General features: G+C 42.6%; 2 protein-coding genes across 4 annotated transcripts; one reads left to right on the top strand and one right to left on the bottom strand.

Moving 5' to 3' along the window:
- Positions 1-120187: 120187 nt before the first annotated feature.
- Positions 120188-154344, top strand: Pitrm1 (pitrilysin metallopeptidase 1). Of its 2 annotated transcripts, none has more exons than XM_085831300.1 (27): positions 120188-120260; positions 121628-121727; positions 124398-124504; positions 124962-125113; positions 127124-127238; positions 127322-127418; positions 128314-128474; positions 129519-129645; positions 129899-129987; positions 131038-131166; positions 131714-131827; positions 132316-132412; positions 133668-133802; positions 135092-135230; positions 136681-136797; positions 139043-139175; positions 140337-140457; positions 140572-140648; positions 140876-141041; positions 142258-142358; positions 144695-144815; positions 145900-145971; positions 146554-146666; positions 151654-151779; positions 152735-152880; positions 153721-153823; positions 153953-154344. In XM_085831300.1, exons 1-27 carry the CDS (start codon positions 120205-120207, stop codon positions 154044-154046), a joined length of 3108 nt encoding a protein of 1035 aa, XP_085687426.1. In that variant the 5' UTR covers positions 120188-120204; the 3' UTR covers positions 154047-154344. The 2 variants fall into 2 exon arrangements, with proteins under 2 accessions (XP_085687426.1, XP_085687425.1); XM_085831299.1 differs by having other exon boundaries at positions 121625-121727.
- A 1076-nt stretch (positions 154345-155420) lies between these two features.
- On the bottom strand, positions 155421-217812 carry Pfkp (phosphofructokinase, platelet). 2 transcript variants are annotated; one of them, XM_021180123.3, is made up of 22 exons: positions 217573-217812; positions 203296-203369; positions 192689-192766; positions 189492-189681; positions 188454-188619; positions 187083-187127; positions 186738-186846; positions 182222-182317; positions 180209-180301; positions 179523-179648; positions 178191-178255; positions 177869-177938; positions 177504-177650; positions 175401-175471; positions 173480-173567; positions 167463-167615; positions 162875-163039; positions 161439-161500; positions 160863-160974; positions 158907-159006; positions 156689-156791; positions 155421-155835 (listed from the first exon to the last, which is right to left on the bottom strand). In XM_021180123.3, exons 1-22 carry the CDS (start codon positions 217679-217681, stop codon positions 155703-155705), a joined length of 2355 nt encoding a protein of 784 aa, XP_021035782.1. In that variant the 5' UTR covers positions 217682-217812; the 3' UTR covers positions 155421-155702. The 2 variants fall into 2 exon arrangements, with proteins under 2 accessions (XP_021035782.1, XP_021035781.1); XM_021180122.3 differs by lacking the exon at positions 167463-167615 and adding an exon at positions 172603-172755 and having other exon boundaries at positions 217573-217807.
- Between the last annotated feature and the right edge of the window lie 70546 nt (positions 217813-288358).

Here is a 288358-nt window from a genome sequence, read left to right as displayed (position 1 = left end):
TCTTACAGCACAAGCCATTGCTGTTCTATTCAAGAATTTTTCCCCTGTGCCCATATCTTCAAGGCTTTTCCCCACTTTCTCCTCTATAAGTTTCAGTGTCTCTGGTTTTATGTGAAGTTCCTTGATCCACTTAGACTTGACCTTAGTACAAGGAGATAGGAATGGATCAATTCGCAATCTTCTACATGTTAACAACCAGTTGTGCCAGCACCATATGTTGAAAATGCTGTCTTTCTTCCACTGGATGTTTTTAGCTCCCTTGTCGAAGATCAAGTGACCGTAGGTGTGTGGGTTCATTTCTGGGTCTTCAATTCTATTCCATTGGTCTACTTGTCTGTCACTATACCAGTACCATGCAGTTTTTATCACAATTGCTCTGTAGTAAAGCTTTAGGTCCGGCATGGTTATTCCACCAGAGGTTCTTTTATCCTTGAGAAGAGTTTTTGCTATCCTAGGTTTTTTGTTATTCCAGATGAATTTGCAGATTGCACTTTATAATTCGTTGAAGAATTGAGTTGGAAATTTGATGGGGATTGCATTGAATCTGTAGATTGCTTTTGGCAAGATAGCCATTTTTACAATGTTGATCCTGCCAATCCATGAGCATGGGAGATCTTTCCATCTTCTTAGATCTTCTTTGATTTCTTTCTTCAGGGACTTGAAGTTCTTATCATACATATATTTCACTTCCTTAGTTAGAGTCACACCAAGGTATTTTATATTATTTGTGACTATTGTGAAGGGTGTTGATTCCCTAATTTATTTCTCAGCCTGTTCATTCTTTGTGTAGAGAAAAGCCTTTGAATTGTTTGGGATAACTTTATATCCAGGTACTTCACTGAAGCTGTTTATCAGGTTTAGGACTTCTCTGGTGGAATTTTTAGGGTAACTTATATATACTATCATATCATCTGCAAAAAGTGATATTTTGACTTCATCTTTTCCAATTTGTATCACTTTGATCTCCTTTTGTTGTCGAATTGCTCTGGCTAGGACTTCAAGTACAATGTTGAATAGGTATGGAGAAAGTGGACAGCCTTGTCTAGTCCCTGATTTTAGAGGGATTGCTTCAAGCTTCTCACCATTTACTTTGATGTTGGCTACTGGTTTGCTGTAGATTGCTTTTATCATGTTTAGGTATGGGCCTTGAATTCCTGATCTTTCCAAGACTTTTATCATGAATGGGTGTTGGATATTGTCAAATGCTTTTTCCGCATCTAACGAGATGACCATGTGGTTTTTGTCTTTGAGTTTGTTTATATACTGGATTACGTTGATGGATTTCCGTATATTGAACCATCCCTGCATCCCTGGGATGAAACCTACTTGGTCAGGATGGATGATTGTTTTGATGTGTTCTTGGATTCGGTTAGCAAGAACTTTATTGAGGATTTTTGCATCAATATTCATAAGGGATATTGGTCTGAAGTTTTCTATCTTTGTTGGGTCTTTTTGTGGTTTAGGTATCAGAGTAATTGTGGCTTCATAGAATGAGTTGGGTAGAGTACCTTCTGTTTCTATTTTGTGGAATAGTTTGTGAAGAACTGGGATTAGATCTTCTTTGAAGGTCTGATAGAACTCTGCACTAAACCCATCTGGTCCTGGGCTTTTTTTAGTTGGGAGACTATTAATGACTGCTTCTATTTCTTTGGGGGATATAGGGCTGTTTAGATCATTAACCTGATCTTGATTCAACTTTGGTACCTGGTATCTGTCTAGGAACTTCTCCATTTCATCCAGGTTCTCCAGTTTTGTTGAGTATAGCCTTTGGTAGAAGGATCTGATGGTGTTTTGGATGTCTTCAGGATCTGTTGTTATGTCTCCTTTTTCATTTCTGATTTTGTTAATTAGGATGCTTTCCCTGTGCCCTCTAGTGAGTCTGGCTAAGGGTTTATCTATCTTGTTGATTTTCTCAAAGAACCAGCTCCTTGATTGGTTGATTCTTTGAATAGTTTTTCTTGTTTCCACTTGGTTGATTTCACCCCTGAGTTTGATTATTTCCTGCCGTCTACTCCTCTTGGGTGAATTTGCTTCCTTTTGTTCTAGTGCTTTTAGGTGTGTTGTCAAGCTGCTAATGTGTGCTCTCTCTAGTTTCCTTTTGGAGGCACTCGGAGCTATGAGTTTTCCTCTTAGAAATGCTTTCATTGCGTCCCATAAGTTTGGGTATGTTGTGGCTTCATTTTCATTGAACTCTAAAAAGTCCTTAATTTCTTTCTTTATTCCTTCCTTGACCAAGGTATCATTGAGAAGAGTGTTGTTCAGTTTCCACGTGAAGGTTGGCTTTCTATTATTTATTTTGTTATTGAAGATCAGCCTTAGGCCATGGTGATCTGATAGGATGCATGGGACAATTTCAATATTTTTATATCTGTTGAGGCCTGCTTTGTGACCAATTATGTGGTCAATTTTGGAGAAGGTTCCATGAGGTGCTGAGAAGAAGGTATATCCTTTTGTTTTAGGATAGAATGTTCTGTAGATATCTGCCAGATCCATTTGATTCATAATTTCTCTTAGTTTCACTGTGTCCCTGTTTAGTTTCTGTTTCCATGATCTGTCCATTGGTGAAAGTGGTGTGTTGAAGTCTCCCACTATTATTGTATGAGGTGCAATGTGTGCTTTGAGCTTTACTAAAGTTTCTTTAATGAATGTGGCTGCCTTTGTATTTGGAGCATAGATATTCAGGATTGATAGTTCCTCTTGGAGGATTTTACCTTTGATGAGTATGAAGTGTCCCTCCCTGTCTTTTTTAATGACTTTGGGTTGGAAGTCAATCTTATCAGATATTAGAATGGCTACTCCAGCTTGTTTCTTCATCCCATTTGCTTGGAAAATTGTTTTCCAGCCTTTCATTCTGAGGTAGTGTCTATCCTTTTCTCTGAGATGAGTTTCCTGTAAGCAGCAAAATGTTGGGTCTTGTTTGTGTACCCAGTTTGTAGTTTATGTCTTTTTATCGGGGAGTTGAGTCCATTGATATTAAGAGATATTAAGGAAAAGTAATTGTTGTTTCCTGTTATTTTTGTTGTTAAAGTTGGCATTCTGTTCTTGTGGCTGTCTTCTTTTAGGTTTGTTGAGGGATTACCTTCTTGTTGTTTCTAGGGCGTGGTTCCTGTCCTTGTATTGTTTTTTTTCTGTTATTATCCTTTGAAGGGCTGGATTCGTGGAGAGATAATGTGTGAATTTGGTTTTGTCGTGGAATACTTTGGTTTCTCCATCTATGTTAATTGAGAGTTTGGCTGGGTATAGTAGCCTGAGCTGGAATTTGTGTTCTTTTAGTGTCTGTATAACATCCGTCCAGGATCTTCTGGCTTTCATAGTCTCTGGTGAAAAATCTGGTGTAATTCTGATAGGCTTGCCTTTATATGTTACTTGGCCTTTTTCTCTTACTGCTTTTAGTATTCTATCTTTATTTAGAGCATTTGTTGTTCTGATTATTATGTGTTGGGAGGTATTTCTTTTCTGGTCCAGTCTATTTGGAGTTCTGTAGGCTTCTTGTATGTTCATGGGCATCTCTTTCTTTAGATTTGGGAAGTTTTCTTCTATAATTTTGTTGAAGATGTTTGCTTGTCCTTTGAGTTGAAAATCTTCATTCTCATCCACTCCTATTATCCATAGGTTTGGTCTTCTCATTGTGTCCTGTATTTCTTGGATGTTTTGAGTTAGGATCTTTTTGTGTTTTACATTTTCCTTGACTGTTGTGCCGATGTTCTCTATGGAATCTTCTGCACATGAGATTCTCTCTTCCATCTCTTGTATTCTGATGCTGATGCTCGTATCTATGGTTCCAGATTTCTTTCCTAGGGTTTCTATCTCCAGTGTTGCCTCATTTTGGGTTTTCTTTATTGTGTCTACTTCCCTTTTTAGGTCTAGTATGGTTTTGTTCATTTCCATCATCTGTTTGGATGTGTTTTCCTGTTTTTCTTTAAGGACTTCTACCTGTTTGATTATGTTATCCTGTTTTTCTTTAAGGATTTGTAACTCTTTAGCAGTGTTCTCCTGCAATTCTTTAAGGGATTTTTGTGCTTCCTCTTTAATGTCTTCTACCTGTTTACCAGTGTTCCTTTGTATTTCTTTAAGTGTGTTATTAAAGTCCTTCTTAAAGTCCTCTACCATCATCATGAGATATGCTTTTAGATCCGTGTCTAGCTTTTCCGGTGTGTTGGGGTGCCCGGGACTGGGCGAAGTGGGAGTGCTGGGTTCTGATGATGGTGAGTGGTCTTGGTTTCTGTTAGTAAGATTATTACGTTTACCTTTCGCCATCTGGTAATCTCTGGGGTTAGTTGTTGTCGTTGTCACTGTTTAAAGATTGGAGCAGAAGCTGTGTTCCACTCACCAGCAGTATCAAAATCCTGTGGCGGAGGTCGTGGGTAGCTGGCGGGTGTCAGCTGACCCTGCACTCTAGCTACACCGGTGCTGTTCCGGCCAGATGAGGCCTGTGGCCCTACTCAGGCCGGTTTCTGCTTCCCTAACTAATGCAGTCTCAGGTCCCGCGCGCAATTGGATTGGAGCAGGAGCTGTGTTCCACTCACCAGAAGTCTTAAGATCCGTGGCAGGTGTTGTGGGTAGCTGGCGAGTGTCAGCCGACCCTGCGCCCTAGCTACCCTGGTCCTTTTCTGACCGGAAGAGGCTTGTGGCCCTACGTAGGCCGGATTTCTGCCTCCCCAACCAGAGCAGTCTCAGGTCCCGCATGATTGGACTGGAGCAGAAGCTGTGTTCCACTCACCAGCAGTCTCAAAATCCTGTGGCGGGGGTCGTGGGTAGCTGGAGGGTGTCAGCGGACCCTGCGCTCTACCTACACTGGTGCTGTTCAGGCCGGAAGAGGCCTGTGGCCCTACTCAGGCCAGGCCGGTTTTCTGCTTCCCTATTTAATGCAGTCTCAGGTCCTGCACGCAATTGGATTGGAGCAGAAGCTGTGTTCCACTCACCAGAAGTCTTAAGATCCTGTGGCGGGTGTTGTGGGTAGCTGGCGAGTGTCAGCCGACCCTGCGCCCTAGCTACCCCAGTGCTTTTCTGACCGAAAGAGGCTTGTGGAAAGTGGCTTCTAATAACAGCAAAAGAATGGCAGTGGCAGCAGCAGCAGCAGTAACATGACAACAGAGTAGATGCACTTACCAGCACAATGTGAAGGCAAGTGAGCAAAAAGTAGTCTTTTATTGTTTAGACTATTTTCATCTGGGCTGGTACCACAAGGTAATGGCCACATTTAGGATGTGTCTTAACACTTTAATAATTCAGATTAAAAAAATCATTCACAGATTTCCCCAACAGCTTGTCTCTTTGTGGATTCCAGATCCACTCAAGGTGACAAGATTTAGATTCACCTAGAAGACAGACCTGTGTGTATGTCTATAAGGACATTTCAGATTTTGTTAATTGATGTAGGAAAATCTACCATGAATTTAAGAGCACTGTCTCCTGAGCTTGGATCCTAGACTGAATAAAAAAGGAGAAAGGGAGCTGATCCCCAGCTCTCAGCTCTCTTGGCTTCCTGCCTGGGGATATAAGGTGACCAAATGTTTCTGCTGCCCTGCCTTCTCTACCATGAGCCAAAAGAAATTCTTCCTTCAAATTTCTTTTTTAGATAGTTTTGTCCCAACAGTGAGAAAACTAACACAGCTGTTGTATTTCCATGTTGCTCTCCTAAAACAATGAAAGAGTAGAGCATCTGCACACAGACTAGGGTCAAATGAGGACCATTTTCTTTCAGGCTCTTTAGAAAGTGTAGCAGCATTACTTCATTCATTCACCGTGTATAGATTTTCTGCCTGCTGTGTGGCAAGCACGGAGCAAGGTGCGAAGTATGAATTTGACACATTTCATTTCAGCATGAATCTCCATTTTATTTTAGTCACTTTTAATATGTTTTCTGCTCTCACCAAATATAAAGAGTTTATGGAATTAGTGTAGGCTATAGCCTTAATTTGCGATGTGGAGCCCAGGGTTTCTGAACAGGACTAAACAAACTTTAACTCAATAATCAAGGATAAAGTAGATGTGAATTTATCAGTAAGTTGGGAATACACAGTTCAGGAATTGAGACGAAAAATGTATCACCTTATCATACCAAGTTGCTTCTACATGGTTTAATAAAAGAAAAATGTTTTGACTCTTACAAAACATCAAAACAGAAATTTTAAACCTTCTTTTTAGCAGAGGGAAAGAAAGAAAAAACCCCTTCATTTCTTAGTCTTTCAAGGTCAGGCAGGTGGCATGCAAACACAAGACATTATTGAAGTAAGAAAAAAGATTTAACACAAGCGAAGAGAGAAGCACAGCATGAATCAAATGTTGTTCACAACAGGTAAGCCAAGAAAATCTTTTTAGTCTCCCTTGGAATTCTTAGGATTTCATTAATTCTGATCCTCATTTTGTGTCATGCTTACCACCTCGGGCTGAATTCAGGATGACTCACTGTCTATTTTACTGCCCTTATTGTTAGCTCTTTGATACAAACAAGACAGATATACGCTAACATTTAGATTACATTCTATATACATTTACCAACCTTCTGTCTCTACCAGGCCTGTCTGCTGCAGGCTGGCTGTAAATATTCAGGATGTTATTATCATAGCCTCACCATGTACAATCCATAGCATCTCTGGTGGTCCATAGAGACACTATCCAATATCAACCTCAAGAACAAACATGGATCTGTCGCAGATATCACCATACATTAGGTCACTACAATGACTGAAGTATGAAATGTGTCCTGAGGACTCATGGATGTCTCCATCTGATAATGTCACTATAGAAGGCTGTAGAACTCAGCCGGAGGAAGTGTTTCTTGGGGTACTGGGCCTTAATGGCTACAGGCAACTTGCTTCCAACTTTTTCAATCAACCAGCAGTCTCATGTCCTCACCACAACAGAGGTGGGACTGTTCCCTGTATCATGTGTTCTCTACCATGATAGACTGTATCCAAAATAAACTTTTTCTCCTTAAGTTGCTCACATCATGTAGCATGTCAAAAGGCAGGTAACATAGTTGTTAAAAGCCAAAAAAAAAAAAAAAAAAAAAAAACCCTGATTACCTGAGAGATACTTCCACCTTTCAGGTCCTAGCTACCATTAAAATGAGCCACATGGCAGGGAGAGCAGCAGAAGAGGGGCTCAAAGGTCTCATCTCGTCTGCAGCCCATAAAGGTAAAGCTTTATGAATGGTAGTCAACACCAGGAATTCTCACTATAGCTCTCTTAACCAGAATTATATTTCATTTATAATAAGAAGTGAGTGGAAATAGAAGTTTAATTGAAGCAAGACAACTAATTCCTCTTCAGAAATTTCTCCAGGATCCTGGCCACATTTCTTAAATATATGACATTTTTGCAAGGTGACAGTGTTTGCTATTCATCCCTGTACTAGAATGCTGAAGCATGTTAAGAATGTTGATTAATGCATTAATAAAGTATGTCAGGCTTTGGATGAGATAAGCACAAATAAACATGGATTCCATTCTAAGATGGCTAAGTATGTGAGGGATATCACTGATAGCCGTGCACAAACAGAAACATTAACTGCTCCAAACTTGACTCTTCTCTTTGGTATTTTAACATACGAATATTTAAATTTTAGGGAATACCATTAAAGGTACAAATGAACAAGAGATCTATTAAAGAAAATAGATTTTTCTTCTGGGTTGTGCTCTTAGAAGATTTTAGGAGCTATTCTTTTGAGGGAATGGAAGGAGTCCTGCTGAAAAAAAAACTTATCATATAATACATTCTCATGATTGTTTCCCTCCCCTACTCCTCCCCTACTGTTCCCACCTCCTCCCTAACAGTCTAACCCTATATCCTCTCTCTTTCTCTTTCTCCTTCTCTTTCTTTTTCTCTTTCTCTCCCTTCCCCTCTCTCCCTCTATCTTTCTCTCTAAAAAACAAACAAACAAACAAACAAAAACAGGCAAAAAAGAAAATGAAAATCTTAAGAAACAGATACACCTTATAAAAATACAAAATTATGTATACTATATACACAAAAGATCAGTTAGGCAAAGTAAGAAAAATGCCCAAACAAAGATATACAAGATTAAAAGGCTACAAAAATATTATTGAATTCCACTTTGTGTTGGTCATCTACTGCTGGGCATGGGGCCCACACTTAAGTTTGTTAATATATACAGTGAGACTTCCAGGAACTATTCTTCTGCAGGCTGCTTTTGAACCTTTGAATTGAAATTCTCCAATAACCACACAAAGTGAATTATTCTTTGCAACACTCCAAACTCACCTAGCTACCAACCCTTGTTTTTGACACACAAACCCCTAAATCGGAAGTTATAGCAACTACTTAAATCTATGAAAAAAGAAGCATAACCCACTGAGAGGTGGCTGATTTGGATGTCTTTCCTACACTGAAGAAAAGTTATACTTTTCTATTTTAAAGAACAGGTCAGAACACAAGAAAAAAACGATTCTCCTCAGTTTTTACATTTTAAGAAAGAAGATATATTTTGATGATGTTTTCAGTTGTTCATATGATTGAGACCTGTGAGACTACTGTAATTTTTCTGTAAGATATGTAAGATATATAACAAGAAAGCTAATCACAGATACTCTTTCTTTTGAGGGAAAAGAAAACAGCAGGGTTGAAGCAGACAACTATGCTGAAAACTCACCAAGCAGAAGCACCATGTTGGCAATTGGCAGGTATATTATGCATTCATGTTTTGAGTAGCAATGGGATGTTCTTATAGGGAAACTTAGAAAGTTTAAATCAGAAGGCAGGGTGCCAATGCTGGACCTACTTTGCAGTGCTGGAAGGGCTCCTACTCAATCCACTAAGGATGCTGTCACAGCTGAGTGATCTGACAGAGACATAATTTATAAGAGATTTGTACAAATCCAGTTGAGAGGAAAAGTAAGAGTTAGAAATACTACTCCTACTCCGTACACCAACTACTTATCCCTGAAGCACATCGACCACCTGCAGACTCTACTGCTAATGTGCAATTTCATCAGAAAGTATGAAAAGTTAAGAAAATTGAACTAAAATGTCTCACTTCAAACTTGAGTTAAGTTCAGGATACTTAAATGCAAGCTCAGACTTCAAATTTTGCCAGTGGTTGAAGATGCTGTTTGGAATGAGGTCCAACAATCATATCAGCTTATAAGAAGTACTAAGGGTATTTTTAAATCTCTGTTGTGTTTTGTTTCCTTTTTTCTTTTCTTTTTTTTCTGATATTACAGAGATGACATCAGGTATTCATATATTCAGAAGTTCATGATTTGCACCATGGAAGTGTACCTGTTAATTTCACAATTCTTCATGTTGTAACACTTAGCCAATAGCTTCACATGTAACTCTTTGTTAACATAGAAACTCACAACTGGTCACAGTGTAGAGAATAAGTGTCTAGAGTGCACATCTATAAATGGAACATCTACATTACCCCCTTAACTCTAAAACCTCAGGTACTCTCAAACCTCAGGCACTATCAAGCGAAAGAGTGGGTGAATGGTAAACAGAAATCAAGGAGGACCAGAGTGAAACAACATCTTCTGGATATGACAGGGCCACTGTACTTATATGATATGTGAGGTTACCTGCACAAGACCTTCACAGGACCAAACCAATCAATAGTTCAGTATAGAGGTATGGAGCATCCCACAAGTTGCTATTCATAGCTGGAGAGCTATTGATAGTTGCTGGTGCTGGTGGGAGAGGAAACTGGTGAGATGCCTGTGAGTCAGTCAGGGAGCTCCAGAGATGCATCTTACATGAGTAGCTCCCCTCTTCCCATGCCGCATGAGATTGTTTTTTGGCCTACACACTAGTAAGTAGCCTCTGTTACCTCCTTCATTCACTAAGCTAGACTTGGATGGAATCATTTCCTTGGTCTGTCATTGATGCCCTTTCAGATGTGAGTAGACATATGTGTATGCTCAGATAAAAAGTCATTTTTGTTTCAGACAAGTGCCTTTCAGTGTATCCTCAAGTGACAGAAAAGAGAGCTAGAAGCACTCTGAGGACTCATTTCTTGAGGTATTAATCCAATTCATGAGACTTCCAATCTCAAGACATAATTATCTTCCAAAGCCTCCTCCTCTGAATATCACTCGATTACCTCATAGCATTTCAACACATGAAAGGGGACTGGGCACAATCATCAGTTTTGTGGCAACATATTTGCTAAAGGATATGCTCTTAAATTCAGTACTAAAGAGACAAGCAGAAGGCTGAGTTTTCTGTACGCCAGAGTGCCATAGAGCTCAGTGTTCCTGAAAAGAAGCATTGTGCCTTAATATGCTTCATTCGTGGGTAGGGAAAGGCACATTGGCATGCTAGTCCAGTGGGAGAGGAAACTGGTGAGATGCCTGTGAGTTGGTCAGGGAGCTGCAGAGATGCATCTTACATGAGTAGCTCCCCTCTTCCCATGCCACATTTATTGTTTCAGTGGGGATGCAAGAGATTGACAGTTCTGAGTTCTGAAACAAATTACAACTATTTTGGCCCAAGAATTTTCACTAAAATCACATTATGAAACAAGTGCCACCTACTCACTTAACTAAACATAAAATAGAAGAACAATCGGGTATGGCAGTGCATGCTTGTGATCCCTGATCTCGGGAGATGGAAGCATGAAGTTCACGAGTTGGAGGCTAGCCTGAGCAGGACAATGCCAGAATCTGCTGACAACATAGAAGAGCCAACTGAAGCTTCTATTCATCCTCCATCGTTCTTCCTTGATGCTTGAAACAATCAGCTGATTGTTACATTAGTTACTTGCTCTGTTTATATAACAAGCTACTGAACAAGAATCCACCTTAAGGGAGGACTGGCTTATTTGGGCTCACAGTTTTTAGAGTGAAGTCCATTGTGGCAGGTAGGCTGTGGTGGCAGGAGATTGGAGCACCTATTTATATTGTATCTGCATCCAGTAAGCAGGGAGAAATGAATGCTGGAGCTCTGACTCTTTGCTTTTTATGTAAATCAAGGCTCAAGTTTACATTAAGATGAGTCTTCCCAGCCAAATTAATCTAATCAAGGGAATCCCTCACAAGTATACCAAGACCTTGTCTGCTATATGAGTCTCAATCCTGTAGGGTTGATAGTTAACATTAACCATTACACTTGCTAAGTACTCACCACATGGAAAATATCCTATTAGTATCAAGGGATTCTCAAAATTGCATGATGCAAGTTGTTTCTTGCATGGACTTCTCCTTGGGAAAGAACAAAATGCTAACCAAAAACTATGCATTGATGTGATTTATAAAAGCATAGGAAGATGAGAGAAAAAGTTTGTTCGTGAATAACAGAAGTCCTTTAGGGAAATACAACTACACAATTCACAAGATAACTGTATAAACTATCTGGGGAAAGTTCTCTACTAATCATTTCCTTGGCTTACTTTCAAGGTCAAAAAAGAAAGATGTAAATTTTTTAAATTATTTATTAGATATTTTCTTTATTTACATTTCAAATGCTATCCCAAAAGTCCCCTATGCCCCACCCCTGCCCTGCTCCCCTACCCACTCACTCCCACTTCTTCTTCCTGGCGTTCCCCAATACTGGGGCATATAAAGTTTGCAAGACCAAAGGGCCTCTCTTTGCAGTGATGGCTGACTAGGCCATCTTCTGATACATATGCAGCTAGAGATATGAGCTCTGGTGGTATGATTAGTTCATATTGTTGTTCCACCTATAGAGTTGCAGACCCCTTCAGCTCCTTGGGTACTTTCTCTAGCTTCTCCATTGGGGGCCCTGTGTTCCATCTTATAGATGACTGTGAGCATCCACTTCTGTATTTGCCAGGAACTGGCATGGCCTCACAAGAGAGAGCTATATCAGGGTCCTTTCAGCATAATCTTACTGGCATATGCAATAGTGTCTGGGTTTGGTGGCTGATTATGGGATGGATCTTCGGGTGGGACAGTCTCTGGATGGTCCATCCTTTTTTCTTAGCTCCAAACTTTGCCTCTGTAACTTTTTCCATGGATATTTTGTTCCCTATTCTAGAGAGGAATGAAGTATTCACATGTTGGTCTTCCTTCTTCTTGATTTTCTAGTGTTTTGCAAATTGTATCTTGGGTATTCTAGGTTTCTTGGCTAATATCTCTGGAAATCAGCCTGACAGTTCCTCAGAAAACTGGACATAGTACTACTGGAAGATCCGGCGATACCTCTCCTGGGCATATACCCAGATGTTCCAAATGGTAATAAGGACACATGCTCCACTATGTTCATAACAGCCGTATTTATAACAGCCAGAAGCTGGAAAGAACTCAGATGTCCCTCAACAGAGGAATAGATACAGAAAATGTGGTACATTTACACAATAGAGTACTACTCAGCTATTAAAAACAATCAATTTATGAAATTCTTGGGCAAATGGATGTATCTGGAGAATATCATCCTGAGTGAGGTAACCCAATCACAAAACAAGTCACTTGATATGCACTCACTGATAATAAGTTTTTAAGGTGAGAAGAACATAATTTTTGAATTGATAGAAAATGTAAGACTAGTGTTGGGTGAGGGAGGAAAAATGGAGGGTAACACAAAGGAAATGAAAGAGGAGAGTACCTAAATGTGGGGAGCAGGATCATGGAAGATTTATGTAACAGAAGGAATTAGAAGATGTAGTTAGTGCGAGTACAATAGAAATTAACAGCCTGGAAGACAAAAGACCTGAACAAATCCCAATACAAGCTCCTGGATTTTATGCTTCCCCAAAAGTCTCCCATTTTCTACAAACTCCCCTGGGTATCCCTATTGTTGTAATTAGTTTTGGTATAATATTGGGATGTACCTATACTCACTGATGATAATAGGTACAATGTATCTCTGTCTCCACTCTGGTTTCTCACCTGGGTCTACTAGAAGCCCCAAGACAGTTTCCAGCACTTGGACAGCTCCTCAGGTTCCCTAGGGTCTCTTACTGCACAAGGAAGCCCTCAGCAAGTATATAACCACTTAGATGCCATAGAAACAAGACACAAGCCCATATGTATATATTGCAAACTTCCATTCTTAGAGATGGACAGCTATGAGATATATTGAGGCAGTTCACAGAGAGCAGAGATGAGACGTTGCCATTGCCTAGACTATTGTACAGTTAGAAGTAAGAAATGATTTTCCATACCAGTTTTCACCTTCATGTTTGCTTCCTGAGATGAGCTTTCTTCACTACATACTTTCTGAAAAGTTTTTGCCTTGAGACCTACAATAGGACCCCAAGGTCTACAGTGAAATCTAACCAATGTTATTAAGATTTCATAGTCCCTTCCGGTCGGCTCCAGCAGCCCTTCCGGTTGGCACCAGCACCAGGTCACCTTGGGCACAGAGTCTGTGGACACCCCCAAGGTCCCTAGAGGACTCTCCACGCGTTCTTAGGACCACTGGTGAATGGAACACAACTTCTGTTCCAATCCAACCGTGCGGGACCTGAGACAGCATTAGGGAAGCAGAAAACCTGGCCTGACCAGGGTCACAAGTCCCTTCCAGTGGGCGCCAGCACCAGTTCACCTTGGGCGTGGAGTTGGCAGCCACCCCCAAGGTCCCAAAATGACTCTCCACGCGATCTTAGGACTAGTGACCAGGCAGCATTACACTCCTCAGAGGATACATCAATTCCAGGCACTGTAACACGCCCAGGATCTTTGACAACAGGATCCCAGAATAAAAGGAGCTTGGTCACACCAGTATTTCAGGGTCTCAGAGGAACTTGACTGCCAAGAACTCTGACACACCCAGAATCTCAGGTTCACAGGAGCCCACAAGCAAAGGATCACAGAGAAAACTGGACTCTGAGAAGGCCTGAATCAACTGGGATTATAGGGAGGACAGGCTCCAATCAGATATATTGAGGTCAGCAAATACTTGAGATAATAAGATGGCAGGAGGCAAGCATAAGAACAGAAGCAACAGAAACCAAGGTTACTTGGCATTATCAGAACCAAACTCTCCCACCATAATAAGTCCTGGATAAACCATCAAACCAGAAAAGCAAGACATGGATATAAAGTCACGTATTATGGTGATGATGGAGGACCTTAAGAAGGAAATACAGAAAAACACAGGTAAACAGCTAGAAGCCCTTAAACAGGAAACAAAAAAATGCCTTAGAGAGTTAAAGGAAAACAGTAATAAACAGGAGATGGAAGTGAGCAAAACCATGCAGGATCTAAAAAGGGAAATAGAAAAAATAAAGAAAACCCAAAGGGAGAGAACTCTGGAGATAGGAACCATAGATGTTGCATCAGCAACAGAATACAAGAGATGGAAGAGAGAATCTCAGGTGTAGAAGATTCCATAGGGAACATTGACACAACAATCAAAGAAAATGCAAAATGCAAAAAGATCCTAACTCAAAACGTCCAGGAAATCCAGGATACAATGAGAAGACCACACCTACGGATAATAGGAATAGATAAAAATGAAGATTTTCAACTTAAAGGGCCAGCAAATATCTTCAACAAAATTATAGAAGAAAACTTCCCAAACCTAAAGAAAGAGATGCCCATGAACATACAAGAAGCCTACAGAACGCCAAATAGACTGGACCAGAAAAGAAATTCCTCCCAACACATAATAATCAGAACAACAAATGCACTAAATAAAGATAGAATAATAAAAGCAGTAAGGGATAAAGGTCAAATAACATATAAAGGCAGGCCTATTAGAATTACTCCAGACTTCTCACCAGAGACTATGAAAGCCAGAAGATCCTGGACAGATGTTATACAGACACTAAGAGAACACAAATGCCAGCCCAGGCTACTATACCCACCCAAACTCTCAATTACCATAGATGGAGAAACCAAAATATTCCATGACAAAACCAAATTCACACATTATCTTTCCACAAATCCAGCCCTTCAAAGGATAATAACAGGAAAAAAATACAATGACGAAAACTACACCCTAGAAAAAGCAAGAAAGTAATCCTTCAACAAACCCAAAAGACGACAGCCACAAGAACAGAATGCCAACTCTAACTACAAAAATAATAGGAAGCAACAATTACTTTTCCTTAATATCTCTTAATATCAATGGACTCAATTCCCCAATAAAAAGACATAGACTAACAGACTGGCTTTACAAACATGACCCAACATTTTGCTGCTTACAGGAAACACATCTCAGGGAAAAAGACAGACACTACCTCAGAATGAAAGGCTGGAAAACAATTTTCCAAGCAAATGGTCTAAAAAAACAAGTTGGAGTAGCCATTGAAATATCAAATAAAATTGAATTTCAACCCAAAGTTATCAAAAAAAGACAAGGAGGGGCACTTCATACACATCAAAGGTAAAATCTTCCAAGAGGAACTCTTAATTCTAAATATCTATGCTCCAAATGCAAGGGCAGCCACATTCATTAAAGAAACTTTAGTAAAGCTCAAAGCACACATGGCACCTCACACAATAATAGTGGGAAACTTCAACACCCCATTTCATCAATGGACATATCATGGAAACAGAAACTAAACAGAGACACAATGAAACTAAAAGAAGTTATGAAACAAATGGATTTAACAGATATCTACAGAACATTCTATACTAAAACAAAAGGATATGCCTTCTTCTTAGCACCTCATGATACCTTCTCCAAAATTGACCACATAATTGGTCACAAAACAGTCCTCAACAGATACATAATTATTGAAATTGCCCCATACATCCATTCATATCACCATGAAATAAGGCTGATCTTCAATAATAACATAAATAATAGAAAGCCAACATTCATGTGGAAACTTAACAACACTCTCCTCAATGATACCTTGGTCAAGGAAGGAATAAAGAAAGAAATTAAAGACATTTTATAGTTTAATGTAAATGAAGCCACAACATACCCAAACTTATGGGACGCAATGAAAGCATTTCTAAGAGGAAAACTCAGAGCTCTGAGTGCCTCGAAAAAGAAACTAGAGAGAGCACACACTAGCAGCTTGACAACACACCTAAAAGCACTAGAACAAAAGGAAGCAAATTCACCCAAGAGGAGTAGACAACAGGAAATAATCAAACTCAGGGGCAAAATCATCCAAGTGGAAACAAGAAGAACTATTCAAAGAATCAACCAAAGAAGGAAGTGGTTCTTTGAGAAAATCAACAAGATAGATAAACCCTTAGCCAGACTCACTAGAGGGCACAGGGACAGCATCCTAATTAACAAAATCAGAAATGAAATGGGAGACATAACAACAGATCCTGAAGAAATCCAAAAGACCATCAGATCCTTCTACAAAAGGCTATACTCAACAAAACTGGAAAACCTGGATGAAATGGACAAATTTCTAGACAGATACCAGGTACCAAAGTTAAATCAGGATCAGATTAATGACCTAAACAGTCCTATATTCCCTAAAGAAATACAAGCAGTCATCAATAGTCTCCCAACCAAAAAAAGCCCAGAACCAGATAGGCTTAGTGCAGAGTTCTAGCAGACCTTCAAAGAAGACCTAATTCCAACTCTCCTCAAACTATTCTACAAAACAGAAACAGGAGGTACTTTACACAATTCGTTCTATGAAGCCACAATTACTCTGATACCTAAACCACACAAATATCCAACAAAGAAAGAGAACTTCAGACCAATTTCCCTTATGAATATCAATGCAAACATACTCAATAAAATCCTTGCAAACTGAACCCAAGAACACATCAAAATGATCATCCATCATGGCCAAGTAGGCTTCATCTCAGGGATGCAGGGATGGCTTAATATATGGAAATCCATCAATGTAATACACTATATAAACAAACTCAAAGACAAAAACATATGATCATCTTGTTAGATGCTGAGAAACCATTTGACATAATCCAATACCCATTCATGATAAAAGTCTTGGAAAGATCAGGAATTCAAGGCCCATACCTAAAGGTGATAAAAAAAAATCTATAGCAAACCAGTAACCAACATCAAAGTAAATGGTGAGAAGCTGGAAGAAATCCCACTAAAATCAGGGACTAGACAAGGCTGCCCACTTTCTCCCTACCTATTCAATATAGTACTTGAAGCTCTAGCCAGAGCAGTTGGACAACAAAAGGAGATCAAGGGGATACAAATTGGAAAGGAAGAAGTCAAAATATCACTATTTGCAGATGATATGATAGTATATATAAGTGACCCTAAACATTCCACCAGAGAACTCCTAAACCTGATAAACAGCTTCAGTGAAGTAGCTGGATATAAAATTAACTCAAACAAGTCAATGGCCTTTCTCTACACAAAGGATAAACAGGCTGAGAAAGAAATTAGGGAAACAACACCCTTGACAATAGTCACAAATAATATAAAATACCTTGGTGTGACTCTAACTAAGGAAGTGAAAGATCTGTATGATAAGAACTTCAAGTCTCTGAAGAAAGAAATCAAAGAAGATCTCAGAAGATGGAAAGATCTCCCATGCTCATGGATTGGCAGGATCAATATAGTAAAAATGGCTATCTTGCCAAAAGCAATCTACAGATTCAATGCAATCCCCATCAAAATTCCAACTCAATTCTTCGACAAATTAGAAAGGACAATTCGCAAATTTATCTGGAATAAAAAAAAACCTAGGATAGCAAAAACTCTTCTCAATGATAAAAGAACCTCTGGTGGTGAAAGACCCACAATGTGACGACTCCCCCATGTTCTGACTCAGGAGAGGTGACACCCCAAATCACTCACAAGAAACGGTCTTGCTGAAAACTTTAAGAGGATTTTTATTCAAGAGCGCTCCTAGGCCCACACTCATACACCACGCAGGGGTAGAGGATCATGGTGCCCCAAGTACCTGGGTAAGGGGGTATTTAAAGGAAGAAAACACAACTCAAGGAAGTAGGGAGGGCGTTGTTGGAAAATACCAAAGATACCAGTTAATAGTCCCAAGGAAGTGCAAAGTCACAAGAGTCACAAGGAGTACCTGGTAAATGTGCAGGTTATCTCTCAAGACAGTTTCTAAGAGCCCCTAACAATAGCACATTTGCATAGTGGGTTCCAGCAAAGGTCAGGGTGACTTTCTTTGAATGAACACTCTTTGAACCCAGGAAGCAGGTGGGTGGAGAAATGTCACTCTCTGTTTTATGATTAGCATACCTTGGAGCATTAAGTCACAGAGATCACAATCTCAAGCCTGGGCCTAAAGGCCTACAATTTTGTTTTTACGTTATACTTTCAGTGGAATCACCATGCCTGACCTAAAACTGTACTACAGAGCAATTGTGATAAAAACTGCATGGTACTGGTATAGCGACAGACAAGTAGACCAATGGAATAGAATTGAAAACCCAGAAATGAACCCACACACCTATGGTCACTTGATCTTTGACAAGGGAGCTAAAACCATCTAGTGGAAAAAAAACAGCATTTTCAACAAATGGTGCTGGCACAACTGGCGGTTATCATGTAGAAGAATGCAAATAGATCCATTCTTGTCTCCTTGTACTAAGGCAAAATCTAAGTGGATCAAGGAACTTCACATAAAACCAGAGACAGTGAAACTTATAGAGGAGAAAGTGGGAGAAGGCCTTGAAGATATGGGCACAGGGGAAAAATTCCTGAATAGAACAGCAATGGCTTATGCTGTAAGATCGAGAATCGACAAATGGGACCTCATAAAATTGCAAATCTTCTGTAAGGCAAAAGACTGTCAATAAGACAAAAAGGCCACCAGAAAATCAAATAACCCCATTAAAAAATGGGGCTCAGAGCTAAACAAAGAATTCTCACCTGAGGAATACCGAATGGTTGAGAAGCACCTGAAAAAAATGTTCAGCATCCTTAATCATCAGGGAAATGCAAATCAAAACAACCCTGAGATTCTACCTCACACCAGTCAGAAGGGCTAAGATGAAAAATTCAGGTGACAGCAGATGCTGGCGAGGATGTGGAGAAAGAGGAACATTCCTCCATTGCTGTTGGGATTGCAAGCTTGTACAACCACTCTCGAAATCAGTCTGGCATTTTCTCAGAAAATTGGACATAGTTCTACTGGAGGATCCACAATACCTCTCCTGGGCATATATCCAAAAGACTCTCCAACCATAAGAAGGACACATGCTCTACTATGTTCATAGCAGCCTTATTTATAATAGCCAGAAGCTGGAAAGTACCCAGATGTCCCTCAACAGAGGAATGGATACAGAAAATGTGGTACATTTACATAATGGAATACTACTCTGCTATTAAAAAGAATGAATTTATGAAATTCCTAGGCAAATGGATGGACCTGGAGGGTATCATCCTGAGTGAGGTAACCCAATCAAAAAAGAACTCACATGTTATGTACTCACTGATAAGTGGATATTAACCCAGAAACTTAGAATAACCAAGTTACAAGTTGCAAAACACATGAAACTCAAGAAGAACGAAGAATAAAGTGTGGACACTTTGCCCCTTCTTAGAACTGGGAACAAAATACCCATGGAAGGAGTTACAGAGATAAAGTTTGGAGCTGAGACAAAAAGGATGGACCATCTAGAGACTGCCACACCCGGGGATCCATCTCATAATCAGCCTCCAAAGGCAGACACCATCGCATACACCAGAAAAATTTTGCTGAAAGGACCCTGATATAGCTGTCTCTTGTGAGGCCATGCCAGTGCCTGGCAAACCCAGAAGTGGATGCTCATAGTCACCTATTGGATGGATCACAGGGCCCCCAATGGAGGAGCTAGAGAAAGTACCCAAGGAGCTAAAGGGGTCTGCAACCCTATAGGTGGAACAAAAATATGAATCAACCAGTACCTCCAGAGCTCATGTCTCTAGCTGCATATGTAGCAGAAGACAGCTTAGTTGGCCATCATTGGGAAGAGGGGCCTCTTGGTATTGCAAACTTTATATGCCCCAGTACAGGGGAACGCCAGGGCCAAGAAGTAGAAATGTGGGGTGGGGGCATGGGGGACTTTTGGGATAGCATTTGAAATGTAAATGAAGAAAATACCTAATAAAAATATATTAAAAAACAGAAAAGATTTCATGGGAAACTGTTCTTCTGAAACTCCATTCTTTGTCACCCATGATTCACTTTAGTCTAGGGATGAAATCCTTGCTTAATGGATGTTAAATATTATTGTTAATAATCATTATATAATTTCTACAATATCATATGTAAATAATTGAACATGTCTCTACACAAACTAGAATTAAATTTTCTTCCTGCAGTCACATTGTATGTATTTTTAATTTTTGAAAAAGAAGACAGTAAGTTTTCTCCTTGTGATCATATTATACATCTTTTCAATTTCCAAACTCTTTTATGTAGATGTAAAATTCTGCCTCTTGCAACCCCAAATCCTCCCTGAAGTATCCACTGTGAGTATAATTTCCAACTAGAATTTCCTTGGATCACTCAGCTCCTTCTGTTGTAATAGATTATAGGGTTGTAAGACCTTTCTGGTGATATTTTTTAAAAAGATAATTTCAGGGCTGGAAAGATGGCCTATTGGTTAAGAACATGAACTGATCTTGCAGAGGACCCAAATTTGTTTCTCGGCATCCACATAAGACAGTTAACAATAACCTTTAACTCCAGCTCCAGGGATCCAACATGTGTTTTAGTTCCATGGGCATTCCCGTATCTCTTGCTCTCTCTTTCTGTCTTTCTCACACATAAGGGGGAAAGTAGGGACCATAAGTAAAAGTAAAATAAAATTTTAAAAAATAAAATATATGCTATCTCCATAAAGCATAAATTTGACAAATTGTTTTCCAAAAGCTTTCAAAGCTTTAAGCTTTATAAATTGTTAGAAAATAAAATATGATAATAACTCACATTTCATTTATCTTTTAAATAAAACATAAATCAATTAACAGAGACTCTTGAGATACAATTGAACCAATAGACCAGAAGACACTTGGCATGAAATCAACTTATTAGATTCAAAGATAAGGGCACCAGCACTGAAAAGCATGGACCACAGGAGGCCACACCAGAACTGCTCAGATGGTAGGGCAAAGAACAGAAAAGGAAACAGAGCTATGGAAAAAATGGATAAGACAGGACATGAATACTTACATTTGATTAGTTTGGGTTATTCCAGTAGACTCTGAGAAATAAGAATTCCTTCTTCCCTTTGTCTGGGCCTATGTGACTAGAGCAGAGCTAGTAGCCCTAGTATTATTAGTGGAATAGATGGGGTGTTTGGGCTATGAGCCCTGGGTTGGCTAATTTGCATATGGAAAGCACACTCACAGATGATCTCTCTTCTAACTCTTGGCGACACTCCCTCAAGGCTCAGCAAAGCTCCAGATTGAAAAAAAATCAGAACACATAAAATAAAATACTTAATTAAGATGTCTGTGCCTTACAATATTATAGTCATTTAAAAGATCCCTCACAAATACCTCTACCTTTCATGTCTCCTAAGAACTCATTAAAAACAACGCAGCGGTGCATTCAGAATAAATCAAATCCCAATTGTCGTAAAAACTACTAGGTGTAGATAGTGAATTAAAATGATTTAGTGACTGCCGGAAAATAAGATGAAAATGGATTTAAATTGATGAAGAAAATTAAGACTCCCAAAAACACCATGTTCAGAATGAAGTACTGTGATACTAGTGTGAACAGGGCAATGATTAAAGAAATTTCATTGCACAACACCTGGACCAGTTCACATCTTTCCTAATCTCTCTAATGGGTAGAGATGATGGTGTCTTACCAGAGGACAACAGCCTAACAAATAGTCTTCCATGGGTATGTTAAATTAACTTTCAAATAAATAAAAATGTAAATAATTATATTTAGAATTCGAAGTATATGAGTGGAGAAAAGCACATGGAAATATTTTATGTATAGTTTTTAATTATGCTAAAATTCGTGTCAGTATATTTTCCTATTTTTTATGTTTTGGGTTTAAAATGTAAGTGCATCATTTCCCTCCTTCTGTTTCCTCTCTCCAACACTCCTCATGCCCACCCCAGTTTCCCCTCTCAAATTCACGGCTTCACTTTCTTCAGTTGTTGTTCACTTGCTCACTTAGCTTACCATTGCTTAGATGAGTATGATTTCCGAGCTTAGCAATTGGTACTGGATAAGCAATTAGAGGCTCATCCCTGCAGAAGACTATTTCACTCAATCTCAGCATTCCTTGGCTTCCTGTAGTTCCTCTGTTTAGGTGTGTGACCCTAATTATTTTCCATTTTGAACATTTTAAGCACATGTCTAGTATTAATTAAGCATGCTCACATTGTGTGAATAAACACCATCATCTTTCTGTAGAACACTTTCATCTTCCTGGCATGAAAATCTGCACCCATTAAGCACAAACTGCATTGTGGTTTTATTTATGCTTCCAACAACTATTCTACTTTGTATTTCTAGGATTTTTAACTATTCTAAGTACCTTGTAAACTTGGAATAACACAGTACCTTCTTTTTACATTTATCTATTTTGTGTGTATATATGTGGGGTATCAAAGGATACACACATGCCACAGCACATCTGTGGAGGTCAGAAAGCAACTTATAGAAGTGGATTTTCACCTTTGACTATGAGTCCTCAAAGCCAAGTTCAGGTTGACTTTACAGTAAGTGCCTCTTCTGCTGAGCAATCTCTCAATCCCCAGTGTATTCAATTTATGACAAATTGAATTCACTGAGCATGATGTCCTCAAAGTTCACCTATATAATGTTTCAAGATTTGTCTACTATATTTTGTTTATCCATCCACTGATGCACAATTGAGTTGTTTTATGTTCTTGGTCATGGTAAACGTGCTGCTGTAAATCTGATTGTACAGGGATCTTTTTTGAGATTTCACTTTAAGCCCTTTAGAAGTTTTGCTGTATTGTATAGTAGTGTTATCTTGAAATGCATTCGATGAATCTTGAAATGTCTTGTTGTATTTTTATACCACAAAATTTCAAAAACTGTGTCACTGTATTTTAATAAAAAGTTTAATAACAAAGAATACTCATGTATGATATGTATATACATGTATATATCCATCTCCATCTATATCTACATCTATATCATCTATATCTATATCTATATATATACCTATATCTATATCTATATCTACATCTACATCTATATCTATATCTATAGCTACATACAGAAAGCTTCTATATGGGCCTACATTTCGGTATTGACTCAATAGAGCACTATCTGGTCTACCTTATCCACAACATCTCTTCTGCCTCTGAGCCAACCACATCACTGGTGATATATTCACTAATGTGCTGGGTTGTGCTGGGATACCATTGCCACTCACACACATGCATCACAATGGACCTAGTTTATCCGCCAAAATCACAATGGCTCTCAGCATTTAGTGGAAAACACATTAAAATAGTGTTTAATGAGTGATTGAAGTTTTACATTTTTTTCATTGGTTCATAGGCAGAAAAAAATACAACTAAGAAGTAAAATTTATTAGTTTTCATTTCTAATTCTATGAAATTCTATTTTTAAATAAACTAAGTATTATAACTCTTTATTTCTCTTGCTTGTTTGTTTTTAGTAAAGCAGAAAAGGTTTTGCTAATCTTGAAAGCACAGTCCTCCTGCCTCAGTCTCCCAAGTGCTAGAATTATAAGCATGTGTCACCAAAAGTATCTATATTGTACTTTTAAAACTTAAAAAAATAGTAAGTCATGGGACTAGGGATCTCAGTTGGTAAAGTCATTGCCTGATATTCATGAGGTCCTACATTCAATCTTTATTCCCATTTAAAATGTTATTTAAGCTCACACCTATAACCTTAGCATTTAGATGGTTGGAGAAGAATCAAAATTTTAAGGCTATCCTTGGCTAAAGCAACCCTGTCTCATCAATAAAATAAAACAAAAGGATGAATTATTCAAATACATAACATAAAGTACCTTTAATATTCAGGATGGATTTTTAGCACCCAGCTAGCCCATAAACCCCTTCCTCTTTATAATGTGGCCAAGGCACCATTGAGTCCCGAAAACATCCAGGGTGAAAGGGAGAGGTCCTTAGGGACTTATTGGTGTTCTTGATACTGTCTGTTTACTGGTCATTTGTCCTATGATATGCTCCCATTACAAACCCCTAACAAATCTCACTGATATCTCAGTGAGGCATCTGAGATATCATTGATTATGTAATCCTATACCAATGACATGGGATTGTTACTCTATATTCTGAACTTGGTGAGATTTAGAGTCACCGTGGGGTCAGAAAATTTTGGGAATGTTGATGAGAGGGTTTCTAAACTGGGTTCAGGTACAACTGTCAATTCTAACTACAGGAAGCATCATTCCATGAGCTAGAGTCATAGGCTAAATTAAAAAGAGGAGGAAAGGTAAAGATTAAACATTTGCAAGACTGAGTGAATGATTAGAAGTCAATGGTTGTGGAAAGGTTGGACTGCTGTAGGTCTACAAAGTCATTCCCATTTATCTTGAACTATCTTTAATTCCCACCTATGTTGTCCACCTGTGTTTTTTATCTAATATCACTGTGACTAATAAGTAAAACTTTGGGATGTTGTATTTAACATACCATGAACTTCCACCTTCCACCATCTTAAAGGTTAAAAGCATCATCAATAATATCCAAGATCAATAGCAGAGATTTCTGTGCTTTATTTAAAACTACCTATTGATAGTTTCTACTGTAAACAGCCCTAATTTCTGACTTTCTTTGTTCTGTTAATATAAAACTTTCATCAAACCATTATCATTTAGACATGAAATTTGGGGTAACCTAAATCTGTCTTCCTTGGTCATAGCCATTCTTACTTGACTCCTGAATAAACTGTCTCTTGTCACCTGTAGATGATAGTTGTGTATTTGCCTCAATAAATTCTTAAATATAGATGCAAAACCATAATGGACATTATCTTTGACTTGAGAACAAAAATAAATTCTCCCTTTTCTATGTTATTTAAATCAGATTATTTGTTGCAGTAATATGTAACTGATGTAGACACTGTGGGGGTGAGTCTGGTAGCCACACGTCAGGTGTGCAGTGGACACAACAAATTCTATGTAGAGAAAGTGTGTGTCTTTAACTTAGATTCTTTCTGTTCTCTCAAGGAAACTGATTTAGCTTTATTGTGCAAAACTAGATTGAATGGGCTGGGTTCACTGGGAAAACCTTTATAGAGAAAGGTTGAAATGGGAAACCAAGAAAAAGGTTCTGAGAAAGGCCAGGAGCACATCCTGTTGTGGCTCTGTGATTCCTTAAAAAGAACTTGTATGAGGTGTTTCCAGTGGGGAGCGAGTATCTGTTTTTGAAAATATGAGTTGCCAAAGGAAGCAATTAGAGGAGAGGGTTAGAGGAGGTGGTGCTACCACCCTTGTGAGTCATTCTATTTCGTGAGGAGCAGCTGCAAGCTGCAAAACAGGAAAGAACAGAAAAAAACCAACAGGTAGCAAACAGAAGAAAAATTCACTCTGTGGCCCCTAGAAGTCAACAGAATAACTGGCCATTGGGACCTAATAATTTCCAACTTGGGGAAGAACATATTTGAAAAACAAACAGTCACAAAAACTTTGGCAAGGTGAGAGTTGCAGGAGTGGACAAACTGTGTGGTAATTAGCAGAACGGAGTCTACCATGCCTCTGCTGGCCTGAATTTGTTGGAAGAGTTGTAGGAAAACAGAGCTCCAGAGTATACATTTTCTGAGATTAAGAACTGGATGAAATCTTTGCCCTTCACACCAGCCATCCTTTTCCTTCTGTATCCAGGCTGCATCCATCCTGCCAGAACGGCTGATATAATGCCTGCCCACCAAGGACCAGAGCACTCTCTCTCTCTCCTCTCTCTCTCTCTCTCTCTCTCTCTCTCTCTCTCTCTCTCTCTCTCTCTCTCTCTCTCTCTCTCTCTCTCTCTCTGTTATTTGATGACCTCACCAACAGGCTTAGCAGTGTGGTGCTCTGAGAGAGAGCATCACTTCTTGGGAGCACACTATCTATTCATCTGGAAAAATAGAAGAGAGGCACACACATAATATACCCCATCACTCACAGAAACTGAGACAGCAGGTCTCAGTAGATGGTTTGGTCAGTAAAGTGCTTGGATTAAAAGCATAAAGAGCTGAATTGGATCCCTAGAATGATATAAAAATTTCAGATGTGATGGTACATATTTATAGTCCTGTTATTGGGAAGATGGAAAGACAAAGATTCCTGGAGCTTGCAGGCCAGCCAGTCTAGCGTAATTTTGGGTTCTCTGGTCTTAATGGGAGACACTTAAAGTTGACTTCTGGCTTCCACATGCATATACATGCATGCACACAAATACATAACCACACACACACACACATACACACACACACACACACACACACACGCAGGCACGCGCAAGCATGTGTGGACAAAATGAGGTTAAAGCACATCTTTTGGGTCACTACAGACCAGAAAGGATACTACTCAGAGCTACATCCCCATATCTACTTTTTCCTGATGGTCATCTACCTTGTCTCACCATGGAACGAATGAGTACTGATTTACTGAAAATCATTCCTTCTGCAGGATTTTGTTTGGCAAGAAAGAAGTGGATATAAAAGGAGAGTAAAGGAAAAGGTTGGATAACAATGCCTTGTTGATTTATCACCATGGTTACTTAATTCTGTGTCCCATGTGCCATACCTTCATAGAGTGTTGTTCTGCATTTCTTTGCAACCCAGGAGTCTTGCTGTGTCTGTCTTCTCATAAAGTGTGTCACCGCTGTGGCTAATAAGATGATTCTGTTGATAAGATGCCCACTGCACAAGCATGAGGACCCAAGTTTAATCCTCAGTGTCTATACAGACAATCATGATGGAGGCACATGGAAGAGAAAAACTCCTCACTTCCTGGTTAACCAGGAAGCAAAGGAAGAAATGCTGGTGTTATCTAAACTCCTTCTTTCTTTTTTATTCCATCCAGGCCCAGCATGTGTGGGATACTGTCATTCACAGTCAGTCCAGGTCTTCCTTCCTTGATTAATCTTCTCTGATAGACAAACCCAATGGCATTCTTAACTGACCTCCTACACACACTAACTTCTCAATTCAATAAAATTGCCAACATTAATCTTCAAAACCAGAAGCCCTCTACAACCATGGAGGCACAGCCAGTATTAAACTGGCAAAGCCTACTAATGCTGATATTATTGGGTTAAGGGGACTCCTCTAGTTCAAAGCAAAGAACACAGCGAGGGAACCAGGTAGATATGAGGAACAGAGTACTCTGAAAAAGCCAGGGATGCTCTGCTTGGTCTGCCGAAATCTATGACTTAATGGGCAATTCAACTTTCTAGACATAAAGTTTTTTCTTCCTTAATGTGTCCAGTGCTTGGGGGTGACAATCTCCCAGATTATAATTGTCACTATGGCTGTCCATTGCAAGCATTGACTGGAGGTATAACAAGGATGAAGATGGGAAATTGTCACACATCAGTATATGTACAGTCTGAGGATCTATTGAGAGATGCAGATTTAATCCTACATGGGGCCTGAGATTGTGCATTTCCACCCAACTTCACAACTCAGGACTACATTGTGTGTGGGGATGGGAACCAGTGACTCTCCAGTTAGCCCCATAGTTAGATCAATCAGGAAACATTAGCCATACATATGCCATGGGTTCCATCAACCCTGCTTCTGATTTTATGGTGTTTACAGTGTTGAAGGTAAAAGTAATGTTCAGCAAATCATCTCATTGATACTTGTGAAAAAAGAAAACACCCTGGTGATCTCAAAATGTTCAGCCAGGTTGATGTTTGTTTGTTTGTATGTTTGTTTCTCTTACCATGGACATGGACCTCAAGAATAGAAGCTTATAAGTCAACCCATGTCCCAGTGCTTTGTCCACAGATGAAATTGGTGTGCACATTCCATCATATCATTGGCTTTGGCTCCAGACACCAAAGACTCCTCACTGCCCTTTATTCTTGTTCCTTTTCTTTCTTTTATCTTTTGTTCCTCTTCCCTATTCTAATAGAACACCCTTAGGTGCTTATGAAGCTATGGAAAGCAGCAGAGTTATACATCGCCTAGTGAATGTTTATTTTTTACCAGAAAAAAAAATCCAAGAATTCCAGACATTAATAGTCTTTGTTATATAAGAATAACTGAGTTGCTTCTACTGACTTGTAAGTTTCCTTATATAAAACTGTAGAGGAGAAAGGAGAGGAGGGAAGGAGGAGGAGATTAGGTAAGGCAAAAAAAAAAAAATCTGTGCAATGTGTAGATGTGGGACTTCCTTGTCTGCCTGCAGTGACGTCATTCATTGTCTTTTCAACTGTTACTTGAGTCACCAATATTCCCTGTCTCAATAAGCAGATGTTTATGGGCTTTCCTAGCACCCTTTCAGTGATGTCAGATCATTCACTTCCTGATGGCACCAGTCCAGTTACAATCCTTATCAACTGTTAAATTAGATATAAACTAGAGGCTTAAAAGCAACCAAACTAGAGAAACACCCTCCAAGCAATGACCTAGTTTCCTTGAGATTTATCTCTTGCTGGGAAACATAGAATGCAACCTGCAAGCAAAATGCCAGCTTACTGGGTATACTGATTAATGGAATTCTGCTTTATCTATTTTTATCATGTCCCTTAAAACTCATGAGAGCTACCCACTTCCTAAAGACCAGTTTTCCATTATTCACATACCTTCATGGCCACCCAATGGAAAAGAAAACTCCTTTGAAATAGCTCCTTTCCGTAGCTGCTTCTTTTTGTTTTGATTGATGAGTATGGCATTTGGTTCTGCATAGTTTCTATTTAAAAGCATTTGATTGAGCAGGTGAAATCTCCACCTAACTAAGCAGGTCTCTGGGCACTGTAATACAACTGAGTGCATCTGATATGGAGAAACGTGAGTTATCACCATGAGCCCTGAAGTCAGCATCTGAGAAATGACATTTGGAGCAAAGATGAACGGTCCCCTGAGAAGACCATCTAATGATGGTGGTGATAAGGTTCTGGAACTTTCTTGCCCTTTCTGTGTACTGAAAGGTTTGTGAGAAATAAGATCAAATAAAAGAATTCTCTATGGTCTCCTGGCCAAATTATCTTTCATTTAGTGTAGTTAAACAAATATTAGCCTGGCTCTGTAGGATTTAACCTTTTCTAAATCTGCACTGTGGGTTTATCTATGATTTATTTTAAAAAGAATAGCACTTTTGAAGTCATGGTTTTGCCTCTCCCTCCCTGTCCATCTTCACAAGACAGCTCCAGTGTCCTTGTGTAGGTTTGGATGGAAAAACAAGTAAGGAAAAAAGATGCATTCCCAGGTTGCCAAGGTAACTGAAGAGCCTTCTGGTTTTGCAGCTTTGATAGCCCTCTCCCAACAATAACCACCTAGACATTCTTTCATTTGGAACAGAATCCAAACTCATTAAAAGGCACTTCATGAACATTCTGGCCAAGGGCATGAGATTTGCAGGTAAACTTGGTTTCCATGCATGGTCCTGCTTCACAGTAAATAAAAAGCTTGCACCAGGAACAAAAGCACCAAGACCTTGATCTTTGTTATCAGAGAAAAATGACAATGATGATAGTACCCTCTTCATTTGGAATGATGGAGAAAATAAATGTGATATAACGCACATAAAGTGTTTGCTTCAATGTAAAGAGCTTTGTAAGAAATCCATGGAGTTGGTCTGGCTTCACATATACTTAATTCATTTCTATCTCAGAACTGAATTTGAGGCTCTGTCCTACTTCCAGGGTGAGTGGCCCAAGAGAGAGCATCTGCTCTTCATTTACCACACCCATCACTCTGACCAATTAACATTCTTAAACCAGTAAAGAGTGGCTGTCAATAACTGTGGACACTTCAAGCCACAAGACAGCTCACCTTGTTAGCTACTAGAACAACACCTCCAAATTCAACTTCTCCCATTGTATGCTGCTGAGCCACAGGCTGTGATATCCAAGAAACGTCAAGAATCTACCCAATGGCTTATTTTCCTCATTGCTGCAACAAAAACAACTGGGAGGATCATGGTTGGAGACTACTCCATCATGAAGGGTAAGACACAGCAGCATACCTGACACTGTGGTCACATTGCATCCTGAGTCAGATCAGAGAGAGGGAATTATGTTGGTGTTCAGTTCAGGATTCTCAGCCATAGGATAGTGTCACATTACCACCCACTCTCAGGCTGGATCCTTGCCTCTCACTTGAACTTCTCTGGAAACTCTATCGTGGATACAACCAGAGGCACATCTAGATGATTCCAGATCCAGTGAAATTGACAATGACATTGAACCATCACTCTAACTGGATGCTTCTGTCTGAAAGTTGACATGCTGCTCCATCCTTTCTTTGAGTGTGCCAAACTCCTTCCTTCTCAAGGCGTTAGTCACAGTAGTTCCTTTTCCAGGGCATCTGAGGAACAACTCCCACACTAGCTTTTATCACCCCATCCTCCAGGTGTCTGTGTAAAGGGCATTGTCTCTGGGTTTTCAGTCTGAGTTACAATGCTTGTCACATGTCTACACTGAACCCTGGGCCTGTATGTGTAGAACAGTTGTAATTATTAACTCAGGTCTTTTGATTTAACAAAAATTAAAAAAAAAAAAGTTGTTCATGGTTAAGGACCATGACCCTTCTATCATAGAGATGAACTCATAGACAGAAAGTAGAATGCCTGGTACCAAGGAGAGACACTGGAGAGACGCACCAACAGGAACTCATTATCTGTTGTGGGCAGATTTTCAGTTGTGAAAGATGAAAAAGTTCTGCTATGGATGGTTGTGAGGGTAGCACAGCAAGGCCCATATATTCCATGGCACTGAAGGAACACATAAAAGTGATTAAAGTAGTAAATCCTGGTGCTACATGAGGTCGAATCCAGAGCAGTGCCCATGTCAAGCCCTGCTCTGCCACTAAGTCACCTCTCAGCCCAACTCCACACACACATTTTAAATTTTTCAGTCTCCCTATTAGAACAAAAATCCTATAAGATGGAGATGCTATCTTCTGGCTTTAAATGAAGCACACACACAAACACATACACACATACAACTAATCACTATATGAATAATTGATCTTTAATAATATGAACATGTCTGATCCTATCCCCATGTTGAGGTTCCCTTTACCATGACCAGAAGAAAAAGTCCATCTGCATAGCCATCTACTCTCCTAATACTTGCAGCAGAGAAAAGATGCATAGAGGAAAACAAAGAGACAAAGCAGTGCCATGCTACTCAGGTCTCTCAGGAAGTACTTAAGCCGACAGGTGCTCTGACCTTCTGCCTCTGCCAGAGCTTCTGACACAAGAAGGAAAGAAAGAAAGAAAAGAAAGAAAGGAAGGAAGGAAGGAAGGAAGGAAGGAAGGAAGGAAGGAAGGAAGGAAGGAAGAAAGAAAGAAAGAAAGAAAGAAAGAAAGAAAGAAAGGAAGAAAGAAAGAAAGAAAGAAAGAAAGAAAGAAAGAAAGAAAGAAAGAAAGAAAGAAAGAAACATTTTTCAGGAGGAATTCATAGCAAGGGGCAGCATAACTAGGGGATTCTGGCTTTTTTGGGTTCTCGGTAGCCAGTTATTAGATCTCCTTTAGTAGCAGGCATCTCTAATGGCACTACAGAACCGAGGATACTTCCCTATTGAAGATTTTAGAAATAAATAAAAATACAGCCTTGACTTACTATTACATGATGCCTAAACACACTGTGATATATAGACACTTGCATAAATCAAATCATGGGAGAAAGGTAGATGTCCATACAGTATGAGAACCCTGGGATATAACTGGCACTATAAAAGAATGTTCACTTATAGCTTTGGGATCACAAGCAAGTTTGCCTTTCCTTAATTTCAATGACTTCGTTATTGTCTTACAAATTACATGAGTGACAAGAGAATCTGAAGGACTGACTTAGGAAGCCCCAGGCAAGGATACCTCTTGGGACAAAATCTGTTATTAACACACAGCCTCCCTAGGATATATTTTCCTGGATCAGAAAGAAATAGACTAGCTACCTTAGAATGTAGTAAGATGAGGCGACCACATGCTGGGCATAATGACTGGATCATGACTACAATCAGGAACGGAAGCAAAGGTGAACATTAGACTGCTAAGGGGAGGAGTAGGCAGTGGGAGAAGAGAGGAGATTCCTGTCAGTAGCGACGTCTGGCAAAAGCTGTGCTGAAGGTCAGAACTACTGTGTGTGTGGAGAGAAGACATACAACCTGGATAATGGGTCCTCCCTGACAACCAGGTTCTCCCTTGGTAGCTGCTCATTATTTTCATAGTACCATATGAAAGCAGTTCTGCTGGTAATCAATCCTGCATGGATGGCTTTGTTAACATTTAGCTGAATCTTTTTTTAAACCAGTACTTGCCTTGCAGTACAGTTGAATAAGGAGGGATTATGTAGACACTAAGGAGGGTAGACTAGAATCGTAATTTTGTCTGTCCTTCGTTCCTTGTCTGGGATGAAACCAAGAGTGAATCAAAGACCATAATAAAAATGCAGTGACTATCAATGCTGTATGTCTACAGAAGTGGGCTGGGAGAGGGAGTAGAAGCCTTGTCCATGCCTGAGAAGGCCTGTGACTGTTCTACCTATATGATGAAGATGGTGTCATCATTCAAGAAGCAGAGTGAGCAAGAAATGTAGTGGGGCTCTTAGCAGTCTGGCCATATGGCTAAATTCAAATGGCACATTGTTGTATTGACAGACAACCTAACCATTTTTAACTCAATAAAAACACTCCAGCAAAACTTCAGAGAACCTCGCATGCATCGTGACACAGTTCAACATTGGCTATTACCTTCCATTTTCTAGAAAGATGTCTGCAGTTGGAATTTTAGTCACTGACAGCAAACATAGCGCAGTCTAGATCGTTTGTGAAGATCACTGCTAATTACCCAGGGAATAAAAAACATTCACAGGAATTAAAAGGTAAAACAAAACTTGAAAAGACCAAATAAAGCAAGAAAGACTCTGTCTGACATGGTTAATCTTGTCAGTTTGACAGGATGTACAATCACTTAGAGCACGTGCCTCTGAGCATGCCTGCCAGGTAGCTTCTAGGCTGTGTTAACCTAGATGGGAAGCCCCATCCTCCCTTAGTGTCAACATTTTGTGGACTATGCTCTTGAACCTGAACTGAACAAATAGGGGAAACAGGGCCCATTACTCTCTACTTCCTAGATGCAGATATAATTTGACCAGTTGACTCAAGTTCCTGCCACCATGTCTTCCCCATCACGATAGGCTGTACTCTCAAACAATGAGCCAGAACATCCCTGTGTGCATTACGTTGCTTTGTCGAATATTCTGTCGTAGCAATGAAATAGGTAACTCATTCAGACTGATCCCCACACACAGTTTTTCTCTATACTATCTATGTCATCTTCAACTAACAGACTTATGGATGAGGGATGCCTTGTCCTGGTTCAGCCAGTGCCTGCAGATCAGGGAGAATCATCAGCATAGTTAGAGGTCTCATTCCCAATCAACTTCCTATTTTATCTCATACTTCCCTGCATTGATCATAATTAGGTGGAGAAAAATGCATTTCTCAACCCTGCCCATCCTGCGCTTACATTTCTCCAGTAGCCCCTGAGTCTTGTAGAGTTGCTAGTTATTTTAATCAATTGAAACATATAAGGATATGAATTAGTTTTACAGCCAGTTGGGGCCATGGCATGGATTATATAGGAAAGTTAGGTTTTTTTAGTGTGAATTTATGACCCACTCTAGACCCATAACTTATAACAGGACTAGTAACCTCCACTGAGCAGACTTCCTTAGAAATCTCTAGTGCTCATAATGGAATTTTCTTGACATTTTCAGCAAGCAAGGAAGTGTTGGGTTACAATGTGAGCTGAGAACCACACACACAATGAGAATAGGGCTCTGCTCCTCCTGAGTCACTCTACAACCCACAGGAATCCATCAGTCCCTTTGTTCTCACTTATGAGTATCTTTCAAATACTCTGAGAAAATCTCACTGGCTCCAACTACTCCTAATAAAAACTCAGCCATCCTCTAAGAGGACATATTTGTTTTCTCTTCAGATTAATAATCAAACTGGGAACTAAAGTATGTGCTAGCTCAGATAGTAAAGTGAAAATGTGAGGACCCAGGATTGATCCTCATAACCTGTGTGAAAAAAACTAAATCAAAAACAAAACCAGACAGGCATGGTGGCCCACTTAATAATCCCGGGAGGAGGAAGGAGGGAGGAGAAGACAGTAGCTTAGTAATCAGCCAGGCTACCCAACTTAACAAACTTCAGGCAAGAAAGAATGCACGTTTCAATCAGGCAACCTTTTGAATAGACAGCCGAGATGTCCTCTGGTCTGCACAAGCATTTACACAGACACATGATAATTCAAAGCTGGTATGGCTGGACACAGCCCCCATGCATCCTGGAAATGGGTGGGTTGGTCAATTTTGGTTGAATTTTTCTGCCAGGTTCGGTGGCTCTGCTTTTCCTTTGCAATGCCCTGGGAGGTAGGAATTTAAGAACAGTCATGTCTACAGACAGTGCCTCTTTTACTTGCCCTCCCTGATGTGGGGAAGGAACTGAGTCCCACTAACAATGAATTTGGAGAGCTCCAGCTCATATTGGAGGGTACAGATGTGAATCCAGGCTGCTCCTATGAGGGTCTCTCCTGCCCAGAGACACATGTTTATTTTACAAACATTTCACAGTCTGCTTAAGGTTAGTCTTTTCCTATACATGTTTAATTATAACATTACTCTGACGAAGCCCTCACTATATAGAATCTCTCCTATTCAAAAGTGCAATTTAAAAAAGACACAATTCAACTCCAATGAAAAGGTATTAACTCTCTTTGTGAATTTTAAATTTGAAGGTAGAATCCTAAATTACTCAGAATCTCGTGTTGATGTGAGAACAGTATTCCATTGATCATTTTTCATTGATATTAAAAAATGAGATTAAACAAAATATATAGAGTGGCACTAGTTATTCTATTAGATAAGGAGTGTCTGTAGAAATGGGGTAGCTAGGAGAAAGTAGGGCCCCTGGGACACAATGATAGAGGTTGTCCCTTCAGTCCTCAAACATTCTGAACACCAACTGGCAAGGAGAGTCAGTTTCCTTTATGTTTTTTTCCCAGACTTTAATACAGGATATTTTCATCTTCTTCCCACATCTGTTGGGAAGAAAAATAAATATATGCTACTTTTAAATATGTGCTACTTTTAAAACACAAAGAAATATCATGTCTATCAGTTTCCCCTTAAATAGCAGCAAATACTTTGCACATGATTTTCTATGACTCAGCAAGACCTGGTTATCCGTGAGCACATTTGGTATAGGACTCTTCAGAATAATAGAGGAAGATAATAAGATAAAATGCTCATGCCTCAGAAGCTCACACCTCAAGTGGCAGAGAAGGGGTGTAAGAAGGAGGGGAGAGAAAGAGATGGAGGAAAAATCACCTTTGAGGACATAATTTTAATTTGTATTAAAAGAACAGCATCTCCAAAAAGTGGCTCCTGATCATTGGATTGTTCCAGGAAAGAGTCTCCCACAATGAATCTGATGGCAATACCAGCCTCCCTGATATGTCCGAATAAGGTTACCTCTGGTCATACATACATACATACATACATACATACATACATACATACATACATGCATATATCATACCTGTCTCACCTAAGCTGGGATAACAGATTTTTGAAAGAAAGGTTTCAAAGAATCTACCTGTTCCAATTTAATATAATTCTGCTTGGCTGGGAGAACCCTAGATCAGTGAGGCATACAACTCTGGGTGTGTCTGAGAAACTGTTGCCACAGATAATCAGATTGTGAAAATCAGTACCTAATTAAGAGCTTAATCAACTGATGGATTCAAAATGTGAATAGACTATTGAGAGATGTAGACTTGTGCATCATTTCCTAGGTTATGGCTTTGAAGGTATATCTTGATCAAGTCCTTTCTTGTTACTTCTCTGCTTCTTAGATACCATAAGGTGAGACACTGAACTTTCCCCTACACTAACTACCATGTTGTTTTGCTCACCACATCATCCAGAAACAATAAAGCCAGCCAACCATGGCACATAACCTCTGAAACCATAAGCCAAAAGGCCTGTCTTCCTTAAGTTGTTTTACTTGGATGGATATTTGTCAGAGCAACAAAATAATTACTAAGACATTACCTTTTCCAATGGCCCCAAGCATCATGAGCCTGTACTTCTATGGCCTGTTTCTTGTCATTCACAGACGCACTTACCAATCTCCCCATTAAGCAAAGTGGAAACAACATTCAGAATAGGAACTATGATTCACTCCCCACGTGGACATTCTGGTATATGTTTTCTATAGCTATAAATAAAAGCCTACTTCAAAGTTCAACATATGTGATCATTTCAGTATAGTCAAAGGCTTGCAATATATTCTGATATGTATATATGTCCCATCACAGCTGAATTCTGTGGGAATACATGTGTGTGAATTAAAACCAAGACACTCAAAGGAATGTTTATACACTAGATGGATATGTACCTGCATACACATTGCTATTAACACCATTAAATTTTTATAACCAAAGCTTTACATTCATGTCTCTTAATTTATAAGGTACATTTTAAACCAGGGTGAAAAATGAAAACTATAAAACGCTGGAAGACATAACTTACTGAAGTTTGTTTTGTCAAGAAGAATGAATGAAGGAATTTGTTGCCCCAAGACACCACAACAAAAAGTAGGCCAAGCTCGGCTCAGGGCTTGAATTTGAAGAAATGGTTCTCAGGACACTTGGAATGTTTCAAGCAGTAGATTTAGATCCCCTGGCTGTAGATAGCATTTTCTGGCCACTACATAAGAATCAGTTTTATTTAAAACAGAAAGAAATATCATGTCTATCAGTTTCCCCTTAAATAGCAGCAAATACTTTGCACATGATTTTCTATGATTCACCAAGACCTGTTTATCCATGGGCACATTTGGCATAGAGCTCTTCAGATTTGGCACAGATCTACCTTGCTTGGACAAAGGAGATGCCAATTATACATATCTCAAGTCTAAATTCTCTCACCACGGCAAGCTTGGTTGAAATGAAAAGCATCTGTCCTTATCAGTAATCTGTCCCTTTTGTAAATATCTTATATTATTGAATTAATAACTTGAAGCATCCATCTAATCCAGCTGCCCAGGGAGGCTGTGTATTTGTTGACTCTTGTGACTAGTCAAAAGGCAAACAGAAAAACTGCAAAATCGTCTTCAAAAGTCAGGGAAAGAGCAATCTGATAAAAATTGCTCCTGAAAATCAAGAACTGCTACATTTCAGATATCTTCAGAAAACTATTGAGTAGAGCCAGGTGTGGTGCCTACACCTGTAATCTCAGCTCTCAGGCAGCAAATTTATGAGGATCTAGACTCTGAGTCCAGACTGAGATGGAGTCTATCTCAAGAAAACAAACAAGTAACGCAAGAGAAAAAAAATAGAAAAACTGAAGACTATAAAATGGTCAATAGAGAATTTTCTCCACAACCAATAATAAAGAAACATCATGACCAAGAGACATGGTTAGGACCAGCAAGATGGCTTCGCAAGATGGCTCAGTGGGGAGAGCACTTACTACCAAGACTAAGAAGGTTCCATTCCTTAGGACCCATATGGAAGAGGGAATGAACTGAGTACTGAAATTTGTCCTCTAACCTTCATATTTGTACAATGGCATGTGTTCGCGGATATTTGTGTGAGCACAAACACTAGAAATGTTTAAGAAAAAAACATGAAACAGATAAAGGATATTCTTCTTTTCACATTTTTAAATAAGCTTCCTGATTGGTGAATACTGCTTCCCTGTTATGAATATATTTTAATATAGAGAATTCGTGAACTTCGATAAATGTCATATTTGAAAACTGACATTTTGTTTGTTTTATTTTATAAGAGCAGAAGATTATTCAGCTTATTTTCATTGGAGTTGATAAAAAGTAGGATAATTGAATTCAGAGATCTTGATTCCAATTTTAGCTAAATAACCTTCAGAAGTTCTCTTTATTTGTGGGTTTCTGCTCATTGATGAAAATATCAAGGAACAAAACTCAACAGCATGAAGAATGGAGAGATCTGGGTACACAGGCTGATAGGCTAACAATAGGTGAATGCAAAGGTGAGTAGTTGATGGGTCGTTATGTGAATAGGTGCTATTTATGTTTTCCTGGGAAGATATTAAGAGAAGCCTATTCCCCCCAGATATAGCTTAAGTATAGTTTAGTGACCAGTCAGTGTACTGGGGTTACTTATAAGATTAGGCACCTCTACCACTCAAACACCTCACCCCAGCATGGGTGACAACTCACAAATGATTCATCCCCAGAGCCCTATCCCCAATCAACTTTCTACCTTCTGTGCACTCTAGCATCACTCAAGACCATAGACAGGTTAAGTGCAAGAAAAAATCGAAGACAGGGATCTCAAGGCTATCTTCTCCTTCTGGTTCTAAGAGGGATGTTAACAGACCTTACCATAACCACAGATCTGATCATAATTGCAATGTTTTTCTCATTTCATTGTCATACATATTAGATAGTCTGCAGGCAACCAATAAAATCGCTACTACACCATGGCTGATGTCATTAGGAAATAACTATACTAATCAATGGATGGAAGATAGATAGATAGATAGATAGATAGATAGATAGATAGATAGATAGATAGATAGATGACATAAATAGATGGATAGATAATAGGTAGATAGCATGGATGAATAGATAGATTACATAGATGATAGATGATAGATATATAGATAGATAGATGACATGGATGACAGATAGATAGATAGATAGATAGATAGATAGATAGATAGATAGATGACATGGATGACAGATAGATAGATAGATAGATAGATAGATAGATAGATAGATAGATAGATGATAGATAGATAGATAGATAGATAGATAGATAGATAGATAGATAGATGACATGGATGATAGATAGATAGATAGATAGATAGATAGATAGATAGATAGATGACATGGATGACAGATAGATGATAGATAGATAGATAGATAGATGACATGGATGACAGATAGATAGATAGATAGATAGATAGATAGATAGATAGATAGATGACATGGATGATAGATAGATAGATAGATAGATAGATAGATAGATAGATAGATAGATAGATAGATAGATAGATGACATGGATGATAGATAGATAGATAGATAGATAGATAGATAGATAGATAGATAGATAGATAGATAGATAGATGATAGATAGATGACATGGATGATAGATAGATAGATAGATAGATAGATAGATAGATAGATGATAGATAGATGACATGGATGACAGATAGATGATAGATAGATAGATAGATAGATAGATAGATAGATAGATAGATGACATGGATGACAGATAGATAGATAGATAGATAGATAGATAGATAGATAGATAGATAGATAGATATAGATGATTGATAGAGATAGATAAATCGATGATAAATGATAGATACTATGATCATAAAGAAGTATGTCAATCACCATTCATATTACAAGTTACAAATATTCAGTATCAAGCAAATCCAAAGTATTAAATATAGTAATCATAATCAGCTGGTGGTTAGGAATAATACACTGATCAATGTCTCTCTTTAAAAACAACTTTTAAACAAATACATCTATTTTTAAACAAGTTGCCACTGATGTGCATGTTTTGTATAAAAGGGCACTATGCATATGACATCATAATCACCCCATTTTAAACCTACTATGCATAAACATCTTAAGGCATGACTTGTCAGCATTTTTATGTGAATGGGGTTATTTCTAGTCATGTATTCCCTTTGAGTAAGTCTGTTGTCATCTGACATCTACAATCCCTACAATTAAACTCATTCTAAGGAGCGGTAAGTGTTCTTCCAGTGGAATGCATAGGGAAATATATTTGCAGGAAGTTTTGAATTAGTAGAGAATTCCAACAATAATTGTGTATTTTTAAAAGTCTGCAGTTCATTAGCCTAAATAGAATTAAATTGAAATGAATATATAAGAAAAGAGATATAAAGCATACATTTTCGATTAAGATGATTTTCAGATAAAATCAATAGTAGGACCTGGTGATGAATGTTTATTATCTATGCATTTGGGAGGCTGATGTAGGAGTCCTGCTATAAAATCAAGACCAACCTAAGGTATAGAGTGCATTCCAGAACAATGTGGCCTGTGCAGCAGACTCCACCTCAAATTACTTTTTTTTTAATTTTTTATTTTATTTTAACTGGGTATTTTCCTCATTTACATTTCCAATGCTTCCCAAAAGCCCCCCATACACTCCCCCCTCCCATTGCCCTACCCGCCCACACCCACTTCTTGGCCCTGGCATTCCCCTGTACTGAGGCATATAAAGTATGCAAGACCAATGGGCCTCTCTTTCCACTGATGGCCAACTAGGCCATCTTCTGATTCATATGCAGCTAGAGACACGAGCTCCGGGGGTACTGGTTAGTTCATAATGTTCCACCTATAGTGTTGCAGATCCCTTCAGCTCCTTGGGTACTTTCTCTAGCTCCTCCATTGAGAGCCCTGTGATCCATCCAATAGCTGACTGTGAGCATCCACTTCTGTGTTTGCTAGGCCCCAGCATTGTCTCACAAGAGACAGCTATATCTGGGTCCTTTCAGCAAAGTCTTGCTAGTGTGTGCAATGCTGTCAGTGTTTGGAGGCTGATTATGGGGTGGATCCTGGGTATGGCAGTCTCTAGATGAGCCATCCTTTCGTCTCAGCTCCAAATTGTCTCTGTAACTCCTTCCATGGGTGTTTTGTTCCCAATTCTAGGAAGGGGCAAAGTGTCCACACTTTGGTCTTCATTCGTCTTGAGTTTCATGTGTTTTGCAAATTGTATCTTATATCTTGGGTATTCTAAGTTTCTGGGCTAATATCCACTTATCAGTGAGTACATATCATGTGAGTTCTTTTCTGATTGGATTACCTCACTCAGGATGATGCCCTCCAGGTCCATCCATTTGCCTAGGAATTTCATAAATTCACTCTTTTTAATAGCTGAGTAGTACTCCATTGTGTAAATGTACCACATTTTCTGTATCCATTCCTCTGTTGAGGGGCATCTGGGTTCTTTCCAGCTTCTGGCTATTGTAAATAATGCTGCTATGATCATAGTGGAGCATGTGTCCTTCTTACCGGTTGGAACATCTTTTGAATATATGCCCAGGAGAGGTACTGCAGGATCCTCTGGTAGTACTATGTCCAATTTTCTGAGGAACTGCCAGACTGATTTCCAGACTGGTTGTACAAGCTTGCAATCCCACCAATAATGGAGGAGTGTTCCTCTTTCTCCACATCCTTACCAGCATCTGCTGTCACCTGAATTTTTTATCTTAGCCATTCTGACTGGTGTAAGGTGGAATCTCAGGGTTGTTTTAAGAAAAAGAATGGAATATGGAGTGACAGCTCTGCAGTTCAGAGCACAAAATTCTCTTGTAGAGGAATTTCCAGAATGCACAGGACAATTCACAGCTGCCTATAACTCCAATTCCAAGGCATCTAATACACAATTCTTACTTCTGCAAGCTCCTGCATGCACCTGTCATAGTTATACAGGCACATACACATTAATAATAAATACTTTTTAAAGAGGGACAATGCACCAGTTAAGAGTATGCACGGCTCTTCTGAGAGACCAGATTTTCAGACACTATTGCATACACCAGCAAGATTTTGCTGAAAGGACCTGGATATAGCTGTCTCCTGTGAGGCTTTGCCAGTGCCTGGCAAATACAGAAGTGGATGCTCACAGTCAGCTATTGGATGGAACACAGGACCTCCAATGGAGGAGCTAGAGAAAGTACCCAAGAGCTGAAGGGGTCTGGAACCTTATAGGTAGAACAACAATATGAACTAATCAGTACCCCCAGATCTCATGTCTCTAGCTGTATATGTAGCAGAAGATGGCCTACTTGGCCATCATTGGAAAGAGAGGACCCTTGGTCTAGAAAACTTTATATGCCCCAGTGCAGGGGAAAACCAGGGCCAAGAAATGGGAGTGAGTGGATAGAGGAGCAGAGGGGGCGGTATAGGGGACTTTCTGGATAGCATCTGAAATCTAAATGAAGAAAATATCCCATAAGAAAAAAAAGAAAAAGGAAAAGAAAAAAGAAAGAAAGAAAGAAAGAAAGAAGGAAGGAAGGAAGGAAGGAAGGAAGGAAGGAAGGAAGGAAGGAAGGAAGGAAGGAAGGAAGAAAGAAAGAAAGAAAGAAAGAAAGAAAGAAAGAAAGAAAGAAAGAAAGAAAGAAAGAAAGAAAGAAAGAAAGACCCAGATTCAGTTTGCAGTACCCACATTAAGCCATTCAAAATTGCCTGAAACTCTAACTCCAAGGGATTCAACCCCCTCTTTTGTCCTCTGCATCCCTCTGTCCTCACTTATACACACACACACATACACACAAACACAGACACACACACACACACACACAAACACAGACACACACACACACACACAAATAAGTCTTAAAAATGAAAAGAATCCAAACCAGATCAATTCAGTTATCCCACTCCAGAAACCTACAACTAAGGACTTAAAATGACTCATTTTGTGAACTTTGGTCAGTATTCACAAATTAAATTTCTGAACTTAAAATATGAAACTTGAGTAAAACAGATTATATTGCTATTATTAGACATACTCTTAAGTTCCCAGCTAAGTCATGAGGAAAACAAGTGAAGGAACATGGATTAGCATAAGAGGCAAATTATGTAAATAACTTTTGCAAAGCTATAATGGCTATGCCCTGAGAAATATCTAGAAATTTGGACTGTGAATGCAATGACCAGTTTTATATGATACTGCTGATGTTGCTGTCCAAACAAACATGGGATTGGAATTACAAGTACTGGCAGTCAATGCACAGGGAGATTACTATGAAAAAAAAAGTAGTTTAAAACAAAAGCAAACATTGGCAGTCCAAAACTTGAAAAAAACAAAAAACAAAAAAACAAAAACACTCTAGTTGGTAGCATGGTTGTTCCATTGATGTTGTGTTGGACAGCAACAGATTAAAACTCAACATGCTCTTAGCCAGCCACTCCTGTTTCTGATTTAGCAGCATCCTGGAAATGACTAACTGCTTCCAAGCATACAAATGAAAGCCATACAACCACCCATTCTGAAGTGTCACCATGTCCTTCTAACATGAGCACTAGAAGAGAAAGCCAGGGAAGCCTGTGAGTACCACGAGGAAGTCCCAGAGATGCTCTGCAAGAAGGCAGAGAGCAATGAGGAAGAAGACCCAGGAAAGCTGCCTTATTTGGAAACAAGAGCCGAGAGATGAAGACAAGGTAGTTCCAGAAGCTGTAGCTGCCTTTGAGAGTGACTGTGAAATTAGATGGGGTGGTGAAATTATGGGACCTTTTTCACTGCCCTTTTTCACCGCCTTCCCTCCTCCAACTATACTCACAAGTGCGTAGGACAAAGGAGTTAGTGAAACCCCACTGGGAAATTGCTCAGGCTTCCTGTGGCTGTTCTGGTTTTGTTTCTGTTGCTGTGACAAACACCTTCACCAAAAGCAACTTGATGAAGGCCAAGGTTTTTTTGTTTTTTTGTTTTGTTTTGTTTTGTTTTGTTTGCTTATACTTGTGGGTCACAGTCTATCCCTAAGGGAAGTCCAGGCAGGAGCTTGGAGGGAGAAACCATGGAGGGATGCTGCTCACTGGCTCATTCACTAGCTCATGCCCAGCTAACATTCTTGTACAGTCAACGCTTGCCTGTCTTGGGAAGGTGTCACCTACTGTGGGCTGGCCCCTCAGGTTTTAATCACCAGTGTGGACTCTGTCACAGACATGGCTACAGGCCAACCTGAGCCTAGCAGTTTCTCCATTGAGGTGCCTCCTCCCAGGTAGCATTGGGTTTTATCACACTGATAATAAAAACTAACCAGTACAGCTGCAGGACTGTTACTATAGGAGGCTCTATGTTGCTTTAGAGATTTGGGGCTTATTGGTGCAGCGTGGAACAAAAGCACAGACCGAACAACTGATTCTTCAGAATGAGCCCACACTCTACCTCTGAGCTTTCGGCAATGCCCTCACATCCTCAAGCATCCGTAAATATGTGCACAATGTCATTATATGTGCAGGCTGTATTATCTTTCTATCTATGAAATGGGCACCTACCTTCTCTGTTCAAAGATTTGTGAAGGTAAGATGAGGCTAGATCACTGGTAAATTTTGCAATTCTGACTGAAGCACTGAGTTAATATAACATTGTGAATATTATTTCTTTCACATGGATCTTTTCACAGGTTCCAGTTCTCCTCTTTAATGCTCACCCTTCATGCTTGACATCTGAACCATTGGTGTTAACCCAGTTTGAAGCAGAAGGTTTTGTGCATATGTTTGTGACTCCAGTTCACATGCCAGGTTCAAACCAAAGATGAATCTCAAAATCCCATAAAAATAGTGATGAGCCATCCAGAGACAGAGCACAACGTGGGATCAATATGCTGTCTTAAATAAGGCAATTTATCTTACATCACACTATTTATTACATATATCGTTGACATTACAAGTAGTTATTCATTTTGTATCCAAAATATGCCTAAATCACGTACACCAACTCTTATACTCACACATTTGCATCTAGGAGCGCCTTTAAGCCTGTAGTGACACAATTGTCACTTGAGTCGTTTTAGAAGCTTTACCAATCAATCAGTTGGTCTTGATTACTCTCTATGTCACAATAGTTATGTCTGGTATAGGCTGAATCCTGGAAGTTTATTTTTAGCAGCATATATTTATTGTATGAAATGTAAGGTTTCATGTAGCGCATTTACTTCAAGTATATAATGTTCTTTGACTATATTTACCCTTCCCTAGCCTCCCACTTTTAGGCTTTACTCTGTCCTTCACCATCTGCAAATCTTCTCCATTGGTTTAATCTCCTTCCTATTTTCATGTCATATAAAGAAACACATACACACGCATACATGTATGCACACACATGCACATGCTCACACAAGGAGTTTGTGTGTCTATAATGAATTCTAAACCCACAAATGAGAAAGGCATACAATAATTTTTCTTTCTGTTTCTGACTTACATGGATATTCAGTTACATCCCTTTTCCAGGAAATGGCATGATTTCATTCCTTTTCATGGCTGAATGAAATGCCATTGTTTATATACACTTTTTTTCCTGCTGCCTGTTGGATACCTAGGCTGACTGAATCACTTGGCTATTATGCTCAATAAACATGGCTATATATGGGGGTGTCTGTGTGTACTGACTTAGAATCCTTAGGGTTTGTACCCAGAAGTGGTGTAGCAGTCATGTGATATTTTAATTTTAGTGTCTCAAGGAAGCTCCATACCTGTTCTGGAAAAAAGTTTAATTGAAAATAGAATTGGAGAGAAAGCATTTAATCGGACCTTCTAACTAAAATTTTGTAGCAAACATTTAATATTAACGTCAAGTTTTTGGGAAATTCAATCTACCCAGTAAACCCAGTTGTTATATTGACTTTCCAAACTATGGCCCATTGTGCCCTTAAGAACTGCTTACTTTCATAATTTAGATTGGTTACGTTTTTACCCAATTATTTATATGTTTCAAAACACTCTGTACTTTATGTGAGAAAAAGAGATGAAAACACAGTCTGATGTTTTAAGCTAGATTCCGTCTTACAAAATATTAGTATTTCTGAATGGTTTCAGACCAAACATTCCATTTTAGCCAAATTAAGTCAGAATCACTATTTTTGGAGATTGCATCCAATCATGATGGCTTCCATCATCCCTCTTTTCATTCGCTCAGAAGCCATGTCCTTTACAAAGTTTATAATTCAAATGCAGATTTTATGCAGCTCTGTTTTAGTGAAGTATTTTACTCTGGGGTTCATCCACACAGAGATGAGAAGACAAATAAGAAAGCATTATTCCACCCACAAGATTCTAATTTTCAAACTCAACCTTAAATAGTGGGAAATGAAACTATTCTCAATGTTCCTAAACTGAAATTTGTGTTGGTAGATCACTGAGTTGGAGGACCACACCTACCCTTGTCATTTCTCCCAAGACTCTCCTTGGTTTCTACAAAAATAAATAAATAAATAAAAATTTTTAAAAAGTAAAAAAAATAAAAACCAGATACCCTTGCTGGTCCCAGAACAGAAACCACTGCAAAAGCCGAGCTGAGTCATGACTGCAGTAAATATTCTCCAGATTGCTAGTTGCTCGCTGGGGAAAAAAATCAGGGAGAACAAATCTTTGCAAACGGCCCTAATCACAGGCTTGTGTCAAGCAAATATATTGTGAAATGAGTCCTTTCTTAAAGTAAGAATAGATTTGCAGAGCATTATGAGAATGGATATAGTGAAAAATGTCAATTTAGCCTAGTAAAAGGAATGCGGGCCTTAAAGCTGGAAAGGCTCCTTCTTCCCCAGGGCAAGCACCCATCAAATGCATAACAGAGGAAACGGAATCCCTAGTCCCTTCCTCTGGCAACTGGCTCACCCTCCCTTTCTCTGCTCCACTGTCCCCTTCACCATATTTCACACAGAAAATGGTCAAAGCTTTGAGCCTCCTAACAAGATGCTTATTGAATGGGGGAAAAAATAGTGCCCATGCAATTGAAAAAAATTGTCCTATTAAAGACACTATTTATGTTAAAATATAAATTATTTAATAATAGTAAAAGGGCTGAAAGAGGCTGAGATGACTCAGTCACTGAAGCACTTGTCTTGGAAGCCTAGAGATCAGAATTTAATCCCCAGAAGCTGTGTCAAAGCTGGGCATGGTGACAGGCACCTGTAATTCCAGCAGTAGGGAGGTGGGAACAGGAGGACCTCTGTGGCTTGCTGCTGTAGCTAGCCAGCCTATTCTGCAAGCTGCCAGTCCCTGAGAGAGTTCCTATTTCAGAAAGCAGTGTGGAAAGTGTCTGAGGAGTGACACATGACCTCTGACCTCCACACATAGCTCAGGCATACACCTGTATAAGCAGGGAAAATAAAGGAAGAAGTTGAAAAAAAAAACCTCTTGTGATATTTAAAGACTAATTAAAACAATATAAATCTTCATGCATGCACATATTTTGATCATGTTTTTATAACTATGTTATTTAGTACTATTTTATTTATAGTGTAAAATTGGGTATGGTGTGCATTTAGATTTTGTTTAGAACATATTGCAATATTACAAGAATAATGATCAAGCCCTTTTACATAGACTTTATATTGTGATCTAGTAAATGCATCTACACATTGCTGTATAATGTAGCGCATTCTATACTTCATCATGTATATCACGCTTAAAATTCTCCTGTTCTAGGTCCTCACTCACCCTTCTCCTCCCTTCTTCCCTTTTCTCCTTTCTTCTTTCCCCTTCCTTCCCTCTCTCCTTACCTCACTTTTTCTCCATATCCTCCCTTCCTCCATTCTTCCCTCTCTCTTTTTCTTCTTCCTTCTTCCTCAGTGCTCACAAATGTCCACCAAAGCTGTTTCATAACCCATAAATACACTACAATGACTAAAATGATGAGAGAGTCTATTCAAATAATGCCTTCTGCTGCTTCTGTTGGTCTGTGTGACATCTGTGATGTTAACAACCTCTTTGAAATTAGGGTATAGTCTAATACTGCAGGAAATAGGAAAGTAGAAAGAGAAAACAAACATACACACATATAATATATAATATATATCATATATCACATACCACATAACATCTAACATATAGTATATGACATATAATATATGACTTATTAATATGTCATATAAAATATAGAAGAGAATATAGAATGTAATGTCTAGCATATAACATATAGTATATAATATATAGTACATGTATAGTATTATATATATTTGTACGTGTCTCATTAAACACCTTCGATAGTTTCTATATTAAAACAACTCATTTTGAACAAAGGGGGATTTGGAATTCTAGGACAATGTGATCTAAGGCATGGCCTTTCCTCTCTACCCAACCTGACTTGAGCAGCCCTACCTTCACAGCTGTCCCTGGCAAGCCATTATCTCCTTGAGGTGAATCTGGTGCCTTGCTCTGCTTCAAATGTAGCTGGCTATGAGCATCAGGAAGCATCCTTTCTGTGCTGGGATTCATAAGCCATGGCTGGTCACAGAAGGGCTGTTCCTTAGCATTAGAAAAATCTATGGGATGTGAGATAGAGCTGGACCAGTGGGTCCCATCTTTCCAGATCAGGAATCTCTGGTGATGAGAGCTATCACTAAATCACGGAACTCTTCTTGGGACAAAAAAGGACCCCTCTTCTACAGAAATATTTCTGTAAAGCTCTCCCGTCTGCACATATCTTCTGCCGTCTTCAGTATGGAGCTCAAAGTATTCTGTCACTGAGCTACATCTCCAGCCTCATTCACTCACTGTTGATCAGAATAAAAACAAGGTTGGTACTTTGCATTTTATGCAACTGTGCAAGCTCTATGGAAGATGACCCAGTAACATCCTCCGTTTAATTCACTGAGAATGAAAACTAGGAAGAAGAATGGTGCTTGTCTCACATAGACCTAGCCCAGAAGTCAGCTGAGGGTTGAGTGTTGTGACCCGGGGAGCAAACTCTTCAAACACAAACACAGTATCTGTCTTCTGAGAACTTTCGGTAACAGTCTGATGCTATTCTGAGACTGCACCCACCCAGCTTTAGGAGAGCCAGCTTCAGAAATGTACCCCTTCTGTGTGATTACTGCTGCTACAAGTCAAAAACAATATGGCCAACCTCTTTTCTCCAATCTGGCCACAGGAGCCAGGCTTCACTGAACTCATTTATTGAATTTGTCATACATTGAGATAAACAATAAGACTCTATTTTTACAAAAGAAAGGTCAGTGGTGATTAAATTATTTAAGCATTTATGAATACCCCATAGCTGCTCAAATTCCCCATAGCTTTGTGTTGTGCTCTCTTTCTCTGTCTCTCTATGTTTCTGCATACACACATAAACACACATGAGAGAGACAGAGACAGACAGACAGAGACAGACAGACAGAGAGAGAGACAGGCAGAGGCAGAGATCACATGTGCCTGTGACATTTTTGGATCCTTGCGTTGCATTCCCAGCACCAAACCAACACATAAGCAAGTGGTACACACGATGCATTCTACTTTATAGGACCATAATGCTTCCCATTTTTCTTTTATCTGTGAGTGATTGCAGGGGAGCATGCTTGCTTACAGAAGCCAGAGGACAATCTCACATGCCATCCTCTGGTGTCCTCCATCTTTCTTAGACAGGGTCTTTCATTGGCCTGAAACGTATCCATTCAGCTAGCAGACTTATCTGTCTCTGCCTCCCCATGACTGAGATTGCTAGCACATCCTCCCTTGCCTGGCTTTCTTAAAAGATGTATTTTATTTTTAATTATGTATATACAGTATGTGTATGTGGCTATGTGTAAATATATGCATGTGGGTGCAGGCTCCCACAGAATCCAGAAGAGTAGGTCAGATCTTCTGGAGCTGGAGTTACTGTGAGTGTGCTAGAAAGCCAATGTCAGGCCTCTGCAAGAGGCATCCTTAGCCAGTGAGCCTTTTTGGTCATGGTGTTTTGTTGCCACAATATAACAGTTAACTAAGTCACTATCCTACTGGGTCTTCTTTGAGTGCAATAAATTGATTTTTTTTTAAGAATAAGGCAGCCCATTCTTTAATCTTTTACAAAATATTTAACCTATTCACTTGACATTAAGTAAACTTCTCTATACCATAAATGAACTGGGTGATTGTTCTTGAAATTGCTTTGTAGAGAGCAATGGTTTATATTAATGAAAGTACATCAAAAATACCAGAACTCAGGAAAACACTACAGTCTCTGTGGGATCAAGACTGCTGCTGGATGCCAAGCAACTGAACGTTAAATATTGAAAACCCTTAACTGGAATGATAATTTAGCAACGAGAATCTGTTGACATCAATCAGCCTACTAGCCATCCCTGGCTTTCATTTGTCCTAATGGTGATGAGGTCCTACATTCAGAGACAGAGAGCTGTGAGCAACCAATAGGTCATCTTCTTATACCATCACCATTGTCATAGCAATCTGACAGTGGACAATTAATCACCAGACATATTTTGCACCCCATGAAGTTACTCCTGATTTTGTACCCCATTCCCATCCACAATCACAAGATGAACTCTGAAGAAATTCTAAGTCCCAGTCAAAGTGGGTTGCCTCTTCCTCTGTCCCTTCTCTGGCTTGGTATCTTAAAGCCTTCCCTGAGGCTCTGTGGTTCCAGACTCAGGCCTCCCTCTCTCCGTGCTAACCTCCCACATTCGTGCACCTGAGATCTGGGACCAGCTGAATGGGGCTTCACAGAGCATCCGGTCTTTCAAGGAATCACTAATGCTGTGATGTCTTCAGTCCTTAAATCCTCCTCAGCATTAATAATGAGTTTGGACTGCCATGTGGCTCTAAACTGTCCCTACACCGCCCAACTCCATCAAAAGGTCTAGGGGTGTTGGGCTTTTCCTTGATTTTCCGTCTCACATGAATTGATGAGGAATTCCATACTGTAATCTCCAATGTGGAGAACCCCAGTCCTTCCTCGACCTCCTCAGAGAGGAGCATAGCCTTTTTACCCCCCAGTGAGGGATTATGCATCGTTTCCACACTGGGGCCTCTTAAAGACAGTGTTTTTGTTTAAGGGAGTGAATCAACAAACAGGTAGAAATAAGTGGCCTCTGAGGCAAGGAAAGAAACACATCTGCAAATGTTTCCAGCTCACATCACAGCCACACAGACACTTGTCAGCTCTTGGAAACCCGAAGTTAGCCCTACAAGTCACAATACTTCTGAAGTTAAAAGTCTACCTTCTTAAAGGGAGAGGCTTTAAGAACTAGGTCAACTCATGTAAAACACTTTGCAAAGCTAAGTGGTTGAGGGTGGCCTAGTTTGGAGCATCTGAAAGCACAGGATGCAAAGGTTAGATAAATATTCCACTCTCTTTAAGTGCTTTGAGACCCACACTTCATGAGGATTCTTTCAATAAAAGAGTTTGTTCTCATGAAAGCAAAGGAACATGCCATTGACTCGACAATAGATTAGAGCTATTAAGAGAAGTTGCTAAAATGAAGCAGCCAGGCCATGTAGTGAAGGTAGAATTACAGGGATGACTAAGTTAGAAGCCACCAAAGGACAGTCTGTGTCATCATTTCACTAACATCAAGCACCCTACAAGTGATGGCCTTACCACAGTACAGAGAAGGCACAGCTGTAAGCAATGCATGTAAAAAGGAAGGTACAACATGCAACTGAAGAAATACAGGCCAGCAAAAGTGATGAACACAGCTGGAGCCTGGTCCCTACACATCACCTGAGGAGGGCTTAAAACTCCAAGACATAAATTTGAAAAAAAGAAGAAGAAAAGAAAAAGAAAAGATTGATGCTGAAGAGATGGATCAGCAGTTCAAAGTACAGACTGCTATATGGCTCCTGTACAGGACAAGATTTCAGTTTACAGCTGGATCTCATGGAGGCATTTTCTCAAGGGAGGCTCCTTTCTCTGTGACAACTCAAGCTTGAGTCAAGTTGACACACAAAACCAGCTAGTATAGCACCAAAGTCCAACTAATAAACCATAGGTTATTAGAGTTACCTAGAGGAGCAGAAATAACTCAAAGACAGGTACATTACCAAAAGCCTACCCCCCACCCCCAACATGGGTGACAGCTCACAAAAGCTTCAAACTTGAAGCTCACAGTATAACAGGCAGGCAGCTAGACAGGTTGTAGGGTGTCTACTTCAGGCAGTTAGGTGGTTGAGCCTCTTCTGGAGAGCTCAATTTGTCTGAGTATGTCTCTCGTCAGTCTGTACTGCTTATACCTGCTTGGAGAAGGAAATTCTTAGTGAATCTGCTTAGTTTCAGGAACTTCCTAGAACTGTTGAGTTGTTAACTTCTTGAATTTTATTAGCTCTTTCTGCAGGATAGAAGGTTGTACCTCTGTCTCAGATAGCCAGAATCTTAAGTAGCTTCTCTCCAAGGAGAAATATTTAATTTCTGAGGAAACTGCTCCACAACAAGGCTCAGGTCACACAGAACCACACAATCTGCCATGGAACCTGCCTCCATTCTCACAAGCTCTCCTGCACACCCGGATGTTATAATTTGAGATCCTGAGAGAATCCTCGAGGTATAGCTGGCCATGAACATCTTTACCCTAAGAGAAAGACTACTGTACATTTGCACATATCAGAATTCACTATACTCTGAAAGAGTCTCCCTTGAAGAAAGGAGGAAGCTTGCAGGACAAGCAGTACCGCACTGGACTCACATCCTGCTAGCATCCTGAAGAAGAGTGAGATGGACATTGAGGGCAAAGGGTTAGTAAAAGATCCTGAGAGAGCGCGAAAAATTATTTAAGCCCCTAGACCTGCGTCATTAATGGCAGGGAGTAGAACTTGCCCCATTGTTCCAGGAAATGCTTGTACCGAATACTCTAACCATTCCTTAAATCCACTATGCAAACTTGCTAGCTTGCCAAATGCTATAGCCCAATGCCAGGTGTTTGTGGTTTCTGCCTTTATAAACCCCTTACCCCTTGAGCTCGTGGTCGACTCCTCTACCCCTGCATGGGATACAAGTCATCCCCAGTGCCCTGGTCTTTCCCAAATAAACCTTTTGCAGTTTTCATCAAGACTGTTTCTCGTGAGAGATTTGGGGTATCGCCTCTCCTGAGTCAGAACGTGGGGGAGTCCTCACGTTGTGGGTTTTTCATTAGAAGTCAAGGCACTGAGATATTTGAGATTGTATAGAGCATAGGTATATTTGTGGGGTGTATATTTTCTATTTATATTCCAAGTAGTGTGCATAGATTTTGATTAGACTCTGCCATGGCCCTCACCTTTCACCTTCGCACAGTCCCCTCCTCCATTACTAAGGGAAAGAACATCAGTTCCTGCTATGAATCACAGTCACTGGTAAGCAACTGAGATTTTGTGTCAACTTCTTGAAACCTGGAAGAAGCCCAACTGCACTTGTGTTGATTTGTGTAATGGCACTGGGGTCTGTGGTATAGGAAGTCACGGAGTCTGCCAACTCGTGCTTTGAACACGACTATACCCCATACAAAAATTACATATACGTATTTCAAAACTGCTAGAGGATGCTATGCGCTGTTTGCTATTCCAAAGCTCATCCTGCTCTTTATCATTCACTGACGTTGACCCTTAATGAAGAGGGAGACAGCTCACTTCCTTCAGCTTCTAAAGAAGACAGTGTTTACTGCAGCCTCCAAGGAGGTAATTATCAGCGGCCGCACTGCCACCTGCTGGAAGACTGAGAAGAAAGCTTCCTTCCCTTCTCGGGAAAAACCCCTGGGGAGAGAGCCCAAGAGACAATGGTCACCTGCGATGAGTTTCCCCAGCAAGACTATAACTTGAGACTTATTTTCAAAACCAGCCTTGTCCAGTCCATTCAGAATGCAGAGCCCCTCCCAGGAGTTCTTTCTGCTCAGTGGAGGCTGAAACTGATGGGCAGTCAGCCAGGAAGTGCCTGGAGCTTTGGTTCAAAAATGAGATTCAGAGCATGTGTTGGACTGTGACAAGGGAAGTGAAGGACATCGCTCATGCTCACACATGCCTATGCCTGGGTTGTTCCTCTCAGAGGCACTGTGGTACACCCCCACCATGCACTCTCTCTCCTCCATCTCCTAAACCTTTCTCCCCTCCCTCCTCTCTCCATGTTATTTATGTTCATCTCTCTTTATCTCACCACAATGTCTAACACACACACAATGCAGGTTCACACATACACCCAGATACATACCTGCCCACACATACACACAGCATTATCACCACATGCATGGACACACCATACAGACATGTGTGTTCACAGGTGTGCCAACGCGCCTCATAGGCAGAGTCTTGAGGTCGGCGGCTTATATGCAGGATTTTAAGCTCTCATAAATACCTAGAATATCAAAAGACAGATTTGTCCAAGACCTGTGCATTACCTATTTGTAGCTCACTTTATGTGACTGCTAATGCTTACTCAATATGCAGGAAATTGACATAATAACAGAGTTGGATGTGTTCTCGGCCCTGGGATTCTAATATGCCTGATTTCAGTCAGCATGCATAAACATAGTATATTCAGGGTCTCCGACATGATGAGGAGTTTACAGAGACTGGATTGCTTCTAGAAACACCCAAGACAACGAAACATGGCATGATATGATTGCCATGGTAACGAGGGTATTCCAAATGAAAATCACTACGGTGCATCACTAATTTAGGGCTCCACTAAACACCAAATAATATTTCTCTTAAGAATGCTGAGCTGTGGTTCCTGGTAATGCAGTGTCCTATAGCAAATGCCACAATGCAGAAGAAAAGTACAGGGGAAATTCTCTACATACTGTGCTGGGTTACTGTGTATACCCCAGGGTGGGAATCAGACCAGATCCACTCATGGTGGTTCATTTAGAGACGTTCTTAATATATTGCAACTGTGACATACACTAGTAATTTTCCAAACCTGGGATTTGGTTTAGAAATCAGCTCAAATCTGGTTGGCCCTTGTGTCTAGTCTAAGCGGAATCATTATTTCTGCATGTGGCTCAAACCGTATAATGGTATAAGAGGTGCAGTCATGAAAGGAACGTGTTAGAGGCACAGCTAGGAATCCGCAGCCAAGAGAGGCCCGATCCTGTCTGTTTTCACACCCTGGCTGTTCATTGCATATGCAAAGAAGCAGCCTCAACTTTCTCAGGTCTTTCAGCCTCGTGCCTCAAGCTCTTTTTCATTTTATTTGGATTGGTTCAAAGAAGAGACTCCTTGCAAATCCTAATTCTCACCTCTGCAACGACAGGGCTAGATTAAAAGAAGAGCATTAGTGTGGTTTCCTTTTCTTTCGGGGGTTTTCTAAGAAATGTTCCCTTCTATTTCTGCCCTCGGGCTCCTTTCTGTCTCCCTTAATAGTTCCCCACTGAAGGTCAAACACAGACGACATGAAGCATAATGCGAACAGCGGGGATCCCAGAGACATACAGCCTGCATTCCGAAATCTACTTTGACTTTGAACTTGGCTTTGGAAAAGTTACAATTTGTTTTCAACCTGATCAGTAAAATCGAGGTCAGCTGCATGAGAGGTGACTGGGGTGTGTCCGGTGTCCTGTCCATGCCCGCTAAGTGCTTGTCAGCCTCCATATGCCCTGCAGCCTACCTGAGGACTGAATGGGGTCCTTATGCTAGACCAAGTGGGAGCCTTTAGAAATCGTATAGAGCCATTAGAAATCACCCTTACACTGCCCTGGAGAGTATCCGAGGGTTCTGTCCACGGGGGGTAAAAACGAGATCCTTCCTCATTAAGGCTATGCTATTAATGTTCTTGCACATTCGCTGAATGAACTTCCAAACAAAAAATAAAAAATTCTGTAGCTTAGAATCACAGCTTTCCTAAATGCTGAAATAATTTTATGCCATTTCCCCTACTAATTACCATCTCATTATTATTAGAAGAACGCTTTCCTTGAAATCAACACAATTTTTGCTCTAGTTCATTTTAGCCGCATGGCAGGAGGCCTCGGTGACTCCCATTCAGAAGAAGATAGCGACACCTAGTGGTGGCTTACTCGAGATGCAATCCTTTCACTTCTACCTGGTTGGATGCCAATATGAGGGTTGGCTCCTAAGAACTCAAAACATTAGCAAATACTTCAGTTGCCTTGTGTTAGAGTCTTCCCGAATATATGTAGATAGTAAAATAAAATAAATCCTTGAGCATTTGAAGTTCTGAGAACACTTGATCTCAATGAGCCTAATCCAAAATCCTCTATGCGATAAGCTCCCTGGGTCATCAGACAAAATGAATTTCCTATCCCCAGGAGTTTCTGAGTTGTCACAGCAACCAAGAAGTTCTTTCTTTTGTTTTGAGGTGGTGTCTCATATGTCCCAGGCTAGCCTCAAACTCATTATATAGCATGGAGGCCTTTTAACTTCTGCTCCTTCTGTACTCCCTTGCAACCTTGGATTACAACCTTGTTCACACGGTGCTAGGGAAGGAGCCCAGAGCCCTATGCATAAAATTTTATATATATATATATATATATATATATATATATATATATATATATATATATATATACATATATATATATATATATATGTATATGAACTTCCATTATTTATGTAATAACTTCCTAATGAGGCCAACTATAACATGGGAATTATTAATTGAACATCCTTCATTTCACAGGGACTTTCTGCCTGCACCCTTGCATGATGAACTAACTAGTGGGTACTGCCATCATTTCTCTGCATCCTGAAAAAAAAAAAAAAAAAGCTAACACAAGACACAGAACAGGCCTAATAACTCTTCATATTCTGAAAGCAGGACTTTGTGATAAGGAATTCTCAGTGGGAAGAATGGTGTGCATGTTCCCAGCACCAACACAGACCGCAAAGATGTGGATTATAAGTGAATCATTAATAAACATGTGTGCATGCTCTTCTGTTGGTTGGATTGACCCTTTTCTCCTTAATCTCTCACTAAAATCACAGTTATGAGGCTGGATGAATGGCTCAGTGGTTGAGAGCGCTGGCTACTTACTCCTTCTGAGGACCTGGGTTCAATTCTGAGCACCCACACGGTGACTCACGACTTTAGTTCTGGCAACTTCAGGTACTGCATGCACAAGGTGCACAGACACATGTGAAGGCAAAACTCCGGCACACATGGGGTAAAAACAAATAAATCTTTCAAAAATGTAAGATGATGATAGTGCAGTAGGTGATTTTGCATTGTGAAGCTGAGATATCACCATCTTGCCTGATGAGAGACTGTCTTGGGAGCAGAGGACTTCTTTTTTAACACTAGAACAGGAGAGCACAGTGTGGTCTGTCTCCATTTTTTACTACTAGGTCTTGTGTAGCATAGGTGTGCATTGACCTCGATATGTAGCTAAGAATAACAGTGGATTTCTGATCCTCCTGTCTCCATATTGCACATGTTGGCACTGTGGGCAAATATCATCAAGTGGGATGCATGCTAGCTAGGCATGTTCTACCAATTAATCTACATTTCCTAAGCCCAAGAACCCGCGGCCTCCAGTGATTCTTTCTGAGGTGAGAAGGTCCCCATTGGATCTCACTGTTTACCCTTCGCCTAGGAATGTCCCCTGCCCCTTTGTAGAGCCCCTTGCCAATACTGTTCTTACATTTATCTCTTCATTATTCACCGGAGATAAGCCCTTGCATCTGCATGCAATGTGGATGTACATGGAAACCTGGAGGCTATGTGCCATAGAAAAAGACCTGACCCAGCTACATGCAATATACCTCATTTGTCCTCAGTTGTGTAGAGGCTGTGCAGTTCACATGTGGGCAGGGAAATACGTAGACAATCAAGACAGAAGAATGCCAGGAAATCAGAGCCTTGGGCAACAGCATGCATCATGCAGCCGCTGCTCAGTGGGAATAAAAGGGCTTGAGGGTTTTTTTTCCCCTGCTGTTTTAAAATTGATATAAATAGATGTCATGCCGCTCTGTTCTTAGCCATAGTCACCACTGGGAATGGCTGTCAAAAGCCTATTCTATTGTAAAGATACGTGGTAAAAAGACGAGTTATACATACTCCTCTTCGAGCCCGCATTATGTATGTTCTGTATTACCAACAGGATCTCCATCCAGTCCAGGACACTTGCCTCAAAATGTAATTCAGCCTGCAGCCTGGGTAGTGTCATTTTGTAAAAAGGATTATGTGCTATAAATAACCATCCCTCAAACCTAGAAGTGGGACGGCTCATGAATAACTCATGAGCCATGGGCTGAGGCTCTGCCCTTTGAATCACAGAACATGTGTTCCCAGTCTCAAGAGGGAGAGAGCCTTCATTCTGTCCCCCTTTCAAATGCTAGGCTTGGACCAAGCCCAAGTCCTTCTGGGATAATCCATTGAACTCCACACTCCTTTCTCCTCTGTGTCTTCTCTCTGGCTTCCCTGCTTCAGCGGGGAGGCAGGTTCTGGACCTAAGGGCCTGAATCTCTCTCTCTCTCTCTCTCTCTCTCTCTCTCTCTCTCTCTCTCTCTCTCTCTCTCTCTCTCTCTCTCTCTCTCTCTCTCTCCACTAAGTTCCCAGATATCCTTCTGGGTTTTAATATAGTATGTGTTCTGATGCCTAGGGCCCAGCTCAGCCCCTGCAGGCCACAGAAAGCTTGGCCTGTTTCTGCTCTAATTTCTACTGGCAACGTTTGACCTTAGCAGGGATGATGTGACTACAAGCCAAGTACAGCCCATCAGAAGCCAGATGACAAGGACAACAGGATGGCCTCTGAGACTAAAAGACCAGCATGTTAGCTATTCAGAGCAGCAGGTCAACTTGGTATTTGTTTTTGTTTGTTATTGGATTTTGGGGGTTTGGGGGTTTTATTTTTTTTAAGGTTTTTGTTTTTGGTTTTTGGTTTGTTGTTGTTTTATTTGCTGTGGGGTATTTGTTTTTGTTGTTGATTTTGGGGTATTTGTTTTGTTTTGGGTTTTTTAGTCACCTATGTGGAGCAAAGTCAGATGTACATGTGCATACAGGCCTAAAAGCAATCTTCAGTGTTCTTCAGGATCCAGCCATCCTGGAATTTGAGACATGATGTCTTCCCTAGGACTCCCCAGGTAAGTTGCCTACCCAGTGAGCCTCAGAGATTCACCTATCTCCACACTCCGACACTGGGCATTTCAAGTACACATCTCCCTGCTGGTTTTTATTCATGCTGGTATTGGGGATTGAACTAGAGTCCTCACATAAGCATGGCCAGCATATTACTTTCTGAAGTATCGTTATAGCCCCGATGGACTATCTCCACACCATCCATTTTCCTGTTTTGTGAAGATAGGGATTCATATGATACAAGCTACCCTCAAACTCGTTACATGTCGAAGGATAGCCATGAACTCCTGATTCCCCCTGTCCTTGCCTCCTGAGTGCTGGCAGTACAGGTGTGCCTACCATGCCCATCTTCAACCAGATCTTTGTAAAAAGCTGTACTGTTCTCCTTGCCTCAGTTAGCCAAGGCTGAATTGGAAGAAAGGAAAGAAGGAATCTGGGAAAGCATTGACATGGTTTTGGGCAGTACCGGGGAGGCTGGGGTAGACTGAAAACATGGCCTCTAGACGGGCATGTGACAACACCAAGCACAAAGACTTTATGGGTTCCCAGACCATATCCTGGCTAAGCATCGACTTAGATCAGTTCTGGAGAAAGAAATGATCAAACAATAGGACAAATGATGATTTCTGTGATGACCTTCTGTCTGTTTTTCCCCTAGCCACATCCAAATGAAACTTCTGGAGCCAGCTTCGACTCCACAGCTTACTACTATTACTAGGAACAGTGGAGGGGATTCAGTTCCTGAGGGAAAAGGGAGACCTGAATAGTGAAATGAAGAAGCCAGAAGGGAACCCCTGTTCCAGGTTGAGATGTCAATCAGGAAGAAACACAGCATCCTAGTGCAGCGTGCTAAAATAATCAGATTCTGTGCAAACCTATGACAAACAAGATGTTAAAACTTTTAAGATATCACTATTACAATCCTTTTCCCTTATTTTCTTCTGTGCCTCAAGGTCCAATATGGCTTAACACAGTACCAGAACTTCTTGTCAATTTGTGATAATGAATTTATTTTCAATAGTCATGTTTTAGGAGAGATCCAATATCCTATTCTTTGCTGTCCTCACCCACAAATTGTTTGATGCAACATCCTGCCCAGCCACCTTCGGCTGGACCCATCTGCTCAGCATCCCACGAATTTCCTAGATTCAGACATCTCACTAACCCGCATTTGTCTCCACCACAAGGCCAGGAGCCCAGTGCCTAGACCTCAGCAGCTATATCCAGAATGAATGGATGACCCCATCATTCAGTCAAGCAATCATTGCCCTTGAGCTTGATCAGCCAAGAAGTCCAGACAATCATCACTTGGTCTTTCTCCTGCCTCTTTGTAGGAATAACCCTGGAATCCTGAACTCAGTCTTTCTCTTTGTCATGGTCCACCCTTCCTGCCTCTGGTCACATTCACGATCTCTAACCAGCAAAGCTAAAGGCTGAGAGTAACAAGCAGAAGAGGCAAGGAGCACACCCAAAAAGACTTCTGAGAGTAGATGGCTCAGATGTCCTGACTCTTGAGATTCCAGAGTTATTCCTCCAGAGGGCTGGGAGAAAAACCTCAATGGTGGTCTGATCAAGCCCAGGAGCAATGATTGCTTGGCTCCACCATGGGGTCACGCATTCATGTCATACATAGCTGGTGAGGCAGAGACACTGGGCTCCTAACCTTGTGGTGGAGACAAATTTTGGTTAGTGAATCGTAACCAAGTATGAGGTGTCTGGATCTAGGAAATGTATGAGCTGTTGAGCAGATGGGTCCAGTCCAGTGGCTGCTCAGGGATGCTGCATTAAACAGACACTTAGTCGGTGAAAGCAGCAAAGGGAAGGCTGGTGGATCCTTCATAGCTTAATTCTTTTTATATGTTATGCTGGGTTTTGTTCATGGGTTGTTTTTTTTTTTTTTTTTTTTTTTTTCTCAATGCCTTTCTGGATACTATTAACTTTTTGCTAATGTAAAGCAATCACTGGCAGGCATTGTCTCGATGCCCAGTTAAGTTTGAATTTCAGGTCAGGATGCATGATGCATTAGTGCGCCCCTAATGTTATATGGACTGGCAGGCATTGTCTCGATGCCCAGTTAAGTTTGAATTTCAGGTCAGGATGCATGATGCATTAGTGCGCCCCTAATGTTATATGGAGCTTGCCTACGTTGAAAAATGTATTTGCTGTTTGTAGGAAATTCACATTTGACCTACTTCCAAACGTTTGTATGTATTTCTTTTCAAATCTTACAGTCCTGCCGCTTATGTGTAGTTTTGTTTCCATGTATATGCATGTTCAGTGTGTATATGTGCACACATGTGTGTGCAGGACTATGTGCATATGTGCACCCTTTTGTGTGGAGGCTAGAGTTTGATAGCTGGTATCTTCCATGATTCTTCTCCACCTTTTCTCTTTAAGACAGGGTTTCTTGATGAACCCCAATCACCTATTGGTTAGACTGATCAGCCAATAAACTCAGGGGTTCTGCTTTTCTTTCCCTTTCCCCAGTAATTGATTAGAGATCTGTGTGACCATAAACAGCTATCTATATGAATATCAGCAATCTAAACTCAGGTTTTCATGTGTTCACGGCAGGCACTTTTCCAACTGAGCCATCTCTCCACTGCAAGCCCACCTAGGTGACAGTGTATGGACTTCACCCCTACCTCCCAGTGTGTCCACAGAGATCCTATGAAGCCACATCTTCTTCAAATCACAAGAATAGTGATGCTTATAATCTCTTAAGTCCATATTCATCACATTATATTAAAAGATTCTAAGGAATACTAGGAGAGTTAATCTCAGTTAACTGGAATTCCTTCCAAGAAATGTTTTTAATGAAAATCTGAGCCTTGTGGCATATGCCTGTAATCCCAGCACTTAAGAAACTGATGCAGGAGGAGCATGAATTCAAGCCCAGCCTGGAACGAAGGGATGAGACTCTGTCACCTCTAGAATCACACAGGAGACAAGCCAGTGAGCACAACTGAAGGAATTTCTAAAACTGTGGGAACTGAGTTGGGATGACCCAATTTAGTCACAAGTGGCACCATTCCATAGGATGGAGATAGTGAGCAGAAAACAAAAACAAAACAAAAACAAAAAACAAAAACAAAAAACAAAACAAAAACAAAAGCAAAAACATAAACAAAAACAAAAACAAAAACAAAACAAAACAAAACAAAAACAAAAGCAAAAACATAAACAAAAACAAAAACAAAACAAAACAAAACAAAAACAAAAATGGAGAAAGCCAGCTGAGTGCCAACATTCATCTTTCTGAACTTCTGGACCGTAGATGTAATATGACCAACTACCTCAGCCCTCTTGATATCATGACACCCCTGGATGGCCTCTTTTGTACAGTGAGCCAATATAAGCCCTTCCTGAAGTTGCTTTCACCTGTATTTTGTTATAGCAATGAGCAAAATAACTAATAAAATAATGTATGTCTGGAAAATGTAGTTTTCTTCAAAGATTTCAGGGTTATTTTCTGTCTGATTTCATCTCACTGAGTTTACGTCCCTAATGTGCCCTGTTTTCCTATGAGGCACTAAATATGCTAAATGCAGTTCTTGGCCATGAGAACATAGTCATCAATAAGAAGGAAATGGTCCTTTATACTGTGGATCAGGTCATGAGGGGGGTCTCCTAAGGAGTCATACAAGATCATAAAGGGATATCCCCTCTGCAAAATTCCTAAACAATAAAGGAACATCCATTGCGATAATAAACACAGGAGTGGATTAACCAGAATACCAGTTGTGTGGCCTCCATTCCTGAGCCCTATGCACAAACCTTAGAAGACCAGTAGGTTCATCTGATAGGCTGCCTGCAGGGATCTCTGTGTGCACAGAGCTCCGTCCATTCATCAGATCCTTCACCTACAGTATCTCTGAAGCCTCTTAGGACAAAGGAGTAGAGGGGGTTAATGCATCCTGATAGAGAAGAGCAATGTCTTCAGATGTTCCTATCATGTGTCCACAACTTATCATAGGACCAGAATTGACAGTCACCAGTGGCTTTGATCGGGACTCTATGAAGCTCCAGGATCTCCATAATTAAGACAGCAATGTCTTACAGCTTCCAGTCTCTGGACTCCATGAGAGAACCTGCTATTTTTTTCACACATAAATGCTTGTGATCACACACAAGAAATGCTTGATTGGTGAAATAAGAATGATCTTCACAAAGGGACACAGGTAGTTTGGGGGATATGTTTCCCATGAGCTATCGAGACAAAACTGGTTTATCATGATGGTTGCTAAAGTTCTTGCTGGCCAAGTTCTGGAAACCTCAGGGACGACTGAATCTTGCTTATGCCTTTAAAGCAAAACTGCCATTGCTACCAAGCTTTCTGCTTAGCAAAAGCCCACAAGATGTTTCATGCACTGCCTTCCTACTAAGAGAAGGGAAAGCTGTTATTTGAACGCATTCAAGTATCATTGACAGGAAACTGCTGCCTTCAGAAGGCTGGCAGTGGGTTGCAATTCATATAAAAACACATATATGCAGATTAAAATGCTGAAAAAGAGACGCTTGTCAGCATAACCTTCATAAAAACCAAAGACTTATAACCTGAGCACATATTCATAGGAGAAGAGAAAAAGTCATGAAAGCTTGCTTGCTCTTAATTCAGCCTGCAGCGGCTGGGAACTGGTGATGTCATCAAACCAGAACTCCAGTGTTATTCTTCTCCTGGTAGGCACCATGAGAATGACATTTGACTCAACCTTAATGGCCTCAGCTTCCTTTTCTGTAGTATAGCAGTTTGAGGTAGGGTATCTCTAATAGCACTACAAGGTCCTGTGTCCCGATTCTGTTATAAATCCACGGAGACTCACCCGTCCTAAACACCATACTGAGAATAGGGTCAGTACGTGTATGTAAAACAGAGTCCTCTGAGCAGATCTACCATGCTGTTCCTCAGATCAGCTGTGATGGCATGCATAACAGGCACTCCTGACCACACCACAGATGTTTATCCCCCAACTTTCCCAACTAGCAGCCTTCGTGAAATCAAAGAGAACTTGATCAGTTAGGCTTTGTCTGAAGAAACTGAAGCAGCTGGGTTGATCTCCACAGACCACTAAAATCCTCTCCATATCAAAGGAAGGCACTTCTGCCTTCTTGCTTCATTGGAGATGTTTCCCTCGGAACTCATCTCCGTTGTCTGGTGCCAGAAGCCTAGCCTTCAGCCTGTCTCTGCATCAGCATGATTTATTGAGCTTAGTCATCTCCAGGTTCTGATTTCAAATGAGTGATGAACATTCAGTGTTCACTGCAGGGGTACTCCTTGACCCAATTCCAGTAATTTAGGAAACAGGGAACCCCACAGAAAGGATCAGGGATGGAAGAAAGGTGAGTGGCATCCTCAGAGCACACAGTGCATGTATTGATTATTCTCACCATCTCATATCAGTACCACCTTAGTTCAGGTTTGTATTACTATGAAGTGATACTGCAACCAAGGTAGCGCTTATAAAGGAACACATTTAACTGGCCGCTTGCTTGTCATGTCAGAGGCTTAGCCTGTTATCATTGTGGTGAGCAGCATGGAGACACAGAGGGAGACAAGATGCTGGCAACATAGCTGGGAGCTTTACATCGTAGTCCTTAAGCAGAAGGCAGAAAGAGAGAGGCACTGGGACTGACCTGGGCCTTTGAAACCTCAAAGCTCACCCCCAGTGACACTCCTCCTCCAACAAGGACACACCTGCTCCAACAACGCACCTCCTAATCCTTCCAGTTAGTTCATGAACTGGGGACTAAATGTGCAAATATACGAGCCAATGGGGGCTGTTCTCATTATTACCACCACAGTTACATTTGTTGTTCCCAAAATAATTACAATAGCAATATCAGAAATCATAGCTGACAAAGCTTTATATACTATCACATGAAATTATATAACTAATTATAATGCAAATAGTAATTAGAAAAGTTTTCAAAATATTTGTGAGAATTACTAAAATGTAAGAGACAAGACATGCTTGGGTATTGGACACTGATTGTCTTAGTCAGAGTTTCTAGTCCTGCATGAGACATCATGACCAAGAAGCAAGCCTTCACTTCCATATTGCTGTTCACCACCAAAGGAATTCAGGACAGGAACTCACACAGGTCAGGAAGTTGAAGGCAGGATCTGATGCAGAGGCCATGGATTGGTGCTTACTGGCTTGCTTTCCCTGGATTGCTCAGCTTGCTTTCTTATAAAACCCAGAACTATCAGCCCAGGGATGGCAGCACTCACATGGGCCCTCTCACCCTGATCACTACTTAAGAAAATGCCTTACACTTGGATCTCATGGAGGGATTTTCTCAAGGGTGACTCCTTTCTCTGTGATAACTCCAGCTTGTGTCAAGTTGACATAAAACTAGCCAGTACACTGATAAAAGTTCCTCAATGCTCAAATCAAAGTTGCTACAAACCTACAATTTATTTTTTATAAAATAAAGTGATGGACTAAGGGATGGTTCAATATCAGGTAAGAGAACACTTGTTATATGAGCTCAAATCCCCAGGACCTACACAAGGAAAAATACACTGACTTGTCACCCCAGTGCTATGGGAGTCAGACAGAAGATGGCTGGGGCTTGCTGGCTACCCATATGTATATATACATGCATCTGACATCTATCACTGGCCTTCACACATGCATGCATGGGCTCACACACACACATGAATTTACAGCCTATAACCTCTCACACACTCTCATACATGTGATTCAAACAAGCAATATGTCAGAGCATAATTCAAATTCAACCAAACAGGATTTGTCTGTGCTTAACCCATCTCCATATTTCTCATCGTCTGAGAAAAATATAGATGTGTTTTCAGATTATAAAATATCTATTCAACAGAATAAAATGGGGAAACTGCAAGAGATTAAGGAAAGCAAAGGTCGCTTGCAATGTTGCCAACCAGAGACAGGTCACCATCATTTTTTCCTGTGAGTGCTTTCTTATTTCTTTTTCATCTATAACATGAATTAAGACATGTCTTCTTTTAACATGATGTGACATGAATTTTCGCTCTCACAACTGATTCTGTGTATCTGTGCATACCACACCTATGAATTCCCATAAACAGGGACTGAAAATTGTGGGTGCAAAGTGCAAATTCACTGAGCATGGACACTTTTCATGTGACTATTCCCTAACAATGTGGATCACCAACTATTTACCTAGCGTTTACATTGTATAAGATGTTATAAATAACACAAAGGTGATTTAGAGTACACAGGAGGATGTGTGGGTATATGCAAATCTGCCACCAGCTTACATAAAGGACGTTTGCATCCTCATTTGCTGGTGTCCTTGGATCCTCTGGCACTAATGCTTTGTGGATTCAGGGGGTCAAGAATAGTTTGCTTTTCAAATATGTCACTGGAATCGCATCCATTGAGTGTGCTGTTTCAGACGGAGAGCCTATGAGAAGGAGTGGCAACTGTCATCAGCTCCCAGCTTTTACAGAGTGGTTACCGTACATTCACACTGTAATAGCACCTGCCTAATGATAATCCTGATCTGCAAGTGCTCGCTTGTTCCCTGTCAAAGAGAAGGAGCCTGAAACTGAAGCTCAGGCATGGCTGCAGTTCCAATGGTTCAATATGTGGATATTGATACTGTTTGATGTAACATTAATGATAATGCCCTGCACAACTGCTTCCTTTAAGCCCTGTTCCTGGACTCTCATAGTCTCTCAATGACCTGATGCCACTCTAGCAAAGATGGGCCTTATATGTGCCTAGGTCCCTATATGTACTCCACACTCAAGGTGGCTCTGAAGTCTAATCTGGGTTGGAGGCTTGCTTTAGCATTTGTTCATTGTACTACAGACCAATTAATTACCTTGCCCATCCAAACCTCTGTCTCTCTAAGAGACCAAACAGAAGCATCGATGTATCTACCTCATAACATAGGTATGAGATTTCAACTAATGTGTCTGCACATAATTTTATATACAAAATATCACTTGGCCTTATCTCTCTTGGTGCTGTTGTATGTGGGATGTATGTACACATGAAATATTTAAAGCATAAAATACGAAGAATGTTTAATGCATATCATATATTAAATTTATTATTTTATATGTTTTATTTGCTTACATTTAAAACTCTTGGGATCCAAATAATCATTATGGTGTGCATTTTTATATAGTCCCAGTCTCTTCCCTATATGTTTTCTCTTTCATGTACCTCTTCCCCTGGTCAGAGAGCTATAGATTTTTTTTTTTTTTTTTTTTGTCTAATTGGTCAGGAAATGAACGGCACGGTAGGATCCCAGAGAGTTGAAACAGGCATATTCCTAGCTCTTCAGTTTCAAAAGCTGAGGTGCTAGCAAAAAAAAAAATAATAATAAAGTAAAAATAAAGTCCACTTGGGAGGATATTTTTATCTGAGAGAGCCAGTGTTTTCCCTCTTACTGCCAGACTCAATCTGTTTTCCTAAATGGGAGAAAATGATGAAAGGAAGCCAACCAAAGAATAAGGAGGCTTATTTGCTCAGGGTCCTGAGAAGGGAGATTGGTTTTGTTTCCCACTATTGCTGGTGAATGTGAGAATGTCAGAGTAGACAGAGAACCAGGTAGTGTTCATATGGAATGGGTCCCCAACACACATACAGCAGAGGACTTCCAGGTCTGGGTTTAGTCAGAGAAGATGCACCTAACCCTCAAGAGACTGGAGGCCCCAGGGAGTTTAGAGGTCTTGTGGGGTCTGGGGATTGGGGAGACAACAAAGAAAAGACAAGACAAAGAAGATCAGAGCATGGGTTAGGAGTAAGCCCTTCACAAAGGTGACTCACTCTGAAAGAGAATATAGTTCTGCCGACAGGAGACACAGAGCTGTATGAGAACTGGCTGAAATAATCCTTCTCCTCTTAGGTAGAACCTATTAGAATAGGATCCTATCAGAATAGGATCCAGGATAAGGTTGGCTTTACATATAAAATAATGCAACAGGCTTATTGACATGAGTAGCCAAATATAACTTTTAAATTCTTTTAAAAATGTGTGTGTGTCTGTCCATCTGTCTGTGTGTCTGTCTGTGTATATGTGTGTCTGTGCAGGGGTATGTACACAGGTGTATGGTGCCCATAGAAGCCAGAAGAAATCCCCTGAAATTGGAAGTAAAGGCAATTGTGAGCCATATGATGCAAGTGTTGAGAATCGTACTTAGTTCTTCTCAAAGAGTAAAAGGCTTTCATAATCTACCCCCCTCCCCAAATACAGCGTTAAACTAGGCTTGTTTTCTCTTCGCATGGAGGAACTCCTTGTGGTTAGGTGGTCATATCTGATGAAGATGGAAAAAGGACCAGACAGAGAATCCCACAAAGGTCTCTGGATCCTTTCTATCAGGTAATGTGATATACGCTGCATATATCATTTCTCTGGACTCTTTGTTGACGCCTTCTTAACAAAGGAGAACAGTTTTGGAATTTGCTTTTAAGCAATCTCACTGGGGGGAGAGATAGGAAAGAAAGAATGAGATGAGCAGAGAAGAAACAGTATCAGCCATGATGTGAGAGTTTTGAAGTTTGCCTGCCAAGTAAGTGGGGGAAGTGTTTATAATTCTGCCTACTTTTGCATATGTCTGAAATTTTCCATACAAAAACTGCATGTGAGGTTTTTAAAAAAAAAAAATCCACATCTGCCTCTGGAATAGTTCCAGTAACTCCCACCCCTGTGATAAAAAACACATCCCATCTGTCCCCCTAGTGACTTGTCAGAGCAAATTTTAGATTACTATATTCTGCTTAAATACTAGACCTAGTCAGGACACTGAAATGGCCAAAGAGTGCACCTGGAATAATTAGGAAAATATGTTTTTTGTTCATGTGTGCAAGATTGTTCAAGAACTTACAAATCAAGCAGAAATGTGTGAATAATTCTTCTGACCTAAATTAATTGTGATTATCCCAAGTCTGTGTTATTTTTATGTGTAAGCCTTTGGAAATTAAAGATATTTATAAACCCATCAAAAAATGCACTCTGTTGGACCAATAAAAGCAAGAGTAGAACCAAACTTAATGGAATGGGACAGAGTGGACCTCCATATTCCCATAGCATGAGTCAGGTATATGTTCATAGAGGAATGATGTCTTAGTTACTCATCAGACTGCCCTAAGATGAGCTTCCATTATGCATGGGACAGTCATTACGGAAACAGAGCCCCTGAGGCACCTGGGGAGGGCCTGGAAGAGTCAGCTGAGTCATACTTCCTTCCAAATGTCAGATGCATGTTTGATCAAGAAAGTCTGCTCCAGGAGTGTAGCATATCTGAAAGGCTCCACACAGCAGCCAATGGAAACAGATACAGAGACCTACAGCCAAATGTTAGATGGAACTCTGGGAGTCTTACAGAAGAGTTGGGGGAAGGACTGAAGGAGCTGAAGAGGACAGGGCTTCTACAGAAAGACCAACAGAGTCTACTAATCTGGACCCTAGGGGGCTCCCAGAGACTGAACCACCAACCAAAGAGTGAGCATAAGCTGGACCTAAGCCTCTTGCACATATGTAGCAGAAGTGAAGCCTAGTGTTTATCTGGGTCCCTCAACAACTGAAGCAGGGGCTGGCCCTGAATCTGTTGTCTGCCTATGGATTCAGCTCCTCTAGCTGGGCCACTTCATCTGGCTTCAGTGGGAGAGGATGTATCTAGTCCTGCAGTGACTTGATGTTCTGGAAGGGGGTACCGAGAGAGAGCTCCCCATTCTCAAATAAAAAGAGAATGGGAAATGAGAGGAGTATCTGTGTGAGTGGGTACTAGGAGGAAAGGGGGGCTGATATTGGAATGTAAAGTGAATATATAAGTTCTGCTCGGAGATCCTTGAAACTACAGGGCAATATATATATATAAACATAGAGTCAGTGCCATTGGTTTTTTTCCCCCACTATGAAAAGAAAACTATATGATAAATCAACAAGTCAAACTAGAAGGAAAAAATGTGATGTTAATCAATGACATTTCTAAATGAAGAGAAAGGAGAAGACACATTTTAATGAAGGACCATCTACCTCTGATTTGTTCATTCCCCTGTCTTATATTCTATCAGTGATTTGGGTATCCATACATTCATTATTGTTCATTTAGCTTTGGTCTTTTTCTAGATGAATGTAAGGATTATACCAACATATGGACTTAGAACAGTAGTCCCCCAAAAACAAATAATAAGTGCTGGAGAGAATGAGAGAAAGTCCGCCCACCATGGAAATCACTGAACATCCCCTCAAAAAATAAATGTGAGTCTACAGTGTGCTTTTTGACAGTTGTGAGAAAGGACAATAAAGGGGAGGTGGCTTGACATAAGCTTCAAAGTCCTAAATCATAATAACTGTTCTTTGATGTGATATGACATCAAACAGTAATAAATGTTGACCCTCTCTTTCTTAGTAAGTCTGTATGGATTTATATACACATATACCACTGCATACAATCAGAAGTACTGGGTCCTGCTCTGTGAAATGGATACAGCCAAAGGATCAAGTACCACACTACCATCAACACCATGTTTGTGTCCAGCACCAGCAGCCACACTATCACTAACACCATCAAACACACCCTAGAAACATTTTTATCAAAAGCAAAACCATCACCTTATTTTGATCACCGACATCACCAACACAGCCCACCATCACCAATGAAGCCAGAAACATTACAAACTTTTCACTATCCATTGATTGGGATATTCGACCATGACAGATTTGCCTTGTCAAATATTCTTGTCTTAACTTGTTCACCAAGATGGAAATTGTCTACCATTCATATCTGAACTTGTCAACCAGGATTTCAGTTACCAATGTACATGTCTCTTTCTTCCAAGTACAATGTCCATTCCCAGGGAGATCTTGGGAAATTAAATTTTACTTGACCACTATGCAAAACGGAAGTCTTACTCCAAATAGTTTGTCTCTCTTATGTTGGGGTCTATCCCAGGGGCAACTTATACTACAAAATCTTATACATAGGCACAGGAAGTGGTGTTGGTGGTTAGTTTGGGACCAAGCTTATTGTGGGTAACTATCCAAAACAGTTCTACTGACTTCTATGGTGAATGGTTTCCATGGACACAAAACATAACAAAATATGCAATCAAACTTGGCATTAGAAAGTTTCCTAGTGATAGCAGAAACATAGGAGAATGTTTCCCTAAAATGGCAGGCTATCCAGGTAACAGTTATCTAAGCCTTAACATTTTACCTAGGCCTTAACATTCCATTTAGATGTTAATAGTTTACCTAGGTCCCAACGGCAGCAGAAGCAGCAGCAGCACCACAAAAGTCACTATTACCATTATGAAACCCATCATAAACCATGGGTTCTCAAGCCAGTTGAGGGACAGTAGAGTTCTGCCCATATTCTGGACAATGCTCAGAGAGCATGGCAGGAGTGGGCTGCTCTGTACCCAAATCCTTCTTGGACCTACTCAACTCCATAGAGACAAAAGCCACATCATGATAAATAAAGCCAATTAGGCTTCTGTTTCTCCACCAGAGAGCCAACAGTCTGCTAATCTAGCTGGTAAGGCTGGAAGCTTCCTCCAGGCCTCTGCTGCAATGCTCCCTCCCTTGTCCTTACCCCTCTCCTCCCCACTGATGCAAGCTAGATAATCTAACCCCTCTATGTCAATAAATGAGCTGTACTCTAACACAGTCTCCCTGGTCATTTATACCCACCTTACTCACCACCACCCAAGACCATGATCCCCACCTTCTCCACATCCCAAGACCACCAGTGCATACAAGTCAATATCCCAATCAATGGATAGTGAAAAGTTTGTAATGTTTCTGGCTTCATTGGTGATGGTGGGCTGTGTTGGTGATGTCGGTGATCAAAATAAGGTGATGGTTTTGCTTTTGATAAAAATGTTTCTAGGGTGTGTTTGATGGTGTTAGTGATAGTGTGGCTGCTGGTGCTGGACACAAACATGGTGTTGATGGTAGTGTGGTACTTGATCCTTTGGCTGTATCCATTTCACAGAGCAGGACCCAGTACTTCTGATTGTATGCAGTGGTGGTTGCTGCAAGCACCATCAGCAACACCATTTACTGACATCCTTTTTGTCATGTAGGGCATGAACTAAGCATATCATAGCTTCTTGTATTACGATGAAAATAGCATTTCCTAATTTGCTCAGCATCATATGCAAAGATAGCAGTGAAAGAGCATGAGTGTCAGTATGTTATAGTGTTATGATTTGGATGAAATGTCCTTCATGGGCTCATATTCTTGAACACACTGCCTGGGCTGGTGCTGCTGCTTTGGGAGGCTGTGGAAACGTCAGGGAGTGCATCCTAGCTAGAGGAAGACTTCTCGGGTATATTAATCTTAGCAACTTCCTGTTATGTTTCCTCTGCTTCCTGTTCCAGCTACTGCATGAGTAACTCTGCCACATGCTCTTGCTGTCACAGCGGTGCTCTGCCATGCCTTCCCTAAGATGATGGAGTCACCTCTAAAGCGATGAGCCAAGGTAAATTCTTCCTCACTTAAGCTGCCCATGCTGACAATAAGAAAAGCGATTAGGAAATCACTGCTTTATGTAAAGCTCCAGCAATGTCTCAAGCAGCAGGAATCAGGAGGAGAGATGAAAATGAGAGGCCAACTTGGAAAAGAGGGGACCAAATTTGAGGGGACAACAGAAAGACAGGGTGAGAGCCCATACAACTAAAGCTGACCCCTGAGTGACCTGTTCATATTATTATTGAATAACACTCATTTATCCAAATCTTGGTTTGCTTGGTGGAGAGTAGGGAATACAGACAAGACCTAAACAGAGAAAGCATGTGTTTGTCAGAGGCTAAGGCACAGAGAAAGGATTCATTTATGGAAAAAAATCTGGAAAGTTACAGAGTGGGCTTCTAGAATGCCCTCCTATTCTCAGCAAGCCACACAAGATTATGAATTCTAAGAGGATTTAAAGGCAAAAAAGCATAAGGAAAAAACCATTGCTTGGTAAGTTCAGGTTGACAAAATCTAGAGTCACCTAGGAGACAAGCATAAAATACCTGATTCTTCCTCTTAGCCCATGTTCCCAGAAATGAAACTCAGACTCAAAATATATGTACAAATACCTTGGCCATATTGCTAGGCTTTCCTCTGATTGGATCATAACTTAAATGATACCATTTATTCTGATCTACATCTGCAATGTGGTTGATTACCTGTACTGAGGTACCATGAGTCTTTCTCATCACATCTTTCCATGCAGATCTCCTGCCTGGCTCTATCCCAGAAATCTTTCTGCCTCCAGGATGTCCTACCTTCTATTTTACCCTTTCTGATAGGCCAGAGGGCTTATTAATTGACAGGTGATGCGTCCATACAATATACAGATATTCTCTCTACAGACATGCCTCTGGGCCTATCTCTGACAAACTTTACAGATTGTGTTGAGGTAAGAAAGCCTACCATAAATAGGGGTAGCTCTATGCCATGGGATGGGTCTAAATAATGAGTCTAACCGCACCTCTTCCCAACGTACTACAATGAGACCAGTCAGCTCATCTTCTCACAGTGATGCACTGTATCACTCAAACTGTGAACTAAAAGGAAGCTCTTTCTCTCTTTCAGTTGCTTCTTGACTGGTACTTGCTCACAACGATGGGAACTGTAACGAATACAATGTCAACAAAAGAATGCATTCATAAAATAATAGCAGTTAACACTGGAATAAAAGGATCTCCAACCCATCAGCCTATCAGGTTTGGAGAGACTACTACATAACTGGATCAATTGAACGTAGGCACTCAAAATCAAAATAAAATGAAAAAATTACACTCCGTGGCTCTGTAAACAATCGAATTGCTGCTGCTAAGTAATGATGACAAACACTAACACCCTTGAGAATTCATAGGTAATAAACACATGCGAAATGACAGGAAAAGACAAGTGATCAGAAGACATCTTTCTGAAGAATATAGGAAGGGGAAAATTAATGGAAAAAAGTAAAACGCACAAAAAAGTACAGGCAAGCATGTTAGTGTATGCATCGTCCTGAGTGCGCAGTGCATCGCTCTGAGTGAACTTCTTAGCGGATATTTTCAAAGGAATAAAAAGTTGTGCCCATGTACAAGGCTGTTACATGAGGAGGTGAGAAGAGAAGATCCAGGAAGAAAATAGCCATCTACCTCATATGCAAAGCTACATAGTAGGTCAGCCACTAGGGCGCGGCGCACAGTGATTCGGGGTTTGGTTTGAGGGTTTTACTTTTCTGTCCAGATAGGAGAGGGAGCCCATATATCTAGAGCATCTGTAATTTATCAGAAACTCGTCCGTGAAATAGAGACCTAAGAGCAATTAATTGGTGAGTATTTAATTGATGGGGGGCGGGAAACGAACCCAGAAAAGGCATGAGAAAGATAATCTGGCTGAAGCCAGTCTACAAGGACCTGTCACCATCTCACACTTGAGCAGAAGGAAAACCATGTGGCCTGCTATAGAGACCCCTGTTCTGATTTTACAAGCTCCTTCCTAGCCACGCTCTATTACAAGTTCAGCTTGCAGAGCAAACCTCACGCACACAATGGGGCAAGTCCATTTTTCAATCTGGTCTCTGAAGAGTAGGGTTTATTTAAGTTGTTAGCAATGTGTGACTTTGTTTAAGGCAAAATGTCAAACGCGATTACAGTAGCACCAAGACTGACCTACTTTAAAGCTGGTTTGATTTAAGAATGTCTATTTCCCTCCTGAACTCTTAGTATCTTAGCAAGACATGTTAAAATAATAAACAATTCTGAAACAACACTTAAAAAGTGAAAAGAAAACCCATAATTTTGGCTCAGCTTTCTAGATGGGGGATTTACCTCAGCAATGACAACATCTGTGGGCTAAGAACAAGGGCAAAAATAAATGTGAAGAATTGCAAGGATTGCCAAAAGCTCAGAGCTAAAATTATTAAAGGAAAAATATGCTTGCCAAATATAAGATGTCTGGCCTGCTCACCAACTTCAAACTGTTCAACAGTGACCCAACACTGAGTTATTTAAGGGTCAGCAATAACAGTTTGTGTTCATCACCTTACCTGAGCATCCTGAATGAATATGCAATCTTCATCTTCACCAAGGAAGCAGTGGAAAAGAGAGTTCTTCCCTCAGCGTAGGATGCTTACATCTTTGGCAGGGGACTGTGGGTCATGGGAGCAGTAGTCCTGGTACCCACCCCTACCAGATAGAGCGGAGAAATGATGGAAACCCCACCCCAATAAGGCAATCTGTATATAAAGCTGGTGGCTCTGACAGCATAGACCTACCTTCTCCACTTTATTTCCCCCTCCCCAGAGGCAAAGTTTCTGCAACTCTCTTTGCAATGTTTTCATTTTTATTAATTATTTTATTTATTTACACTCCAAATATTAACTCCCCCCTTCCTGGCCCCCCTCCACGAGTTCTTCACCCCATTCCCCCACCCTTTTGCTTCTAAGAGGGTGCTTCCCCAATCACCACCCACTCCCACCTCACCATGCTGCCATCCCCTTTCCCTAAGGCATTAAGTTTCTACAGGATTAAGTGCATCCTTTCTCACTGAGGCCAGACACAGACCAGCCCATGTATGCTCTTTGGTTGATAGCTTAGTCTCTGGGCGATCTGAGGGGTCCAGGTTAGTTGATACTGTTGTTCTTCCTATGCGTTTACGATGACCTAATTCTTTACTTATACTCCCTAGAGTTGAATAGCTGGGTCATGTGGTATCTCTAGGTTTAATTTTGTATCACGTTTATTAACTGGCTGCTGGGAGAGAGAGAGAGAGAGACAGAGACAGAGACAGAGACAGAGACAGAGACAGAGAGACAGAGAGAATACACCACAGCAGAAGGTCAGAAGATGAATTCTAGACATCACAATCAGGCATGGTGGCAAGTGCTTTTCCCGATTAAGCCACCAGGGAGGCCCTCTAGTTCTATATGGAGTTTTCTGAGAAGCCTTTTTCATAGTGGTGACACCAGTTTACAATCCCAGCACAGGTACACCTTTCCCCACATCCGCACCAGCATTTTTAACCCTCTGTTTTGCTTTGGGGGTTGTGTGTTTGATTGATTGTTCCTGTTGATGGCAATTCTGTCTGCCTTCCCATTCTCTTTAACCCATCCCACATCTTCATAAAATATCCACTTTGTGCCTGTGCTGAGTGCTGAAGCTGTTGGGTTACTCACCTAACATTTGCTTCATTTCTGGCCCACATGTAAGGACATACATTCAACAACAAGCTCAAAGACTTTCCAGCAGCTTGGGCAGGGCTGGCTGAGAGACTAAAAAATTCTCCACTATGGTACACATTTCCATCTGTCCTAACCTTTCGTTCTCCACAAGCCGTGCTGGTCTGCATGGCTGTGCCATGTAAGCTCTGTGTGAACCCTCCTCCTTAAAATACCCATCTCTGCTCTTCTGCATACTTAAAATGATTTAGTTGAGATTCCTAAAGGAACAGAACAACAAGTGTCTCCTGAGAAAAGGTCAAAAATCTGGTATTTGGTCCACGACAGTGGATGTCTCCACAGCCCCAATCTGGTATTGGATCCCTGGATGATTTCTAGAGAGATGCTGGTCTATATTGGAAACCTGAAGGAGATGGTACCAATCGCAGGGAAGGAATGCCTCAGCAACAGGATGGATGAACTTGCCAGTTAGAGTGGGGGCAAGCAGACAAAATGAAAAAAATCTTCCTTATTTCATCTTCTTTTATGTGGGCTGTTATCAAGAGGATCAGCCTAGCTTTAGCATAGATCTTCCCACCTCAAGTAATTCAGTCAAGGAAATTCTTCATGGGCATTACCTGATGCTTGGGTTTTAGTTGGTTCCAGGTATAGCCAAGTTGACAACCACGATTAAACATCACATTATGCTGACTGCAAATACCTTACTCAGGCTGTCTGCCTGCTGCCAGGGATCTAAAGTCCATGTAGTACAAACTCAAATATTGTTCAGCATGGTGGAGCACAACTTTACTCCCAGCATGTAGAAGGCAGGTGAATGTCTGTGTGTTCAAGGGCACCCTCATCTACAGAGTGAATTACAGAAGAGCCAGGACTATGTGCAGCGACCCTGTTTCAGAAAACCACACCACAAAATCTCCCAAAAATACTACATCACTCCTTGCTTTTTTTTTTTTTTTTTTTTTTTGAGACAGGGTTTCTCTGTGTAGCCTTGGCTGTCCTGGAACTCACTTTGTAGACCAGGCTAGCCTCAAACTCAGAAATCCGACTGCCTCTGCCTCCCAAGTGCTGGGATTAAAGGCGTGCACTACCACGCCCGGCATCACTCTTTGCTTTTCTTGCTCCTCATGGTTATACTGTTATGTCAGTATTTCAACCAATAGATGCCTCAACAAAATAGATGATTAAATATGGTGTTCTATATCAATACAATAGCTGGTAAAATTCTAACCCAGTTGAATGACTTCAGTCCCTAGGTACTTAACAGAAACGAAAGTGATATACCTGGTGTCACCATGCTCTGATGAGGAGGATTTGTAAGTCCTATAAAAGACAATTTTGAGAGAATAATATCTCTGAGGCTGTGATCCGTTGTACACTAGCAGTAATAACTAACGCAAACAAGAAGTCCCAGAGGATACCAACTTGCAAATCTGTGCTCTTCTTGCAGCTGGCAAACATGAGCTTGGGCACCGCAGTATAATTTGCTAATCAATAGAACTGAAAATAGGAAGTGGTTGTGGTCACAGTGCACATAAATGCTCAAAAATGTCACAATAAAACCCATTTGTTTGTATGATAAATACACAACAAACGTAGGGGGTTAGCGAGACAGCTCAGTCAGTAAACAGCTTGCCATGCAGGTATAAGGATCTGAGTTCAATCTCTAGCACCCACTTTTTGAAAAAGAAAATTCAAGCATATGCTAGTAATCCCAGTACTGGGGAGACACAGGCATGAGGATCTCTAAGGTTTGTCAAATTGTTGAGTCCAGGGAAAAAGTTTAAGACACCATCTCAGAACTCAAGTGAGGCTAGAGCCATGGCTCCGTGGTCAAGAGCACTGATGACTCTCCTAGAAAAGCCAAGTTTGATTTCAAGCATCCACCTGAGAGCATTCCATCATCCACAATTCCAGGGCCAGGAGCTCTGAGGTCCTCCTGTGCTCTCTCAGGACACTGCAGACACGTGGTATGCAGACATGCATGCAGGCGCAACACCCAAATACATGCAAACTAACAAAAAATAAGTAAAAGTGAATGTAAAAATAATAAAAATTGAAGTGGAGAACTAGTTAGGAAGCCAGGGAAGGGTAACCTCAGACCTCCACTGTATAAGCACATATGTGCACACACATGTACTTACATACACAAACACATACAGAGTTAGAGTGGAAGTGATTGTGTAGGCAGATCTGTTGCAGTCACTGGGTTCACCCATTGTCCTTTCCCATGGTTACAACTGGGGGTTCATGGGTTGAAAAGCTGAACAACAAAAAAAAAAGAGTGTGCACACTGGGAAAGAGTAACTGTGTTGGTTATTGCTATCCAGCCAAGCAAAGCTACCCTGTCTGACACAACAACTCTCTGTAAGGTGCTAGCTACAAATAATACATAAGAATTTGACCTTCACTTCCAATAAACTCAGTGCAGCCAGCTATGTGGGCACTTAACATTTTAGTACAGTTTCAGTGTATTAGTGTGGGTAATGGGGGGAACCTAAATACTTGCTAGCTACCAATTCAGTGCACAAAACATAAAAACCTTTTCCTTATATAACACTACTAATATTTGAGTGTCGGGGCATGTTCATGTGTGTACAGGTGTACATATTTGAGGAGAAAGGACCTCCCCTGGTGTTATTACTATCTATAATCTTTTGATTTCGACCCAGAGCTTAGAATGAGCAGCCTAGAATTCATCAAGTAGGTTAGGCTGGCGGGTCAGTGCACCCCAGTAATCCATCCATCTCTACCTCTCCAGCTGGTATAATAAGGATACACCACCATACACAACTTAGTTTTACATGGGTTCTAGAAATCAAATTCAGGTCCTTATGATTGCCAAGCAAACATAATACAAACTGAGCCATCTCCAAATCTTATAAACACGGTGTACTAGAATATGAATTCTTCCTTCCTTAGGCTGTTCTTTAAAAGCAGTTTTATAAACTGCTTCATCAGAAGCCCATACTGTGTCTGTGTCTGTGTCTGTGTCTGTGTCGCTGTCTGTGTCTGTGTCTGTGTCTGTGTCTGTGTCTGTGTCTGTGTCTGTGTCTGTGTCTGTGTCTAAGGCTGTGTCTGTGTGTGTCTGTGTCTGTGTCTGTGTCTGTGTCTGTGTCTGTGTCTGTGTCTGTGTCTGTGTCTGTGTCTGTGTCGCTGTCTGTGTCGCTGTCTGTGTCTGTGTCTGTGTCTGTGTCTGTGTCTGTGTCTGTGTCTCTGTCTGTGTCTGTGTCTGTGTCTGTGTCTGTGTCTCTGTCTCTGTCTCTGTCTCTGTCTCTGTCTCTGTCTGTGTCGCTGTCTGTGTCTTTGTCTCTGTCTGTGTCTGTGTCTGTCTCTCTGTCCCTCTGTCTCTCTGTCTCTCTCTCTCTCTGTCTCTCTCTCTCTCTCTCTGTCTCTCTCTCGTGTGTGTGTGTGTGTGTACATTATATTTTAGACCATTTTACTTTCAATAATTCAAGTGCTTAGACCGGTGGGTGCATCACCCGGCACAATGGCTTCCACCCAACCCAAGAACTTTTAAAAAGTCTCTGCCTTCTGTCTCCTGTGCCTCTCATTTTACTGCTGTGCATTTCAAGCTATTCTTTCTCCCAGTTCCTGTCCAGTTGTTCCATCTCTGCATCTCACATTTCTTACAGAATTACTTCTATATGCCTGCAAGAAACCCTCTTGTAAGCTGAAGTGAGCAGTCCTTCCTTGTGTATTATTAGGTTGTATTATTCCAGTGGGTACCAAAGCCTAGAATGTAAGCATTGAATCTCTGGAAGGGACCACGGAGGCTCATCTTCTTAGATCAGAAGATGCCAAGGAAGCATGGTCAAGAAGATAGAGTAGTCTGGGGAGATAAGTCAAGCAGTAACGGGTTTGCCTTGAAAGCTTGGTTCAGTTCCTGGAACCCATATAAATGGGCATGGTGGTGTGTGTTTGTCATTGCACTGCTAGGGAAACAAAGACAGAGCCCTGGAGCTTGCTAGTCATTCACACTATCCCAATATGCAATATCTAGGCTATTGGTTTGTTTGTTTGTTTGTTTGTTTGTTTGTTTATTTGTATATGAGTATACTGTAGTTGTCTTCAGACACACCAGAAGAGAGCATCAGATCACATTGCAGATGGGTGTGAGCCACCATATGGTTGCTGGGAATTGAACCCAAGACCTTTGGAAGAGCAGTCAGTGCTCTTAACCACTAAGCTATCTCTCCAACCCCAGTTCTAGACTATTGAGAGAGCCCATTCTCAAAATACAAGGTGTACAGCATTCTGAAACTCCCACATGTATGTACATGCATGAGTGTTCTCTCTCTCTCTCTCTCTCTCTCTCTCTCTCTCTCACTCAAAGAAAGAAGGGAAAGGAAAAGGAGAAAACAAGGAAGAGAAGGTTCATAAGCATCTCCCTGGAGCCAAGGCTCATTAATCTGGGATGACAGGCTGCTAATGGAATGCAGCTGTCTTTCTCTAACTTCTGCACTACATTTTCCTACTTTTCCACTTTCATCTCTTTCTTCAGGTACATCCCTAAGCCTTCCTGGTGATTTAAATATAAATATATCTCTTTATATGGACAGGCACTATGGATTCCATCTTCTCCTGTAGAAATGTTCAAGTCTTTAATAAACACCCCGAACATTCATTCCTGTGACTGACACTTGATAGGCATCTGAAGCAGTCCTCAGTTAAGAGACTGAATGAACCAGAATTAATTAGCCAAGTTCCTGGATGCTCCTTTTGCAAAGGTTTGCGGCTTCATGATTAACATTTCTTCTTAGCATTCGCATTTCATTTAATGTACCGTTATTAATGAAAGGCTGATTGAATGAGCCCTAATGTGATTGAATTCTGAATTAATTTATTTGAATAATTTATTGTTTTCATAATTCCAAGACAAGAGGATGAGTGGGATGGACTTCATGACCTCCCCCCCCCCCGCAATTCAAAATGATAAACCCATTTCACCTTCATTCCCACTTAAATCTCTGTGACAATTTGTTTGTTGACTACCATAATTTTCTTGGTGGTGACAGGTAGGTAAATTTTCTAGCTTTAGTCTGGGAAGTCTTGTTTTTTTCTAAGTCTGCAGACATATCCCTCTGTGTTGAGAAAGACAGTGCATACAATTCAATGAGCAGGTGAAGCTGTAATTCAGTACTGAGATGCTGTTCAAGGTGTGAAACTACCTAAGATTCCCACAGCTCAAAGTCTTCAACTGAATTATGTTTTCAATCTGACCACGCCAGCCCCCTGTATATTTCTTCTATGTAAACAGCATCAGGAGTGTAATATATGAATCCCCTCCTGTTTCCCACTACCATTCAATAAAACATCTGTTTTGGTTTTCATTTTAAACAGATGGAAGCCAAAGAAAACAGAATTAGAATAATAATCCTAGGTGAATTGAGTTCAATTATCATTTCCATAACATACTGTGCATTGAGAAAGATGTGAATATACGCTGAGTTCCATGAATTGAAGTTTGGCCACAGACAGCTGTTTTTGTTTATTCAGTCAAATACACTTCAGGTTGTAAACTGTACAGTTTGGTCATTTTTACATGAAAACAGTTCACTTAATTAAACTTAAAATATACATTACATCCTTGTGTGAGTCTGTGGTGGTTAATTTTCATTGTCAACTTGAGTGTATTCAGAATCATCGAGTAGACACACCTCTAGGAACAACTCCGAGTGTAGGTGGCCCCATCCCATTGGCTTGGGGTCCTACACTGAATAAAAAGGAGGAAATAAAGGAAGGACAGGCTTTCTCTCTGATTCCTGACTGTGGCTGCACTGTGACCACTGCTTCTGCTGCCACAGCCTGAACCAAGCCAGCCATCATGCTGGATGGACACCAGGCCCTTTCTGCCATGATAGATTACTTCAGCTAAGAATCTAAATAAACTCTATCCCTTAAGGTTTTTCCATCAGGAGTCTTGTCACAGCAATCTCAAAGACAAGTAGTATAGAGAAAATTTCCTTTGCCTAGTGAAAAAATTTTCACACTCAGAAGGCTGATGCAATTTCTCAAACATGCATATTTGAGATCTTGACCATAAAGCCTATATTAAGATACATGCAGGAACAACTAATAGATACATAATAAATGATTTAGACAAAGAGAGAGAGAGAATAGAGCTATCCCACCTTGAACTAACCTCATCTCACCTGATGCATGGCTGGATGAATGGCTAAATGAGTAGACAAATGTGAAAAGTAGATAGATAGATAGATAGATAGATAGATAGATAGATAGATAGATAGATAGATAGATAGATAGATGATTAACAGAAAGATTTTATGTAGATGATAAAAAATGTATTGTAAGTTGATTGATTAATCTTTAGCAAATACTGTCTCAAATTTACATGCACAACATGTTCAGAGTCACAGAACTCTGTACAACAAACCCACAGGCACATAGACAAATAAAGCCAAACAACAGTGAATGACATTTGAAAAAAACTCATAAAGGCCTAAAGAAGCTAGAAAGTGAATGCTTCCTGGCAGTGAGATTCTGCTAAACTCCAGCTGTCTATCACACTACAATCAAATGCCTTGGTAAATTTTCTGATGTCCTCATTTTTTTTGATTATACTAAGAAGAGAAAGTGAGACCAGGCATGGCAGCATACACCTTTTAAACCCAGCCCTTTGAAGGCAGAGACAAGCAGAATTCTGAGTTTGAGGCCAGCCTCCTCTATAGAGTAAAGAATGAGCTTCAGGATAGCTTGGGCTACACAGAGAAACCCTATCGAAGAAGGAGAAGAAGAAGAAGAAGAAGAAGAAGAAGAAGAAGAAGAAGAAGAAGAAGAAGAAGAAGAAGAAGAAGAAGAAGAAGAAGAAGAGGAGGAGGAAGAGGAGGAGGAGGAGGAGGAGGAGGAGGAGGAGACAGTGATAACTCTTTCTTATCTTGAAAGTTACTTTTTTATGAGCCATCTGCAAAGCTACTCAGAACCACAAACTGACAGCAAGTACTTTTGCTGAAGACAATACTTACACAACTCATTCACCATGGAGAAGTTGAGCTGGTACCTACGCAGAGCCTTCATCCCCTGCAGGCTAGTGTTCTTCGCACCATAAGATACTCTGCCTGCTATCAAAGGAGAAACATAAACACCAACACAGCTAAAAACCTTCAATCCACAATGGGGTTCTGCCTGCAAGAGTTGCTAGTGCAATGGTGGCACAATGCTCACTGGAGTAAGCAATCAATATCTGATTTGACTGAAGGTCCACTACAGGAAATGGAACCTATACCTGGCACTACTTGAGTGATCAAGAATCTGAGACTAGAGAGACCAGAAACCTTGGGGAAATCTAAATGCTGCTACTATTGAAAAACTAGAGCAATAAAATGACTACTTACGAAATTGTACTATGCTCATACAACAGTACCTTGCTCAGCAAGTACTCATCAGTACCATCATCAGAGAAGTCTCCTCCTGCATCATGGGAAACAGATACAGATGCAGCCAGACAATATGCAGAGAGTCAAAGAAACTGAAACACTTGACTCTAAATAGGATGTCTCCATCAATGTTCCCACACCTAAAGTCTCAGGGAACCCTGCAAGAGTGAGGTGGAAAATGTGTGAAGAGCCAAAGAGGGTGGAGGACACCAAGGAAACAAGGCCTTTCTAACACAACAGTACCAAAACACATAGGAATATATGAATTCACAGAGACTGAGACAGCATGCACAGGGACTGCATGGGTCTGCACCAGATGGGGTCCCAGAGCTGAGAGGAAAAAAGGACACATACCCACATGCCTAAACCAGAAGCTCTTTCTAGGTGACAAACATTTCATTTGGAAATGAAAATTTTAATTTTCTCCAAGAGAGACTCACTGCTCTTAAAAGCAAACTACTCTTAAAGTTAGGATGCATTCCCAGCAGTGCATGTACAATAGAAAACAAACTCTATGTCATCTTGGGATGTTCCTTGTCTCATACGGTTATGGTAGGGCTCTTTCTTTTCTTTTTTTAAAATTTTATCCTTGTATTTACTTTTATTTTCTCTTCTTTTACCCCACAGATTCTCTGTGTATATATTATAGCTTCCAGTTTCTGTTTTTATAGGACTCCTGGGTGTGTAAATAAGTCTTTTCATATGTATATGAAGCATATAAATATATGTGTTTCATGTGCCTTTTCTTGGGCTTGTTTCCTTCCATTCATTTGTTTTGTCTTACTCCAATGTATTTGGGTTTGTTTTATTTTATTAACTTTTACTTTATATTATATAATTATTATCTCTTAGAAACCCATTTGTCTTCTAATGAGAGACAGGAAGGGGGTGGATCTGGACAGGCAGGGGAGGAACTAGGAGGAGTAAAGAGAAGAGAAACAGTAATCAGGATATACTATATGAAAATAATATATTTTCAAGAGAGAGAGAGGGAGGGAGGGAGGGAGGAAGGAAGGTCTCCTCACCTGTGGATAGACAGCACAGCAGTTCTCTGTGGAAGGGGATGTGATAGCAGGTTCACATCATAAGGCTCTCATCTTGTGACTACACAGGCTTCAGGAACACTACAGCTTTAATTCTGTTGGTATCCATGGTTTGTCTGTTTATGAGATTTTAATATAGTTATAATTCTCTTCTCCCTTCTCTCTCTCCCTGCCTATACCCCTCCTTGCTCTCTTTCAACTATGTGTTTCTTAATTGTATTTTACATTAGTATACAGTCATCACCACCATCCATCCACAGACCTTTCATACTCTAAGATTTAAACTGTGGACACACCAAACAATATCCCCACCACATTCTCCCCACAGTCCCGGGCAACCCAACCGCTATTGTACTCTGTGTTGCCAAAAGGTAACAGGTAAAAACTATACTTTCTCATCCTTTCTAAAATTATCCCCAGAGAATAAGAACAAAGGCCAGAAAGCACACTTGATCAGTTTAAATTCAAATAATGCCCCTGGATGATGCGCTCTCTAAAATGCCGTGTGTATTTTGTGTGGATATTTGAAAAGAAATAAAATTAAGCAAATGAATGTCACATAAATACACAGATGTAGACACAGACATCCTTGAGGACTTCTACAGCTGTCAAGAACAATGTTCCCGAAGTGCTGGGGCTGTGCTGGGTGTTTCAGAGATGACACTGTCTCTTGGCTGTCTCAAGCTCTCCAGCTCTGAAACAGAGGATGGGGCGAGCAGTCCTCAGCAATTATCATGCCCAGGGCTTTACTTCTTGCTTGCTTCCTATTGTACTCTAAAAGGCAGTCGTCTCCGAACACTGTCTCCTCCTATGCACTCATGTGCATACATGTGTATATGTGTTTGCACATATATTCAAATCTACAGTCCTCAGATGAAACAGAACATTTGATATTTCTCTTTCTGGGTCTTGCTTATTTCACTTAGCAAAGTCTATCCAGCTCCACCCATTTTCCTGTAAGTGTCAAGATTAATTGCAGACATAAAATGTGTTTGTGCTATGTTTTCATCCACTCGGATGTTGATGGACATCCAAGTTGTTTCTTATCTTATTTATCACTATAAATAGTACAGCAATAAACATGGCCAGGCTAGTTTCTCTGTGATTTCCTGGCTTAGCGTCTTTCAAGTGTACATCCAGGAATGGTATAGCTGAATCATATCTAAAAAGAGGGAGGATTGGAAGACACCAGAGGGCAATGGAATGTGTAGATTACAAAAGAAGAATGGGGGCGTACTAGGTGACTGAAGGTGTTTTGGTTTGATTCCTGCTGTTCTGAGAAAATGTTCTCATGTAAAACAACTTTGTAAAAGAGAGAGAAATAGAGAGCTTAGTTGGCTTATGGTTCCAGCTCACAGTCTATCACAGAGGAAAGGCAAGGCAAGAACTGAAGGCAGGAAACTGAAGGCAGACCTGTTTCCTGTTTCACACGGCATGACTTCCTATTGGGTAACAAGCCCACAGCCAAGTGGAGCAGACACCATGGAGTAATGCAACTTATTGGCTTACTGCATGCTCTTGGTTAACTAGCATATATATATATATATATATATATATATATATATATATATATATGCGTGTGTGTGTGTGTGTGTGTGTGTGTGTATTCGTAATATACATATATATGGAGATGTCATGGTGAAACACACTTCTTAGTATCCTATACAAAAAAAAAAAAAAAAATCTTTAGCCAAAGCTTTTTCAAAGTATATCTCAAAATGTAGGAAGCTAAGTGTTTAGGATACAACCTAACAAAGATGTCAGGGGAGTCTTAGAAAGGCAGGCAAGTTCATGCTAACACTAATCAGTGTCCGTTATAACTAAGGATGCCCAGGGTCCCAAATTCTGCATGCATTTCCTGCTGGGCCATAACCTCAAGTGGCCAACACTATCCTGGGAGAAGTTAAAGTAGCTTAATTTTCAAAGGAATGCTGCCCTTGGCTTTGCTGTGAAGACAGCCGGCCCAGGGGTTTGAAATACAGAGAATGACAATGTTCCAGGAGCCCATAAACATGTCAGAAAACGACAGCTTAAGTCCTTGCTTTATTGCACTGGAGCTCACTATGTGGAGCTGGGATGAAGGATGAGTCTGGGAGCTGGTTTTTAAATGACCAAACTCGTGCTAATTTACATCACTCTCTGGCCTTAGCACTTGGCTCTGATATTGGGTTTTATTTCTGTTCCACTAACCCCTCCCCAAAAGCTTTTTCTTTCAGAACACAACTAGACTTTTATGAGCTTTTCGAAAGGGGACAAGAGAAGAAAGGGAGAGAGGTTAGGTGTCCTGCTTCAGTTTGGCTTGGCTTTAGAACGTCATTATTCATTGAAATTCAAAATAAGTCGTTAATCATCTGGAAAATGGAGAAAATAAGGAAGACAGCATTGACTCTGTGACTCTGGGATGTTGACTTTGGCCCCCTGAGTACTCTGTAGAGCCTCTGCACAGGAATTTGAAAAGTTCTCCATATGGGGCTCCCCTTCCCCTTCCAGATATATCTCTCCCCTTCTAGAAGTGAGGCCCACCTTCATCTGTCAGTCTCTGCTCCTTATATGGAGGGACAGACAACTGGCTGGGTGCCCTGAATGAATCGGACGTGTTTCAAGATCACCTAGCTTCCGTTTCCTTGGTGGGAATCATTCATAGCTACCCCACCTGATGTCTTGTGCTGGGAAGTAAATGTAATTGTACATGAAACAAGATAAGACATTCATTCACCCTCCACAAGTCACACAGTGAGTAACTAGGACTTTGTAACTAGCCTGAAGCACCTTCTGTCTCTGGAGAGGCACATCTTATTGGAATTCCTGCAACAAACTCTCCATGTGCTTTCAAAATTAGATACAGTCCCAACTCACCTTTCCATCATCTTCTCCCATTATCCAGCTTTGTTCTGGCAGGAGAGAAGATACTCTAGAGAGAGCCATTTGTGTCAGTCCCTGCAGCTACCAAACTACTGAAATAATGAACTCTGAAGAATTGGGACTTTGCCAAGAATCTTATGCTGGGAGAAAGAAAAGTCTGAACCCTTGAACTTGTTTCCCAGGAAGAGATTTCCTGCCATTCTGACAAGTTTTCAAGTGAACTTGCAGCAGACATGAGCTGACAATCATGAGCCAGTGATGGGCAGAACACGCCTTGACCAGTAGTGCTGATGCTTTTCTTGCCCTCTTTTTAAACCTAAACTTCATAGACAGACTGAGAGGTCACTAGACATCTCAGCTTGGCCATGCTAAATGAATGTTCTTTTTCTACTGTTTGCATACTCATCTATTAAATTGGTCTGCTGAGGACAGCTAGCCATGCTAGGGCTTCCAGAGTCCAAGCTCCGACCCCCACCACGTCAGAAAATACTTACGTCTCTACTGACATGTGTTACCCACCTCCACCACTGAGCTCCTGTTCTTTACATGACGGGTCAGACAACTGGCTGGGGTCCTTTGAATGAATTGGAAGTGTTTCAAGATCAGCCAGCTTAGGTTTCCTAGTCATAAGTGTGACTCATCTATAGCTGCTCTATGTAATGTGATACTGTGCTGGGATGTTAGTGTAATTGTGCATAAAACAACCTAGATACATCATTCACCATCCTCCACAAGTCACATCAAGAGTTATGAGGGCTTTGTAACTAGCCTGAAGCATTTTTTGTCTCTAGAATGATTCTTACTGCTACCACACAGTTCTGCCATGTCAGAATATTCTACACAGTCTCAGAGAAGTGCTTTTCTCTGTATCAGGAAATCCTCTTTTCTCTGTCTTCATGGGATTTGTTTTATACTTCAGCACATGACATCTGCTGCTGCAATTCAGGTCCCTATAAAGCTGGTGTCCAGCCCAGTGCAGGGGAATCCGCTCCCCTTCTTACACGAGGCTCACATGGATGGTTCCACTCCTTCAGGATCACAAGCCAGAATCCAATTCTCAGTCTGCTTAAACTTTGGAGGGAATCTACCTTCAAGCCCACTGAAGAAGTGGCTGGCAGGATGAATTTTATCTGCCAGTTTCCTGGGCTATCAAGTGTCTTAATATTTGATCTGAATCATCCTGATGTTTCTATTACAACCTTCTATATCAAATTGATTTTCAAATGAGTGAACTTTAAATAAAGCTGATTGTCCTCTCTGGTATCTAAGGACCTTAACCAAGCAATGTAAGCTTTAAGAGAACAACTAAACTAATATATATTTAGGAAGAACAGATTCTTCATACACTAGCCTTTGAGTTTTTTTGGATACATTGGCCTTTCTTGGTTCTAGAGAAGGTACTGCTCAGATTAACATGCATGATTCCATGCATGATTCCATCTGTGGTCTGCTTTTCTTTCTCTTTACAAGATAGATAGATAGATGGATGAATGCATGGAGAGATGCATGGGTGGATGAGTGGGTGGATGCATGGATACATGGAAGGATAGACAGATGGATGGATCCATGGGTGGATGGATGCATGCATGCATGCATGCAGGTATGGGTAGATGGGTGCATGAATGGATGGACGGATGGATGCATGCATGCATCTTGGATGCATGGATGGGTGGATGAATGGATACATGGAAGAATGGACAGATGAATGCATGGGTGGATACGTGGGTGCATGGATGGATGGATGCATGGATGGATGCATGGACAGATGCATGGATGCATGGATGGATGAAAGCATGCATGATACATGGGTGCATGAATGGATGGATGCATGATGCATGGTATGTGGATGAATGCATGGATGCATGGATAGATGGCTGCATAGATGCATAAATGGATGCATGGGTGCATAGATGGATGAATGGATGTATGGATGGGTGAATGAATGGTAGATGAACAGACGTATAGGTAATAGACATAATAAATGGATAAATAACCAACTGGTTTTGCTTCTCTGTAGAATCCATATCCATACATAGGCAGAACTTACATATATAAGTAGTAAGACTGAGGTCTTCATTTTCTTACTGACCAGAGCTAGAGGACTACGGTCCCTTTTCCTGTGGTTCCCTGTGTCTTCAAATCTAGCAGTGACACCCTGAGTTCTTATCCGACTTAGGTTGTTGTAATCTCTCCTCATGCTACCCACAAGAGAAAATTCTTGTAAGTAGATAAGATTTACAACACAAGCTCTTCAGCCTACAATGTGGCACAATTTCCAATGCTATCCCATCATTCTTGGTTCCAGGAACCAGTACAGAAAAGTACAAGGACCATTTTTGCAGTCCTGCCTGCTGCCCTACATCCACAATTTTCACCGTTTGAAAGACTCCTCTATTTCCTCCTACATCCTGGAGTGACATTGGTTTATGAAGAACACCGGTGTCACTTCTCCTATGTTTTCTGTCCTCCCTCTCTAGACCTCTGAGAGTGCAGGCAATTCTTCCTATTATAAGTGATGGCCCATCTGCCTCCCATAGCTCAGGGTGAGAAGTCTCATGTGCCTGGTAGTGTAGGGAGAAGTGGAATCTAACAAGAAATACAAGCTATTGTTGGGGGTGAGAGGATAGGTAGTGCTAAGCGCCCTAGGCAAAGCATTAATTTCTGCAGGAAGCATGGAGTATCTACAGAGTTTCACACCAGCTTTACTGGACCCTGGAGCTCTTGGAAGCATCTCCACCACCACTCCCCTAGGGAAATAACCAGGAAAATTGAATCTGTAAGGATGGGGGCTAGAAACAGAGCAATTGACAAAACATGCACTGTGCAGTGTGGCTATTCCTAGGGCTCTCAGGTGAGTGACTCTCAAGGAATTACACAACCCTGGCTACCAACATGCCACAGGAACTTTGTGAACCCTGAGACATCAACAATGACAAGGGAAATGGGTGCATACTAAAGATGAGTCACTGTAACAACAAGGATAGCCAGAGATCAGGAAGCACTAGGCACACTCTCTTCAGTGGGTTCTTAGTTGGCAGTCATTTTATTTTCCAAGTTTCCCTGTTCTGTAGCTGTAAACAGTGAGATGTGATTCTGTGAGTCCTTCCTGTTTACACGAGTGCTCTGAGAAATTTCACTCAAATGGAAAGCAGCACCAGGAAATCTGCTGCAGAAAATTCTGCTGCAGAAGAACTGTGAGTGAACAATCTTGTAACTCACAGATTGGTTCTATCAAGATGACACTGCCAATCTGAAAAGCTTTGATGGCATACTTTATGGTATTTAATTACTAAAGAAACATAGAGTTGAATGTTACATAAAAGTAACTGAAGTAGGGTTTTTTTTTCCTGCAATCTCAAAGGAAGTTGGTGTTAATCTCATCCACTGTTGTGTCATCTGTGTGTGTGTGTGATCATGTGTCTACCTGTGTGAGTACATTCATGGGTTTCTGATTTTGTGTGTATACAAACATCTGGGGGTGTCTGTGATATGTTTATGTATGTAAGGATATACGTGTGGTTTTCATTTTATGTTTCTGCGTGTATGTCTGTTTGTACATCTGTACATGTATGTAAATGTTCTGTTTCTCTGGCCTATGTATATCTGTATGTTTAGTTATTCGAGTGATTGTGTCTGTGTATATGTTCACATCTACATTTCTCTGAGTCTATGTATATACATTTGTGTGTGTACATGTGCGTGTCTGCGTACGTCCTCACATGTGCTTGTGTGTTTCTCTTGGTCTCTGTGGTTTTGTGCATGTCTGTGACCACGTTCATATGTGTGTTTGTGAGTGTGTGTACAACTCCACAGGGAACCGAGTGAATTCCAGTGTTCCTATTCTTTCTGTGGTTGACATCTCCAGCTTCCTAGTGTGCAGGCTGCACATCGCAGTCCACCTTGCTTGAACAATCGTTTCTTCCAGAGAAGACATCTCCTTATGGAGGAGCCTCTCAGTCATCCGCAACACACGTTGTGCAACTTTGCCTCAGAGGAATGAGGTCAGAAATTGGCAAAGTAATATCCCGGAGCTCTCGGCCTCCACCAGAAAATAGTTTCCAGTATTCTGACCAGCTGTCATCTGTACACTGCCAAATCTCCATCATGTTAGGTTGCTCTCCCAGAAGGATGGACTCTTGGGACTGGAGGATAAATGACCAAGATTCAGGCCCAGAGCCTTCAGTGATAGCTCACAAAGTACAGCCCTCCTTTGCATCAGCTTGGGGATTTGAGCCCCAAGTTTGATCATGCTGCCCTCTGCAGCATCCACAGACATCAGAGGAAAAGCAACATGGACTTGGGACTCAACCCTGAGAAGTTTGTTTGCTCTTGGGCCATACCTATTCGCGGCAGACAAGTTTACGTAGGCGTTCTGCTCCGGTTGAAGCAGCTGTACTTGGGATGACGAAGAGATCAGATTTAGTCCTGAGAGGCCAGTCTCAGGATGAAGGATGTTTAAATATTCACATCTGTGGAATTTCTGGCCCTCTGTAAGCTTCCCCTGCAACATGGGGTGACTTGTTTATAGCACCAATTGTACTTTTATATGCCTCTGAATCCATGACGTAAAGCAATATCCCTCAAATAATATCGTGAGTTTTTTAATGCTTCATTTGCTGGTGGATCTGGACAGGACCAAGGTCCTGGAAAGACCCTTTGATGGTTTGTATCTTATAAATCCCCCAATGTGTCTGGGAAGTGGCTTGGTCCGGAAAGTGTTTGCAGTGTAAGCATTCGGATATGAATCTGAGCCTCAAGAATCTGTAATTTAAAAAATAAAATAAAATCTGTGTGTAGAGAAAGTACTTGCCATGCCAGAACTGAAGCAGTGAAGACAGGAAAATCCATGGGGCTTCGTGGTCAGCTCATGCAGCCAGTTAGTGATGTCCGGGTTCAGTGAGGGACCCACTGTCAAAGACTAAAATAGAAAATAAGAAAGGGAAGTATGCCCAAAGATGGCATACTGAACACAAACACTGAGAATAAATGGATAAAGGGGGAGGGGAGGGAGAAAGAAAGGAGGGGAGGGGGAGGGAGAGAGAGAGAGAGAGAGAGAGAGAGAGAGAGAGAGACCAAGACTCATGTGTTAACACTTGGTTCCCAGCAATTGGTGCTTTTAGAATGGTGGGACCATTAGGAAATGGGGCCTTTGGCAGGAAGTTAGGTCACTGGGGGTGTCCTTAAAGGGGGTATTGAGACCTCATTCTTCCTATCTGTCTCTATACTTCCTGACCATCATGAAGTGAACAGCTTTCTCTTCCTCATATTCCTTCCATGATCTTCTGCCTCAGCCCCTCAATCATAGGATGAAATGTCGTATGAGGCCCTTTACCTTTTCAGCTTATTTTCTTCAGGTGCTTTGTCACAGTGATGAAAGGTGATCTCTACAACACTATGAAGTAAGATAATCCATGACAATAGACAGGATGGCATGCAGTTGTCCCTGAGAAGAGCGTGACCAGCTTCCACCCATCAGAGACAGGAGTGTAAATAAACAAAACCATTCTGGGGCAGCACTTCCTGTCATCTGAACCCCTCTGAACAAACCCTGGATAGTTTTCAAAGTCACTCTGTTCTCTGATACCAGATGAAAGAGTGTGGTCTGTCACCCAAGGCTGACATGCCCAGAAACTTCCTCATCGGTCAACCATGAAAAAGAGAAGCTAACAAAGTTGTATTTCTAAATGGAGGCTTGGATTTGCTACAGTGTGTCATGGGTACATCCCAGAGCTGGGACCTTTTCCTGGCACCTCGTATGGATACATAGGCTACAGACAGGGATAGGGGATGGTAGTGCCTCTACAGGCTACATCCTCATGAGGGCTACCATAAAGTTCACCCAAAGCCTTAAGAAACATAGTGGTTGGGACTGTGAATAATACACTTCATATGGGGAAAACCACAGGGACCTAGAAAGTTCTGAGCAAGCAGCCTCTGAGAAAGTTTCACCAAACCATGTTTTTTCCTTCCATTAATAATCTACACCTGCCACTAGAGGGCACTAGAGTCCCTCTGATTGGGGCGGTTGCTCAGGGCATTGTAAATCCCTGAAAGCCCTTGAGATGTTAACTCTCCTATGACCCAATTTGGAAACCTGCCAGTATCACAAACGCAATCAGAAGCATAACACCTGAGTCAGAGAAGTTTCTTGCAGAAATAGCAGTCGCCAGAGTGTCAGTATCTGGGGGACAACTTCTCAGATTTCCTATTGCAGTTCAGAGACCAGTCCTGTGCGATGCTGCAGGTTGGTACAAGATGGAAACGGAGTCCCTCTGCTGGAAGCAATCTGGGTCTTTTATAATGACTAGGAGGCACACCTGCCTTCTTCACTTAAGGTCCTGCTTTCAAACTTCTATACATTGAATGGTTGGGTTTTGTGTTCAATCCACTGAAATGGGTGGTCTCTTTAGCTTAGAGACGTATTTATTTAAAAAGTTTTCAATGTCATCAATAGGCAAATAGATATCAGCACAGTGGTGTCTCTGAGAAGAGTTTTGGTCCATGTGGCAACGTGAGGATCCCTCCTTAAAGGTTTTAGAGGAAAGTATGGTATTGGGAACTTCTCTCATTTTTGACCACAGTTAGCTGTTGCTGGGAGTAACCAATGGGCGCTGAGTTAAAGGATGTTAGTGATCATAAACATCTTTCCTGATCACCTTTTGCTAAGAAGTTGCCTTAGCTATATGAACCAAATCACTGTACTAACGTTAATTGTCACGGTTCAGCGAAAACGAAGGAGCCCTACAAAATGGCATGGCCCTTGCTAACACACTTGGTCTTAGGCAAAGGCTGAACAGTGATGGTCTCTGCCTCCTATAGCCACTCCATTGCTGTGACAACATACTGTGACCAAAAAGCAAGTTGGAGAGGAAAGGGTTTATTAAGCTTACATTTTAACGATGCTGTTCATCCCCAAATGAAGTCAGGGAAACAACTCAAACATGGCAGGAGCCTGGAACCAGGAGCTGATGCAGAGGTCATGGAGGGTGCTACTTACTGCCTTGCTTCCCCTGGCTTGCTCAGCCTTCTTTCTTACAGAATCCAGGACCATCAGTCCAGGGATGACAGCATATAAAATGTGCTGGACCTTCCCTCATTGATCACTAATTGAGAAAATGCCTTACGGCTGGATTTCATGGAGGCATTTTCTTAACTGAGGCTCTTTCCTTTTGTGTCTCAAGTTGACACAAAACCAGCCTGTACAACACAGTCCAGAAGGACTCATAACATGTGCAGTAGCTTCCACATCTTTGAAAGCGTTCCCATTTGCTGTCTGTTGTTATAATATACCCACTGGCAGATCCAATGGAGGTAGTTCCCTCTTTTCTGAGTGACTCTAGTTTGTGTCATGATGACACAATAACCAACACAGAACCCAGACCTTAGGCCAGTGGCCCAGTGCACATCATACAAGAATATAGAGGCTTAGGCTAGGGTATCAAAGGGGCCTGATCCTGCACCCCCACCCTCACTTATCACTCAGCAGACTAAGTGTTCACCACAGAGCAGGCTCTGAGCCCTGGTGACATCAGATCAGCTTATTCATTTCCTGTCTTTGATTAGGGCTCTGAAGTTATCTTTTATCTCTCTTCTAATACTGTAAAGATGGTCTCCATCTTTTGATCCCTAGAATTTTTTATAATCCTTTCCAAGAATTAAAGCATCTGAATTAAAATAACAAAGAAAATAAGAAAGGAAAGAAATTATTGCATCAATTATTAAAAAGCAGTTGACAGCTAAGCATTGTGGCATAGGCCTGTGATCCTCTAAACATTAGAGGCCAAAACAGAACCCCAAGTCCAAGACCACTCTGGGCTACAGAGTGAACTGAAGTCTATCCTTGAATGTGTACTGTACCAATGTCACCTTATATTTCCATATCTTTGATGCCAATGTCCCAAAGAATGGTGTAATAAAATGCAAACATAGCACATATTTGAGGGGTATGGCTGTATATTCCTTTGCACAAGAAAACTAGATGGTTTCTCTTTAGTTGTTGAAGCAACTTTGAAATATATGTGAATTTTGAAAATCACAATTCACCCCAAAACCTGGAGCAAAGAGGCGTACCTCCCACATCCTAAATCTGTCCTTCTTTAGCCTTCTTCTGTCTCCCCAGACTTATGATAAATGGATGGCATCCCCTCACCTTGCATTTCTTGGACACTTTCTTCACACACTATTTTTATACTCAATGAGAATTCCTTTTAGGGAAGAAATCATTTTCCTCTATCTGTTGGAAATACCTTAAACATAGAGAATCACGGAACAGAGCACAGCCTCTGTATCTTGCGCCTCTGTGCTCATAACTGCCACGCAGCCAACCGCATCCTTGAAGGAAATAGCTTCAGCAAGATGACACATAATCTCCCACTTCTGTGACTTGCATCTGAATTGTAGGGGCTCAGTACAGTCTTACTTTAGAAGACAGCAGGTCAGACACATTCCCTACGTACTTATTGCACAGAGAACACATGCATACTAATAAAGTTAAATTAAGATAGAAGACTTCCTAATTATTCAGCAGACAGAGGCAGGATGTGGCAAGATAAAGGTCTGCCTGAGCCCAAGTAAATTCAAGGCCAGCCTGGGTAACTTAATGAAAAGCTATCTCAAAATAAGACAGGGTATCATTTGCATCTCTGTGGAAGAGCTCTTTGCTGAGCATGTGCGAGTCCTTGGTTCAATCTCCTAGACTATAAAATTACAAAAAGAAATATGTACTAGTTAATATTATTCTGAGAGTTGTCAAACACACTTGATGTCTCTAAATATCTATTAGGGGTTTCTACCCTCACTTCAGACCACATCGTTCCCAGATAAAAGATACAGAAACCTTTATATTTATAATAAGCTTAAGAGCACTAGAGCTGGGTACATATCAACCCTCTATATCATTTTGTCTACTTCCCTATGTTGATGTGAGATATCCCTTGCCATGTTCTGCCTGGATTGCTCTTATTCCATCAGTCTAGACCTCATGGCCATCCGCTCATGACCCACCTACCCAATGGCAAGGTTCTTCCTTGTTCCTCCCCTCAATGTCCCTACCTCAGACCCCAATCCTGGGAACTTTTGCTCTGCTCCTTTACTTCTGCTCAGCTCAGACTATAGGCATCTTTTATTAACCAATCAGGGATAACTTGGGGGCAACATTTACATAGCATCATTGGGTATACATGAGGATCTCCTTGTGAGGAGCATCCAGATCTTGAGGGCCAGAATTTAGCATTTGAATAAACAGCAGCAGCAGACCAGCCAGAAATAGAAGACTCTAAAGATAAATTGCAGATAAGAAAACCATTGTCTTAGAATCCTGACCTGAGAGATGACCCAGGGAGACTTCAAGAAACAGATACCCTTTATACAACACTACAAATCTTTGACTCACCAAGGGAGAGTGGAACACCAGGATAAGTTATGAGAAATATCAGAAATTCCTGCTCATTTTGTCTCAGCACACACAGAATAGGCCAGCAAGGGCCAAGCATGAAGCACTCAAGAGAAATGAAAGACTTCTATGTGACCAGAGATGTGGAGCAACACACCAGGATGAAAGGCCAACGCCAGGAAAACATTTGCATAAAGACTCTGACTTGACCAAAATGTAAATTTCATGAAGGACAGTATGAGATTTCAAAAGGAATTAGGGAATTCTTTAATGCCAGTTAAAAATGGTGACATTATTCCACACATAATACAAAATAAAAAATATCCCTTCCATGTGTCTATTCAGTCACATGAGTTACAAGGCACAGATTACAAGGGTGATGCTTAGTGCTTGGGAATGCTTTGTAATGGCACAGTGCCTCACTGGGCTCACAGCAGAGCACAGAAAACTTTAATGCCACAAAAAGATTCCATCAGACAGTTAGAACCTGAACTTCACATTTAAGGGTGCATCAGCTGAATGGTTCCTCCAAGTTATACCATTCAGTCCTTCTCATAAAACTTGAGATACAGACAAAACTCACAAGTCTCAGCAATCTCCTGAAACTCCGAAGAGTCACAAGACCATTTCCCAAAGTCAGAGAAACAGTCAAAATCTGGGGAAGAGAGAAAACTAACCCACCACCAGCCAAGCTGCCTGACAATAATGCAATTAGCTCAAGGAACATCAGCCATGATGTGAGGACAATTCAGTGTTGACTTTAAGCCACACGTGGTCCTATTAAAACAAACAAACAAACAAGCAAGCAAACAAACCCTCACCCACAGTCCTGTAAGTAACCCCAGGAAACTCACTGGCTCACCAAGATAGCCTTGGGTGGGATTGGTCCATCATCAATACCTTATCTGGGGTGATCAGATGTTTGTGCATGCCTCCCCAAGAAAAGCCACATTACATATTGTATCTAATATCACAAGAAGATGTGGTCAAAGAGTCACACACAGAAAATACAGGAGTCAAATGCACGGAGAGCTTCACGCTCAGGTCAGAGCAGCATGTAAAGACCTAAAGCCTACCTGATGCCTGTGACAGTCACAGATGTGGACTTAGGACTGAACTGGAATTTATTAAATTCTTCTTCCAGAATATTTTTTATTCTTTGCAAGCCTTCCTCAGTCATCTTGGCTTGTACATTCCTGATATTCTCCCCAAAGGACTTCTAGTAATTCCTTTTCCATTTTCATAATGTTTTAATAGACCATGAGCCTAGATTTGGCAATGGTGATGATCCATTGTCCTAAACATCTGTCCTAAGGAGCAATAACTAAACTTCCCCTGGGATGGGGTTGCCAAAGCAGGGGTCCATTTGGAGATCATATCCCTACAGTGCTATTCAAGCGCCTTCTCTCCTTGGGTGAATTTACTGCTAACCTCCCTTTTCAATAATAAAATCAAGGTTCTCAGCATCATGAAATATGTTGAACAAACATCTTTCATGCCATTTTGTTTCCTGGCCACCAGCAGGTAACGCTCCACATTCTCCAGCTGCTGCTCTCCTCCCCTTGCTGTGGGCTGGGGCAAGTTGCAAGCCATTTGGTCAGAAAGTCAGCTCTTTTCTCCATGGCCTAGAATCCCCACCAGAATCCCGGTATTGTTTTATAACAGAGAACGTGATTAAAGCTATCTGACCCTCTTCTCAGTAGAACATGAATGTGCACAGCCAATTTGACAGGGTTCCCAATTTATTTACCCCTGAACACATCTTGAGATTTCTACCCTGAAACAATCTTGGTAAGAACACCTCAACTCTGTAATACACTTATGAAAAGGTTTTCTGTGATTCGTGTGGACTAGCAGTACAGGACAATATGCTGGCTGCTACCTAGCAAATCTCCCTCACCCCTCACATTGGGATGTAGAGAGTGGTTTTGCTGTTTAGCAGTACATCTGTGAGCAGGGAGCAATTATTAAAGTGTTGACTGCGCTTGCTGGAGTCTACTGCATCTAATCACAGCACTTTGTTTTGATTCTGAATGGGTTTTTTGATTGGGGATGTTGTTTTGTTTCTGGTTTCCAGTTTTGAAACCGGATCTTTCCCTGTAGCCCAGGCTGACCTGGAATTCCCAATTAGCTTCCTATGCGTACAGTAACTACTGCGGATTAAAATGCATTGCTGTCCTGAGGAAGGGAGTATTCTGCTTCCTCTTGCTGAATCTTGTCTTCATGCCCGTAACAATTAAGGTCTACTGTACTTTTATGCTATACTGAGGTTTGGAGCGATAAAAGATCTAGGAGAAAGGTCCGAAATTTGAGTCATTAAGTCAAGCTCGAGTTGCTTCATTTCACCCAACACCCAGTGCTCTGATACAACCGCACAATGCACTTCCCTGAATCACAGTGGAATTCATGGATGGGTATGCTTTTAAAGCTGTGGCTTCTATTAATAGCATTTTAAAATAAAACTCAATAAAATATATCTCTCTCAAAATCTGCATAGCATATCATGGCTACATTTGGTTTCTTTGTGTTCTTCTTATGGGGCCAGATCGATAAGGAAACTCCTGTTAGCAGAGATAAAATCAGAGGAGTGAGTCATCATCAGCCTTCCTGAACATTCTGTCTGTCTGTCTGTCTGTCTGTCTGACTGACTGTCTGACTATCTGCCCCATGCAGGGGGTGCTCCTGGTGGCTTGAATATGAAATGTCCCTCAAAGGTTCATGTGTTTGAACCCCCAATCTACATCTGCTGAGTCCACGTGGAAACCAGCAGGTAGAGGTCACTAGTAGCCATCCATGGTCACCATGAGATGAGAAGCCCTGCCAGGTCCTCCCACTGCTAAGGATGGGGCCCCTGCTGCCTCTGTGCTGTCCCCACTAAGGTCTCACTGAAACCGTGAGCGAAAATAGGCCTTATTCCCCCATGGGCCTTCTGTGCCATATATCACACATAACTCTGTGTTCACTCTGTGCTTGTGGCCCTTGTCCAGAACTCAGTGATGACAGTGTCTGGCATTGGTTATTGTTACTGCTCTGTCTTCTCAGGATCAGGTGTTTCCTGATACTCTCCTGTTACTACCCAGAAGACCCATTCTCATCCATGTCATAACTTGGGTTAAAAAAATTTTTCTTAGAAAAAACAAACAAACAAACAAATCTAAGTGCTACATTTTTTTCTATCCTTACATTTTACAAACTTTTTACTGGATATTCTTGGAAATGAGGTTTATCCTAATGACAGGAATTCAAGGGGGTAAATGTTTAAGAGAAGCAGGGACAGTTTCTCATGGAGGAAGAGGGTTCGGCTGGCTTTGGAATTCACTGAAGCTTTGAGATGTTCCTCACTTGGGGGGGGGTTGCTTCCTGCTTCCATTCTTCTGTCTGTACTTAGCAGTCATGCTTCTGTCTCAAGTCTGGAGGGAATCACAACAGCTGTTTAGTTGGATCCTTTAATGAGCAAAGTATTATTGCCTTCCAAATCTCATGGCAAATATTTTCAAAATTTAATATATAGGCACACCTGTCCTTGCATCTCCCATATTTCACTCATAGACTGGATTCAAACCTTGTCATATCAAAGCTGAATAAGAAATTTAGAGTGCTTCACTTACGAAGGGAGGCATGGTAAATGCCTGTGTTGCTCTGACATGACGCTGTGGAAGGAAGAGCTGATAATCCTTTTCCTGAGAGTAGGAAACAGTTCACACTCAAGATCAACAGCTGCTTGAGAAGTTCCGGGGTTTCCCCCCTTCCCACCCTGAAGTCATCCTGGGCAGCAGTAGGCTGGGCCTCTGCTGCCACCCAGTGTCCCACTGAAGCCAGGTTCCAGAGATGCCAGAGGCAGGAGGCAATGGTAGTGAGAATTCGTTGGTACTCAGCTGTTGGGGAGCTGCCAGGAGAAGGCTTTGGGATTAAACCACTGTGCCCTTACTCTGGCCTTCTACCATCAACATTTGTTCTTCTTGGAAAAACCCAGACTAGATGAGCAGAAAGCATGAACATTGCCCCTTGTTTACAGTGTAGTAACTCTTTCCTCCCTGTGGGCACCTATGCATCAACTTCAAGTAAGATAAAACATCAGGAAAGTTTGTGGGGAAGATCCACCCGCTATACCAGTCTCTGGCATTTAAATGCTTTAGTTCCTAGTTAGTGATGCTGTTTGGGAAGGCTTACAAGTGTGGCCTTGTTGGAGGATGGGCATCACTGGATACAATTCTCTTTCTGGTTTCATTTGTGCTTGCAGTTCCAAATGTGAGCTCTCAGTTTGCTACGCTAGCCACCATGCCTACCACTTCCCTACCTTAATGGGCTCCAGAGCCATAAGTCAGAATAAATGTTTTCTTCTATGAGTTGCCTTGGTCATGGTACTTTGTCACAGTGATAGAAAAACAAATTAATGCAGTTTCTAGTATTCACTGTTGGCATGACTGAACAGAAGTGCCCGGATGTGTACTGGGAGGGTTTTGAATATCCACTGAAAGCCTAGACTCTCTAGGAAACCATACCGAGTTGGGACTTACCTGCTCCTATTTCACAGAACTGGGCAATCAAAAGAGGGAGCTGAAGTAGAAACACAGCAACACTTTCATTGTGAATGATCCACCTGGAGTTTGGTTCTCAGTTTTCCTGATAGGGGTTAAACCTGTGAAGAAATTCAAGACATTTCTCTAAGGAGAGGGAACAGTAACTTCAGGTATGCCAGGGCTGGGCTCTCCCCTGCCTTTCCCTCAAGACCCAAGCTGTGGCAGTCACTTCAAAAGGCCTTATATCCAGTGTGGTAGATGAGGAAGGATGTCTCCTTCTGGGTTCCCTTTGGTTCCAACCCTAACAGCAGTCTTGGTTCTTGTGTTCCCAAAGGAGAAGAATTCATATGTGGGCACAAATAGACTGAGCTGAGTAAGCATTCAAAATTGAGTTCAAGAGATGAGAAAGCAAAGGTGGGGAGCCAGCATGTACTACAGAGTGTCCAAGCAGAGTGTGCATGGGACACATGGGCTTGTAAACTCTGTGTGAAGCTGGATGTGATTGCAGTGCTGTGCATCTGTAAGCCCAGCACTCTTAGAGCAAGATGGGAAGCAGGTAAAGGAGAATCACCCAGAAACTCACAGGCCAGCCAGCCTGAGTACACAGCAAAAACAAGAGAGACAGACCCTGACTCAAGGGAGTGGGGGTGGAGAAATGATTCAGGGTAATCCAGTTTCAAAGATACAATGGATGTGCAAATTTAACGAATGAGAGTCTTGGCATACTGCACATTTGATAAAGCCAATTTACTGAATTGATTGTTAGTAGTTGGCTCCTGGATTGGTAGCCAGTGCAGTACCCAGGTAAGCTGTATCCATTTCTCAGTGCCAACTGAAATGATTAGTTCAATACGACAGCTGCCAAGAGCAATAGAAATGAGCATTGCAGACAGTGCACAACAGCTCACAGTGTGCTCACAGCTGGCAGTAGAGAGAACGAGGCATTGTCCAGTGGAGCCAAAGCAACCCTGAGCAGCTGTTTATGGCATTACCCAGACAGAGGGGAAGAGAAGACTCTCAGGGAACCACCAGGAAATAGAATGGCATTCACAGTAACTTTCATTTGTTAATATGCCATCAACATTCTGTGATGAGCATTTTATAGGGATGTACTTCCTAGTCTTCAAAACAACCCTTGACTTAAGAACCCTTGGCACCATTCTGGCTTTGTAGAAATGAAACTAAGCCACAAGAGTAAAGGGATTTAATAAGAGCCTTATAATCCCAGTGATGAAACTGAGCTCAAGCTGCGAACTGAAGTTCCTTCAAAGGCGCTGAATTTGAGCTTGTGGGTTAATTCTCACTGATTAAGAGTGGGGTGAGCTTAAGCAGAGATGAGGTGTTGGAAATCTAAAAATGCAAGTTGCATTAGGATATCCAGCCTAATTTGGAAGCAACTGTCATGGCCTCTCTCTCTCTTAATTTTCATGTCTAGGGTTGTAAGATATTTTATTCATGTAGTCAGCCTCTATATAATTCTTGAGGCTAGCACTCATACAATAAATAATGGTGTGAAGGTTATAGGGATAACCAACTGCTTTGGGGTTAGATTTAAGGCCTGATCCATGTAAAGGAACTGAGGCTGGTACTCAAAGCCTGGTCAAAAGTCCATGATTTGAAAGGTCACAGGTCTTCAGGGAGAACCTATTGTAGATGTTTTGCTAAGTGACAAGACATACCGCTCCTTTTAAATATTTGTGATTATACAAATGGATCAATGCTGCCCTCAACCTTAACCAAAGAACTTTCTCTCTGCTGTGGTGAGCAGCTAATGTGGAGACACATAGCTGGTCAAAGAGAATAGCAGTCTATTGAGTGCTCAGCCCCAAACTAAGATGTCTATAATACATACATACATACATACATACACACACACACACACACACACACACACAGAGAGAGAGAGAGAGAGAGAGAGAGAGAGAGAGAGAGAGAGATGATCACCTTCAGTCTCACAGAACACCTCAGAAGAAGGTGGAAATAATATTAGTTTAGAAATGAGAATGTATATAATACTGACAGTGTCTGTGTGGGTTTTAGTAGAATGAGTAGTGTTTGAATTACTCTTCAGTTGCAGTGATAAAACAACTCATGGAACAAAGAAGTCACCTTGACCTACAGCTTCAGAGGTGTAAGAGTCTGCCACAGTGGGGAGGCATGGCAGCAAACTACAAGAGAAGGAAGCTGAAAGATCACATCTTCAACAGCACACAAGAAGCAGGAAGAGCAAACCAGAAGTGGAGTGATACTCTGTGCTCTCAAATCCCACTCACAGTGTTGTGCTTTCTCCAACAAGGCTACACCATATCCCACCGCCCAACAGCGCCACCAATTGAGGATCATGTATTCCAAAAATGGGGCCTATGGGAAACATTTCTCATTCTAACCACCATAGGTAGTCTTGTCCTAAGAAGATTGATTTTTTTTTTACATTTATAAATAAAGAAATACAGTTAGGTAAAACTGAGACAATAGTAATAATGGAATGATAAAATTCAAATAAGTTGTTAAAGATTCCACTTTCCATTTTAGTAGGAATAAAAATTAAGAAATCAAAATTACCAAACTTCTTTCATTAGTAGGGACACTTTAAGCACCAAAATGTTAACCCCAATCAAACTAACTGTGTAATACCCAATTTTTATCTTAATCTTTATTGAAGCAATTCATTGTTATTGATTGATCAAAATTTTCCAATTCTGATTTTGTTGGAGAGTTCACAACTCTCCCAAATACCCAACATAACATTAAACTCATCCAGTTACATGTTTGAGCTGGATTACCAAGGACAAATGGGACAACGACCAGAAGGAATGTTACCTTCCTGCCTCACCTCCTGCAGGGTATCTTCAGCCTCCTGCAGTGAGCAGAGTAGCCAGCAGATGGAGGTATGCGTACCTTGTCTGCCTTCAGTGCACTTGTTAATCAAAAAAGCTTAAACTCTATGAGCTGCCCGGTTAGAATATCTTCTCCCAAAGCAAATGGCAACTTGAAATATTTCTTCCCAAAAGATAATGATTAGAAAAGATAAAGTTAAGAAATTACAAGGTTTGGAATTAGATTTATTAGAAAAATTAGAGCAATTTTGAATATCAAAGTTAACATTGAGAATCTCTGGATGCAGTATTCTAAGAGAGCAGTTACTAGAAGGAATTATGATTTAGTCATACAATTTTGTAGGACAGAAATGAAACCAGGATGATAAGGGAATAAATGCAAATGTTTATAAGTGAATTGAGTGTCCAACCCTCAATAAGACATGCACACCAGCCCCTCTAAAGCATGGAGAGATAAAGGAATAAGGAGGGTGGGAAGAATGTAAGGACTGGAGGACAGAGAGAGGGCTTTGAAGTGCCATCTTCTAGGCGTGGCATGGCCATTTCAGACATGATCTCACAGCAGTGCTTAACTATACTGGGTCTGTGCAAGAACAGACCCATCAACAGTCAGTCACCAATGGAGGACTGCCCTAGTGGGTGGTTCCCCCTCCATGCTGAACTATTGGTTAATGATAGATTCTGGAAGGAGAGAAGTTGATGAGGATGGAAGAAGAGAAGAGAGGGTACCAAGTCCAGCTTGGCCATGGGAGAGACAGAATGACATGGTTTCCACCCTGGACCAGAGTCAGCAGAGCATGGACCTCCATGAGTGTTGATAGTTGCTGTGGGCATAAGATTTGCTTGTATTATAATGTACATACGTTTATGACCTTCCTTTGAGGAATGTCCTTTCTGCTAGTATCAATGACAATCAGAAACAGCATCCAGGAGGCAAGTGTGTGTCTAATGTCTCAGCCAAATGTTAGAGGTCTGTGACCTTCAGGACAGCCCTTAAAACTGTGGGAGAGAATGCTGAAAACATGAGTCCAAAATATATAATTTCTCAACTATGCAAAATATGAGGATACAATATGAATTATATAAGGAGCTTCACAGACCTAAAAGAGCAGAGGCCGCTGCAATATGAGCTAGCTTGTCAGAAAGATACAAAGGAAAGAGATAAAAAGACTTAGGGAGTGGTGATTCCACCCAGCTAAGTTTTTTTGTTTATGCTTACAAAGGCAGGCAGATTCCTGAGTTCTAAGGTCAGCTTGGGACAGAGGAAGTTTAGGTCCAGGCCCAGGCATTGAAGGAATAGTAATTCCAGGGCAGGGTCTCACCCACCTATCTTGTTGTTTGTGTTTGTACTTGCTAACTCTTCTTAAGAATCAAGGGGCTGGGATAATGGGCTGCTGATTCATAGGATGATCTAAAGGGAACCTAGAGTAATTACTGAATTGATATGTAAGTAAAAGACTGTTTTTTCAATCTGCAAAAGATGAGCTATCCAGAAGATTTTTAGAATTCAAAAAAGCTGTCTTGAGCAGAAGACAGCTAGAGATCTCCAGAGAAAGCTGACAAAAAGAGAAAGAGAGATAAAAGGGGGAGAGCAAGAAGGAGAGGGAGAAGGAATCTAGAAAGCTATCTGCAGCAGAACATAGGCCATCAGCTTGTAGCCCATGATTTGATTTTGAGTTGTTTGTTTCAAAGCTCCTCCTCTCATGAATCCCTCTCCAAGATGAGGCTGGTCCTTGGCAAGAGGGTCAAAGCTGGAGTAACCGGATCCATTATACATAAAGCCTAAGAACAAATTTAATATTCAAAGAACACATGCGTATGTTTGGGCTAGAGCTGTAGCTCAGGTGGTAGAGTACCTACCTAACATGCAAGTGTACCTGGGTTCAATCCCCAGTAATAGTCAAACCAGTGTGCTTCTCATCTATCATCCATGGCCTGAGGAAGTAAAGGCAGGAGAATCCTGAGCTCAGGGTCATATAGGCTACATAGTGAGCTTGAGACCCACCAGGGGTACATGAACCCCGGTCTCCCAATAAAACAAAAATAAGTATGTTGAAGACTTTAAAATAGAAATGCCAACAGAAGTATAAAGTGTAGAAAATACATATTTGATCAAAATGCTGTTTTGACATATCTTTATACACCTTTATACAGAATAATGTGGAAAGGGGCCACCCTGATGGCTCTGCAGGTCAAAGCCCTTGCCTCCAAGTCTGATAGCCTGAGTTTTAAAGCCTAGAATGTGGAATGCATATGATAGGAGAGACCCAAACCCTGCAAACTGTCCTGTGACCTCCCCATGCATGTGCTATAAAAAGTAAATGGAATATTGGAAAACATAAAGAAAAATGTGGAAGTATCAACATATTGGCCAGTGATTGTCTCTGGGTGGTGAAAAAAAAAAAAGAGTGATTTTAACTCCTATAGGGTCCTCTAGGTCCTATAGGGTCCTCACCAAAAACATTCTGGAAATAGGTGTCTACTGGTGTGGCCTGAAAGAAGTGTTGGTTTACTTAACTAACGGTTGTAACTAAGAGGATACCATGCAGCCCTGGATGAATGACAGGACTACAGAGTGTGGAGGGAGAGGGGAAAAAACAAACGAGATGGTACAGAGTGAACAGTGAGGGGCCCTAATGAATGTCGTCAGGCAAAGCCGAGCCATGTCCACTCCAGACTTCTCATCCAGGGCTTTCCTGCCAGAAACTTGAGCACTGTGCATTTATTTACATAATGCACAAGACCAAGTAATGCCACATGGCAGAGCTCATTGTTTAAAAACTCCCTTTCACCTTCCACTTATTTACAGTGACATTTGCTTTGCTTCACTTATGGCTCTTAAAATGCCAACCCAGCTGTATGAAGTGGTTGTAAGTTTGAATCCCTGTCATGAAAGCAATTTCAGTAAAAATAAATAAGCCTTGTAAAGGATGTATTTACTCAAAAGCAGAATCTTTGCCAAGGAAACGGTGAGAAGAAAAAGATGGCCATCTAGTGGCTACAGTGTTTCCTATCAATGTGAAAACTTGAAGGATTTGTAAACAGATTAACTTAAGGCAGATTATTCTATCAGCAAGAATTAATAAAGTGATTAAAAATTAAGCTTGGCGTGATAGCCCATGTCTGGAATCCCGGCAGTCAGGAGGCTTGAGTCAAGCGGATGAGTTGTGGTTATCTATGGCTACATCTTAAATTTGCCACTAGCTTAGACTGCAGGAAACTAACTGTGTCTCCCTACCTGCTCCCCTCCTAAAAATATATGTTGATGTTGTTGTTGTTGTTGTTTTTAAAATAAAAGTCACAAAAGATGAATCTGGAAAATTCGTCAAGGAAATGATTATATAAAAATCTCCTCTTACCCCCTGTCATTAATGTGTTACATTAAACCAGGCTCCTGTCTGAGCTTCGTGAGAGTAATTTTTTTCCTGTGGGGGGTGTTAGTCAAATTTCTGTTGCTGTCTTTCACAAATTGAAAAAATACAAGTATTTAATTCACACTCATATAACTCCCCATAATACCATTAAGTTTAATATCCCGCCATGTGATCATAGCTTAGCTATGTAATATTAATTGGAGAAGCAGAGTACCCAAAGGTCTTAATTACAGTTTCATTCCTGTGGAGAGACACTACGACCAAGGCAACCTTTATAAAGGATAACATTTACCTGGGGCTGGCTTACAGGTTCAGAGGTTTGGTCCATTATCATCATGGTGGGAAGCATGGAAGGTTCCAGGCAGATATGGTGCTGGAGAAGGAACTGAGAGTTTTACACCCTGATGCAGAGGCAGCCAGGAAGAGACTCTCCTGTAGGCAGCTAGGAGGAGGGTGTCTTCCATACTGGACGGGGCTCCAGCATTAGGAGCCCTCAGAGTCACCTATACAGTGACACATTTCCTCCAACAAGGCCACACCCATTCTAAGAAGGCCACACTTCCTGTGGGCCAAGCATATTCAAGTCACCACAGCAAATTTTTTTACATATATCTCTCAAATTTAAATCACATATAATATCATTTTATAAGATTAAAATCAACTAAAATAAGAAATATATTTTCTTTATCATGACATACATAAGTTGTACTGGCTAGTTTTGTGTCAACTTGACACAGCTGGAGTTATCACAGAGAAAGGAGCTTCAGTTGAGTAAATGCCTCCATGAGATACAACTGTAAGGCATTTTCTCAATTAGTGATCAAGGGGGAAAGGCCCCTTGTGGGTGGGACCATCCCTGGGCTGGTAGTCTTGGGTTCTATAAGAGAGTAGGCTGAGCAATCCAGGGGAAGTAAGCCAGTAAGGAACATCCCTCCATGGCCTCTGCATCAGCTCCTGCTTTCTGACCGGCTTGAGTTCCAGTCCTGACTTCCTTTGGTGATGAACAGCAGTATGGAAGTATAAGCTGAATAAACCTTTTCCTCCCCAATTTGCTTCTTGGTCATGATATTTGTGCAGGAATACAAACCCTGACTAAGACACAAGTAAAAATCGTAAATAAAATGATAAACAAGAGAATAATTCTTGTCAGGCCTGGTAGCATTTCCAGGTATTTGGGAATCAAACATGATCTCCTAGGCTACAAAATGGGTTCAAGGCCAGCCTAGGCAATATAGTAAAACCCTGTATCTGTTTTTGAAATTTTATTTTTTTATTTAAAAAGATGGCAGGTGAAGAAGTGGGGCTACTGCCCAGTGGTAGAAGTCTTACCTGATGTGTGTAAAACCATGGGGAAAGAACAAAGAGGGAAAGTCTGTGGTTTACAGAAGCAAAGTTGTCATTCTCCAGTTTACAAACATAAATACATACAATACACCCCTTGTTCTGTGAAGGCCATTTCTCAGTGTTAACTATATTTATGACATAGCAGGAGAGAAAGAGAATAGAATTCTAGGGGCAAAGTGGGACCATGGCGGAGGGGTGGAATGGCACGTTAAGATTTATTTCTATACTGATACGCTCAGGTTTCAAAGAAATCCTTGTTGGTAAGCCGGTGTTTGTATTACTTACTATTCTTGCTATGAAAGAATGCCTGAGGAAAGCAACTTATAGAAGGAAGGATTTGTGTTGAATCTGTTTGAGGTTCACTGTCAATCATGGAGAAGGAACATGGTACCGGCGTAAGGAAGCTGGTCACATTTCATCTGCATCTAAGAAGCAGTGAGAGAGGCTGGTGTTCAGCCTACTTTCTTCTTTTTATTCACTGTAGAACCACAGCCCATGGGATGATGCCATCCATATTCAAGGCAAGCCATCTGACCTCAATCAATCCATGTTACAGCCTGCCTTCACCTCACTGATGTGCCCAGAGGTTAGGCAATTCTAGTAGGTCCTGCCAACTTCACAATATTAACCATCTATTTATTACAATAGGATCAACTCATCGAATGACATAATGTAGGAGAGAAGACAATTTTAAATCTCTTTTTATTTTCTACAAAAGTAAAGTGAAGCCTGGGGAAGTTAAATGACTTTGCAAAGCTACGAAGCTCAGCTGCAGAAAAGCATGAGGCTGAGCCTGGAGTTGATCTCCTTGCCCTCATTAATTGGACTGGACTGCATGCTGCTGCTACTTTCAAATTAGAATTTAAAGCATGGCCTTGTATGGCAAAGCTTTATTGATGTTCAAGTGACACTAGCAAAAATACCTGCCAAACAGGTAAGAAATAACAGTTTATTTGTGAAACAAGAAAGCAGATGGCTTGTATTTATGGGCTGGCCCTTTTTACTTTCCTCTGTGAACAGTTTTATTCAATTATTTTGAGATGCATTAGTGCTAATCTCCTATACTTGATTTTTTTTAATGTGCTATTTAACAACAATAACGTAATATGTATAAATATTCATTATTAAAAAGTCTCTTCAAAAACAGATAAAATAGCCTATCATCTTTAGGATCATCAGGAAATAAAATAATATCTTGAATATAAGGATTATATACCATGTGATTAATATTAAGGTAGGCAGTTGGTGCTCTTAACCACTGAGCCATCTCTCCAGCCCCCTATTTTGTTATTTTTTAAGTGCCAAGATTTCATTGAAGAAATGATGAGTTGACTACCTATATTTTGAAAACCCTTCAACACTTTTCATTCAAAATGAGGATTATCTAACCTCTGTGTGTCAGTAATGATTCAGGTCTGACCTGATTCAGTCTTCAGAGTAGATTGCAGTGATGAAGGGTCACAAGTGGGAAGGGGTTCTTGTGAGCATGAGCGTGAGACAAAGAAGCTCAGAACACTAAAAATCACAGGAGGGAGAGCCTTTCTAGAAGTCAGCTGCATTTAGCATCCAAGGCAGTTGTAAGGAGCTATAAAGAAAGACCCTGGGGCTTCTCTATTAAGAAAAGTCACTTACCCTGTATTCTGTTATACTTGCTCACTTCATTTGCTTAGCCTTTGATGTCCACCATAAATGATTGGAGTGGGCTTATGTTTTGGCTAGCTAATAACTGTTGATTCGAAGTATTTGTGCAGAGCCCATGTCATCAATTCAAATCATAGTTTCCAGACAAGCCTGGAAACAAACTATAAGTAGCCCAGGTTTTTAGATACTGCTGTTAAGTACGTCTACCCTCCCCACCGCACCCCCCAAAACAGAGACTGAATGAATGGTGGCTATATTCTGGGCAGGGGCTGTGAATACAGCAGATTCGGTGTTTGATTTATCTTATATGTGCAATAGTTTAAAGAAATACATTTTGAAACCTTTCTGGAATGCAAAATTAGGTTTTGTTAAGTAGAATTCATTAAAGTGATAAAATACTCTGACAAAAGCAACTTAAGGAAGGAAGTGTTTATTTTAGCTCACAGTTTGGGGTCCAGTCGATCACAGCAGGAAAGTCAAGACAGCTAGAAGCTAGAAGCACATTATGTCCACAGTCAGAAGAAAGCAATGGACGCACCACTTCTAGTGCTTAGGTCCGTTCTCTGTTTTCTAGAGGCCAAGACCACTGACAAGGAAAGGTGCCACGCATAGGAAGTGGGTCCTCCTATATCAATGACATAATCAAGGTAATTCCTCATACACGTGACCAAGCCCATTTCCCTAATGAGTCCAGAATCTGACAATCAATATTCACTAATCATCAGAGTATTGCTTATCTGTTCTTTCATTCTGCACAACTATAGGGCAGTTAGTTGTATTGTTCATTTAATGACCTTGAAAATTAAAAATATTTGCCTAAGGGTGCTAGAGAGGTAGCTTGGTGGTTAAGAGCACTGGTTGCTCTTTCTGAGGACCCACAACTCTGTAACTCTAGTTCCATGAGATCCAATGCCTCCTTTAGACCTCTGCAGGCAACAGGCACACACAGAGATACATGTATACAAACGGGTAACATACACATACATACAATGTAATAAAATAAAAAAATAGTTTCAAAATTTAAAAAAATCTGTGATAAAACTATAAAGCATATGAAGTAAATTAATCATGTTGCTCAAAAAGAAGTCTTGATTCTGCTCTTGGATGCTGGAAGACCTCCTTCCAGATATTTTAAGGTTTTGTGTGTCACAAGATCTTATGTAGTATTGTTTAATTTTATATGAAATTATGGGGCTTTGGGTCAAACAGGTGTTGGTCTTCTCCTAAGTCCATGTGGAGTCACAACCCTGAAGGCATTAGGATAAAAGGAAGGGATAAAAGGCTCTGGAAGGGGGATTATAACCCTCACAAATGGATCTGAAGTTGAAAGGACCTGGTTCTCCCTCTTCTGTTCCTTCTCTTTTATGAGGAAATAATATTGTCCCTTTCATAGACTAGAGTAAAAGAGTATCCCCATGAAAGCAGAGACCAACTGTCCCCAGACATTCAACCTGCTATGCCTTGATTGTGGTCTTCACAGTCTTAATAAGAAATAACTTTATAGCCTTTATTCAACACAAATAGAGACTTAGACATCTGGGGAATGAAGGTCAACCAAGAAGACAGTCAACCATTTCTAAGTGGCCATATCCCAATAAAAATCTCTGGACACAATGATCTAGAAGCTTCTCTGTCTGGCAATATGGCTTATATGATGGCATGCATCATCACTGGGGCAAGTTAGGGTTGCTCCTGACTTCACTGAGAGAGGTCAGCTTGTCAGTTTGAAGCTCTCTCTGGGAGATTCTTCATATCTCTCTCTCTCTCTCTCTCTCTCTCTCTCTCTCTCTCTCTCTCTCTCTCTCTCTCTCTTCCTATGGATGTTTTTAATCTCTACCCTTCATCTGCAATACACTGTCACTAAGCAACAGTCATTTCCTGGGACTTCTGTGAGACCTTCCAGTAAATTTTCCACCATGAGGGTAGCCCTGGGGATTTGTGAACTCAACAAAGTATTATCACCTCTCTGAATATTTTCTTTTGAAAACTTTTATACCTGGGAATAATTTCAAGAATTAGCTAAATAACTTGGTTTTGCATGTGCTGAAAGCAATCAAGATACATTTCTGGAATTAACTTTTAGCTTATATCATTGAAGAACTGGTGGACATTTCAGCAGCCTTTGGAGAAAAGCTAAGAGTATATTCTACCTACCTTAAAGTTTCTTATAAATCCTTTTCTCTGCACTGTGTGAGTCTGTATGGGAACCAGTACTGTGTTGTGTTAGTTTCCTTGTCTGAAGCTGCCACAGATGTGTGTGCGTGTGCGTGTGCGTGTGCGTGTGTCTGTGTGTGTGTAGCATGATTATTAGGCTTGTACTGTTTCTGGCTTGAAAGCACCTTGTTGATAACTGTCTTTTGTAACTTCATATTTGACATGGAAGGCATGCATAGTGGAACTTCTTACATCAAACTGTAAAGACTGAATTTTAGGGCTTCCCATTCTTCAACCTCTAGAGCCAAACACCAAACATGTAGCAGCTTTATATTCATACTTGATCATTCTGTTTCCATATCTGTTTGCTGAGTTCTGTCTCAAGCATGAGCTTGTTAAGCTTAAACTGCCACTTGGTCTAGGATTCAAGACTCCCTTCCTGCACCTCCTCAGATCTCTCTATTTTTTCTTATCCCTGTTGCAGCTCTCAGCTCACACTGAGTGGAAGAAATGTGTAGTTGTCTTTCAGAGGAATCAAGAGAACTGGCCTAGTGATCGTCCTTTTAGATCACCCAGAGCCCACTTGAAGAAGTATCGCTCATTGCAAACAAACTCTATTTATAAACAGGACCATTTTCTAATGACTCAGCTATTTAAAATACCTCCTCAAAAGCAGGATAAGTATTTCATTTCTTTAGAAATACATTTGGGGGCTGGTGAGATGTCTCAGCAGTTAAGAGCACTGACTACTCTTCCGAAGGTCCTGAGTTCAAATCCCAGCAACCACATGGTGACTCACAACCACCCGTAATGATATCTGACTCCCTCTTTTGGTGTATCTGAAGTCAGCTACAGTGAGTGTACTTATGTATAATAATAAATAAATCCTTAGGCTGGAGCAATCAGGGACTGAATGAGTGTGAGTTGACCAGAGCAAGCAGAGGTCCTAAAAATTCAATCCCCAACAACCACATGAAGACTCACAACCATCTGTACAGCTACAGTGTACTCACATATATAAAATAAATAAATAAATCTTTTAAAAAATACATTTGGAAAGACACAGTTTATAGCTTATGATTCAAAATGCCCAGAACTCTGGCATCTGAGTTGGATATGAAATTCAGTCCTCTCTCACAGTACCACATGTTTTCTTTGAGAATTGGACAGTGAGTTGCTGAATGAATATGACAATGTGATTTTGTTCTGTGCTTGCTTTAATTTCTAAGCCTAATGCAGTGGGGTTTTGTTTTTTGTTTTTTGTTTTTGTTTTTGTTTTTTTCAAGACAGGGTTTCTCTGTGTAGTCCTGGCTGTCCTGGAACTCACTCTGTAGACCAGGCTGGCCTCGAACTCAGAAATCCGCCTGCCTCTGCCTCCCGAGTGCTGGGATTAAAGGCATGCGCCACCACGCCCGGCCTGTTTTTGTTTTAAATATAGTAACTACTAGAAAAAGAAAAGCGCCAGGGGATATGATAGTTCATACTGGCCTCTGTTGACACTGCATGCACAGGTACACATGCATACATGCAGATAAACACCCAAACACATAAAAACTAAAAAAGAAACAGAGAGGGGGGAAGAAAATGTGGCTGTGTTAAAATGTGATGTTCCTACATCGTGCACATTTCACGTCAGTTCTGAGTTTACTAATTTTCTCCGTTCATAAGTCCTAGATTCTGGACGCCAATCTCTTTTCCAGATTTCTTTATTGTAAATCTTGCATAGCACAGACATGGACCACCTCTACACAATGACACAAATACAGTTTCAACCATGCAACGCTTCCTGAATAGTTTGGAGGGCTCTTTTGTGTAAAGTTTGCACATTTATATTTTGTATCATTTGAAGCCAGGTCTATTGAAAGAAGAGAAATCAAAAATTTTGAAATTTAGTTTCATCTCACATAGTGATGGATCGTGAACAAGCAATTGAATCTGGTGCTCAAATTTAATACATTTATCTCTAAACCCAGGGCCTACCTGTTGAGCAGCTCAATATCAACCATGCTGTAAATGAGCTGTTGGAATTAGAACATCAGCCTTATGAAGCAATTAATCAGATCACCAATTAGTTGATTCAAACCAATTGCACTGATAGCCAAAAAAGTACATTCAGACTCACTCATGACACCTTTACTACTTCTAAATCCTGGCCTTATGTGTATTTCCTTACAACTTGCCAAGAACTTAGGAAAGCACCTCATCAGAACAAGGACAGAACATTGCATTTCTCTAGAAATATATTTGAAAAGATACAAATGTAGAGCTCTGTCTGTTTATGAGTGAAAGCATCCTGAACTCCAGGCATCTTTTAAAATCAAGTCCTCTGCTTGGGTACCACGTGCTTGTTTGGGGGATGGAATTGGGGAGGCTGACAAATGAATACACAAAGGAGGTGTGTAGAAGTCACCCAGTAGCCACTTCCGTAGAAGTTGTCTTGTTTCCTCTCCTCTTAGAACTTTGATTTCATATTTCACTTTCATACACTACTCTCACATCCCTTTGAAGATCTTGATGCTAAAATAGGATTATTCTCTACCTTATTTCAGACTACATGTAGAGGGAAAAGAAATTTGTGTCCTTGGGATTGTTATTTGGCCCAAAATTACTGGAGTCAAACCCAGAACTTTGTTACTGTTTCCTCCACAGGTTATTCCAATATTATCAAGAAAGGAACGACTTTAACGATAACAGTATTGGTAGGTGTTTTAGGGTGAATTTATTTTGATGATGTGTCTTCTGAATCAATAAAAGACTCTTCTGAGAAAGAACAAGAACAGCTTTCCTCCCATCTGGGCTTTATGTTCTGTAAAGACGACACTGCTTGTGACTTGCTTGTACAAAAAAAAGACTTTTCTCTAATTAACATCTATCTCACCTTACAAATAATAATGTATAAATGGGTGTGTAAATGCTAGCAGAGGTGTTCTTTATTTCCTTTATCCTCTTACATATTCATTATTTTCCTTTTTATTACAGACAGGTTTGGAGTTTCAATGCTCCAAAAATTAGTGTCTAAAAATTAAATTATCGCTTTAAGCTCTCACCTTTCTTACTCTCATCTCTAGCCCTCGTTCTCAAACCCCCCCACCCCCGCAACATGGTCAGCCTCTCCCTCTCTCTTTCTACCTTTTCTCATTTTCGCCCACCTTTCTACAATAAAGCTCTAAAACCATAAAAATAAATAAATAAATAAAAATTAAATTATCACATTCAGTTTTCTTTTCGTGTCTAATACATCAAATAAAATCAATTTTTTTTTCTGAAAATATCAACAACTTACACATTTAGTCTATATATGAAACCTGAAAAAAAGTGTCAGTGGGTAACAAAGGACTATCTTTAAAAAAAAAAAAAATCTGTGCATGCCCGTGTGTGTGTGTGATGGTGGAGGCATGTATTATGCCACCATGTGATAGAAGGTCAAGGGCAACTTTTTCCAAGTTTTTTCCTCTCACCTAGCTGAGGTAGTGTCTCTCTCATATCTGCCATGATTCACACTGCAGGCTAGCTGGCTAAGCAGATTCTTGGATATTCTCTTGTCTTCATGTTCCACTTCACCATAAGAGTTCCAAGATTATAGATGCTCGGCATCTTATGGAGGTTTTTATGCTATGGGGATCAAACTTAGCTGAGTCATATCCCTGACTCCCAAAACCTACCCTTTTTGGAATATTAATCTGACTGTTTCATTTTTAAATAACAACAAATCAACAGGACATTACTTTTGTTGCACTAACAAACCTCTAGTTTCCACCTCCTAAGAGTGGGAATTACAAGCATGCTACACCATGACTAGATTCTAATCTTTTTTTTTTTTTTTTTTAAGGCTCTAGATGTGGTGTTTCATAAGCCTTGAAGCACTGTAGTAAACAGAACAATGTCCAAAGATCTCTGTTTCCACATTCCAAGAACCTTAATTAGAACAAGTCACAGTGATGTATGGAGGCAAAGCCAAGAGGACACATGGGAATTGTTGGCCATCTAGTCTAGTCAAATCAGTGAGCTCGGGGTTCAGTGAGAGGCTCTGTCTCCAAAAACAAAGGAGATAAAAGGCAAGAAAGACATGGAGGATCAACCTCTAGCCTCCACAAACAAGGACACACACACACACACACACTCACACTCACACTCACACACATACACTATACATAAAAAGTAGATATCATGGAACATATTTAGAAGCAGGAAGAAAATCTAACCAACCAAATTACTTTGAATTTGTCTACATTTTCTTCCTTTTATTTAGAAAGAGTCTCATTACGTGTCTCAGGATGAGACACAATATTCAAACTCACAATATTCTGCCTCTTGGGTGCTGGGCTTACCTAGGAAGTATGCACAACTGGACCAACTTCAAATTAATTTTAGTTGGGAGTAGGTTTAGCAAAAGGGTCTTATGTAGCCCAGGATGGCCTCAAATTCACCATATAGCTGAGGCTATCCTTAAATCCTGATCTTCCATCTTCCTCCTCTCAAGCTGTAAGACAATAGGTCTGTGCACCATCTTGGGCTGCTCCTAGTTTAAATTTCTTTGTGAACAGTATTCAATGGACAAAAAATAAAACTGGAAATTGAAGTCAGTGTTGTAGTCAATGTTACAAGTGTCTTTGCTGTGTCACTCGGTCTCATGATGCTATAAAATAGAAGAGAACCAGTAAGCATGGAGGTGTGTGTCAAAAACACATGAACATTTTTGGTAAGGAATGTTTAAAAAGAAAAAGAAAGTATATTTCAGATTAGAAACAACTTTATATAATAAAATAAGATTTGATGAAAGATAAAAATAGCTGGTGTGGTGGTTTGAATGTGCTTGGCCCAGGGAGTGGCACTATTAAGAAGTATGGCCTTGTTGGAAGAAGTGTGTCACTATGGAATTGGGCTTTGGGACCTTCCTCCTAGCTGCCTAGTCTGTTCCTGCCTTCCTTTGGATCAAGATATATAATTCTCAGTTCCTCTCTGCTTCTGGCCATGATGATAAATGGACTGAAACTCTGGGCCTGTAAGCCAGTCCCTATTAAATACTGTCCCTTTTAAAAGTTGCCTTGGTCAAGATGTCTCTTCCAGCAATAAAACCTTAACTAAGACAGCTGGAATTTTTCTTTTTCAAAATAAAAAAGAGGAATGCAAAGGCAGGAAGCTTAAGTACACCATAAAAGGTCACAAAAGATAAAACTCAAAGATGTTCCCTGTATCATGAGTAAACATTGTTAAAATTCCTAAGGTCAAAATCCAGGTCATTGACGTAAAACTGAAATCTGAGTTTTGAAAAATAAGGTTTTTCAAAAGTATTTATCTACTCATGGTAATATTTACAAGTACAGGCCTAAAGAACAAAGTTTTTAGGTTTTTATTATAATTATATATGTTTTCTTCTAGATTTTTAAAAATTTCATTTATTCGAAAACTTGTACCTTACTAAAATCAAGATTAATTTAAAAATCTGTTGGCTTTTATTTAAACTTTGCTTAAATGCTACCCTCCCCAAAGTTAAACTAAACTCCATTATTCTTTCTGTAAAACTGACAAAACTTCTGTGTGTTCACCAACAAAAGCTTATAAGCCAAATCCACAGGGGCAGGAGACTAAAAAGGTAGCCAATATTTTGGCATTTACTCTCCAAGATCAAGGCAGACCCAAGGAGTGATGAGTCCCCCATCTCCAGCCAGCCATAGTCCCTTCATCTGAGAGGCTAAGGGTGTCCAGATGCTGATCTCTAACCACGAAAAGCCCTGCCAAGGATAAGGCAGAAGCCAAGGTGTCTGCATTTCTGAAGCTATGCCAGAATTTTCCTGTGTCTGTCCTAGCTTCTGGTGGCTTATTGAAACGTCTAAACATTCCTTGGCTTATTCTAGTTGCTGTCTTTATCTTATCTTCACATTGTTTTGTGTGTGTGTGTGTGTGTGTGTGTGTGTGTGTCTGCCTTTGTGCAATCTGAGAGAGAGAGAGAGAGAGAGAGAGAGAGAGAGAGAGAGAGAGAGAGAGAGAGAGAAACAGACACATCATAAAGGAATAGACCATACTCCTAACGCCCTTCTTCGAGGGCTTGAGTACCTGTGAGAAGCCTTTTCTCGAAGTGATGTATTTGGGGTCAGGACTCCCATACTATCTTGTGGCATCATACACAACCTCTAGAACCCCAGTACTCACTTGATTATCCTCATACGTTACAACTTATAATGCTAAAAATAACTTACTTGCTAGCTTTACTAAAATAATGATTTTCACTGTGATAAGAACCTGCCTTTTGTAATACAGGAAGTTTCAGCTCGTGGTATTCATTTCAACATTGCAACTGTTGTTATTAATAATAGTTTAGCTTACACACAAGCCTTGATATTAGGTCAAATGCTACTTGGAATAAATATTTATACTTTCTGACCGTGTGTGTATTTAGGTTATCCACAGTGAGGCTGTGTCCTGTGAGAACACACTAGCACCTAGTAATTAGGAGATTTATAGAGTATCTATTCCTAAGAGAGAGGTAAACACTATAATATCCCGAGCCTCTGATTCCTGAGCATTCAAAACACGCTTAATAATACCCAGCTGTCTCCCCCAAGATCATAGAGTCCATGTGAAGCCTCATTAAGATGCATCACTCCAGTCCTCCGTAGAAGAAAGGAATATGGTGTGTTTGTAGGCCCCTGAAGGTTCCTCTCGTTACCGTAGTCAAGGATCATTTGAGTTCATCAACAGGAAGATTCTTTAGCTTCAGCCAGGGCTATAGTGTACCGCATCTTGTGTAGGTGTCTTATGGATTTTGAACACAGTATATCACCCTCCATGTTTAAGCTGGAGCCTTTACATGTTTAAACAGATCCCAACTCTCCGTTAGCATTTTATTTTTATAAGTGTAGATTAAGGAAAGGGGAGATGCCAGACTGTTTACATGAATGGGACCAGGGACAAGAAGAGCAATGAGGGCCAAAAGCAAAGTTTGAGAAACTGAGGTCTGAAGTGTCCTGAAGTTTTCCTAGTCCCACCCAAACACTCCCTAAGTGTAGTGAATCCCAAATGTCCCTTCCAGTTAGCCTCACTCAGGCATTGATCTCTTCAGGTCTCCTGGTTTCTGATAAGAGCCTGCTGGGACGTTGCACACCCTAAGACACACCCGTGTCTTCTTTCTAAACTCGAAATGAGCAGAGGAACAAGAGGAGCACATGCAGCGAACCTCAAGTCCTTGCTGGAGCTCTGAGCCGTCCAGGCTGTGCTGGGGATGTCTGTGAGGGGAACACAGCTAATGGTGATATCGTGCAGTTGGGGACTTGGGTTCCTGCTAGTGTAACGTACTTGAAGCACCATCCCAAGAGCCTGAGACACTGGCTGTGTATCATCTGAACCTTTTCCACCTATCACTCTGGTACTACGGATGGACGAAGCAGGTTTACAGTTTCATTTGAGTTAACCAAACAGGACACAGGGTTCACACCACTTCACCCCCACAGGCCTGCACCATGCTCCTCCCCCTCATCTGCTATGCTCCCCAGCCTAAGCCCCACCCCATATCTGCACCAACCTGGTCCAAAACCTGCAAAAGCTAGGTCCTTCACTCATGATCTCCCACCACTCACCTGAGCCTGACTGGCTCCTTACCTGTCTGGGCCCGGTCCCTCATCAGCAAAACTCTACTTATCATCTTCACAACTCCCTCTGCCTTCCAATATCTCCTCTCACCTTGTCCTCACCTGCCCAAGTACCCCAGCACACGCTCCGTCCCTTGGTTGCTTACACTGGGTTCTTACATCACCCTGACCCTCATTGTCCTTCATCAGCAAATGCCTTGTTTCTTTTTGCTCGGGATTGGTTCCTTCCAGCAAAGCCCCCCTATCACTTGCCATCCCACTCCCTCCCTCCCCGCTACCACTTTCGGCTTTCTATTCGTTCTCCCGCCCGTTTTCCTGGACCGCCCATCACTTATCACTCGCTCTCCACCCTCCCATCACCTCGCTCCTCCCCACGACGGAGGACCCTCCCTCCAGCCTATTAGAGACGTCGTCTCCATTCCACCTGTCCAATGAGAGTCTCGAGACCGTTCCCCGCCCCGCGCCGTGCGTCAGGTTAAAGGCAGTCCCACACTGGCCCCACGCTGGTCACATGCCATGTGGCGCTTCAGCGGTCGGCGGGGACTCTGCGCTGTACAGCGACTGAGCTGCGGGTGAGACACTCCTGGTGGCAACAGCGAACGGGCAGAGGCGGGGCCGGTATGAGAGACTTCAGAGTCTCTGCCATCTCTGGGCCTGGGTGACAACCTCTCTGGGGCTCCTGTACCCCCAGACTTCTTACTGGTGCCTTCAGTACCCCAAAACCCTCTTCCGGGCTCCCTAAACCAAGGATTCCTCTGTCCTACTTATACCAGAGGACCCCTGCAGGGCCTGTAAATCGCTCCTCTCTGTGGCGGGGTACAGCACACTTTCCTCAAGAAGCTGCTGTCCCAACTACCAGAGTTGGGGTGACACCGGTACTGCAAGGGGAGCCAGGTCCAGGGCACTGTCCTGACCCACTTTCCCTTCTGGGGCCTTTGGTTTTCCCAGAGAGAGTGGGTGGTCCTGAGTGTGGGATACCAAGGCTGTTTGAAGTTAAGATAGGCTTTGATGCGGATCTTAACTGTGTAATAAACGGCAATTTATGGCTCATTAATATTTGCACCGACTCATTTGTGTTACAAGGCATCCTTTAGGGCTCCATGACAAGCTGCTGTTTTTGTAAACTTATGCCTCCTGGAGTCAAACATTGTGTGGGGACTCGATTTATGAAAAAAAATAAATAAATAAAGGTGCGTTTAAAGAGTGTTTGGCTTTCATGCTAATCCAAACCCTTATGTCAGAGTGTCGCCAAGAGTGAGAGTGTGGGGTTCAGGGAGCTTTTGAACTTAAAGCAGCAGTTTTATTTGTGTATGTAGCTTCCAGAATGTCAAATGCATGAGCCATCCCAGCCTTTTGTCCTTCAGCGTTATCATACACATTCTCTCTTGGTGATCAACAGTTGAATATCTATATCTAGAACTTTCTGTCTGTGAGGAAAACCAGTCAATTTCAACATATTTCCCTGCTGCTGCCAGTGGTGGGGGTTTTGTTTTTTGTTTTTTCCTTCTGCCCTCACAACTTTTAAAAGGGATATTTCTGAGATCTTAGCATAGAAAATGTCATAAACCATACAGTTTGGGAAAATAAGTATTTTAAATGAGTCCATTGATACTAGGCCAGATTGCCCTGACAAGATTGTAACTCTTTGTTTTGTGTGGTCATTTCCGACAGACTTAAAATTTTATGTTTGCTTTTTTCTTTGTAATATCTGTGTACAGTCCTATAGAAAGTTTACCTGCATACTTGGTACCCTGGCCAAGGCTAAAAGCTTAATTGGAAACAAGTCTGAAATGTCCAAGATTTTGGAAGATGCGGGATACAAACTCCTTTTACTCTGTCATCTTTATCCTAGGGGGTTATTTACATATATCACAAAGGTATTCGACCAAACAACTTTCCAGGACTCACTAACTTGGAGAACTTTGTTTAAACCCAGCAGGGTACACCACAGAGTATGGAGGGAGAAGAGTGGCCAAGCCTGTGAACGAGCTCTACAGTATAAAGTGGGGGAGAAAATCCACGGGTTCACTGTAAACCAGGTACCCACTCATCCATCCAGCCGTTTTCTTTACGAATCAGAGACAACAGATTTTGTCCTTGTATCCCTGGGACCTGGTAAGCCTCCGGACACGTACGTGGTGGACGCTCCAGACAGCCTATGATGAAATGATACCCAAGCCTTAATTGTACCCTCATTCCAGATATTAGAAAATGACACCCCAACTCCAGTGGGGCCTCTATATAGTCGAATCCACTGATGTTTCTGCACCTGAGCCTGATCTCTCGCTTCCATCAGTGCAGATGCTATGTGCTGTTCCCTCGTCTGCTCATTCCCATTCTGTCACCAAGTACAGTTGCCTTAGACGGACATAGAACCTTTTTTTTTTCCCTGTCTTACCTTGGAATTGTTAAGAAGAGATCGTAAACCAGTATTTACTTGATTTACGTTAAAAATGTGTTTTGTTGACTCTTTTGCTCGTCTTTGTTTTTTTACTTTTAGATTAAAACTTTTACATTACTTTTTATTTAGTGTAATTATTAGAAAACTGGTATACGTCCGTGAGTTCAGGGTTATTTTTAAATATTTAGCAAGTTTATGGCCAGCCTGAGACAGACAGACACACACACACACACACACGAAAGGAAAATCAACACTTCAAATTTTTGGTCCCAGGCTTTGTACTGTGCTTGATGTTTTAACAAATACAAGAAGAAGGCAGGGCCTGTAAGCTAGAAGTCCTTGTGCAGCTGTAACAGATGGCAGAATGTGATAAGCTTGTAGCAATAAGCAAGGTCAGTGACTGGGAGCATCAGTTCCGGAGAGATGAGTCAGGAAAATGGGTAAGAGTGTCACGCACGCTCTGAAAGGCTATACGGAGGAAGTTAACTTTGTAGTATAAGTCTCTGGTCTTGCTCAGAATGACACGTTCTTCTCCTGATGTTTCAAACTAAAGAGAGACTTGAAAGAAGTGGTAAATCGTGTTTGTCCAGAAAGCCATGATTAGGCAGGTATCACATTATCTCCTGGTTTTAAGGACATTTGATCATCTATCTAAGTAAATCCAGAAACAGTAAACCAGCTATAATTACACAAGTGTCAACAGCCCCCTTTATTCTGTCATTTGTGTGTCAGGGTCTTGTGACGCAGGAGACTTGATTCATATTATATCTCTGTCTGGAACTTCCTGTAGAGATGTGGACAAGTTATGTTCATGGTCTCCAAGAAAAGAGAATGATAATGGTATAGTTATCATATTATGGATGGTCCGTGATTGAAGGAAAGATGACCAGCTGACATGAACGTGTGGCAGGATGTGTGTATATGTGTCTGTCTGTCTGTCTGTCCGTGTCCGTGTCCCTGTAGGTGCCAGAGGTCTTCCTTAGGGGTGTCATCCTCAATCATACTAATATATATATATATATATATATATATATATATACACACACACACACACATACATACACATACATGGTTTTTTTTTGAGTCAGATTTCTATGGGTGAACTCAAATGCTCACTGTAACCAAGTTGAAGGACAACCTTCAACCTCTCCTATCTTCCCAGCTCCTTCTCCCAGGACCTGGGGTTACATGTGTGATCCACCACACTCTGTTTCATGTGGTGCTGAGATTGGAACTCAGGGCCTCCCATGCTGCAGACCCTCTCCAACTGAGTTGCATCTGCAGCCTTGAGACAGGATCTCTCACTAAATCTGGAGTTTACCGATTCTGTTAGGTTGACTGCTGGCCAGTGAGCTACACGACTCTTCCTGTCTCTGCCTCCTTGGTGCTATGATTATAGACATACTCTGTTGTGTCTGGATTTCGGTTGGTCTTGGGGATTGAACTTAGGTCTTCTTACGTGTGCATCAAACATTTCACTGACTTATCTGTCTCCCTAGCCCCCAGAACCCTTTAGCCTATATTAAGGACTCTAGAGACAGTCCAGTATGAAGTCATTTCTCCATCAATCCACTGTTTCCTCCCTGGAGAGTAGGGATCATTCATTTTTATTGCAGGCATTTATGTTATAGTTCACCGGAAAGAACACAGGCACCAGGTGGATCTTGAGAGCATAGACACCAGGTGGATCTTGAGAACATAAAACTTGGCTCAGTAGTCATTAACTCTGAGGCAGGAGGATCTCTGTGAGTTTGGGGCCAGCTTGGTCTACAAAGCCAGGCTCTTATACACAAAAACCCTGTCTCAAACAAGACAAGTAATTAAGACCCAAAATAGTAAGTACGCTCAGTAGCCTTGAATTGGGTCTTAATTTCCACGTCTGTGAGATCAGGAATTCAGATAAGATGGTCTGTCCCTGTAGGTTTCCTGACATCTTGTTTAAGACCAAACAGCCATTTTTTTTTTGCCAGAAAAAGTAACTTAGTTGGCGAAATACTTGAAAGAGAATCTAAGTTGGATCCTCAGAATCCATGTTAGAATAAAACAAAACAAAGAAAAAATAAATTCCCCCTTCCCCCCCCCCCAAAAAAAAAACCCAAGGATGGTATGATATGCCCGTAATCCCCTAACAGAAGAGGTAGGAACAGGAATTGGTGGATTCCCGATGCTCATTAACCAGTCAGCATGGCATACTCGGGAAGTTCCAGAGCAGTGAGCATGCGCACACACAAGAAAAGCTGATGCTCCTATCCTGGTATATTGAGTGAGTCGTGCTGCGTAAGTCTGCTCACAGTCTCCTTCTCCTCAGGTCACTCCTGTCCCCGAGCTGTTCCTGACAGCCGTGAAGCTCAGCCATGACAACACGGGAGCCAGATACCTGCACCTGGCAAGGGAAGACAAGAATAACTTATTCAGGTGTGTGCTCCTTTAGGAGTGTGTTCTTCCATGTCTCCATCTAGCACACCTACCATGCAGCCTAAAATGAGAGGATGCCTTGCCAGGCATGGCAACTCGCCGGGAAACCCAGTACTGGGGAGGCAGGAGCAGGAGCATGGCTGCAAGTTCCAGGCGGTGCTAGGCTACATAGTGAGTTCCAGGCCAGAGTAGGCGATAGTGAGAGAATATTTCCACTTCTCCCTCTTTTCCCAAAGAGGAAGATATATGAATTCATCTAAAGATTCTCTCGTGTAGATACATTGAAATTTTACAGTATGACTGGGTGATTTGTACATGATAGACGCATTTTATTAAAAGATTGTGGTGTGAGAATGATTGTTTTTATTGATTCAGGGTGGCCACGGGTTCGGGAATTACGTTACAGGATATTGGGCTAACCCCTTGTCACCTGTTCACTTTCTTTCCTGTCCCTCAGTGTGCAGTTCCGCACAACCCCAATGGATAGCACTGGGGTCCCCCATGTTCTCGAGCATACTGTCCTCTGCGGCTCTCAGAAGTACCCATGCAGAGATCCTTTCTTCAAAATGCTCAACAGGTCACTGTCCACATTTATGAATGCCATGACAGGTAAGAAGGACATTTTGAATCAAAACCATGTTTTGCACAGACACTATTGCATATGCCAGCAAGATTTTGCTGAAAGGACCTTGATATAGCTGTCTCGTGTGAGGCTAGGCCAGTATCTGGCAAATACAGAAGTGGATGCTCACAGTCATCTATAGGATGGGACACAGGGCCCCCAGTGGAAGAGCTAGAGAAAGTACCCAAGGAGCTAAAGGGGTCTGCAACCCTATAGGTGGAACAACAATATGAACTAACCAGTACCTCCAGAGCTCATGTCTCTAGCTGCATATGTAGCAGAAGATGGCCTAATCAGCCATCATTGGGAGGAGAGGCCCTTGGTCTTTCGAAGACTATGCCCCAATACAGGGGAATGCCAGGGCCAGGAAGTGGGAGTGGGTGGGTTGGGGAGCAGGGCGGGGTGGAGGGTGTATATAGGGGACTTTCGGGATAGCATTTGAATTGTAAATGAAGAAAATATCTAATAAAAATTGTTTAAAAAAAACATGTTTTGGGGGATTTGAAGAGATAGCTCAGCGGTTAAGAGCTCTGACTGCTCTAAGTTCCCCGTAACCACATGGTGGCTTATAGCCATCTGTAGTAGGACCTGATGCCCTCTTCTGGTATGTCTGAAGAGAGCAACAGTATACTCATAGAAATAAAATAAATAGATAAATCTTTAAAAAAAAAAAAAAAAGAAAGGAAGGAAGGAAGGAAGGAAAAAAAGGAAAGAAAGAAAGAAAGAGAAAGATGGATGGATGGATGGATGATGTTTGGTCCATCAGACACCAGTAGAGAAATTATTTTCTAGGAACAAGAATAGACTTAATGTTGTACAATATTTTTTAAATTATATTTACTTTATATCCCAACTGCAGTTTCTCCTCCCTCCTCTCCTCCTAGGCCTCTCCCTCTAACTCCCCCACCCTCCTCCAGCAACTCCTCCTCTGTCCTGGGTGGATAGCAATCAGCCATGGCCTATCATGTTAGGTTGTAGAAAGACTAGGCTATTCAGGCTAGAAGAGGCAACCTGGTAGCAGGAGAGGGTCCCAAAAGCAGGCAGCAGAGTCGGAGCAGCCCCTGCTCCCACTGTTAGGAGTCCCACGATAAGATCAAAGCTACAAAACTGTATCATATGTGCAAAGGGCCTAGGTCAGTTGTCTGTCCTCACACTAGGTGAAAGACGTTAGAAGCTGAATGATTTTAGGAAAGATGATTGATTAGATTATTGAAATGGACAAACTAGGGGTGTCAAGATGGCTCAGTTGATAAAGTACTTGCCCCTCAAGCATGAGGACTCATGTTTAGAATGCTAGCACCCACGTGAAAGCCAGGTAGACTGGTGTGTCCTTACAATCCTAATGTAGGAGAGGTGGAGGCAGAAGCACCCTTTGACTTTTCTAGCTGTTCTAGCTGAATCGGCGAGCTCCAGACTTAGCAGAACACCCCGAGTCAAAATATAGCGTGGACAGTCATTGGCAAAAGTATCAGCCTCAACCTGCGGCCTCCACATTCACACAAGCCCCCGCGGACATGCACCTAAGCATGCCAGACATGTACACACTTACACACGTGCACACACAGTTAACAAGTATGTAAATGACATCCGGAGTCTTAGAACAATGGTATGGCAGTGTTTCCAGTAAAGTTCAGAACAGCTGTGGGGCTGGCCCTACAGGCTCTACAGTGTCGTCATTAATGTTTGTAGAGCTTAAATTAGGTCAGTTGCTCAAGCTTATATCAGTTAAACAAGTCAAGCAGCCAATCAAATCAAAGCATAGAGAAGGTGACTGAAGAGTTGGTGCTGATGTCTGTTCTTTGAGACTTGGGGATTTGGGAAAGGCTGAGGCTTGGAGTGATGAGCAGAGTGGAATTAATGCATGTGTGGCTTCTGCTTTCTGTTTTCACCGGAGGGAAATACTTACTGAAGGAAGTCAACCAGTGAGACTTTAAAGTAATGAGTTTCTGCAGGCGTCTCAGATTTCAAAATCTCACGCTTCATTCATTTCTCCCCAGCCAGCGATTACACGATATATCCGTTTTCCACTCAAAATCCCAAAGATTTTCAGAACCTCCTCTCGGTGTATTTGGATGCCACTTTCTTCCCCTGCTTGAGGGAACTGGACTTCTGGTATGTAATGATCACTTACAGGATTCATGCTGCGGTCATCTGCCCACTACCATGGTTTATTTATCCAGTTCTCATTTGTTTAGGCAGGAAGGATGGCGTCTAGAGCATGAGAATCCCAGCGACCCTCAGACGCCCTTGATCTTTAAGGGGGTCGTCTTTAACGAGATGAAAGGGGCATTTGTAAGTGTTCTGCTGCATGAAGGTTATCTCTTAAAGAGATCTGTGTATTTGTATGTAGCATGTTCATGCATGAGTGCGGGCTTTAACATGCCACGTGCATGTGCAGGCCAGAGGGCAGCTGGAGGTGTCGTGTGCTCACCTTCTACTGGGCTCTCCTGTTTTTCACACGAGGCAATCTGGCCCATGGTTCTGTGGAGCATCTCCTTTTCCCCACCTCCTCTCTTGCCGTGGGAGTGCTGAGCTTACAGTACATCGCTAACACACTCAGGTTTATGCGTGTACTGCAGGTTTGAACCCAGGTCATCATGCTTATGCTTTAACCACTGAGCCCTTTGTTAAGTTTTGAAATGTGTGTGTGCTTGCAATATAGGAGACCTATTGTTACTTACTCTCCTCACCTCCCTCCTTAAACTATCTGAAGTCAGTACTGTGAGCGGAACCCTTCAGTGGTAGAAGGGTGGGTCTGGTTTCATTATACCTGATCTGGAGTAGGACAGCCTGCCCTGGCCTGGCCTGCTCTTCCAGAAGTACATGGGGTCGTTCATCAACTCCAAGGTACTCTGATTCCTGTGGCCTCTCTGAATAGCAAACTTGTTATCCTGTAGACTCTATTTGGTATCATTTTGGTCGTGAGACTCCATGGTAGTAAGTGACATCCTTTTGACTGTGGACCAAGGAATTCTCGCTCATCTATCCTTATCCCACCATTACTTTTCTCTCTGACTCAGCTGGGCAGTTGATGAAAGACAAACTGCGCAGTTAAGAGAGCCAGTCCTCAGGTCCCAGCCACAGATTATGAGTAACTTGAATGTGAAGTTAGACTGCGCCTGTGCAGCTCTGGGGTGGCATTTGATTGACAAGTATCTTCATTAACTGATTTATTTTCGATCTCAAGACAGACAATGAGAGGATATTCTCCCAGCACCTCCAGAACAAGCTGCTTCCTGACCACACCTACTCCGTGGTTTCTGGAGGGGACCCACTGTGCATCCCGGAGCTCACGTGGGAGCAGCTGAAACAGTTCCATGCTACTCATTATCACCCAAGCAATGCCAGGTAGTGTTGGGTGTAGAGGTTTGGTCGTAGATCAGTGGATAGTTGACCTGTATGCATTCTTACATCAAGTGATATATGGCTTCAAATTTAGTGAAGAAACATATGCTGAACAGATCCGTAGCTCTGGGTGAGATTGGAGTGTTTTAGTTTACCGACAGACCATTGTAAACGTCAACAGCCATAACTCTCAGTTGGCAGTGTTTAGTGGTTACAAACCACCTTTAGAGTCACCTCTGCTGGAGTCCCAGTTCCGCATCCTGGTCTGTGTCACGGCCAACTGATGCATAGGTTGTGAATGGTAGTGTCCACGCTGAGACTAATGCTCACCATACTCATGAAGGCTTCCGTTGTCTTTGGCAGAAATGAACTTTATTTTTGTTGTTGTTATTAGTTTTGTGTGTTTTGCACGTGCTTGCATATGATTCAGCAGGTTGGTTTTGTGTTGTTTTATTTTTTGAGACAGGGTCTCATTGTGTAGGTCTGGCTAGTCTCAAGTTCACTATATTGATCAGGTGGCCTCAAACTCAGCGACATCCACCTGCTTCTGACTTCTCTAAGTGCTGGGATTAAAAGCATCTGCCACCATACCTGGCTGATAGTTGAACTTTAAATGATAGCTCTGATAGGAAAGACAGATGCCTCTGGTATGTGTAGTCTTTTTTGCTGATGGTTACCTAAGTATAGTGCATTAAAAACATGAAATCTAGTCATTGTAGCCTGAAGTTGAGGTTTTTGAAGTTCCTTATTTTGGGCTGTCAATCTTAGTTACATTCTTATATATCTTGCCTGTCATGGGAACTCATTTGCCTTCTGCAGTGCCTTTATAGCAGGTGAAAAATAAAGCTAAATACTTTTCGTTTCGTTTAACCAAATCTTCCTGCTTGCTCTGTGTAGCTTAAAACCAAAATGTAGTCCTATATGCAGTTGATATTCATGGGAAGATCAGCTGGCATATACTGGTACCCTCCATGTTATGCGAAAGCCTTGGGTGTTCATTGGTGCCCCTCTCACGCTAGTGAGTGCTGTGTTCCCTGGACTTTGTAGGTTCTTCACTTACGGCAATTTTCAGCTGGAAGGACACCTGAAGCAAATTCACGAAGAAGCCCTGAGTAAATTCCAGAGATTGGAGCAGAGTACAGCGGTGCCTGCCCAGCCGCACTGGGACAAGCCTGTGAGTGTCCCACCAGCTTTTATTGGTGTGTCCCTCATGCCTGTGAAATGGACTGAAGCGCACACTGGGACTGTGTAGTACAATGATGGTTTGAGAAATTGCCCTGGGCTGCACAGTACGCTTTGCAAGACTGAGAGCATGATTATTGGTAAAAGCTGACTTCCTGCCAAGTGTGTGCCACGTCCAGATAATCTGTGCTTGTTTAAGACCCTTTGTGCTCTGTGTCTGCCTGAAGTGTCATATCATTTTGCAGAGGGAATTCCATATAACATGTGGCCCAGATTCACTAGCTACGGAGACTGCCAAGCAGACAACTGTCAGCGTTAGCTTCCTCTTACCAGAGTAAGTATGTGTTGTGAAATTTATTCTTGAGAGAAGAATAAGGAAATAGACAGATTAGAAGGCTAGGTAATTCTCCGGGGCTAATGTGATGAACAGGTGGGAGGGTTAAAAAAATCAATTAAGTTTTAGGAATAAAGAACAAAGATCAAGGTTTTAATAACATCAGAAGTGGAGTTGGGAAAAGAAATTTTGCCAGCCAATTAGAGAAAAGGTTTCTTTTTAATTATATACACACACATACACACACACATACATACACATTTTCTCTCTCACAAATACACAAACAAACATACACAACACACACATACACACATACAGACACACAAGCACACACATACAAACATTCATACACGCACACAGACACACACACACATACATTCATATGGTCTCTATAGTTCAGTCTGGCTTAGAATTGCCTATGTAGCCAAGGCTGACCTTGAACTTCTCCCTGCCTCTGCCTCTCAAATGCTGTGATAGTCAGTGTGTGACACCACTCCTGGTCTTTAATTCAGTGCTGGGAAGTAAACCCAAGCTTTCAAGCATGCCAAGGCGAGCACCCTACCAACTGACCCACATTCCCTTTCCTAATTAGTATATATTACTGTGAATTAATTAGGTAGTATTAAATGCTTCCAGAAAAGAGCCTGGTTTTAATTGTTTAGCTTTTGGGTGAGGGTGGAAGGAGGAGCAAAGGTCATGCCAGGAATAAGTATCGGCTTCTGTGACGTGTGTGTGTGTGTGTGTGTGTGTGTGTGTGTGTGTGTATACAACTACAAATGCACATGTGTGCATGCACACAAATTTTTAAAGAAGAAAATATGCCACTACTGCCAGGGATGGATCTGGGGGACATGAGAAGTGTGGGGAGACTGGGAGGGGTAGAGGGAGGGGAAACTGCCATCAGAATGTAACATTTGAGAGAAGAATAAAAAATTAAAATGTTTGAGTGTGTGTGTGTGTGCACGCGTGCACACACACATACACATATATGGATAGCTACTAGGAGATTTTTTTTTTAAATGTTCTCTTATATTGCCCCCCTCAATGAAGTATCACTGACACATTTGAAGCCTTCACCTTGAGCCTTCTGTCTTCCCTCCTGATTTCTGGACCCAACTCCCCCTTCTACAAAGCTTTGATTGAGTCTGGACTCGGCACAGACTTTTCTCCTGATGTTGGGTAGGTTGGCTGTATTCATTTGGTTGTATTTGATTAGTTTGACATAAACAAGTAGGATTCAATGTAGGTGATGGGTTGGTTTGATTTAAATTGACCTGAGTAATTTAGTTAATTTGATTAATTGACTGATTTGTCCAGATGGCCTTGGCATTTTCAGTCCCCCTGCCTCAGCCTCTGGAGTAACTGGGATTATAGGCCTGTGGTCCAAGGCCTGGATTTATTGGTCTTTTACATTAATACCACTTGCTTTGGGCTTTAAAATTCATATCATCAAGCATTCCTTAAAATATTAAGGCATTGTAAAACAGCAGTTTATTGTTTCTAGAATTATTTTATCATAACATAAAAGGTTAGGTATACTGACTTATTTAAAAAGGTATGAGTGTACATGTGACTAGCTACATACAGGAAGCAAGTGCCTGAGAATATCGGTTTAATGCGTTCTCTAGTGAGACGTGATGAAAAAGGCTTCAGTCCTGATGTCAGTGAAGTACGTCCCAAATGACAGTGCTTGGTTTTTGATAGTCTGCCTGTTTCTGCTTTCTAGATATAATGGCTATACACGGGAGGCTTACTTCAGTGTCGGGCTTCAAGGGATCGCAGAGAAAGATGTCAAGACGGTCAGAGAGCTCGTGGACAGGACAATTGAAGAAGTTATAGAGTACGTGTGTGTGTGTGTGTGTGTGTGTGTGTGTGTGTGTGTGTGAGAGAGAGAGAGAGAGAGAGAGAGAGAGAGAGAAAGAGATGGCAGCCTGCTTCTACCCTTCCTTCATGAGTGCTCTGTGGGAAGGAGTCTGAGCCATCTCTACCTCTAGCCTCTTGATGTCATGAGACATGTGTTGGTTCAGTTTAGTTCTTACGTATTTGAGTTTTATCCTGGATTTCTTTCTGGCATGGCGTGGTGTGACATTTTCATGTATTTCTATGATTCGACCTTATTTTTCTTTCTCATTATCACACCCCAGTCCTTGCTGTCTTTCTTTTTCCAATATGTGCGCACGTGTGTGTGTGTGTGTGTGTGTGTATGTAATATATCACTTGTGTAATCGTCTCATTATTGCCTCTGCCACCGTGTGCCTCCGAGACCTCTCTCTGTTTCAGCATCTCATTTATTAATTTGTGTGTCTCTTTATTTTTTTTTTTTTTTAGGAAAGGATTTGAAGATGATCGAATTGAAGCTCTGCTTCATAAAATCGAAATTCAAACGAAGCATCAGTCAGCCAGCTTTGGCCTGACCCTGACGTCAGTACGTGATCTTTTCACCACCGCTGCTTTCTCTTCTGTGTTGTGTATTGTTCCTTCTTTCTTTTTATTTTCTTCTTTTCAAATATTTTAGACAAGATTCTGCCATGTCGCTGTGACGGCTGTAAGCTTAGTTGTCCCTTAGCCTCCTGGTTGCCAGGGTTACAGGCATGCAGGACAACCACCTTACTAGAACTGTGGTTCTTCACAGCACTGAACATATTGGTTAATACTAACAATTGATTTTCATCTGAGTCTTGAAACTTCTACTATCCTGAATCAAATACAAATATACTTCTGATTTAGTTTTATTTTTTATTCGTTTTAAAGATCTTTTAAAAGTGTATGTGTATGAGTGAATGCTTATGAGAATTTATGCTCACTGTGCATTCAGGAGCCGCTAGGGGCCAGAAGAGGGTATTTGATCCCCTGGGAACCAAACATGGGTCCCCTGCAAGAGCAGTCACTTTCCTTACCACTGAGCCGTCTTGCCAGCCCTTTTTTGTTATCTTTCAATTAGCTTGCTTAATTGGCTGATTGTTTTGTTTTCTTTTATCGGCTTGGGAGTGTATATGTAAGTGTGCAGGCTTATGTGTGTATGAAGAAATGTGTGTATGTGTATCTGGGTGTGTATGTGGAGGCTGGAGGGCAAGCTCAGATATTGCATCTTAGCTTCTGTCCACTATTTTTTATTTTTCCTTAAGACCAGTCGCTCACTGGCTTCTCATCTCATAGGCAAGGTTGACTGGACCGTGAGCCATAGGTGCTCACCTGTCTCTGCCTTCCCAGCATGCATCACTGTACTTGGCTTTTTTTCTTCTTCATGTGGGTTCTGAAGATCACACAAAGATGGACGTGTTTGCAGAACAAGTGCTTCACCAACCAAACTATCTGACCAGCACCTTAATTGGATATTTTGGGATATTATGTTTTTATATGAAATAGATTTTTTACACAGCTAACATATTATGTATCGAAAACAAAATAGAGTTAGTAGGCCTCTCTCCAAACAAGTAATGATTTAAGAATTTTGTTATAAACCGTTATTTCTTAGGGCTGGGCAATAATAGGGATTAAACACAGGGCTTGAACATAACAGAAAATTGCTATCTCGAGCCTTTGGCCATGCGGTTTTTAAGTGGACAGTGGTATCATGACAGACTGTCATGCATTTTATGTTTGTGGGGGAGGGGAAGGGGCCCAGCCTAGCTTTTCTGAGGGATAACAGTGCATCCTGTATCTAAAATTCTTTGTTGTAGTATATAGCTTCTTGCTGGAACCATGATGGGGACCCCGTGGAGCTCCTGCAGATTGGAAGTCAGCTGACTAGATTTAGGAAGTGCCTTAAGGAAAATCCAAAATTTTTACAAGAAAAAGTAGAACAATATTTTAAGGTAAGAAACTTAGAGAGTCTATCATCTGTAACTTGATAGTTAGATTTTAAAATATTGAAAAATGTGACATTGCAAATTGTGAAATCAAGATCTTAGTCTATGTAAGTAGTTTCTGCTTATAGGTTTTTTATATGTATGTGTGTCCCTATGTTTGTAATAAGAAATATGGCTACATATACAACTTAAATCCTACTTTTGAGATTATAGTGCAAGTTCAGTCCTTAGTTACAGTACGTGCATGTATAGAATGGATTATTTGATGCTTATTTCCCTGCTTTTAGCAAGTTGTGCTTTCTGTCTGTTTTCTCGTATACTCTACTTAATTTCCGAGTGTCACAGTGACCTATTTTGAAAGCTTTCTTGTCATAATTCCATGATTTGGGACAAGGAATATAATAATTTGACCTATGATTTCTCTGTCTTCTATATATATCCACCCCTCACACACTTTGATTGAGTTGAGCCCTGGCATACACTCAAGCTAGCTTTGAACTTTCAACCTTCCTGCCTCTGCCTCCTGGGTGTTGAAATTACAGATAAGCACCATCACTTGTAGCTGCTGTGAGTTCTTACTGGAATCTAATCCATCCCCTCTCCTTGTAGAGTTACAATTGAGCATCGTGTATATATGCTCAACTGTTGAAGGAAATAACAAAAGCATTTTAAGAACAGATGCTTTATATTTGTTCAGTGTCAGTTTTGTCCATGTAACTTATAAGCCAATAAATTGTTAGTTTCCTTCCCGAGGTGGATGGGGTGGCACTTGCCTGGGATCCCAGAGCTAGGGAAGCAGACGCAGGACGATCAGGAGTCAAAGGTTATCCCTATCTCTGTGGTTAAGTTTGAGGCCATCCTGGGCTATCTGAGACCCTGTCTCAAAACAACAAATGAAAACTTGTAGTTCTAGCCTTTCAGGAATTTATAGTGCTAGATAAAAATTAATTTTTAAGTTGTCTTAACTTTTATGTAATTCAAGATATTAGAAAGTGCAGGTTTTCTTTATAATCAAGATGTACATTTTGGGAAACACGGGGATTACAGTAGGCCTAATTGCAAAACCAGTGTGTATGGCTCATGTACTGACCAGAGAACAGGTTTGCTTGTGAGGGTTCCTATGGCCTGCATGGCCCTGGCTGCCAAACAGCCCTAATGAAGTTCTCATCATTGAGAAGGTGGGTAAGCAGAACTGTAAGCCCAAGTCACGCTGCTCTCAGATGTTTTAATTTGTTCAGATCTAGTGTCTCCTAATCGTGTTTTAAAATGGGTTGTTGTTGCCATGGTTCCCATAGAAGAATCAGCACAAGCTGACTTTATCCATGAAGCCAGACGACAAGTATTATGAAAAGCAAACTCAGATGGAGACAGAAAAGCTGGAGCAAAAGGTGAATTCTCTCTCCCCGGCGGACAAGCAGCAGATCTACGAGAAAGGTCAGAGGGATTCGGGGTGACGGGACTTACTTGGTTGGATGTGTAGGAGGGATCCGATTTGTATGACTGGCTTGATGTTCCTTGGGCATGAACTCGGGGCACTGTGCGAGCGAGCAAGGCAAGTGCTGCCCCTCAGTCAGCTCTGTCTCCAGCCTTGCACTGTTGCTTCTGAGATGATGTCTTGGCACTGGCCCTGAACTTTGCATCTCCCTGCCTCTGGGTAGCTGGGATTACAGGCTTGTGCCTCTCAGCCTGGAAACACTGTTAATTTCATCAGTTGTTCTCAATCAAAGGCCACTGTGTGTATCTTCCCCTCCACCACCACGACCCAGGAATAGCAATGCTTGACAATAGGACATTTTGTCTTGCTTTTAAGGCCACCTATCAGTCTTAAATGCATGTGCATCCTCCATCCTCCATGCAGCCCTAGTGAACTTTTTACTCCTGATAGCTACAGGAAAGGTATTTTTGAACACAAACAGACTTCAGCTATGTCATAATGGGTTCCAACCGTGACATTTGGCCATATCAGAAAATTGACACTCCAGTTCATTTACTTACATCAGCTCATAGTTCCAGGCTATGAGGGATCATAGGAGGGAAGTTAGGGTGACAGGGAAGTACAACAGCTATCACAGCCCATCCAGAGTCAAGATCAGAGTGCAGAGTGTACTCGCATGCCCACTTGCCTGTGCTCAGCTAACTTTCTTCCCTCTTAGGCAGTTCAGAGCCCAACTCAGGAATGGTGGCACCTACACTCAAAGTAGGTCTTCCTACCTCAGTTAACTCAAGACAATTCATCACAGACATTCCCAAGGCATCCTGGTCCAGGTGACTCCAAGTTGAAGGCTGAAGTAGGGCAGTAACACAAGACATTAATGATAACACTCACATTACAGGAGGTGTGTTTCCTGTACACATGCTCTGCAGAGCCCCTTTAAAGTGGGCACAGCACCGGTGCCTTCAATGGTTGTTTCAGGCAGTGGAGTTTTAAATCATGTGACTCAGTATTTGGAAATTTTATGAGTTAAAGCCGAGGCAGAAAATGCCTGGAGATAGGAAAAGGCTTATTAGGGTTAATAGTCAATGTCGGACTGGCATGAAAGACGAAAGTCCTCACCGCAAGGGACCTTGTGCTTTGAGGAAAGGGAAAAGAAAAGCAGCTGAGCGTCTCAGTTATTGACTATGAGTGTACACAGCAAGGAGCACTGGGCTGCCAGGGTAACTGCAGAATCTCGCAGTGATATCGCTTTGCCTAGGCGTGGTGCGGCAGGTCCCTTATCCGCTGTGATGATCATGTCCTCTCACCTTGGCTCAGAGTGGCTCATGCTGGATCTTGGATAATGCAGAGTAGTATATCCAGACCCTACAACCCTAAACCTCACAGGCCGGTTCCTTTGGGTTTTGTTTTCACTTTTTGTTTGTTTCTTATCTGTTTTTTACACTTTAGGTTTAGAACTACAGACGCAGCAAAGTAAACATCAGGATGCCTCCTGCCTCCCAGCATTGAAAGTCTCGGACATTGAGCCCTCCATGCCTTTCACCAAGCTTGACATCGGCCTTGCAGGTCATCATCAGGCCATTCCCATGGGGGCCTGGCTTCTGGGACTGTGTTAAATAGCACTTTGCCATGGGTCAGATGTTCTCCAGAAAACATCTCAATGAGCAACCTGTTTGTAGAGCTCTGTTGTTTGTATGCCTTGCAAATTATTATTGCTTGGTTTGTATGTGCAGGTATATATGCATGCGTGTGCTATGTGTGTGTGTGTGTGTGTGTGTGTGTCTAGGCCAAAGGCCACTCTTGGGTTTAATTCCTCAAGTGCCATCTACCTGTCCTCACTGGTACTTGGGGTTTGGAGTCCAGCCAGGTTGTAGATGGAGAGAGGCACCTGTCTCCATTCCCAGCTCAAGGCTTACCAGTGTGTACCTCCACTCCTGTCCCCCACCCCCTTTTAAGTAGATTGTGAGGATCAAACTCAGGCCCTTGTTTTCACTGAGCCTTTCCCAGTCCTTGGGAATTATTTCAGCTTTAGTGAGGATAGATTTCTGTCGTCACTAAGAAGCCTTGTGTATTCCTGTGCGTAGATTTGAGGGCATCAGGGCCATTCCCTGCTCCTGGGATGATCAGGTGAGGGTGTGAGTTAGCCAGAGGTTGAATTCAGAATGGCTTTTGTAGGAATCCTCCAAGCCCTTACTGCCAGCTACCTCTTTAACTTGGCTGTTACCAGTGAAGAGGGTGTGGAGGGAAAAGGCCTGGAGTGCTCTTGACCTCCCACTTCACTGCTTCTGGGATCCCAGGCTTGCTTGTGGCTGGTGGCATGAGACACAGTTATCTCTAGGAGAGCATTTTCCTGGAAAATGATAGTTTTTATTGATTCAGACCAGGGTTGGGCTTCAATGTACAGCTGTGGAGGCTAGGATGGGATTTGATTTGATATGATTTGATATGAACTGAGAGTCTCCTGTATGCTAGGCAAGCATTTGGTGACAACCCCAGGATAGGTACACTGTTTCCAGTGAGGCATCTCCAACCTGCCTTGCGTATTTTAGTGGTGATTATCTCACTTGTCATGTCGGATATATTTGTGTATGCAGCTGAGAGAGAGTGGGTGTGTGTTTCTAGAAATTGGGGTTCATGTTTTGATCTTTTAATCTACAGATTCTTTGTATTTTTCCATTTTCATATGTGTGTGTGTGTGTGTGCATACATGCATGTGGGAATGTGTGGGAACGTGTGTGCATGTCGAGGATGATACTGGGAATCATTCTCCACTGACTTCGTGCATTGTTTATTAAGGCAGGGTTGAGCGCTAGGACTACTCTTGCTAGACAGCCTTTTCTGGGGAGTCCCACCTCCAACCTTCACAGCTAAAACTGCAGGCAGCTGCTATGCCCATGTGACATTTTACATGTCTTGTCTGTCTGGAGATCCAAACTCTGGCCCTCACGCTTCTGAGGCAGGAATCTTACCTACCGAGTAATCACCCAGCCCCTCGTATATTTTATTTAGAAGTAAATCTCGTTAAGTGTCTCTAATAAGTTTCTATTTCTTTAATAGGGACAATAAATCAGTCATCAACCAGTGCTTCCATACAGTGTAGGGCACTGTGCTAGGTGGGTGTATATAAAATAGAATCAAGAAAACCTACCTCCAAAGATGGAGAGACACCCTAATCATGGGGCCACTGAGGGCCATTGAGGGCTTGTTGGGTCCTGAAGACCAACAGCGTGTAGAGTAGATGCTGCGATGGAGTCGGGTGTTGTGAGCGTGTTCATCCACGCAGACCTAACAGTGCTGATGAAGGGAAGCGCTCAGTAGAGGGCTCAGTTACAGGTGAGACCGACGCTGAGATGCTGCTGAAATGAGCTGCGAGGTCAGAAAGACAGGACTCTTCTCCATCTCAGTGCTTCAGCGAGCAGGGATGCCCTTACACTGCAAAGGGTTTCGGTTTCATACCGATATGAAAGTGCAGCGGGAACCCTGTATCAGCTGCCGGAAGTGAGCAGTACATTTCTATGTTCCTCCGAGCTTTACGCTTTCATCCTTGACAAGCAGTAGCGTGATTCCTTATATGCTATGAATGACTAGGGGCTGGGGGTGTAGCTCAATTGGGAGAGAACTTGTCCAGCATGCGAGGGCCCCTCCCTACCTGTAATCCCAGGAAGAGAAGTCAAGACTTCAAGGAGATCCTTTGCCAAAACATCTAGTGTGAGAGCAGCCTTGGATACATGAGACCCTGATTTCAAAAACAACACAACAAACGAATTGAAAGTTGATTAATTAAACCAAGAGCATTGCTTCTGTGTTCCAGCTGGAGACATCCCTGTGCAGTACTGCCCACAGCCCACCAACGGCATGGTGTATTTCCGAGCCTTTTCCAGTTTAAACACACTGCCAGAGGACCTGAGGCCCATTGTGCCTCTCTTTTGCAGCGTGCTGACCAAGTGAGTTGTGGAACGCAGTAAATGCACATATGAGCTGCTCAGCATGTTTTCATGGTGTGTGTGTGTGTGTTTCTGTGTGTGTCCTTTATGTATTTGTGTTATGTTCATGCCCTCCCTGGGAGTCTCTTAAACTTAGTGTTGTCACAGTGTGCACAAGCTACTCTCTTATAGTCATATTTTCTTATCATAAAAAATGTTACTGTATGAATCCATGGAAGGAATAATACCTGCGAAGGCATCTGTTCAGATGAATCGCCAAGGCTCTTGAAGAAAGGAGAATATACTTAGGAGATAGGAACAATTCAGCGTAAGGAGTAGCTGCAGCTTGAGGGTGTCTTGGCAGAGCTTGGTGGACAGTGAACTCTGTCTACTTCTCTGCAGAGCTAACTGCAGCAGCTGCTTTCCCCCGCCAGGCCAGGGTGTGGATAGGTTTGGAATTGTGCGTTGAGGTTTTCTTGACAGTGGCAAACTGAGAAGGAGCAGCTGCCGATTTCCTCGCTTCTTATAGGGCAATAAAGAGAAACCAAGGCTGGGACATGGCCCAGCTGAGGACTAGATTGCAATGGAAAATGTCCCTGACCTTTGGGACATTCAGTCCCCATTTTGTCCCCATTCTCAACCATTTCAGTAACTCCCAGTGTTTGCCCTTTTAAACCAGTTTCCATGCCCCTCACAGTCGTCTTCTGGGCTCAGACGATAATGTTTCTTCTAGACATATCAGCACACAGAATTTCTACATGTTTTTCTCAGATACCTCCCACCCCATTGCCAGATATTCGAGCAAATGACGTGAGCATATTTAGGAGGAAGAAAGTACTCGTAAAAGATGTACAAGCTTAAGGCTGGAAGATCACGTTCAGCCTGATATCTTCACTAAGGGGCACTAGCTAGCTAACCGAAGGATTTAGCTAGTGTCCTGAGCACTGGACATGAGTTCCAAATGGAGAAATGGGTTTGTACCTCTGTGAGAGGGCACATGAGCTATGTAGAGAGTTGATGCCAGCATGCTTTCAAAACTGCAAAGTGTACAGGACGTATGGAGAGTTGTGGTTATTGAATTAGCATACATAAACTGTGCGTTTGAAAATGGTAGGCACAGATGCTAACTTGAGTGCTACCCAAATGGGCTCCAGTGACTCGGGTATACTTCTTGTTCATCAGGTTAGGTTGTGGCATCCTTAACTACAGAGAGCAAGCCCAACAGATTGAGCTCAAGACAGGAGGCATGAGTGTCACGCCCCATGTGCTCCCTGACGACTCACAGCTGGATACCTACGAGCAGGTAGGTACCCCTTCCTGCTCCGTCATGATGTAGTCAAAGGCTTGTTTCCAGGGTGTCCTCGTTTTTAATGGTACCCTAATTAATTTTATCTTGCATCTTTCTTTGGTGATACAGGGTGTGTTATTTTCATCTCTCTGCCTGGAGCGGAACCTGCCAGACATGATGCATCTGTGGAGCGAAATATTTAACAAGTAACTTTACTCACCCGTTTATTAATAAGTGAGAGTATGATATATCTAACTCTGAAATGCTTTGCCAAGTGATTTGCCTCACTTGTCAGATTCTAGTCAGATTTTACTTGTAATTCCTAAGCACACAGAAAAAAAAATTGAAAGATACTGAGTTCCTCTGTAATAATTTCCCTGTGGTATTGGAGTGAAGCTGGCTCACTCTCTAAGACATCCCTCTTCTTCTGTAGTCCATGCTTTGAAGAAGAAGAACACTTCAAAGTGTTGGTGAAGATGACTGCTCAGGAGCTCTCCAATGGAATTTCAGACTCGGGCCATCTCTATGCAGCCCTCAGAGCAAGCAAGACACTGACACCTTCAGGGGACTTGCAGGAGACCTTCAGTGGGATGGATCAGGTGGGCACTAGCAAGGCCAGGTGCTGGTCCTGATGAGCAAGGCTTCCTGAAGTTGTTAATGTTCTCCAGTCATACACGATTCTACCTCAGAAAACCTTCTAAAAGCTGGGCGTGCTGGTTTTATGCTTGGATCCCAAGCCAAAAAGGCTGATGGATCCCTGAGGATTGCTGGCCGGCCAGCCTAGCCTACTTGGGGAATTCCAGGCCAGTGAGAGAGAGTGTCTCTTAAAAATGTGGGTGGTTCCTGAGAAATGAAAACAAAAGATGTTCTCTGGCCTACACACACACACACTTGCATGCATGACCATGAAAAATGCTTGTACATGCATAACCACACACCCATACACTGGAACCAGAAAGCTTCTAACTTACTACTGATTTCTAATTCCCAGACTTCATAGAGGAAAGTGTTTGTTTCCTTTCTTCTTTGTACTACACAGTCCTTCAGCTTCACCCAAGCTGGTAGTTAACACGCATGTGCACACAAATCCAGGACACATCCAGTGGCCAGTCACAACCTGTATTAGGGATGTTCGCTATTCAGTCCTGTCCAGAGAAGAAACAGACAACTGGAAACTATGAAATTACCACTGACATAAAAAAATTACAAGGCGCCAAAATTATTGTTATGCTGTGCAGACATCCTTTTCTATAACTGCCAAATTCCAGAGAATCACAAGTCATACTCTGGCATTAGATATTCTCCTGCTAGCCTTATAAAATACCATAATTGAAGGCGATTTAAGGAAGAAGAGATAGAATCTATGCTGGAAAGGCATGACATCATGAGACAGAAGCAGAGACGTATTTTCCTCTATACCCAGGAAGCCGAGAAGAGGAAGTGGGGTGAAGCTACTAACCCTCAAAGCCCACCCCAGTGGATTTGTATTATGTTCATGCCCTGATGGCAGTCACTACCCAGAGAGTCATCTTGTTTGTTAAGCTTAGTGTTGTCACATTGTATACTTTGTGTCACATTTGCTTTCTCATATCTGCTTACTGTGGCACACCCCTTCCAGCAAGGCTCTACTTCCCAGGAGTTCCATAACCTTCCCGGTCATCGCCCTGACCTTCCAGGAACCAAGTATTTAAATGCATTAGCCTTTGGGAGACTTTTTGATCCCAAGCACTGCAGCTGTCAGGTAAAGTCTATTTCAACCGTGCAGGATTTGGCTGTCAGTGTGGTCTGACTCAGTGTCTGCCTCCTTTGGTTCAGGTGAAGGTGATGAAAAGAATTGCAGACATGACAGACATCAAGCCCATCCTGAGAAAACTGCCCCGGATCAAGAAGTATCTACTAAACTGTGATAACATGAGGTCGGTGTCCCGCCTGTCCCTAAACAGCTCTTAGGAGTCCCACCATTTTGTGAATTGTCATTTTTAGGTATTTTCCATTTGAAGACGAAATTACCTGAATTTATCTTCAAAACAGAAAGTGTGTTGGTGTAGGTGTTAGGTTATAGGACTGACTCTAGACTTTAAATTAATGTGCTGGGGGAATAAAAAGAATTACATTTTAAATTAGTTAAAGTTGCATGAGGTGGACAAGAAAGCAACGAGTTAAAGTCTAGAACTGCGGGCTAGAGAGTCAAGAGCACTGACTGTTCTTCCAAAGGTCCTGAGTTCAATTCTCAGCAACAGCATGGTGGCTCACAACCATCTGTGATGAAATCTTATGCCCTAAGATTCATTATCTTTTCCCTATCTTCTGTGAGACGTAGAGAAGGTTATCTTGCTCAGTATCAGTGTCCTGGTTGGGGTTTCTGCCGCTGTGATGAAACACCATGATCCAAAGCAACTTGGGCAGGAAAGGGTTTATTTGGCTGACATAACCAGTCACTGTCCACTGAGAGAAGCCAAGGCAGGCACTCAAACCAGGTGGGAACCTGGAGGCAGGAGCTGATGCAAAGACCACAGGTGGGTACTGCCTGGTGGGCTTATTCACTGTGGCTTGTCTGCCTGCTTTCTTATAGAACCCAAGACTACCAGCCCAGGTTGGCACCACCCACAGTAGGCTGGTCCCTCTCCCATCAGTCACTGATTAAGAAAATGCCCTAGTTGGATCTTACAAAGCATTTTTCTCAATTGAGGTCCCCTCTCAGATGACTCTAGCTTGTGTCAAGGTGATAAATAGCTAGCCAGGACAGCCAGTGTCTTGAAACAGTTTGTGCACATTACGTTAGCTTTCTGTCCTCGAGCTCGAGCATAAATAAAAATGAATTGTCAGTAGTTTACATATAGTGCCTTGCTGCCACTAATACTGACTGAGTATTCACTGATGATCAACAAGACAATGCATAATCAGAGCTGCTGCTTTGCATAGATTTTCATAGATTACTGATCCCTTCCTCCACTCAGTTCTAGAGAATCACTAACAGATGCCACGGGGCCGCTAGCTGGCAGACATGGGGTCAGTGCTCCAGCTCTGGGAGTCTGTTGGCCTGGCTTGTACTTCTTCCCTTTTACTCCAGGCCAACTGAATTCAGTGCTTGCCCTTCTGCCCCAGGCTTTATTTAGTCCAGCCTTCACTATACATCCCCAGGCTAGCCTGGCCCAGCACTCACTCTCACATCCCAGGCTAACTCTTCCCAGTGTTCATTTTACACCCTAGCACTTACCTATACCCTAGGTTTGCTTCCTCCTGTGTTCAACTTCACACCCTAGACTAGCTCAGCCAGCTCTCACTGTAACCTAAGGCCAGCCTGGCTTACTTCACCTCCACAGACTGTCTTCTTCCTTCCTCATAAGGCTCTTTCTGCAGTGTCTTACATGCAATAATAAACACAAGCAGTGAATATAGAGCCCATATACAGTTAGCATTAGTCCAATAGTGAATTTAACACCCAAGTGGGAAACGTGCACATTGTCAAAACTACAGGATTCTGAAGAATCCTACTGCTACTGAAGAAGCAGGTTAAAGGATGCTTTTAAAAGGATTTTGTAAAAGGATGTTTTAAAATGTTTTCGGCACCTTAAGTTTCTGTTTTGTGGGAAAAAAATTTGGAGTTTAAAATATACATAAATTAAAAAAAAAAAAAACAGAGAGAGAGAACTCATTTGCTGCTCTTGCAGAGGGCTAGAGATGGTTCCCAAGCACCCTGAGCGGTTCACAACTGCCTGTAAGCCCAACTCCAGAGAGTACCATCTTGTCCTGGCCTCCGCGGGCACCTCCACACATGTCCCTGTACTTAGTACATGTAGACTTGCACACACATTTTGTTTATAATTCTCTACTTTAGCAGGAAGTGCATAGTTTCAGATTGTTGAATTCTTTTATGGATATTCATTTTCTTTAATTTTCCACCCTGTGTTATAAATCTGAAGGTATTTATCGAAGCTGTTAGTGTTCCCTCTCTTCTTTGTGCCCTTCAGAAAGTCACTGTATTAACAGCTGTGAGGCAGTGACGTGTGTGTGTGTGTGTGTGTGTGTGTGTGTGTGTGTGTGTGTGAGTGCATGTGTGTGAGAATGAGAAGCCCTGTATGAGTGCACATTTGCATACTGTTTCTCTTGAACAGCCTTCATATATCTTATGACAGAAGCAAGTCAGTCCCTTGATGTCTGTGTCCCTCGTACACAGATGTGATAAGTTAGTAAGACCGTGGGAGAGAGGCTGGGTTTGCTGGTTTTACGGGTACACGTTTCTTCTCTGCAGATGCTCAGTGAATGCCACCCCTCAGCAGATGCCTCAGGCAGAGAAAGAGGTGGAAAACTTCCTTAGAAATGTTGGCCGAAGCAAAAAGGAACGGAAGCCTGTCCGCCCGCATATTGTCGAGGTAAAGGAACCCAGGTGTGCGCCTCGCCTTGACACATGTCACCTGATGCTCAGGCATGCCGTGTATATAGACTGGTGTATGGGAGGAGTCAGTGGCTTGCCCAGGATCAGCCTACTTAAGTGAGTTCAGAGCCTTACGTTGATCTCCAATCCTACATCATACGTGTCTCTTCACACTTGGCAGTGAGCTTTCTCCTAATAGGGAAGAGCAGAGCTTGGTGTGGGACATGGTACCACAAAAAGAGCCAGAAGCCGGGTCTCCTGCAGTTTGTTAGGCTCTGAATCTCACACAAGCTGGTAAAAGCCTTTCACTGGGTCTAGTTATTTCATGGATTTCCTTGCATACCATACCTGCCAGCAATGATCTTGATTGATTCGCAGGGGTTTATTTAGGTTTTACTTATTGAATCTGAGTCCCTGCGAGCCTCACTTGTCACTGCAGAAAGCTGTCACTTTGCAGCTCTTGTAGGAATTACCTTAGTGTCATCTGTGCTGCTGTTCACGTGTCCCTTCTTCCATTCATCATTTGGTCTCATTGATCGCTTCAACACTCTGTGATGAGAGAGCACACAGAGGTGACCTGCTGTTCCGTAGGCCCCTCCTTCTAGAGCCTATCTTGCCACCCTAACCTCATGCTTTGAGGGATACAGAGATGTATCTAGGTCATTGTTTTTGTTGTTTCTGTTACATTTCTCTCTCTCTCTCTCTCCCTCCCTCCCTCCCTCCCGTGTGTGTGTGTGTGTGTGTGTGTGTGTGTGTGTGTGTGTGTGTGTGAAGGTCAGAGGACAACTTGTGGAATCAGTTGTCTGTTTTCAACTTGTAGGACCAGGTCCATTGAGTCATCTCAGTGGGCCTGAAAGACATAGTTTGATGACTAGAAAGCACCCCCAGGGGGGGAGGGGGTGAAAACACTTTAAGTTTGTGCACGGCTGTCTTCATGAACTATTTGAAAAGTGTGCTAAAACTTTCATCACTTTACAATAGGAAGCCTGTCTGCCTTGGCTAACCCATGTAAGGAGCTCTGAAAACTTCATAAACATTCCAAGGAAGTTTCTCTTCACTCTTGGATTCTTTTTTATTTTCAGAAACCCACACCCAGTGGCCCCAGTGGAGCTGCACATGTCAGTGGGTCCCAGATCGTCAGAAAATTGGTGACAGTAAGTGACCCAGGCTGTCAGGCTGAGCTTTCTCTGACTCTGAGCGTTCTTCTAGTGGGATCATTCCAGGGCTGAACCGCAACCTAAGACCTGGGGCTGTGCTATCTCTCACTGTTACCAGGGGGAGCCTTTTTCCCTTGAAACAGCCCAGGATGGGTGTCATATCCTTTCATAAGCCTCGACTTATTGGGCCAAATGGTCTCCTCACCTCCCAGTTCACTTACTGTAGCGTCTGATGCTTCCGTCTCAGCAGCCGCCTGCAGTTGGGCAGCAGCATCAACCCTTTCTACTGGGTTTCCACAGTTGTGGTGCTTGATCCGGTCCTTTCGATGGTGCTCGTGGAACATGGTCCACACTCTGAAATGCCTTTAATGTAATAGTAATTTCTTTGTATTGCATCTTGCCAAATGGTGGAATGTTACTGGTTTAAGTGTCCTAGTACGTCAAGTTCTGCTCTCAGGAGTGCCTCCCTAGTGACACCCATGGAGAAGGAGATGCTGGGGTGGTGCCGCCTGCATTTACTACCCGAGGGCCACATTGGGTTGTACATCCTAGTCTGACCCAAAGGCCTCTGCCCTGTAGGACCCCACCTTCAAACCCTGCCAGATGAAGACACATTTCGTGCTGCCCTTCCCTGTGAATTACATTGGCGAGTGTGTCAGAACTGTACCGTATGCTGATCCAGACCATGCCAGGTAGGAAAGGGGGCCCGGAAAGTACACCTCCCTCTCACAGCTGGACTTGAGTGAAATTGTTTGTCCAGCATGATAAAAGGCAGAAAGGGGACAGGCAGGAGAGATGGCTCTGTTGGTAAAGTGCTTATCATGCAAGTACAAGAACCTAAGTTGAGACCCCCATTACCCCTCAGAAAAGCCAGATGTCCTGCATCTGTAACCCCCGTGCCACGGAGGAAAAGATAGGCAGGCATCTGGAGCGCATTGACCAGTGTAGCCAAATCAGCATATTGCAAGTTCAGTTAGAAACCCTATCTCCAGAAATAAAGAACATTCTGTATGAAGAATGGCCATGGTAGCTGAATTTTCTCTTCCAATTGAATGAGCTTACTTAGTAGCATATGCCAATTAAAGATAAAAGAGCGAAGACAAGCAGTTGATAGCAGAATATCAAATCCTGCACTGACAACAATATCCAGAAGTGACTAGATATGTACCGTGGAAGCTGTCAGCTGGAGTCCAGGTTCAGTCTTAGCCGTGTTTTCCCCTTGGGTGAGCCTTCTGGTTTCTGGAAATGGCTTGCCTTCCAGATGTTCTTGGGGCACAATATCTGTCATATCCCTTGGGCTCTTTTCTTTTCCCCTTGTCACAGGGCCAGGGGGCCAGCCCACCCCAGGACATAAGGTCTTCAAGGACACTTGAAATGAATACTCTTGAGTCTGAGACAAGGAAACCCACCCTGGATACGAAGTCAGCTCTAAGCAAGCACAAGGAGCACATAACAATTTACTGATATGATTTATAATACAGGTCTGCGTGTGAGTGCTATAGAGGGCACAGGCACACACACACACACACACACACACACAGGTCTGCATGTGAGTGCTATAGAGGGCACAGGCACACACACACACAGGTCTGCGTGTGAGTGCTATAGAGGGCACAGACACACACACACACACACAGAGGTCTGCATGTGAGTGCTATAGAGGGCACAGACACACACACACACACACAGGTCTGCATGTGAGTGCTATAGAGGGCACAGGCACACACACACACACACACACACAGGTCTGCATGTGAGTGCTATAGAGGGCACAGGCACACACACACACACACAGGTCTGCGTGTGAGTGCTATAGAGGGCACAGGCACACACACACACACACAGGTCTGCATGTGAGTGCTATAGAGGGCACAGGCACACACACACACACACACACAGGTCTGCATGTGAGTGCTATAGAGGGCACAGGCACACACACACACACACAGGACTGCGTGTGAGTGCTATAGAGGGCACAGGCACACACACACACACACACACACAGGTCTGCATGTGAGTGCTATAGAGGGCACAGACACACACACACACACACACAGAGGTCTGCATGTGAGTGCTATAGAGGGCACAGACACACACACACACACACAGGTCTGCATGTGAGTGCTATAGAGGGCACAGGCACACACACACACACACACACACAGGTCTGCATGTGAGTGCTATAGAGGGCACAGGCACACACACACACACACACACACAGGTCTGCGTGTGAGTGCTATAGAGGGCACAGGCACACACACACACACACACACAGGTCTGCATGTGAGTGCTATAGAGGGCACAGGCACACACACACACACACACACAGGTCTGCATGTGAGTGCTATAGAGGGCACAGGCACACACACACACACACAGGACTGCGTGTGAGTGCTATAGAGGGCACAGGCACACACACACACACACAGGTCTGCATGTGAGTGCTATAGAGGGCACAGGCACACACACACACACAGGTCTGCATGTGAGTGCTATAGAGGGCACAGGCACACACACACACACACACACAGGTCTGCATGTGAGTGCTATAGAGGGCACAGGCACACACACACACACACAGGTCTGCGTATGAGTGCTATAGAGGGCACAGGCACACACACACACACACACACACAGGTCTGCATGTGAGTGCTATAGAGGGCACAGGCACACACACACACAGGTCTGCATGTGAGTGCTATAGAGGGCACAGGCACACACACACACACAGGTCTGCATGTGTGTGCTATAGAGGGCACAGGCACACACACACACACAGGTCTGCATGTGAGTGCTATAGAGGGCACAGGCACACACACACACACACACAGGTCTGCATGTGAGTGCTATAGAGGGCACAGGCACACACACACACACACACACAGGTCTGCATGTGAGTGCTATAGAGGGCACAGGCACACACACACACACACACAGGTCTGCATGTGAGTGCTATAGAGGGCACAGGCACACACACAGGTCTGCATGTGAGTGCTATAGAGGGCACAGGCACACACACACACACAGGTCTGCATGTGAGTGCTATAGAGGGCACACACACACACAGGTCTGCGTGTGAGTGCTATAGAGGGCACAGGCACACACACACAAACACACAGGTCTGCGTGTGAGTGCTATAGAGGGCACAGGCACACACACACACACACACACAGGTCTGCATGTGAGTGCTATAGAGGGCACAGACACACACACACACAGAGGTCTGCATGTGAGTGCTATAGAGGGCACAGACACACACACACACACACAGGTCTGCATGTGAGTGCTATAGAGGGCACAGGCACACACACACACACACACACACAGGTCTGCATGTGAGTGCTATAGAGGGCACAGGCACACACACACACACACAGGTCTGCGTGTGAGTGCTATAGAGGGCACAGGCACACACACACACACACACACAGGTCTGCGTATGAGTGCTATAGAGGGCACAGGCACACACACACACACACACACACACAGGTCTGCATGTGAGTGCTATAGAGGGCACAGGCACACACACACACACACACAGGTCTGCATGTGAGTGCTATAGAGGGCACAGGCACACACACACACACAGGTCTGCATGTGAGTGCTATAGAGGGCACAGGCACACACACACACACACAGGTCTGCATGTGAGTGCTATAGAGGGCACAGGCACACACACACACACACACAGGTCTGCATGTGAGTGCTATAGAGGGCACAGGCACACACACACACACACACACACACACAGGTCTGCATGTGAGTGCTATAGAGGGCACAGGCACACACACACACACACAGGTCTGCATGTGAGTGCTATAGAGGGCACAGGCACACACACACACACAGGTCTGCATGTGAGTGCTATAGAGGGCACACACACACACACACACACACACACACAGGTCTGCGTGTGAGTGCTATAGAGGGCACAGGCACACACACACACACAGGTCTGCGTGTGAGTGCTATAGAGGGCACAGGCACACACACACACACAGGTCTGCGTGTGAGTGCTATAGAGGGCACAGACACACACACACACACAGGTCTGCATGTGAGTGCTATAGAGGGCACAGGCACACACACACACTCAGGTCTGCGTGTGAGTGCTATAGAGGGCACAGGCACACACACACACACACACACACACAGGTCTGCGTGTGAGTGCTATAGAGGGCACAGACACACACACACACACACACACACACACAGGTCTGCGTGTGAGTGCTATAGAGGGCACAGGCACACACACACACAGGTCTGCGTGTGAGTGCTATAGAGGGCACAGGAGATGCTTTGTACACAGGAAGTTTCCTCACCAGCTTTGCACATGGACACTGTGTTACATTGTACCAGTCTGTCATCTGCATGCTCTGACCATACCACTCAGCCAGCGCTCATGTGCAGAATAAAGCACAGCCCACCAGTAGTCTATAAATGGCACCTTTATGAATAAGATGCCCAGTATTGTGTGCAGTTGTTTTTCTAAAGGATTTATTTTATTATGTATTCAGTGTTCTGCCTGCAGGTACATCTGCATGCCAGAAGAGGGCACCAGATCTCATTATAGCAGGTTATAAAACAACAGTGGTTGGCTGGGAATTGAACTCAGAACCTCTAGACCTATGGAGGAGTAGCCAGTACTCCTCCTAATCTCTGAGCCATCTCTCCAACCCCTGTGCACAGTTATTTTTGTGAATTATTTATATCCCTCAGCAGTCCTGTGTACACCACCATAGATACTTATGCCCCTAAATGCAAATGTCCTTCAAAGAAATCACTTACTCTTCGTCATCTGTATTTAACAATCGTGTAAATAAATCTTAAAACGGATTGATAAATGTAGAATGAACCCACATGCTTGCATTTGACACACACACACATGGATGCGTGTGTTAGCACACATGTGCGCACCCAAACACACACACACACACACACACACACACACACACCTTTGTCCCTGCTGTGATAAGACACCCAACAGAAACAACTGCAGAAGGGAGGGTTTATTCTGGTTCACAGTAGGCTGCTACAGTCTATCAGAATGAGGAAGCCATGGCAGGATCATGAAACCACACATAGTGTGTCTACAGGCAGGGAGTGGACAGCAATTACTGCTAGTGCTCAGCTCACACTCCCTGTTGTATACATACAGTCTGGGACCTCATCTCATGGGATGGCACTGCCCACATTCAGGTCTAGAAACTCCTTCCCAGATGTGCCCGTCAAGTTGACAGTCTATTAGCCATTCTGGATGGGGTGGTGTGCATCTTGTGAGAACAGCAGCAGCATTTTGAAAGCGGCAGATAGAGGCACATGGACCGTGTACCCCAGGTTCTGTGGAGGGACAGACCCACAAGGAGGACAGACTGTACTGAAGCCCTGAGGCAGCAGCCAACTAGATGGGTGAATCTCTGAGAGCAAGATCTGGAAACAAGGAACCATTCCAGGTTCCTCTGAGGAGCAGTTGGACTCCGTGCTCTGCCACCTCAGGATCTTACAAAGTCCCTGTGTGATGGAAAGGAAGTCAGAGCGCTGGCTGTACACAACCTTACACCTTAGCTGGACTTTAGCTGCTTTTCCAGCTCTGCGCCCCTTCTCTAGGCTTTGGTTTTTATAGTCGGCTTCCTGGGAGCCATTCTCTCTCTAACTTGTCTTTTGTTCCCTTCATTTCAGCCTTAAGATCCTTGCCCGTTTAATGACAGCTAAATTCTTGCATACAGAAATTCGAGAGAAGGGGGGTGCTTATGGTGGCGGTGCTAAACTCACCCACAGTGGGATTTTCACGCTTTACTCTTACAGGTGAGTTTCTGAGTCATCATGTCTCCCGTATGAGTGCCCCCACATTCCAGCCACTGGCTCTGTTCTCTCAGAATGTCATCATGCTCTGTGAATGGTAGCACAGCAAAGGTTATATCTGCTCTTTATTTGGTTCCTCATGTAGAGCAATTCACCATAGCCAGCTGTGTCTTAAATATCCTGCTGCAAGGAACAGACACAGTTGGGTTGCTGTATTGTCTACATTAGACAAAATTCTAACTTCATATTCAGTGTGCTTTGGTGGAATGCCATCAGAATGGTTTCTGAACTAACTTCTGTGGTGGGGGCAGAATCGGAATTGAGATACACTTCTGTTGGGTTTCATAGGAGTGAGGCTGTTTCCATTTTCCAGAAATGGCTACGTTTCTGAGCCACCATTGAATTCTTGTAAACCATGTGCCAAAAGCATGACCTGCCTCTGATATCCTTCTCCTCATCCTGACTGTATCATAGAACTGCACTTTAAACATGGGAGGGTCCCATTGACACACCCCTTGAGGAGGAGCCTAAGATGCTGGGAGGAGCTTTGTCGTCTTAAACACAAGAAAGTGCTCCAAAGACCCCCTTCCCTACTTCCAGCTACCTTCTAGACTATTCTGGGTCTGTCTTAGGGAAGGAAGGGCTAGTTTACTGTGTATCTTCTCCATGGCTCTTCTATAATGTCCTCGAATTCCTGACACCCCTCCGTTCACGGGACTTCCTTTATAGTCTAGCAATGAGGTCAGCAGGTAAGCTGCAGTATTAAATACAGGAGAGTGTGTTGTGCGGTTTCCTGAGTCAGAGTTAAATGCTCCAGAGAGAGTGTTCTGTCAGTGGGCTATGTAGAGTGTAGACTATCAGAGGGAAAAAAAAAAGAACTGTTAAATGTACATGATTGCCGTAGGTTGTTTCCCCCTATGATATAATGCTTCAGTATTGGCTCTTTTGGGTTTCCCAGGGATCCCAATTCCATAGAAACACTACAGTCTTTTGGGAAAGCTGTAGACTGGGCTAAATCTGGAAAGTTCACACAGCAGGACATTGATGAAGCCAAGCTGTCTGTCTTCTCTGCTGTGGATTCTCCCGTTGCTCCATCCGAGAAAGGTATCTTGAGTGCTGGCACTCGGCTGCGTGGTTTCCTCAGCCAGAATTCCATAGTGTTCTGACTTACCGGTCTCTGTGCTCAAACGAATGAAACATGGGAGCCACTGTGTTGTCCAGTTTCTCCCATCTATCTGTCTTATGTAACATGATATCTACACCCAAAGGCCCGAACATTGACCTTGCAGCTTCTTTTGACTCCATTATTAAAATTCTTGTTAAGCAAAAATTCCAACCTTGGTTGAGTCCATGTAAAAAGCTAGACACAGTGGTAGGATTTTTATCCCAACCCTAGGAAGTTGAGAACAGGCAGAACCTTGGGATCAGTAGTTAGTCAGATGACCCGACTTGGTTGACCTCCAGGCCAGTGAGGGAGACCTTGTCTCAAAAACCAAGGTGGGTGGAGCTGGAGAGATGGCTCATCACTTCAGAGTGGCTATTGCTCTTGCAAATCTGAGCTTGGATCTCAGCACCTGAATCTGGCAGCTAACACCCACTTGTAACACTAGCGTCAAGGGGATCTAATAGCTAGTTTGAGTAAAGGAAGACATTTTGACACAGCACAAGCCTGACCACATCATTAGTCAATGCTGCTTTAGTTTGTGGTATTGTCACCTTCACATGTGATCTATAAGTCTTCATCCATACTCTGAAAAGGGAGCTAGAATGGGTTTAGGCCCATTTTGCAGAGCTGGATGTCAAGTTTGAACTCCCTTGCCCACGCAGACCTTCTGGTTGAAGAGCATACCCTAAAGTGACCCGAGTGTCCCCGCTCTCCTTTGAGCACAGAGGCTCCTCCTATGCAACCTGTCTCCCCAGCCATACCTGTGGTTTAACTTTTAGGAATGGACCACTTCTTGTATGGCCTCTCCGATGAGATGAAGCAGGCATACCGAGAACAGCTCTTTGCTGTCAACCACGACAAACTGACCTCTGTGAGCCATAAGTGAGTATGTGTGCCCTGGCTTCCTGCGTCAGGCTGGGGGAAGGGTAAACTCAGGAAGGCAAAGGGTTCCTGTTGACCACTAAAAATGCTTCACATAGAAAACAATCCAATGTGCCATCTCCTTTGCAGATACCTTGGCATCGGCAAGAGCACACACGGCCTGGCTATCCTCGGACCAGAGAACTCAAAAATTGCCAAAGACCCATCATGGATCATAAAATAATGAGTGTCACCTATCTTTGAGTATGTGTAAGAAACCAGAGGCTCTTAACAGCTGAGCCTCTGAGCTAAATTTAATGCAGATGATCACGAGAGTTACTAGTTTCTTTGTTCGGGAAATCATAGTTAGCCATATAAAAACCAACCAAAGGTGTTTATTGACTAGAAAAAAAAAAAAAAGGAAATTCTGTGACCATGAGGAAATCATTAATCATGCATTAAATGACAACAGTGAGCACATTAAACTTCTGAAACAGTACCAAGGCTAGAACATGGATTTTAAATATAAAAGCCAACTCCAACCTGTCTGAGCGTTACTCATTGTTTTCAAACAATAATTTACGACAATAATGTTTCATTTAAGAAAAATGGCTTAGCATCAAACAAGCACTTGCTGCTCTTGCAAGAGACCAGGTTTGGGTTGTTAGCTTCCAACTAGCAGCAGCTCACAACCATCTGTAACTGCAGGTTCCAGGGATCTGATGTCCTCTTCAGGACTCTATGGCCACTGCATGCATTTGGTGCACAGACATGCATGTAGGCAAAACATTCATACACATAAAAACTAAGAACAAATAGATCATTTAGAATAAATACAAGGAGTGTAGTGTGTGTGTGTGTGTGTGTGGTCACACCACAGGCCTGAAGGAGAGTGTAAATGCAGAGTTTAGCAGAGCTGCCCAGTGAGCATCCATGAGTGCTTGTTATGTTGATGTTACCCCAGGCTTTTGTCCTCTGTCTTTACTGAGACAGGGAGGAAACTGAGTGTCTGTTTCTTTTGTTTATCCTCAAGCTCAACTGACCTTTAGGCATCCCTTTTCTCTGTAAACATTTCCTCGTTTCTGCTGTGTGGATATCTAGAGGACGCCTTCAGGCAGAAGTGGGAGCACACAGACTACTTACAAGAGGCAGGGGTGCTTTGCTGCAGACGGCTCATCAGTCTGGGGCGGAGTAGGGTGCAGTGGATGGGCTTTTGCCAAGGACCCAATCATTAACCCTAAACAGTGAGTTAAAATCTTCCAGAGGGTGAAAACCCAGCACCCTGGCTGCTTTTGAAGAAGAGGCCGGTACCAGCTTCTCCTTTTAAGCCTTGGCAGCTGTGGTGTACGACTAAGGGGGAATTGAGAATCACTAATTCATAGTTGTCCTTTTAACATTTGTATGCGATCTGATTGGAAACGATCATAAGCCTAGCTTGCTTACAGTAGTGAAGTAGGAGGTGGGGCCCCTATCTACATGTCCCTGGTGTCCCTGGAGTATCTGTGGAGACTTTGCTAATCTCCACTAGACTGCTGAGGAAGGAAACCTTTGGTGGCATGGAAAAAAATCATCTTGTTTAAGACTCCTACTTAAAACAATAAACCAAGTACCATGGGAGTTTAATCCAAATGTTTAATCCCACAAGACGTACACATAGTAAAGCACAAGACAGTATCTCATACAGTAGAAAACTGACACTTGATCAATAGCGTGAGGCTGGGTTTCACGTCTTAGGGTCTGCTGCATCAATGGTTATGGCAAGTGGTGCTCTCGGATTATTACTGCTGACTCCGTCAACAATGCTTGCTTCCATAAAGTGCTGATAAATAACTATGTTACAAAAAAGGATGGTCCCTGGAGAACATTACAGGTCAGGTGATGGCAGACTTGATGAGATGGCTCATAGATCTCCATGGTGCTGCAAGGGCTCCAGCTTGCCTGTATCGGACATGTCATAGCTCGCCTCATACTTGGCCAAGATCTTCATGATGGGCCGCAGTTTCAGCCACCACTGCACCTTGGGGATCCTGTGCCTGTCAGGAAGACAAGTCAGCTGTCAAATATTATATCTGCTGGAAGATGACTTCTGACTGCTACATACTGCTGGGCACTGTTTGAATAGGCTCGCCAGAAAAATGGGCTTTGGTGCAGTCACCTAAATAAATATGGGATAAGACAACTGTTGTTCATTTCAAGACCAAGTAGCCCAGGGTGGCCTTAAACCAGTAAGCTTTCAGCTGGTCAAGCAACTGCTGGGATGACAGGTATGGACCACCATATTCAGTGTATTATGTGTGTATGTGTATGAGTGTCTCTATGTGTGTGCCTGTGTATGTATGCCTGTGTGTATGTATGTATATCACTAGAGATTAAACTAGGGCCCAATAATACTACCCCAAACTACATAAGTGCTCTACCATCAAGCTTATTCTGAGGCCTTTGTATGTTTTGTGTTTTGAAACAAGGACTCACAATGTTGTCCAGTCTGACCTTGAATTTAAGACACTTCTAAATGATGCTGTGATTGTAGGCCTGTTCCACCATACTCCGGTTCATAGAGCAATTTCCATAGGTCAGATGAAACCATTACTTCTGGTTTTGTTTTTTTTTTAAATCTGTCCTAGATGTGTTCTCTCTGTCTCTGTCTGTCTGTCTGTCTGTCTGTCTGTCTGTCTGTCTGTCTGTCTCTCTCTCTCTCTCTCTCTCTCTCTCTCTCTCTCTCTCTCGTGTGTTGTGTGTATTTAACTAGCTTCAGAAAAGCTCATCTGTTTACCTAATAGTGAGCTCCTTAGAGTACTTAGGCTAGTACTGGTGATCTGTCCTCAGCTCCTATTTCTCATCCTTCCTAGTGAGGAGATTCAGATAAATAACATGGCATTGACTTACTCAAAGTCGGTGTCTTTCTTCAGCTCTGCCACTGGCTGAAACAGGAGATCTCTCTTGCAAATTCCCAGGACACAAATGGAATCATCGCTAACAAATTTTTTCCCTGTGAAAGTAAAAAAAAGAAAAGAAAGAAATCTAAGAACTATTGCGCATATTGAATAAGCAGATAAAAGTGTGGGTGGACCAGGACAGTGAAGGGAGAGAAGCCATCAGAAAACAAATCCATGCACTGGGGGAAGAAATGTAGCTCCTCAGAGTCCTGAGGTGTCCTGGCTCTGCAAAGCCCAGTCAGGATGTGGATTATGCCTGAGAAACCACTGTCCCATCTATTGCTCAGATCTTTAACTGTGACTAGGGCCTTTCCTAGACTGACAGCACTCTTTCCTTAGAGCTGTATCTCAGGTACCCTCAAGGCTCCTCCAGGGTGGGATACAAAGAGGCCTGGACTCTGCAGGAGCCTACCCTCTGTCCCACACTCCAGGAGGAACCCTTTCCCTACCACCACACAGTATGCCTACAGGATAATGGCCACTGGGGGAGAGGTTCCGGGAAAGCAGAAGATGTTCCTCAAGTATTTCACTAAATGGTGCAATGAGAAAATGTGATTTAAGTTGCAGAAAGAGTTCACTTTAATATTTAAAGCTCAAGGACAAACTGGGAAAGGAAATCTAGGCAGAACAAAAGAATACAACAGCATCAAGTGATGTAGACAAATTATCAAGAGGGAAAAAAAAAAGCCAGAGTTAGGACTCTGAAAATACTACAGGTCAGTTCGAACTATTTATGTCTGTTCTGTAGGATGCCACTTTTATAAGCCTCATAGTGGACATCGTATAGGTCGATCCTGAGGGAATCACACCCAGTATGACTGAGAAAGAAGCCTGACATAGGGAGAGGGTGCCAAAAAGCCTGGCCCAAGTAACCAATGGGAAGAGGCAGTGTGATTTAGAAATGCAGGCCTCAGGAGGGAACAGGATGAAAAGCTTCATGCAAAGTTTTTGAAAATGTAAATGAATTTAAACTATTCTAGAAATCATAACTTATGGAAGTGATCACGGGGTAGGGGTGGGGGGAGACAAGCGTGTAGTTTCATTAAGCATGAATGGGTTCATTTAGAAGGCAACATCTTTCCACAAAGGAAACTGGAGGTTTTGACAGGTGCTTGCACAGGAAGGGTCTACCCAGCATCCTGAAAGCTAAACTCCCATGTTAGACTGAAGGAAGTCCCCCGCTTCAATTTCAACCTTGACCCACTGTCTGACAAAAAACAATACCAGTCGGGAAACAGCTGGCAGATGTTTGCCATCACTGAAACAGATGGCCTGCCCCTAAAGAACTGCACCATCTGAGAGGTCTGGGTGGTCAGCCATGGGCCAGGTGGACATAAAGGAAAACAGCATGCCTAAGAGTGAGCACAGGACCGCCAAGACTGGCTCAGTGCCTCTGCTGAGCATCCATCTGTGGTGGGTATTGGGTGGGGGAGACCCAGACCCTACAGCATGTGTTGAGTCAGCAAACTTGGAAACACATGAGGGTTAATTGGTTATCACACTCCTCGTCATGGTGTGAACAAGACCTCACACGACTTCAGAAGTGTGCCACGGCCTTTCCTTCATACAACCGAGAAAGCTGGGCTAAACCCTATGTCTGAGGAGGTATTGATTTGCTCATGATATTCTAGGAGAAATCAAGGGGATGACTGTCATCAAATCCTAAGGTTACTTCTGGAGGAGAGAAGAAATTGAAAAAGGGACAATATGTAGGATTTGAAGAAGGAAGGTAGGGCACAGCTCCTCCCCATCAGTGTGCGGATCCCCTACCCCTGTGTAACCTGCCTATGATCCAACCAATGGACAAGTGTTAGCCTAAAGGTAAGGACCTTGAATGTGTTTCATGGCACCACAGGAAAGAAATGCTCCATTTTACAGTCTTGCTAATGGCAGACAGTGTGTGCCAGGCAATCTCCTAGCTAACAAGAATGCTACCAAACAACTCGTCACCCATCGCCAGCAGTAGAAATAAAATAGTCTTATGAATTATGTTTAATTATAACCTCTGGAAATCATAGGTGGTAGTCAGTATTCACAGTCGAGCAGAGAGTGCGGTATCCCAGCCATCGCAATGGCAGATTTAAGGAAGGAGAAAGACCATAGCTGTTATAACAGTGTTCTCAGTGAGGCACTGAGGCACATTTCCCATTGCCCCTGTCCCCTCATACCTGTGCCCTGCGACCCCTTCAGTTTGGCCGAGATCCACTCCATTGCTTTGGCAGAAATTTTGGTTCCAAAGTTTCTATCGAATGGAGAAGGCGCTCCCCCCTGTGGTCGGCAAGTTACATGAAATGTAAGTCACACAGCAAATTCTCTGATTACCAATGAAAAATACCAAAACTTAACAGCATGCATGTGCTGTGTAAACCTGCTGTGGTTTTGGTATCTAGGACAGGAGGGAAACAGGTCTGTAAATCCTGGAGCCTGACCTCAGCCTGCTACATAGCCTTGTGGTGTTCCCAACTAAACAAGTAAGCTGTTGTTCTTTGTATTGCTGTCTCTATTTGTGTCTCTGTGTGTGGTACAGACAAGTGTGTGTGTGTGTGTATGTGTATGTGTGTGTGTAGATGTGCTCTCCTACCCGTGTGGAGGGCAGAGCACCACATCAGGTATTATGGCTTTCCAACAACTGGCTTCAGACAGGGTCTCTCACAACTAGAAGCTCCCTGTTTAGCCCAGGCTGCCAGCCCAGCTAGTTTTCCAGATCTGTCTCACCCCAGTAATGGTGTTAGAGGCATGGGCAGCCATGCCTGGCTTACTATGTTGGTGCTGGAGATTCAAATCCTGGCCCTATTTCTTGCAGAGTACGGGCTGTATACCTACTGAGCCATTTTTCCAGCCTATTTCTTGTAGAGTAAGGGCTGTATACCTACTGAGCCATTTTCCCAGCCCATTTCCGAGGCCAGGGATGAATCACAACTTCTTTTACTGATAAAAATCTGTGGACTCACAAAAATGAGAATATACATATTCTCATATACATATCATATACATAACTCACATTAACTTCAGGAATTCATGAACCCTTCGGAAAGAAGTTAGTGGCTCCTAGTTTAAAAGTTTCTGGAAGTTGGCATCTTTACTAACTAGCAAAATAGCAGTTATCAGTGAGCTCTGAGCTTGCGCAAGTATGGGTGATTCCACATGTCAATTCTGGGCCTCCATATGTACACACACACACACACATTTTAAAAGGGCATATGTAAACATGAGCAACACACACATGCACACATACAGAGACACACAAGTGGATGAAGATTAAAAAGTTCCCTACATTGCATAAAGGCCAACAAATACGCAACAAGACCACTGACTCCCAAGCTGATCTCCAGCCCTGTGACCTGGGCATGCTCACTTCACAGAAAGGGGAGGATAAAGAAAAACAATGAAGACAAAAGAAAGGCCCGTATTCTGGAGGTAGAGAAGCAGTTCTATCTTTCCAGATAATCTCGATTTGTTGAAAGTGTCAAATTAATACTACTGCACTGGTCCAAAACTCCACCTGAAATCTTATTACAAGCTGATATTGTTATGGGAGTGTTTCCAATGACCAGTGTTCTTTCTGGGCTCTATGAAAGCTGGTAGGTTTTCCCCTAAAAGTACTGCTGTGGTTTGAGGGTGGACTGTCTCCTCCATAGACTCATGTCTTAAAATACTTAGTTCCCAACTTAGGGTGGAGCTTGAGGTAGATGACCTGGAGCAAGCAGGTCACCGTCACCATGGAAGCTCATTCGTAGTCTCTTAGCCCAGCCCCACCTCATGATTGCCCTCTACCTCCAGACTGTGGATTCAAAGCAACCATCTGCCTCCCACTCCTGCCCCGATGCCTTTCCTGCCACTGCTGGCGCTATCCCCTTAAACTGTTGGCCAACATAAATCCTTCCTCCGTTATATTGCTTTTTGTCAGCTGTTTGGTCACAGGCAAGAGAAAAGCATCTAAGTACTGCCCATAAACCCGGATGTCACAGATTACACAGAATTCTAAAAGGGATGGCGTTCCACACGTCTGAAAACTCCGCATACTTACAAGAGCTTTCGAATTCATCCGTGCTCATGTCCCACAGAATGGCACCACTCTGAGGGGGATGCCTGGGGCTCAGAGATCACAGAAGACCTTGGCCTACCTGTTGCATATGGCCCAGCACGTTTTTCCTGCAGTCAAACACTCCTTTGCCCTCCTCTGAGTAGAGCTGGTAGATGAAGTCAGTGGTGTAATTTACACTGCAGCTTTCGTTTCTGAAACGGATGTGAAGATGGCAAGTTTACTCCGGGCTGTGGAGGGGTTGAGTGTGGGCTTTCTGGAGAACTGCTCCAGCCAGCCAGGCTGGCTCAAGGCTCAAGGCACCCAGTCATTTGCCATGTCAGTCCCCTTCATCTCTGCCCCTACCCTGACTCTGTACATTTCCCTTTCCTCATAAAGGCTGTTTGGGAGGGGGGCTCAAGGAAATGAGGGGCAAGTGTCTAGAAAATAATAACCAATAGGCTATAGAGCAAGAATAAAATGTAAAAGGTTGTCCTTTGTTTCAATGAAGACCTGATTTTTTTTTTTTTAACAACTCAGGTTTCTAAAGAGACCTGTGCTCCTTTAGCATTCACAGAACCAGTGGCAAAGGAAAAATCCCACTGGGGTTTGAATCCCATGACAACTTCTGTCCAAGACCCTACACCTAAAACGGAAGACCAGAAACCCTCTCCATTACCTGAGTACGAGGCCCCTCTGGATGCTGGTCTTCATTTTCTCTGTCAAATGCATGACGTTGGACTAGAAAAGATTGTTTGATCAGACAGTTCACTTATTTGTCTCCTACAATAAGACCATGTATGCTAGAATGTAGCACCATGTACAAGCACAATCAGCTGCTTGTAAATGTTTTGGGAGGTATCACAGTACAGAAGAATGCAGTGGATGAAAAACATGGCAGTATCATTAGCAAATCAGATAAGCACAGAATGTGTAAGAGGTGTGGCTATGCTACTGGGTATGTTTATTAGGAAATGAATACTGACCCGCCTCCAACTAAAATACTTACTCTATACATTTGCCTAACCCACACATTTTTTTTAATGTTCATGACTGTGATGGTTAGTGTTCATTGTCAACCTGGTACAACCGTAAACACCTAAGAGAGTCTCTGCGCTATCTAGATTAGGCTGGCTCTGTGGGCATGTGTATGGGGAATTATCTTGATTGTGTTAATCATGGTGGGAAGAGGCACTCATTGTCAATGGCACTATTCCCCAGGAAGGGGATTCTGAACTATAAGCAGGAGATACTAAGCTGAGCTGAAAACACATGCATGTGTTCTCCTTCTGTTCTTGACTACATGAGGCGTGCAGCTTCAAGTTCCAGCTATGCTGACATCTATACAGACCATGACCTGGAACTATCGGTGAAATAAGCCCTTTCTCCCTTAAGTTGCTTTGGCCTGGATATTTTACTATAACAACGGGAAACAAAAGTAGGAGAATGGCAATATGTCAGAAGGCCGAAGGGATGCTGTTTAAACACCAGGTCCCATTACATAAGTCTCTTTAAGTGACTTATGCCAAATACTGGGAAAGCGTTTCTTGTTTCTCAAAATAATGAATGATTTACAAATACATACACACAGAGAAACAGAGTGTGTCCTGTGAGTGTGTGTATTTGTGTATGAGAGAGAGAGACTGTGTGTGAGAGAAAGAGAAAGAGAGACTGTAAGTGTGTGCATGTGCGTGTGTGTGAAGCCCCCTAAGAGCACTTTGCTGGTCTTGAAGAAGACCTAGCCTCTTTTCTCAGCACCCATAGGATGGTTCACCACCATCCTTAACTCCAGTTCGAGGGCACCTGTCACCCTCTTCTGGCCCCGAGGGTGTGAACATACACACATACTCACAAAATATCCACATGTACAAAATAAAAATAAATGGATTAACCAACATACATGGTCACCTAGCCAAAGAGTTCCTAAGACTTAAGTACAAGCATCCGGATTTGAAGATGGCAAATGAAAAATGAGAAGCTTGCAATATTTTGCAACACCAATCTCCAGCCTTCAAAAACCCCAATGGGGATCTGGTAAAGAAGGCTCTTTACGCAGCACTGCTGAAGGAAGTGCTCTGGGGGCCAAGCATGCATGGCATGCGACCATTGACATACCTGCAAATCTCCAATACCAAATGGCTCTTCAAAGATGTAGGCAGCATCAGCTCCTGCTGCAAGGCCCCCCATGTTGGCCAGGTAGCCACAGTATCCACCCATGGTCTCAATGATGAACACCCGGCGCTTGGTCCCACTGGCCGACTGTTTAATTCGGTCGCACGTCTAGTTACAGACATAGAGAGTCGTCATTTGAATCCAGGACCTTGGCTAGTGCCACATGTGCACCGGCCCAGGGCCTGTTCTCCCCACAAGCTGCAGCATGTCCCTCCACCAAACCCAAGCGTGTGTGCAGAAGCAAGCATTGGCTACAGAGAGGCTCAATGGCAAAACTGCTCAGGTGCAGGCTGTCAGTATCTCTGTGATCATCCGAGGTGGAGCCCTGGCTAGGCCATTACCCTGGAGACTAGTCACTCAAGTCAGCTCACTTCCTGAACTGTTTGACTATATCTTTGCTGGAAGTATTTCTTTTTAGCTGATGTGAATTAATATTTCTCTGGGAATGTTGATTATCCAACTACCTATTTTCTCTTTTTACTTTTCTGATGTTTTACTGTGAAAAGCTCTTTGTGATGTTGGATGTTTTGTTTGTCTTGGGTATAGCCTTGGGTCTTTCATAAAGGGTACCTATGTCCAAAGAGAACAGCTTCTTGGACAAAGGCACCCAGAGACATCTTCCAGGCACTCTCATATTGAAACCCACTGCCAACCATTCTACAAAAGGACCCAGGTTCAAGACGGAGGATAGCTGAAAACCACTCAGGGCCTCACACCCATGGCAGCAATGCAAGTGCCAATCATTTCCTCAGAAATCAGTGGTAGCCTTCTACCTCATTCTCAGCATGCGTTCTGTTCCAAGGAAATGGAGATCCACACATACAATCCAAACCTGATGGTGTCCATGGATTCTTCAAACCCCTCAGCACTCTCTTGTAAGTACGCCTCAAGGCTTTTCTATGGGATGCATAGCCCTGCCAATCCCCAGCACCCTGTCCAGCTCCCAGGTCCAGGTGCTGTCTTAGCTCAGAGACGCTGCTCTCTTGAGCCTCTCTGGACCTTCAGACAGCAGTCTCCAGGCACAGTGAAGAAGTAAACATAGAGGCCCCTAAAGGTATTCCATACACACTCCCTGGAACTCCTCTTATACATCTTGAGGTGGGGTTTGTCTGGATCATCTAAGAGGGTCTTGGTTGTCATAGTGTCACTGTAAAGGAGGCAAAAGAAGCCAGGGCACAATAACTACACAAAGCTACTACACAAAGGAGCGAGAGGGTTTGTGCCATCTAAGAGGATGCAACAGAGGTTCATGGAATGCCAGGGTCACAGGTTGCAAAAGCAGAAGATATAGTGACAGCCTCTCCCTGAGAGCTCACACCTTGACTTCAGTTCCCTGACTTCTGCCCCTCACTACTATGAGCAAATGGCTATTAGGTTAACAGCAAGTATACAGCCATTTATTACAATTGTAAGAAACTCACTCAGGCTCTTTCCTGTTCTCTTATCTGCAACCTGTGACCCACTTAGAAAGTCATTTCCTCAGGAAGACACTATGTGACCTCCAGGAGTGACAGTCCCTCTGTGTCCTCCCTTCATCCCAGTATGTTTTCCTAAAAAGTGTCTTATTAGATTTGTATATTTCCTCTCCAGATTGAAGTCCCTGGAGGACAGGAGCCCTGGGCTAATGGAGGATAGGTATGACAGAACCTGTCCCAGCCAGTTGTGCCTCCAACACAGGAGATGCTTAACACTGAAAAGAAAAGAAAGTGCCCATTAACAGTCAGGAGGGAAGAGGAGAAAGACGTCAAGAGGGTGAAGGGGTACTTGGACTGCAACAGTCACAGATCTTTAGGGAATGTGCAAAGTGGGTCTACACTAAAGTCAAAAGAGCCATTTGGAGATTTTCATATGATCACTCTGAGTTATACTTAACAGATCATCATGCTTATGAACAAACATGGGTTTTAAGAAAAATATTCCAATCTGTAATTTGTCTAGTGAATCCCCCTGTATGTGCTTTGCTGGGTGGGAAGCCCTGGGTTCTCTAGAAACAGAGATGTAACAAAGGAAGAGGGGGTTCATGTTGTACTGAATATCTCTCTCTCTGTGATACTCAAGCGCTGAAAGGGTCACCGTGTGGTCTTTGTTACAGAGCCCTCCTACAAGTAAAAGAAGACTGCAGATCAGAACAGAAGGCTCTGCTGAGCTAGGTACCCAGTCCCCTGAGGGGAACAAAGCCACACAGGTTAATGTCCTACTTTAATCTTTCCCAAATGCCCACTAATCCAGAACACTATGTTGCAGTCACTTAATGAGTCAAGAAGATGACAAAGAAAGAGCCCTTTGTCCCCCAGGACTGTGAATACGGATCTCTAAGCTCTGATCCAAACAGGTTGTTAATGAGACAGACATAAACAAACCGATTAGACTAAACCTGCTTACCCCTGGCTGGAAAAAAAAAAAAAAACAACAAAGGGGTTTGGAATGATCTGCCTCTGCTATGGACATCCCTCCTCAGTGCTCTCTCGTTACTGCACCTGAAGATTTCAATCAGTTCCTTCTAAAAATAGTAAGCCATCCTTGCCTTGTCTCACTCAATTACTAAAGGCAGCACTGACAATGAAAGAGCCAGTATATCAAGGCCATCTGACATGTGCTGGTTACACACAGAGGAGCTTCCCTGACTTCTGGCCAAGAGGGGAAACCATTTGGGGCTCCTGCCTCTTATGCTACAACAACTGGCTCATAGGCAAGTTCCTCACTGCCCAAGGGCATAGAGCAGTTTTTCTCTGGGGAAAGCCTCTGTGAGGAGTGCTGCTGGAGGAAGAATGTCACGCTGCAGTTCCAACATCATGGTCAGTCCGCTACACACACTTATCTTTTCAGTAACATACTTGAAACATGAGGCAGTAAGGCAGAGTCTGTCACAGAACGAGATATTCCTTTGAGGGTTATATTAATTAGTGTGGGGGCAATCATGTCTTATTAACAAGATAAGAGGTTTCCTTCCCTGTTTGCCCCTGATCCCATAACTGGTATTCTTTCAGAGTACTTACTGAAGAACTCAGGTGGGAAGCCAGAAAGGGAAGGAAGGGGCTGGGCAGTATAGGCAGAGAGAATCTTGCCATACTAGGTACTGGCACAGAGAACTGACTGATCCTCACTTCCCTGTCAGTGTCTAAGCCAGAAGGCTGAAGCATGTTGGTCCATCTAGGACTTCTACCTATGATATCACCTGTCAACAAAGTTGTTAGAGGGGAAAGCTCAGGACTCTCTTGGCCCTAAGTCATTCAGTGACTAGGGTTCAGTCTACAGGCTTCTTTATGATTCTATTTAACATGCAAAGTAATTAAACTCCAAGGAAGATAAGTAGGCATCATGGGAGCTTTCACATTGCTTATGAGCTCCACCAACAGACAGGTTACAAGGGACATACCTAGAGTATTGCAATCTATTTAATAGTCCCATGCCAAGATCTTAATGGAAGATTCAGATGCTTGGTCCAAATGGGCATCTTCCCACTTTTCCTGCCAACTAATTTAACTTAGTAGAGAGAACTTGGGCTATAAGGACTCGCTCTAATGTTTAAAACTCACTGTAAAGTCTAAAGCAGTAGTTCTCAACATTCCTAACTCCGTGATGCTCAGATGGAGTTCCAACATAAAACTGTTTCCTTACTACTTTATAACTGTAATTTTGCTAGTGTTATAAATGGTAATGTAAATATTTGATATACAGGGTATCTGATATGTGACACCCCCTTGGGGTCACGACATACAGGGTTATGCACCAGCTCAGATGTGAACATCTCAAGTAAGAGATCAGCTTGTTGCCTTTGGGTCAGGGTGGAAGGACCTGAGCATGGTAAGATGCCAACCTACATGCTTGACCACCGTCCATTCTACTGTTGTATAACTGCTAACTGCACAAGGGACTCTGGAAGCTAGCAGACAGCCTCCTGCCTCAGAAGCACCTAGTACATTCAGTTCATTACCTGTGTTACAAATGTAGACACCAGTACCACATGGAGCACCTGCAGCAGGTGAAGTCACCTTCTTCTAAGAGAGTGACTTTGTCTCCTGGAATGCCTCTCATCTCATCGGGAAGTCTGTGTAAGCCTTGGGCTCCTTAGTTTGAGTATTTATATTGACCATGCTTACTCTGGGGATACTTATACTTACAGGGTAACCAGATGCAATCCTTTGTGCTCACTCCTGACACTTGTTCTGTAACCTTCCCCCAACATCACAACTCTAACAATGGGACTTTGGACAGAAGCAGCTGACCTTAAGAGATGTGATGTCCACAGCTCTCCTGCTCAGATGGTACAGAAACACTACAGAGAGGCCCACATAGAGCATTTCATGTTGAGTTAAAACAGACAAGGTATGGCCAAGTGGTAAAGAAGAGTTCTGGCTTATTCCCTCTGAAAACCATGAAAGGGTATCTTTTTCAATTTCTAGTTACGGTTGGACAGGTGAAGGTTAAAGACTACAAGTTGGGAATTTGAGCTGTCAGGAGGGCTAAATGGAGGAGAAAAAAATCCCGTTCAGGCAAAGCAAAGTAAAAATTGAAGCAGAAGGTCTCTTACCTCGACAATCACATTCAGGCCAGTATCAGAACCGATACTGATGTCTGTGCCAGGGATATCGTTGCTAATAGTGGCAGGCAAAATACATATTGGTATACAAAACTCCTCATGGTTGTTTCGAGCCTCAGATAGCATGATGGCACCATGATAACCCTGAAGCAGCAGGGCCATAGCAGTTAGCAAAGTGCAGGTACATCACTTACCAAGTTACTGAGCGTGGGCAGTAACTCCAGGGATGTGACAGGGAGGGAACCAAGTAACCAGCGGGAAGTTGGTCCACATGGGCCAGCAGAGCCCATGAGAGGCCAGGATTGGCATCTGAGCAGGCTAAGGGCATGCTTCAACTATTCACAGGCCACTGGGTGCATCCCTTAACCCTGTCCTTCTTGTCCCACAGGAAGAAGACACAAGTGGCAAGTTAAGGTGGGGCAAAGCAGACAGCAAAGCAGGCAGCAGGCCGAGGAGACAGAGGTGCATCGTGGGTTAGTCATTAGATGGAACTGCTGCTCCTTTCTCAGCATTAAAGAGGAGGTGGGGAAATAAAGTGAGGTTGGGGGCCTTTCGGCACAAAGCCCATCCCAACACTTCTTTAGGTGGAGTGGAGAATGGGGAGGAGCACGGGGCTCAAGGAGAACATCAAATGACTGAGATCACCAATGCAGCTGGTTCACTGCACCACCGCCAAAGTCTGACAGGAAAAGAGACATGCATTTTACATTACCTGCAGGTCCACCCCAAGACCCACACCATCATCACTGTGCCCCTCTGCTCCCCATTAGAAATATCTGTCTCCCTCCTGGAAGAAGCATTCTTTCTAGACCTTTGGCAGTGCTTACACGAAGCAAGAGAAATCATTTGGAATCTCAGGCACTGCTTTGAAGCAATAATTAAAAATGTCTGACTCTACTGTAAAGAAGGCTACTAGTTAGTATGCAGAAGTTTCCAGTACCTGCCTCAGATATTAAAGCTGGGTTAGTGGTAGCATACAGGTCTACTCACCCACAGTTCCTAAATCCAGGCAGCTCCCAACACTGTACATAGGGTATTTTTTAGACCATTGCAGATGGAAAGTCTGACCCATGAATCTTATTTATCTTTCTTAAAATAATATAATCATCAGGTTGCTGCAGGATTATTGTTCAAATACAGCACGGACACTGCCTCCCCACAAGGCAGCTGTGATAAATGTTGTATGTTCTAGACCATCTTCCTACAACCGAATCATCCTGAGATTTAAAACCTGTGTGCTCCAAGGATTCTGGACAGTGGGTCATGGACCTGGGATATGTTAGTCCTTGGTATGGTCAATCAATAGGTCAGACAGGGTAGCCAACACTGGCCAGTGACAGGGTTTCTTCCCTTTCCAACACAACCAGACCTCCACCTTCACCTCCACCCACAGTTGGCCCTGAGTCTTATGGCTGCCCTCCATGTCCTTGGGCCGTTTTGTGCTAAGGTTATGGTTGTTACAATTGATTGCATTCAAAATGGTGCCCAATGTGAAAACCCTCTGAGTGCACCCACTGGTCAATGCACTGGGCTCCTCAGAACTTTCCAGGAAAAATATTTCTATTTTTTGAGGACCATTTTTGCTAGGTATCCATTAGGAATAAATTGTACAGAAAGAAGTTGTGTCTTTGAGAGGCCTTCCACTGGAAGTCATAGGCAAGTAGGCAACATGCCTGACAGATCAGAGCCTTTCCTGTGGGCTGGGAGGGTATGGGGGCCAGGGGTGTAGGAGGAGGGCAGGTAGGGAATAGAGGGGGTTAGTGCCTTAACGTCATTCGGACATTGTTGGTGATGGCGATATTGTTGCAAGAGGTTTCTTCCCTCTCTAAGCAACTAAAAGAGAAGCTCCAGGAGGGAAACCATGCCCAGGAGAAGTAGCAAACCCTGAAGAAGCCATCCAGAAAGCCTTGCTTCTAGATCCTACAGGGGGCATCAGCAACTTTGAAAACACCAATAAAGCCACCTTAGACATTTTGACTGCACATGCTGCAACAAGGGATGGTTCAAAGTTATCAGGACCTATGTTCAATTTCCTAGTGTTCACAATTTGGGACACCCTCAGAACTGTAGTCATGTCACCAGTCCTGGCATTCAGTGGCAGCTCCCAGTTAGCATGCCTTAGTTGTGTTTTTTGACTGGGACAAAGCTCAATGCTGATGGTAAGGAATAAAACCAAGTCCCGTTGAAAAGCCTCACTCAATATTCCAACACCAGATTTCTGACATACCTATTTTGACATGCAGTCCAGAGAACTCATCCATTACCCTTGCAGCTACTGAGATGCAGTCAAGGAACACGCTTATACCTGAGTTTCGTTGCTGGTGAAGGGGAAAGGATTTGTAAAGGCAATGGTCAACACTCAAGGGCAGTGGTGTTTGATCAGACTGGAGAAGCTCGGGCTTTCTCACCTCAAGACAGTAGATATTCTGAGACAGCGTCATCTCTGCGGTAGGGACTGTCCCCAACACTGTAAGGCAGTGAACAGCATTCCTGATATCTACTCATAATACTTGAGGGACTCCTCTCTCCTACCTCTGAGAACGCAAAATGTCCTTCATCATCACAGCTATCCACTAGACGCATAAGCAGGAAAAGCTGAGAACTGCCTGGCCCGACAAACCTAAGGGAACGGTTGGTTCTGGGAGACAGCCATGGATTGTAAGCTTCAGTGTTATCCAGGGCCTGGTAAGAGGCTATTATCCTTTAGAACCATATATGAGTGAAGATACAAGTGACTTATTGGATACCTGTTTCAAGTGACATAGTAAGGGTAAGTGGAGCTATCAGCTCTCTGCCAGGGCCTTCCTAGATACAGCAGCAGAAGGCAATGGGTCCTTTGGGTAGAGTCTCCTCAAGTGCTCTTTTCCTAGACACAGTGACAGCCTTCTTGCACTCTGTGGCCAGCCTAGTGAATTTAGGTCAACTTCCCACTATTAAAATTAACGCTTTTCCTTCATGCCTTTTCATGCTCTAGTCGTTTTACCCTTGGGGATGCGCCAGGGGCCTCTGAACTGTATTCTCATCCCCACACAGCTATCAGCTCCAGAGCAGTGGCAACCTTCACCAAGGTTATCTCAGCTGGCCTGGCTTCAGCCACCCACCTTGAGATCACAAAACCGTGAAGACCCAGGTCCCTGGTACATCAGAAACAAAGAGCAGCCAAAACAAAACAAAACAAAACAAGACAAAACAAAACAAAACAAAACCAAACCCAAAACCCAACAACAAAACAACAAAAACAAAGTGCACACCAACTTACCCTGCATGAGTGAGCCTGAAGCCCTCAGGAACGGCTACCTACCTACCATTCAGCTTTCATTCTGTCATATTACCATTGGCTTTGAGAAATGCAAATAATAAGGAAAAGAGATTAAACAAAAAAGAAAAAATAGCACAAAATCCCTCTAAAGGGAGTAATAGGAAGAGGGAGTAGATAACCTTTCCCCTCTTCTCTTTTTTGAGCTTCAATTTTTCAGCAATATGTATATATCATATATTCATATCTGGGACAAAATAATTACTAGTATTGCAGCTAAAAATCATAAATGATAATTATGGGGACATTATAAAATGAAAGGAAGGAATCTTCTCTTCATGTCTGACAGTGAACACTGAATATCCACAAGGAGATAAATGACCCACCTTGGCTGGTATCTGCAGAGGTCCCCACTAAACTGCAAGTGACAATAGGCAGGCATGTCCAACCACTCAGTGTTTTGATGGGATGCTGTCATCATTTACAAAGGTCACGTTCAAAGCCACAGAACACAGTTTCAAAACTGACTTGCAAATATAAGTCTCATACTATTTTAAATGAGTTTATGGTTGTTTTGTTTGTTTGTTTGTTTGACTAGGCCACATTGATAGCTACTCTTTGACACATGCTGTCCACAAACTACTGCTCAGATACACCTGTAGGGAGGTGTCTGCTTAGATGTCAAAGAGCTTGTGAAAAAGACACTTTGCTTCCCCTATAAATTCCTCCATGTAAACTGTAGACTGTAACTCAGCATCTGGGATGCACAAGGCCCTGGATCCCAATCCATTTTGTGACAGACACCCTTCTTTCCATTGACAAAGGGCGAAAGATCCACCAAGAGCCCGAATCCATCAACCATGACAGCAGAAGCAATAATGGCAGTCGTCCAATAGCACATGCAACAGCCGGGAGACGTTAGTGATTGGGAATAGACAAAGCAGACACCAGGCACTTAGGCTTCAGTAAGCCGAGGGAAGAATAGTTCTGCCATTCAGAAAAGCAAGAAATCAGCGCTAAGCGTTACTTACCACTGTGAGCTTTTTTGTAAAAGCATGGGGGCTTTTATTTACCGTACTAGAAATGAGTTTGGTGTCAGGAGCTTAAGACAAAACAAAATCCTAACAAAATTATGTATAAGAATTATGTCTTCCAGGGAAAATTACTCAAGGGTTACTGAAAAACTTTAGAATTCTGACTTAGTAATCTTAAACTCCATAAGAATTAACAAGTATAATTTACAAATGTAACACTAAAATGTATGTGCATATCTTGTTACTACTTTTTTTTGGAAAAAGAAAAATAATAAGCAAGCATCAATATTTTTGACACAATTTAAGATTACCAATTTATAAAAAGGAAAAATAATGGTAACAACCATAGCCAAAAACCTAGTGAAGTGCCCATAGTTGGTTCACGGACTAACATTATTAAATACTCAGTTTAATATCTATAGTCAACATCAAGTAGACGATGTTGGACACAGGATTTAAGTGCAATAAGAGGCAATAGGCTAAAGGAAAATTACATCCAGCCAAAACTTAAAAACCCTGCAATTAGTTGAGGATCTGATCAGAAAACACCATGGTCCAGCACTGCTTGAGCTAGGATGGGCTGTCACTCCACAGGTCTTGGTAATGGAGTCAAGTCATGTGAGCAGCAACACAGAAGAACCCATGAGAAAAACTGTGGTGGGGGCAATTAAATTAAGCATCTTCAGAATCCAAAATGAACTTTTAAAATGTACTTTCTTGAAATAAAAATATTTAGGTATCCAATTGGTAAAAGGCTATTTCTAGTACACTGGTAGATAAAAGGATCCCGGCCTTGGGTTAGCGTCAGTGGCACCTGCTTTGCTGGCACACCCACACTTACGTCTGTGATAGTGTTCAGAGCTGTGTCTGCCCCGATGCTGAAATCGGAACCCGGCACATTGTTGGAGACAGTAGCAGGAACCATAATCATGGGGACACAGAACGCCTCATGTTTCTCCCGGGCAGCTGCCAGCTCTAGGAGTCCTAGGTAGGCCTGTCAGATAAGTCTGTGTGATTGCAAGGCTAGGGGAGGGAGAGAGGGGCGTGAACAGCATGTGGCCAGGAGCGAGCAAGCACGGGGAGTACACAGTGCACAGGGTACACGGTGAGGAGAGCGGGTACCACTAGAAGAACCAACACAGAATTGTTACGAGCAGAGACAAGGACGAGCAGCTTTCTGGGCATCAAGGGGAGAAGAGGTATTAGCATACAGGACTAAGATTAACTCTCTCATAATTTTGAGTCTGGTTTTGTGAAGTTCTTATCTTTCTTTTGGTAAATTCTCTACAATTTCTATGACTTTCGTCCCCATCGAATAGGATGTAATTAAGGACTATATAAATCCAACATATGACGTTTAAAAAGAAAAAAAGTCCGAAGAGAAACATTAACCATATAACCTCCTTCCTTTCAAAATCAGCAGTATATCTCAAATGGCAAATATTGGATTTTATCTACAGACTGATAACAAATGAGAAAACATCAAATGGAGTTTCAGCAGAATAGACAATGTACTGGGTTAATTTATCAGAATTGAGCTAGTCTTGTGCTACATCTTGATACCCTGCTATTCTGTATTTCAGGACAATGGGTTTGTGTATTAAAACCCCAGTTCCTGAGGAATAGACATTAAAATAGGGTATATGTGATGCAAACATAGGGCTACCAATCACACCTCCAGAAGCAACAAGCAGGGAGACAGACACACACTAACGTACCTCAAATCCTCCAATGATCAGAAGGGCATTGATGCTATGGGAATGCATCTGTTCTGCGATCTTCTCCAAGTACTTTCCAGGTAGGGTCCTGAAGACGGACAGACAGACAGAGAGACAGACCAAGAGGTGAGAGTATACCCACAAGCTGCCAAACTTCTTGGAATTCATTCTTCCCACCACTGGGGGCTCTTCTCCCACCTTCCACCCATATCTCAATTCTGTAGCATGAAAGGTGCTGTTGGCAGTGGAGCTACTTTTTTGTGCCTCCATGGCTGACAGCACCAGGACAGTAGAGTCCTGGGAAATGATTGCTTAAGGAAGGACTGGCAAGGTATGATGTCCCAAAAGAGCATTTTTCAAAAGTAGGGGGACAGGGAACCTAGCTCAATGGTTGCTCTAAGTTCAATCCATAGCACTGTAATAGATTAAAATGAGCAGGGAGACAAACAGAACAAAGCCATCCAGAAGAATGATGTGGCCGTGGACACCGGAAATTCCAACATCCACTGAGTTGAAGACCAGCCTGGGCTACAAGGATCATAGTGAATTCCAGAGCAGCGAGCTACAGAATGATCTTTCTCAAAAAGGCCAAAAAGAATTGTACTGGCTCACAAGAAAAAGAAAATACTTACTAGCTTACAGTTATTAAGTGTAGTCATTTACTCTTAGAAATTTCCATTTTCCAAATTACATGCCTTTGGATATATGCACATGTGTATATGTGTGTATGTATATGTTTTACAATGTATTTAATATATTTATGTGTGTATAAGTAATATATATTAAATAATACAATATTAAGTATATAGAACCTATATGTAATACACACACACACACACACACATTCCACACTGCTCAGAGCAATGCCCAGGTTGCCTTCCATAAATAAAGCATACCTGGGCCTGCAGCTGGGCTGACTCTCTGCAGAGGCCTAGGGAGTCTGTCTGCATAATCACCCGTCTACAGAGGCTTTGCCATCCAGAGCACCAACACCATGGCACAGAGAAGCAATCTAGAAGCCTGGGGAAGCCACCCTGGGGAATCCCCATCTGTCTATCTGGCACTACAAGCCTTGATACTGAGACAAGCAGAAAAGTTGATTTGATTCTTCTCAGACATTAGCCACAGTGACATAAGAGCCCAAAACCCTAAAAATTGCTTCCCTTCCATATGACAGATGCAAGGTACAGTAGTGGCTGGTGTTGATTCTTGCATCCTGGAAATCACCAAAACTCTGAAACAGTAAACCAGTCCCAATTAAATGTCCGCTTTTATAAAAGTTGCTGTGGTCACCGTGTCTTTTCAAGGAAATGGAAACCTTCGTAACCATCACTCATTCTTACGACCAGAGTGAGACAAAAGCTTTTCACATATTGTTTTGCTCTTCAAACAGATGGAAATAGGGAATTAATGGGGGAGAAAGGGTCACAAGGTACTGAACTTCTGTTTAAGTATGGGGGATTAAACCTGAGGCCTCAGGGCTGCTAGGCAAATACTCTAACCACTGAGCTACATGTCCACACTACTCTCCCCTCTCTTTCCGAGCACTGAGGTTCATTCTCAGCTCCCTCAAATACATCTGAGGTTCCTGGGACAATGGCAGACAGGTGTCCCTGCTTCATTAGGAATTCATTACAGAAAAACCAGAATGTCTCTACATGCGGCCACTCTCTCTCTTGTTCCTCTCCCTCTTTCTTAAGAGCTGTAGGGTCACCAAGGAATTGGGAGCACTTGCTGCTCTTGCAGGGGACCGGGTTTTGGTCCCCAGAACCCACACGGCAGCTCACAACCACCTTTTAGTTCCAGCCCCAGGTGATCCAATGACCTCTCATGTAGTGTACAGACATACATACAGGCAAAACACCCATACCATACGCATAAAATGAAAATAAAATAAAAGGAGTTAAAATTTTAAATTTACCGCTTTGTCCCAAGAATGGATCCTCCTTGTCCAGTCCAACCTCCGACATCTGCCCAGCCGATTTCTTTGATCTAATGTTCAAGCACAGAGTCAGACAGCTGCAGTGAGGAAGAAAAGGCTCTGAAAACTGAAAACAGGGCTCTGCATGCTCACAGGCTGCGCTCCCACAGAGATGGGTAAGGCTGCATGTCGGATTCCAAACTAGTGCTGGCTCAGCCAAGCTATGACATGCCCTTCTAAGGTGACGCAAAATACTAAGCCTTAGGAGGAATACTCCTTCCCTGTCTGCAGGGGACACCCACTCCCTAACTCCAGACATGTGTCCTGGGTAGACACCTTAGCTGGCCAGGATCTCTCTCTAGTAAAGAAAATAAAAAAGAATACCATGTTTTAAAACTTGGCAATGGTTAAAATAATTTTTGCAAAAAAGACAAAGAAGAGAATAAAGGGAGAAACACAAATGCAGCTTTGCTAAGTAGATGAAGTTTAATCAACTGGAGGGCGATTCCCATGCTAGGTGAGGTATGGCTTAATTACAGAGCAGAACATGCTGGACCAGAAATCCAGGTCACAAGCTTCTGGTCATGAGAATTTTGGTGAACTTCTTACTATTAATGGATCCTGGTGGGATCTTTAGGAAAGTTACAGACATCCCCCAACCTGGCATCTCCAACTTCAGCTCCCCAGAGTTCCCGGAGAACTGGCACAGGCTCCATTTTCTTGACTCTATAAATTCCATTTCTAGACCTTTCATTTGGTCAACTGAAACACAATAGACAATGCCTAGCTTTTGTGTCATCAGCACATACATCGTGAACAAACTATATTGTCTTTATTGCCTCAGAATGGAGCCTGATCCTTGAAGGCATGTCATTATCTCCACAGCTGCCTCTGACACTTCTTGCTGTAAAATGTTTTGACAGTCCATCTACTCTGCCTGCTTCCTGCCTCCACTAGGCACTGGAAAGAAGATGTACCAGCATGTGCTAGCCCCCTCCTTAAGAGCCTTCCATCTTACTTAGCCAGAAAATCAAATCCCTACAGATAACCTGGCTCTTGCTTTGTTCTCCCCTTCTGCTTCTTTCTTATATTCCTCCCTTCCCCTGGCTCTTATTAACCTAAAACATGGGCAGATCCAACCCCAAAGTCTTTGTATTATATCATCTGCCTGGAATGAACCAATGTCCTCTCTTGGTCCCCACTTACCCTATTAGTGGGAGATCGGCTTCCCATGAGCACCTGTGGTATGCAACTCATGCAGAGCCCCTGGGGCCTGTGACCTCTTGTAAAAATTGTCCCAGTTTATTTCACTTTCTTATAAATAAGCAACATGGTTTGTTAGTATAGTCTTACTGTTGTCACCTCCAAAATATAAAGTCTGCAGAGGTGGGGCTTTTAGTCTGTTTTGCTCACACGTGTAATTCCACAGGGTTACAAACTGACCAAGGCACTGAGCAGATATAGTAGAAAGTACGGCAGCTCTGGGTTCAGAGTACAGACATGCCTCAGCACCCTGTTTCAAATGCTCCATCATAAGAACTGTCACAAGTGAGCCAATACTTCTACTCCTCACGTCTCTCGTAAGAAAAAGATGGTAATAAGACCTTAGACATAGTGTGAGGTCAAAAGGATTAATATATGCGAATCACATGCGACAAAAGGAAAACAGTGACTGCTGCAGACCTCTGCTGGCCAATCGCTGCTCTTCTCTCAGTGCTGGGGCTAGGACCCAGAGCATTATAGTACTTTTTTTTTTTTTTTTAAGAATTAGAGTTGCTTTTTTTAAGGTTTTATTTCGCTGGTTTGTATGACATGCACTTTATCATCGGAACTTAACTGTGAGGTGAGCATCATTGGATTACTGTGCCTTTGGGCCTTTTGAGAAAATATGAAGATACAGGCCACCCTGAGCTTTATGTAATGGCTAAGAACTTAACTTAGGGCAGGGTTCCTTCCTAAGTGGAAGGTAACCCTTAACACTCAAATCAGTATTTGGTATAGTCCCACCACCAAGAATCGTGATTTAGTAGGTGCTGTGAGGGGAGGGTGGCCTCCCCAAATACAATAACATTTTAACATCCCTAGGACTCCTGGGAGACTCACTTGGCCATTGGCGAATCCTTCAAAGCCGTCATAGATTGCAAACATCTTGTGGCCGTCTGCAATCCCGACTCGAACAGCAGAGCGCACGGCTGCATTCATTCCGGCGGCGGGTGCCCCTACATTGATGACGGCTACATTGCAGTTGCTCTGAAAAGAGAACAGGGTAGTGCCAAGTCATCAGACGGGCACAAGCTCCCATCTGTTGCACATTTATAAGAGGTCATACTATGCCATGTTTTGCAGGAGGTGACCAGGTCAGGATCACAAAGGAGAGGTGAAGATAAATTTCCAGGGACCCACACTGGGGGAGGGGGGTACCTAGGCCACTCAGGAGACTGGGTCATTGATGGAAGCTGGCTACCTACCTTGACAATCTTCTCATCAGGCAGCTTAATGGCAAGACGCTTATAGGTGTTCAGGTTTCCCTCAAAACGCCTATAGAAAAGATGGCATTGTGGTTTTAGTTATGTGTGGTTTGTGAGATGCCTCTAGGGGCCAGAAGAGGGCCTCCGACTCCAGCAATTCTGAGGTCAGGCATATGGGTTCTGGGAACTGAACTAGGGGTTGTGTTTGTAACTGTTGAGCTTCAGCTCTGGACTCTTAAATTTGTATATTAAGACTAAGTCTCAATGAGCAAACAAGGACCTAAATTTCTAGTAATTTGAGTTTTTATTCCTGATAACTCACCTTCCTCGGAGTTTCACGGCTTCCTTAAATCTTCTTTCATCCATTGCCTTCTGTACATCCTGGGTCTTAAAAAAACAAAACAAAACAAAACAAAAAAAGAATCAAGCATTCAGTGCTCTGCAGCTGGACCTTCAATCTGACCCCACTGGGTTGTCAGTGGCCGCCAAGTTGACAGCTAACTAGGCGGCTGTGAGGTTAGAGCCCCCAAAGAAGAGGAGGTGACTCCTGCTGCTCGTGGATGGCCACAAGATCATAAAGATGACTTCCACAAAGGCAAAGTTCTTGGAAATGGGTCTCTTAAGAAAGTATCTGATTATTCCACAGTCTAGCTCAGATAAGGAAAACATAGCTAACTAGCTCATCACCTCACTGAAGACTGCAGAACTTAAGGATGCTTCATGGTGGCTGAGAGGAACAGGGATTAAGGCAGCCTCTGTGGCTGGTTATTAATGAAACCTCTGTGTGATGGTTTGAATATCCAGGCAAGATAACAGCACAAGTTGTTGTTATCCAGACAAACCTACTTTTCCACAGTAAACTCACAAGGGATGAGCAGTAAGCTCCAAGGAAAAGAAACACGTGGTTCAGGGTTCTAACCGTCTTAAGCCTAATCACCTCTCATACAGTTTCGGACACTTCCCTTGTCCTTCTCTCCCCAAGGATACACAGGAACACACATTCATCTTTGTGCACACAGCCACACGTAGCCACACATATGTACGCATACTGACTGTACTCCTGTTGGCTTCTGGGAATTAAGGTATTTTCAGCAAGTCCCTAGTCTGTCTGTCTCTGTCTCTGTCTCTGTCTCTCTCTCTCTCTCTGTTATTAAAAGAATATGTGACAGGGTCATTCAATAGCCTAAATATTACAACTTTTCATGAAAAAATAACTCAGGGAAATAAAAGTTATTAGCATTTTCTACTAAAGCAAACCCCACTGTCACCTCATCTACTCAAAAACTGAGTGGAAAAGTAGAATCCATTTTTCTTTCATCTCTCAGTAGACACTTTCGTCTACTGAGTGGGGCTATCTCAACCTTATTGGAATCTGCTCCCCAGTACCCTCATGGATCAGAATGTCCTCGGGGACAAAAGGCCAGAAAGTAACACTGGAGGATGGTAGGCCTGTCATGCCTACAGCACCAGTTCTAGGCAGGACCATTTTCCTGCACTTGGTCTTGCTGTTTCTGGTGTGCAGGCACTGCACGGGCCATCTATGACAATAGGTGCTCACTGAGTCTAAAGCAGTCCACACAGAGTGGAGCACCCACCCACTTGTTCCCACAGGTGGTCCATCCAATGTCCGTGGCGACCCAGCACCTGAGCTCACCATTTCCACACACTCCATCAGTGGCAGGCGCACGGCTTGGTTTCCTCTTAGTGACACGACACAGGCTGGGGTCTCGGGAGTAGCTTCCAGCAAGGCAATGACAGCCTCCACTCCCATACGGCTGGCCTGCAAATGATAATTGCAACCACTAAGAGATAGCCAACTCCTCATTCTATGCACAAGAGACACCATGTGCATAGCCGGAGACCACCCCAGAGTTCACACTCTGCCTGCTTTCTATGCTGTAAAACAATGATTCAGTCAGGGGCTATCCTGTTCTGCCATGGATATCCCCACTCACCTCTGTAACAGCAAGATTATAACTCTAGTAAGAACTGCCAGGCAATATGAGAATTTAGGGTTTGGACTCAGGATGCCTGCTGTCCTCTTGGGTTAGTTTCTGGAAGCTTGCACTTGGGATACCACGTTCCTACCTCCTGGGTTTTACTCTCCTGGCACCCATGTCTTCCACATCAGTAGGCAAACTGGCTTCCCACATCAGCTGTGACCTCAGCCCGGGAAATCAATCTACTTCAGTAAGTCTCAAAGGACGTTTAAATAAGGACATGGGCCACTAGCATCTCCAGAGATGAGCCCTCTGGTCAGCTTCCACAATAAATGAGTGCTTCTAAACATCTTTTGAAAGGACCTCATAAGAATGTCTAGTAATTTCAATCTCCACTTACCAAAATCCTGTCAAATGCAGATGGGGTCCCTCCTCGTTGGACATGCCCAAGGATGGTGACCCGGGTGTCAAATCCCAAATTCTTCACTACAAGCTATGGAGAAAATGTCCATCAGAAAATATACAGCTGAACAGACCACAGTGAGGCTATACCAGCCCCATAAGGTCCTGATACTGAGCAGAGGGTCCTCTATTCTGCCTTCAGAGCTATAAATGTTAAAACTGATAGTGACTTCATTTCTCCTGTGGGAACAGCTACCTTCAAACCTAAAATCTATTTTTCCAAAAAAAAATGCTTTCATTGTCAAGTAGAAGCTTTTTGATATTGCTGCTATTTGTTTTGATTTGGCTTTAGGTTACTGGAAACAGTGCAACATAGGCCAGGTTGGTCTTGACTTTATAATCCTGCTGTGTCAGCATCCTGAGTTTGGAGGTTATACACAGGAGTCAGAATCACCACGCCCTCAGACTACTTACTAAAGATAACATCTTTATCGTTCCGTTGTGTTTCGTTGTGTTTTGTTTTTTTTGAGACAGGGTTTCTCTGTATAGTCCTGGCTGTCCTGGAACTCACTCTGTAGACCAGGCTGGCCTCAAACTCAGAAATCCACCAGCCTCTGCCTCCCGAGTGCTGGGATTAAAGGCATGTGCCACCAAGACCGGCGATCTCTATCTTCTAGCAAGCAGATAAAAGTAACACTGACTTTGCTACAGAAATGCTATTTCAAGTAGTAGTATTTAAAGTATTATTTATATTACTATTATCTCCCTTCATGATGCACAACTCTGCTAGGAAGAGAAGAACCCAGAAAACCTAGCCCTATGCCAACAGCAATACTGGCTGGTGATCTACAGAGTCTATGAATCTCCTAGGGACTATCTGATCCCCGGTATATATAATAGTGTCACTTATACCCATCTGTGCACATTTCTTGGTCCAATGTTGGTAGAGTTCATCTTTTATTTTAGAATTTTATTTTACTGAGAAAGAAAACCTCTGCCCTGCTTTTATAAAGACATATCAGTAACTACTGTTAATATCTTTCACTGGCTCCGGTTGATGAATTCATGCTGAGGTGCAGATCTGGTGCTGGAGTCATTAATAAGTAAACTTGGCTCATTAAGTAACCATAACTAAACAATGATAAGGAAATCAGCTTGTAGAGCTATGGGTGCGGCTCGGCTCAATGGTAAAAGCGCTTGCCAGGCACATGGGCTCCTGGGTTCTAGTCCTCAGCACTGCAAGAGACGATGAACAAGGCATTGTATGATTGTATGGTGGTTACACTTTAAATACTAACAATTTTGAGGAGGGAGCAAGAGAATGGCCAGTTTGAGGCCAGCACAGGCTACTTAGCAAGAAGAAGAAGAAAAAAAAAAGTAAAAAACTAAACCTTGTAAAACTAGATTAGTAATGTCTGAGGGTCCTGACTCAGGGCTGAAACCACACAGCCTAGCTGCTGCTTTGTGATTTCCTCAGTCATTCTGCAATCCTCGTGAACACGGCAGAGTCCTGTAGAGACTGGTCAGCGTAAGTCAGAAGGAGTAGCAGAGCAGTAGCCTGCCAGACCCTGCCCTACCTCAGGGCTGTGAGGAGGCAGTGACTCATTGCCAAGTAGGCAGTTTTATTGGTGAGAATGTCATTCAGTTGATGCTCCAGGTTAGAAGGAAGGCAGAGGGGAAACTGGGCATCCATCACCTTGTCTATTGTTCCAAATAGAGAGGGCCTCAGAATGTGCTGGCTGCCAAGTAGTCAACATTCCTCACCTTCTGTGCAGATCTTGCTTAACAAACGGTCCTTTCTAACACAAGAACATCCTTATCCCCCCAACTGCCTCACTTCTATTGGTAGTCACAGCACTGTAAGGACCATTAAAGGCAAGACATAAGAAATTCTGGCTGTCCAGATGCTGCTAAGCTTCATATTCCCAGTGCTTTGAAAGTGCTTTGAAACTCTAAGTTCAATTCCTGTCAGCCATGCTGACTGACAACTCATACATCCATCTTAGCTTACGTCCTTGATTTTCTCAGAGGTGATTGGCTTATTTTGCAAGTCGATTGCTCCTTCAGACACAATGATGATATTCAGCCTCTTTTTTCGGGCACGGTTCTAAGGAGACAGAAAATTAAGATGCCTAAAATTGGTAGTCGTTTTTTCAATGACAGCAAACCCAGGGGAATGTGTCCTAACCATTGCCTAACTTGGGAATATGTCTCAGTAACCACAAAGGTAGGTGAAAGGTGCCTTTGCAAGGTCGGAGAGGGTTTGTAGGCTAGGTGACATTACAAGCACATATGAGCCCTTGGTTCCAGTTAGCCTGGGTTAAAGTATGGTGTATAGACACCTTGATTATAGTGAGCCCCACAACAGCAAGCAAACAGAGGCTGGACTTTCCCAGTTTAGCCTACAGAACCACGTTGTCTGTTCCCTTTATGCTAGAGCTCTTTCCAGTCTCTGCATGGACCTCCCTTGACTCCTTCGCATGAGGTCAACAACCCACCCCCCATCATGTTAGATAACACTGCACACAGGCCTAGGTAGCAGGCAGGTAGGCAATGGATAAGAAATCAACAAAAGGTACAGGAAAGGCCTATACATAGATGGCTTTTCACCAGCCCATAGAACCATTGGTTGAGTATATGAGAGATGGAGCCCAGTGAAAGAAGATGAGGTACCTGGCAAAGTAGATATTATGACCCCATCCCCTCTCTTCATTTCCCCCATTGTTTTTCTATTTCTGGCCCCTATGAGGTAAATAGACATCCTCTGTACTGTAACCCTGTCATGATTCATGGTGCCATCACAGGTTTGACTAACTGTGGGCCAAAACCTCCAAGATCACGAGCCAAAATCAATGTTTCCTTGACCTTAGCTCAGATGTTTACCACAGAAATCTAAAAGACATACAGCCCATGCAAAGGATCTGAAATGCACACAGTTACCTTGACTTGCCAATTCACACTCTGGCACCCTGTCTTATGTACTTACACCCTGGTACAAACTGCCTTATATAAACTAAAGCAGCCACTCAAGGATACGATTAGCCTAAGGGTGCCTGGCAACCATATTATGGTGTAGGTTAGCTCCATGGATTTTCTTCCTATAAAATCCCAAACAAAATACCGTCCATTGGAAAAAGGTCAGTATGGTGGTCTGAATAATAATGGCCCTCAATGTATTTGAATTCTTGGCCCCTAGGGAGTGGCACTTGCTGGAGGTATGGCCTTGCTGGAGGAAGGGTGTCACTATAGGGGTGAGCTTTGAGGTCTTACATATGCTCAAGCTACATCCAGTACAGCACACGGTCTCCTTCTGCTGCCTGGAGATCAAGATGTAGAACTCTCAGCTTCTTCTCTAGCACCATGTCTACCTATATGCTACCATGTTTCCTACCATCTTAATGGACTAAACCTCTTAAACTGTAAGCCAGCCCTAACTAGATATGTTTTCTTTGTAAGGGTTGCCATAATCATGGAATGCCTTCACAGGAATAGAAACCCTAAGACAGTCAGTGATATGTGTGGGGCCCTGGCCATGCCTGAAGGGATACCAAGAAGAAGAAGGGATAGCAAGAAGAATGCTGATATAGATCAGAGGTACACAGATAATCAGGGTCATGAAGATTTGTTCTTGGTTATGACAGCTAGGAAATGTGCTTTGAAAAATGTGTACAGTGTGAAGAATGAAGAATTTGAAGAATAAGAAACACTGTCTTACAAGCATAAGGGTATGAGAAGTACTGGGTAATTACCTTAGCATTCCTTGATTGAGTACTAGAAATACAGTATCCATAAATATGGGGTGGCTAAATAGGTGTGCTTCAGCCACAAAGCACAGTATTCTGAAGTGGTTAAAAGACAAGGGAATCTGTGGCCAATAGTAATAGCCTTTGCTGCTTGTAAAGTACTTGCCCTTACAAACACAAGAAGCTGAATTTGACTGCCAGAACTATGCTTTTTAAGAAAGTATGGAAAGGCATCATGGACAAGCAAAAGCTTAAAGCTGGGTAAGTCAAGATAGGAGGTGGTACCCTGAGACTCACTGATCAGAAATTGTCTCCAAAGGAGAAAAAAGGTAGACAGTGCCTAAAGAAAAACACCCAAAGGTATTCTCTTCTTTGCTAATTGAGGTAAGATGGCTATGCCTACTGTGGGCAGTGATACCCCTGTGCAGGTCGGTCGGCCTGGCCTGCATGAGAAAGGTAGCTAAACACAATCCACAGCAAGCCAGTAAGCAGCATCCCTCAGTGGTTTCTGTCTCAATTCCTGGCTCCGGCTTCCTGCCTTAGCCTTTAGCCCTAGGTTCTCTAGGTGATGGACTATAAGCTAAAATAAACCCTTCTCTCCTCAAGTTCATTTTGGTCAGGGATTTATTATAGCAACAGAGAAACAAACTACAATTCCTTCATACACATGTGTATGTATACACACATCAACATAGATGCATGGACGCATGCACATATAAACAGTAGAATCCTCAGTGCATCTAAAAAGGAAGATAGGTACCATGGCCCTACCACTTAATGGGTGCCTCCAAGTTTAGAGTCTAGACTGAATTAATTGATCTACTAACCTTCACAAAATCACAAAGGAATATAATTTTCCCATGTAAGAGAGGACACCGAAAGGTGACATTATGTGGTCAAAGTCATTCTCATGGTGGTACAGCCAATGTCTACCTTTAAGGAATTCTGTAACGTTGCAACAGATATTTTTTCTTTTTTTTAGGATTCATTTATTTATTTCATGTATGTGAGTACACTGTAGCTGTCTTCAGACACACCAGAAGAGGGCATCAGATCCCCATTACAGATGTTTGTGAGCCAACATATGGTTGCTGGGAATTGAACTCAAGACCTCTGGAAGAGCAGTAATTGCTCTTAACTGCTGAGCTGTTTCTCCAGCCCCGATTTTTTTTTTCTTAAGCTAGTTAGTCTTCCAAAATATTGGGGGAAACTTCTTACAGCACTGTATTGGTGGCAAGTAAAAATAAAAAGACAGAAACAAAGATCGCAAAACATTCTGTCCTAACTCAGCCAAAACCTGGAGGATAAGAAGAACATGTATCCTAGTCTTGTCCTACCTCACAGCACAGTGTACAAAGTCTAGAATCTTAGAATGGGTTTTAGATGGGATTACACAAAGAAGTAGCCTTTAATCAATCTCAAGTGAGTATGTAGACACTGAATGACCGTTTTGAACATACAGACTGACTGTACACTTCCCGTCAGCCAAGCCTAACAGTTATCCCTATCCTTGAATCATTGTCCATGGATATGTGGTCTGTGACAATGTGACTGCCATCAGGCTGCAGGCAAGTCAGAAAGAGGACATAAGAGCACTAGACATGACTTCTAAGGAGAAAGAGACCACTGAAGTGACATCCTGTGTGGTGGTAATCTAGTCTTCTGGGTCATACACAAGCCCTAGGAAATGGGAATACTACATATCATCTCAAGGGGTCAGGTGTAGACAGCCTGTCTTAATTAGACACCTGAGGATATTGCTAATGTCCCACAGGTCAGAACCAAAGCAAAGGAAACTCCCTCCCAGAGGGAGGGCCATTTTGGTCATCTACCTCTATCTCTAGCTTATGTCAAGTTAAGATGTTGAGCTCCAAAGGAAGCTTGGGTTTTCTCACTGTTATAGAACTTTAACCAGTAGCCTTTCACATAGGTTTTTGTTTCAGCAAAACCTATTTGGTTCATGATGTGAATGCTTTTCCTACTTTGAGATGGTGACTTGAAAGCAACATTTTATTGCCCACACATATGCAGCCTTTTTTGCTGGCTCTAAATAAAATTGGTCTGTGACATAATGGTTACGCAATTTTCTTGTAGATCAGTTATAAAGATTGCTTCAAAAATAAAGGAAAGAAAAGTAACCTACACATGAAGATCTTTGCCCTGAAAGCTAAGCACAGTCTTAAAGAGGCCAATCCATACTGCCTTATGCCTTCATAGGGGAATATCCGCCCCACCCTAACAAGCAACTATGCTTTCAAAGACAACATATAACAAACTCCTGGCAGAGGAAGAGAGGAACATGGATCGAAATAATTAGGGAACGAAAGAGCCTAAAGTCCCCACACAATGAGGAAAGGAATGTCATAACACCTCATGCCTTATTTGGGGGCTCGGGGGGGAGGCAAGAGTTAAAAACAAGAGGCTGGCACATGTCTGTCTGAGTCCTGTGATGACTCAAATAGCAACCAAGAGTTTTCTCTGTAATCCTGACTTCATTTCACCACCATGATCTCATCTCACGGCACACAAGCCATTTAGAAGCAGAACTACTGTTTCGGATGGGAGGCATCAGTGGTTCCAGCTGTTTCTGCATGGCAACATCAGCCTACACCGGCAGATCCTTGCCAACAGGCTTGACCTTGTTTGTTTTTTGTTTTGTTTTGTTTTGTTTGATTTGGTTTTTTATAAGCAAATTATCGAGTATTTAAAGGAGCCATCCAGCTGGCCCACCCCCAAAAGGCCTTGTGGATCCTTACTCTAGCAACATAGCCAGATTTCAGTTACCTCTGAGAGTTTGAGGCACATATTTTCCTCCCAATCTTCCTCTGGTGGAGACTCCGGAAGGAACACCCAGTCGGCGCCGCAAGCCAAGGCGCTCACCAAGGCCAAGTAACTATAGGGACAAAAAGTAATAAATACACAGGAAGGAAAGAAGGAACCTGCTTGCAAGGCTCCACTTATGTACCACTTATGATCAGAGACAACCGTTGGCAGCTATGGCTCTTGATATCCCACAGGGGCTCTTCTGGGTCCTTTGAGACTGCCCCCTGTTGCAACATAAGGAGCAGAACACTCCTGTGAACTCCACTAAAGTTCATTCCTACCAGGAAGGTGTTGGCAGATACCTACCCACAGTGTCTCCCCATCACCTCCAGGACGAAGGTCCTCTGGTGGCTGGAAAAGGGGTAAAAGGTCACATGTTACCACTCACAGCAAGAAAAGTATGCTAGCAGCCCAGAGACAGAAAGCCTGCTTCTCAGCTTTGGCTGACACCAAGCTGTCAAAAGTTGCTAAGCTGACTCGTTTTCTACAAAAAGCAAGCTCCACTCTCTGGAAGGGTTTCAGAACTAAGGAATAATGGGGCTTCAATAGTAACTGCATTTGGCGGGGTGCTGGTTTTTGAAACATGCTCTCATATGCCCCACAGCTGACCTTGAACTCTGTGTAGCCAAGGGTATGTAACCTGGAACTTCTGGTTCTTCTGCCTCTGCATCCAGTTGCTAGGACTACAGGCATCTGCCACCATCTCCCGCTTATAGGGTACTGGAAATTGAACCTGGGCTTCCTGCATCCTAGGCGAGCACTATGCAGCTAAACTATACCCTCAGTATTGCTTCTACTTGCATATTTTACAACACCCTTCACTTGTTTCCTAAGACTACACTATACTTTTAAGGTGCTTTCCTAGGCCCCCTTCTAAAAGGCATCTATCTACTCTAAACTCAGTTGAATACTTCTTCTGAAAGCTAGGGGTTAGCTGGGATCACATCCAAGACCTGAGAACTTGAGAGGCCACGAACTTGGGAGTCTAGAAACAGCCAGTCTCATCTCCAGAGGGGAAAATAAAACCCCTCAGGCTGGCTGTGCCCAGTAAGCACACAAGTGTGACTGCTACAAAACAGCTCCATCAACACACAATGACTGTCATTCCTTGCAGTTGAAAGAGCCAAATGCTCTGAGCTGACCTTCCAGAGTCACAAAGCTCAATGGACACAGGCAGCTAAAAACTAGTCATGATACACAAAAGGGACCCACGAAGGCCCAGCTGCCCTCAAAAACACCTGTTCCAATGCTTCAAGCTTCAAGCTAGCCACTGACACAGTGAAAGGCACCTGTCCAGCTTACTATTTCACTTGATTTTCAGGGAAAGGCTTTTGGGAATTCTGTGGTTCTCTAGAAAGTTGTCGGCCATGCATCCTTGTGGGCCTAGATCACTGCAGATAAACTGTTAACGTTCTACTCACAGTCTGACTCACTGATACCTTGGAATCTCAATGGTGACGCTAGGATGTCTCACTCCACTAACAAGTATGCTACTAAGTCGCTCTCTCTTTGTCATTCCATGAGATGGCCTTTGGGGGACTCTAGATAATTATTTTGTTTCCTTGTGTTTTCTAGTTTTTCTCCCATAAGCACATTTAGAATAATACTAACATGGGATCTGCTGAGTGTTTCTGGAACCAGCAGTAATAGCCTGTTGGTGTCCTTACGTCCTTTTACCTCTGAGCAGTGGTCATGATGGCATCAACAACTTCAATAATTCGGTGCAGGGCTGAATCTGTACCAATGGTCATGTCTGTGCCACAGAAGTCATTGTCAATGGAGCCCACCATACCCACCACGTTGAGGTAGGAATACTTCTGCAATGTGTCGTTATCGATATCACCTGTATGGGAGACAAGAAGCACACCTCGGATCCAGGAAGAGACATGGTAAGGTCTCTTGCTGATGACATTTGATACAGAATTGGAATTATAATCAAAAGAGCTTTAAAGAGACAGGGCCAAGAGTTCACATAGAATCCTCAGACATTCTAAATAATACCAAAAGAAATTTAAATTAAGAGAGAGATAAAGCAGATCAGCAACTTTTAATTAAACTCTTATAACATATAGATTTAGAGACATCCTAGCTTATCAGCAGAAATACAACATGATGGCTAGAAATATGGATGTTGGCATCCAAGGGCCAGTATGCCCAAAGACGATAGTTACAGCAGCCTCTGGCTTCCCCTACGATCTGGGACTCTTCTCTTAGATGGGGGTGTACATGATTACTGTCATGAGTATTTTAAAGGCCTCCCAAGGAAAGGGGGTATTTCCTAGCACACAGTAGGGCTTACTGTCATTTCTGTTCTTATCTGGGATACAGATTTAAACTGTGTGTTACCAGATGATAGGAGGAAAAACAACAGCCACAATTTGGCTATGACTAAAAATGAAGCTGGAACTGGTGATACACACTTTGAAGGCCAAACTGGCAGGAGGCAGGTACAGGTAGATCTATGAGTTCAAATGCCAGTCTGGTCAATATAGTGAGACCACATCTCAGAAACTAAAATGAAATTAAAAAAAAAAAAGGCTCAAAAGTATGTATGTCCATGACAGTTATAAATAAAGTAACTGTTCCCCCCTCTCCCCCTTAAAGAAGGCACAATGTATTACTTCCCAAGCTCTTAAAAAGCACCAACAGAGAAACCTGAGGCAGGCTACTCAGAGAAAAGCACTAACAAGGGTGGAAACAGAAAGAGAAACATACCATTCCGAGCCAGCTCTTCCAAAAGTCCGCTCCACTCCTTCCGGAAGAGGTTGGCTCCCGTGAGACTTCCGTCCCCGCCGATCACGCACAGATTGGTTATGCCCAAGCGCGCCAAGTTACAGGCAGCTTTCAGGCGCCCTTCACGGCTGCGAAAGGCTTTGCAGCGCGCACTACCGATGATGGTCCCACCCTGGAAAGGACATAAATCATGCTCACTGACAGTAAGTCAGATGGATCGGCACAGGCAGTGAGCCATGATACCTGTAGAACTTTCCACGGGGTTTCCTCGTTTTCATCTCAGTTTCCTACCCTTAGTGGAAGTCCCTAAAGGAACACACTACCCTGATACCCGTGAAAGATGGATGTTATCATCCACTGAATGGAAAGAACAAGTGTGTACAGGGTCACTGCAGCCTCCCAGCTTCTTGGGGTCAAAGCTGTCCTGACAAGGGATGAACTGGCACTCCACTGGGCATCAGCCATGACCTGTAGCACAAACTTGTCCTGCCTCCGAATGATGGCCTGGCTCTCCCATGAGTCAGATTATTGAACCATCTGAAAGGTGTGTAATTTTGGTGACTTCACTTAAAAGCATAGTCCCAGTGTAGTTGTCCTCATGAAGGGTCCAGACTATATCAAAGAATGAGAGTTCACCTGTGCCTATTGGTAAATCTGTCGTTTCTGTTGTGTCACACAAGGGACGGCATCAGCTACAAGTCACCACTAGCTCCTCTAGCATTTTATGAAAGCTGCATCTTAAGAAAGCTTAAGTTCCATACCCAAGCTTCCAGGAGAAAGAAGTGATTTTCTATACAGCTTTTCAAAAAGTTAAGATCTTAGCCCAGTGCCAGCAGCGCTTGCCTTTAATTCCAGCGCTTGGGAGGCAGATGAAGGAGGATTTCTGAATTAAAGGCCAGCCTGATCTACAGAGTGAGTTTCAGGACAGCCAGGGTCACACAGAGGAACCCTGTCTTGAACCTTCCTTCCTACCCCTTCCCCAAAAGTTAAGATTTTAGAACAATAAGATTCGTTTAAACAGACAATGAATCAGTTTAGAAAAGTTGAGTCCATTCCCGAGACAACTGCTTCTGACTCGTGGGGTTTCCAGGCTGAACCATGCTACAGGCAGAGTCTCAATGCAGATGGCTCACTAGAAGCCCATTCTCCTCCTTGCATGCTAGAATTCATATGTCTAAAGCTCATTTATAAAGCTGTCAAATTTTACAATTTTACATGAAAATTACCACCATGTTATTGAGTGAAACCTTAGTTAGAAATTACTAATAAAGATGAAGTCAACTCAATACCTATACTGATCCTGGGGTTAACAGTGCCATTGCTAAGTGGGATAGGCCACATGCAACTGGACATGACAGAGGAGGGCCAGGGGTGGCAAGAGCCAAGTCCAGAGCAGAGCTGAGCCTGTTTTCTGAACCATCTGATAAAGACCAGTCAGAAGAACGTGTTACTGTTACAGTTGGGAGTGGAAGGGAGACCCAGGGACTCCAGAGTTGAATAGATACAGTGGGCAAAGCCTTAGGATGAAAACTACGAACAACCAACTTACAGATGCCATTCATAGATTTACACACACACATACCCTTTCAACCGCAGCAGTGTTTCCTATTTTCCTATCTCAATCATGACAGCAGGATGGGGATGTTCTGTGTTTAACAGTGTGCTTGTCTTGAAAGCATTACTCTTCCTAACTTTGAACTTCCCAAGCTGTTCGTCACTCTCTAGGTACGCAGCAAAGCTAAGTCATTCCCAGGTGCCGTCTCCGAGTCTTTGACATTTGCTAAAGTGCATATGCCCTTAGCACCTTCAGAATGAATTTGCTAATTTTACTTATATTAAAAAGTACTCAAGATGAGTCAAAGATTAATGCTTAGGTTTTAAAGCCTCAAGCAACAAATAAATAGCTTTGTATGAAGTCTTTTCTTTCTATGTCTTCTCTTTACTTCTCAATTAATTTGGACCCTCATTAAGCCAAAAGGTTCCAGGGATATAAGCAGCATAAGTTCCCTGGAAAGATTTTTTTTTTAAATCAAAGCAAGCAGCCATTTACAATTACCTCTTCCTTGTGCACAATACAGAAATTAGCTGTGTCTGCTTCAAGTTAGAACAGGGATGAAGTGTCCCAGTTAAATCCACAGCCCTAGGGGCTGCCAGTCAGAATCTTTCCCAGGCTTTGTTTTACTCTGTGCCAAGGGATATATAAAAACCCAGTGGGCACAGAGATTTACCGATGAGCACACAGTACCAGCAAACCAAATTAACCTCTACTACACTCATTTGCTCTGAAAAAAAAAAAAAAAACTTCCAGAAATACCACAATGAACAGTAGCTGAGGCTGAGACACCCAAGCTTGTATTGCAAAGATACTTCCTGAGTTAAGGTCATGTTTTAAGATGGAATAAAAGGGCTCGAAAGATGACTCAGTGGTTAAGACTGCTTGCTATATAATCATGGGGACCAGATCCTCAGATTCTAGCTACCATATATCAGGCTAGGTACTCCACAAACGGCTGTAATTACAGCTCCAAGAGACCCAACATCATCTTCTGACCTTTCTGGGCCCAGGCACACACATACGCCCATATACTCACATAGGCATGCACATACATACCTAAAGTAAAAATTAATTAAATGACACATCTTGTAGATTGAATCTGAACCCTTGGTCCTCAAGTAGGGACACTATGTAGGAGGACTGTAGCTGCTTTGAGACCAGGTGTATTCCACGTGGCTTGCTGGGGGAGAGCCTTGAAGGTGCCAACCATCCCAGCTTCTGGTCCAGCCCTCTGATTCTGATCTGCCAAGGCACTGAGAAGCCACTTGACAATCTCCCTCAGCCACAAGCTTGGCCACAAGCCACTATCCGCCATGTCCTGCACTGCTCAGCCTCTTAAGCCAGCCTGCTCTCCTGACTAGAAGGACCTACTGAACCATGAGCCACGCAAATCCTCCCTTGGGTTCCTTCAGTCAGATATTTGTCCCAGAGAAAGGAAAATAAGGAGTATGGTAAGAAATGAGTGTCCTCTGGCCTTATAACTAGTTTAAAACAGTAAACTAATTACAGTTTATTATTAGCTAGCAGGGATGGGAAGGTGTGTTAGAGCTTACTCAAACATCCAGTGTTTTAAATGAAAACAGAGACATTAATATAGAGAAACAGAGAGCAGCATGGCACCTACCACTTGCAGAATGCTGGAGACACAGTCCCATTTGGCTTCCACAATATTGGAGCCTCCATCCACCAAGCCTTGGTAACCCTGGATGAGGAAAAAAATAAACATCTATTTAAAGAGAGGCTAGGCTTTACTGTACATTAATAACCCACAAATTATAAAACAGAAACACAATGACAATGAACCTAGTTTTTAAACTGACTTTTAGAAGACAATGCAAAGCAAGTGCTAGATAAAAGTATTTAGCCATAGTAATCAATCAACCAATTAATCAATCAAAACCAAAAAGCAAACATTTCTACAATGAGCTCAGGAAAGGAAGGGAAGGAACAGATAGAACAGAAGCCTCAGTGCACCCTGGGTCCATGTGTCAGGTCCTGCTCCCCATGATGATGAAGCAGATTCTACGTAGGGTGCAGTGTCTTCATCCAAACTCATAAGCTGCTGAGCCAGAGGGAACACAGTGAAGGATGTGGCAGCCAGGGCCTCAGCCGAGACTCCACAGCTCTCCGTGAAGAGCAGGACAAAGGGTTGCACTCACCAAAGGCTTTGGCACAACATAACATGAAGACATGTCAAGCTCCCTCCCAAGGCTCATTGTGATAAGGTCTGCATTCAGTGGTAGGGTAACTAAAAGACCCAAAGCAAGAATGTGGTCCCAACTTGCACACTGGAGAAGAGGACCAGCCCGAAGTCCACAAGCATCCTGAGATTGTCTCGGGGCTGGAACAGGTAAACCTTTCCTGGCATCAATGTCCGGCAGCATCCACACTCCCCCCAAAGCCACTACAGGCCGCTTGACTACTTAACTATGCCACACAGTGAACAGAAATGGTCCCTTTCCTCTTATTCTTTTAACTTAAATGCTGGGTTCCGTCTGTTTGTTGAGACAAGATCTCACATACTCCAGACTGGCCCTGAATTTACTGTGCAGCTGAAGGTGACCTTGAACTTCTGTTTCCTCTACCTCTACCTCCTATGAGCTAGAGTTACATGTGTGCACTGCACTGGCACACCCAGTTTTATTTGGTGCTAAGGGATTAAAGTCAGGACTTCCTATGTGTCAGGCAAGCATTCTACCAAGTATCCTACATACAGCCTCAGATACTGATTTGATACTCTAAAAATTATTTGTGTTTTTACAGAAGTTGTGCTAGGTAGAAAGCAAGGAAAAACCATTCTGCAAACTTTAACACATTCTAAAGGTGCTTAGCAACAATAATGTTAATTATTTAAATAAATAAGAAAAGAATGGCTGGATTACTATTGTGTTTAAAGCTTCCACCCCACTGCACCCATGGAAGCTTGCTAGGAAATGACTTGGTCTTTACTGTGAAATCTTTGCGTTTATACCACTTAGGAAAGATACCTGCCACCCACAGCTTTAAGCCGCCTTTGAATAAAAGGAAGAAATTACCAAATTAGGAGAACTAATTTTGCCCTGTCTCGTTATCACGCAGAACGTGAGGTCACTTTCTTTCTCTCGTGAAGCAGAAGGCTGAACGCTTAATGTAGTCAAAACATTTTTTTATAGTCTTGCCTTCAAAGCCAGCTGGATGACTCACCTAAGAAAAACATACCGCTGAGCCTTTGAAAAGCACACTCGGGTTTTTTTTTTTTTTTAACCGAAGAAAGATTACTAGAAGTTTTGTTTACAGCATGTCAGAGGCTATGGAACCCTGACTGGCCCTATCACACCCATCTTCCACCAGAAGTTCTCCTGTTAGACCTTTCACTCCCATGAAAACGTGGGCTGCAGGCTCTGGAATATACTGAGCAGGGCCAGGTTGGGCATCAGTGGCTCCCAACTGACTCTGCTAGAGCTGTATTAAAGGTCCTGGTGGCTACTATGCTTAGTCATGTGTTGACTCCACTATAAAGTAACAAAGTAAGACCTAGCCCACTCAAAGGGACTGTTCAAAATGCTCTCCCCTGACCCCCAAGTGAAAGGAGCATGTGGAAGATGACCATCTCATGTTAAATCAGGCCTGTTCCTTCCTGTGTTTTGTTGCATAGATCTATGACCAGTTTATTCTCATCTTTGGGATGCTGTCTCAATGTAAATTCCTGATTATTTCTGTGCTAGAGAAAACACTTGAGGGCAGGTACGAGAGATTCTGAAGGGTTATCTAGTTTTATAGTCATGTATTTATATTAGTAAAAAAAAAAAAAAAAACCCAAAAAAACAACAACAAAAAAACATTGTTCAAAACTAGCTGCTCACAAAGAAAAACTAAAGACAAAAACAGCATAAGTTCTCTATGTCAGTGGTTTTGTTTGTGTTTTTACTTTATTTTTAAGATTTTGTTTTATTTTCATTTGTGTGGGTATAGATGCTCTTAGAAGCCAGAAGAGGGCATCACATGCCCAGCAGTAGGAAGTTATAAGCAGTTGTGAACCCACTGAATTAGTACTAGAAACTGAACTACAGACCTTTCTAAAAGCTGTAAGCATTTTTATTTTACTCTAAACATATATTAAATTATTATCTCAAGCCAGGTGTGGTGGCACATGTCTTTAGTCCCCGCACTTAGGAGGCATAGATGGACGATCTCCATGAGTTTGGGGCAAGCTGGTCTACAAAACAAGTTCAAGGATAGCCAGGGCTGTTATATAGAGAAATCCTGTCTACTACCAAAAAGAAATTCATCATTTTCCTCCTTCCTGACTTCTCTACAACCCTTCCTTCCTACTGCTCTCTCTCAAATTCATAGCCTCTAAGTGTGTGTGTGTGTGTGTGTGTGTGTATGTTTGTGTGTATGAATACATGCTCCTAAATATAAATATATCCTACTCAGCCTCTGCATTGCTCGTGTGTATGTGATTTCAATGGACATGCAAACATAAAAGAGAGAAACCAATAGGACCTCAACCCTATACACAGAACTATAAGCTACTAAGAAATTCTGAGATTAGAAGACATAGTCGTCCCCAAATTGGTTATCTAAAATCGTGTAATCAGCCCTGAAGTCATGTTCACACAAGCAAATACTAGGCCATCTCTCCAGCCTCATCCCCTTTTATTTCCAAGACAAAATCTCACTCTACACCCCAGACTTGTCTCGAGGCCAGGTTAGCCTTGCATTCATTGGAATCCTCCTGCTTCAGCTTCCTGACTGATGCAATTACATGCATGAATCATCACCTGGGTTTCCAGTGGTTTTTCAAATTCAGGATCTTGGCTTGATTTTACCCACAGGAAAGGCTCATACAGAACCTGAGTATATAGTGTTTCCTTCTCGACCTGGAGGGCTCTGGTCACCTCTCCCTCAAGGGCTCTGAACTAAAGTAAAATGTCTCAGCCACCCATAAAAAATGTACTCAGTAGATTCAATTGCTTAATGGAAAATTCCTATAAAGAAGCCATAGAATTTGTCCTTGGTAAAGCTGGGACAGCTCTAAAATAGACTAGAACATGGCAAGGTCCTGTACTTGGAGCTTGAGCAAACCACTAACACACTAAATTCATTTATATAGTCCTTTGGCATTATTAGATTTCCTTAAGTCAAAGCTAACAGTGCACAATTTCAGGAAAGCTATAAACCTAACAGCCACAGCAGGAAGAAGAAGGGTCAGCCTTCTACCAAGATAACCATCAAATCTACAGCCAATGGCTGATTGTGACACCAAAATTCTCAATGGGAACTCATTCAGCCTCACTGGGAGTGACAATGGAGATGGCCAAATCAGGGAGAGAACCCATCCTCTTTTGCAATTTGACAATGTTAAGTGTCTAGACAGTCTGAAACCAAAGCCAGCCTTGATGGCTATAGGGCCATCAGTCAGGTCAGAAATGGGACATGGCATATGAGTTTAGTATGTAAGAGCCAGCATAGTTGAAGCATACAAAACAAAACCCAGCACTCACCCCTGTGGTTAATTATCATTATTCCAGACACACCCTAGCCAGTGTTCCAATAGAAAGGGCAGGCATTAATTATATGAATTGGCCTTTTGTAAATCAGTGAAAGTTAACCAGTGTAGCTAAGAGTCATGCATGCCAGTTCGAGGGCTGGACTTGACAGGGTGTATGCAGGTGAACAGTCTCTCGGGAGAAACCATGTGGTGATGTAATACAGTTCCCCCTCAGACACCACTGCTACTAGTTCTAGGTAGATGTAGAGGTTAGATAGTTTAGGTATTAAGGAAGTTACAATGTACAAATAGTTAAGTTAAAACTCCCAGAGGCCAGCCTGAATGAGTTGTGGGTAACACTGCTTTAATGTTGAAGCACTGATGGGGGCAGTGGAAGCCAGCACGAGGACAGGAGTGGCATTTGATGACAAAGATGAACCAAGAGATGTGTTCAAAAGTCAGCCCTGACACGGTGAGTTATTTTCAATTCAAGGAATCCTACCCACTGGCTTTGTCTGTGCATGTCAAGAATTACCCAGATTGCAGCACAAAGTCACCTCTCTGCTCATTTCTCCAGGTTTGGGTTCCCAGCTAGCAAGACAAGGACGCTTTGGAATAAAAAGCCTAGGCTAGAAAAGGGTTTGTGGATTTTACTGTCACAAGCTTAGAAATGCTCACTTGAAATGGCAGGAGTTGTAAGTTCATTCTACAGGAGAATAAGAATTCCAGCAAAGTGAGGGTTGGGGAGGAATCTCCATTGGGGGGCGGGGGGGAATGGTACCAATCCACGAGTTAGCATAAAACTTTCTTTCATTTCATTTCTTTGACGTTGGTTTTTCTATTTTATTTATTCAACTGGGGACCCTCTCATGCAGCCTGGAATAGCCTCAAACTTAGAAGATGCCCTTAAAACTCCTGTTCTCCCTGCCTGCACCTCCAGAGTGCTGGGATCACTTGGAAGTGCTGGCACTTCCAAGTTTCCACCACTATGCTGGGATCAAAGACAAAGCAGCAAGCATGCCAAGTGAGCAGTCTCCCACCTGTGCCACATTCCCCAGACATCACTAGGATAATAACTCAGGCAGGCTATGGTGCTCAGAGCCTGAAACAAGAGACGCTAGAGTGACAAGCTAATCATTTCAAGATGAGAAACCAGGCTGGGATAAACCAGAAATAGACATGTCAACTGGAGGACACAAGGACAACAGAGACCCTCAGGGCTCTGGAGCTACAGGGAAGACGATGTAGGTTCCATTTTGAGAGATCTGTGAGGTCATGTCAGTATCAGAATTTAGGATTAAAATTTAGTATAGTAATAAGATTAAATTTGGTTCACAAAATTTAACTGTATATAGCTGCCAATATAAAATATCAAACTGCCAAATCTTTCATTTAAAGAACTTAAACTTACTAAACGTAGGCCACCCTTTCTGTAATGTCTCTAAGAATGGTTCTTTTAAAATCTGCAGAAAACGTTCAACAATAGGACATTAAACCCACACAATAAACTAAAGGCAGTGAGAATCTCGCCTTCTCCAGCTAGGAGCTATGGCTTTCTGTGAGCTATTAAGGCAAAAATCAAAAAATTTAAGAGCAATTAAAACAAACAGGAAGGGAAGAAAGTAATGAACAGTCAGCTCACTACATAAGAAAAACTAGGTTAACCCACCAACCCATCCCATCTCTCCGGGAATGGAGCCCAAGGGCTCCACACGCACCACACGTACTCCTGACCCAGTTCTACAGGCCTGCAAAACAGCTGCCAGTCGGAACAGCTCAGCCCAAGCGGGTGCCAGGCTTTTGTCAGAAATAACAGACTTTTCAGGTTCATACATTTTCTATGCACTTTCAGAAGAGAAGAAAGGGGAAAAGGGGAGCAAGAGGATAAGCGTGAAGAGAGGAACAGGAGAAGGAAGAAAAGTAACAGGGAAAGAGGGGGTGAAGGAACAGAGAGAAGAACCCACTATTTAACCAATACTAACCTGTTTAACTGTTCCAATCATCTGGTGACCTTGAAAGTTCTGGGTAAACTGAGAAACTGGAACATACATTCAACAATGTGTTTTATAAAAAAAAAAGAAGAAGAAGAGGAAGGCCAGTGATATGTTGGGTAGCGGTGAGATATGGTGCGGTGGAAGGGGGTGCCTCTGCTGGCCCATGCTGAGGCATCCCTTCCCTCTGAGGTACCAGCCACATGAAGGTTATAGTATAGAATAGAGTTTTTTAGGGCGTGGGGAGGGGAGATGAGCAGAGTAGTAGAGACAGAAAGAGGAGGGAGAGAGAGAGAGAGAGAGAGAGAGAGAGAGAGAGAGAGAGAGAGATGAGGCTAGCTATGAACAGAGGGGGGAGGGGGAATGGGAAGGGAAGAGACAGAGGGGGAAGAGAATAAAAGAGCAAGAGAGTAAAGAGGGGGCAAGCAGCCCCTTTTATAGTGAGTCAGGCATACCTGGCTGTTGCCAGGTACCTGTGGAGCAGAGCCTAGAAGAAATGCTAACATACATGAAACAACACGTTGCGATGAATCACTAAATGATGCTTAAAAACAATCCTGGGCACCTTTTGCATTCAAATCAAATAGATTGAGACTAGCAGTCCCCAGTGAGAGGGACTGTGCCTCCAGGGAACATGGCCATCTCATCTCGGACCGGATCTCTAACTATTGGGAGGAGGTGCTTCTGGCAACAACAAGGTAGAGGAAGGATGCTCCCTAACACCCTGCGGTGCACAGTACTTCCATTGCCCACCCTGAATGATCTGTCCCATCGCAGCCGCCACACAGTGCTAGGTCAGTCATGATTCCCAGAAGGTCCGGGAGTACATCAGTTCAGTCACATGCCTCCGTTCTGGGCCTGGCCGCAGACCAATGGAGTCAAAGGCAAGCAAGTCTTCCTGCCCTGCAACCAGCCAGCAGCCAGCCCTTTTGGAGCTAGTGCTCAAAACCATTCCGCATGTTTCTACCAGTGAGGGGGAGAGAAAGATCACCTTTGTTTTCTTCCTGCCCTTTCTTCACTATTTTCCCCCTCACCTCCCCACCACCCCCATTCTTTTCCTGAGGTTTGGAGGCAAGGTCTTATCTGAGACTGGCCTGGGACTCACTAGGTAACCAAGGATGCCTTTGAACTCCTGAAGCTTTCCTGCCTTTATCATATCCAGCACAGCTATTGCTCCCAAGGGTCAAATGAGGACGCAGGGTCAAAGGGTTAATGCCTTCCTTCCCAGGCCCTGACTGGGCTGCTTGCTGTGGGTGCACAGGCTCCTACTTTATCCTTGGAAGAGGTGTGCTAGGATTCTAAAGCTTTAGATTGCAAAAGCCAGCATGGCTGCAACTGCATGTGTGACTCAGGGGGACGAGGAGTTCAGTGGAGGCCATCCCTGGAGGTGTCAAGTTCTGTACAGAAAGGTACAGCCCCTCACACCAGGTAAGCTGAGCCAGGATCATTTTCAGCCTTATTCCAGGTCACCAGGGCTTTGCTGTCAAGCATGTGGGTAAAAGCTAACAGATCTGGGGGGGGGGTGTCTTTTTGTGTTTTAAAATTACAGAAGTGCAAGTTTTACATCTACAGTGGATGATGACGCCCCACATTACTCAGGCACTGCTTGTGCCACAGAAGAATCTCATACATGTGCCGAGTCCTCCAGCATCATCACCTCCCTCTCACAACGAGGCTTCCAGAGTCTCAGACTGAACATTTCCTCAGTTCCTGCAGTTCACCAGCTAGCGGGTTCAAAGAGTGCATAAGCCAATCTAATAAACCCCGCCTTACAGTCATGTATTGTTGTTCTGTTTCTCTAACGAGCTCAGAAAGCAATACTGTAGAGGATAAATCCAGTTAGCCTCAAAAGAAAGATTAAATGTCTTCTGTTGTAGGCTGACAAGATGTTCTCCCTCTCAATTCTTTAATTTGTGAAATCTGTAGAGTCTAGTTGCCCCAGGTCTGGAGTTATGTAAATATCACCAGAACTCAGACAGATAAGGCAGACAGATAAGACAGGATGTGACAGAGCAAAGTACAGACACACAAGACGCAAGAACTACAGACGCAGGGCATCTGAGGAACTGAGAGCTTACCAGGTAGCAAAGTTAGACCCCCCACGCAGACATCAGCTTGTCGTCTCTTCCCCAACTAACACTCAAACCAGAGTTGACTCTTTATGGAACAGTGGGCTTCTCATGATTGTTAGAATGGGGCCAACCGATTCTTCAAGGTTGAGGGTTATCATATCCATTTTAAAAGGTGTTAGAGTTCTGCTGCTATCACTTGGATGCCAGGTACAATAATCTCTAACAAAACTCTCTTCAAGCAATGGACAATGTCCTTCTGTATAAGTCAGCCCTAAGGTAAGCTTGGGGGCGGGAGAGGGGTCACAAGGCAGAGCTCCTTCTGTCCCTGCAAAGGACTGAACAGTAACCTGGGGAAGGACAACTGTTTGGGGACATTCGGTTTGACTATGAAATAACAGAAATAACTTCCTTCCTTCCCTCATATGGCCTACTGAGCCCCCAGCAAGATCAAAGCAGTGACTCACGTGGGACTCTCTACTTTCCACTAGGTGCTCGGCTGCACGCAGCAAGAGCAGAGGACACCAGGGCTGTGGCCTGGGTAGAAATCACATGGGCTACTGGGAGAACGTTCTGTAGACTCTAAGTCGCTAGTGAATTTGAAAGTGCTGCTAATTTTAACAGGAAACCTCATCTGGCGCTGCTCCAACCCCAAAGAGCTCATGAAAGCCACATTCACTTATTAAGAACTACTCTGCTCTCGGGCTAGAATGCACAGTTTTATCACAAGGCTCAAGGCAAGAGAGAGAGGCAGAGAGAGAGTGGGGGGAGGATGTTGGAGGACGTGAGAGAAGCTACCTCTGTTCACAGGCAAGCTCTGAAACAGAAGCAGAAGGAACAATGTAGAGATCCAACTGAAACATGGGGCTGACACTTGAAGCCCAGTGGCCCTAATGGATAAGTCAACCATCCCCCCATAGCCCCTGACACACGAATGCAAACTCTCAGGGCAGGCGGCATAGGAGGAAGAGGGCTTGTGGTCTGTGTGGCTTGGACCCTAATCTGTGATTACACCTCACGGAGCAGAGCAAGGGATGGCAGCAGTCAGGACCAGAGCCCAGGAATGGAAATTCACAAGGCAAACGTGTTCCAAATGGTAAGCACCAATGCAGTCCGAATGGACTAGGGGTTAGAACCACCGCAAACTGCCCAAATATAAGAAACAAATTGCACACAGCCACAGAGTTTGAAAAGCAAATTAAAACACAAGGGTCGAGGAAACCTTTCCCAAGCAAATGATAAACACACGGTGCAGTCGTTTTACAAAAGAGAAGTCGCATGAGTATACCAGCAATGAGACACCTGCCTGCAGGATCTGATGTCATCACTCGGGAGCCATGAGGTTCAGAGTTAGGGTTGGAGGGGCTTTCAAAAAAATGCTCTGCAGCTAGAGGTATCTATCACAATGGTCATGGCTTTTAGCCGATTGATGCCATCATCTATGGACCAAGGCACAGATCTAAAACACAGAATTTTAAATAGTAACGTAGACCTGAAAGTGTTTAGACAGTTTTTAAGTAGTGAGGAGTAACCTAAATGGACCAGTGACATAGGAATCTTACACATCAATTTGATGGGACACTACCCCTTTTGCTTCTAGGGCAATTCCCCTCTCTCTCTCTGCCCTCCTACCTTGTCACAGTACTAAAGGGATTATAGATGGGTGTGACCACAGTGGCTTCTACAAGACTTCTGTGAATTCACATTTGGGTCCTGTTACTTGTGTGGCAAGCTCTTACCCGACAGAGCCATCTCCCAGACCTTGAACTGATTGTTTAAAAAAATAGTTCTCTTCCTTTTTGAGCTCCAGTTTACAAATATAAAAATAAAATCCTGCTCCTTATATATAGTTCTGGAGATAGAGTGACTCGGTACATGTTGGTTCTTTCCTCAGGTGCTACGTATTTCCTAAGCTGCCAGGACCACAAGCACAGGAGACACGGAGCAGTTCAGTGTGGCCAGTAACTGTTACTTAGTTTCAGTTTGTGTTGTACTAGAGATAATGGATTCATTGTGGCATTTTCCTACATATTTCTCCTCATTCATTCCCTTCCTCTCCCCAGAGTCCTCTTAACCCCTCTTGCTACCACCCCTCCCCCAACATCTCTCTGCGGTCCTCATGTCACAGACATTTTGTCACCTTCTCCCCTTCCCATTCTATGCCTTTAGATGTCTTTCTAGTTTCATATCACACACACACACTTAAAATCTAAGATCTGCAGCAGAACAAATTTGTTCATCTTTCTGAGGCTAGTTTATTTCACTTAACATGAGGATTTCCAGCTGCAGTTGTATCCACCTCCAAGCAAACTCATGACATCATTTTTTTTTTATTTGTGCACTAATAAAATTCCATTTAACCCAGATTCTTCACTGTGAAGCCAAGACATGAGCAGGTGCTAGGGTGTGGCGTCAGCTTCACATTAATGACAGAAAGCACAAAAGGGACGTCTTTCCGTTTCTGGCACTAGTCTTTGAAATCCACTCACAAGCTGACATCCTCAGAATCATTGACCTGGGAATCAAGACCAGGAAGTTGATCCCAGCCTGACTTTTGTGCTGTCTTATCTCCTTCTCCCTGTCACTTCTGCGGCTCAGTCAAGGGAGGAGGCAGCAGGAGAGAGACCAGGGCTGTGAGCAAGTGGGTGGTGCAAATTCCTGAGTTAGAGAAAACGCCAAATGGGAAGCAAGTACTGACCTCATATATAAAGTACACTTTGGCCCCCGTGTAGATTCCCATGCGCACCACAGCACGGACAGCAGCATTCATGCCTGTGGAAGGAACAGAAGCAGTTGTCAGTAGAGCTTGAGGCCTCAGTTCACCTATTCCTAGGTAAACTGCGTAACTGCCTATGCTCCCTGTTTCCTGGTGGGCTGTGACTATGACACATACATACCTCAAGGAGTAGTAGAGTGAAGACAAACCTGGAAACCAAGTTACCCAGCATATTGGGGCTCATGTGGGGCTCACATTGAAAAAGAGCCTGGGATATTTTAAGTTCAGAATATCACTCATCAACTTTCTTGAAACTAGCTGAAGGCTGAATAAAGCTTGCAGCTCCTTCGTCTCCTGAGTGCTAGGATGGCGGATGCCTGCTCTGCAGTACAGAATGTTAGGCAATTCCAGACAGACACTAAGGAAAACAGAGGGGAGATATTGACGGCCAGATTCAAAGAAGTTAATAATGAAGGGGGCAATGGGTCTGTAGCTTGAGGAGAAGCTGAATAATTATTTATTTCATCCCTGGCCATCGGTGTGACTTTACAAAAAAGTCCTAATTACAAAACAAGTCATACCATTTTTATTAGAAGAGAAAGTAAGACAAGCCAGTCTCCTACAAATCTCCATCCGTCCTCAGGAGACACCAGGAGTGGTTCCACACTTTAAAGAGCAACAGTGGGCAATGTGTTAGCACGAAAAGGCCAGAAGCTCAGTTCTACTTTCCACTGAGGTAACAGTTTTTGGAAACTGAGAACTGGCTTTCGTAGCCTGCCCGTGGTGTAACTGTTGAAGGATCTTGCATCATCTTAGCTCAGGGTCAAAGGCCCAGCAGGAGAGAAGGAACAAGTAATATAATAAGAACCATGCCCAGCACGGATGGAGCCTTTAGCCTCAGGATGGAAAGTAAAACTGGACTCAGCAAGTTCCTCTGAGCCCACCATTCTCTCCAATTCTCCCACCCTATGTCTTGAAATTTTGGGAGACAAATCTCAGACATAGACATGCTAGACTACAGAAGGATGACAAAGGGAGTGTTTAACTGAATAAGTACACAAACAAAATGGGAGCTGGGACAACAGCTCCGTCCAGAGAGTGGCTGCTTCACAAACATGAGGGCCTGAGCTCTGAGCTCTACCATCCATGTAAAGAGCTGGGCACCACAGAGTGCCTGTATTTCTGACGACAAGGTGAAGACAGGAGGATTACTGGAACTCGGGAGCTAGCTACTCTACCCATGTCAGAGAGTTAGAGACTTATTAACAGTCTTTGCTTCAAAAGCTAAGGTGGAAAGACCTTAAGGCAGGCACCAGACCTCTGGCCACCACAGTAAATGGGTGAATGCCCACACATACATACACACATATTCTCCTCATTTTTACTTCTGCAAATCACGTAGAAATACCCACATCACACATGCCTTTATCATGTAAACCCACAGTCTCAATTTTGCTTTCCACTGAAATCATATTTTGGAAGCTTAAGACTTAATTTGAGTAGTCCCTTTTGGCCTAAGATATCCTGTATCGCCAGGCAGTGGTGGCACATTCCCTTAACCCCAGCCCTCAGAAGGCAGATACAGGTGATCTCTGTAAGTTCGAGGACAGCCTGGCCTACAGAGTTCCAGGATAGCCAAGGCTACACAGAAAAACCCTTGTTTCAGAAGGGAAAAAAAAAAAGATATTCTGTATCATCAATTTTGGCTTTGTCAATTTTGGCACCTGACTCAGCAATATGTTTGAAGAGTTTTCTGCCAAGAGAATGACTGCTTTTCCAGAGGTCTACATACATGTGCCAAGCTCCTGCTCTGCAAGGGTCCACGGGAAGGAAACCCAAACTGGAGTGGGGGAGGGAGGACTCCCGTGATATCTACAGGAACTTCAGCATCATGTTGACCTGCGCTCTCCCCCTTGCATCCCTCCCTCCATTAACTTCCTAGTTCTGCTTCTCCAGTAACCCCCAGCCCGCCCCCCCCCCCACCCCCAGACAGAACTACCTAGCCCTCTGCAGTCACAGATGTCTGTTAATGATACAGGCATCCCTCTGGGGGAAGGGTGAGCTGTGTGTTTGTGTGTTAGACCCTACGTTCTAGGTGCATGGATAGAAGCATCACCTGCAGAATGGCTGTGGTTCTAGGGCTTTCTACTTCATGGCAATCACCTAAAGGACCACTAGGTGCCTGAGCTGTAGAAACTCTGGTAAATGGGTGATACACTGCCCTGGAAAATGGTATCTGAGACTCTTTCGCTCCTCTTCGAAGACTTCATTTCCACAAGGTTTTTTGCAGAAACACATTTGTTTGAAAAACCTTGGGGGTTTCCAAAATATGTCCCAAAAGAAGGCAGAAGGAACAAGATGGCTGAAAGCTGAGAGTAAAAAAGAAAAGTAGGAAGCCGAGTGTAATGGAGAAAATGACTCGATTCCTTCTAGACTCCCGTGGGAAGAACAGAAAGAAACATGCGACCACTTCACACAGTGGAGATTTTCCCCATGACCTCCAACTCACCAGGAAAGAGCTTGTTTATACTCCAGCAGGTGACCTTAGGCCCAAGGCAGGCTTCCTAAGACTGGGGCTATATAAGCTGCATCCCTCAGGGGAGCCTGAGAGTTTCTGTTTCTCCCTGGTTCTAGGCTGTCTCCAGAATCCTTTGAGAGGCACAACTCTAGGTCCTGGAAGCGTCCATTCACTTACAAATTAGTCTTAGGTTAAACACCAGGGATCCTCCACCCTGGTCCTTCTAGTGTGATTCTCTCAACTGCTTCAAAAGGCAGCACTTGACCAGGACCCCCCACCCCAAATAGTAAAAGAGCCCAGGAAGCATTTTGCCCTTCCAAGGCAGCCTGGAGCTCCATAAGGTACTGCCGCAGCAGATAACAACATCAATCAAATAAGACACTGCGTTTCCCCGTGCTTCTGCTTTATTTCCATATTTCAGAATCACCAAAGGCACGTTTCAGAGAAGAAAGCCACCGGGGCCAGAGCAGACTAACTTAACTACTGCTGGTGAGATTTACACCCACCCCCAACACAAACACACTTTGGAAGGAATACAGTCAGTGGGGCAGAGGACTGCATCAAGGTGGGTTCCCTCGGGTGGAAAAGAGTGAAGAAAGGAACCAATATGTACACAGGCATCCTTAAAATTTGGGTCTGTGTTTAGTCATTTGGCTTACAGCTGTCCTGGTCCTCCGACACCTGGTCATTTGGGACACATTCAAGAGTTTCCACTTATACTCACCTACTGTTTTTTTCCAGAACAGTTACAACACAGTCTTCAGTCACTTGTTTGTTTAGGTTTTATATTCTGAACAGGGAATCAAAACAGCCTTCCTGACTGCTTCCATGGGGGAAATGGCATCTTCTTCACAGCAATAAACTTAGTGTTTCGAAAGACGTCTAAATCCCAGCCCAGTCCTCCCAGGTTCGGAACCTTCTTGGCATGAATAAAGATAATCTGAAGAGACTTTGGTGTCCCTTCCCTAGCCTATCAGATTATTAAAACATGGACCCTAAGGAATTGGAATTTCCCCCTGGAATCTCTTGCATAAGGAGAAAGGCTGGAGCTCGGTGCCAGCCAGAGAGGAGTTTTCTCTCAGAAAGATTTCAGCATCCTTCTGCTAAATTGTCAGAACACATTGCAGGTAGCAGGGTGTGGGGCACATGCCTTTAATCGCAGCACTAGGAAGGCAGAGACATTTGGATCTCTATGAGTTCAAGGCCAGCCTAGTTTAACAAAACAAGTTAAAGGACAGCCAGGGTTGTTGTACAGAGAAGCCTGTCTCTCAGAAGAAACAGAAGGAAAAAGCAAACATCTTGCAGGAGGGACTGTAGCCTGGACAGAGTTAAGTCACCAAGGGGCGTGGCCACACTATACAGGGACTGCTTAATTTGGCACATTTTTTGTCTTCAATTTAAGCCTAAACCTGGAAGATTTTCTGGACCTGGAAGACAGACTTGGGGTAGGGTGGGGTGGTCTATGAATGTCTTTGTTTCTCCTCGCAGGTGTGGTCACTTTGAATAAATCTTCATCTGTTTTTCACTATTAGTGTGTTTAATTAGCTTAATGAGAACTAGGAGCAAGAGCCCAGTGAGGCACTGCCGGTAACAACTCCAGAGACAGGTACAATCTTCTTATAGAACTAAATCTAAATAAATGTGGAGGCAACTATGGTGCTGTCAGGTGGGGTGTGTGTGTGTGTGTGTATGCCTGTGGGTGTATGTGTATATATGTCTGTGTATATGTGTATGTATGTGTGTGTGTCTGTGTGTATGTATATGCATTTGTGTGTATATGTATATTTGTGTGTGTGCATATGTATGTCTGTGTATATATGTATGTGCATATGTATGTGTATGTCTGTGTATGTCTCTGTGTGTGTATATCTGTGTATGTGTGTGTGTATGTCTGTGTATATGTGTATGTAGTATGCATGTGTACATGTGTATGTAGTATGCATGTGTACATGTGTGCATGTCTGTGTATATCTGTATATGTCTGTGCATATCTGTGTATGTGTGTGTATGTCTGTGTATATGTGTGTATGTCTGTGTATATGTGTATATGTATGTGTGTATGAGTGTGTATGTATGTGTGTGTATGTCTGTGTATGTGAGGGCATATCTGTGTTTGTGTGTGTATATCTGTGTATGTGTATGTATGTGTGTGTATATCTGTATATGTGTGTGTATGTGTGTTCATATGTGTCTGTGTGTATCTGTGTGTGTATATGTATGTGTGTATGTGTGTGTGTGTGTGTGTGTGTGTGTGTGTGTGTGTAACTGAACAGAGGTGCGATGGAAGGGGTATGAAACAGCTTCTCCCTAAAGCACAGTGGAGGAGAAGCAGCGGCAGCCTCACTCCTTTCCTTGAGTCTGGAGTCTTTCATTCAAGGACATGCAAAGATACTTTAAGTAAATCTGTACTAAGGGGGCACTGCCAGGCAAACATCCACCAGTGCAAAGGCTTGCTCTGAATTTCTGCTCTGATACACTTAAAGCTGTGAGGCATGTGAAAGAGGCTGTTTGACATGAAAAGGCTAATCACACTCCTCATCCAACCCCTGCACAGGACCTACAGATATCTACTTACCATCCTTGGTCCGTAAAGTCGTACAAACATTAAATACCACCTAATAAAATGAATTAAGGGCAGGAAAAACACTGTCTAATAAATTCCTATTATAATTTAGGTTTATCCTTTCTCTATCTTTGGAATTAGAAGAATAATATCTACTCTTAACGCTTTGGCAGTGCAAGTGCATTACACAGTACTTAAACAGCCATTCACTTCGTGATTTCTATTATTTAAGTTTCTTTTCAAAAAAGAAAGTCAAGGCTCAAAGGGGCTTCTAGTTTGTCAAAGAAATGGTTGTGAGGAGCTCTGAGAGATGACACAGAGGTTAAGAGCCTGCCATATCTCTCCAGAAGACCTGAGTTTGGTTCCGAGCACCCATGTATTGTGGTCCACAACCATCTCCAGCTCTCTGGATCTTACACCTTCTTCTGGCCCCTGCAGCAACCCACGCATTTGTGGCATTCATGCACATAGACACATAGACACATAAATAAATCAGAAAGGTCTTTTTAATAGCTGGACATAAAACATGCCCTACATTACTCTCGCTACTATAGTTACTCATTAAGCTCTGTCACTATATGATATTGATATGGATGGGGTGTGTATGGAGGGAAAGAATCCAGGAAAAGCCTGACTCCCTCATGGTTATCAAGTTGGGAGCCACCCTGGCTCCAGGTCCAAGAGTCAACATCAGATCTATAAGGATGTCTTCATCTGCCCGGCCATCACATGCACCTCCCATATATGTAGATTGAGAGTCTATTCTTTGCTAGGGACTATCGGGTGACTTCACTGACTTAAGAGGGGGAGACCCTGGCCCTCTGGACTTAGTAGTGTCAGGAGAGGACAAACAGCATTAGTGTAAGCATGTCAATCATGCCCACCAATAGGATTTAGGAATTCAGCTAAGTTGGAAGAAGAAAATCTGAGACCCTGGGTCTGGCCTGCAACAGGAGTAAATGGATGAATGAGAGGCTGAGAAGACCATTCTGTTGCTAGAGGATGGACCCATCGGCATACATCTGAAAACTCAGCAATTGCAGGAGTAACCCATGAAAAAAGGCAGAGCCCAGGGGTTTACAGGTTAGCCAGCTTGCTGAAACAATGAGTTGAGCTTCAGATTCATACAACGTAAAATAGAGTGGAGAAGTGACTGGGAAAGATCGCTGATGTCCAAACAAGCAAGAGCACCCATACACACATGCATACACAAGACACAGATATATAGATACACACACACTGAATGAATAAATAAATAAATGTAAATTAGTAATAAACACTATTAAAACAGTGTAGCTGCTAAGAGGAAAGATGGCCAGCAGGGTCATGCAGGCGACTGGGAGCACGTAGGATTAGGGAAGCACCATCGTAGTTAACCAAGAACTTCCCTGGAGAGTGAGCAGGGTCTGAGAACTAAAGTGGAGGAACTTAGCCAAACACACAGATAGAAAATACTGCAGGCCTTGAGGCCAGAAGGTTAACGGAGTGTGAGATGCCCCATTGTCCACAGCAAACAGAGACCAACCACTATCAAATGATCCCTGCTTATACTCAGAGCTCCCATACAAGCATATGGAGCTCTTTTTAAAAAATCATTTTCTAACTCTGTGTGTGTGTGTGTGTGTATGTGTGTGTGTGTGTGTGTGTGTGTGTGTGTGTGTGTGTTTGATAAAAGTTCCTCCCTGGCCATATTCTCTTATCCTTTTGCCGCTCTCACCAAATCCCTTCTTCCCAAATGGCCTCCCTACTTTTCCTATCTTTGTGTACTTATGTGTGTGATCTGATAAGTGCAATTAAAGATCTTCGCATGAACATGGGTGGGTATTTGATTGGTTATGGTCCAAGTGTCAGTGGCTATCTATATCACTGAGGAATATGTTTACCCCCTTGCATTTATTACCTATAACTCCTTTTATTACCTATAACTCCTTGAGAGAGTCGGGTCTTATGAACAGCTCCTTCATCAATGACGGGATACTAATGGGCCCACCATTGTGCCCGACTTGTTGCAGTTAGCCCCTGATACTGTAGGTGCATGCACAGCAGCCACATCAGGACTCTCAGAGAGCAGTTTACAGCATTTCCCCTCCCATTTTTACAGTCTCTCCTTCTCCTTGAGCATCAGATGGTCCATTTTAGGGAGAATCTTTTAAATGTAGGTGAATACACACCACTGTGGCTCTCTTACTGTCAATCAAGGTAGCGTCTGTCCAGATTTAAATGTTCTACTATAATGGTTCTTGCACACAGGTTCCAGTCTTAATGTGGGAAAGAAAACATTAATAATCGGTGCAATATAAAATACTGACTTACACAAAACACAATTTCCCTTTACCTCATTCTGTTACTTTCATTAATGTGGCTACTCTGTCACTTATAGTTCCCTATAAAATACAGGCAATGCAAACCTTAAGGTAAATAGACAGAGAGGCTCTTGAATCTATATTCAATAATATGAAAAGTATTATACATAGTTTGCCCATATATCCATCCTTATTAAACACTGGTGAATGCTCTATATCAGGACCTGATGGGATCTAGTTCCTACGGAATTTTTCACTGACTTGGTTTTTGTTTTTTTTTTTTTCATTTTTCAATCTATTTGTTGCTATTGTAAGTACCACTGAAAAGGATGTATTCCTATACCTACTTCTTTCATACTCTGTCATTATTGCTTCTGTAGCTGAGTTCTTGTCTATCCTGTACCCTCAAAAGCCCTTCTGTTCCTTCCTAGGCTGTGTGTCTAAAGTAGCAAGCATCCTGTCAGTCACATGCCCCACCCCACCTCCTGAAGCCTCAATTGGTAACTTCCTGTTCCTTCTGAGTCACTAAACTCCAGTTCTCTGCCACTCCATTCCACAAAGTGACCTTTATCAGGGGTAGCCAGTAACCTCAGCATGGCTTCCCCAGTTCACCAGAGGTAAATCCAAAGTCTACAGCTTGTTCTGGCTGGGACCTCACCCAAGACCACTTCCGCCCATCCCCCATGAGGGCTCTGGCTCCAGGGCCTTGGGCTATTTCCTGCTGGCTCATTCCAGGCTTTTCAAGGTTGTGGTGGCCTCTGCAAAATGGTAGCTTACCCCACTCCTGACTCCTGGTAAAGGATCTTTCTTAGTTCCCAGCAGCCTCTGAGAAACACAGTCCTTTGCTTCATGCCATAACAGTGACATCAAGAGGACTCCATGGTTTCACACATTCCACAAACCTATGGGACCTATGGCTTCACACATTCAACAAACTGTTCCTGGGTGGAATGGTAACACAAGAGCATAAGCAATCGCAATAATAGTAAACCAGACTGAAAAAATACAAAGGATGAATGTCTATTTGGGATAACTACACTTCCAACCCTTTCAATAGTTTTCAATCAGAAAACGAACAGGGTCACACATTTAGATAATGAACACTACAATACAGAATCCTCTCACTCAAGATGCTGGCCAAGGTCACAAAGCAGAGGGCAACGGGGTTGATGTATTAGGGAAGCCTCCCAGGAGAGCCTGGGCTTGCAAGCAATCACCTTGTTGATTCCTGAATCTTGTGTCCTCCATAATCCACCTGGGGATGGAGTGAATAGTGGGGACTCCAAGTACACATTTCCAACCTTTCACAGACGTATGCTATCTCATGTCGAATGTCATGGCATCTTTTGGGCTCTCCTGGGACAGCACTATTAGCAGTCCAGAACAGACTAGCCTTTCCTCTTTGACATCATAACCTACTTTTGCCTGAAAACCTTAGGTGATAAGGGATTGGGGGCTACAGGCTCGTGGTGGGGAAAGGAAACAGAGAAAGGCAGAGAAGGGACATTCTGACTGTTTCACTTTGAAAATAAGGAAGAAAACCCAGTAGCCATAACAGTACACAGAAGACAGGGCTTATAAAATAAGTCTTAGTCTAGGAAGACTGTTCTGTTCTGTTTTAAAGTTTCAATAGTCTAGATGGGCACAATTCCTATAATTCTAAACAAAATACAAGGTGTCAAAGGTCTACAAATGCAGATGCTGCAGGGAGGAACTCAGCTTCCTCGGAGAGATTTGGTAACCAGTCAAAAGACTAGTCAAAGCTTATTGAAGGGTGTAACTCAGAAAGTGACTCGGCTACTTGCTGAATTCAGCCATCTGCTGCTCTTCAGCCTGAATACTCTATTTAACATAATCATGTAGTGATAGTCATAGTTGAATGCAGCTTTGTGTCTGGAACTCCGTCTTCACCTTTGGCGACCTTATCTTCTTATCTCTAATCCTGATGGCTTTTGATGGCAAATCAATAGATCAAAACTTAAACAGCCTGTGATTCCCTGATAAAAGACTTCCTCACAACCAAGAGCTTGCTTCTCACCAATGGAAAGTGTGCCTAGGGGTTTATCTTAGTTACTTACTCCGGAAAGCCGACAAAATATCATCCAGCTTGCACTGGTCAGAGCAACACATGCCACAAAAACATACTTGTCTTCAGAGAAGAATGATACACCAGGGCTTGGGGAGCAGCCCAATTGTAAAGCACTTGCCTGTATTGTACAAAGCTATGGGTTTGACCCTCAGCACCAGGAAATAAACAAACACTATCTGTTGTACAAAGCACCTACTCTGTGATGGACTTTGCCCTGTGTTTTTGCTCAAATAATTATATTTTAACTTGGAAAAATCCACTCAAAGAGCAGACAGAAAGAATGTTAGGATAGTAAGCATATGTGCTTGGGTATTTTGCTCACGTAGGCATACACACACACACATACACACACACACACACACACACAGCTGTGGAGGTCATAAGTCTATTGTTCAGAAAGTCCTTTTGCATATACTGGTGTCTCATACAAGCACAGTTATGGGTAATGACAACTAGGGCTCTCGTGTGGGTGTCCAATGACCGCAGATGTGCTTCGCTATTCCCCGGGAATTGATTTCAAGACCCTTTCAGAAGCCAAACCAAGGAGTCTGAAGTCCATCTATAAAAATGGCATAAGTTGCCGGGTGGTGGCAGCACACCCCTTTAATAACAGCACTCAGGAGGCAGAGTCAGGCAGACAGATCTCTGTGAGTTCAAGGCCACTCTGGTCTACAGAGTGAGTTCCAGGACAGCCACAGCTACACAAAGACAAAAAAAAAAAAAAACAAAAATAACAGAAGTGTTTATGTAACCTTGTGCATCCTCCCATATGCCTTGAAGCATCTCTGAATAATTTATCATTGCTAGTACAATGCAAATGGCACATACGGGTTATTTATTATGCCGTATTGGTCAGGAGTGATGGTAGCAAAATGAGTTGGTGTTTTAGTACATGCTACATTTAGAAATATATATTCAACCAATGTCTGTCATCAGTCGCAAACGTGAGGGCAGAGTAAATGTATAAAATAGAGGAACCAACCTAGCACCTGGGTCACGTCTGTAGGCATCTCCCACTTCTGCAATTGTTAGAATTGTCTTTAGAATTCTTACTGGTTGGTACCTACGGCTCAAAGGCTGAAGGAGTAACTATAATTACTGAGGGTTTAATTTACCTGAAGACAGTACAAATGTTCTCCCTGTAAATTTGAATTGGTGATTTTAGGTGGGAGACAGTAAACAAATATCACAATGCTTGCTGCCTGGCATGCCAGATGTTGTGACTACAGTTGCACTGAGAACTCTACAGTCAATAGCACATTGTATCTGTGCCCAATAGCACATTGTATCTGTACCCCAGTCAACAACACATTGTAACTGTATCCAGTGGACTACCACAAGTTCTTGCCCTGACACTCAGTTCTTGTGAGCTCCAGAAAGCCAGTTCATCTTAAACTTCACTGACTCACCCATCAGATGGGGATAACTTGGCATCTATATAAATGGTCTTTAATCCTAGCTATTTCCACAGAGCCCCAAGAGATTCATGTAGAGTCTAAGTAGGTGTTTTGTAAATATTGTATTAATCTTGTTGTCTCCATAAACAGTAAGACAACTGAGCCTGCCCATGGATTCTGACTAACCAGAACGCTAACATACACCAGAACTGGTAAGATGACAATCTAATTTTTAAAATTATTACATTAATTAGTTGATTTATTTGTGTGGCGAGGAGGGGGTGTGTACATGCCATGGTTTGCAGGAGTCGATTTCCCCTTCCACTGTGTGGAGCAACTTAGAGATTGAAATCATCAGGCTTGTCAACACAATCTCGCCACTGAGCCATCATCTCAGAAACCTGCCACTGTCTATCCAAAAGCATTATTTTTGTACAGGACTTAATACTACCTGAAAGTTGGTACTGCGTCATAATAAACTTGCCTATCTAGCAATGTGGAGTTAATTTTAGGCTAATGTGAGATTAATGGTGAATTTCCAGTTTCATTTTCTAATGGTACAATATAAATTCCTTTGGAAAATGGAAGCCTTCTGTTGCTTTTATATTGGCTGTTAGGTTACATGGTTTTAGTCCCCTCACTGTTGCTAATACTTAAAAAAAAAAAGGCATTTATCTGCTCTAATAAAGAGAGATCCATGGTTCAGTTAACAGAATTTGGGGATAAGATTTCATAAAGCATTATTTAAGTGCTGCTGCCACCAGGTATGAACCTCATGGCCTTCCTGAGTTACTTATCTCTTTGCCAATCTCTCTTCCCACCTCTTAAATGAAGAACCCCGTATCCCAGATCAACCCCGTATCATGTAATGAGGCACAGAGATGAGCCTTGTAAGGCTTTAGCATATAAGATGTATAGAATACATACTGCACTAGCGATGGCCATTTCAATACAATATTTTACTATCATTTTGCCAGTATACGACTTGAGTTTGCTGCTCCACCATCCCCACCTCCAGCTATGAACAAACTCCTCCCTCAAGAAAACTCAGGTACTGATGCATTCAAGAGGAAATGGTGAAAAAATGAGGAGACTATAAGCATCTTTCATCCCAGGAATAATGCTGCTCAGGTCAGGTCCACTGCATATATCTCAAGAGTATTTTCCAGAATAAACAAAAAGAAATATGCAGGTCCAGTATAGTACCACAATAAAACATGACTGTTTCCTCAAGTTCTTAGAATGTCCAGGCTTGGGAAGTGAGTCAGAGCCGGTTGTGAGGGTGCTCTGCCAGAGCTCAGGTTTGACAAGGGACAGTGGGCAATGTCACCAGTTAAGCTGAGAGCAGCCTTCTTCCACGGGTCTGATACTCTACTATCCCAGCAATGATCCAATGTAATTTTTGTTCTCAGAGACTCCATTTCCACAGAAGAAGCCAAATGGATTTAAAATCCAGATAACAGTTCTCACCTAAGGCAGATCCAAGATAAGCAGAAAAGAAACCGGAGTTCCTCTTCAATCCCCTAGAATCTCACATAGGCTAAATATTTCAGAAATAATTTTGGACAGGGATTCCAAAATGATAAGCCATTAGTATTGGTTTTCTAACTGACCCAGGATGTTAATTCTGAAATAAAACCTTTATTGCTTAAGCTTGCAGCTCTAGTGGCCAAAAGCCCCTTCTTGTAGTGGGAGTGTCTTACTATCTTGACTTAGCAGAGTTCTGTGTGAGGATGCTATTTTTCCAACCTCCGGTGTATCAAAGCATTCTCTATCTCTGGGAAAACAGCCCTACACGAGGAAACATTTGTACAGAGTATCTCCTTACTAAAATCCTAGTATTACTCCAACTCTGCTTCCTGGGGAGGAAGGCGGTCCTAGTGCCCTATGGTGACTAATGTTGCCATTGGTTCCTTTAAGATAATGGGAGGGAGAACACTGGGGACCCCTCACTCCGTCGACCCAGCTTCCGGTGTTTGTGAGCCTGATGCTCTGCACCTCGATGCTGCGCTAACGTGAGTGAGCCGGTGTGGGAGCCCTAGATCTGAGCACACCGGAGGTGACGGGCCTGGCATCACGTAGGCTCCCACGCCGGGCGGGGCGTTGCCCTAAGCAGCTCCCCAACCTGCCGCACTGGCGCCAGCCCCGCCCAGCTCAAGGGCGAAGGGAAGGTCATCCGTGGGGTGGGCGGAAGGCAAGGACTCGGGTGCCAACCCTAAGCCTCCCGTATTGTGCTGGCTTAGAACGAGGGAAAATATAACATGGCATTTGGATGCATCCAGGGTAGAGGAAAGAACTGAAAAGCAAAAGCAAAACCTGGCTCAGGAACTGTTTGCAGCCGGCACAGACCTCAAGACTTGGAGGGCACATACTCTATGAAAATGTAGGTCTTGCTTCTAGCGCGAGTCCTCATCAAGAAATTAGCATGAACTCGGAAAGCCCACTGTTTGGGAACCCCAGCGCCCCCACGTGTACCCAGGATTAAAGGCTGGGGCACGGTACAGTCACCCCATTGCTCTTACATTTTAAGTATTCTCAGTTTATCAAATCCAAGCGTTCAGGAATCAAGTCCCTTCGGCTCTGAAATCAATCCCGTCATTGGGAGAAAAGGGAAGCCGGGAGCTGGTGCTCAAGTGAGGGCTGATGACGTACCGGAGTCCCTGCTTCCTGGTCTTTCCCGTCCTGGGGAGGCTGGCCCCGGAGGGCCTAGTGACCCATTTTAGTTTTCACTTTTGTCACAATCAGGAAGAGACACTGCCTGGCAGTCAATGCCACACCCTGAGGGACCCCTGCACGCCCCCCCCCCCCCAGCTGCGCATCCCGCATTGCAGCAGCGGAGAAGGCTGCTAGCACTGCTTGGGAGGCAGGACTGGGCTGGAGGCGCTGTGGGGACCCCGCTGGTTTTCCTACGAGTCCCAGGGATTAGGGTGGGGCGGTGCTGTGGCATCCTTATCATTGCCCTGTACCTAATTCCAGGAAAGAATGCCTGGCTCATATGACCCAGACAGTAGACGACCCCATTGGCTAGCTCAATTAACAAATTTGGGGATGGAAAACTGGTTCATCTTGGGAATGAAGGATCCTACACAAATATCCTTTATCTTCTGCACCTCACCACGCAATGGAACTCTTTGGTCGCTCCTCAGGCACCCTAGTTGTTCCTAGATTAGGGCTTTCCCTACTCCTGAGCCACCGGTTCTCCTCGGCTCTCATAGGTAATTTTCACCAAGCCCTTTCCTCGTCCTTTCTCCCAGATCCAGGTCACCCAACGTTTCTCCCCAGCTCTCCCTCTGTTCCCAACCCGATTACCCTCCTCTGCAGCCCTCTCCAGCCGCCCTCGCCTCCTGCCCGGCCCTTGGAGACCAGCGAGAGAGCCGGTAGGCGCGCACCTTGGGCATCCCCGCCGCTGGTCAGGACACCGATAGCTTTGCCATCCCCAGAGAGGTGCTCCAGGTACTTCGGATAGGTGCTGGAGCTCGAAGAATCCAAGTCACCCATGATGAGGAGGTAGAGAGACGCCAGACGCTCCGGTACTCAGCAAGCACTGAAGCCCTGGCCCACGCGCGCCAGCCTTGGAACCGCTGCCCCGCCTGCACCCGCAGGAGCCGCCCACGCCCCGCCCGAGCGCCAATGGGCTGTGGCGTTGGGCAGGACTCACGCAAGGGCGGGGCCTGTCGTGTCAAAGACTCCAGCACTCTGCAGGGGTGAACAGGATAGTACGGAAACGCGTTGTGTTAGGGATGCATTGCTGTGGTCCCTGAGAGGTGGAGTCAGGTTGGGGTGCCTTCTCAAGTGGGGAATGGAGGGATTATAGCCGGGTAGGAAACCCATAAGTGGCATAAGTGGATGGCAGCGCAGCTGCAGGGATGATCCCACAAGTGGGCGCAGAGGCTCGTGGGGCGCCCATTACCCCACCTGCTCTAGCTGTTAGGGTGGCGGTTGAGGGAGCCCAGAGGTCTGTGCAGTAGAGCAGAGGCACGCGCCTCACTTCCGGCAGGGTTCTTTCCTGGCCTGACAGCAGTAGGGCGCTTCAGCATTTCTGTTCAATATCCAGGATCCATAGGACCCTCCAGGTTTCACCTCTCCTTTGAAATTGAGGAAAGATGTGTGAGTAGATCAAGTTGTGTCATTGACTGTAGAGAAAGGATTGGAAGTAGAAGAATGTCGGGGAAAGCCATTCGTAGACACACCCTCAGGAAGCAGGCCTGAGTTCTGGATAATCCAAAAGAAATCAGAAGAAGGCTCAACAAAAAAGGCTTAGTAGGTTCCAGTCCCCACCTAATGGAAGCTCTGCTCTTGATTTGTTAGTCAGAACCCGGAAGGTTCTATTAGAAATTACAATAAAATAAAATAAAGATATCCAATCTGTGGTTGGTTTTGTTTATTTTGAAGATACAGCTCCTGGGGATCCCTGAGTTGTCCTGGAGCTTAATCTCTAAAAGCACGCAGACCCCTTCAGCAGTCATCCCAAGAATAAGACCTCAAAAGCAACCAAACTGGATAGCTCACAGAAGAGACGGCAGCACTGAGCCTTTTTCCTGTGCAAATTATACATGTTGAATACATAGAAATATAGGAAACAAAGTAACAAACTAGGCAAAGACAATAGTCTTATTACTATTAGGACAACCCTAGAAAAAAGGTGGAGGCACGCAGACTTGTATCTTTCAACTTACCCTTTAAGCTTCAAACATTTAGAAGGGGGGGGGGACCCAATCTACTGTAGACAAGGATGCATGAGATCTGATCTCTGCCACCTTGAATCAGTTGAGCAATTCCTGAACTCCCATGATCAACAGAAGTTGGCTGCCTTCAGGTCCCTCCCAACCCCTACCTTCCAACTTCTGGGAAAACAGCCAGGAAATATATTTTTTTTAACAGGATCTCTAGATTTTTATGATGAGCACTAACTGGAGAACATCTGATCTAATAGCTTGATAATGGACTTCCCCTGAGCATCATTCTAATAGGGAAGAGAAGAGTACCACTGGGTGCCTTGAAATTGTCTTGAGATGCTCTTAACCAAAAGCATTGGAAGGAGGGGTGTCAGACTCAATGGACCACTGCCCACAGAGGCTTCTGTAGCTCAAGGCCAAGGTGAAGATCTGGAATTTTGAATCATGCCTTTCTGAGGCAGAGAACACTGTAAAAAGGAAGACGCACAGTGAGGTTCCTCTGAGCCAAATGTCCTGTAGGGTTGGGTTTTGTGCCACAGACAACAGCATTCCACAGGTAGTGTGGTTCTTTATGAATTATTAGAGATACTCCAAACATTTAGCATTACTTATTGTTTTCCTTCTTTCTTCTTTTTTCCTTTTTCTTTTATTGTTTATTTTTATTTTGGGGGTTTTGCTTTGTTATTTGATTTTTTTTTTTTTTTTTTTGTTTTCTTCTGGCCTTTTTATACCGTTTTCTATTCTTGGAAAATCTTCCACTCCTGTTTCCAGGATGCTTTGTTCTCTTCTTCTTCTTCTTCTTCTTTTTTTTTTTTTTTTTTTTTTTGGTTTTTCAGGACAGGGTTTCTCTATAGCGCTGGCTGTCCTGGAACTCAGTTTGTAGATCAGGCTGGTCTCAAATTCAGAAATCCACCTGCCTCTGCCTAACAAGTGCTAGGACTAAAGGCGTGTTCCACCACACCGGACTTCTATCCTCTTTCTTGGGAATCCCTTTGAGTTAAAAGAATCAATGTAAGATGAATGAGGACAAGAAGGGCAGGATTAGTAGAATACCAAAGCCGCCTCCTCTCTACCACCATCCTTCCTTCCTCTCACTTGAGCTACCCTGTGTGCCCCGGCTCAGACACACCAAACATGGGTAAACAGCACAAGCATTCTAAAAGGCCCTCGTTGCTAAGGAGAGCCCCCTTGCCGCTCAGTGTTGCCCCCACCACCAGTTGGACCAGACTTCCTAGGAACCAGACTTTGCCTCTACCCAGACCAGCCTGGTTCCTTCTCTTCCAACTATCTGGAGGACTTCCAACTTTCCTCTGTAGCTGAAGCCATACAGGTCCCCTCTCTGGCATCGTGCCTTCCCCCCTCCTTATGTCTTTGTAGAAAATGACTCCTTCAGCCCACGCCTTCTCCTCCCATCCCCTTTCAGATCCTGTATTTTCCACTTAGTTTTCTTTTTTAGCTCTCTATGTGTCTGGGTGTTTCTCACGAGTATGTTACAGAGCCGAGATGCAGGGAAACAGCATCCAGAGGTGGGAGTGACAGGAAAGTCATGTATGGCATTAATTTTTTCAAAGGCTTCCATCATTATTGATTTTAATGTCTCCAGGCCATTATTCTTAGTACTTGGGTGGATTAAGAGAGACAGCCTTTTCTTCCAGCCCCCAGTGAGACAAGGAAGCAGCAGTAACCACGGTGGTAAAGTGGAAAGAACAGGTTTGCTCTTTCAGGAATATCTATTGAGTATTTTGGTAATTACAAAAGTTACTTAGAAAACGGAGAGTGCCGGCCCGGGCGTGGTGGCGCACGCCTTTAATCCCAGCACTCGGGAGGCAGAGGCAGGCGGATTTCTGAGTTCGAGGCCAGCCTGGTCTACAAAGTGAGTTCCAGGACAGCCAAGGCTACACAGAGAAACCCTGTCTCGAAAAACCAAAAAAAAAAAAAAAAAAGAAAACGGAGAGTGAATGGATACAGAAAATATGGTACATTTACACAATGGAGTACTACTCAGCTATTAAAAAGAATGAATTTATGAAATTCCTAGCCAAATGGATGGACCTGGAGGGCATCATCTTGAGTGAAGTAACACAATCACAAAGGAACTCACACAATAGGTATTCACTGATAAGTGGATATTAGCCCAAAACTTAGGATACCCAAGATATAAGATACAATTTGCTAAACGCATGAAACTCAAGAAGAATGAAGACCAAAGTGTGGACACTGTGCCCCTTCTTAGAATTGGGAACAAAACACCCATGGAAGGAGTTACAGAGACAAAGTTTGGAGCTGTGATGAAAGGATGGACCATCTAGAGACTGCCATATCCAGAGATCTATCCCATAATCAGCTTCCAAACGCTGACACCAATGCATACACTAGCAAGATTTTGCTGAAAGGAGCCAGATATAGCTCTCTCTTGTGAAACTATGCCGGGGCCAAACAAACACAAAAGTGGATGCTCACTGTCAGCTATTGGATGGATCACAGGGCTCCCAATGGAGAAGCTAGAGAAAGTACTCAAGGAGCTAAAGGGATCTGCAACCCTATAGGTGGAACAACATGATGAACTAACCAGTACCCCGGAGCTCTTGTCTCTAGCTGCATATGTATCGAAAGATGGCCTAATCGGCCATCACTGGAAAGAGAGGCCCATTGGACTTGCAAACTTTATATGCCCCAATACAGGGGAATGCCAGGGCCAAAAGAATGGGAATGGGTGGGTAGGGAAGTGGGGGGGGGTATGGGGGATTTTGGGGATAGCATTGGAAATGTAATTGAGGAAAATACGTAATAAAAATTAAAAAAAAAAAGTGGGAAAAAAAAAAAAGAAAACGGAGAGTGATAACTTTATGAAAGAGTTACACCTATTTCCCTGGTAGCAAAAGAGATTTTTGGGTTTTTTTGTTTGTTTGTTTGTTTGGGGTTTCTTTTTTGGTACTTTCATTAACTTAAGAATTGAAAACAGAGGGGAAGCTATTTGGGAATAGGGGAAGGCCCAGTTGCAGGTGGGAGGGGTGGGGCAGGAGAAGGTGAGTATTTCTGTAAGGCTGGGGATGTAGTTTGGATTGTAGAGTGGCTATCTAGCATGTATGCATCAAGCCCTGGTGTTGGTCTCCCTTAATCCCAATACGCAGGAGGTGGAGGCAGGAGGAGCAGTCATTGAGAGGCATCCTCAGCTACCTTGGAGTTTGAGGCCAGCTCAGCCTCCAGGAGACCTGTCTAGGTGAGAATGAACGAGCCTGGAAAGAGGGTCATGGATGCAAGCTTGACATTTGATCCCCAGGCCCCAAACAAAAAGCTCGGCGATGTGGCATATATCTGTAATTCCAGAATTTATGAAAGAGACAGAGTCAGGAGAAGGCACCTAAAGCTTGATGGTCAGCTAGCCTGGCGGACCCAGCACAGCACCAGAAACAAGAGATACCCTGCTTTAACAAGCTGGAATGTAAGGACTGGCTCTTTAAAGTAGTGCTCTGACCTTGATATGTGAGAGAGGACACACACACACAAATAAGTTTTAAGAAAGTACATTCATAAAAGCATAGGACATTATGTGCATGCTTGAGCATGTCACAATGAAACCTATTATCAATAAAGATTTTAAAAGGAGAGAGAGAAGGTGATTTTTGACAGTGTTGAAGTGTGATCAAATGTGTCCTCCCCTCAGCTGTGAAATGCTACAAATGAGTGTGTCTTTGTGTGTGTAACCACAGACCCAGGGCATTGTTGCTTACAAGCGTGAGCTTGTAGCTACTAGCTCTTTTAACTTCCTTTTTACAGAGAACTGTTGTATAATGTAGATGGAAATGGAAATTAGTACAGTCATTATGGAAAACAGTCTGGAGGTTCCCCAAATAATAAAATAGAAGTCTCATATGAGCCAGTAATCTCATTACTGGTTCACGTCAGAAAGAAATGAGATCAGTGTGTTAAAGAGACATCTTTTGTTCATGGAAGGAACAGTCATTAAAGCCAAAACAAAGGGTAGCCTAGGTGTCCTTTGGTAGATGAGTGGGTGGAGAAAATGACACAAAAATAAACACAGATACACTTACACACACACACACACACACACACACACACACACTGCTAGTCAGCCCTAAAAATGAAGAAAATTCTGTCAATCATGGCAGCATTGTTAGACTGCTAAGTGAAATAAGACAGTACAAGAAAAAAACATTAGGTAATCTTATTTATACAAAGAAACTAAAAAAAATAAAAACAAACAAAAACCCCCACCCATATTGAAAACTAATAGGAATAGACCATAGAATGCTGATATGGGGGCTGGAGGAGACTGGAGAAATATGGATTAGAGATTTTAAACATTAATTTAAATGACAGCAATGTGTTCTAGAGGCATATCTACTGCCTGTAGTGATCATCATTACAGCTGAATCTGAAGTACCCCCACATGCCTGTGCTTTGAACATCTAGCCCCCAGCCTTTGGTTCTGTTTTCAAACCTGTAGAGCTTTTAGGATATGGAGTTTGGCCCACAAAAGCAGATCCTCAGGGGAAGCCTTGAGAGATAATGGGATCAACCCAGGTTCTGGCCCAGTTCTCTGCACCCTGTGCTCCTACCATCATGAAGCTGCTCTGACAGACAATGCTCCCTGCCCTGATAGACAGAAACCTCTGAAAATGAACCAATACAAACCCTTCAGTTGCTACCGCAGAAATTCCCTCACAGCAACAAGATAATTTTTTAAAATTTGGTAATCTTTTTTTATTAGATATTTTCTTTATTTACATTTCAAATGTTATCCCCTTTCCTAGTTGTCCCTCCAAAAATCCCCTACCCCCTACCCCCCTACCCTCACTCCCCAACCCACCCACTCCCATTCCTGGTCCTGGCATTCCCCTATACTGGGGCATAGAACATTCACAGGCCAAGGGCCTCTCTTCCCATTGATGACCAACTAGAGGTCCCCAATGAAGGAGCCAGAGAGCCAGGCAGCTGAAGGGGACTGAAGCCCCATAGGAGGAATATCAATATGAACTAACCAGTACCCACAGGGCTCCTTGGAACTATGCCACCAATCAAATAAAACACATGGTGGAACTTGTGGCTCTAGATATATATATATATATATATATATATATATATATATATATATATATAACAACAAGGTAATTAAGCCACTAACCTTCCTGTTCCTGCAAACCATGACAGAACTGTTATCTTTTCTCACTGCAGAGCAGTACTCAGGGAAGATGATGGATATGCAAACCACTTTATTTATTTTACAATCCTGGCCCGGTACATCACAAAACACATCTTGATTTGTCAATGAAATGTCTATGTTTTAAATTAGCTTACAAAATATCTTGTTTTCTGATGACATTTTCATACATAGTTTGTGTTGTCTGGTCCTCTCCCTTGTCAGAATCTTTTTGAAAGGAGCTCTAGTATTTTATTTATAGTCATTATTATTTTAAAAAGTTGCTAATAAATAAAAACATCATACACCAAAATTAAGCAGATTCAAAGTCTATACAATTAATGAATTCATATACTATGAGAACTGACATTCAAATCAGAAGCTGTGAAACCTCACAATAATTTTTTTCACTTTCAGTACTTAATGCATCTTGTGTATATATCCACTAGCAAAGTTTTTTAATGAAACTTTAACTCAGAAAAGCATTTTTTGAAAGCAGGTGAAAGTTTCTTAGTTCACTAATACAGCTAGCATTGTTCTTGGCAAATTAATAGAAATACTTGAAATGGAAGCTACAGTAAAAGATCTTTTCAAGCTGCAGAAATGTATGTACCCGGAGCCAAGTTCCTGTTCTTGGTACATGCCAGTGTTCTCTGGCTAGAGTTTCTAGCATGTTTGAATCTAAGCTTTCAGAAATTACTTTTTGAAGCCATAGACCCATCCCTTCACCTGAATACCCTATTTACTTGCCCATTGCTGTTGCAGAGGCTGTAGATAAGGAAGGAGAAGTTAAGACTGGAGACATGGAGGCAAAGCAAAAACCCAGCCGTCGCATGTCACGGGAGGGACATCTCAGGTTTTTTTGTTTGTTTGTTTTTGTTTTTGTTTTTTGTTTTTTGAGACAGGGTTTCTCTGTGTAGCCCTGGCTGTCCTGGAACTCACTCTGTAGACGAGGCTGGCCTCGAACTCAGAAATTCGCCTGCCTCTGCCTCCCAAGTGCTGGGATTAAAGGCGTGTGCCACCACTCCCAGTGACATCTCAGTTCTTAGTGAGTGGCCAGAATGTCCTTGTAGGAGCAGAGCTGGAGGACCACGAGCCAAGTGATGATGAGAATTTGTCCCAGACACAAAGCAGGCTGTCCAACAAATTAAGAAAATAGGGCTCTTGGTTCTAAATTTGGGGCCAAACAGGGAGACTGGCTCTCATTATTCCCTCTGTCTTCCTTTGAGTTGCATTATTTCAAAAGCGCTAACTTCACAGCTCTAGCTGTTTCTATGGCTTAAGCACTGGCCATTCCAACACTCTGTAGGAACAGATTATCTTTATTCTTGACCCCACCTACACACGCCCCACCCCCTTAAACTTTCTACCACAATGAATACTATTACTTAAGCACTGCACACCCTCACTGCTACAATGTATCAAATGCAAATCACTTTCCTCACTTAACCTAGTCTGAGGTCATTCTGATTTGTCCTCCACCTGTCGACCTATCCTAGCACCTATAACCTTTCTGTGAACTACTACTCTCTTGTCTAAGGTCATGAGGAGATGGCCTGGCTGGCCTGGTCATTTGGGGATCATCCCCTCTGCCCTGTCAATCCCACTCAGAGCGGATGGGAAAGACAGTTTCTGGGCTTATTTGCATATCGGAGAAAAAATGCATACTGTAGCCCAGAGAAGCTGTGGGAAAAGAGGGAAAAAAGAGAAAATTATAGGAAGGTAGGCAGAGTATGCAAATACAGTGCATTCCTTGAATTCGCTTCCCACTCAAGTTCCCATACTATTTTTGTGTTTCTAATAATAGAAATATTTTGAAGTTAATTCTTCTTCCATATATATATATATATATATATATATATATATAATATAAACTATATATATATATATATATATATAGTTTCACTCAATGCTCCTAAATCCACCTCGTCAAGTTCTGCTTCTCTGGAAGGTCTCCCTGACAGGCTATCAGTTGACTTTCTGAATGACTAAAAATGAAAAAGTTTGAAAACAATCTACTCACTTCTATTCTTTTTCTCAGTTTTTCAGCATTGCCCGATGCATTCTTAATACCCTCTTCTTAAAACTCTCTCTCTCTCTCTCTCTCTCTCTCACACACACACACACACAAATGAAACAATTATTTGACACATGCTATTTTTATTACTCTACATTACTGATTCTCATTTCCCACTTTTCAGAGATTTTTTTGGAAGAAAACTCATTTAGGAGACATTCAGGGCCAGTAAGTAGCACAGCAAGTAGCACAGTCTTCTGTATTTCACCGCTCAGTGGCTTCCTAAGCAGACTTTTCCCCAGAGCCTGTCCACTGGAGACCCAGTCCAACTCAAAGCTCAGTGACATCCTGGGAAAGCTTTCAGGATGTGAACACTCACTGCACGATCACAGCTTGTCAGCTTAATTGCTAAGAGGTCAGCCTTAAGACCACAGAGAGCGGTGGATGTAGCTTACTCAGGGTAGAGGGCTTGGCTTCCATGCAGGAAGTTTTGGGTTTAACCTCCAGCAGTGACGAAAACTAGGAGCAGTGTGTACACCAGAAACACGACACTTAGAAAGTGTAGAAGGTGAAGGCAGGAAGGGAAGCCCAGGGTCATTATTAGCTACATAAATTCAAGGCTAGCCTGGGCTACATGAGATTCCATCTCACAGCAAAACAACACAGAGTGCTTGAATATTGTGGCTTAATTTCTCCCAGTCCTGTCATGTGAGGTCCTCAACACCTGTTCTCTCCTCTGCAGTATGTTTCTTTCCAGTCCTCAGTAAGACCATCAGTCCTGCACAATTCCACAGAGGTCAGACTTATCACACAAGATGCCTTTTGTCATTTAGAATTGCTCACGGAAGGCTACCACAGAAAGCCACCATTGTCCACTTCCACTCACTTCTGACAGTGTCTGCAGAAAGGTATCCAATCACTCTTGCCTGCACTGTGGGCCAAACTCCTGGAACGCACAGAACCACCTTGACCTATTCTCAAACGAGACTCTTTGTTCCTTCCTTCCTTCCTTCCTTCCTTCCTTCCTTCCTTCCTTCCTTCCTTCCTTCCTTCCTTCCTTTTTTCTTTCTTTCTTTTTTTTTCAACCAAAGGCTTCTGGCACTCTTTTCCTGCCAGGTGGCACCCCTTTTCTGCAAACACCTTGACATCTGCTCTCTGTATCTCACTCAGCTGTCATCACTTTCAGCCCAACTGAAGCTGGGCTGCTTAAGGCTGGGTCTCCTTCTAGACTCTAGTAAGCTTGTACTACTTCACATAGCTGGCATGAAGGACTCACAGATGGGTGAGTGTTTAGCAACCACGCAACAGAAATAAAAGATTCCCTGAGTCCTGGTGTGAGCCCCGCCCCCACATTCAGTCACATGCAAGAACATCAGAGTTCTGTGTTTTCAATATTATCTTGTGTTAATTCTTTTAAATAACTGAAGCTTGGTGGACCTGTACCTGCTTTTATCAAAGAAATTAAACATTCAGTGTCGTTTCTCCTACACAGTTTGGGTTTTATCAACTTTTGCTTTAGTTCTTTATCATCACCAAAATCATCACCATCTTGTTAAGTGAGATAGAAGATAAGGCAACCTTGGAGCTACAGAGATGAGGAATGCGTTTTTGAGACAGTCTAGAGCAACAGGGAATAACCTTGAACAGCGGGTCCTTCTGTCTCCACCTCCCAAGTGCTGGGGTTCAAGGCATTTGCCACCACGACTAGTTTGTGCGGTGGTGGGGACTGAAAGCAGGGCTTCACACACACCAGACAAGCACTCTGCAACCTGAGCAGCATCCTTAGCTCCTGCTTTTATTTCCCTCCTTGGGAGAAGGAGAATTAGCCTCACCCAGCAATGAGTCCCTTTATTGATCATTGGAATCAGAGTGGTCAGCACTGCAACTGAACACACACAAATGACCAGATTATAATTCTCTTCTGAGAGCAGTGTACTTGTTTCATTCCTTTTACCAAGCGGGATGTCTCGCAGTGCCTGTGTTTGGGTTTCTGAGTTTGTCACATAGTCCATCAGATGCGTAGCTGGCAGGGTTTTCCTCTCACTCTCTAGCCTGTGCTTTGGCTCCATTGTATCCTTTGCCATGCCAAAGCTTCTTAAAGGCCATGCAACACCGTGTATCAGTTCCTGATCTCATTTACTTATTTATGAGAGCTTTTCAGAAATGCCTCGCCTAACATTATGTCTTGAAGCATCTTCCCTACATCCCCCTAACAGTTTTCTTTTTTCTTTGTTTCTTTGTTTCTTTCTTTCCTTCTTTCCTTCTTTCTTTCTTTCTTTCTTTCTTTCTTTCTTTCTTTCTTTCTTTCTTTCTTTCTTTCTTTCTTCCTTCCTTCCTTCCTTTCTTCCTTTTTCTTTTTTCTTTTTTTTTTTTTCTTTTTCTTTTTTTTTTGAGATAGGGTTTCTCTGTGTAGCCTTTGGCTGTCCTGGAACTCACTCTGCAGACTAGGCTGGTCTTAAACTCAGAAATCCACCTGCCTCTGCCTCCCAAGTGCTGGGATCAAAGGTGTGTGCCACTACTGCCTGGCCCCTAATAGTTTCTAAGTTTCTAAGTTCAGGACTGACATTAAGATCTTTCGTACATTCTAGTAAGGGCACATGAAGTAATGGGTTTCATTATGGCATTTTTGTGTGTGTGTGTGGTATGTGTAGGTCCTGGGCATTGGACCTAGGGCCTCATTCACAATAGGCAAACCACCTGCCTCTGACCTACACCCTTAGCTCACCATGTTTTTTTCCAGTTCATCTTTTCTCCCACTGCTGCTCCATGTGCCTCCCTCTGGCCGGTTCCATTCCCTCCCCACAACCCCATCTTTTACTTTAATGGTACACGCATTCCACCACCCTCCCAGAACTGTCACCATCTTTGTGGAAGGGCCTCACACTCATTAACCATGAGTCCTAGAAGTAAGTATGTAGCTGCAGAGCCTGGTGAAGACATTCCTGAGTCTGCTGGTGGGTGCTCCCTTCTCTTCAACCACACTTGGAATGTGTTTTGGACAAATGCTTTCCCATGGTCCTAGGAGAGCCTCTCTTACTTTAACATCTTGTCTCTTTGCTGCTGTGGAATGTTTCTTTGTGCCCACACAGTTCGTTGTTCCATGTCGGTCTTCTTCTATGTCAAGGGGGTTTTCTGCATGGTATCCTCATGCCATACTCTCCCCTGCCCGGTGCCTGAGCCACAACATGTCACTGCCAGCTCCTCTTCCCCATGACTCAGAATCTGAGCATCTTCTTGGCAGATGCACTGTGAAGTGAAAGCCGGCTCTGCAAAGGCAGGGGCTGCTGCTGCCTCTGGGCCTGGCTTCCTGTAGGAGGTGGGTGGAGGCAGGAGGCAGATGCTGGGTGTGGAGCAAGCAGAACTCTAACACTGTTTCAACATTCCATGATGCTTTTCCTCTCCAGGGACTGCTCTTGTATAGCTCTTTCCTTTTTTTCCCTTTAATTTGTGTATCCGTGTGCGTGTGTGTGTGTGTGCATGCGTGTGTGCTTGCATGTGTGTACACACACAAGCATGAAGGCAAGAGATTGATACTGTCTTTTACTACTACTTTCAACCATAGTTTTTGAGGAAGGATCTCTCACTAAAGCTGACCTGAGGGGCCAGCCAGCCCCAGGGATCCCCATAAGCCACTCTGTGTGGAATTACAAGCATGCAGTGATTGTGCCTTCCTGTTTTGTTTCTGGCTTTTGGTTGTTGTTGAGTTGTGATAATTTTATGCAGCCAGGGGCTAGCCTGGACTTTATTACCCTCCTGTCCAGCTGCTGAGATTAGAGGAGGTATACACCCCTATACACACTCCTACACACATTCTTTTTTTTTTAACAGTATGAAAACTACAAGTGAGGACTTTTGTATTAGGGCTTGGGGGTTCAGCCTCATTGTCTGTGGGCTTCCTGAATGAAGGCTCAGAGGTCAGTTTATATCCTTTCCTTTGCTTCCTTAGATGAGAGGCCAAAGCCTCTACCTACCACTGGAGAGCAGGACTATGTTAGTTGGCTCAGGATGCCATAACAAAATACCACAGGCTGAGTGTCCTAAACAGCAGTTTTCTTTTCTTAAACAACAAAAGACGGTTTTAGTTGAATAGAAGTATATCACTTCCCTCTTTCCTATTCCTTTCTTATTCCCTTCCCAGCTATCTTCAATCATCCCCCTGACTTTTAAGTTGATAGTCTCTTTTCTTAGATTATTATCGCTACACTAAACAAGAGTCTCTTTTTGTGGGTGGTATTTATGTAGTTCCAAAGTTGACTAATTTGCATTGGATGACAGCATTGGAGAACCAATAGAGGGAATAATTCACCTCCCAGAGTCATTAGTTACCTATACTTCTTTGTCTAGGAGAAATTCCTCCCACTTCCATATTTGGCATGTATCCCATGCTGGCTAGGTTTTTTTTTGTTTTGTTTTGTTTTTGTTTTTGTTTTTGTTTTTTTTGTCAACTTGACACAGCTATAGTCATCTGGAGGAGGGACCCTCAATCAAGAAAATTCCTCCATAGGATTGGTCTATGGGTAAGCTTGTTGAGAGTTTTCTTAACTAGCGATCATGAGTGATCCCACTCTTGGGCTGGGTGTCCAAGGTTCCATAAGAATGCAGGCGGAACTTGAGAAGCAAGCCCGTAAGTAGGACTCTTCCCTGGCCTCTGCATCAGCTCCTGCCTCCAGGTCACTCACTTCCCTGTTTGAGTTCCTGTCCTGACTTCCTTCAGTGATAAACAGTGATGTGGAAGTATGAGTTAAATAAACCGTTGGCTCTCCAGGTTGGTTTTGGTCATGGTGTTTCATCACAGCAATAGTGACCCTAACTACTATAGATGTCCACTGAAGTTGCCTCTGTTCTTGTCTTGTTTATGCAGTTATTTCTAGAAGAGATTTTTTCACAACAGCCTTTCTGGTTTTCTAGCTCTTAATATCTTTCACTCCCTCTTCCCTGATGCTCCCTGAGTTGTAGATGCAAGAGCTGTGATATAGCTGTATCCATAGAAACAAGGCTCCCCAATATCTGTTGATCTCCACACTATGTCCAGTTGTTTATGTAGCAAATAGTGATCTCTCACGGACTTCAAAGAACGGCCTGTGAGCTCTGGACCCCACTCTATCGTCCTGGATTGCATCTCCCCTCCCCCCTGCCTCGAGGGTGTGTGTGTGTGTGTGTGTGTGTGTGTGTGTGTGTGTGAGAGAGAGAGAGAGAGAGAGACAGAGACAGAGACAGAGACAGAGACAGAGACAGATCACCACTTAGATCAGGATACCATGCCTGTGACATCTAAGCATAGTTACCCCTTAAAATCTTAGCTCCTAAACAACTACACTAGAGTTTGGTGCTTTAAAATGAACTTGGGGGGTGAGGGACACACAACTAACTACATAGCAATGTTTAATTGTGTATACTGCATGACTTACAGTGTTCCTAATAAATCCACAGATACTGAAACACAGGTACAGAGACACATGGACAGCATGAAATTCCATCTGCTAGCAGGCTGTTGGAGCTGGGAGTCATTGGAAAGCCTTGGAAGTTTCCAGCAGGGTCTCAGATGAAGAGGGAACATGGAGAAGGCTGAGCTCATGTGCAGCATAAGGCTGGGCTAGGAGTAGTTTCTATAAGCAAGGCCCTGTGCTGTGATAGTGTTGTCAACTTGACAGGTGTGCAAGTTTGTGACTGTGTTTGTGTATATACTTCTGTACTGTGAGAGTATGTGCAAATGTGAGTCTGCTCATATTTTGCATGTGTGTATTTGGGCATGTGTGTATATGTATATATTGCATATATGTGTGCACATGTATATCATTGTATACATGTAATTGTGACATAGTGTGACTGGCCGTATTCATGCATGTTTTCATGTTTGTGTGTGCATGTATGTAAATGTGTACATGTACATGACTGTGTGTATGGATGTGGATGTTTGTTTATGAGTGTGTACTTGTGAGATGGGAGTGTGTGCAAATAGGTGTGTATGTGTGACTCCTTGCATGTGACTTTTCATATAATTGTGTGTGCTTATGTGTGTAGGTTCACACAGGTATGTGCTTAATTATTTGTGACTTTCATGTGTGACTGGTGTTTGGATACACCTAGTCTCATGTGCCTTTGAGTATATGTATTAAGATATGTAGCTAAGTGAGTATTTTCAGAGTTTATGTGTGCACGTATGTGATCGTCTATATATGCATATGTGCATATTTTGTGTATATTGCACATGATTGCATTTTAAAACATGCACACATATGTGTGCATCTAAGTGCCAATGTATTTCTGTGAGACTATTTAAACGTGCTTGTGAGCATGTGCATATGTTCACCTGCTCAAATGTGTGTGCAGTATGTGCATATGACTGTACATGCATAAGTTTATATGTGTAAAGTGTATCTGGTCACATATTTTGACATACATGCAATTATGTATACATGAATGTTTATGCATTTGTAAGTGTGTACATGTGTGTACATTTACATGTTTTTGTGTATGTGATTGCATGGGTCCATGTGTGTGCCCATTTGAAGTTGTGTATAAGCTTTGGTGTGCATTTGAGTATATTTGTATGTATGTGTGTTTGTGTCCTTATGTGTGCTGATCGGAATGTTTTTGTGACTGTGCATGAGTAAGAATGTGAGGGTGTTTGAGTTGCTGATTGTGCACGTGCTTGTGTGTGTGTATGTCTATGTGTGTGTTAGTGTGTGTGTATGTGTTCATGTGAGTGAATTTGTGTTAATGTGTGTGCCTTTGTGTGTGTGAATTTGCATAATCACATGTGTCTGCATATGTGTGTGCATAAGCATGTGAGTAAAATATAGATCTTTACATGTGTGATTGCATGTATACATCTTTGCTTTTGTGTATGCATGCACATATTTTGTGTGCTTTCATTTGTGTGTGTGCTGGTATGCCTGTACATATGCTTATGTTTGCATTACATGTGTATACATGCATGTGTGTGAGTGCCTACACCATATACATGCGTATGATGGAGTGTGTGTGTGCGCTTGAGATAAGGTGTGAGGGTGTGTGCATTACCACTTGCATCTCTCACATCCAACATCCACAAATTCACATACAAAAATGAGAAGTACAACAATGAGATAATTTTGGGCACATTTGATGAGTTTCTTGGAAACACTAAGGTAATTTGAAACACTATTAGAATTAACAGAATCTAGTAAGTGCCAATATTCAAAGTGATCAACAACTTCCATAAGCCAGTATTGTATGCCAGCCCGCGGCCTACAAGAACCGGGGACACCTGGGAGGTAGGCTGGGGCTGAAATAGACTTAGACGGCAAGAGAGATTAATGGAGACCAAGACATGATTCTGTTCAAGGCCCAAGATTTTACTCAGAAACTGTGCTTATAAAGGGGGAAGCCCCCCCCCCACCCCAGTCCATTCTTGGTGTCTGGAGCCAGCCTGGAGGTGATGAGCAAGATAGGATGTTCCTCCGGAATATCTCTAGGACCTCTCAGCAGGTAGCAGTGTCTTGGAGGAGAGCAGCGGTAGGTGATAGAACAAAAGAGCCATCTAGGTCAGAAGGCTCCACCCTAGGTAATCTCCTTCTTAGTGGCAGCAAGGTCAAAGTCTGGATCAGCCTGCTTCAAGGCTGAGGGAGGTTACTTGCCAGCAACAGTTAGACAGAACAGTTCCATTCATAGTGGTACTGGTCTTGGCAGAGGCCCATGGAACGCTATATCATGAACATCTATCTGCTGGTACCCAGTTGTCACATTGTCACATCACAGGAACCTCTGAGTGACTATCCCTCACTCCTTTCCTGGGGCCTCACACTTGTTCCTGAGCTAGGCAAGAACCCTCTTTCTCTTTGTGGTATTTCCTCACATAACCTCTAAATCTGGCTCAGATGCCCTTATTCTTCAAGTGCTCTTGCTGGATCACTGCTCTGAGAAGGTCTTGTTCTCTCCCCACTGGCCTGCCATGTCTAGCTTAGGGCTGTTGCAAATTGGCTTCCTGGCTGAGACTGCTTCTGCTTTGGCTTCAACATTTGGACTAATTTGGAGAACATTCTTTTATACTTTAGTCTCAGAGTTTTAGTTTCTTAAAGTCAAAAAACAAAACAAAACAAAAAAGGCAAGGGAGGTATATCACATGGAAGAAGCAGAAGGAAAGAATAGAGAAGCAAACAGAATCTTCATGTTTAGTCACAGAATAATGTCTGTAGGTTTCCTGTCTGTGAGCCCAGAAGCCCAGACCTGAGAAGAAAAAACAAAAGAAGGAAGGAAGGAAGGAAGGAAGGAAGGAAGGAAGGGAGGGAGGGAGGGAGGGAGGGAGGGAGGGAGGAAGGAAGGAAGGAAGGAAGGAAGGAAGGAAGGAAGGAAGGAAGGAAGGAAGAAATATAGAGAGATGGAAGGAGAGACAGGAGGAGGGAGGGAAAGAAAGACAGAAATGAGCAGAGGGGGAGGGTGGAGAGAAGATAACAGAACTGTTCATACCCCACTTTTTTTGAGGATTGGACTTTGAATTTACAGAAGGAATAAAACAGCATATCTTCCCAGCAACGGGGCTCAAAACACCAGGATGAAAACCCAAAACTGGTGTGCACATCCTGGGACCAGGCTGGGATGTGTGGACTAAGGGCAGAGGGTGCTGGATGAACACAGAGGGTTGTTTCTGCCCAAGTGTCAGTGTGGGATGGGAAGAGGAGAAGAAAAAAGGAAAGAAAGAGGCAAGCAGGGCAAGGCAGAAGAAGAGATGGAGAATGGAAGGGGAGAGGGAGGGAGGAAAAGGGAGGCAGGAAGAGGGAGAGGAATTGTCCAAGGAACCAGGGAGGGGAAAACCATTCCTTAGAAGCTCGTGAGCATAGGTTGTTCCTTTTATAGAAGGAGAAAGTCCTCTGCCTGGTCCCTTTCTTACTCTCTATGTTGAAGAGTAGCATTTACAGGAGAGCTTGTTTTTCTGCTTTGTAGCTAAATCCTGGTGTTAGTCTGGGCATGATTTCAATTTTCTGAGTGCTGGGCCCTCAAATCTCCTTTTATGAAACCTGCTTCTGGAACCCTTCCTGAGGAGCCTAGTTCCACATAGTGTTTATGAATTCCTGAGATTCTCAATCAAACATAATTAGTCTCTACTGGTTTTCCATGCTTATTTCTAGCTATTCTTTTTAGCTCTTAAAATCATCTGCTTCTGGAACCTGTGCCTTCTTTTCAATGTCATGTGGGTGTTACAAATACCTAGAAATGTGCATGTGTCTGTGTGCAGGCACCACATTTGGAGCTTGGGCAAACTTTTTTTGTATCCCTTGCTTTCAGGAATGGCCTGTCAACATGAAGTGTCGGCAATTTTAATTGTTAGCTTGCATTTCCCCTTGATGACTTGAACAGCTCAGCCATGCACTAGTCTGTATTTGCTAGAAAACAGGGATGGTTTTACCATTTCAAACTGTTCCCAAGTTCTTGACCCTCTCTCTTAGAACTACCTCTTGTATCTTTGGTACAGTGACTTTATATGTAGAAGCCACAGAGTCTGCTCAAGTCTAAACGTTCCTGGCATGAAGGAGCAGTGACAGAGAGCGGAGGTGACGAGGTTGCACAGGAGTGTGTTGGAAGGATCCGAATGAGCCCCCGGGGACTAAAGCTAGTTTCCTGGAATCGGTGAGCTAAGAGACAGGGAAGAGTTCAAAATAAGGAAGCATTAAGAAAGCACAATATGGATGGGAAGAATGTGTTGTACCAGGAATTAACCGGAGAAAGTATGGAGGAACAAGGAGAGAGATAAAGGAAGGAGAAGGAGAGGAAGAGGGAGAGAGGAGAGAAACAGACAGACACGTACACATACATGGGAAGGGGGGTACTAGTGTCCAGCACGTGGAGAGAACAGGTGGAAAGAGAGCAGGAGCAGGCAGAGAGAAAGTAGACAGACAGCCTGACAGCTTAGCAAGCACCAGTAAATTTCCAGCTAGGACAGCTCAGAGGCCGAGGTTTGAAATCAAAGATGGAGATGTTCTGGCCCAGGGAAGACAGGGCTTCCTCTCTAAGTCAAGAGTATCTTGCAAAGTCAAGTCAGAAGTTGCCTTCTGGCCTCCCAGGGAGGCTAGGGCAGAGCCCCTGCCCTAATTCTTCAGGAAGGAGAGTTTGGATGCTGTTATCCTACTTGACCACTTCCAACCTCAATGCTAACTTTTGTTTTCAGAGAGCTCAGACACTAACTGCTCACTAGTGGACACCTTGGTTCTTAACAGGACACTCTCAAAGCCATCTTGGTATGATGGCCAGCAGGAATAGGCCAGTTCCTGCTGCTGGACCTCCCTTTGCCTGGATCAGTAGCTTAGTCATCCCTGTGGGGCCCTGGACTTCCTTGTATGGTCAGACAAGTAGAGCTACTGAGTGGTGTGGATGACCTGCCCCTGGGGCTCCTGCAGTATCTGTCTGGGTTGCTTTGGGCAGATTCCAAAGAGCATATGGGCTGGGGAGGAAGGGAGAAGGGCTCTTAAAATAGCCTCAGGCTGCTTTCTTTTCCTTTAAAAAAAATGAGCTAGAGCTAGAAGCTCCATGCAGCCTTGGGAGAAGAGTTAGTGCTGGCTGGAAGCACACTCTAGTTAGTGAGTGGGCTGTGTACACACTCTGTTTCATACCGTATGAGCGATGGTTATTGCTTAAGAAAAAAAGTAGTACACTACACATCTGAATATAGTACACTTAGCAATTATTTCCAGATGAAACTTAATTTACTCATATATACAGCAAATCAAATTGATTCCTATGAGTTATTGTTGTCGTTGTTGTTGTTATTATTGAAGTTCTGGGGGTTGAACCCAGGGCCTCACACTTTCATGTGTGCATATGTGTGTGTGTGTGCACGAGTGTGTGTTCATGTGTCTGTAGCTTTACATATACATGTGGGTGCTTGTGCAGAGAGAGGTCAGAGGACAACCTCAGGTTTTGCTTTCAGGAGCTGTTCACCTTGCTCTTTGAGAGAGTGCCTTTTACAGGGTCAGAACTTCACAAGTCAGTGAGGCTACGATGCTGCCTAGCCAACCAGCCTCAAGAATTCACCTGTCACTTCCTGCCAAGCGCTACGCTTACAAAGACCTGGCTTTTCCTTTTTTTTTTTTTCTTTCTTTATCTCATTTATTTTTCTGCACTAGAAAGGACTCTAGCCAGGCGTGGTGGCTCACGCCTTTAATCCCAGCACTCGGGAGGCAGAGGCAGGCGGATTTCTGAGTTCGAGGCCAGCCTGGTCTACAAAGTGAGTTCCAGGACAGCCAGGGCTATACAGAGAAACCCTGTCTCGAAAAACCAAAAAAAAAAAAAAAAAAAAAAAAAAAAAGAAAGGACTCTAATATATAGTGGGAAGGGAGGAAGACAAAACACATCCTTTCTTTGTTTGTTTTTTTATTTTGTTTTCTTTTTGCTTTGTGAGACTGGGTTTCTCTGCATAGCCTCCGCTGTCCTGGATCTCTCTTTGTAGATCAGGCTGGCCTCAGATTTAGAGATCTGATTGCCTCTGCCTCGGGTATGCTGGGGTTAAAGATGTATGCCACCATGTCGGACTACACACTTTAGAAAAATAGGAAGGCAAGAGGCTTAGCCTCAAAAGAAGGGGTGGGATATTATTTAAGGCTTAAAACATTCCCTGTTAAATGCTGGAAGAGTCTCCACAGCTCTGGAAGAAGGCAGGGCCATGTTTTCAGTATGGGGGTGGAGTGCAGGGGCTGAGGGTTGGAAGTGGGGTGTCTCTCCTCTCATGTGACCTTCTTCATGAAGCTCAGAGTGCTCCAGGGGTTGGAAAACAGACTCACTCCTCTGTCTCAGGCGCCACCAAGTTGAGTGACTCCTTCTGGGGGAAAAAACTCCTGGGCCAGAGACTGACCTTGAAGTCAGTCACCCTGAGTAGATGTCAATATTCTTGAGGCATTTCAATCGGATCAGAGGCTTTGCCCAACTGGTCAGTCTTAGTTTTCACAGTAGAGAGGCTTTCTGAAAGGGGGGAAAAATCTCTGTACATGATAGTTACTGACAACCACACTGGTTGAGACAGTTAAAAGCATTAAAGCAACAAGCCTCAACCCAGTGTCCCAAAGTTTTCCCTTGGACGTGAAAATTAAGTCTAAGTTTCTTCTCACTGTTTTTAGAGGACTATATGAGAACTGAATTGTCTAAGATTTGCATCTGTCCGATGACTTATCAGTTACAGGCTCATTTCTCCTCTAATGCCTGCCAGGGTGCACAGGCAGCAGTCCCTGTGCATTTGAGGATTCAAAGCCATTTTAAAGACTATCTAGCTCCATTCCTATTTATGACTAAGCCTCTGTTTCTCAAGGATTGGGATCTGCGCCACCTGCTTCAGGAATGGCAGTCATGTCTTTCCTTTAAAAGCTTATAATCATCTTACAATTCTACCTTTTTTCAAATTGTTACATGGCCAGCTATGACTACCTTGTTACATTGTTATGATGACCTTGTCCTGCCCACCTTGTTTCAGGAGGGACTCACTTGTTATGTTTATGTTCTCCTCCTGGAACCCTGCTTATTTTATACCCCCAGCCCTTCACACCCCCACCTCCACCCCCACAATTTGGAAGCTATAAAAGCCTTGTCTTCTTCACCTTCAATGCTGACTTCTCAAACTCCACTTTAGGGGAGCCTGTGCATGAGCACACACACACACACACACACACACACACACACACACACACATACACACACATACATGCAAACACACACACAAACACACACAAACACATATACATACATACACACACATACACACACATACATATACACACACATACATGCAAACACACACACAAACACACACAAACACATAGGCATACATACACACACACAAACATACACACATACATATACACACACAAACACACACACATACACACATACACACACACATACATACATACATACATACACACACATACACACATACATACATACACACACATACACACATACATACATACACACACATACACACATACATACACATACATATACATTTAATTAATAATTAAACTTGCTTTAATTAATTGATTTTCCCATAATGATTTGGGTTGGCGGTCTTTCTCCTCCCGTCTTTTGGATTAACCCCTGCCATCCGCATTCCTACTGCCATTACAATGAGGAGAAGGGCAGCCTTCCTATACCACGGGTTGGGCAGCCCAAAGGCGATTAAGAGGTGTGTCTCTTCTGATCCTGAATAAGAATATGCACAACTATACACAAAATGGATTATTATACAATGTTTGGAGGTCACATAGGAAATGGGACTGGTTACCACCAGGCAAAACAAGTTGTGTTTGGAGTAACCATGAGACTAGTATTACAAGGGGCAGAAAAGGGGGAACTAGCAAGAGGGTAATTTTCAGGGACAAGATCTCCAGGAGTTATTTCTAGTCACTATCTTCCAAGGTAACAGTAGCTTCTGGGAATGAACAAGCAGACATGTTGGAGAACTTAGCTATTACAAATTCTGCTCCTGAACCAATGAGTTAAGGAACCCTGCCTTTTAACAGATCCAGCAGTCTTGTGTCAGGCTGGGTGTGATTTAGAAAGAGGTGCATTCTAGGAAGCATAATAAAAGTTCAGGTGAGGCAGGGACCTCTGTAGGAGAATAACATAGCCTGAGGGGTTGGAAAATACCTGCCTTCAGCCCTAGGAGCTTTGGGCTCCTGTTTACCTGGTGTGTGTGTGTGTGTGTGTGTTGAGGAGGTGTAAAGCAGAGGTTTCTGCAACTAAGCTATTGGACCAATATCATGGAGGGGTTGATACAATCTGCTTTGGATAGTAAACAGACCTCTCCAATACCCCCCCTGCCCCACCCCATCAAATCCAGTTAATTATAATCTTATTTGCCAAGTGGACCCAAGAACCCAACTAAAATATCGTTTACTTGTAGGATTACACAGGGTTGGAACAATCCCTAATAGTTTCCATCCATACAGATAGAAAGGTAGTGTCATTTTGGCCCTCTGAATAAGTCATGTGTATTCTTTTAGGACAGAAATATTTCTACTCTTTTTTATATTGTGACCTTTTATGTGGGATGTTTTTATCATCTTCCCAGACATTGGGACTTTTTAAAGACAAAACCATATGGCCACCGTATTTCCCAGGTGGCTTTGTTATTTTCCAAGAACTACAATGCCCAACAGTGCAGGAAGTTACCTTGTCCTTGGGCAGGTGGAGCTAACAGAGTAATTTTGACTCTTATGTTCTCCCCTTGAACTGTATCCTGAGTTAAATCCTTGGCTCAGAGGCAAGTCCCGGTTTATATTGGGATCCAATAACCATCAACTTCATGGTACTGAGCCAGGAATTATTATCTAGTCAGGGCATCAGTGATGCTAGAGCTAGCAGTAATTAGCAGAAAGGTTAAAGCCAGCCCTATGTTGGCTGACACCAGAGTTACTACCTATGAAGGAACCTGTAAACACATGGGGTACCACTTTTATTTAAGGGCTCTTTTTTGTAATTTGGTTTTTAGTACAGCCAGACTATAACCCTTATGGTTTGTATAAAACAGTATTTTCTCATAAAGCCATGTGCTATATCTTTGTTCTGCACAAAACAGTCTAAGTACCTTATTGTACTGTAGAATTATTTCAGCTGGTGAATTTGTCCGTTGATAAATCTGACTCCATTTGTCCTGGTTTGGCAATTTAGCCTTATAGGTAGCCATTTTGTCTTTTATGCCAGGCAGCTTCCTTTTGATTTAGCATTTCAACTGTTAGTTTAGTGACACACTCTCTTCTATAACTACTTCTAGCTGAAACGAGGGTGTCGTTTCTGTCATCATCATCATAAGGGCCCAGGAAGGCTGAAAGGTGAGTCAAAGGTCTGGGAATGGGGCATTCATCAAAAGCTCCTGGTTAGCTGACCCAGCTGAAGAGGCAGGGAGCAACCATATAGGCTGGACTAGTTCATCTCAGCTTAGCAGTTTTCAGTCTGCAGGTGATCTCTGGATGGTGTCTGTCAGCCAAGTGGAAATCTGCTGAGATAAATAGACTAGAGATGGAAGTTAAAGTTTAGGAACTTAAAGGAAAATCTTACATTTGGAACTTTCAGGCCCATGGTTATAATAATTGGGGGATAGGAGGAGTCTCAAGACCAGGGTAGAGGTTCTATTCTTAGGAGTAGACAGGTGAAGAAACGTAGGCTGTAGTTATTTGGAGTCCATTTGATCTGTGGCAGGTGGATCCAAGTGTATGATTTCTTTGACTCTCTGAAGTTTACATGAATTTTAAGTTTACGAAAAGAGAATGTTTTAGATATATTAGCATTGATCTGTACTGAAAACCACATTGTAAAATAGCCAGAGTGGATTCATGCATTGGAGTTCTAGCAAAAATTAGGACTTTTTGAGATAAAAGCATGATCATATTTTCCCTCTGTCTAGAGGAGCTAACTACATATATGTTTTTAGCTCAATGAGATGTTTCTTTAAGTTCATAATTAGAAGATGATCATAGGAGATGTAAAATCTTGGACCTGTGACTGAATAGTAAGAACTCCATTGATCAATGTTAAGACTCTGGACCTTTAAAATCCTAGTATAACAATAGCATAGAAGGGTTGGGGGAAGAAATAGAAAAGTGTAGGCTCAAAATCTACGTTAACAAGGGTTGTCAAAAACTTCAACCCCTCCTTCTAGCCCACCATCCAAAAGTAGGGAAGAAAAGATGGTAAATAAGACAAGGGGATAAGGACCTGCTTATAAGTAGCTCTTTGGGGGTTCCAACCTCCGTTTGTTAGGATACCAGGAGTCCAGTTCACAAGTGTCACCAAACACACATCAGTAATGGCAGCATAATCCAGCAGAAACCACTAGTCCTCTGTTGAATTGGCATGAATCAGCAGGATCGACCAGGACGAGGTAGAATGCTAGGAGGCCTCTGCTGTGCCTCTCTCAACGAAGTGAAGATAATCAAAGACAAGAGATCAATGAGGTGTTGCACAGCTGGCTATACAAGGGCCTTTTCACTGTCTGTTGAGTTCTACTTACACTCTTTCCAAACATTACATGTCCTCTCATGGGCCTTGCCTTAGCAAAACATCACGTGAGTCTGCATCATATGACACAACCAGACGTTTCTACTTCAGAAAACATATCCCATTTTCATGTATATGAATTGATTTTCTTATACCATTAGAACTTTCTTAAGTTTTCATATATTCAGACCACTAAATAGCTTAGAACACTTTTTTTAGAGCCTAAGAACTTACAGGGACTTTGAATCCTTTTCTTTCCATCACCTAGTTATTTATCAGAGACAGGGGTAGTTATTACTGAGAATAGTCATTGCAAAGCATGTTCTTTTAGTGGAAAGTTACACCTGAAACTTGCTTGTCTTTAATGTAAGGCCTGTTAGCAAGGCAAAACTATTTGCCTTTTCTTAACAAGAGACCTAGTAATTTTAGATGAACTAAGACTGTGGCTGAGGCCTTGTGGGAAGGAGCTGGTTGCCTGCTGCTGCCAACCTGACAAAACTACATTTTTGTCTTGTCCTTGCCATCAGAGATCTGAGAAAGATAAATTATAGGTGGAAGTATAATCCAAATTGTCAGTTAAAATGACAGGGATCAGTCCATTACCTAGTCAATCATCCCAGGCTCCTGTGGACTCCACAGCTTTGCTTGGGGGATAGAGATACCAGGCAAGCATCAGTCTCTGGCTGCCACACCTAGAAGGTGAGAGCCTTTCCTACGGGGAGGATCATGGGGGAACTGGTCTTACTTTGTCTAGGCAAAGTGGGATAATCATTTCTACAGTGTCCTGTTTGTCCAGTTAGGACTGGGTCCTGGTAGTAGGCAAGGCATTGGGGTAGTCTTGCCTAGTGGTTGGCACTACCACAATCCAGATGGAGCCACTATCCTACTCCATTATAGTTTTGGAGACACCAAGGGCAGGGAATCACTGTAGGAGGTGGTGGCTCTGTTTGACATAGTAAGCTTATGTTTCTTAAATGCCATATTCAGTAGATCTTTGGCAGTTTGAGGGCCATTATCTATTAGGTATATCCAAGGTAAACAGTTTTTGCTTATTCTTTCAGTTTCTTGCTTTAGACTATACCTTGAAATGTCTATATGAGGCTAAATAAAGCTTTTTTTCCCTGTAATTCATGACATCAATATTTCTCACGACTGCAAGTGTAGTTCATATCATCTTAAAGCTTAATCATCTTTAACAGTTTATAATAAAAATAACAACTTCTGAATTGAAGCTCTTTTCATAAATAAAGTCCATAAGGGAGACTGGCAACTTTATTTTCCTAGTTCTTATGTAGCATGCCATTATAGTATATAACAGTTTCTTGAATAATTCAATTTACCAAAATAGCTACAGCTTAACAATGTTAGCAAAAACAAGGAGGTTAAACATACATTCTGAAATCAGTCACTGTGAGCCTGAATAGACCTTAGCCAAATTTTAGCCTTTTATTTATCTATTTTTTTCAAGATCACATATTAGTAGAGGCATCACATTAAGCTATCTTATAAATTTAAAATGTCCTATAGCATTATAAACTTAAATGGTTTTGAAAGATGTTTCTTAAAATGTTTTTATTCTCATTTTCTTCTATAAAACTCCAAAATTTTCTTTAAAAACTGTAAACACTCCTGCAATATCAAAATAAAGTTTTTTTTTTTAAGATTTATTTATTATATGTAAGTACACTGTAGCTGTCTTCAGACACTCCAGAAGAGGGATGGTTGTGAGCCACCATGTGGTTGCTGGGATTTGAACTCTGGACCTTCGGAAGAGCAGTCGGGTGCTCTTACCCACTGAGCCATCTCACCAGCCCTGTTTTTGTTTTTTAAATCAAGAGTGAAGACACAGGACACAAGCATAATATGCACAAGATCTCCAACAGTACAAACAATTCCATGTCTCTAAAACCAATACCACCTGAGTGACTCTTACAAAGTGTGGCTGCCAGCAGTATATGTTCTTGTATATGAATTCCTAGAGGTGAAGCTTTAATACCTCATTAAACAAACTTTGTTTTTAAATCCTATCTTTCATAAACCTTGTTTACAAGACAGGACAGAAATTATCATACAAATATCCATCCCAATTCAAAGTATCTTGGAGTCCTGTTACTTAGTCTCCTGGCTGGCCACACCGTGTGGTTACCTTTAATTAAGATGGTGCTGAAGCCAAAGGACATCTTTCCTCTGCAACCCTAGGAAAGATGGTGCCAGCCACGTGACTGCCTAGGGATGGTAGCAGGCCATGCATTGCTTACATCCCCAAATAGGATCATGCCACATGATTCCTTTAAGATTTAACAGCAACCCATGCTACAGGTTTTGTTATCTTGTTATTTTATTACAGATATTACCAATTTTTTAACCATACCCAATAAACTTACAAGCCAATAATGCCTTTAAGTGTTTTGCTTTGCTCTCGTCTCTCCTTGTCTCAGCTCTTGACCCAGACATAGAGATTTTAAAAGCATGTTTGGGTCTGAGGGAGAGACATAACTTAATTTCAAAGCCAGTGTTCTAATAAAGTAGGACAGAATAAAACAATTTTGACATTATCCATACTCAAGTGGTGTTGGAATCCCTATTACATTAGATCCAGTGGCCAAAAAGCCCAGAGATGCATTTGGAGCTTGAATGGCTGGTGGTAGAAGAAACAGCCCAGTAAACTCACAAAAGCATGACTAGGCAAAAACGAACATGCAGTGGCGACATTCACACATACATCCAGAACAAAAAGGCAAAACTTCCCCCTCCTTCCCCAGTGTTGTAACTTCTGGGGAGGGGCAGCTTGGCAGCTGCTGGAGGTGAATTCAATGCTCAGAGGGTTATGGTACCTGCCTGCATCCACTGAAGTAATACGAGGCTGTAGGGCATGACACTGGAGTTGGCTCCAGCTCTACACTCTGGCAGCATTCTGCACCCTCTGTACATAGACCAGCCATATCCCAAGTCCCAGGAAACCCACAGTCACTGGAGTGACCTCTGGACACTTTATGTATCCAGTTGTCCCAAGTTAGAACAATGGCAGGTAAAACCATATGACAAGAAATAGTCAAAACATGAGACAACTTTTAACAACTGGAGTCCTCTGCTTCAGAGGTCCACCAGTCCATATGTATATGTACTGATTTACTTTTTTATTGTGTATACAATATTCTCTATACATGTATGCTTGCACACCAGAAGAGGGCACCAGATCTCATTATAGATGCTTATGAGCCACCATGTGGTTGCTGAGAATTGAACTCAGGACCTCTGGAAGAGCAGTCAGTGCTCTTAACTTCTGAGTCATCCCCCCAGCCCTGTCTTACCAATCCAGATGCTAGGAACCCATCAGAAGTTGGACCTCTTTGAATTCTCCTTGGCTCTAAGATCCATGCTGGGCCATTCCAAACCCTCAGCTTGTATCCCAGTGTTGTAGAATGCCACTATGGTTATCTTAGGTGTTAGAACCTCAGGGATCCAAGGCTGGTCAGGAGAGGAAAACTGGTGGCTCTGGCTGAATTCCTAATTATTCAGTGGACCATAGGACATCTCCCTTGCCCTTGAATGAATGTGCATAGACCTCATCAGATCCTGCCAGATTGGGTACTTGGTAACCAGAATCCAGAAACCAAGTAGAAAAGTGTATAGGAAGCTAAAAGGCTTCTATAACTTACCAAAGTGTTTGCTATCTCCTTTTCAAGCATGGCCATCCACTGCAGGGGGAAGCCCAGATCTTTTTATTAATATTACAAAGTATGCACCCCTGGGGCAGCCCACCAGTCCTGGACTGAATAGCATTTGGGGAGTCTTTCTTATCTGGCTGCAGGGCTCCAAATGTTAATTCTGAGATTTACAAAAGAAAAACTAGTTCCAAAAATTTGTGCCAAGTTTAATCAAGCTCTAATTAAGTACTGGCCAGAAAAATAGACTTTGGTCTGGTCTACCACTGGGTTCCCAGAGAGTGGTGATAAGACTTGTGCTATAGGATTTTTTAAAAGGACTAAACCATATAGCCACCATATTGTCCATGTGGCTTTGCTATTTTCCAAGAACTATAAGTCCCAGAATTTTAGGAAGTCACCTTGTCTGTACAGATTAATTTTGGGACCTACACTGACCCGTACTTTCTGTTGTTTCCTCTGAAGTACATTGAATCAGAAGGAGTTGCTGTCAAGAACCTCAGTTGGGGTGATGGGTGTGGAGGGCAGATTCCTGGAGGGCAGCTAGAGCCTGAGGCTTATGAGGAAAACCAGGAAGGATGTCTGTGCCTTCCAGTTATACACTTCTGAAGAAGACAACAGAACGGAACTGAAAAGGGTCAGCTGCCTTCTGAGTTTCTGCCCCCCTGCCGCAGGAGGGAGTGGTACTTTTGGCAATGGAAAGACTGAAACTGGGACCTGAGTCTGATTGAAACATGATGTGTTGTTCTCCAGCAGGGGAAGTCAGGGGTGGAAAAAGAAGTTGAAGAGGTTGAGGAAATGGGTATCTCCACTAGGAAGCTTAGTAAGAGTCACAAGAAGAGGAGCTGCTACAGGGGGTTTACATCCAGAAGATGAAGTGGGTAAAGCTGGGGTGTGGAGAGTGTGCAGAGGTGGATAGAGTGCTTTGGAACAGGATGAAGGAGCCTGAGGTTGAGAGGAAGAGGAAGAAGAGGAGGAAGAGGAAGAAGAGGAGGAAGAGGGTGACTCTGGAATAGGGAAGTTGTAGGCAGGGAAGGGAGCTCAGCAGAGGGTCTTTAGCCTCAGAAGGGAACAAGACAGGAAGTGGGAGGCTGGTGACAGGGAGATTTTTAGAGACCAAAACAGCAGAAGAATCTCTAGAGGTACAACCCTTAAGCCGAGAGGGTGGGATTTGAACATGGACCAGTGGTTGATCAATAGGGGGGAACTGATCAGAATACTATGGGGTCCCTTCGACCTTGAGACAAAGTGCTTTTGCAATAGCTGGGTCTAGGTAACCAGCAATCAGCCATTTCACTTCATAAGATGGCCAGTCGATCTCTCACAGAAAGTGCACAGCATTCATTTTACTTCCATTTTACTCCCCAAACAAACCCTTGGGAGAAATTCTTTAGCATACTTTGAATGGGTAAGAACTCATGATCCCAGTGTGAGGTGAATATTTTGGTGACTTTAAGAAGTAAAAGATTAATATAACCAATCCATTATCACTGGCAACAAAGAGGAAAGAGAGTATGGCCCCACAGAAGAATGGCCACAGCTCCCCTGGTATGGGAGCTAGTGAGAATACAAGGCTGGAGAAGTGGGGTAGGAACTGATTGGTATGACTGATGGTTTTCTGTCTTGAATAGGAAAGGAGATGTTCTTACAAATGAAAAGGTGATCTGAACAAGAGAGGATGCCACTTAGTAATCAGACAAAAGAAAGCGAAGCAAACAGCAAACAGTGGCACAAAGAGGATTCTACCTTGTGGCAGAATAAAGAAAGCAAAACCAAAAGTCTAGAGGAAGAAGCACCAACATCCATCACTAGCACAATACTGAGATGCTCAGAAGACTCTGGTCTCATCAGTAACGGTACCTTAGAAACTATTCTGATGGGAAGGCCCCTTCTCTCCCACTGTGGACTCCACCCTCTTGACGGTCACAAAGTAAAGTGGCCACTGTGTAGATAAAGGGGCTTATACACTATCTCATAGTCACCAACACCAATATCAGACTGGTTTATATTGAGAGAGAGTCATTGTTGGGTTGTGGGATACTAGGGATACTCTTATGCCTGGCCATGAGCTGGGTGGGGCCGATATCAGAGCCTGGGGAAGTTGTTTACTACAGTGGCATGCACTGGGGCTGGGACTCAAGGCACTTGGTGTTAAGAGGGTTCTGGAGCTTAAACTCAGGGGTAAGGGTGAGGGATGAGGGGAGTAGGTTGTTGGGGTCAGGGGTTAAGAGGGTTTTGGAACTCAAATTCAGATCTTCATGTCTGTGTAGCAATTTACCAACAGCCATCCCATCATCTCCCTCCATGTTTATATTATGGAAACCACTGGGATTCTATTCACCTCTTGGCTTTACTCCTTAGCCAGATGACTTCGGTTTGGAAAACACAAACCCATCAATTTGAAATACACATTTTGCATGAGTGTCATCATGCCTGGCTCATTTAGAAAGTAAAGCCCTGGCCTAACTAACTTGGGCTCATTAAAATATGAAGCATCTGTCTGTTAAGCTGCAGGCCTCATGGAAGTTTCAGAGCCTCTGGATCTTCCACTGCTGGATGTCCCCAGTGCTCCTCATAGGTGACAAGGCTATAGCTTTCCCTTGTGTCTATGCAAACTATACAACATTAAATTACTGTTTAGATTTAGTCCAAAAATATTAAAAAATCAACCCCCTGAAATTGATTTTTATTTCTCTTTACTGCCCCCTAAGTCCCTGCAACTCAGAACATGTTCTGTGGTCTGTGGTTAGTGGTCCTAGATTTCTGTTGAGCAAACTATAAGTCCCAACCCCAAACTTTTCTCTCTGTCTTTAAATACAATTCCATTAGCAGCATATCCGTGTGTATGTATAGTAATACTTGAGAAGCACTCCATCTCTCTCTATGATTGGCTGTTTTGCAGTCTTTAGGCAAGTACGCTTACTGATTGCTTAAAACTTCTAGCTTGTCTTTTTTTCTTTAATAGACTTAGAAGCATCCGGCCCTTGCATTCTTCAATAGGACCACACGATGGCCCCAGACTCCTACTAAACGCATAACTCGCATGGCCCTTTAAGCTGCTCTTAAAAACATGCTGGGTCTCCCATGGAAAGAATTGAAAGAAAGAAATATATGAGGATAATTCTCTGCCAAACCCATCATTTCCCACACCTGGATGTATTTACGAGTTCTCCATAAGTAATTTGGCTTTTGTCTATTTCAATACAATGTATTTTTGCACATGTAAGAAGAACTTAAAAGAGTCTAACTAACTTGTTACTCTTAACAAATTATGGCCTAAGCTGGGGAGGTAGCTCAGTGGCAAAGTGCATGTGTTCACTACCCAGCAAGGAAAATACAGGAGAATCAAAACAAAACTATTTATTTATTTATTTATTTAAAAATCTTTTTATTGATTCTTTGTGAGTTTCACATCATGCACCCCAGTCCCCCTTCTCTCCCCATCTGCTCATATCCACTCCCCACCCTTGAAACCCTCCATCAAAATAACACACAACAGCAACAACAACACAAACCATAGAAAACATCTCATCGTGGAAGCTGTAGTACAGCACAGTGAGTCCTACAGTGTATTGCTCTGTCCACAATTCTTCACTTGCAGATGGTCATTGCAATGAGTCATTGGTCTATGGCTTCTATGACACCATCAAAGTTGGATCTTCATGGGGTCTCCTTCTGGTTATCCGATTGTTGCTTTGCATCATGAAGATCCTGCAGGTTTTGAACACCAGGACTGGCCCTTTCATGCATCCCAACCATTCGAAGATGATATAGATTTGGGGGTAAGTCAGTTCAGAGCCCTGGATTTGGACCTGGGTGGTAGCTTAGCTGGTCAGCATGTAGGCTCTCCCTCACCTGCACGGCTCCGGCTAGGCCACTCAATGCTGCCATCTGCTGGAGGTCAATTCTCATGTCCTCAGGGCCCCCTCACCTGCACCCACACCTCCAGCACCCACTCCACTGTGATGCCCAATCAAGATGTGGGGGCCCACTCTCCTAAGTGCTGCAGATTGTGATGAATTGGCTCAGCTCTCCCACTCTTAACATCCTCGGGGCTGGATCACCTATGCCTTTCCCATCAGAGCCAGCTCCACTGTTTGGTCCAGACGAAGTGCAGGGCTCACTCTCTAGATTGCTAAAGTCAGTGAGGGGGGAAGAAGGGTCTGCTCTCGTGAGCCCAAGGCTAGCTCTCCCAGCTACTGCAGGTGGCCAGGGGAGAGGGGAGAGCTTGCCCCCTGTACCCACGCAACTTCACACCAGATGAGTGGTGGGGCTAGCTCTCCAGTACTCTTGCTCTTGGGGCCAGCTCACCTATGTCCCCTCCACTAGGGCTAGCTCTACTGTGCTACTCAAGCAAGGTTCAGGGCCTGCGCTCCTAAGTGCTGCAGGCAGCGAGAGTCAGTGTCAACTTACCAGCTCTCCTGACCCTAGGGTCAGTTCTCCCTACTGCCTCGGGTGGTGAGGTGCACAGTGGGGTAAGGGAAGGGAGTCATCACCACAACCCTCCCCCACTCCGTACCCAGGTCACCTTAGGGCAGGTGAGCCGTGGGGCCACATTTCCCATACTCTTACCCTTGGAGCTGGCTCACCTGTGTCGTCTACCACCAGGGTCATCACTGAGGTGCTATCCAAGCAAGGTACAGCAAACAGGTGTCTATGGCCCACCTGTGCTGTGTGCTAGAGGTCAGGGCTGTTGTGGGACCGTGAAAGGCAGCCTGTTTTCTGGTTGAGCTAGGTTTAAATCCCTGAGACCCAGCAGCGTTCCTGCAAGGGACAGTGTTTCCCACACCCCCAGACACCAGGCTCTATTTTCTCTACTCTCTCCCATTCTCTGCCTCTACTCCATCACAATAAATACCCTAAAACCATGGACTGTCTCTTCTCATCGGGATCCATCGTGTTGGAGCAATTGAGCAGGTTTCCTCTAAAGAGCCACATCTAAACTCCTGCAGGAAGCCTCTCTGCGCTCTCAGCCACGGTCTCCATAATCTCCATCAAGCTAGCCCACCGAGGAAGCCAGACACACTCCTCCCCATGAGAACCAGCCGGATGCTCTCCTACTGCCCCTTTCCCTTCGGCTCCAGGCTAGAGCCAGCCCCATGGGCCTCCACTCCATTCTCAGCTCTTCCACAGCACTCAGCTGTGTCTGTGGTGTCCAGGACCCTGAGAACCTGTTGTCCTCGGCCTCTGTGCACACCCGGGGAACCCCTGAGAGTATGAGCAACTCCCGCAGTCCACAGGGACCTCAGACTGCACCTCCCCAAACCCAGAGTGGGGTCCTGAGGCTTCTCACAGCCTGAACCCCACCCCCTCCCCCCGGCAGCAGTGTGGGATTTGTGCAGTCAAACTTCCCTCGTCTGCTAACCCACAGTCTATGGTGGCAAGATACAGGTCTCTGTTTTCCTCCTCTCTCTCTGAGTTGCTGGGATTAGGTTTCACTTGATTTGATTTTTATGAGTCCTAGATAGCTTTGGCCACCAAGCCAGCCATCAAGCTAGGATGAACGAAGGTCTGCCATCTGCTCTGCCCCTGACTAACATAAGAGCAACACCACCAAATAGAGTCTCTTTGCCATTGTCAGGGGGTAATTTGTTTTTATGTTTGTTTGTTTGTTTTCATTTTGTGGGGGCTCAGAGTCTCCTGTAGCCCAGGCTTGTCCTCAACCTTGCAATGTAGTTGAGGGTGACCTTGAATTCCTGTGTTTCCTGCTTTAGCCTCTCCAGTGTAGGGATAACATGCGTATGCCACCATTCCTGCTACATTCAGTGTTGGGGATTGAATGCAGAGCTTTACGAGTGCCAGGCAAGCGCTGTACCAAGTGAGCAGCATCCCCAGTGCCTTGTCTCAGAAATCCAGAATAAATCTATTTTAAAATCTCAAAGGTCCTCCTTCATATTTTGAAGTCCAAATAAGACATTTTTTTTTTTGCTTTTGTTATTAGCATTCTTTGTCCCTCGCCCCAGCTTTACTTAGAGATTTACCAAGGTATTATTGATACATAATAAAATGGTTCAGATTTATAACCTACAAATTGAGCTATGATATAACCTCACAAAATGAGGTTTAAACCACAATAAGAAACAAACTTACTGGCTCTAAAATGTTCCCTATACACACATCTTGTTTCTCAGTAGAAAAATCTGCCTCCTGCTTGTATAGATGTGTGTGCATTTCCTAGAATCTTATAATGCAGTGTACTCTCTTTTGATGTTGGCAGCTTTTCTTAGTCACATTAAGGTGCTGAGATTCACCCCTTTAGACTTGTATTGGTTTGAATAGGTTTGCCCCCCATAGATATATGTGTTTTTATGCTTGGCCCATAGGACGTGGCACTAGTAGGAGGTGTGGTCTTGTTGGAGGAAGTGTGTTATTGTGGGGGCAGGCCTTGAGGTCTTCTGTGCTTAAGCTCTGTCCAGTGTGGAATTCAGTCTCCTCCTGGCTGCCTTTGGATTAAAATGTAGAACTCTCAGCTCCTTCTCCTGAATCATATCTTCCTGCACGCTGCTGTGCTTCCTTCTATAATGATAATGGACTGAACCTCTGAAACTGTACACCAACCCCAATTAAATGTTTTCTTAGGAGTTGCCTTGGTTGTAGTGTCTCCTCACAGAAATGGAAACCCTAACTAAGATAAACACATACCAATAGTCTATACTTGGGGTTTTCCCTTGTCCTTAGAGGTTGTTGGCCACAGGCCCACAGGGACAAAGGAGGCAGAAGCATCTAGCAGAGTTAGGACAGCTGTGAGTATGACAGAAGAACTTACAGAGACTCCTGCAGTGAGACAAATCTACTTTATTGTTCCAGGGATATAAGGGCCTTTAGGGGTATATAGGGTTAAATGGTATCTCGAGTCCCCTCTGCCACAGGGCTTGGGCCACTTGGGGAGGAGGAATGCTTAAAGTTTTGACTGTGCTTACCCCATGCCAGGGCTGGGTGGATGTCTGGCTATGGGAAGCTGCGGGACACCACTCAAGGGTTGGGGGAGTGCAGTCTAAGGTCCCAGGGACAGCTGGAGTTGGCTTGGGGGTCCTTAGGCATGGAGGGAGGCCAGGCCCATCTGGTTCTCAGACTGTTGGCACCCAGGTCCTGCTGGATGCTGAGGAGGAGCTGAGAATGTAGTGGGGGCCTGTGGACTGGATCAAGCCTGGGGCCAAAGGGGAAAAAAGGGGAGAGCTCTGGCTGGGTCCCTTGGGGAGGAGAGAGTCCTTGGCTTGTTGGGCAGGTGTCTTGGTTTGGTGGAGGCCATGGCTGGGAGGTTACGGCCGACTCTAGATGAAGGCCTGCTTCATTGCTCCCCATGGCAGAACCCATGAAAAGAGGCAGTCCATGGTTTTAAGACATTTATTGTCATGGTGGGAAGTAGATGAATAAAACCATATCCCAGTTTCTCAGGGTGGACCCGAGGAGGTTAAATACCTTTTGCAGGGAGGACTGTCTGGGAAGGAGAGTTTATTGGCTAAGCCTCCAGGCCTTTAGGTACCTCATTAACATGGAGATCTGTCTTGAGGCTATGTGACCTGTGGTCACATCCTCTACTGGTGGAGGGGCTTGGAACGTTGGCCTTAATTGACTGATGGCTACAAACCTATGGAGGGTTGCGGGCACATGCCAGGAGCCTAGTGTCTGGGAGCATGGCAAAATGCCTACTATCCCTACAGAGTCACTGGGATTTCAAGCCTGTGTTCGACCAGGGACCAGGCTGCCTTTCAGAACCCACAAGGGTATGGTTGGGAAAGGCTGATTGGACGTAATGTCATTTGGGGGAGCCAGAGCAGAACTTGTGTGCTGAGTTATGCAGTATTTTCAGAGAGCTCAGCACAAGGTCATTCTTCAGATGAGGTCAGGCATCTGTGCCCAACACTCTTCAAAGATATGCAGAAAAAGGGAAACCCTACTGAGAAAGGGAGTCCTCCACGATGCCCTGAGCGCAGAGAGCCATCCAGACATGGAGACTTTGACCTTAATAGCAGGGTTCCTCACCATATACTTTCTAATCTCTGAGCAGCCTTCTACTGGCAGATATATCTTAATGTGCTCATTCATTTGTTCATAGACACATAAGTGTTCTTCAGTATTAGTTGTATATAAAGCTGTAATGAATGCCAGTTTACATGATTTTATATAGGATGATGCTATGGTTTCTTCTGGCAAAATACCTGTGCAGGAAATGGCAGGGCTAGAAGGAATATGTCTAATTATTAGAGAAAAGTAAAAGAGGTTTTAAAATTATTTGCACTACTGTACATTTCTGACAGAAATTGATTGGGCACACATTTACCAACTGATTTTGAATGGTATCTCCTTACGTACAGTGGTATCACCAGGGAAGAGGGAGCCTCAGTAGAGGAATTGTCTCCATCAGATTTGCCTATGGGGCATTTTCTCAATTGATGGTTAATGTAGCAGGGTCCAGCCCACTATGGGTGGTACCATGTCTAGGCAGGTAGGCATGGACTGTATAAGAAAGGTAGCTGGAAGTGAGCTTGAGAGCTAGCCAAGAAGCAACGTTTGTTGGAGATTTCTGTGGTAAGTTCCTGCCTTGAGTTCCTGCCTTGGTTCTTAATGATGGACTACTACTGAAAGATATAATAAATGCTTTCTTCTTCAATGTTTTTTGACCATGGTGATTAACATAGCAATAGAAACTAAACTAGAACTAAACTAAACAACAAACAAACAAAACTGAAGAAGCAAGCAAAACCTGCCACTCACTTTTAGTGAAAACTTTTCAAATCATTTGCCTATATTTAAATCGAATTCTTTTTATTAAGGAGTTGTGTGATTTACATTATAATTATGAACTTCGGCCAGATATATGTTTTACTAACAATTTCTTCCAGAGTTTAGATGGGAGGTTAAGAGAAATCTTGAGCTAGTTATGGCAGTGCACACCCATGAGCCAGCCACCCCTTGGAAGGTGGGGAGGCAGCAGATGCATCCAAGACGGTCTCAGCTATATAGTGAATTCAAGGCCAGTCTGAGTTACATGAAACTCTGTCTCAATGTGCAACACAGACAAACAACAATGGAAACACAACTCAGAACATTGATTTCCTGTACTATTTTAAGAACAGACGGTGCCTAATAACACACATTGAGTTTACTCAGTCTATTGATTGAATAATCCTCCACTCTTGTATGTGTGTGTGTCTGTCATCTATCTGTGTGTGTGTGTGTGTGTGTGTGTGTATGTGCAAACATGAACATGGAAGTAGAGGCCAAAGTACAACCTTGAATGCCATTCCTCAGGCAACATTCATCTTGTTTTGAACTACTCTCTCATTGTCCATAAGGTGAGGTTGGCTGCTCAGAGAGCCCCAGGGACCTACTGGTCTCCATCTCTTACAGTACTGAGATTATAACCATGTGTCACACCGAACTTTTTAAAGATAGGTTCTGAGGATTAGACTCCAGCCCTCACCCTTAAGAGGCAATCTGTCAACTGACTAAGCCACCTCTCCCATACTGAATCATTTCCTTTTTGTGCTTGTTTTAATCTTGTATTATAGTACCTATCCTCAAAGGTAAAGTTATTTTACATGCATGTACACACACACACACACACACACACACACACACACACACACACACTTATACTCTAGGTATGTAGTAAGCTATATGATCTAAGTTTGCGTGTAACTATACATCATGATAAAAGTATAATGAAGGAATCAATTAACAAATCATTTCTGTGAAGGTTTCTCTGTCATTGGCAAATGGTTGGATAGCCATACAAAACACTTCCCACCAGTGGAAAGTAACATACACAACCTTGAATACTTTATTACACTAAATACATTGTTTCATAATAAATGGAAACATTTTTCTCCATGATATCAAGCTTCTAATTTGCTGAGAACTAACGACAGTTCTGAAGTGGATCATTATCTGCCACAGATGGTGCTGTACCATTAAAGCAAGAGTGGTCATCTATCATGGTGTAGGTTGACGCTGTCTTTTATAATGCTAGCAATAACATTACTGAATGGTCACATTATACATCTGGCCAGCCACTATGTAAAAATAATCACGAACTCTTAGATGTTTTATAATCATGATTAACCTACATGACATTGAGTTAGTGGTGATTAAACAGTGATATTCCTGAGGACTGTTGGTATAAATGTATGTGTATGAAGGTATGTGTGTGTGTGCGTGTGTGTGTGTGTGTGTGCAAGAGAGAGAGGGGGACAGAGGAAGGGAGAGAGGGAGAGAAGGAGGGAGGGAGGGAGGAAGGGAGAGAAAGAGAGACATACAGAGAGAAAGGAATCTAATGTCACAAAACATATATGCAGCCGGGCGTGGTGGCTCACGCCTTTAATCCCAGCACTTGGGAGGCAGAGGCAGGTGGATTTCTGAGTTCGAGGCCAGTCTGGTCTACAAAGTGAGTTCCAGGACAGCCAGGGCTATACAGAGAAACCCTGTCTCGAAAAACCAAAAAACAAAAACAAAAAACAAAACATATATGCAGTGGATCTTCTCAAAGCCAGATCTATGTTCAATTTCCTTTCTAGGTAGGAAGTGACTTATTGGTAAGCGTGAGTCTTATACCCTACCTTTTTTGCCAGGAGGAGATGAAAACAAAATCTCTGAAGGGGAGATGAAGGCAGAATTTATATAAACAAGTCCAAAATTTCCTAGAACATGCAGAAAAGGACCATAGTTAACCACAAACATTTAAACACACACATTTTACGTTAACTAGTTTATAAGCTACCTCATCACTGGTATGGGAGGGTCCAGCCCACTGTGGGCAGCAAGATCTCTATAAGGTAGGTTTTGGCTATTTAAGATAACTAGCTGAGTGAGCCAATAAGCATTATCCCTCCATGATTTCTGCTCCAGGTTCCTGCCCCGACTTCCTGCTCTGACGACCCTCAATGACGGATTGTGACTTTGAAGAGTAAGATTAAGTGAGCCCTTTTCTAATGGTGTTGCTCTGGTCAGAACATCTTATCTCAAGAAGAACTCAAACCGGAACAGAAAATGATTTCAGATTAATGGTGTGGTGGTATGTCGCATTATTTTTTCATAATCATTATTACTTAGGCCAAAGTATTTCTCTTGATCTAATGAAGACAGTGTTTGCTTTGGAGAGACAGGAATTCATTATTACTCTAAGCTGTCTGAATAAACTCTTTAAGAGCACACTGAATCAAGATGAATATCTTTTGTTGTTAAGTGCTCCCTCCGGCTATGTAGTCTCTATATTTGTAAACAACTTAGCCCATTAATTACAAATGTAGAAGCAAAGAAAATATGTTTGAAGATTTATGGAAAGGGGGCAATGAGCAGGTGGTAAAGTGAATAAGTTAAAAAAAAAGCACATCATAAAGAGATTTACAAAAATGGGATTTATGGAAGACTGACTTGATTAGAGCTTTTAATAAAAACGCCTAAAGTCTTATTTTAATAAAGTTACTAAAGGCATGGCTAACCTTCAGTTTTACCAATAAGAACACTAGAAAATTTGCTATTTATTAATTGTTAAGTTATTTTATCCCCCCCTTTTTTTAGAAAGAGAAGTTGAGAACATCAGTAAGGTAAGAACATTAAAATTTAAAGCTCACATTATTAATGGTAGCTATTTTATGTTTTCTTTTGACATGTGTATGTGTTGGTGGTATGCATGCATGTGTATATGTGTTCAAATGTGCATGGATGTATATGTATGTACTGCTATGCATACAGTATGTACTGCTGTGCATACATGTATTCATTCATGAAAACCAGAAGTTGATATCCAGAGTTTTCCTCAGTCACTATCCATGGTAAATATTGAGGCAGGGTGTCTCTCTCGAATAGAAATTTCTGATTAGAATAATCTAGCTAGCTGGCTCTGCCTATGACTCCATCTCCACAAGTACCAGAATTACAGGGGGCCACCATGCTTCCCAGCATGTGTGTAGGTGCTGGGGATCTGAACTCTGACCCTCATGCTTGTGTAGAAAGTATTTTGCCCATTAAACCATCTCCCAAGCCCATCTATAGCTACTTTAATCACTCTAAGGAAATGAAATTCAATGTTGAACTAAAATGATTAGAGTATCTTCAAAACTTCCTAAATGTAGGAAGAACTTAGCCAAGTAGGCCCAGCAGCAGTACTGGCACATGCACCACTGATACTTCCCCCACTGAGCCAACCTTAAATCTGCTGGCATGGCTAGAGACTACTGACACTGATGCAGGATCAGGTGATGGAGCAAGTCAATTTGAAAGAGACAGTACCACATCTGGCTACTTGACAGCCAATGAAATGCTGGGAGGTGGGTATAAAGGTTTGCCCAGTTCCCGCAGTTAAAAAAAAAAAAAAAAACAAATCTGGATTCCAGTCATTACCAGCCCCTGGCCACCTTGTGCATGAACTCATGGTCCCGAGAGGACTCTCCATGCTGCAGGCGCCCTAGAACATCCAGGATCTTAGGATCACTGGTGAGTGGAACAGAACATCTGTTCCAAAACGACCGGGAACGACCCTGTGCCAGCAGGGATAGAGACACAGGAAACCCATCCAACCAGTGGCTGGGATTTGTTCCAGTCAGCACCAGCCCCAGGCCACCTTGGGCACGAGCTAAACTGATGGTCCCATGGTCCCCAGAGGACTCTGCTTGCTGCAGGCATCCTAGCACACCCAGGATCCTAGGATCACTGATCGGGGTTAAAGATGAAGTTTCTTAGAAAACCAAAAAGATGGAATTATATGAATTGTTGCCTGGCATTTGAATGATGGCATCTTAGATAGAGTTGTAATTTCTTTTTTAAAATTGTTTTTGAGTCTGTGCACCTTTCCTGCCAGAGGAGAGTCAGCCTCCAGAGAGGGCTCTGACCCTGGGACTCAGGTGAGAACGCCATCTTGTATCCCAGGTCTCTTAGAGACCAGTCCTTGCAGGAGAGCATGTGGGCCACAGAAGCAACAGAGCTTCTTGGAGAGGGTCCCTTAGGATCTTCATCTTCCACCAGGAAGCAGATCTGAGCTCCAGACCTCTGTGCACCTTCCCTGTAAGAGGAGAGCTTGCCTGCAGAGAGTGCTCTGACCACTGGGACTCAGGAGAGAGTTGGACTCCCACGACTGCTGACAGAGACTAACAGAATCATAGGACTAACAAGCTCTAGCCAGAGACAGCTAGAACATCTAACACCAGAGATTACCAGATGGCGAAAGGCAAACTTAAGGATCTTACTAACAGAAACCAAGACCACTTGGCATTATCAGAACCCAGTTCGCACACCACAGCGAGTCCTGGATACGCCAACACACCCGAAAAGCAAGATGCAGATTTAAAATCATATATCATGATGCTGGCAGGTGATTTTAAGAAGGGCATTAGTAACTCACTTAATGAAATACAGGAGAACACTGTTAAACAGGTAGATGTCCTTAAAGAGAAAGCATAAAAATCCCTTAAAGAATTACAGGAGAACACAACCAAATAGGTGATGGAATTGAACAAAACCATCAAAGATCTAAAGACGGAAGTGGAAACTATAAAGAAAACCCAAAGGGAGACAATGCTGGAGATAGGACTCCTAGGAAAGAAATCAGAACCATAGATGCGAGCATCAGCAACAGAATACAAGAGATGGAAGAGAGAATCTCAAGTGCAGAAGATTCCATAGAAAACACGGACACAACAATCAAAGAAAATGCAAAATGCAAAAAAAATCCTAATTCAAAACATCCAGGAAATTCAAGACACAATGAGAAGACCAAACCTAAGGATAATAGATATAGATGAGAATGAAAATTTTCAACTTAAAGGGTCAGTAAATATCCTCAACAAAATTATAGAAGAAACCTCCCTTAGTCTAAAGAAAGAGATGCCCATGAACAAACAAAAAGCCTACAGAACTCCAAATAGACTGGACAGAAAAGAAATTCATCCTGACACATAATAATCAGAACAACAAAAGCACTAAATAAGATAGAATATTAAAAGCAGTAAGGGAAAAAGGTCAAGTAACATATAAAGGATTAGAATTACACCAGACTTCTCACCAGAACACAAATGCCAGCCCAGGCTACTATACCCAGCAAATCTCTCAATTACCATAGATGGAGAAACCAAAGTATTCCATGACAAAACCAAATTCACACAATATCTTTCCACGAATCCAGGCTTTCAAAGGATAATAAAGGGAAAACTCCAACACAAGGAGGGAAATGATACCCTAGAAAAAGCAAGAAAGTAATCCTTCAACAAACCTAAAAGAAGATAGCCGCAAGAACAGAATCTGAACTCTAACAACAAAAATAACAGGAAGCAACAATTACTTTTCCTTAATATCTCTAAATATCAATGGATTCAATTCTCCAATAAGAAGATGTGGACTAACAGACTGGCTACATAAACAAGGCCCAACATTTTGCTGCTTACAGGAAACTCAGAGACAAAGACAGAAATTACCTCAGAGTAAAAGGCTGGAAAACAATTTCCCAAGCAAACGGTCTGAAGAAACAAGCTGGAGAAGCCATTCTAATATCGAATGAAATTGACTTCCAACCCAATGTTATCAAAAAAAAAGTCAAGGAGGGGCACTTCATACTCATCAAAGGTAAAATCTATCAAGATGAACTCTCAATTCTGAATGTCTATGCTCCACAAATGCAAGGACATCCACATTCATTAAGGAAACTATAGTAAAGCTCAAAGCACACATTGCACCTCACACAATGATAGTGGGAGACTTCAACACCCTACTCTGATCAATGGATAGATCCTGGAAACAGAAACTAACAGAAGTTATGAAACAAATGGATTTAACAGAAATCTACAGAACTTTTCATCCTAAAACAAAAGGATATATCTTCTTCTGAGCACTTCATGGCACCTTGTCCAAAATCGACCATATAATTGGTCACAAAACAGGCCTCAACAGATACAAGAATATTGAAATTGTCCCATGCATCCTATCAGATCACCACGGACTAAGGCTGATCTTCAATAACAGCATAAATAATAGAAAGCCAACATTTATGTGGAAGCTGAACAACACTCTACTCAATGATAACTTGGTCAAGGAACAAATAAAGAAGTTAAAGACTTTTTAGAGTTTAATGAAAATGAAGCCACAATATACCCAAACTATGGGACACAATGAAAGCAGTCCTAAGAGGAAAATTCATAGCTCTGATTGCCACCAAAAAGAAACTAGAGAGCGCATACATTAGCAGCTTGAAAGCACACCTAGAAGCCCAAAAAGAACAAAAAAAAAACCACACCTAAAAAATCAAAAGGGCTGGGCGTCGTGGTTCATGCCTTTAATCCCAGCACTCGGGAGGCAGAGGCAGGCAGATTTCTGAGTTCGAGGTCAACCTGGTCTACAAAGTGAGTTCCAGGACAGCCATGGCTATACAGAGAAACCCTGTCTTGAAAAACCAAAAACCAAAAAAAAAAAAAAAAAAAAAACCAAAAAAAAAAAAAAAAAAAACCACAAAAAAATCAAAAGGAAGCAAATTCACCCAAGAGGAGTAGACGGCAGAAAATAATCAAACTCAGGGCTGAAATCAACCAAGTAGAAACAAAAAGAACTATACAAAGAATCCAGGAACTGTTTTGTTTTGTTTTTGTTTTTGTTTTTTGAGAAAATCAACAAGATAGATAAACCCTCAGCCAGACTAGAGGCCATAGGGACTGTATCCTAATTAACAAAATCAGAAATTAAAAGTGATACATAACAACAGAACCTGAGGAAAACATCCTCCAAAAACATCATCAGATCCTACTACAAAAGGCTATACTCAACAAAACTGGAAAACCTGAATGAAATGGACAACTTCCTAGACAGATGCCAGGTATCAAAGTTAAATCAGGATCAGATTAATGATCTAAGTAGTCCCATATCCTCTAAAGAAATAGAAGCAGTTATTAATAGTCTCCCAACCAAAAAATGCCCATGGCCAGATGGGTTTAGTGCAGAGTTCTATCAGACCTTCAAAGAAGACCTAATTCCAATTCTCGTCAAACTATTTCACAAAATAGAAACAGAAGGTACTCTACCTTATTCATTCTATGAAGACACAACTTCTCTGATGCCTAAATCACACAAAGACCCAACAAAGAAAGAGAACTTCAGACCAAATTCTCTTATGAGTATCGATGCAAAAATACTCAATAAAATTCATGCTAACCGAATCCAAGAACACATCAAAATGATCATCCATTATGATCATGTAAACTTCATCCCAGGGATGCAGGGATGGTTTAATATACAGAAGTCCAACATAATCCACTATATAAATAAACTCAAAGACAAAAACCACTTTATTGTTTCATTAGATGCTGAGAAAGCATTTGAAAATATCTAACATCCATTCATGATAAAAGTCTTGGAAGGATCAGGAATTCAAGACCTATATCTTAACATAATAAAAGCAATATACAGCAAATCAGTAGCCAACATTAAACTAAATGGAGAGAAACTTGAAGCAATCCCACTAAAATCAGGGACTAGACAAGGCTGCCCAATTTCTCCCTACCTATTCAATATAGTACTTAGAGTCCTAGACAGAGCAATTAGAAAACAAAAGGAAATCAAGGGGATACAAATTGTAAAGGAAGTAGTCAAAATATCACTTCTTGCAGATGATATGACCGTATATATAAGTTACCCTAAAAATCCCACCAGAGAACTCCTAAACCTGATAAACAGCTTCAGTGAAGTAGCTGGATATAAAATTAACTCAACCAAGTCAATGGCCTTTCTCTACACAAAGGATAAACAGGCTGAGAAAGAAATTAGGGAAACAACACCTTTCACAATAGTCACAAATAATATAAAACACCTTGGTGTGCCTCTTTCTAAAGAAGTGAAAGATCTGTGTGACAAGAACTTCAAGTCTCAGAAGAAAGAAATCGAAGATCTCAAAAGATGGAACTCACACAATATGTACTCACTGATAAGTGGATATTAGCTCAAAACTTAGGATACCCAAGATATAAGATACAATTTGCTAAACGCATGAAACTCAAGAAGAATGAAGACCAAAGTGTGGACACTGTGCCCCTTCTTAGAATTGGGAACAAATCACCCATGGAAGGAGTTACAGAAACAAAGTTTGGAGCTGTGACGAAAGAATGGACCATCTAGATATGGACTGCCATATCCAGGGATCCACCCCATAATCAGCTTCCAAATGCTGACACAATTGCATACACTAGCAAGATTTTGCTGAAAGGTCCCAGATATAGCTGTCTCTTGTGAGACTATGCCGGGGCCTAGCAAACACAGGAGTGGATGTTCACAGTCAGCTATTGGATGGATCACAGGGCTCCCAATAGAGGAGCTAGAGAAAGTACCCAAGGAGCTAAAGGGATCTGCAACCCTATAGGTGGAACAACATTCTGAACTAACCAGTACCCTGGAGCTCTTGACTCTAGCTGCATATGTATCAAAAGATGGCCTAGTCGGCCATCACTGGAAAGAGAGGCTCATTGGACACACAAACTTTATATGCACCCCCCAGTACAGGGGAATGCCAGGGCCAAAAGAATGGGAATGGGTGGGTAGGGAAGTGGGGGGGGGGTTATGGGGGACTTTTGGGATAGCATTGGAAATGTAATTGAGGAAAATACGTAATAAAAATAATAATAAAAAAAATTAAAAAAAAGAAATATCTCACGTGCTCATGGATTGGTAGGATTAATATAGTAAAAATGGCTATCTTGCTGAAAGCAATCTACTTATTCAATGCAATCCCCATGAAAATTCCAACTCAATTCTTCACAGAGTTAGAAAGGGAAATCTGCGAATTCATCTGGAATAACAAAAAACCTAGGATAGCAAAAACTCTTCTCAACAATAAAACAACGTCTGGTGGAATTACCATGCCTGACCTCAAGCTGTACTACAGAGGAATTGTGATAAAAACTGCATGGTACTGGTACAGTGGCAGACAGCTAGATCAATGGAATAGAATTGAAGACCCAGAAATGAACCCACACACCTATGGCCACTTGATCTTTGACAAAGGAGCTAAAACCATCCAGTGGAAAAAGCATTTTCAACAAATAGTGCTGGCTCAGCTGGTGGTTATCATGTAGAAGAATGTAAATTGATCCTTTCTTATCTCCTCGTACAAAGCTCAAGTCTAAGTGGAACAAGGAACTCCACATAAAACCAGAGACACTGAAACTTATAGAGGAGAAAGTGGCGAAAAGCCTCAAAGATATGGGCACAGGGGAAAAATTCCTGAATAGAACAGCAATGGCTTGTGCTGTAAGATTGAGAATTGACAAATGGGACCTCGTACAATTGCAAAGCTTCAGTGAGGCAAAAGACACTGTCAATAAGACAAAAAGGCCACCAACAGATTGGGAAAAGATCTTTACCAATCGTAAATCTGATAGGGAACTAATATCCAATATGTACAAATAACTCAAGAAGCTGGACTCCAGAGACTCAAATAACCCTATTAAAAATGGGGTACAGAGCTAAACAAAGAATTCTCACCTGAAGAATACCGAATGGCTGAGAAGCACCTGAAAAAATGTTCAGCATCCTTAATCATCAGGGAAATGCAAATCAAAACAACCCTGAGATTCCACCTCACACCAGTCAGAATGGCTAAGATCAAAAATTCAGGTGACAGCAGATGCTGGTGAGGATGTGGAGAGAGAGGAACACTCCTCCATTGCTGGTGGGATTGCAAGCTTGTACAACCACTCTGGAAGTCAGTTTGGTGGTTCCTCAGAAAATTGGACATAGTACTACTGGAAGATCCAGCAATACCTCTCCTGGGCATATACCCAGAAGATGTTCCAACTGGCAATAAGAACACATGCTCATAGCAGCTTTATTTACAATAGCCAGAAGCTGGAAAGAACCCAGATGTCCCTCAACAGAGCAATGAATAGAGAAAATGTGGTACATTTACACAGTGGAGTACTACTGTGCCATTAAAAACAATGAATCTCTGAAATTCTTAGGTAAATGGATGAATTTGGAGGATATCATCCTGAGTGAGGTAACCCAATCACAAAAGAACACATATGATATGCTCTCACTGATAAGTGGATTTTAGCCCAGAAACTTAGAATACCCAAGATACAATTTGGAAAACAAATGAAACTCAAGAAGAAGGAAGACCAAAGTGTGAATACTTCATTCCTTCTTGGAGTAGCGAACCAAGTTCCCATGGAAGGAGTTACAGAGACAAAGTTTGGAACTAAGACGGAAAGAAGGACCATGCAGAGACTGCCCCACCCAGGGATCCATCCCATAAACAACCACCAAACCCAGACACTATTGCATATGCCAGCAAGATTTTGCTGACATGAGCCCTGATATAGCTGTCTCTTGTGAGGCTATGCCAGTACATGGCAAATACAGAGGTGGAAGCTCACAGTCTTCTATTGGATGGAACACAGGGCCCCCAGTGAAAGAGCTAAATAGAGAAAGTACCCAAGGAGTTAAAGGGGTCTGCAACCCTATAGGTGGAACAACAATATGAAGTAACCAGTACTTCCTGAGCTCGTGTCTCTAGTTGCATATGTAGCAGAGGCCTACTAGGTATTGCTAAGATTATATGCCCCAGTACAGGGGAATGCCAGGGCCAGGAAGCAGGAGTGGGTGGGTGTCTTAGTCAGGGTTTCTATTCCTGCACAAACATCATGACCAAGAATCAAGTTGGGGAGGAAAGGGTTTATTTGACTTACACTTCCATATTGTTGTTCATCACCAAGGAAGTCAGGACTGGAACTCAAGCAGGTCAGGAAGCAGGAGCTGATGCAGAGGCCATGGAGGGATGTTCCTTACTGGCTTGCTTCCCCTGGCTTGCTTAGCCTGCTTTCTTATAGAACCAAGACTACCAGTTTAGAGATGGTCCCACCCACAAGGGGCCTTTCCCCCTTGATCACTAATTGAGAAAATGCTTTACAGTTGGATCTCATGGAGGCATTTCCTCAACTGAAGCTCCTTTCTCTGTGATAACTCCAGCTGTGTCAAGTTGACACAAAACTAGCCAGTACAGTGGGTTTGGGAGCAGGGCGGGGGAAGGGTATAGGGGACTTTCAGGATAGCATTTGAAATGTCAATGAAGAAAATATCTAATAAAGATATTGGTTTTGAAAAAAAATCTGATTTTGCCCCTTGCGTGACTCCTGTAGTCTGTGTCATTGACTCTGCACCTTCTTACTCCTGACCCCAAGGGTCTTAGTCGGGGTGGCAAGCAACACTAACTAATAGGTGGGTTTTGTAATCATAGAAGTAATGAGGATGCTTTGAATCATCCTCTGACTGTGAGAATGAATGGGGGTTCTGCTCTTGGTTGCTGAGTACAACTTCGATGTAAAAGCTTTTGGTTTATTCTTATATTTTATTTTGCTACATACAGTTATCTATTAGAAGTTTGTTATTTCCTAATGAGAGACAGAAAGGGAATGGACCTGGAGGAGAGTGGCTGTCAGGAAGAACTGGGAGGAGTAGAGGTAGGAGAAACTATATCAGGATATATTGTATGAGAAAATACTCTATTTTCAATAAAAGGAAAATGAAAAAACCTTTTATTAAAAAGATCTATTTTAGGACTGGAGAGATGGCTTAGCTGTTAAGAGCACTGACTGCTCTTTCAGACATCCGGAGTTCAGTTCTGAGCAACTACTTAGTGGCTCACAACCATTTGTATTGGTATCCGATGTCCTCTTCTGGTGTGTCTCAAGATAGTTACAGTGTTCTGATATAAGTAAAAATAAATCTTAAAATAAAATCTTCTTTACATTTCATAGTAATAGAGAATTTTCAAGTGTTGCTCTGTGGTATCCTAGCTGGCCTTTGTTGAACAGCAGCACCTTTTACAGTTGACCACAATATAAACAATACTCTCGCCTAAAATTGGCCTTACTTGATATGGGAAAAATACATATCCTTCAAGTCTGTTTTCACAGGTGATTCACAGGTGCACTGAACACCACGGGCTTCACCTATCAAAGATGAAGCCACGTTCCCGAGCTTCATTTGATTCTGTTACCTATGTTTACACACTGTGTCCACTAAGTACTATCCAATCCTGGAAGGGAACACTTCAGAAGAGTCAGTTTGGGTCCCTTATGTAAAGAAAGCTTGGTAGTGATGTTTTATAAATATTTCCTCCAAAATAAGCTCATTAAGACTCCTGATGTTCTAAAGGGAGGGAAGACACATCATCCTCCAGGCCATCCTCCAGGGAGGCTCCTGAAAACTCAGGGGCAAACAATAGCTCAATACTTCAATAGCTCCTGGAAGTCCCTGAAATTCACAAGGCCCCTCACTTCCCAAATATAAATATAAATACAAATGTAAATATATAAATATAAATATACATGAGCAGTAAGGACTGCTGAGACACACTTTCAGACAAGGTGAACTGAGCTGTCCACAAAGAACAGAAATCAGCACTTTACATTTTTATTTTAAAAGTCAGGGCCACATGTAGTCCAGGCTAGCTATAAACTTGCTATGGAGCTGATGACCATTAGCTTCTGATTTTTGCTTCCTCTTGAGTGCTGTATTTGTAAGGTAAAGTCCTATGCCTAGTTTATGCAGGGATGGATACAAAAGCCAGAACTTGTGCATGTTATATAAGGATGCTATCAACTGAGCTATAGCACCGGCTTTTGTCAAGGGTTTTTAATTCATAAAGTATTCCCAGTAGCCTTCCAGGGCCTTGTGCTTGCTGGGTAAATGCGTTACCACTGAGCTACACCACTAGCCCTCTTGTTTTTGGTTTTATTTTGTTGTTTTGTCTTTTAATCTTTTTATCTTTTTCTGCCTTTGCACTTTGTTTTTTTTGTTTTTTATTTTTGTTTTGTTTGTTCGGTTGAGACAAAATTGTGATGCTAACTATATCTCAGGCTGGCCTGGAAATCACTGTGTAGCCCAGACTGGCCTCTGATTTGGGATTTTTTTTTTTTTTTGCCTCAGCTTCCTGAATGCTAAGATTACATGTATGAGTCACCACACTCGACTCTAGCTATGGTGTTCAGCTTTAGTGAGCTTCAGTTCTATATTTTACTTTTTATTTCAAAATACCTATTCTCTCTCTCTCTCTCTCTCTCTCTCTCTCTAGCATTGATCAGATGGAAAAAGCCTAAAAATACTTATGGAGTCACAATATATCCCATTAGATATAATGTGGTTTGGTGCACTGTATAGTCAATAAGGAAACATTTCAATGCATATCTCCTTATTCCTTAACCTGCAGTTAAGTCTAAACTTTTTATTTTTCCAGGAAGCTTCCTAAAGTGTATAGTTGCAGATGATGTATCAACATCAAAGGTGATATACTGTGTCTATGTGTGCATGGAAGGACAGAGGAGAGGGAAAATGTAGATGATAAGATAAAACTATTTGGAAAAAATATGTGTAAGGAATCTGGAAGCTCTCTTTAAGAAATTGTAGCATGTGAGGAAAACGTGAAAACCACTACACTACGGAAACAGAAACGCTGCGCCTCCACATTTGTAGCATATGTGCAGCTTGGCCTTCAAGGGAGTCCTCTAACAACTGGAGCACCGTTGTCTCTGCCTCTGCTGCCTGCCATTGGATCCTTTTCTGCTAACTGGGCTGCCTTGTCTGGCCTCACTGGGACAGGATGCACTTAGTCCTGCTGTGACTTGATGTGCCAGGGAGGGCTGGTACCCGTGAGGGACTTCTGTTCTCTGAGGAGAAAGAGAGCTGATAATGGCATAATGGAGGAAGGGGTTGTGAGGGTGGGGCTGGGAGGAGAGGAGGGAGGGGGGTTGTAATCTGGATGTAAAGTGAATAAATAAATAATCACAAAAAAAGGAAAGAAAAGAAAATGTAGCAGAGTGGATCAGAAGGAAAAGGTTGCCTTCCTCTTAGGCTTCTTTCAGCCTTCCTCTAATTCAACCACAGCTACTCACCGCCCCCACCCCCAGCCCTCACTTCAGTCCATTGGTTGGGTCTAACTAAGTATCTGCCTCTGTCTTATTCAGTTGCTGGTTGGGCCTCCCAGAGGACAGCCATGCTAGGCTCCTCTCTGTAAGCATGTAATAGCATTAGTAATAGTGTCAGGCCTTGGAGCCTCCCCTTAAGATGGATCTCAAGATGTCCCTGTCACTAGACTGCCTTTCCCTCAACCTCTTCTCCATTTTTGTCTCTGTAGTTCTTTTAGACAGGAACACTTCTCAGTCAGAAATTTTGAGTGTGTGTTGGCAACCTCGTCCCTGTCTATTTATTGAAGGCGAACTCTCCAAGTCCCCTCTCCCCACTGTAGGGCATTGTATCTAAGGTCCCCCTTTGAGTCTCGAGAGTCTATCACCTCCCAAGTCTCTGGTACTTTCTACAGGGATCCCCACCTCTCTCCGCCCCGAGGTTGCACATTTCCATTCATTCTGCTGGCCCTCAGGGCTTCTCTTCTGTCTCCCCGCCCCCCCCCCCCCAAGACCTGATCATCATGTTCCCCTTTTCCTCTCCCTCTCTACTCTCCTACCCAGGTCCTTTCTCCCTCTGCCTCCCCTGATTATTTTCTTCCCCCTCCCAAGTGGGATTGAAGCATCCTCACTTGGCCCTTCTGCTTGTTAAACTTCTTAAGCTTTGTGGGTTGTATCCTAGGTATTCTCTACTTTTGGGGCTAATATTCACTTATTAGTGAATACATACCATGTGTGTCCATTTGGGTCTGGGTTACCTCACTCAGGATATTTTCTAATTCTATCCATTTGCCTGTGAAGCTCATGATGTCCTTGTTCTTAATAGCTGAATAATATTCCATTGTATAAATGGACCACATTTTCTGTATCCATTCTTCATTTGAGGGACATCTGGGTAGTTTCCAGCTTCTGGCTATTACAAATAAGGCCTCTCTGAACATAGTGGAGCATCTTTCTGGTATATAGCCAAGAGTGGTATAGCTGGGTTTTCAGGTAGCTCTATTCCCACTTTTCTGAGCAACCGAGAGATTGATTTCCAGAGTGGTTGTACCAATTTGCAATCCCACCAGCAATAGAGGAGGATTCCTCTTTTTCCACATTCTTGCCAGCATATGCTGTCATCTGAGTTTTTGATCTTGGCCATTCTGATTGGTGTAAGGTGGAATCTTATGGTCATTTTGATTTGTATTTCCCTGATGCCTAAACATGTTGAACATTTCTTTAATTGCCATTCAAGATTCCTCTATTGTGATTTCGCTTTTTAGTTCTACACTCCATCTTTTAATTGGGTTATTTGGTTTTTTATTTTTTAACGTATTTTGGATAATAGCCCTCTCTTGGATGTGAGGTTAGTGAATATTTTTCCCAATCTGTAGGTTGCTGATTTGTCCTATTGACTGTGTCTTTTGCCTTACAGAAAAATTTTCCAATGCAACTCCCATCAAGATTTCAACACAGTTCTTCAGAGACATGGAAAGAGCAATTCTCAATTTCATATGGAAAAACAAAGAACCTAGGATAGTGAAAATAATTCTTAACAATAAAAGAACTTCTGAGGGAAGTTGAGGTCACCATCCCTGACCTCAGGCTGTACTACAGAGCAATAGTGATTAAAAACTGCATGATATTGGTAAGGAGACAGACAGGTTGATCAATGGAATAGAATTCAAGACCTAGAAATAAAACCACACATGTATGGACACTTGATCTTTTACAAAGAAGCCAAAAATATACAATGGAAGAAAGAAATCATCTTCAATAAATGGTGCTGGCCTAACTGGTGGTCAATATGTAGAAAAATGAAAATAGATTAGTATTTGTCACCTGGCACAGAGCTCAAGTCCAAGTGGATCAAGGACTCGAACATAAAACCAGATACATTGAATTGAATAGAAGAGAAAGTGGGAAAGAGCCTCAAACTCATTGTCACAGGGAAAAAATTTCTTAAACAGAACTCCAAAGGCTCAGGCTCTAAGATCAACAATTCATAGAGAATCATTTTCTTTTAAGTCACTTCATTCCTAAATGCCACAAAGGAGACCACCATTTGCTATGTGAATTTCTTCTTGAGTGTTGGTTTATTCATTACTTAGCTCATTTTTTTTATATTACCTTATTGCCTCCTTAAAAAAAAAAAAATCTCTGCTTGCAAATATTTATAAAACCATGAGGCCACTAGGGGGAGGCCAACGCTAGGTAATCAGCAATGGATGTCCTTAGATTAGCCCTTCTCTTTTTAGCATGTCTACCCCTCTTGACCTTTGAATTCCCAAGCTGTGCTTTGTGTGAAGGGTTAATAACAAAAATGCAAATGTTGAATTATAGATGAGTTGGATTTTCATAGCCTGTGGGATTACTAGAGGCTGATGTACAACAGAAACACAGATGTTGTTGGACAAACAGCAGTTCATTGTGCCATAAGTGAGCTATACAGATGTGACCTTTTGTCTTTGGTGCAAAGGCCTCAGAATTATCATTTCAGTTCAAAATACTTTTTAGCCAGTGGCCATTGGCTTATCACTACACATGCTTTGCAAGGCTGTAGGAGGGAGAATGATAGAATATCAGAGCTTTTTTCTTTTTTCCGTGAAAATTATGCATCGAAGCACACATAGTTATTCTCCTTATAGAAGAATTGAGTGACCTAAGACCTTTCTATCACCACCCATTACCTTTCTCCAGCCCGGCTAAGGCAAATACTTATTCTTCTACGACTCAAATTATTCACCTTCCTACCCTTGACTGAACCAACTTCTCTAAGCACAGCAAGCTTTCTGCCTTTGTAGTATGATAGAGGCAGTATGTGACAGGGACTCATGTGACTAATTGATAGACATGTACAGTTCTCAAATATTGGCAGACACCAGGATGATGTACCTGGATGTTTTCAGAGTACAAAACACAAATTTGCTCGACTTCACAAAACTCCCTGATTCTTATTTTGAATCCTGTTCTTGCAGATGAGAAGTACAAGGAAGGCTGAGTGTAATATTTTCTATCACAGAGAACTTAAATAAGTTGTGCCATTTATTTACCTGGGGATTGCTGATAGACCAGCCTTGACAAATTAGACCTTGTTTAAAAAAAAAAAAAACGAAAAGAAGATAACAAACAAACAAAAACTATGTGTAACTTGGTGAGATGGCTCTGTGGGTAACAGTGCTTTCTGCTCAAGACTGATGTCTAGACATCAATTCTCAGAGCCCACATAAAGATTCAAGGAGAAAACCAATTGAGAAAGTTGCATCGTGACCGCCATGTGTACATCATAGTGTACACGCACCTCTTACATCAGCCCTCCAGAAACGATAAATAAACTGAAACATTGTAAAAACAAGGTGCCTAGCTACTGAAGAATGACAGCCAATGTTAAACTCTGGCCTCTACATGCATGCATGTACACACACACATACACACAAGAGCATGTGTACATATACATAAAGAAATGGCATGATATAAATTATATGTCACTTCTATCTGTGCATTTTAATGGATCATTAAATTGCTTAATATCATTGTTTAAAAACCACCTTTGGTACAATCCTTAGGGTTCACTGAGGCTGTCTGTCTAGACTCTGCCTGCACCAGGCACACAAAGGATGAGCATTTCTTTCGTCACACTTCTTAAGAATCTTTATGCTCAGAAAGCCGTCTTAGCCCTACCATGTGTGTGGAAACCTTAGGATTCACTTCAGCTCACCTTTGTGGCTCACATGTGTCACAGCGCAAGTCCTGGCACAAGCTGGGCAAGCTCCAGAACAAATGGTGCCATTGGAGGGACCTGTCTGCCACTGAGCAATGAGCTCTTTTCACTGATGACATTGGGGGTTTGGTCTATGTATTCCAAAGACATGGTTGATGCCTGAATTATGCATGCTAAACCAATGCAGGGTTATAGCTAGGCTGTCTTACAATAGCATTTTCTGCTCCTATCTGAGCTATTGCCATAGCAGAAATGGTAAACTTTTGACAGAAAGAGGTCTCTGTTTTGCTCTTCTTGCTTGTGGATAGTACACATCTTCTTCTTTTGCTAGAAAGAAAGCTGATTCTTCCCCCTAGAAGCAGAAACCTGTGGTGGCTTTACATGTCTCCCAGTGCAGTTCAGGGCTCTGTGCTAGCAGTCAGGGGATATTACATCTAGAGTAGCCTCATTTATTTGCCATGTCACTGTGGGGCTTTTCCTTACTGGGTGCCTCTGTACCTTCATCTATAAAATAGCAACAATAATGTCTGTTCTATTTATCTCAGAGTTGTGATATTGTCTGAAATGGGATACGATAAAGAACTCCAGAAATGATCATGGCTACATCTCAGGAGGTGTATAAGCCCCATTTGGAATATCACTGTGGCTTCTCAGGGCCAGATAATTATTCTTATGTTAAGGCTGAGTAGGCATCCCTATGGAAACTACCTGAGCAGCATGTAGAGAACAGACAGACTCAAGTCCCTTTGACTGAGTTGTTGATGAAGGTTTCTAACCACCAAGGTAAGCTTTGCTCGCTCAGCAGTGACCAATGTAGATGATTTCCACTAAACTGAGAGGAAACCAAGTGGCTTTTGTGGGGGAAAAACCCATGCATATGACCAAATTTTTAATATAAGCCTCACATATTCTTTTTAGAATTTCATATATGAGCACTATATTTACCTCAGTTTCACCTCTCTATCTCTCCATTACAACTTTCTTCTGTCCCTTAACTACCTCTCAAATTTATTTCTTCTATAATTATTGTTGTTTTACACACACACACACACACACACACACACACACACACACCACACATACACACTTGGACACAGACACACATAGACACAGACAAATACACAACACATACAACATACACATGCACACACACACACACACACACACACACACACACACACACGGACATGGACACGGACACAGACACATACACATACACATACACATACCACACACACACACCCCACATATACACATACAACACACAGATACAGGGGCACACAGACATGCAGACATGCACCACACACACATAACACACACACACACACACACACACGCACACATACATATACCACACACATACACACATATACCACATATACCACATACATACACACATACACACTTACAATACACACCACATATACCACACACATGCACACATGGACACAGAAACACACCACACACACACTCACCACACACTATAAACACACACACTCGCCACACTCCATAAACACACATACTACACACACATACCCCCCCCACAGCACACATATACACATACAACACACACACACACACCCCTTCCTCAGTCCCTTTTATGTTGCTTCTATATACTTATGTGCATATGTGCTTCAGGTTGACAGCTTGGGACTGGATAACCTATCAGCATACTTGCTCCTGGAGCAGACTGAGTCTTTCCCTTAGCAGTCATTTTCTATAGCTCTTCATTGAGGGGGGAGGCCTTTTGAGACTTCCTTTATCCATTGACATATCAATTGCCTTTGTGATTGTGCACGTCTTGTTTGTTGAGATTTCATGGATGCAACTTCCCATCACATGTAGAAGACACTATCTCACAGTAGACTTCTTGCTCTTAAAGTCTTTATGCTCCCCTCTTCTATGATCTTTCCCAAGCCTTAGGTGTCTCCGTTGTGTTATTTATGTATTGATCAGGGCTGGGGACCTCACAGTCAGTTTTTCTCTGCATTTTGACCAGTTGTAAATTTATGTAAAGACCTGTGTACATGCAAAAAAGATTCATCTTTTATGAGAGTTCAGATTTCCATGTGAGTGTAAGGATAAGCATTTAAAATGCAGTTGGGAATTATAGTGGCCTAGGAAAGTGGCAGGAGAAGATTTGCCCATAAGCTCCAAGCTCTCATGTTACACTATTTTTTATTTCCCCATTTACTCGTGTGAACATACAGTCATATCCTTGTATATATTCACCAACAAAGAGGTATTCTAAAAATATTTGACTGTACTTGTATGTTGGCAGCTGACCAGCAGACTAGCCTAGAACATTGTCAGAACCAATTAATACACTTTGGTTGATAGGAGAATGCTTACCGTTGCTCCTGCTCATTGCTGGTTGGAGCAATTTGGGCGTGTTAATGGAGTCCTTGTAGATCATCCATATACAGTAGTTTTCCCATTGAAGGAATCGAGAAGGCTCTCAGGCACTGGAACAGACACAGCAAGTGGGTGATTATCCTGTTACGTTGATTATTATATAGTGTGCAATTAGAGCATCCAAGGCCAAAGAATGTCCAGTTCATGCATCAGACACTTCTATGTGTCCTACAGAAGTAGCACATCCTTCAGAGTCCATTAATCTTCCGGACTTTTTTCCTGTTTGGTAAAGTGGCCTGAATATGAATGAGGAGTTTTCCGTGTTAGAAAATCAGGAATAATGAGAGACTCAAAGGCAGCAAGAACGGTAGATTTTTAGAAGCAAAAGCAAGGAAGAGAGATGGAGTTTCACCAATCACAAAGCGGTGAACATAGCAACAGCATCAGTATGTGATTTTAAAGCCACGGTTCATTTGCCTTTGCTGATGAACTTCTTGGAGGTCACAGTTTCATTTAACTATTAACTTACTGGAGTAGTTATAGCTATCAGAGGCCTATCCCTCATGAATAAGATTGGATTATTAGATAAAACATGGGGCCTAATTTCTTTCTGTTGTTGTGTCAAACACCACAAAGGCAACTTGGGGAATAGGGGTGTCATCTTATGCTTCTAGGTCACAGTCTTTCAGTGAAGGAAGTCCAGGAACTAAACATACAAGCTCGAGGAGGACGGGACAGCTTGCTCTTCTGTACAGCTGTACCAGGGGCCTCACTCGCAGACAAGGAAATACAGCAAGAACAATGCACTTTGCTGGCTTGCCCATTCTCATGAGCCAGCTCATGACCCGGTTCGTGCATAGCTAGCTTTTTCATACATCCCAGAACCACCTGCCCGAGGAATGATGCAGGTTAATCCCTCCTCCATCAATTAGTAATCAAGACACCCTCTCATATACTGGCCCACATATCATAGCACTCTCCTCTCAGGTGATTCTAGGCGGTGTCAAATTGACAAGGCTAAAGAAGAGCGTGGTTAACATGAATTTTGGCTCAGAAAGGAAGGCTTAGGCCTACAGATGGGGACCGTGGGTGGAAGAGCACGTTTTTATTTGGGCAGTAAGCAGTCCTATGACTGTTCGAGGCTGAGAAATGTTACTTGTACAAATTAGAAAGTGAACAGAATGTGAACTAGAGATACTATTACAAAATTTATAAACTGTGTCTGGCATGGGAAGAATCAATTTTTCTGAACCACAAGTTGACCTCGGAGAAGGCAGCTGCATGCAGTGGCTCAGTAATATTACTACATGATCTAATTTCTTTTTACTTCCGTCATACCACCACCAGAAAGGCTGTGAGCATTACCAGAGGTGTCTAAATGGCTCCATGCCTCTGTGAGACTAAGTTTCAATAGGTTGATATTTGACCATATATACTTTTCCATGCAAGAAAATAAGTATTATGTTTTTATAAACCCATAGCATCTTAAACGGGCTAACTAATCAACAATACAAGTGAAGATTAGCTTCACTTGCCACATATGGAACATATAGTCAGGTAAAATGATGGACCACAAAGCTGACTACATAGTAAAAGTTTATTCGGGGTAGGTATGGTGAGACAAGTCTGTGGGTAAAGGCACTTACTACCAAAGCTGACTACCACAGTTAGATTATCAAGGGCATACATATGGAAGGAAATAATTGATTCCATGTTTGAATGCTGGCACTCCCATCATCCCCAGTAAATAAGTCAATAAATAGAACATAACAAAAACGCTTGATGAAATATTTACCTGTTTCCATATATGTATATGTATAGATGCATGGCTAGGTGGTTCAGTGGGTGAGGCACACTCTGCAGAAGCACGAGGACCTGAGCTCTAGTTCCTGGCACCCATATAAATGCTGTCATATGGCAACTTCTCTGCAAGCCTAGCTCTCAGGAGGTAGAGACAGGAGCTCTCTGGGCAAGCTTGTTACCTAGACTAGCTGAATTGTTGAGGTTTGGGTTCAGCTGAGAGACCTGCATCAATATATAAGGTGAAGAGGAGTCATGTACAAACACACATACACACATCCAGTCACAACTAACACACACACACACACACACACACACACACACAAAATAAAGAAATATAGGTTCCCCTGAATGCTTGTTCCATCATAAAATAAAGTAAAATAAAACCATAAGCTAAACAATTGTAATTGGGGGATGTCTGCACATTTGCTTTTCTGTATAAATAGTCTATATATGCATTAGATACATGCTGATTGCTGAGCCTGGAAAGAAAGACTGTATTTTGAATCTCACTTTTAGAAAATTGCTCCAACTGTGCAGGGACTTTTTTTTTTCAGAACAGGATGGGCCCTGCAATGCCTACAAGCATCTATGTCAACTGTGAGAAAGTAGTGGATGAACAAAGCAAGAAAATGCAGACAATGTCTGGGCCCTTACTAATCCTAAATTCTGCCCCATGAGCCAAGGATAGAGAGACAAGGGTGGCTAGTTCATAAGCTAATGGAAGATGAACCAGAAATTAACTTCATGGTCTGTGCTTTGCTTTCCAACGAGTGCAAGATAGTTTTCTCATGTGCAAAAGGGGTTTAAAGTAATCCCTGCCTCTGAGGGTTATTGTGGGGATTAAAGGAGTTTATGTTAGTAGAGAACTCAGAACAGTGCTTGCCACACAGGAACATAAGTCAAAAGTTTGACACATAAAGGTGAACAGTTCATATGTGGAAAGTCCTACAAAACCTGCTAAACACGTAGAACTAATCAACAAGCTAAACTCTTTTGCAAGATCAGAATATAACATTTCTATATATTGGCAAGATATAGAAAGATAGTCAAAGAGCATTAAAAACAGATATGCACTATACAAAATAAATAGAAACTTATATGAAAGGGGGATGATTTGGAGAGAAGATGGGGATCAGCAGAAAAGGAAGCAGGAGCCAGTGCCGGGCTGGACATGAACAGTGTACAATGATAAATATGTATGGAAGATGTCAGAACCCATGGTTTTTACACCAACAAAAACTTAATAAAATAATATTTTAAAGGACTACACTAGGCAAAGAGCCTGAATATACATTTCTCCACAGATGTCCGAATAGCACAGGGTAAGAGTCTCAACATTTTAGTTAACAGAGCACTAAAAATTCAAGCCCAGTGACCTATACTTCTAGTCTCTTAGCATGACCCTAAAGGTCAGATGGCAGCAGGCACTGAGGAGGAGACCTCAGATTTTCCTCATCGTAACTTAAAAGGGTACAGCAATTTGTAAATGACAGTAGTGTTATGCGACTCAGAAGCTCATTGGCATGAACCCAGGAGAACTGAGAAATATCTCCAACAGAAATGTGGTCTCTCTGGACTCAACAGCAGTGCTGACTGAAGCTGAACTGTGGACACACACCAAATTCTATCTAAAGATGAATGGGTAAACAGAATGTGGCCTATCCACATGAAGACTGTGGTTCAACCATAGAAAGAGTTGAGTTTTTGATCCCAACCAAAAGTGGAAGGACCTGAAAACAAAGTGCTTAGCAAATGGAGTCATGTACAAAAGAAAAGGAACTTCAAAACTATATGATACCAGTAGGCAGTGCTCTGAATATACACAAATATCCTCAGATGTCTCCAGTGTGTTTTCATAACTTGTGTTTTCAGAAACCTGGGATTAAATTGATGATCTATTATTGCATTTCCACACCAGTATAAACCAGAGAAAGTGATCCCCTTTTTCTTGAATTTCATATGCCACTATATTAACACACGGGAAGCTTCAAGTTGACTTGTTAAATTTTGTGTGTAGAATAATACCTATTTTGGACTTTTTTGATTTCTATTGTAATCTTTATATCCACAGTGAGTGTATTTCTGTGAATCCTCAATGTGTTAAGTGTAGACAGTTCTATGTACAATATGCCAAGTAGTGTGAAATTCCAGGGCTTTCTTATTGGTGACATCTCTAGTCTTCCTTGAGATAGTACATTGTAGTAATATTTGTGATGGAAACATTTGGACCACAATTTTTTTATATATATTACTGGGTTTAAGATGCATTGACTCAATTACATCATTCTTAGTCTCCATTCCAGAGCCTGTGTGTGTGTGTGTTTGTGTGTGTTGGTGTGATGTGTGTATGTGTGGTGCACGCATGCATAAGTGTTTAATTCTAATTTTTCTTGACTAGCTACTTTCATTGTGTTAAATATAGTAACCATTTGAGCCAATATTAGAGTCAATCGACTGTAATTTATAAACACTGAATGTCTTTAGCCATCTGTGTCACATTTGTTCCTTACAGTAACCTTATGAGAAGATCCACTGACACCTTTGTACGGGAGAAGAGTAAAGCCCTGCCCAGAGGTAGAGTCGTGATGGGGAATTCCTAGTGTGGAAACAGAGGTAGTGGAAGCATTGGGTTTTCTAGGATCTGAGAAACCCTGATGACGACGTAGATACCACACTAAACATAAACATCCTTCTAGAAATGTAAAAGGAGGTGGGAACAAAAGGAAGTGAGGGATTTCTGCTTCACCCACTGGATGGAGGCAGCCATCTAAGAAAACTGGAAGATGGTTGACAACCTCCTTTCCACGCAGCTTGCCTTACAGAACAGAAACTATTCCCCAAGTTCCTCTTACTCACTTTATGTAGCTGTCTCCTTTGTGGTCCACAGGTTGGTAGCCATGGTGGTGACCTGTACACATAGGAGTTAAGTTCAATCTTTGTTCTGGGGTGTTCTTCAGGTGTGAATGGAGGGGCTGCGTTAGGGAGATAATACCAGATGCAACAAAGTTTTGTGTGTATGGGGAAGGGTAAAGGCCTAATAATGTAAACTGGCAAAAATAAAATAAAGACTCAGGCCTGGTGATACTTTATATCTCTTAAGTGGCCATGCATCAGTGTAATTACATTACAGTGGCAAATGATATGGTCGCTGGACAATGTTCCAGAAATAAATCCTCTGGGAAGTAGGAGAGTTTTTTTCTCTTGGAAAAGCTCCTTGACTGGGGATGTCTTCTGATTATTGTTGGTCTGAGGTCATAGACACCAGTGTGTTATCTAAATCAGACTGAGTGGTGCATGTGTAATAAATGGCTTTTGCTTTGCTTGAGTACTGTGACATTTCTTACATTTATTTTGCATATCTTTTAATTTCTTGTATAGGGCAGTCCAGGCTTCTTAGAAAATTCCATTTTTAGGACAAATTTCTAACAAGTAAGATAGATGCATGGTGTTCATGCATGCTTAGCTCTAAGCTATCTGCAAACAGGAATTTGTACTTATAAGGCTAAAATGCAGAACTTTGAACTTGTGTACATATGAAATATAAGCTTGCAAAAATATTTCATACCAATATTATTACTTTGGAGAATGTAGAAGACATGATAAAAATACTAAAAAAAAAAAAACCAACAAAAACCAAAAACCAAAACAAAACAAAAAAATAACCTAAAGTCCTGACATAAAAAGGGGAATATATCTAGCAAAGAATAAAATACTGACTCAACTATAATAGACTGTAAAGAGCTTCAATGATTGACAGTATACTTCAGGAATGAAAAATGTGTTTCATTTTGCAGCAGATGTGTTATGCACTCCTGGAATCACAACAATCCAATGTGTCTTCAGTCATTTAGCAATCTGCAGGAGAGAAGCGGGAAGAATTTCTTGTGCAAAGGGAAAATTTATGAATGTCTCTTCTATTCTTTCAGGCAAGCTGATATGACGCATAAGATGGTCCTTGATGATGTCACATCTCTGGCAAGCTGGTATGACACATAAGATGGTCCTTGATGATGGCACAAGGCAACTCCCTTGAATCAGAGGCAGCATAGATTTAAGGAAGCATCAACATGCATACTTCATACAGGAATGACTTGCCCTGGCAGGTAGAAGATGGGAGACCCCCGAATAAACCTTAGAGTTTTCTTAAATGCAATTTTCTGGTATGAGATTACACTCTATATATTGCTTCTGATTTCTTTTGGGAAATCAGCAAGCCAGTGGAAAGGGAAAACTTACTGTGTTTTTCTTACACAGAGGAAAGTAAAGGAGGGATTTCCTTCTGAGCAGAGATTTGTTTAGGCTAGCTTGCTTAGTGATGTATAAATTAGGGAGGCATTGAGAATATAGTCACTTTTATTGTGGATATTCAGTATATTTTCACTGTGATAATTATGTTCCATATATATTTGTAATAATTAAAAATAAAACATGACATGGGATTGGAGAGATGATTTATCAATTAAGAGCATTTGCCGCTCTTGCAGAGGACCATGGCTCTGTTCCCAGCATTTGCATTAGGACACTCACAAACCCATATAACCCCATTTGAAGTGAGTTCAAAGCCCTCTCTGGCCTGCTTGGGTACTAGCTGAAATATGCTGCACATACATATCCCCAGGCACACACACAAAAACATAAAATGACTTTTGAAAAATAAACAAAGAACACATTTGATTTTTATAGAGACTTACTTCTAACTGCCAGTCACTTTATTATGATTATCAATTCCAATAGTAGACTGAAGGAATTAAGGAACCTTTTAAAAACATATTATGTTTAGATATTTTAAAAATGACTTGAAATTGCCTAGTTTTTTTTTTTTTAATGGAGAGTTATTCGCAATTTGTTTCTTAGGTGTGTGTTTAGCCCAAACAGGCAGATTTAATGTGTAAAAACACTGAAAATATTTTGCATGCACAAGCTATGTGATATATCTTGAAGTTTTCATATAATTTTCTTCCTACCTTCCTTCCTTCCTTCCTTTCTCTCTCCTTTCTTTCTTTCTTTCTTTCTTTCTTTCTTTCTTTCTTTCTTTCTTTCTTTCCTTTCTTTCTTCTTTCTTTCTTTCTTCCTCCCTTCCTCCCTTCCTTCCTTCCTTCCTTCCTTCCTTCCTTCCTTCCTTCCTTCCTTCCTTCCTTCCTCCCTTCCTTAACAATTAGGTCCTAGTAAGAAAGTTTTGGTGGGGCAGGCCTGTGACCCAGCACTTAGGAGGGAAAGGCTTCAACGCGAGCCTCAGCTTCACAGTTGAGGACACCCTGGACTCTATGCAAGTCTGTTTCAAAACAACCCCCAAAGAGAACTCAGTTATTGAGTTAATTACATGCATAAGTGATTTTTATTATATGAAACATGACACAGATTGTTACTCTCAGAACTGCATTGAATTTGACCCTCAACAATCAAGGAAGGTGCCGGGAAGCCTAATGGAAACTTGGATACTTTATTCATTAGTAAAGGATTGTGTTTCTTAAAGGTTGAGAAACACAAGATAAACTGCAGCAATAAAATTGTTGTTTGTCTAATTTTGGGCCTGGGTGATTGGGAAGTCTGGACTGGACCTGACAGGAGCTTGGCTGACCCTGTGTGGCTGGAGTTTTGTGCCCTTTTCCAGTGGCTGCTTTACTCTGTTTGTTTCTCCATGCTTACACAGGGTGGGAAAATAGAAAAAAGCCATACTAAGTTGCAAACCAGAAGAGAGGCATTCTTAGTGTTTTTATCCCAAATGTCATTCCTAAAATGCTTGTGCGATATGCCTTGAACTGGCCAGTTTACCCAGAGAAAAGGATATAACTGTCAGCTAAATACAGATCTACAACTGCTTAAGTTTCTCAAGTAGTCGGGGATGGGGTATTTTAGACCAAGCATATTACAAAGCTCACAAGGGAGAAAGGCTTCATTACTAAGGAAAGGAAGGATAGACAGCAAGGGACTTCATATTCCTGTCACTGACCTGAGCTGAAGCTGATCTGTATCAATATGAAGTAAGTGGTAAACAGTTCATCAGTTAGTTTCGCAGACCAGTGCACACTCGAGGGTGCTTGCTAGTCTACTGGCATGCAACTCAGTCCTTCTCATACACTCGAGGTGCTGTCTGGCAGCTCTGATGTGATGAGCCTCAGGTGTGATTAGGAAAAATTTATGAGCGTGTTTTACAGAAGTATAATCAAGTCATTGGGGATCATCAGTAGGAGTCCGTTTATGTTTTTAAGGGAGGAAATGCCATACATATTAAATATTAAAAGAAACATACCATGATGTTAGAGCATGTGGGCATTTCTCTGTATTCCCCCCCACCCACCCCTGCCTCCTTTAGGTTTTTAAAATCACTGACTCAAAACTTTGAACATCTTTTGAGTTTGTAGCTCACTGCCTTTCACTCTTTCCTGTCCTGGTTTGTTTCCACTCCTTAGCATATTTGGAAGAACATTTTATGACCCTGGGCATTGGTGAGAACACCTGAGAGACACCTCATAAGTAGCTGATGCTGTGCCTTATTTTAAAGACATACCTTCTATTCACAATATCCGTGATTATCTTAAATGCTGTGCTTGATGATCCAAACTTGGGAGAAGTCTTTTATGGGTTAAACTTGAAAAGTCCTTCTTGGGCTCATGTGTTTGAACTCTTGGTCCCTGGTTGGTGATCATGCTTCAGGAGATAGTGGAAATTTGAAATAAGGGCATGAGTGATTGTAGGCCATTGTGGGCAAGCGTTGAACCAGGTCTTGTTTCTGAGTTCCTCCCTTCTTGCTGATAAGCCAAGATGTGAACAAGCTGTGAAGAACCTCCTGTTGCTACGAAAGGAGCATCACCTGGAGCTACAGGTACACTAAAGCCTTCCTCCCTGAAGTTGCTTCTGTCAGATATTCTTTAAACATGATGAGGAAAAACATCTAACTTCAGTTTTAGAGAAATTTGGGATATTGTAAAATCTTCTCCTTAGTTGAATCAAGAAGGAGCCTTATCTTAAACGCTGAGGTTTTAAAAGCCCTAGTAACACCCAGACCCAGAGTCAGTCGCAAACTCCCCAACAGACACTCCTTCCACAGACCCAGACACACATGTACAGAAACAGACACCAACAACACATATAGACACTCATGCATATAGACACACATGTACACACACAGACCCAGACATGCACACACACAGACCCAGACATGCACACACACACATAAAGACCCAAACACACACAGACCCAGAGACAAACACACATACAGATACACACAGAGACACACACGCAGAGAAACATACACACACAGAAAAGCATACAGACAGACACACACACACAGACACACACATACAGGTATACAAGACACACAGATACACACACACACACACACACACACACACACACACAGCATGTCCAAATGTATGTACATATGCAGGCACCAAACCTTAACTCCACATCTTCTATAAGCCAGCTCTAGTCTGCTCATTACTGCCTGGAAACTTAAAAATGTTTACTCTCTGGTACCAAGGAGAGGCAATCACGTTTGCAGGTTCTGCACTGCAGATTTTCCTACAGAATTACTCATTTGCTGATTTTGCCATTTACTCATTTGCTGATTTTGCCATCTAACCTTGGGATACTTCTGCAGTCTTTCTCAAGCATGCACAGATGAGTGAAAAATCAAGATGTTCTCTATGCATCTCCTCTAAAGGTATAAACAGGTTCTGATCTGTGGCTGTTTAAGCTCTTGTACTCTGAAAAGTTGTGCCTATGTGGTGGATTTAGAACAATATTTTTAGGGTGAGTATATTCTCTCTCTCTCTCTCTTTCTTTCTTTCTTTCTTTCTTTCTTTCTTTCTTTCTTTCTTTCTTTCTTTCTTTCTTTCTTGTCTTTAGTAGTGATTAGTGACTTAGTAGTGATTTCATTATTTAAAGTGACCTTCAGACACAGTATTGAAATTCTGGCTAGAGTTCCTAAGTATAAGAGGTTTAGAGTGTGTCAGAAAATTTGTATCTTAGATAAACTTTGTTCACACATGCATTACTGAGCTATTGGTCATACACTCAATGTTATTAATTAATGAGTCACATGCATTCGAAATATATTTTTAAAACTGAAGTTTATATAAAACAAAGCTATCCATTGTTTGAAATTTTGTAATCTCTGGCCCACAAGAAATTAAACTTGAGTGTCCCTTAGGAGCAAGGATTTAGTATTTGCTGATGTGAGTCTGTGCTCATAGTAACTTTGCTTTGTTTGAGTAGTGAGAATTGACTCTCTATGTGTAACTCTCCTTTTGGTGGGTGTTCTTTGGCCCCTTTCATGGCTTTGGTTAATGGGCCAAAGCAATGCCCAACAGTCATTTAGAGGAATGGGCTAAGTTCACATGCTATATTTCTTCTTAAAAAACAAAACAAAACGAAACAAAGCAAAACAAGAACCACAGCAAAGTTCTCCAAACCCAACTACTTCTCTCCTTTTATCTCACCTTTTATCAGGTGCCTCAGGTCTCTGCTGAGTAGAAGAGAATCTGTGTATTAATTCCTGTGTTTGTTTCTGGGACAAAATCTTTGACAAAAGCAACAGAGGGGAAGAATGATTTATTTTAGCACACATTTTTATGGGAGGCATGACTTCACCCACAGTGACCACAGCCTGCCAAAAAGCCTGTTATAAGTTGGTGAATCAGAGTTCAAGTTGGAACCAGGCTGGCTATAATGGTCTAGCCTCACTTCGATGGGCCTACAGTTGTCAACAAGGTCCCATGTCCAAATGCTTTTACAACCATCGCAGCCAGTACCACTGTTGGAGAGCCAACTATTCAAACACATGAACCCCTGGGGGAACATTTTTACATTCAACTCATAACAGCCTGTGAATTACTCCTTCCAAGGTAGGGCTTGTGCAAATGCCCACAGATGATTCTTCATTTCAAGGAACCTTTCTGATTAAAAGGCAATCAATTAAAATAAATCCCTTCATTTCAAACTGAAGTGCCACACATAGGCATCAACCAAGGGCTTACATTCTGACATTACAAGAAGCCGGGAAATTGCACAGCAATAAATAGTAAAGTCCTAGGATTAAAATTTCTCATCATTATTCCCAAATTGATTTTAAAAATAATGAGGGCTATTATTTATATAATGAATCTACAAAACTTAAAAATTCATTAAATGTCTTCCTAAGTCTTTGATTTATGTTTTCCTCAACTGAATTTTCAAATATTTAGACTTGCTCTCCTTATCAAAATGCTTAGATATAGGGAATACATTCAAGCTAAATGTATTGCTTTAAAATGTGAGGACTGCTCCTTAGGACTTCATAGACCCAAAAATTCATACAATAGTGTGCTGGTATGGGTAAAAGCCATTATACACTTCTGTCTTCTGATATTCAGAATAAATATTGCTAACATTTATCCTGTACATGAAGGTTCAACTTTAATATTGCCTGAATCCCCTTGATGCCTGGTAAATTCAGTGGGCATAAGATGCATTAATAATTTTCTTGTAGAATATATGTGTGAAGATAAGCATGTATCTGTGTGGAGGCCAGAGAACAACTTCAAGTGTTGTTTCTCAAGTGTCACCTGTCGTTTTCATTGACATAGGGCCTCTCATTGGCTTGGAACTTTCCAAGGAGGCTAAAGTGGCCAACTAGAGAGCTCCAAGGATTCTTCTGTCTCCATGACTGGGATGATCAATACTTGCTACCCTGCCCGCTTTGTTTGTTTGTTTGTTTTTTTGTTATTAATGTGTTGTCTGAGGATTGAACTCCAGTACTTTGCTTAGAAAGTGAGCACTCTTCCATTTGAGCTCTCTAATTAATCAACTTCTTAAATAATAATCTTCTTTATATCTTCAAAGAGAGTCCATCTGATGTTTATTTTACTGAACAGTATATGTTCAGGGTTATTGATAATATTGATTCATCAATGATTTCCTGAGCACACATTATGTGTAAAGTTTTAGGAAGAAAAAATGCAAGAGCATGTATTATTGTGATGCCTATTGTGCTTGGGAGGGTTTCTGCACAGTTAGAAGGATAAGGTGTGTGTTAGTGCCCACAGTGAGTAGACTTTTAATGGTATGTTCATCAAAGCATGGCATTGCCTGCCTCTCACCAGTGAACATGGCTCATGGTGCCATGTCTGACAGTCATGCACACTTTGCTCAGCCAGTTCAGTGAATACCCACTGAAGGGTGGCTTCTTCCCAAACCTGTGCCTTCTGTATTCTCCAGGGAGATTTTATAAGTTGGGTAAACATCAGAAGGTAGAAAAACGTGGAGATGTTCTATCTTCATGAAGTTAACTGAAAACTCTACATAAAAGGCAGTTTATTGTGTTGGTGAACAATTGCAAATGATTGAGAAGCATGGTTAAAAAAGACCACTTAGACATTACACACACACACACACACACACACACACACACACACACACACACACACATTTGTGCCTCTGTGTTTGCATATGTGTAGGTACATATCAATTTGAGTATTTGCACAGTACTAAGCCTAGGAAGGCCAGAGGATAACCTTAGGTATTGTTCCTCATGACTAGTCCATCTTGTTTTCTGAGACAGGATCTCTTGGTGACCTGTAATTTACCAAGTAGGATAAGCTGGCTGATATGGGAGCACCAGAGATTCTTATGTCTCTGTACCCCCTAGAACTGGAATTACAAGTTATCACACTGAACTTTTTTCTATGGATGTGGGAGCTCAAATTCTGGTCCTCATACTTGTAAAGCAAGCAGTTTAACAACTGAGGTATGTCCTTAGCCCCTCCATTACATTGTAGCTAGCAGAGCTTGGGTCTGAAGCACTATTGAGCATGGAGTATAGACATTTCTTATGAACCTCTCTATTCTACCCCACAGTCTCCTCCACTGCCTATGCAGAGGCACCTAAATCATTTAAACCTCCAAGCTACCCAGAGTCCAGTTTCTATAAGGGCTCAGCCTTCGTTATCTGTCATACAGAATGAAGCTTCATCTAATTGCAACGTTATGGATATTAAGTTGGAAGATTTTTCTTAATTTAAAACCTAAGGAATGTCCTCCAAATCCCACTCTTATTATTGGCAAGGAAGAGAATGGCTAAGTACCCTCTTACCTTAGATAAAATGCCCAACAGTGGGGAGAGGAAACTTGTAGAGTCCACAGCCAGTAGAAAGACAGGGCATCAGGTGGAGGGATAGGGTTGCCATCCCTCACTCAAAAACTCTCACCCAGAATTATTCTTGTCTAAAAGAACCACAGGGACAAAAATGGAGAAGAGACTGAGGGAAAGGAGGTCCAGTGATCGGTCCAACTTGGGATCCATTTCAAGGGGAGGTTCCAAGGTCTGACACTACTACTAATGCTATGGTGTGCTTACAGAAGGAGCCTAACATGGCTGCCCTCTGAGAGTCCCAACAATCAGTTGACTGAGACAGATGCAGATACACCAAACCAATGAACTGAAGTTGGGGCCCCCTGTGGTTGAAAGGCTGGAAGAAGTCGAGGAGGAGGGTGACCCCATAGGAAGACCAGCAGTCTCAACTGACCTGGACTTTTGAGATCTCTCAGACACTGAGCCACCAACCAGGCAGCATACACTAGCTGGTCTGAGGCCCCTGACACATATACAGCAGAGGACAGCCTGACCTGGCCTCAGTGAGAGAAGAGGCACCTAACTCTCAAGAGACTTGAGACCCCAGGGAATGGAGAGACCTGGCAGGGGGTGGGGACATCCTCTTGGAGATGGGGGTGGGGGTGGGGAGGTGGAGGGGTAAGGGTGAGGAAGGGAAGGAGGGAAGGAGGAGGAATGGGATGAGGAGCTATCCAAGGGCAGACGGGATAAGGACAGGACTGTAAAAAAAGATTAAAGATAATTTTTTTTTTAAAGTTACAAACAACAACAACAAAGGGAAGTCTGGAAGACTGAGGAGCAGAGATGAAACAATAATATGTAATGGTAGAATTAAATGATTTTCTGGATGAGAGTAACTGAGGACAATGGAGGCC

Source organism: Mus caroli, unplaced genomic scaffold (assembly GCF_978045245.1).
Source record: "Mus caroli unplaced genomic scaffold, Mus_caroli_1 scaffold_15, whole genome shotgun sequence".
NCBI lineage: Eukaryota > Metazoa > Chordata > Mammalia > Rodentia > Muridae > Mus > Mus caroli.
This window is presented reverse-complemented; position numbering and strand designations above follow the sequence as displayed.

Coding starts and splice junctions, on each gene's coding strand:
- Pitrm1 (XM_085831299.1), top strand. CDS start 120,205: ATGTGGCGCTTCAGCGGTCGGCGGGGACTCTGCGCTGTACAGCGACTG. Junction 140,458..140,571: donor AGCTGGATACCTACGAGCAG/GTAGGTACCCCT, acceptor TTGGTGATACAG/GGTGTGTTATTTTCATCTCT. Junction 153,824..153,952: donor CTGACCTCTGTGAGCCATAA/GTGAGTATGTGT, acceptor TCTCCTTTGCAG/ATACCTTGGCATCGGCAAGA.
- Pfkp (XM_021180123.3), bottom strand. CDS start 217,681: ATGGGTGACTTGGATTCTTCGAGCTCCAGCACCTATCCGAAGTACCTG. Junction 179,649..180,208: donor CTGCATTTGACAGGATTTTG/GTAAGTGGAGAT, acceptor TATCATTTGCAG/GCCAGCCGTATGGGAGTGGA. Junction 175,472..177,503: donor AAGGATTCGCCAATGGCCAA/GTGAGTCTCCCA, acceptor CTTGAACATTAG/ATCAAAGAAATCGGCTGGGC.